This window comes from Pteronotus mesoamericanus, unplaced genomic scaffold (genome assembly GCF_021234165.1).
Source record: "Pteronotus mesoamericanus isolate MK-2021 breed Mesoamerican mustached bat unplaced genomic scaffold, CSHL_Meso_final contig_557, whole genome shotgun sequence".
NCBI classification, from domain to species: domain Eukaryota; kingdom Metazoa; phylum Chordata; class Mammalia; order Chiroptera; family Mormoopidae; genus Pteronotus; species Pteronotus mesoamericanus.
The window spans coordinates 5,233,639-5,512,998 of NW_026555200.1; the positions used below are offsets into that span (position 1 = coordinate 5,233,639).

Here is a 279,360-nt window from a genome sequence, read left to right on the forward strand (position 1 = left end):
CTCCTCTAGAACTCCCATTTCACATCTTGATATCCTGTTGAGATTTCTTATTCTTACATCTGTTTTTAGCTTGGCTTCCTGAGAGTCGTCCTGTGTCTCCTTAACTTGGTTGCCAGCCGGTGATTTGGGAAGAAGTTGTGTGCAGACCCCTCAGCCCTGTCTGTGTGCGTGTCGGGAACTGCGTTCCCTAGTTTACCTGGGCTTTTACTTCCGGCTGGGCTCTCTGGAATCTCTGTGGCACACGTGCAGTGTCCCCGTCAGCCAGGGATGTGTCGAGATTCTCTCCAGTTTTTGTATGGCACCCTTATTTCCAGAGCCTCCCGGTGAAATTTCTGGCAAGCCTGTGGCTTGCCTAACTGAGACCTCAGGCTAGCAAGCCGTGTTTTTCCCCATTCCTTAGCAAGGTTGCCAGTTTTAGCTGATAGAAAAGGTATAGGCCTCCTCTCTGCCCAGCTGCCCCAAACAAATATGATCAAGTCTGCACCCTTTGAAGCGGAGTCCTGAGCTGGCAGAACACCTTTCTTCCCACCGAGAGGAGGTGCAATAGGGAGCCGCCCCTGCCAGAAGGCTGCAGGCTGCTGCCGCTCTCGCCTGAAGTGTAGTCGTTTTTTTCTCAAGAATAAATGGTTTTTGATTCGTCTGTCTTTCGTCAATTTCAAGGGCCTTAAAATGTTTTTAGTCATTTTTACCAATCTTATGCTTTCTGATTTCTTCCTATTGCCGTAGCCAGCACACCTGCGTGACCCAGTCCTTTCGTCTGCGATGGAGGCCTTCCCCCCGGGGCCCTGGGAGGGGCCAGGGACTGGGGACTCTCACCCATGGCACCGATCGTGGGGCGCGCTGCAGCAGACCCCAAGCCGCCGGCTGCCTCCTCTGGTGTTCCCCTTCCACAGGCCAGATTCCCATAGCCTCGCAGCAAGCGAGGCACCCGGAAGCAGAAACGCAGGGAGAAGCTTCAGAGAGGACACGCGGCAGGAGCGACCCCAGCCCCAGCCGCCATCCTCTGGGGGCCGAGCCTGCTGGCCTCTGAGCGCAGGGATTCCGCCTCGGGTTGGGCCTCCCTCCTTCCCCGCACCAGAACAAGCTGGTGCCGGTAGAGTTCAAATCGCTATACAATTCTAAGATGTCATTACTAACATTAGCTAATGTGACGAAGAAAACAGCGCAGGGAGGCTGACCTTCTCAGCCAGTAAGCGGCAGAACTGAACTTTAACCCAGGTCCATGGGGGCCAGCCCTGCTCTCCTTCCTGATGCAAGAGCAGGCTGCAATCACGCGGACATACCTTCCCAGGGATGGCGGGGGTAGGTTTGATTAGATGTGTTCAGTAACTTTAAATAGAAAGCCACATGGAAATTAACCTTCAAGGGCTAGTTTTGGAGGGCATTGGTAGAAATTTTACAGGTACGACTTTACACAGTAGCTCCCTTAAAGAGAGCCTAGGGCCTCCCACACCCTTCAGCTTTGTTGCAACTGTTTCCTCTTTCTGTGGGTTGGGTTACAAGGAAGCCTACTATCAGATTTGTTGCAGGAACAAATTGATTGCTCTAGCCTGAGATTTGTCAAGGGAGAAGTTATGCTGAGTCAAGGTGACTAAACATCTGGACCCACCTCAAGTTACTATGAAGTAGGATTCTTTTAAGGAAGACATTTAAATATCTAATCAAACAACCAGTAATTTTTTTCTTCTATTACTAATGTTGCATCCTACACAGGCTTATTTCTTTGTTAATGTGCTAACAACCAGTCCAAAATACTGCCTGCGAGGTCCCAGGATTGTTGGAAAACTACAGTAACCTGGGTTCGGGAGAGCAGGGCTGGGGCAGAGGTAAGTAAGCGACCCCCCACCGTCTCCCCCAGCCCCTGCCCTGCCCAGAGATGGACACAGTTAAGCCACAGCTTGCTTGATTTAGAGCTTCATGCTGACTTCTAGTTTTTAGAAAATCCTGCAATACTAGGCCTCTGATACTTAAGAAAGTCAACTCACATTACTGTTTACCTTAACAACCTTTGGCCTGGCCTTAATTCCCCAAGTTCCAGCTCAAAGCAAGGCCAGGAATTCTACAAAAACAGCCCTTCCGTGCAAACATCCCAGGGCTGAATCCTTTGTTTGACTTACATAAGAGGGTGTGGAACATACTAGTTGGGGCAGATTTGAAAATCCCCACTTAGCCACTCACGCTGGTGTATAATTCCTGCAACTGCACTCCGGTGACTTGTTCATATGCTCGGTACAGTCGTTTTGTAAAAACCTAGAGACTAAATATTCTAAAGCCAGGTAAGTGTGTGGTGTGCTCAGAAAAGCTACAAATTTAAGACTGTGCAGAGACAAAGAGTTCCTAAGGGAAAGCGGAAAAATCTCTCCACCCAACCCAAAGAGGGATGACGAGAAAATCGAATAGAGAAGTAACGCATGAAATGTGCACCCTTCCCTGGACCTCCTGATGTTCTCTAGAGTCAACTTTGTGAGACATGGCAACTCACAGAGAGCGACCCGAAGTGAGGGACCAAACCTTTGTGACCCAGGATGGGGTCTAGTTACAGGGGACAACCAGCTTTATCAAAACTAATTCAGTTTAAACAAAAGGCCCAGAGTGGAGTCCAGGATGACATGGCCTGATGGAATCCCTAGTGCTGACCTAACTTCTAAGACCAGTGGGTCGGAGTCCTGGAGAAGACCGTGCCCAGGAGGCGACTTGCACACCCTCCTGTCTCGGTGCTGCCTCCCGGTGCTGCGGGTGGACCGCAGGCGCTCCGGGGCGATCGAGGGCCTACCTCACCACTGGTGTGTCGGCTCCACCCCGCCAGCCTACTCAAGGGGGTCACTCCTTTCCCACCTTGTGGTTTCCCCTCCAGTTCATTCATTCCAACCAGCATCCACACATGCTGGGCCAGCTTGTTTCTCTAAAAACCCCTCCTTGACTCCATGTCCCCTCCTCTTCTGCCCTTGACAGTAAAAACCTCTCAAAGAATTATCTGTGCTCCTTCTTTCAGCTTCCTTTCCCGACTTCCCTTGAACCTGCCCTGCTTAGACTTTCTTCGGCACCACGCAAGTGCTCTGGTCACTGAAGACCCTGCTGGGGCAGAGGCATGGCATCTCCCACGTAGAGCGGGCTCCCTCACCAGAACATTCCTGACCTGTCAGCCCCCCAGGAGAGGGACAATGGTCATGTGAGTTCGGAAGGAGCTGCTGGGCACGGGCAGCCGCCACCCCCCTACCCCCGCCCCCTGCCCCCTCTCTGAAGACCTCAGCAGCCTCCAGGCCACAAGGCCACACTCTACTCCCCCTGCCTCTGTACTTCCACTACTCAGAGCCGCCGCAGCGGCAGCATGGCCGCCACTAGGAAGCACAGGAGAAACGCAGACTCTCAGGCCGACCCCAGGCCTCCTCAGCCAGAACCTGTACTTCACTCTAATGCCCCCGGTGAGGCTGCTGCATATTCAGTTCTGGGAGCCCTGCTCCCAACCCTCTAGTTCTGAGGTTGTGTCAGGAAATCCACTTAGCCACCGACACGAGTCCCCTTCGCCAATCACATCTCTAACAGGAATACGGGTGGTATTTTGCCCTTCCATCCGCCTTATTCTTTTCCTTGGCTGGCTCTGAATGTGGGAAAAAGTGATGGTGTTCAGTGGCCCCCTCAGACTTCCTACACCTCCCTGTCCTCAAAACCTGTGGTCCCTGCTCAGTATTCATTTTTACCTGTCAGCTGCGCTGCACAGTTACCACTTCCTCCACCTTCAGACGCTTCCTTAACTGGGCTGCCCAGCGTCACCCCCTCTTCGCAGGCCACTTCGTCGTCGCCAGATCGTCCTCTTCCTGACCTCCGCATGTCGCGGTGCTCCTAGGCGCAAGCCCTGGTCCTCTCTAGCCGCCCTCGCCCGCCAGGTCTACTCGCCTGCCGCCCCCAGGCCGGCAGCTCTCAAATGTGTGTCTCCCAATGGCTTCATCCACTACACAAGCAAGTGGAAATGTTGGTGTCGCAAAGTGAGCATGACCAAAGTGAAATTCTTAGTTCAGCACTCGCCTGCGAGTGTTCTATCTTCTCCACCCCAGGGGGCTCCCACGCGGTCCCCCTGCCCAGGCACACGCCCTTTGAGTTGCTCTTCCCCTTTCCCTCGGGCTCTGCATGCGGGCCTGCAGCCAGCTGTCAGCTCCGGTCGAAACACACCCGGAATCTGGTCGCTTCTCCCCACCTCTCCTGCTCCCACTCAGTCCAAGCTCCCTTCTTCTTCTCTAGAATTTTGGGCTAACAATGTCCTTCTAGTTTGTCTCCTTTCTTCCACTTGTCCCCTCCCCGCCAGCTGTTTTCCACTCTATAGTCAGAATGGTCTTTGAAAACTCACACGCAGTTGCCCTCTCGGGCAGCTGAGTTGGTCAGAGTGTTGTCCGACACGCCAAGGTTGTGGGTTTGATCGCCAGTCAGGGCACATACAAGAATCAACCATAAATAAGTGGGAAAATCAAATCGATGCTTCTCTCTCCCCCCGCCTCCTCACTCTAAAATCAATAAAAAACAAAAACAAATACACACAGCCACACACTGCTTCACACGTTTAGGTCAATGACGAATGCACACACCACGGCGGTGTGCCGCGCAGTCTAGGTGTATAGTAGGCCACACCATGGGGGGTTTGTGTAAGTGCACTGTACACACAGATGAAATCGCTGATGATGCATTTCGCAGACCTATCCCCATCGTTAAACAATGTGTGACTCTAAGATCATGTGACTCATCTTCTTGGAACCCTTCGTCGGTTTCCTACTTCTCTAATGCACTGAGAGCGACCTGAGCCCTAGGCCACCCGAGCCCTGGTCCCTTTCTGACATCACAACTCCAGGGCTCAACCCAAGCCAACCTCCTCGCTATTTGTGAAACCCACAGAGAGCACTGTTGCCTTTAGGGCGTCGTTTCTTTGCTTGGAAACCTCTTTGCCCGGGAATCGGAATGGCGTACCCATTCCTTCATTTCACAGTCTGTGGGAATGTCGTCTCCCAAGAGAGGCCTTCCCAGACCATGCGATCTCCTTCCCACCCCTTCTCACCCTTTACTCGGCTTTCCTTTGCTCTGAGATATATACTGCTTGACGTAAGCTTGTGTGCTGAATGTCCTCCCCACTCAAACGGGAGGGTCACGGTGCAGCGACAGCATCCGGGCAACACGAGGACAGGTGCGCACTCAGGCGTGCGGTGAGAGAATCGCTGCCTTTTGCCGAATGCTGCTTCTCCCTCTTCTTGTTTTTCTCCAAATACCCAGGACAGCGGTCACTGCACATGCTCCGCTTACAATGGGAACTTGTTAAATTAGGCGGATATGGTGAAATCTTCAACTGCCCCCACCCCAAACAACACCACCGCTACGAAATCATCGGTGGCTGCATAAAGAGAGGCTTTGGGGGGCAGTGCGTGGAGAAGAATCGTTTACTTCCAATAGCCACTGCCATACGTGGGAGGAAAGTACTTTCAGAGAAACAGCACCTCATTAGCTTTCCTGGTTATACGATAACTGGCATTCTGAATGATCAGAAAGGAACATGTAGGTCACAACATCATCTTCACAAGCCAAGAAAAATCTCTGCAGAACGACCATTCAAAGGGTGAAGAATAAATGCACATCGAGAGCCTTCTGATGCACTGGTTGTACCTTTATTATGTGACCTCGTTCACTAATAGTTCCGTGATGCAAGGTTACCATACACAGTTAGATAACGTCTGCATTGCACATCTACAGCTATACAGCAAAAGAACCAGAATTAGTACAAATACAAGAACTATATTTACATTCTGTATACCCAAGCTCCAAACATCAGGTAGTATTTACATAATAAAAGATGGAAATGAAAACCTGAAATTAATAATGTACATTGTCGCTAGTGTGCTCAACTCCTTCACTGGGGAGAGATCGGTTTGCGAAGTCTTGGTTCAAAAAGGCCACTTATGTTCATGGGTTTTGCTGCAGTGCACAGGGTGGCGGCACGAGGCCCGGGGTCTCAGCAGACAAGCACGTCAGAGCCACAACGCCTAAGACACTGCCTTCGATGAGAGAAGGCTGAGACAGTCCTCGCGTGAACTGTTGCCAAAATACGCAGCTTGAAACAAAAGTAACTCGAAGACATGAACAACACACGACAGCCAGGGTTTGGCAGGAGACCAACCTCAGCTCAGACTTACCATCTGAGCACAGCCGTTTGGCTGTGAGTTTTTAACACAAAATTTGTATCAACTCTAATTTCTTCCTTCAAATGTTTAGAGGCTTTCCTAAGACTTTAATGGGGCTCAAATACAGATTTCATAAATGGCCTTTTGAACAGCAAAAGCAGATACTCTCTCAGCTGACGTTTCAGTTCTAAGGAAACACACATCAACACATTCCTAGCGCACGGAGTAATGCTCTGGCCACACACTTGGCTGATCATCGCGGGCTACGGCGGACAGCTGCATGCAGGACACGCGGGCGGGAGTCCCATTTAAAATGCATCCGACATACCTCCTGGGTGCAGCAGCAGAGTTAGAATTCTTCTTAAGGAGCAGGTTAACCATCACATTTTAAAAAGGGAACCAAACGGAAAAATGAAGGACCCAAGTCAGACAGACAGACAGACAAGCCATGACGCCGTCCAGGAGGACCCGAGTGGAGTGCACGGCACGGGGGCGCCCGGTGCGGCCGGTGCCGCACGCCAGGCCATCCTTTCTTTTCCAGTCCACGGTGCAATTAATTACAGCTGTATAAATATACAAATACCTTACAAAATTAAATATCCCTGTAAATTAGAGGAAGAGCAGCAGGCAACAAAGTCTTTGCTTTGAAATATGTGCCAGGCAAAGTCATTTTATTTTTAGATCCCAAAAGACCTTTCATGATGATTTAATTTATCCCTTCATCTTATAGGAGCTGGAAAAAAAATCCATCAAAAATGTGAGTAGCTCTTTAAGTTCTACAGAGCTGAAGGGGGAAAAATACATATTGATAAAATCATAATGGTTTCCTGGTTGGGAAAAATCATCTTCCCTTGCCATCTCCGGTTTTCACAACGGGCTGCGATTCGGGGCCCACCCAGCCGCTGCAGCGGCCTTCCCCGAGCTCCTGGCTGCGCGGGGCTGGCTGGCCCCGCAGAGCCCCGCCTGAGAGCTGGCTGACCCCAGGCAGGCACAGGCAGGAGGGGGAACGGGGAAGGAGGGAAGCAGGCAATTACTGTTAACTAGCAATCGTTTCTTCTTAATTTGTGTAAGAGTTTTCTTACTTTTTTTTTTTTTGGCTTGGTGAAAGAAATACTTTAGGAAAAAAAATTAAAACCCCTTAAAAGGTGGTTTTCTTAAAAGGTTAAGTCCATTCCTCAACTTCCCTGCCACTATGGCTTCAGCTAAAGCCTCGTAAACAGTTCCCATCATAAACCATCTCTCAGAGCTTCGAAGTGGTGAAGAATCTGTCCAGAAAGGGAAAACCAACCCTGAAACTGCTCCAACTCCAATGTGAAGACGGGCCCTTTGAGGAAGGGGCACCAGGAGGGGCTGCCTGGGCCCATCAGCCGCAGCGGCAGGGGCCCCTCGGCTGGGAGAACAGCCTGCCCGCGCCTGCTCCTCGCGAAGCCGCCCGACCGGGCACGGTGCGCACGGTCCCGTGCAACTGGTTCTAAGAGCTGACACTTCCAAAGCAAAGACCTTCCAAGCCAGTTCTGAGTCAGGAGAAGAAACAAAAGCCATTTCAGTGTGACCCACGACTTTACTCCCCCTCCACCTTCCCACCCACTGTCGCACAGACGTGGGTCCTCCCATCAGACTCTGTAACAGCAGCAGCACCCAGGGTTTAATTCTGAAGGAACCTTCCAATTTCATTCCCTGAAATTAGATTCAATTCCAGTCCAGGAAGCTGTCTGTAAGCACTGACAGATCTCAGACTTGAGTATACACCGGGAGGGGACACTGTGTCCATTACACAATGCAGAAATCCCTAACTACATTAAAACGTCATTTAGAAAACAAGTGACATTACTGTTAGTGATTAGTATTTAAGGAGAAGAAAGTTTAAAAAAACCGACTAGAGTTTTTATCGACCACTTGTCAGGTGAGGTCACTGCCTGTGACTTCTATCCTCCCTCTTACGAAGCTCCCCCAGCTTCACTTTCCTCCTCTTCGCGAGGCAGCTGCAACCAGTACCACCGGGAGCCCGTTCTGCGAGGGGCCCCCCAGGCCATCGGATGTGTGGCTCTGGGTGACAGCGAGCCTGCCCAGCCGCGGCTCTGCCGAGCACGTGGCCCTTGCCCTTGGCTGCCTGGAGAGAGGCCACCCAGTTCCCCGGCACCTGAGAGCCAGCAACCTCAAGGCTTAGGAGCCACAGTCTCCACAGAGTGGGAACAAGCAGACGCGGCCCTGAGTGCCGGAGGGAGGGCCAAACAGAGGTCTGAGCAGGGGAGCTAAAGGGTGGCACAGGACGACCCATGCCAACCAACTGGCAAAGCAACTCAAGTGCCTTGGAGGCCTTCTCCTCTCCAGTCATTCCTGTAAAGCTTGGGGGCAGCAAAAAAAACACCTTCCACCATGGCCTCCAGAGGCAGCTGTCCCTGTCCTGTCAGAGGGGACTATCAGCTTCCTCCTTCCTCCCCTGGCAACGCTCCCAATGGACAGAACAAAGGAGAGGCCGGATGAACGCACGCAGCAGAACACTGCGGCCAGGCTCCAGCGGGCGCTGTCCTCTAACCCCAGCCATGCTTTTGTTTTGGTTTTAGTGGGGGGAGGCAGGTGGTTTTAATGCTGGGATCAAGAAAGCAAAGCCTGCCATGTTTGCTTGTTTATGAGTATGTGGGAACAGGCATCACTGCAAGTATTTTCAGTTTGACAAGGATTATTGCAAATAACTACTGAATTCAGAGGAGACTTCCAAGTTTATACTTGAAAGCTACACTTCTTTGGTCAAAGGGAGCTACAACAATTACAAGGTCATTACTCAGCGTTCCCACAATTAATGACAATGGCTAAGTTCCTCATCAGAAAGTGAAACACTCCCCCTTGTGGGACATTTGCGGATGACAGCACACTGATTCCGCACGGTTCCGCATCATCACCGAGGCCCAGAACAGAATGGAGAACAGAGAAGAGGCTCCCTCCCAGCTGAGAAGCGCGATTCACAGGAATCCTGCTGTGAGCAACGACTAGCACCCTACTGACCGACTGCGCCTGCAGCCCGCCCCTGCTTCCTAGGGTCCTTTGAAACCAAGGCTCCTCCTTTCTGACAAGGTCAACAGCAGCTACTGTCTCAGGCCTGCTAACGAGTCCTCTCTCTTCCTCTCCCCCACTAACTGTACCCCTCTCTAAATAAGCCCCGACTTCAGAGAATATACCTGTCCCATTGCTGACCTTACCACAACCTTCTCCCTGAATGGAAAATGCAGGAATTAGTGATGGAAAAAGGCAATAAAAGGGGAAAAGGTAAGTTTTTTCCTCTCAGGTTCTAAAAAGGTCAGATGTCTCCTCAATTTGTCTCTAAGCCACCCAAGAAAAATTAAACTGATATCACAAATAGAGAAAAGAAAAAAAGTATTATGTTGTCTTAAAAAAAAGACAAAGATATCCAAAGAGAGCAGTACAGACATCAGAGGTGGTCACAGTGGGGACCTATCATACAAAAGGAAGCCAAATATACCAAAAATAATTTGGAGATTCACTGGATTCCCCTCTGGGTTTTTTTGTTTGTTTGTTTTGTTTTTTCCCCCCCTTTTGTTAGGCCACATGCTACTAACAAGATTCTCAGCACAGGAAAAAAGAAAGAGTACAGAGCAATGGATAGGGGAACAGGAGCTAGAAAAAGTACTGGACGAGGAGGGAAGAGTAGTTTAGCCACAGGATTACATACAAGAGCAACCGTCAAGAATCACAAAGAGAAATGAGAGGTAACACTTTCTTTTTATCTTGGAAGGCGAGTGAGGGTGCGCAGCAGCCACCTAGTACTTCGGCTGGCTCGGGCACCTGCGGGCGAGCTTGGACCTGTGGGCGACATGTGGAGAGGCAGTGAGAACACTGGACCCCAATGTTCTGCCTCCGGGGCCTCTTCCTCTATGGTCCCCCCTCTTGGACTTCCTCCTAAACTGCACCAGGGCTGGACCTCTGGGCTCCCTGAACAAACAGGCTGGGCTGTGGTCTTCCCCCCTAGGGGACCCTGGAACACAAGCCCCCCCTAGGATCTGAGGCTGGCTCACAGGGCTGGATACTGATGGGCAGACCACTAAGGTCCTCCCAATCTTCCCTGCACTTGGTCCTGCAGACCCCAGCTGCAGACCCCTTGAAAACAAAAAGTCAAAGCAGGAGATCAATTGAGTGCAAATGTGACCAGCCTCCTTACCTGCTCAGGACACCAGATGATACCCAATGAGGAGCTGCGGCCTCATCACCACCTGCTACACTTACTACACTTACACTCCTGTCCTTCCTCTATTTTAAATCTGTTTGCAACGAGACTTCCCTCCCTATTTATGCTGAAGTCCCTGGGGCCGATCCAAGGAGGGGAAGGAAACACAGGGAGAGCTTCTTACCGTATGGTGCCAGCAAGGAGTGGATTAAAGGCATATAACCAGTCGTTCATGTCTTTGTCATTGAGGGCCTGCAAAAGGACCCCACGATGCTTTGTGAGTACAGCAAAGGTGTTGGGTGTCTGAAAGAGACGCAGGGAGATGAGAAAGTTACAAAGGCTATGAGCAACAGCAAAGACCTGACATATTCATAGGAGGCACGCAGCACCTTACACTGCAGGTTCAGATATACAGGTGATGCCATACCACACAACGGGGTCCAGAACTCAAAAGGGATGGGCACGCGAGGCAGTGGAAAGCCAAGAGAGGGCACAACTGACCTTCACCATGGTCTGCTGGTCCTCGCTGTATTCTACCTGCGCTGTGGACAGGTTAATGATGCCACGTTCCACTGGGTCTTTGTCACTGTTATAGATGAAGACATAAGGGCGACGGACCACAACAAAATGTTTAGCCCAGTTGCTGGAAAATGGCTCCTTGAAATGCAGGTATCCCTTCTTAGAAACCACTGAGCTGAAAAGGACAATACAAGAAAGGTTCGTTTCTCACAAAAAGAAAGTAATCGTGAGCTGAGGACCATCAAAATGACTCACCTAGGCCAAGTCCCTCATGTGACAAGAAGGGCAAATGATCTATTTGGCCTAGAATCTTATCTGCCAAAGTAATTCAGCAGAAGAAAATAAAGCACCATGTGACATGCTAAACCAGTCTGGGGGTGCACTGCAAGATATAAGATACAGCTGGAGCAGAAACCTAGCACAGGGCGACCACCCTGGATCTGCGGGCATCATGCTGTAACACAGACCTCATGGAAGAACTGAAAATACCTTCTTGCTGGTTTGTTTTTATACCTAGCATCTCTGGTCAATATAGTACTCACCCTGGTCTAATTTCTTCAATATCTGGAACAAGATTGAGAAATTCATTTTTTCCCGCTCGGGCCAGATAGGGTGTTTCCACGGGTGGAACAATCTGGAACTGTTCAAATTCTGGGCAAGGACTAGAGGCCCGGGAATTAGCTTCTGGGGTCCTTTAAAAAAAGAGAGATTAGGGGTAACAAAAGCTTCAGTGAGGTCAACAAACAGTGTGCACAAGCATCGTGTCAGGAGGAACAAGGCCTCTCCCGGGACAGCAGGGGCCTGGCAAACACCAGCTTCAGAGAGCTCAGCTGGGAAGATGAGCTGGTGTCACTACCTCGGTACTCGTCGTTAATTCGTTCCAGAACTCGTGACGAGTGTCGACCGACGTGTATCGAACAATGGAACATTTTCTCTTGTGGCGAGACGTCCTGACTCATGCAAGTTCTAGCGAGTGAGATGAGTCCCAAGCAAGCGCCAAGCGCTGAAACATTTTTTCTCGTCAAAAGGCAACTAGTACAGGGTTTGACGAGCTCTGAGGCCAAAAAGTACTGAGGTAGGACTGTAATTCCAAATTCAACTTCAGAGGGTAAAAGGGAAGATGATCGCTGATGACCACCTCGTCACGCAGTCCCTCCTCCTATTTGAAGCCCTCTGACAGCGGTCTCATGAACATGAATGACATTCCCCTGCATTTCTATTTGGTCCCAAGGCCACACCGAGCAAAGTGGTTCTCACGGTGTGGTCCCCTGAGCAGCAGCATCAGCTGCACCTGGAAACTCATCAGAAAGTCAAATTCTCAGGCTCTAACCCAGACTCACAGAACCAGAAAGCCGCTGGGACTTTGACAAGCCAGCCAGGTGATGCACACCAATGCCTGAGAGCCACTGCCGTATGGGGCTGGCAGAGAAAGCGGACCAACAGGAAGTTCCTGAACGACCGGAGGTGCAGAGCCGCACACCACCCTGGACCAGTCCCAGACTGTTAGGGGAGAGGTAATTCCAGTGGTCTGCTGTGTTAGACGCCTTACCAGTCCTCAGGTTGGGGTGCGTCTTAAAATCAATCGTGACATCTTTCAGTGGCAGTGCTTTTTCTTTCTTAGTGGCACATATAATAATGTCTTACATTCAATGGCATCTTAGAGTTAATCAGATTGCCTGGTTGTGGCATTTTCTCTAGCAACATTCAACTGCGGGAGTGCTGGAACATCACGGCAGAGCTGGGTAATAATAGGTGGGTTCCGACAGGTGAGCATAAGGAATGGAGACAGGGCAAAGGAGTCTCATGGTGCACTGCAAAGAAGCGACTGCAGTGATAAACTCGCGGAACACAGACTCAATTTGTCTCCATTATTATTACCTACAAATTTCGTGTGTCATCAAAATATTTTTATCCAAAGTAGTTTTGAAATAATTCTCCCCAAAATGGGGATTCCTATATCTGGTATGATTGGGGAGCTGAGCAGGGTGGGAATGGAAGGATAATTGAGCAGAATGGGACTAAGAAATGGAGGCAACGATTGGGGGCAGAAAGTTAGAAGACATGATGTTCAAAGTAACCGGCAGCATCGCCCCAGTCACTGTGGTATCTAGAAAAGGCTCCCACAAAGTACCAAACACTGCCTAGTGGGATGGGGCTGCCCTCGGTTGAGAACCGCTGAGCCAGAGGAAGACCGGCATTCCCTGGGTTCTTAGACCAGCTTCTCTCAGTGAAACCCGGGCACCTACTTCTGATCCAGAGAGTTGCTCCTGGAGTCTACCAGAGAGGGGCAGGTGGAGGAGGGCGTGAGGGTTGCGCTGCTGAAACTGGACACCGAGGGATCCCGTCCGATCGGAGAGATATCAGACAGCTGGAGGCAGACAGAACACAGCAAGTGAGGTTCAGATGGAGAACGGCCTCTGCAGTAAGCAGCTCTGACAACCCGTGGACTCGCTTCCACAAACCTTCCTTCTGCTTTAGGTCATTCAAGAAATCAAGCCTTACAAGGAAATATTTTACGGCCCGAGAGTCACGTTAGGAACCAAGACATTTACAAAAGAGGCAAGGCTGGCTTTTTATATTGCCACTGCCCTCCTGCATTAACTAAATGACCCACTCTGTACAAGCCGAGCACTTGGGAGCAATAGGTGCTGTTCTGAGAGAACGGCGGAGGCCCTGCTCTGCTGGGGCTCGCGTGCCCAGGGAGAGGCGGACCTGAACCAGTCACTGTGCACATCAAGAAGGGTCAGGCAGCGATAAGTGCTACAGCAAAAAACGAGGCAGGGGAAGAGTCTAGAAAGTTTAAGGGAGCTGTTGGCTTTACACTGAATTGTTAAAAGGAGGCATAATTTGAGCTGAAAAAGACAATACATAAGGGAGCCAATCATGGAACATCTGGAAGACTATTCTGGGCAAAGGAATAGCACGGGTTCAAAGACCCCCTAGGCAGGAATGAGCTTTGAGCGTCTTCAGAAACATCAGAAAAGGTCAAGATGGCTAGATAGAGTGTATGACCCGGAAGTTCTCTGAAGTGTTCACCTCACTCTGTGGAAGGCAACAAGAGTTTTATGCCACCAAGAACCTCGGGACTTCCTATGCCCTATCATACACTAACATATACAGAATATTCTCCAAGGGAGTCAGGAAAAAGCCAAAATAGTTCCCATCTGATAATTACTCTAAGAGTCACAGATACATAACTTTTATCTTCATAAGTCAGTGTTCTGAAAAATCAGACCCAAGAGCATATATGTCATACACCCTCAATACCATGCTACACCCACATCAAGCCACCTAAAAGCAGCGTAAGCTGGAGACAGAAAGTCCGAGCTGCTCACCTTACAGTCACTGATGCTGCTGTGCACCTGGCTGAATTCTCGGTTGAAAGTGTGGGTGAGAAGTTGCAGGCACTGGGGAGGAGAAAGGGCAGTGTAAGTCTCAGTGGTTATAAGCAGCCCTGGTACAAGGCAAGAAAGGAAAATCACTTGTTTAAGTCCCACAGTGGAGCTCAGATGCTGCCCAACAGCTCCAGAAACTAACTAAACATATGGCAAGGGAGCTTGTATATGCCTAATAAAAAGGATAAAATGAGTGGATAAAAAAGCTATTCTCAAATCTATAAAAGTGAATACTGCAACACTATAGCTTGGGAGTACTTAAAAACACAATAGCATCCCTTTCATTCCTAACTTGCCCTGCTCTAAAAGGCATGGGGGCTTCTGGACAGACATATTTTCCTAAATCAGTTAGACCATCATTTAATTATTAAAACAAAACAGACACAAAGTCCCTCTTGTTTGCCTGGGAGTCATCCTCAACAAGCCCTCTGCCTTCTCCAACCACTTCCAGGGGACAAGGAGTGCCAATTCTAACCCCCAATCGTCTCCAGCATGACCCTCCTTCCTCTTCATTCCACACACCTGCCTCAGATAACAACCTTCATTGTTTCTCACCTGGGTTATTGCAGTAAAGAGTTTTTCTGCCCCTAGTCTCTCTCTTCACCACAAATCCACCCTCTTTAGTGCTGCCAGAGAAGTCTTTCTAAAACTCAATACCTGCTTAAAATACTCCCATGGCAGTGGAAACTCTTTAGAATGGTACACAGACCCTTCACAATGCCCTGGCCCACCTTGCTAACGCCACCTCTGGTCCCCCACGGGATTCCCGCACCCTGACCATGCAGCACAGCGGGCCCCCTCCTTATACATCCTTCCAAGGTCAGCTCACACCTGCCCCGCTGTGGGGAGGCCTCTCCTATGGCTCCCCCACACCTAGACATACATCTCTATCACATGCTTGTCGCCACTTGCCTGCAAGCTTATTAAGGGTAGAAACTGAGTTTTACTTATTTCTAGATTCCTAGTGTTAGCGCAGGCCATGAAACAGAGGCCCTCCAGGAAAGATGAACGTGGAACTGACAGGTCAGCTGAGAGTCTCACTGGAAAAACGCTCAGCCAGGGGGCTTCGCACCTTGGTGGCCAGCTCTTTCTCTCGATCCACCAGGCTCTCAATGTCTGCTGAGTCATAGCCACTGCTCTCACTGGGTGTGATGGCGCTCTCAAAGGTGGTGGTTGAGATCTGAGAGGAGATGCTGGTGGAGGTGCTGAGGGTCCCACTGCTCAGGCTGGGGGACAGCGAGTCGCTCAGGGACTTGGGGATGCTGTCATCAAGTCTCTCACGCAGCAGCAGGAAGTGGCGGGTTTTCTCCACCTAAGAAGAACAACACTGTTGCCTCAGCAAACACGAAGCTCACTAGGGTTTTGGTGAGTACAGTATTATGCCTCATTGTGACCAGAACCGAAGAGCCAGGACCACACAGAGGCAGGCCTGAGATGGCCGACACGTGGGGACGCCCGCCTCAGGGCCCGCTGAACGTCCGCTGCCTGGGCTACCTCGTGCAGGAGCTCCAGTTTCTCCAGCTCCCACTGGTGCTCAAGGATGAGGCTGTCTCCGCGGGGCCGCCAGCCTGCTAGGTTCTCCTCTCCCCGCACGTACGCCACTGATGTGTCCAAGACTTTTCTCCTCCTCCTCTGCATGCCTGAGACAAGAGGAAACGATTCTTTTTTTCAGAGAAATTCGATTCCAATTTTACCTCAAAATGAATGAATAATCGATGTATGTGGTGAACCAAGATTTGGTCTCGAAATACATGGGATTTGTTAATTAATAACAATTCATTTTCTTTTCCCCAAAGCTGCTCTCTGAATTTCTTTTAAAACTAAGTTTTATATTCCTTGGTAATTATGAAAACTGCAATGCAACTTGAGAAAAAGTTATTATGTTAAGGAGGAGATTAAATAGTCTGTACACTATGGTACCAAATATGTAAAAATACACTCGTATAAAAAAACTGAGGACTACACACATGCACGCACATACATAGCCCACCCCACACTTAAGTAGTTCAGTTAGAATGGTAGATGACAGGTGGCTTCAACCTCTGTCATCTTCCAGTACTGTTAAAACTGTTAAGCTGCTTTTACACATAAAAGACATGAATTTATATTAATTTTAAAAATCCCTCAAAAAACTCCCTGGACACTATAATTAGCTGCTATTGGGACTCAGATTCATACTCCAAGTCTTCTTTTTGTAAAATCTAAATCATATCTGTTGAGCTCTGACCTCTTTCCATATATGCTCTCTAAAATGCTTCAAAGTCATATTAACCAAAATTTTTTTACAAAAATCCTGACTTTTGCCCTGGCCGGTGTGGCTCAGTGGACTGAGTGCCAGCCAGCAGCCTGAAAGGCTGCTGGTTCGATTCCTGGCTGGGGCACAGGCCTGGGCTGCAGGACAGGGCTCCAGTGAGGGGCGTGTGAGAGGCAGCCACTGATGTTTCTCTCCTCTCTTTCTCCCTCCCTTCCCATCGCTAACATAAATAAGTAAAATCTTAAAAAAACAAAAACAAAACACAAACCAAAAAACCCCCTGACTTTTGTCCATGTCCCAGTTTACAAACATAAAAATCCAAAGTGCTGCTTAAGACTACCATGTTGAAGGAAAAGAAGTCCAAAGAGACATCAGAAAGAACAAAAGTTCAACTTGCTTTGTCTTCTAGAGCAGAGGCAGTTCACATTCTACTTTGACATCACCTGTGAAGTGAAACTGCCCAATTACCTTTGGGGCTAAGACAGGAGGAGAAATGGTTATGAAGTCCTCCAAGCCAATTTCATTCTAATACACTTGAATTTTTAAATACTATTCCAGAGCCTGGTAACATTCTGTTTGATAAAGTTTTTATAACTATATTGTACATTATAAACCAAAATGTTGTAACTGAGAAAAGGAGAACTCCCAGCACCAAAAATCTGGCTTGTTAAAACATGCTTGGTTTCTTAAAAAGTTTGTATCTACCCCACATGGGTAGGGTAGATTTTCGGTATACTATAATTCAAACATATGCAAAGACAACTATGACACCCCCCATCCATAAGATCTTACCTGGACTACCTGTGTCTGCCATTTTGCATAAACTGAGTTCATAAATTCCAGTGACTCGATTGCTATTAGAATTAAAACAAACAATTGCTTAGTATCTCACAGCACAGAAACAGGAAAAATCTCAATTCTCTCTACTATGAGGGGTGTCTGACCCACGGCCCGCAGACTGCATGCGGCTCAGGATGGCTATGAATGCGGCCTAACACAAAATCTTAAATTTACTTAAAACATTATGAGATTTTTTTGTCATTACGTGTCACAATGTATTTAATGTGTGGCCCAAGACAACTCTTCTTTCGGTGTGGCTCAGAGATGCCAAAAGGTTGAACACGCCTGCAAAGCACTGTTTCCCTGTAGAGACTACAACTCACCCTCAAACATAAGTATCTCATCTCTTCTCCTATTCTGAACTTAAGAAGTATATATTTTTTCCTACATCCTACATCTATTTTCATCTTAGCCTTTTGAACATATTTAAGAGGATGAGTAAAACTGAATGATAAACTAAATATAAATATAAAAATTAAAAGCGTGCCTTTTCTTACTGTAAGAGAAAAGGAGGGGGGAAAGTCTGACTAGAATAAAGTGATAAACATCAAAATCTGAGGAGCGCAATTAGGCAGGGGTACTAAACCTTCTATCATATTAGTAATGCTTACATTTAATGCTGGGTGGTGATGCAGAAGTATTCACTGCATCATTCTTGATATATTTTTGTATATCTTAAATATGAATGAATTTTTAAAAGAAAAATCCTAATGGTAATCTGTTAGAATAATGGTGACATTTTGTTGTTAAAAAATTTAGACCCAGCAAACTATTTTGGAAGTGCTCACAACGTAATATTCCTTCTTCCCTTAACCCATTAATATTCCCTTAAACGCCAGCGTTCCAGTCACTGCACTCCAGGTGTCAGTGCCACAGTGACTTACAGGCTGGAAACCACCCCTGAAACAGCAAGCCAGGGACACCTAGGCTCTGCCAATTCCTTATGGGGCAAACCAACCGCAAGCTGACCCTGTCTCAAAAACTTACGCGTCTGGTGACTTGGAGTAGCCGCTGCCAAAGAGGCTGCGCAGAGAGCGCGGCGGCGAGATCCTGGCATCGCGAGAGTAGAAGACCATGCACACATCCTTGGTGATGACAGCCGGCTGGATGCAGTGATCCAGCTGCAAGCAGACGGGAGTGGGCTCCGTGAGCGGCAGAGAAAGCATCTGTGACAGGTGTCTGCGGACCACCGCATTTGCAATGCTGGTCCCAGACACGGGGGCTGGAGGGCTTCAGCTCTACCAACTATTTCAGCAGCCACGCCGTGGACAACACGGGCAGGACTGAGTGCCATTCCTTGCAGATGCATTTAGTTTTCACAAATTTTTTCAAAGTGTTTTTTGTAATAATGGCTAATGTGTATTATTTACACACTTCTAAGTCCTTTTACATGCTATTATCGTCCAGCTTAAGAGACGAGGAAATTGAGGCACAGAGAGATGCAGTCATTTGACCACAGACATGCAGACAGTATTCGGCAGCACATGGGTTCGGACTCACACAGGCTGCTTCCGAGTCTGCATGGTTAGCCCCTACGAGGCCCTGCTCACAACCACAAAAGCAGGGGGTGAAGTGTTCTTAAAACCATACATTCTTTGAAGAATGGTGATTAGGCTGCTGAAGCTCAAAGAAATGTCATGTGACCTTTTGATTAGAGAGAGACTGGGAACAGACCTAAGACAATCAGAGCACTCAGCCAAGGATAATAAAAGAAGCACCTCAAGGATGCAGACGGAGGGGGAGGCCAGCGGGGTCTCTCCTACCCGTCTCCTGCAGGAAGCCGCCCCGCTCAGGGCTGCCTGTCTGTAGCAACATGAGTCCTGGCTCTCCTCACCTCTAAGTAGGCCGACAAGGTCATGTAGATCTTTTCCCCATACGGTGTTACTCGGTTGAGGAGGAGGGAGTTGTGGAGGGAGCTGTCCCACACGGCCTCGAAACGGTAGAAGGTCCTAAGGTCAGAAAGCAAGAGGGAGTCATCCAAAAGAAGCTGAAGTCACCTCAGTCCAGATACTGTCACTGTCAGTAACATTACAGGATCTTATGCCAATCAATGCTTTCAATTTACTGAAATTTAACAGCAGAGCGGAACTGCTCTTCCACCTGGGAGAAAAAGGTACCCCACCCCCCGACCCCACCCATGATCAAGGGACACTTAGCTAGTCTATTTTTTTTTGGACACGTTTGCTTCTCCTCTGACTAAAATATAAAAATGGCGAGATCAACCAAAGAGATTAAGATGAAAAGGGTAAGTGAGAATGGACAAAAACTGAAAGAGGAAAGAGAGACTAAGTATGCCCATCTGCCAGGCAAGAGCAGGAAGCAAACACTCAGTAACTTGTAAACTGCAATCTTCATATCACAATCCAGCTCTGCTGAGCCTCAGAAATGTCTCGCACCTATCTGGGAGAATTCATGGGGGAAACAATACAGACAGCTTTGTTTTAAATAAAAGAACAGGAAGTTATTCTTAGCTGAAGTTTCAGTAAATAATTTTTAACAACAAAGTTAGTCAACTACTATTCGTCAGTTTTCAAAAAAAAAATTCACTTGAAAGTCAATCTTACATTTAAGTAATTAGAAATTTGATTTAATAGACATCATAACTTTTAAAAGTTGTTCTAATAGCTCTTTTCTTGCCACAAGTAGAACAACACAGACCCTAACTGACATCAGCCCTCCACACCAGCACATCTCATCAGAGGCCATGGACTGAGTAACAGCGGTGTTACAGGTCAGCTCCCAACACCACGCAGGCTCCTGCTCAGACCGCCGTGGCAAGTGTTGGGGAAGACACCTTGTCGACCCAGCAGAGTGGATTTCCCACTACCATTAGCTCTCTCTATGTGTACTATACCTCACCCGATTCAACAGAAGTCTTAGACACCTGTTCTAGCGCTATACCGTCCTCCTGACTCCTTCCCACCGGTGCTGTCTGTTCCAGATTTCCAATAACAAACAGCTGGCATATCTTATCTCTAAGCTGTCCCCATGTTCCTTTCTCCAGAAATGATCAGGAGGAAAACAACTCATTTCTAAAAGAACTCCTTAACCGCACCGCGTTCTCCGAGTGCCAGAGTGTGAAGCCTGATCACTTCATTTTGTAGCTGCTCCTAGATCTAAGTCTTCTTGAAGTACTCAATACTTTCTCAAAGATTTAGTTTCCCAGGCCACATGTATGGATCGAGAAAATTCTCTACAAGGCCACCAAAGGAATGTAGGTACAACCAACATGACAAAGACAGAGAAAAAAACCAAGAACCCTGAATAGTAACCATGACACAGGACAATGGAAGCCTTTCCATGACTCCTGAGCTCACTGGACTCAGCACAAGAAGGCTTTATGCATCCACAAAGCCTTGTTTGGATCAAATCTTCACTTTACTTTGGTTTGAGACAAATTCAATATTGGGTGGCAATTCCCACCATGTCGGTGGAAGCCACCGAGGGCTCTGTCACCTTGAGACTGCACTTCCATTGCATCCCTGTTTGTGGAGGTGGAATGGGACCTACCTGATGCATCCCAAGACCTGGATGCACCCAGGCTGAGGTGGAAGGAACCCTCTTCTCAGTGGGAGGGCATTTGTTGGTGTGGGGTCACCTGACAGACAGTCCTCTCACTGCTGCCTACAACCTGAGACCACACCTGAGCACCTCCCAGCGCTACCCTGTAGGCTTCTTGGCTCTTTCAAAGGAGGCAAATGTTTTAAATTTGTGTAAGAAAACCTCTTGACATTTTTGTCTTCAGGTTTTTCCTTAAACTAAGGAGAAAACTTCACTGGTAGAAACTTGGCTAACATAAAGGAATTTTTAAAAACTGACTTGAGAGAGGAAGAGGGAGGGGGGTGGGAGAGAAGGGGTGGATAGAAACATCAATTTGTTATGCCATTTATTTATGCATTCATTGGTTGACTCCTATTATGTGCCTGATTGGAGATTGAAACTTCAACCGTAATGTATAGGTACAATGTTCTAACCAACTGAGCTCCCCAGCCAGGGCCCATAAAGGAATTAAAAAAAAAATTTTTATTGTATTCTTTCTTTTTAAAGATTTTATTTATTTTTAGAGAGAGGGGAAGGGAAGGAAGCATTGATGTGCAAGAGATACGTCCATCGGTTCCTCTTGCTTGCCCCCAACTGGGGACCGGGCCTGCAACCTAGGCATATGCTCTGACCGGGAATCAAACCTGTGACCTTTTGGTTCACAGGGTGATGCTCAATACACTGAGCCACACCAGCCAAGGCTCATAAAGGAACTTTTGACTCCACTAAACTCCTCTTTATTGTGGGAAGGGGAGTGGTTTCTTCTTTGCTTTGTTTTGTTTGGTGCTTGGAAGTTACTGCAGCACATTCTTTTGGAATACCCACCAAAGGTGGCAATTCTTGACAGGTGGTTGTAAGAAATACAACCAAGTCAGGTAAGAAATGTCAACTGAATCAGCTAGCAAGAGATTTTAGAGTTAGATACAGGGCCGAATCCTGAGACATGTTTTCCTATATGGCTCTTATGTGGTTAGAAAATGGTATCAAATGGATGTCTCAAATGTCTGAACAATGCGAGGGAGGGCAGGGGGTGGGGGTGTGTGCGTGCGTGCGTGTGTGTGTGTCTTTTTCAAAAAACATTAAAACATTTTAGGCTATATTGTCATATATCCCTTTTTTCTTCCCTAAATTGAATAAAGAGAGAGGTGGGAAAACTTTCCTTCATTTTTTTTTCTATTCAAAAGAAGAAAATAAATAGATCAGACAAGCATCCCTGACAGCAGAAAAGTTTAACAAAAAAATACTTCTCACAGACTCAGCTACCCAAATAGCTAAATTGGTCTCTACTACCATTTAAGGAGAAAAACAAAGAAAAAAGTTAATGATGCAAAACTACATACAGAGCAACAAACCTTTCAAGCTTTTGACAGAGGACAAAGAGAAGAGAAAACAAAGCCTGAGAGTCTCTATGAATGAGGGGAGGAACATTCTGTTTTGTAGTGCAGAAGGGGAAACCCTGACGTGCACAAGAATAAAAATGGACAACCTTAGTAGATGCAATGAGAAAATAAGGAAGAATTCTACAAATCCTTTAGGAAGCTATATGCAAAATTCTACACACAGCAGAAAGCCCAGGGCACAGCAGGTGCAGGGTAGCATTTCTCTATTCCAGGTTTGCTTAGGTTTGCGTGGGAAAACACTAATAAAAATAGCAGTCAAGGCAACATAAGACATAAAGCACTGATAAACTAGAATCTCTATGTGCAAAAAAGCAAAAGCAAACAGAAAATACCTAGGAATATCCTTATCAAGAAAGAGCCTGCAAAAACATAGAAAAAGCTTTTGTTAGTGCAGCAAAAGAAAAAAAAGGGAGAGAAAAGCAGAAGAGAAGAAAATATATAAAAAAGGCCATTAAGCAAAGTGAATTCAAGTGGACATTTAGCAGAGAACACCATGGGACACAATATATAGAGGGATTACAATGACATGCGCCCCTTTCCCTAAGACATTCAAATAGAGAAAATGCTGGGCACGGGGCGGGGGCGGGGGGGCGCGGGACGTTGGAGACCACCTCTATCAACATCCCTTTTGGAAGGGGCTGTGTGTTGGAAATGGCGGGAAGCTGCTGTGGATTAAGGGAAAACAAGTCAGGTGAGCAACATAAACGAGGGACTTGGAAGAAGAGGAGTAATGACCTGTGTGAGTCACACTCCACTACCAGTATATCAGAAAAGCCTCTAATGTATATACACAATACACGCACACTGGAGTTCCGGAAGTTCAACTGTAAACATTAAGCCCTAGGCAAAGAGAACACAAGCTCTCTTCACCAAACTCCATCTAGTAACTTACCACATTGACTTACGTTTTCCATGTCCCTAAAATATAAAGACTGATGTCCATTTCTCATTGAACATTCGAAACTAGAGGTATTTCTTATTTATTCAGACTATTCCAAAGAGATGACCTGTAAGCTTATCAAGTGTAATATTTGGTTCCAAACCTGTTTATGCAGTTTTATTTGTGAACATAATAATCTAATTAAATATTAAGCAAATCAATGAGACATGAGGGCAAAAAGAATTTTTGTTCAGTGTGAATCAAAATTAAGTGTAAAAAATCAGATGACCATTTTAAAAAGGTTTGATAATGGCAAGTTGTATAAAAAAGTTATTAAGTGTGGGTGAGGTCAATGTAAAAGAAAGGGAAAGTAACAAACTTTTAATGTTAAATGATAAAAAATTTAAAAGATTTGGCACTTAGATTTTTTAAAATTATATTTTAGTGATTATGCTATTACAGTTGTCCTGATTTGTCTCCCTTTGCTCCTTTCTACCCAGCACGCCCTATCCCCTCAGACAATCCCCCCACCATTGTTCATGTCCATGGGTCATGTGTGTCGAGTTCTTTGGTTACTTTATTTCCTACATTGTACTTTATATCCCTGTGGATATTCTGTAACTACCTATTTGTACCTTTTAAAAAAAAGACTTTATTTATTTATTTTTATAGAGAGGGGGAGGGATAAACAGGGAAACATCAGTGTGTGGTTGCCCCTACTTGCCCCTACTGGGAACCTGGCCTGCAACCCAGGCATGTGCCTGGGCTGGGAATCAAACCCACGACTCTTTGGTTCACACGCCGGCACTCAAGCCACTAAGCCACACCAGTCAGGGCCTATTTGTACTTCTCAATTCCCTCACCTCTTCACCCATTCTCCCACACTCTCCTCCCATCTGGCAACCATCAAGATGCTCTCCATCCATGATTCTCTCTGTTCTTCTTTGCTTAGTTTGTTTTTTAGGTTGAATTGTTGGTAGATCTGTATTTACTGCTATTTTATTGTTCATATTTTTGATCTTTTTCTTAAATAAGTCCCTTTAACAATTCATATAATAATGATTTAGTGATGATGAACTCCTTTGTTTTTTGTCTGGGAAGCCCTTTATCTGTCCTTCGATTCTAAATGATATCTTTGCTGGATTGAGGTGTCTTGGCTGTGTACCTTCATTTCATGACTTTGAATATTTCTGGCCAATCCCTTCCAGCCTGTAGTTTCTTTTGAGAAATCAGCTAACAGTCTCATGGGGACTCCCCTGTAGGTAACTAACTGCTTTTCTCTTGCTGCTCTTAAGATTCTCTCTTTAACTATAATCTTTGGCATTTTAATTATGATGTATCTTAGAGTGGGCCTCTTTGCATCCATCTTGTTTGGGACTCTCTGTGCTTCCTGGACTTGTATGTATATTTCCTTCACCAAATTAGGGAAGTTTCCTTTCATTATTTTTCCAAATAGAGTTCCAATTTCTTGCTCTTGCTCTTCTTCTTCTGGCAACCCTATGATGTGAATGTTAGAATGCTTGAAGTTGTCCCAGAGGCTGCTTACACTACTCTTGTTTTTTTGGATTTTTTCTTCTTCTTGTTCTGATTGGTTGGTTTTTGCTTCCTTATGTTCCAAATCATTGATTTGATTCTTGGCTTCATTCACTCTACTGTTGTTTTCCTATAAGTTGTTCTTTATTTCAGTTAGTGTATCCTTTGTTTCTGACTGGATCTTTCTTATGCTGCTGAGGTCCTCCCGAAGTTCCTTGAGTATCCTTATAACCAACAGACTGACAGACTGCTTATCTCCATCTTGTTTAGTTCTTTTTCTGGAGTTTTGATCCATTCTTTCATTTGGATCACGTTTGTCTCCTCGTTTTGGCAGCCTCCCTGTGTTTTTTTTCTATGTACTAGGTAGAGCTGCTCTGACTCCATTTTGGTAGCATGGCCTAATGTAGTAGGTGTCATATAGGGTCCAGTGGCACAGCCTCCCCTATCACCCAAGCTGGGTACTTGAGGCGTGTCCTTTGCGTGGGCTGAGCACACCTTCATTTTGTAGCTGAGCCTTGGTCGCTGCTGGCAGATCAGTGGGAGGGACTTATTCACACCAATCAGCTGCAAGGACTGGCTATGACCACTGACTAGCAACCTCTGCCCTCCATGGAGGATGAGCTGTGCAGGGGTAGGGTACAGGGGCAGCTCCGACATGGTCTGTAGCTGACTACTGGGCTGTAGGCTCTGGGGTTTCCCAGAGGATGCAGGCCAAGGTCAGACTCCACCAGTGTTCCAGGGCCACACTGCCTGAGCTCTACATCAATCTGAGATGGCTGCTACTTGTGCTGGGCTTGGAGATTCCCAGGCAAAGCCAAGCTGTGAATCTAGGCTGGCTGCCACAAGTGCCAGGCCTGGGGCCACTTAGCATGAGGGACAGGGGTGCCGGGGGCTCACTGAGGCCGGCTCTTGCTTGTTTGACAGGATTTAGGAAGTTGTGAGGTGTAAGCCAAAACCAGCCATTCATATGGAACAGTCAGGGTTAACGGTTTGCTTTGCCCATGGGTTGGGAGTCTTGGGGTCTCCAGGGAAGGGCAAACAGTGCGCGCTTGGATGATGGAGTCTCAGGTATGGCACCTGCCTGCTGGCTCTGTGGCTCTGTCAGGGGAGGGCTCTGAAAAGGGACAACAGCCTCTTCCTGCCTTCCTGTCTGGGAGAAAACCGCCCTCCGGTTCCCACCTTGATCCCTGACCCTTCAGTTCCTCCCTGTGTGCCACTGGTGCCTTTCAAGCTGCTACCCCAGCGTTAGAGCTCAGAGGGAGTGAACCTAAGTAAGTGCCTGTGTGGATTCTTTAAGGGGGACTGCTCGGGGCTTAGCAGGGACTGAGTCAGTCTAAGTTTCCTTCCCTGCTGGTTTCTGCAGCCAGAAGTTGTGGGGACTTATCTTCCTGGCACTGAACTCTGGGCTGGGGAACTTGGTGTGGGGCTGGGACTCCTCGCTCCTGAGATACCCCTCTCGAATTTTTATCCAACACATGCAGATGTGAGACTAGCCCATTCCACGTCTCTGCCCCTTCTACCAGTCTAGATGGATGTGGTTTCTTTAATTCCGTAGCTGTTGGACTTGTATTCACCTTGACTTCTGACGGTTCTGAGTGATGGTTCTGAATGATGGCTGTTCTATAATTTAGTTGTGGTTGTGTGAGGCGGTGATCCGATTTTACCTATGCTGCCATCTTGACCAGAAGTCAGCACTCAGATTTTCATAACAGGTTTCCAGTTCTTGCTCCACCAAATTAAAAATCATAGATGATAACTTATGGATGTGGTTTCGCAAGAAAGATAATCAGACATCCAATAAATGCTCCTACAGTTGAAGAAAAGGTCTTGGCCCGACAGTAGGAGCTTGACAAATTAATGTACACTTACAGAATTTAAATTAAAACAAAAATATTTACAGTGTTCTTGACTTAAGTCAACTTCTTTGATTAAAGCTAGGTTTGTATCATCAAAGATAAGCTGCTCCTGACAAAGCTGAATTCTTCTCCTACAGAGCCTGACTTGCTACTGGGCAGGAAACGAAGGATTCTTGAAGGTTATTCTAACGTAGGCAAGTTTAGCACAACCAGCATTTCAACCTAACACTGTGTATTCTGCTAAGTGCCCAGGGAAATTTAAGATATACTTCTCACAGTTGCAAAGAAAATGTGGTAAATGTCACTGATTTTCTGCTGTAAATGTCCAGCAGAATTAAAAACACTGGGAGGAGTTAATGCTGACTTGTGAGAATGGTATTGCTCAAGACTTTGCCCAGGAACAGGCCGGGGAAGGTTGACGCTCCCTTCTTCATTCCTGCCGCTCACCCCTCCCCGCTCCCGCACCTCTGCCCTCTCTTTCCACAGCCCCTGCCAGTGACTCTTACAGGCAAAAAGCAGGCGCTTGTTACTTTTTTTTTCCTTCTTATGCAAAACTATGACACATGGAAACCAAGAGAAAAAAAAATTAATCCTGGCCCAAACTTTTAATTCTGTTTTTCCCTATTGTCTTATTTTTCTCTGTCTCTTCCCAACACAGCTCTGAGCAAGTCCTTCAGGAGCAGACAGGCACAGGTAAGCCCTGTGATGCAAAGACAGCGTTCTAAGCCTGCGTGAGAACACACATGCCTCCTTCCCAGCACTTAACGAGGGAACGGAACGCATCTCTGTGCACAGTGGCAGAGCTCCTTTCCTGGGGAGGTAAGAGGGCCCAGCTGATGGTTTCCAGTTTGACACGGGAACGTACAATGGTTACTTTATACAGTATCTGTCATCAACTGACTATAAAATGGAATATTAAGGAAAACTAATTTAAAATTAAAAGGCAGACTACACTGGCAGCAGCAACAACTACACACAAGCAGGTTCACCATACCCAGTAGGTCATGTTTCCAGGACAGCTAGGACCGAGAGAACCTTCTCCACAGAAACCACGTCACAGGGAAACTTTTAGTCTTAGCACTAATGAACAGTACTTTTTGCACCACTGGATAGCATGCTGAGTTTTCTTTGTCTGCTTTTTCTCTTTCACTGTGTTATGTCTACTCCACATAGGAGAGAATATTCCTACTCTCTGAGGGTGACTAATCACACACACAGCTCTCTCATTATTTCTGTGCTTATTCGGAGGAAGCAGGGGGCAGGGAAAGAAATAGGAGCTTTGAAGTAAGAAGGGAATGAGCTTCTTCACCTAAACGGGAGCCACTAATGAGTGAGGAACCTAAGGGAGCGCCCATCAGCCCCACGGGGCCGACTCCTCACACTCCTTAGGGTGTCCCACCTGCTGGAGTTGTGGGAAGACTTCAGGTACTTGGCAGAGATGATGTTTAGGGAGAGGATGGCATCCACTGCAGCTTCATCCACCTCAGCCTTACTCCTAATCCGGCCTAGAAGAAATAAAGAAACCAGAAAAGGGGTATATTGAAAAAAGAAAGCATCTCTTCTGTTTTGTATAATAATTTTCCATGTAAGTAGTAATTTTCCAAAAGCTTGAAAACCACTGTCCCAGACAGGGGAAGGTATAATCTTCCTTCCAAGGGTTCTTGTTAATATGGTCCACAGACTCCCAAAGGGGTCTACGGATAGAATTCAGAACGTCTGTGAACGTGACTAGGAAAAAAATTCCAACTTTATTTTCATGAACCTCTACCTGAAATTCAGCACCTCCCTCAATCATGGAGGGAGGGGACAAACCACAGGAGAATCAGCAGTACCCATGACTCCACCTCCAGTAGAGATCACAGATGCTTTCATAACGCACTAATGTAAAATATCTTCGCAGTCATTGCTACTCTGAAACTATAGAAATTCAATCTACTGTTTACTTAATGCAGCAATAAGGAAGAGCTTACATTACAAATGTTTAGTATTTTAACAATTGTTTCAATATTATTAGTTCCCCCTGCAATATTAAATACTTTATTTTCTACCTTTAAAAACGTAATTCTGAGGCTTTACTACTGCCGAGGGCCGAAGGCGACAGGAGGCTCGGGCCCCACCCTCCTGCCCTGCAGCCTGCACCGTCCTGCGGACGACCCCCTCACTACGCCGCGCTTTAGTTTCTCCACTCTGCCTACGGGTTACTAGCCATTTGCATGTTAGACATTTACCTTGTTTTCATACTTTAAATGTTTCTGTGTGGAAAGCAAAACAAATCCCTTCTAATTTCTTTGGAACCTATTCAGATCTTGTTCCCTTGTTCTCATTCTGGCACTAAGGATCAAACTGCTTTGTCCATATATATGTTGTCTCTTCAAACAAAGGGCAAGCTCACAATGAGCATAGACTTCTGGCACAAGACCATTCCCACAATAACTGAGTAAAATAATGGCTGAATAACATATCCCTAATGATGGAGCTGAGGAAAAGTAGTAGTTTCAACCTCATGGCCTCTGTATTCTCCAGTACAGTCTCACACAGTCCCTGGGCTCCAAACAGGAACACCTTAATCTCTACAAACCCTGGCTCCATCCTTAGCCAAAGGAATGCACTCACCTACCACCAGTTCACGAACATCTTTCCAATGAAGCTCACTCCCCTTCTCATGGATAATGGTCACTGTGACTCGTCGCTGGATGCCCTGGATAACGGAGCAGGGTTGTATTTTAGTAGGACAAACTATTATTTCCTCCTGTTTGTTGTTTTCTGGATTGTCTTCTATAGGGGAAGGCAGCAAAGAAAGGGAAAGAAAGAGGGGGGATGTGCTGTCCACACTGTTATCCTAAACAACAGGATGCAGGTCAGGGAGCGAGGAAAAGCCAGGTTCTGCTATGGCTTTAAGCAAAGATGGACAGATTATATGCCATAGACGTGAGGCTCCCAGCTCCTCTGCCCTCAGCTCCATTCCTACATTTCATGGCCAGATTTTTGTCCACTGAAACCTTCACCCTCTATCCACATTAAGAACTTTCGGCTGTAATAGCAGTTTCCAAACATCACAAAATGAAAACTGTATGAAATGACATGGAAGCTGAACAAATTACAGTGAATGAAGCAAAATCTCTTATCAAAATAGCTCTCCTTTATATTTATATATAAAAGCCAAGGGTATGCATAAGCCAAGATCTGAGGAAGAAACATTAAAAACAAACATACAAAAGAAAACAAAAAAGAATTGGACAATGTCCCCTCATTTCCAAATCCCTCAGAAAAGGAAAGGAAACAGAAATGAGCTATGTTCCTTTTCTGAAACCCTTTTTCTCTGTTTCCTCCTAGGCCCTCTTTTGCTCCCCTATTGGTACCTGGTGAAGCAGAAACGTCCCCTGGCAGGGCAGGCCTGCTGTGTGGTCAACCACAGCTGGGATGTACCTGTGAAAACAGAAATGCAGGAGGAAGGAGTTAGCTAGACCGTCCACATGGACTAGTGCTGCTTCACCGACAAGGTCATCCCCCGGGGTCTTTGCTTATCTAAGCCCAGCCCCACGTTTTTCTCACCGGTTTCGCACTGTTTTAATCACCGGTCATTGGCATTTAGTAAACCTTTTCACAGGTCTGTGTCCCCTCATCCTCACTAGACTGAAGTACTCAAAGGACAGCAACATCTTTTGGCTTCATCCCAGCCCCTTGCATGACAGATATGCCATCTATAATGGGTAACCATTATGGCAAGTGGGAGGCAGTACGAGATCATTCCAGATTCTAGATCATTTCACAAGAATTAGAAAGAAATTAACTCAGTAAAAATCATTACTGTAACTACCTCTTTCTCATAATGGAAGTTATAATCACATTATAGATCTGTCTAAGCAAAGTCACATTTCTTAAAGCAACACTTCTGACAACTGTCCACAGGACTGGCGGAGTCACACCTCACACGTAGCAGGAACTCAGTCACTGTCTCACGGAGATGAGCTTAACGGTGGCGCTCATGCTATACAGCACAGGGAGGCTCATGAGGACCACACTCACCCCTGCCCTCCGCGCTAGCTAACAGAGGCCTGTGCCTCTGGTTCAGGAGGGGAACGTTTTTTGTGTTTTTTCCAAAAGCATTTTAGAGATAACTATAAGTAATAACATTCACCGCTTAGCTCATACAGAGAACGTAAGCTGATGCTGATCATTTGGATCCAGGACAATGGTCCTCAGCTGGGAGAGATTTTATTCTCTAGGGCAGCGGTCCAATGTTTGGCAATGTTTGAAGACATTTCTGGTTGTTACAGCTGAAGGGGAGGTGCTACTGGCACGAAATGGGTAGAAGCCAGGGTGGTAGCTAAATAGTCTACAATGCACAGGACAACCCTCGACAACAGAATTACCTGGCTCCAAATAGAGCCAAGGTTGAGAAGTCTTGGTCTCAGCACTCACTCACTTGACAATGTATTATGTGCAAAGTGCTTCTGACTCCCTTTGCTTTACTGCTGGTAAAACCCAGTAGGTAGGTTCTCTTCCCTCCTGACAAAGTGATAGTCCGCATGATCTTGCTGTTGTTAACAGGAAGGTAAATTATTATACTAAGTATTGTGTTGGCCAAAAAGTGTTTAAGTTTTTCTGTAAAATAAAATACGTATTTTTCATTTTTACCAATAACTTTATTGATTTGGATATTTTGAGTATGTTGGCCATCTCCCAAAACTGGCTTCCAGTAGGTAGAGGCCAGGTGTGTGGCTGAACATCTTCCAATGCCTAAGAAAGCCCCACAGCAAACAACTTTTGACACATTTGATCAGTCACAGTAACTTCTTCATATACTACAAAAATCTTTTTCTGTGTTTCAGTTGCCTTTTTTTGCCTTTCTTGAAATAATAAAGCGTAATATGCAGAAAATGTTACATATCTTCTTCCATCTTCAATATTAAAATGGCTGCACAAAAATTCATCAATTTTGATGTTTTTTAATGCACACTGATATGACGGCTGTCACAATGCAATCTAACAAAACTGTTTCAAATGAAGTTTAAGATAACAAGCACTACTAGAGCCATGGTACAGAAAAAACTAAATAACCTTTTATGGCCAACCCAACAGTCAGCTCTCTGACAAAGATCTGATTCAAAGAATAATATCAAGACCACCAAAATTCAATTCGAAACTGAATTTGACAGTGACAATGATTCATGAACCTGAATACAAGAAGAGAAACTCAAAATTACAATTTCTAATTTTGAAAGTTTGCCTTTCTTTAAAAAAATAAAGAAAAAAACCACTTTGCCTTCATTAAAAGTTTATAAAGTTGGACTTACTCTCCTGTAGGCTCCAGTTCGCTGATCTCAAACCAAACCAGGAGGTCATACTTGCTCATGCTCTGGCCAAGACTGGTTTTGCTCATGGTGTTTAACTTGGTGGCTGGAACTTTTAAAAGTTTTAGAAAAAGTAAAAAATCTGATTCAAGTCTACTCCATAAAAGAATAAGCTTCTCAAATGTCAGACTTTAAGGACCCACTTGGGAAAGGCAGCAAGGGTCAGGGGATAGATCGCAATGCAGAAGACCCAAAGAAATTTCAACGTCAACTACGTCAGAACCGCTAAAAGCAGAGACCGAGGAAAGGGCAGGGTCGGCACCCTTCTTCCTCTCAACAACCGCACCCAACGGTAAGAAAACAGGTTTCGCGCCAAGTGAACGTGCTCACAAAACCATTAAAAACCTTCAGACTCTCGCAGGGCCCCGTACCTCACAGCTGGGCGGGACCTATCCTCCAACCCAGGGGGGTTCCTGAACCTCCCTGCCCAGGAATCACCCAGGATGTTAAAGACGGCAAAGCCCATGCCACACTCCAGGCCAATTAAATCACAATCTCTAGGGCTGGGACTCAGTCCCCTGAGAGGTCTGAAACTGCCCAGGTGATTCCAATGTGCAGACGAGTTTGAGAACCTTTATGACCTCTAAATACAGGGTTCTGTAAATCTCTTGTCACGCATTTTCTTCAGATTTAAATTCCATATTCTTAACTGTATGTTATGATGAAGTACATTAGCCAAAACAGAGTATTTCAAGAATTTCAGATTCTACATCACGGGCACCTTGAAACACTACAGAGAACCTCTGAAGACCGGCGATGCAGCGAGGGCCCTCAGCTCAGTCCCTGAGAGCTCTGCAGTGAGTGAGAGTCCAGTGACTTGGGATCTAATTATTGTTCGACCTCTAAAGAGCTATGTGAGGTTGGTTGAGTCGCCTACTCTCTGGGAGACTGTCTCTTCATCTATAAAATGTAGACCCTAGTATTTCACCTGCTATCTCAAAAAGGTATTATGAGGATCCCCTGACACAGTGGAGGTAACAGGGCTTCATGAGTGACACAGCACTGTTCACACACGGAGCCTGACAGCATTACCCATCCTGGCTGAATTCCACGAGTCGGTGATGCTAGTCAAGAGGAAAATAGGGTTAGTGATTCTGGCAATCATCTAAGGGTCGGGAAGCAAAACCGGAAGCATTAAAACAAAAAATACACATATACTAGTAAAAACCTTAAAGTTAAAAATACTGATGCAAAGGCACCAAACGAGCAAATACAAGGAGCTCTCACCCTCAGGGTGAGGTGGAAGAGGCACAAGTGAACAGGGTGCTTCCTAACACGTGTCTGAAGCACACGTGGCAGGCTCTCGTCAGCGCGCTGAACGCTGCATTCAGCTCGGGTGGCAAACAGGAAGGTGGGTGTCTCACACAGAGCCAGGCTTTAGGGCAAGCCCCCGAGGACAGCTCCGCATCTAGGCTCTACGTCTAGAGCTAATTTAGCTACTAACCATCTGCTTTAGGTACCCTCTTACTCTGGCAGCCGGGGACTGGCAGGAAGAGAAAAGGCGGCCCCAGACCAGCCCCATCCGAGAAGCGGGCAGCAGCGGAGCACGAGAGCACACCTGCGGCGTGCTCAGAAAATGCCTCCAACACGCGCGCGTTCACAGAGCCAGACACGAGCAATCGCATCACGGCAATCTTTCTCTCATGGCCTGAAGGCAGGATGGAGATGAGAGCACAGAGGTGGGGAGTGAGCACAGGGCGGGGTGGGAATGTGGGCAGTGAGGGAAAAGGGTGAAATAAACAAAGAACAATCAAAACAAGGTAAGTAAACATGCAGGATAAATTTAATGTGCAAAGAAACGCCCAGTCACCTGACAGTGGCGGGGAGGTACACACACAGTGGAGAGAGTCAGGAACAGGGGGCTCATGAAAGCTGACAGTAAGAGGACCAGAGACCGGCAGTCACAGAGTTCTACTGTTTCTTACTTCTTATTTTAAACCATAAGCCAAAAGCTCTAGTTCCTGCTAGACACAAGGATACGTAAGGACACACAGAAATGGAGCAGGAATTTGAGTATGATTTTTATCTGAAAAGCCATTCAGAATAAGAGATGCATTCACACAGGGAACATCAGGCAAAGAATGCAGCCGGCGCTCACCTGGCTTGGAGAGAGGCATGGGCGGAGGGAAGAATCGTCGCGATGGCTGAGGCGGACTGCAAAAGAAGGAAGACAGAGGTCGTAAAGACAAGATAATGTCTCAGGCTAATAATAATGGTATATTTAAGTCCCCTTTAGACAGAGATGGTTTGTACTTTCAACTCCAACGTAGTATCAGACACCAGGCATAATTTTCCTCAGAGTAAAACTGAGGCTCAGACATTTTACTAAAAGTCTCCTTCTAAGTCATAGCTAACAAATGGAATAGGAGAACTCTTCTGTTAACACTGACCCCCTGCTATCCTCCCAAGGCACCCGCTGCTGCTCTCCTCGCCAATTTTCGTATCTCCACTGGGAGCTTATGCTTCATGAAATTCTCGGTGGTTAGGAACAATTACACACAATTACATGCCGTATCTCTGTCACCTCACCTTTCAGTCCTATTCAAAGTCTCTTCCTACAAAAAGATAGTACTCAGGATCACGTGGGAAAAATTCAATTTGCTTTACCTAACATTAGTGATTAGGTGGCTTAGAAAGAAAGGTGGTGAAGTTTCTAAAGAGGAGACAATGGGCAGCAAATATGCTGTTATTTAGTTACCTTAATTCCTCAAAAGATTTCTTTCTTTCCAGCAAATGACAGTAACAACAACGATAATAATATCAACAACAAAAATCTATGCTCATTTGGCCCTAACCTGTTAAGGTCCTGTCCTTGCAGGTGAGGTGGGTGCTGCTGGTAATGCCCGAAGACTTCAAATACGATAGGCTTGGTTTTGATATATTCCACAAATGACTCGGTGACCTCCACTGCAATCTAGTAAAGAATAAAGCCAGCTAGGTTAGGGAAAGATTTATCTGAAGAAAACACTTTTGCTGCAATCAGAGCTTTAGCACTTTTGAGTACTCGGCACGCGCTGGGTATTTTACTATGCAGGCCTCCCACAACAAAGATCAGCTAGGGTCTCTTCTGGTTTTCATTCTGAAGTAACTTGACTGAGCTTCAGGCATTCAAGACCCTCCCTCCCTCATCTCCCTGAACTGACCTCTGCCCCCTGCTGCCCTTCACACTCTGACCATTCCCCGTAATCCAACTCACCTGCTCTTTCCTCGTGGCGCATGAAGCCGGCCCTAGGCTGCAGCCCTGCCTGCAAGGCCCTCCACACCCTCACACCTCTAAGGCATTCCTAGACCTCAAGGCCCAGCTTAGATATTGCACTAACACCACTAAGGAAAACACGGCTGTTGACAGTGTGCCAGGCACAATGCCAAGTCCGACCCACCTCTTTAAAATTTTATTGTACTTTTTTAGATAGGGCGAGGAAAGGAGGGGAGAGGAGGAGGAGAAAGAGGTCAATTTCTTTTATGCCACCCACTCATGCATTCATTGGTTGCTTTTTGTTTGTGCCCTGACCAGGGATCAAACCCACAAGCTTGGCGTTTCGGGACAATGCTTTAACCAACTGATCACCCTGCGCTTTTCTTATTTACACTACATCCTCCAGAAAATCCCCCCACTTCCTTTCTATACCCACCCATTCTCCCCCAACAAAAAAAAAGTAACTCAAAGTACCTTTCTGTTAATGGAAATTATTTTCCCTTCTCTTTACTCCCATTGCATTTAATGAATATCTTTCTAACGTCTCTAGATCTTGTACTACCATTGATTAAATGAGCGTTTTATTTCCCTATCATAACGGTGAGCTCTTCGGGGATATAATCCTCTGATTCTTCAGGGCACTCCCCAGGGTATCAGGCACAGTCCTCATGCCCTGTAGCCAATCAATGTTTACTGGATACATGCCTGCTCATATTTACACAATTAAACATAAAAATAAAACAGTGTGTTCTGTGTTTGCTTGTTCCATTTCTGGAGTTGTCCTTCCCTCTCATACTTTGGAGAATAGACATGGGCAACGAGAATGAGGCCATTTCATGGGGTGGTGAGGATCCGGGGGCCAGAGCCACATGTCTCTGAGTTCAAACTCATCTCTGCCTCTTCCTAGCTCTGTAACCATGGCGACTCTGACTGCTCTGTGCCTATGTACGTTATCACAGCTGTGACGTGGGGATTAAGATCATCTATGGCATAAAGGTGAGAATTAAATGAGTAAAGACACAAAAAACATTCATAACACTGACTGACAGAAAACAAGCTCTCAATGACTGTTAGCTGTTGTGATGAGAGTGATGACTTCTGAGTAGAGTTTGAGTGACCCTTCTAGAAGAGAAAGGAGGTCTGTTTTCTTCCTCCAAGTATGAAAGAGCTGTAAAAGGCATCAATGGATTCATCATAGTATCAGTGGCAGGGAAGACAGAATTTGAATCTTAGTTACAAAGGTATTTGATAGTTATTTCCTTATTTGTAACTGAACAATGTAAGCACCTTAGAGTTTTAAGGACAATAAATATATTAACTTTAACAAACTCATACTAAATGCTTACTTGTCTAGGAAAGAAACACTGAAACAACTCAGCACATTCAAAGTGATGGAAGATTTCATTGGCAGATCAGCCCGGACACTGCTCATGAGGCCCATTGTAATTCGGAGGCGGCCAGCTGCTCTGCCCACTCCCTCCATTGTCTCCTCTCCCCACAGAGCCTGCCTCGCACAGCCACTGCGATCCCCATCTGTCCTGGGCTGCGAAAGCCCCTGGGAGCCTGCACGTGACTACCTCACACCAGCCACTTCAAGGTACCGCCAACCCGCAATACACCTGGCAAACACGTCCATGTCACTTACATTCTGCACATGATAAAAGCCCAGAGGACTTCCTCTGCCATTGTTTTTGAGGGGTTCAGTGGAGAATGCTTCATCATGACGATGCAAAAAGCTTAATGGAGAAATAAGACGTGAGAATTTTTCATTAAATGGTTTCATCAGGATCTATGTTGAATAAGCTCAAATTGGATCATATGGAAAAGAACACCCACTCAAGGAGAATCTTTAATTGAGCAAATTATTTACATGTCCTTGGCAAAACATTTTCCATATCACTCAGCATTTAAGATTGTATTTCAAAAATGACTGGAAAAAATGCGCCAAGCCTGACCATTTAGCTACATCGATGTACATGCAGAAATGCCTGAGAGCGCGTGATAAGTGAATTCAGTGACCTCCTCTTCCTTTCTGGTTTTCACTGAAAATAAAAATTATGAATTGTTTTGTATAGGAAAGATTTAGCAGATTCCAGCTCACACAAGATAGTGGTAAACCTGTAGATGGCGTACCTGCCTAGGAGTCGGAGACTCCTATTAAAATATGGTCATTGCTTATATTTTCTGTCCTTTAAGATGCAAATGCCACTCCTTGCAAAAGGTCTGTCCTGACTCACCCAAATAGTTGTGTTCCTGCAGCACTAGAAACCTTTTTTCCCTCAACAGTGATGATTTCACTGTTTGTAATAATGTATCCATAAGCCTATCTCCCCAAAAGACAGTGAGTTTCTCTCACAGGCTTGAAATAACAGAAGATACTCCTGAAATATCTGTTGAATCAGTGGGCTATGTTTATCTGTTCTCACAAATAGCGAGGTTTTATTATTTTTCTCTCCCTCCCTGCTCTAAGTCTGAAATAAAAAGAAGCAAAGAATTAAAGCATCCTCAGTACCAAGATTCACTGCCAGACAGAAACACCCATTAAAGAACATCCCACATCCCCTCCAGAAAAAAGGGAAAGAATACTTTGAATCGCGGGGTAGAGGCCAAAAACTTGTCTTCCAAATTAGTTCCTTAAGTCTGAGGACTACACATTTTGCCCAGCAGAGCTGGACGATCTCTGACCTACTCTCCTCCAATGCTCTGCAGGTGCAATTATCCTGGGGTTCCACATGGGTGACATGTGGTATCAGTCACACTGCTCTAGAGCTGTGTCTTCCCTATGCAGGCCAGATAACAGTTTATAAAGGCCAAAAAAGGATCTGAGTTTTCTTTCAGCATGAGTCAATACGCTCTTTCCTCTAGACATGTTGCTCTTTTTTAGGTGGTTTTAGGACAAAAGTCAACATACTACCACTACTTCAGACCAGTTAACCATGTAGGGTTTTTTTTCATTAAATACAACAGGGTCCAGCAGAAGTAATGCCTGCTTGAGTGTGGTTGGTAGGGTAATAATATGGGTGTAATAATTTATAGTGTTAATTTGAACATTTCATCTAAAATGTCATATGGTGTGCCTGAGTGTGATAATGTTATGTTAGAGAATTACATGCTTACAATTTTGTAATAAAAAAAAAAAGGGGGGGGGGCGTTATTTGTGCCGGGCCCTAAAAAAAACTGATTCACCTATTCCATCTAGCCAACTCCATCTCACTCTAAATTTGAAGCTTATAGTGAAAACATGTTAAATGGACAAAACCAAAAGCACCAGGTGGATATTTTAACGATTATGAGTTATAGAAAATTATATTTGTAGTAATCACATTTAATTCAGGACTTGGCTAAACGCTACATAAGAGCAATGCTTTGTAAACTCCCTTAGGACCCCTCTGATGACCACATAAGGGAGAGGGACGGCAGAACTCTAAAGCAGTCTTTTGGTGGCATCAGTGGCAAACTGGGCTTTAGAAATGGGACATCATTCTCTTGTACTGTGGCCCTTTCCAAATACTGCAAAGATATGTTGATGCTTGGAGGTATTAAAACTTAAGATTCTCAAAAAAGTGTTCCTTCCGTAGGGAGGCTGTGAGAAGGAAGCGCCTAGAATATAGGGTCAAGAGGGTTACAGGATAGAAAAAGCTTGTAAGTGGATGAGAAATAAGACCTGTCACATCTTCTCTACATGCTACTTTTTTTTTCAATTGATGTAGAATATTACTGTTCATTATGTTATTTAAATTTTCTGTTTCCCAAGTATCAATTAGGCATAATTGGTAACTAAATAATTCACTGCTTTCAGATTTGTTTATTAACAAAACATTTCAGCATAAAGAGCATTAGAAAGGCTAATAAATAGGCTTATCTGGGTCAGAGCCTATATTCACTGCAGAGAGGGACAGTCCACAGCGGCACTTTCAGCAGGAGATAAGGCCACATTCCTCCCCGCAATGAACTGTTTCATATCATTGTAGGTTTCCAGTTCCCATTATGATCTTGAGTGAAGAAAGTGTTTTATTTCAGAAACTGGTAGCACGTATTTCTAGGTGTGTCAGTGCCTCACAAATGTAAAGCAGCCTACAGAGCACAGAGGGCGTGGTCTGGGTTAACAGCTAGGTAGGGAGAGCGAGGGGCGGCTTACTTGAACTGACAGAAGATGTCTGCGTACTCTGGGAGGATCCCGCTGGCCTGCAACACGGTCACACGGAAAGTGAAGGCACTGCCCAGTTTCAGGTGGTTGCCAATCTCCTCAGAAAACCCTTCCATTACCATCTTCCCATCCAGCAAAGTGCTTGATTTTAAATCTAGTGAGGGTCAAATAAGCATACATCTGGTTCAAATAATGCACAGAACACTCTTCATAGAGGAGAGAGTAGGGCATTCTTTCCATTCCTAGTGAATGAAAGTGACTATCTCCTTGACAATGGTTGATATTCTTCTCTCTTTGAACATGTTCCTAATCATAGTAAACTGTGTCTACGCACCCAAGTCATTCATTCGATTGATTTCTTCTGGAGGTGTGATGACCTCGGAACTCTGGCCCTGTCCTTCCACAATCCTCAGCTCTTCCAAGGACAGACCAGAACGAGTCATTGCAACTGAAGAAAAGTCACTCTGAAAACAAGGCAGGGGGACGTAGATGACAAAGTAGCATAATAACACTTTTCCCCTAGTTTCCTTTCTTTTGTTTATTTGCCTAAAGATTAATAGTAACTATAAAATTATGTGGACTAAGAGTTGCCTGAGAAAAGACAATATAAAAAATATGAATTACTGTTGTAATTCTTAGACACCCTCTGGTTACCTATACGTTTTAGATCTAGGCAGAAGAACTGATCTCCAGTGCTGAACATCCTTCCTTCCTATAAAGCAGTCTACTTTCTTCTCCTTCCATCAGGTGTTCCTCTTCCTGGAAGGTTTCTCACCTGATTAAAGTACTCGTTATCAAAAGATATTTTGGCTGTTCCTGACTGTCGAATTCCAGAGCCATAATCAGGAGCTTCTTCATCCGCTAGGTAGGAAAAAAAAAAAAAGGCAAAGATTGAATGAGACTACCTATGGGTTGGGGAGGGGGACAACTCTTACTGGATTATAAAATAAATAATAAAGTAGTGGAAGCTTAGGTTCTAAGAACTTTAACACAAGAGGAGACACCAGGACAAGTCCTTTTGCTTAAGAAAGAAAACTAAGAAAGTCACACAGGCTGCTTTAAACTCTACTCAGTTAACTTCACCAACTCCCTTAGCTCATATGAGACTAGTTAGTAAAGAATCAGTTTTATTCTTGATATTGTTCAAATGTCATATCTAAAAATACTGATCCCGTCCTGGCTGGTGTGGGTCAGTGGATTGGGTGCTAGCCTGCAAAGCAAAGGGTCGCTGGATCGATTCCCAGTCAGAGCACATGCCTGGGTTGTGTGCCAGGTCCCCAGTAGAGGGAGCATGAGAGGCAACCACACACTGATGTTTCTCTCCCTCTACCCCTCTAAAAATAAACAAATAAACAAATAAAATCTTTTAAAAAATAAAAATACTGATCCCTTCAACTTGGTAAGATTATAGTCAATAATACTCAATAAATATTTTAAAATATTAGATTGTACTTGTGGAAACTTCCCTAAACTCAACAGTGGTGACTAAGTTACAGACTTCCATGGGGAAAAGCTGAACACTAAACGCAGCATAGCATTTAGAGATTGAAGCAGAAAAATGGCAAGAAATGGCCACATTCATCCCTCAGAATGCAGGTTGGATCATGGAGAAGTATCAGACTTTTGATCCATGTATTACAAAATAATAGCCGAAGGAGAGAAATGTCTAGAAGTACCCTGAGAGAACAATCAGGCAAGAAAAAATCTTGAAAATCCTGTGTTACTTCTGAAGCAGTTAATATACATGATTTAAAATGCAAATGACTTTTATAAAGTTTATCTAAGAACTGTCTTTCAAGTTAAAGGAAATCCCTTTACCCCATTATTCCAAAAGCTGTAGCCCAGACTAAACAGAATCTATTTCTGGTGCTTGGGAACAACAGCCAGAAAGGAAGCAATAAAGGCTTTCTCCAAGACACACAAATGCATGGCAGTTTGCATGTGTGACTGCAGCGTGGCCCACACAGAAATGCCTGCTGTGTCCAGGCAAAGAATCCACAGCTCTTGTGTCAGAAGAGGGCCACCTACCTGCAATGGCCTGTACAGCCACACGCAGAAATCCCCGTACTTCCCCCTTCTCACTGACAATGGCCACCCTGTGGATCAGGGGCACGGGGTACAGCAGATTGCTCAGGTACACAAATGCCCTAGGGACAGAAACCAGGAGACAAACATCTGAGCATCCCACAGACAGAGAAGCTGGCTGTGCAATTTGTCGAAAATACCTCTGTGAAACGGGGCTGGCTTCTAGGCCCTGTCTGAAGGTTACCTCTCTCTCTGCTCTGTACTCAGGCCACCTCCTGTCTCTTGTTAGCACAGTAAGTATATAAACAAATGCAAATACTTCATAACAGTTGACAGAGACCAACTTACACCAAATTAATTAATCCCTATAAAAACTGCTGCTGTAGGTAGAAGAGTAACAACTGGAAGTAGACTTTCTAGATACTAGTCTATAAATACTTCTAAGGGTGGGGAAAGGCAAACACATTAAAGAGCTTTACCTTTTAATGTAAGGAATTATAGAGAGGTTTATTTTGTTTTTCCCAATAGATAAAACAAATCAGGAGATAAAAAAGGCAGAAGAATGTGACTGAGATAAGTGTAAAATAGATTCAAGTCACAGTTATGGATCTTTATTTTTACTCTAAGAAATGACTACTATCTTTAGGCAGGGTTACTGGCATCCATGGGAGGAGAGGCTATGTAGCCAGGAGTTTCTGAGTAGCCAGCTTACAGGAGACTCTCGATGGGAATCAAGATAAATGAAAAGGGAGAAGACAGCGGATGCCTAAAGGGTCGCTTTTGCTGCTTAGATCCAAAACCTAATTCGGAAATGCATATACAAAAGGTAAGTAACTGATCTAACATTTTCTATTTTAAATGAATGGACAAAGTCCTATCACATTTGTATTCTTTTTTCTTCCACTATTTTGTAGCTATTGGTTTTTTTAAAGCAATAAAGACAGGTGATCACAAAGCTTAGTGAATAAGAAATTGGAGTTCCTACTGTTACTCCTCTGTCTTCCCACTTGACACATGCTGATCTTTGAACACAAGACAAGACAAAGAATAAACAGTTGCATCAAGAAATCAAACGTAACTAAACATGACACATATGTCTGTCTGATTTTTTCCTGCTCTGAAAAGTCTACTTTAAGACAGAGAAAAGGAAGATGAATGGGTTCTCGGGATTTCAACTCAAAATAATGAAAACGATTCTGAAAAAAGACAAAATACACCACAGAAAAACAAATGTTAAAACTTTAAGAGAATAAATAAAATATGAATGAAAAGTATTTTAAAAAACTGCAAATGAACATTAAATCAGATCAAATGATATCTACTTCCCTTTCAGTCTGCTCCAAAGGTGGGAGGGCAATGCTAAGAAACAAAGGGTTAAAGCTTTGTTGCACAAAAAACTAAAAAACGAAAAGTCTTCTTAAAAATTTACGAACAAGACTCTCAAACATCAACTACTGTGACAGAGTTTAGAGACTAAGAATTTGGCATAAGGTACCAAATGGATAATTTCACTTCCAAAGTCAGTGAACATACAAGACCACCTTCCTCTCTTAATGGCGATCCAGCCAGACGTGCCCACTTTCAATGCCTTGGCTATAAAGAGCCATTGCACGTGCTCATCCCCGGCCTGGAGTCCTCTCTGAACCCCACGGCCTGCCTCATGCCCTTAATGCCACATCTTGGGCGCTTATTCCAAACACCAATCTCTCATGCCAGGTCCCCCCAATGTTATATGATCTCAGTAACACACATGATTCCAGCATTGCTATGATTTACATTTACTTATTTATGTGATTATTTAATTTGTCTGTCTCAGCTCCCAGACTGTGAACTCACGAGGGCAGGAACCATGTCTGGCCTTGCTCGCCACTGATCGGTGACTGATTGGACATCTAAGTACATAAATAAATGGGAAAATGAATTGTCTTCCATCTTTAAGTATAGGTAGATGATTTTCCTAGAAAAGTGGGTTCCACCAGAGACAGCGAAGCAAAGCCGTCCAACTTTATACTAGGTTGATTTTTCAAAGCATTAGCAATAATGAATACTAACTGTACAGAACATGTTTAGATTTTTAACTATGCTTAACTAGTAATAGTTACTTTTTGATACTTAAAAATAGCTATTCAAAAACAGGAACCCCTGTTTTTAATTTTAACAGAGATTACCACTTGAGGGCACAGCATATCATGTTCACACACACACATTACAATGAAGTACTGTTTGAGCACACATTAAAGACAAGACTGTCTTTTCTGCCTATGGCAATGGCCATTCCAAAAGTGGAAGAATAGAAGTATTGTTACAGATTTCTCCTTTTAGAAAAGAGAATTCTATAATTGTATGATAGTGGCAGGGCTATCAATGCTGTATAAAAACTCTCCTCTGAAGTTTTTGAACTAGAATTTTAATAATTACTCCACATTCTTGAGATTCTTTATACCTTGACCTAGCAGACTGAAGGAGAACAGGGATGAAAGAGGGAAAAATGTAAAGGATATATTAGCAGAAGTTCTTTGAAGTTACATCAAAAAGGGAAACAAATTTTGTCAACATAAAGATAAGGAAAATCAGCATGGTTATGGTTCTAGCTACAGAAAGAATGTCGGGTCAGGTAGTTAGGTCACAGAATAACCATCTTTTGCCCCCTTTTAACTCAGGAGTGCAGCTTAAACACTTTACATGTCATCCCAAATTATGATGGATGGTTCATAACATCCCAGCATGCTATAAGAGAATAGCTAAAGGGACAAGCTCTTTTAATTTTCATATAAAAATTCACTGGAGGCAGCCAAGGAACAAAACTTACAAATGGAATTTCACAAGAAACTGGAAATTTTTATAAGTGAATTGTATTTGTAATTACATGCCAATAGAGGAAATCCAATCCTGTGAGTCACAAGAATAGGAAAGAAGTTGCTCCTCCCACATGTACAATGACCACTTTATAACTAGGTGATGTTGCACTGTTATAAGCTGTTCACAGATGAGAAATGTAGCAAGAAGGAAAACAGAGAGCTCTCCTTCACATTACCGAGGGCTATGATTTCACCTCCTCCTCTAACCTCTTGCAAGCCAAAGTTAGTTTTAGAACCTGGGAACCCAGACAAATGGGAAGGTCAATTCCTGAGCCATAGCGCCATAAATATTATTTTTGAAAGTCTGAGTTGAGTCGATTGCTTTATATCTACACTTAAATCTGATATGATTAAAATGAATAAAATGAGAGAGGAGATATAATACGTATATCTTAAGCCAATAAATTTCCACATTAAGTGGGGTTGTGACTTAAGTTTTCTATACAACTGATTCAAAATACAAATGCTTCTGGGTAGAACTTTTGCCCAGGACACCTCCTTTTGCCAGTGTGGATGACAGTGAAAGACAAAAAAGATCCTTAAGGCTCTTTGTTCCCCTACCTAACTCTTCGTATTACACTTGAGAACCCATCAGGGCTCAATGCGAGTTGCCTGTCCGGAGTTAGGACCCAGACTCCTCTTGACAATTAGGTCAGCGTTCTTCCCACCGAGCCGAGAGATGACACTCCCCATTCCCTGCTGTGCGGTGCAGAACGTCAGTGAGCAGGGTTAGAAGCTGTGCAACTGGCACCAGGACCAAGCAGTTTATGGACAGACCCTTTTAGTATAGGATTCTAACTTCTGACCCTTTTAGTATAGGATGGAAGTGTGCTGATGGACACACGCGGCCATAAAATAAAGAAAGCACCATGGTCCCATTATCTGTACATAGAATTATCTTTCTCAATTTTAATATAAATCAGCTTCTCTGAAATTCTAAGCATCTGTTCCTGGCAATACACCAGTAGAAAACAAGATTCATGGTTATATAATCCCTTTATGCTTATTCATGGAAAAGCTGAGTGTCTCTTCACCACCGTAAAACCCTGAGACTAATATTACAACTCATAGTCATAATTGAGGTTTTTATTTCTATCAAAAAGCTTCTATTTCCCCCCTTTCCATAACAGTGGTAAATCTTCTACATTATTTGCTTAACTCTAACCAGGGCACCACTACCACCCTCCAAGCGAAGTGTTAGAACCTTCTGTTTCTCCTGGGTCAGGAGGCCACTGGACTTTAATTTTTAGGTGACTGGTACTTATCCGTTTAACTCTGACATAATTCCCTTATTTTAAAAGGGTTCAACAATATGTGGTTCTAATCAACCATTACATTAAATTTAATACCTTAAAACCTGGACATACTTTTTGGTTAATCCAGTGAGTGTTGCTCTGTTGAATTTAAATGTGTAATTAAAATGACTTCAGCATGAAGACTGGATGTAGACAAAGACACCAGTATTAGGAACGTGTGCAGGAGAGCTCTGCGTCACTGACAGATGGAGCCCGAGACAATGCCTCGGTTTGGTGAACTAAACTTACCACAAAGCAGTTTCATGTACTGCTGAACAAATACCCATTGTGGATGGTGCCAACAGATAATTTTATGAGCTTCATCATTACAGAGCCTACAGGTAAAATTTTAGCAGAAGCCAAAGATCTACAGATAGGCTCAGTGAAACTGGCTAAGGAAAGGCATCTGTTTCAGATGAAAAGGGGAAGCTGTGTTCTTGATTCTTTTTTGCACTCATAGACTGAGGAAAAAGTAAAACCTACAACTACTCCTAATTCCACTTATGTCCTCTTGATTCCTGCTGATGTCACAAATCATCCAGCCTATCCTGGCTTGCTCTGCTCACTGTCTCAAGTTGTCACCTAGGCTTCCTTACTCACATTCCTACAAAAAGGAAACATCAGACCACAATGACATTCTTCAATCCTGTAACCTTTGACTCTTAAGCTTTAATCACTTTCTCCTCTGGGGTTTCCTCCTTTAGAAGAATATTACTGGGCAATTTAAGGCAATGAGTCCTCCATGCAGTTTTCACACACTGCCCTGTGCTGCACCAAGTAGACCCAGTACCTCACACACACTGGCTGGGACTCTCTAGCCGGATCAGCGTGTCATGAATTGAATTGGCTAAAGCAAGATCATCCAAAATTGCACAAGGAGCCTCTTTAGAGCAAGAGCTGGTCCCTTTTTGCCTTTCTCACAATAACCTCACCAACCTTCCCACTAAAATGAACCATGGGGATCGGTCGTAAAACGGGTCATGCCCGTCACTGAAGAGATCTGATCCCTCCTCCGTCCCTGCGTCAGAGCCGGTGTCATCCACGAATGCCTCATCATCAAAATCCTCCATCTCATCTTGCTGCTCGTCAGCCAGCTCAGTGATGTCGGAATCAGCCGTGGAAAAAGTGGGGGAGGGTGTGCGGTCGGCAAGGCGCTCATTCACACAGCCATGGAAAATGGGGGAGCTAGACACCAGGTAAGACGCCAATTGACACAGCCAAGGAGAGAGGAATAGTTGGTTAAACAGGAAGCTACAGGTGCCAACAGCACAGAACCCACTGAGGAATCAACACAATAAAAGCAAGTGAAAAGCAAAAGGATAAAATAAGCATAAATCATCTGATTCAGGTGAAAGGGAACAAGGACTGATTCTTAGAATAAGAAAGCAAAAGAAACACATGAGTAGAATATCCCAGGTAAATAATATGCCCTGAAATGTTTATATTCTCCAGTTTGCACAAAAGATCAGCAGCCAGGCCTCAAAAGAGCCACTCAGTATCAGGTGAAATGATGTCTAAATTTTTATTCCAGTTCCAATGGCATCTGGGGGCAGAAAACAAAATGTGTGAACTGGTGCATGGCAAAGCAAAGATGTGCCTTGCGTGGGAAAACTTGCTTGGCCAATTAATCTCTTTAAAAACATTCCACTATCACAGTAGAGTGAAAAAGACTTTGTCTTTTTCGAAATCCTATGCCTTCAGCTCTTCCTTTTTTTACCCAGGTCCTATAAAACTGTCAGGAAGATTTTGCAATTGAAAAGCAGTTTAAATTCTGAAATCATTAAGCTCAAAACTTAAATTTCTCTGCTTCTTAAATTCTAAACTTTTAAGAACTTGCCTCAATATGGACACTCACAGGGCACTATTTATTTTCATTGAATGCTGAAAGTATGTATACAAAAAAGAGGCTCAAAAGGACTACCAAGGTGTGCAACTCATCTACCCTGGCAATGACTAAAGTGAGATGAATTGCTTTAAAAAAAAAAAAAAGTGAGATCATGGAGAGGGTGCTGTCTGGTAAGTTGTAAGTCATACTACAAATTAAACTGTAGGATATAGACACAGGTTTTCTTTTTCTTTCAAATCTATCCTGTTCAACTATAATACATTTTGCGAATAAGTTAAGAGTCTGGGAAGACTGTCAATTACTTTGAAAGTTTGAGATTTAAAATAAGTGTGCATGTTGAAAACAACCAAAAGGGAACTATACCAAATGACAGAGTGGTTGTGTAGGAGTGGACCAGACTGTAAATGGGGCGGCTGGGTATGCCTTTTATTTCCATAAAATTTTACGGAAGTTTTAAAAAATTAAAATGAAACCATTCATTATTTAAAAAGAAGATGTCAAATAAAATCATCACATACCTTCCTACAAGTTTGAACCAATGGAACCGATCATAGAACGGATCGCTGCCGGTCAGAGCTGCCTCGCTCTCGTCCGGGGCGCTGGAGGCCATCTCCCCCGCCCTGTCGTACATCTCTCGCATCAAGTCCAGCCTCTGCCTACGGAGTAAACACAAAGGCACCGGGTTCACATCACGAGACTGCACTGACGTTTCACTTTGGAAATATGTTCCATGCAAAATTTGAAAAAAAAAAAAAGAAAAAAAAAAGGCTGCTCCCGTCATTTAATGATATTAAATAAAAGGAAGTCTAAACGTAGAAACCAAAACAGCATCCAAAGTGTCTGAGTCTAGAGATCAGCCACCAAACGTCAAGAGTGGCCACCTAACCTTTACCAAGTCCTAGGAAAAACACTGTTCAATGGTGTATCTCAAATATACTGAAACGATGAAAAATACCTCATCATACTAAAAGCAAAGGAAGCTGCTTTATAACTTTCCTGCACATTACTGGTCATCCTGAGGTCCAGGACAGAAAAGATTAATAATTACTGGATCTAAGACATAAGTAGGTACCATGAAATTGGAACACTCAAAACATAAGAGAGTCTCCGAAGGGTAAATTTAAGTCCTATCTACAAATGACAGAGGTGTGTGTGAGTGGGATTCACTCCCTCAGAAGAAAACGGACGGAGAGCAGTATCACTGGCCACGGACAGCATGTTGGAGCACAGAGAAGGAAGCAGCAGTGACCGCTCATAGAGAGCCCAGGTTTGAAAGGCCCCTCCTTGAGCCCATTAGTAATTCCTAAATAAAACAACTGGCTTTAAGAGTGACATTTCATACTTGAGTTTCTCCAATGACCAATAATGCGTTGCTCCATTCTTTAGATCCTGGACTTCTACTGCCACCACGGTACGAGGGAAAGGCCTGTCTACGTGAGTTTTTTCCATCTCAGTGGGAAGTAATTCAGGCGGCAAAGGGGAGTACAATGTGTCAGTCAGCAGCACAAACTGAAACTGGACCTAAAGAGAAAGAACAAACCAGCAAAAACGGCTTTTGTTTTCAGCATGTAAGCTTCAGAGACAGGAGATATAATCATGCCCGATGGAAAAGAAGTCAAACATACAGTGTATCTTCAACAAAGAGCTTGTGGTTAACTGGAAAAAAAACCAACAACCCACAAAGTCTCAGCCACTTATAAACTCATCGCAGAGAATAATCTAAATTTAAAATTAAGCTACTTTAAAATTTTGTTTTCCTAGCCTGCCCCTGTGTTTTTGCACACACTAAACTCACATATATATTTTGGCTGACTGAAGACTTCTACAGGAGGCCCAAGAATGGATCTCTATCTAGTCTCTCACTACCGGCAGGGAGGGGAGCATGTCACAGTTTTCAATTTTAAAGTCAGACAATTACAACTACGACTCTTAAAAGTATTTATTACCCTGGCTGGTATGGTTCAGTGGACTGAGTGCTGGTCTGAGAACTGGAAGGTCGCAGGTTCAATTCCTGGTCAGGGCACATGCCTGGTTTGCAGGCCAGGCCCCCATTTGGGTGTCTCTGAGAGGCAACCAATAGATCTTAACACATGTTTCTCTCCCCCTTTTTCTCTTTCCCTTTCCCTCTCTCTAAAAATAAACAAGTATAATATTAAAGAAAAAGTGTTCACTGTATGGTAAGTACTTTGTACACACCATGTCGTTTATTCCTCACTACCACTTTATATTTTCACCAACAAATATTTAATTAAATGCTAACATATAGCAGCAAGAAAATAAAAGACATAGTCCCTGCCTTCCTTTAGTCTACGGAAGGAAGGAGTAATTAATAAATAATCACAAAATGAGATGGGTGGTGGAGATTATGAATGAAGACATCTTATCCTCATCTTGCAGAACTAGAATACAGCCCCAGGAGCAGATAATGAATTTTCCCCAAGTCAGGCAGTCTCTGCTCTTCTTACCTACTACACAATATTGTCTTTTGCTGTTATCTTAGCAGTCAGAACACTGCCAAACAGTGGAAAGTAAAGAACATTCACTCTTTTACCCCTCACAGAGTCCCCGCGTGGCCGGCACTGTTGCCAAGCGCATTTCGTAGCCGAGGGAAGGGAAGACAGGGCTGCTAGCACCCTCCCAGCCAGGAGACCTGCGACTGGAGCCCTGCTGTGAGGGCAGAGCACACGTGCTTGCCCACTGCACAAAACTGCCCACGAGGCCCTAGGAGGGGAGAGGCACGTGGGACTTAGAGGTGCAGACTTCATAGTAAAAAATTAAAAGAAAACCGCCCTGGCTGGTGCGGGTCAGTGGGCTGAGCACTGGCCTGCAAACTGAAAGGTCACACGTTCGGTTCCCAGGCAGGGCACATGCCTGGGCTGCAGGCCAGGTTCCCCTGCTGGGGGCACGCGAAGAGGCAACTGATCCCTGTTTCTCTCCCTTTCTCCCTCCCTTCCCCTCTCTCTGAAAATAAATAAATAAAATCTTTTTAAAAATTAAAATAAAAATGAAAATTTCAAAAACCCAAGGGAAGCATATTTCTACTAACATGCTTCTTTAGCACATCAGGAATACAGTCTCCTTATTTATAAAATAAGCTGGAAAACATGTTATTTTAAGAATTTCACTTAATAAACATATCATTAGCACCTACTATGCTCCAGGCACATATATTAAATAAAGGCACATATGAACCAGTTTCAGAGCAATCAGCAGCCACGTCCACCTAAGGGAAAGGCTGCTTCGCGACGAGCGCCAGAGCGCCAGCAAGCTCGGCTCTGCCGCCGGGTGGCCCGGCCTCCCTCTCCATACCTTCTTTTTCAGCTCCACGCTCACAGCATTGGCCTCCTTCAGGTAGACAGCATTGCCCCAGAGTAAGTCCCTTAAGGAAGTGAACTGGTGAGACTTCCACTTCCGGAAAGCCCACTGGGCCAGTTCAAATTCATGCTGGGTCCAAGGAACTGAAAGAGCAACAAAGTATTTAATGGTGATCTCATAAGCATGTAGAAACTAAATCCTCCTCGACCTCATCTCTTTTAGCAAGCAAGGTATTTCTCAGTTTTTCTCCAGTCAGCTGTTTTTGTTTTTCTTTTTTTTTTTTTTTTTCTTTTTTTTTTTTTTTGCTTTTTTTTTTGCTTTTTTTTTTTGCTTTTTGCTTTTGCTTCACTCAGACCCAAAGTATCAACACTCACTAGGTGAACTGCTGTTGACGAAAAATGTTACCATCATTGTAGTGTTTTTCTTATTTTTAGTAAAGCTTACTACATTCTGTTGATATTATGAAAGTAGTATATACATTTCAGAAAACTTCTTAAAAATCCTGTTTATTTTAAAACATAAATCAAAGTTTCTCTTCCTTTTTATTAAAGATAACCTCTAATGTGTGGATTATAATGTATAAAAACCCCTAGTATATGTACAATGCCACGGAATCTATTTTTATTTCTAGTACACGGGGAAGCGGTCTTATTTCACCTAGACATTTAAAAATAACGAATTCAGTACATAAATTAAGAGTTGCTTCAAAGCTAATTTGGAGCCTGAAATTTCTGAGGTTGAGTGACGAAGTGAAATGTGACAAATGTTTATACTGTAACAGAAAGCAATAACTGAAAAAGTCCTAATTCAGCTAAGAAATTCTGGAAGAATTAAGAGAGGTAGACTTAGTGTATATTGATATGTTCCGAAGCCCTCCCTGGAAAATCCCTGACATAAACCATAAATCAGAAAGTAGAACAGAACATATTAACAAAGACTAAGCTCTGTGTTTGTCTGCAACACGTACACGAACTTCGCGTGCACAGCAATACTGGACAGTGTAAGTGCCCGAGGGCTTTGTATGAAGGCTGCTGAGAACCTTCTGTTCTGAGGACCACAGTCCCACCCCAACCTCATACAATGCAGCTTGGGCTCTCAGCACTGAGCAGCCTTAGAAAATCATCTTCTAATTGGTACAGTAAAATGTCAATAAACGGTAGGGTCAACCATGGTCACAAATAAAGGATGGATCTGATTATATGGATCCAAAAGATATACACAGGAAAGTGTCAATCTCTAGATTTCACCTTCTTCTTCCTCTTCTTCCTCTTCCGTTGTTTCTGCAGCCAAGGATCGAGTCTCAACCTGCTTCTGCAAGGCCTGCAATTTGCTCTCATAGTCCTGAAGGAAGAGAAAGGAGACCACATGTAGGAGAGAGGAGACAAGCGGAAAGGAAACAGAAGGAATGTTGGGGAAAGTAGAGACAGCAAAAGACAATAAAAAAGAGAAGACAGAGACAGGGAAAAACAATAAAAAGACAGGCATAAAGGTAAATACTAGGGGGAAAACCCACAAAGCACATAAGGTAAGTCTATAATGGGTAAGGGCTTAAAAAAAATTGGTTAACTGCAGTCTCTGCTTCCTCAGATCCAGAGTTCTTTACTTGGGGTTGCGGTAGAGAAAGCGGCGGTTTTGAGGGAAAAAAACACACTCTTAAATATTGTAACATATTTAAACAGTACCTTTATACATCAAGCAATTCCAGAGAAAAACAATACTGGGAAAGAGTAAATCCATAAGTATCAGCAACTATTGTCTAGCTGTTTGGATGAGAAAAAATTAGGACCGTCGACTCTGAACTCCCTTCCCTAAGGATGAAATATAACTATCTCGGCAGCTGTAGGATGAGCTTAGCCTTCAGGCAACCAAAAGATCACAGTGCTATTAGCATTCAGTTTAAATAGTGTATTTTAACATATACTGTTATAATACTAAATGTATTGTTATAATACAGATCAGTTTTATCCTTTATTTCTCCATCTACTCCATGCATTCTCGATGAGGGCATAACCCCAGAGAAAGCAAAAAGCCATTCCTGAGGGATACTCTCTCTATATGTAAAACACAAATATATATATGGTATGCAAAGAGACATATCACATATCTGTGATATTAAAATTACATGGTGGGGAAAGACTGAGAGAAAATGGCTGAAAATGTTCCTTGTAGTACTAGTGGAAAAAAGCAGTTTAAAAAAATAATAAAACAAGTAAAGTTAGGAAGAGAGACCTTGGCAATAGCAGAATACCAAATCATTGTGTAAGCATAGCATTTTAAAATATGCTGCCCAGCCCTAGTTGGTGTGGCTCAGTTGGTTGGAGCCTTGTCCCCTGGACCAAAAGGTCACATGTTCAATTCCCAGGCAAGGCACGTGCCGAGGTTGTGGGTTCATCCCCATGTTGTCAGGGCACCTATGAGAGACAACCAATAGATGTTTCTCTCTCACATCGATGTTCCTCTCCCTCTGCCTCCCTCTCTCCCCTCTTTCTAAAATCAGTGAGCATGTTCTTGGATGAGGATTAGAAAAAAAAAAAAAAAGAGACATCAACAGATTGATACTTCAGGGGATAACATTAAAAATATATATCTAGAGGACCAAATGATGAACCATCTCAAAACACATAAAGTCTTCTTAAATGGTATCAGTACACTATCAAAATGACAGGCAATCCGTTTAAAAAGTTTATTTTCTAAGCATACCTGGCACCAATACCATTCCCCACTAAAAGGAACCGACATTCCTTGGGAAAAGGGTTGTTACAGGTTTGGGACAAGGAAAGTACAGGGGAGCCTAGGACGCCTTGTGCAAGAAAGCACTGAGTATTCAAAGACCAATGGGGCCATTTCAAAAGGACACAGATTCCCCCTGGCCAGTAAGAATAACAGAAAAAGAATATAGTCCATTCTTAGCATGAAAAGACTCCACAAGTCCACAGTGATACTGAAGGAAGGGGGAGGGGTGAATAAAAAGAGAAAGCTCTTGTTAACAAAAAAAAAAAAAAGAAAGAAAGAAAGAAAGAAAGAAAGAAAGAAAGAAAAACGAAACGAGCCAGTCAATAAATGCAGAGGGAATGACAATTAGAAAATCACTGTACTGCACCCCAGATGTAGTAATCGAATCAGGCCAGGCTCATTAATAAATGTTAAACAATTGAGTGAAAGGTGGATGGAAGGCAGAATATTCGCACAATCCCAAGTGTCACCCTAGACACCTATTAATGAGAAAGAGAAAGAAGCCCTGGCTGCTGTGGCTCGGTGCTGGGCTGCGAACCAGGGCGGTGCCAGTTCAATTCCCAGTCAGGGCACATGCCTGGGTGGTGGGCCGGGTCCCCAGTGGGGGGGGGCCCGTGAGAGGCAACCGCACATTGATATTTCTCTCTCTTTCTTTCTTCCTCCCTTCCCCTCTCTCTATATAAATAAATAAAAAACCTTAAAAAAATTTTTTTAAGGAAAAAGTGGGAAGCATCACATTAACTAAATTTACTTTAACGTTACTGATTATATAAAAATTGACACGTCTACTGATATGATGCAATAGAAGTACACAATACCACTTTTATAGCATTCATATCAAAAATGTTTAACTTAAATCTAATCTTGAAGAAACAACCCAACAAATGAGAATGGGGCCTAGACTCCAAAAACACCAATGTAATGAAAGATAACAGAAAAATGAAAACCAAATGCAATATATAAACCTCAAATGGATCTTGGATTATAAGTCCACACACTTCCAACACTTTTATTTTAAGAGACAATTAGGTAAATTTAAAAATAAACTTGTATATTGCATGATATTGAATCAACATTACATTTCTTGGATGATATCATCCAAGATATCAATGATATCAAGGAAATATCCTTGATTTGAGAAGATACACTTAGAAGTATTTAGGAGTAAACTGTCATAATGTATCTTACTTTCAAATGATTCAGGAAAAATACATGCATATGGATATACAAGGCTTCACTGTATTATTTTTTTCAGATTCTCAGCAGGTTTAAACTGTTTCAAAATAAAAGAGGGGGGGTTCCCTAAAAAAACCTATGTTATATGGGATTCTTTAAGCAAAAAAGAGAAAGTACTGGTTTACCTACAGATCATGAGGTTAAAAAAAATGTTAATTGAAGTAAAAAAAATGTTAATATCTTGAGTAATTTTTTGTTTCTTATTTTCCCCCATTATTTTATTGTAGTAAATAAAGTACACATAACATAAAATTTACCATCTTAGCCATTTTTAAGTATACCGTTCCCCGGTATGAAACACATCCATAATGCTGTGGAACCACCACCACCACCCATCTGCACAATTCTTTTCATCCCTGAGACTGAAACTATGCCCACCAAATGCTAAATTCTCGCACCCACCCCACCCCTTCCCTCGGCAGCCACAGCAACCGCTATTCTACTTTCTGTCCATGATTCTGACTACACTAAGTATATAAGGAGGATTATACAATTTTGGCTTTTTGTGACTGACTTAATTGGAGAATTTCTTCAAGAATAGGTTTACAAGCTGGTCAAGCTACCAATGAAAACAAAATCTTTAGGTTCTGACAGTTAATACTTTAGTGGCATTAAACGGACATAAAAAGATTTCCGTAACACGATGGACTTGAAACTTGAACTGCTTTTGATCAGGGAAAATTTCCATCTGCAATTGTAGTCCAAACATCAGCACCGTTTCCTGAATTGGCCTCCTCCTCTCCAACACAAGCTGCACATGAGCTTCCAACAAGGACATTTTGTATGTCAACGAAAAAACTCTAAGTGTTCAATTTTCTATAAAAAATGGATAAAGAGATTTAGATACTATTGTTTTGCAGATTTCACAGTGAAAACTGGGATAATTATGGAAAGCGCCCTAAAAATTAATGTGTATCGTAGCCTTTTGTATTTATAGAAAGTCCTAGCTAGTTCAATATAAAACCTATATTTACAAAAGCACTGTACTGGTTGTTCCCTCTTCTGGAATATTCTCTCTCACCAGCCCACCCTTGTGTGTAGGCTTACTTTGTGGCGGAACTGTTCTAAATGTTGAACATGGATTATCTCAGTATGCTCAATAACCCTATGAAGATTGTATTATTGTTATCTTCATGTTAAAGAAAAAGATTTAAAGAAGTTAAGTAACCTTCCAAAGATCAGAGTTAGCAAGTTGTCTGGGATTTGAACCCTGACAACTGGACTTTAGAGCATACTCTTTTAACTACCATCCATCCATCCAGTTCCACCCCTGCTACATGTCAGATGCTAGAACACAGCGGTGATGGGGAGAGACAGTAAACAGTAAACAGACACCACACAGTATGATTTCAGCATGGAGAAGTACCATGAAGAAAGGGAGACGTTAGGGGTTAACAGGAGAAGAGAGAACAAGAAGACTTTTACATTAGGTGGTCAGGGAAGTCTCTGTGTAAGGTTAACATTTAATCAGAGATCTAAGCCAGCGTGCTAAGATCTTTAGGGGTAGGTGCTATCCCAATCAAAATAGAACTAACAGTAGGTATTGGGTTGGTCAAAAAGTTCATTTAGTTTTTTCCATACAATGGCTCTGGCAGTGTTTAGCTGTCCTTAACATCATTTGCAATAATTTTGTTAGACTGTATTGTGACAGCTGTCATATCAGCACGCATTAAAAAAAAAAAAAAGTCAGGTGGAGGAAGCCAAGAGGGGTAAAAAATTGGGACAACTGTAATAGAATAAATAATAAAATAAATAAAACATCAAAATTGGTGAACTTTTGTACAGCCATTTTAATATTCAAGACAGAAGAAAATATACATTTTCAGCGTATCATGCTTTATTATTTTAAGAAAGGTAAAACACAACTGAAATGAAAAAAAAGATCTGTGCAATGTATGGAGAAGGTGCTGTGACTGACAGAACATATCAGAAGTGGTTTGTGAACTTTTTTGGTCCTACTGACATTTTTGCCAAATAATTATTTGCTGTGGGACTATCTTATGCACTGGAAGGTGTTTAGCAGCACCCCTGGCCTCTACCCACAAAAGCCAATATTGGGAGAAGCTGACATACTCAAAACACCCAAATCAATAAAGTTATTGGTGAAAATGTAAAACGTGTCTTTTCTTTTACAGGAAAAACCTAATGGATTTTTTGGCTGACCCAGCGTATATGACAGGATGGCAATACCTACTGCGCAGAGGCTGAGAGAGGAGCAAGGCCAAGTGAGGGTACCGGTGCGGCGGAACCAGAAGTGGGGAAAAAAGGAAGTTTCCTTCGGACTGCTTCTTTCTCCCAGTGAAACAAAGAAGGGCCATCAGCTGAGGGCACGGAAAGGCCCCCCTGCATCCCCTGAGGCACCTGGTCGCGAGCTTTCAGAGCGCCCTGTGTCGTCTCCTGTCATTTGGCACAAACGCACTGTATAGCTGTTGGTGTGACTGTCTAATAGCGGCCTCCTCCACAGTCCTGTGAGCTTTCCAAGGCCAGGGACCTGTCACTCGCTACTGTATCACCAGCGTCTGGTACATGGCTGTCTTCCAGTTCAGATACATAGTCATGTATGGATGTTCTAGTGAAGAGTTTTCAAAAGTGACTATTTTCTAGAGGAGAGGCCAGCAAACTATGGCCAGGTCCAAATCCAGCTCTCTGCCTGTTTTCATGAACAGTTTTATCAGAACAGAACTACATTTGCTCCTTTGCATGTTGTCAGTGGGTGCTCCTCTGCTTCAATGGTAGAGTTCCATAGTTGCAACAAAAGGGCCCACAAAGCCTAAACTAATTACTATCTGGAGCTTTACAAAAAGCTCGCAAACTCCTGTTCTAGACCAATGGTTCTCAAAGGTGGTTGCGGATACAGCAGAATCCGCACCACCCGGGAACTAACAGAAAGGCAAATACGATCAGGCCCCACCCCACACCTCCTGAACCACAAACTTTGGGAGCGGGCCCAGCAATCTGCATTCCACAAGCCCCTGGGGAATTCTGATGCCCACTACAGTCTGAGAACCCCTCTTCTGGGTAATGTGCACAGATGACTCATGAAGCAAACAAGAGTATTCCAGGTACGCTTATATTCTCAAGGACGAACCAAACAATTACACAGACTATTACGTGTTATGATTAAAACAGTGAGAGCTGGCCTGGGTGCAGACCTGGGAGAGAAGTTAAGCCTGAGGAGAAAGGATTCCAGTCTTGAGGAAGTGCAAAAGCCTTGAGGTGAGAACAACCTCGGCATGTTGAAGGAACAAAGGTCCAAAGTGCTCACAGTGTGAGAATGTTGTGATACAGTCAGGCTGGCAAGAAGCCAAAACAGGGAAAGCTTTGAAGGCTACAGTAAGAAGTTTAGATTTTACATAGATACAGACACCAGACTGCTGGTAACCAGAAAGGAAGTGGAAGTGGGAAGAAGACGAAGAGGGTAAAAGGGATCAAATACATGGTAATAAAAGGAGACTAAGCTTCAAGTGGTGAACACACAGTATACAGATGTCATACTAGAAAGTTGTACACCTGAAGTTTATATAATGATATTAACCAATGTTATCCTAATACATTTAATAAAAATAAAATAAGAAGTCCACTGGAGGCCATTGATATGTATGATGTGATGTTTTTAAAAGATGATGCTGGTTGCTATGTGAACAATGGATTATATGGGCCAAGAATAGAAGCTAAGAGACAAGTTAGGCGGCTCCTGCAATATGCCAGGTGAGAGATGATGGTGCCACAATTAAACAGGGAATCTCTGAAGGAGGTGGCATGGAAGGTAAAATCAATCTTATCATTCTGGACTTTCTAGTTAGGCTGTTTTTTATATTCGAGGCTTGGCTCCTTTTGCTAATATGGCCTTCCTCTTTTAATGTCAGATTAATACGCAACAGTCAGGAGACATCAACGACTCAGTTCTTGCCAACACCTCGATGTGCACACCACCAGCAGCTGCGCAGGCACAATCTCAGACCTATCTTTCTAGGGGTCCCAGAGCGCCCCTTCTTAGACTGAGCAGCTTCCCTTTTCTCCCAATCTCTTAGTCCTGTCTTGGTCTCATCTGCTTTACTTTCCAGCCACAATCCAAGCAAGGACTTTCAACACCTTGTGACTTGTATGCACAGGATACATCCCACCTGCCAGCTGACTTGTTGATTCCACCTGTAAATACTCTATCAGAGTCTCTCCTTTGTTCCTGCCTCTGGAAAGCATTTTCTCACGTAGTTTATATTGCAACTTCCCAACCAGAGCACTGGGCTCTGAACTCGCCTCCTTCCCACCCATCCTCCAACCCAAACTTGGTCATTTCTAAATGTTGAATTTAGTAACGCAATCTCCCTGTATACAATCATTTGGTTGCTTCCCAACAACACGTTTAAAATAAAATCCCAACTCCTTAGCATGCCAGGGTCTGGCCCTCATCCACCCAACGGCCCTCATTGCTTACCACCCGACACAGCTGGTGTTCTGACCGCCCCAACTTACTCCCAGCTCCCTGGGCCTGACATGCTTCCTCCCACCCCTGCCGCTATTCACTTGGATACATTCCCAGTTGTACTTTGGGACTCAGCTCCTGGTCCAGGGCTTGATCCTTCAAAAACCTTCCCCACTCTTCCCATTCCCACCCTGTGCACACAACTGTTACTGCACGTATCATACTGCACTGGAACCACCTGTGTCGCCCTAGCAGTGGTCAGGTCTTGGCAATTTTCCCATCAGTTTCTCCAATAGCAGAGAAATACAAAGTACCTAAAGGAAAGAATATGAGGCCCGCAGAAAATCAATCCAAGCATAACATTTCTCTCAAGTTCCAAGCTTCTTTTTTTTCCCCCACTAAAAACTCATGAGGGAAAAAAAAAACCTCATGTAGGTTTCTATTCTACTCCACAATGTATGACTGTGTTTTTCAATATAAAAAAATGTCATGTCCAAATGTTCAACAAGACTGATGGTCCACTCCAGAAAAATCTTCCACTCTGTCCTGTTTCACCTCTAGCAAAGCACCAATATTCTGGGTGAAGAAAAGCAGTGGTTAAAGAAAAAAATAGAAGAGCTAAACAGTTACTCAAAGCTTTTTAGAAATTTAGTTCCTCTCCAAAGGAAGGGAATTACACCTTTTCATTTTTAAGAACTTCAAATCAAGATTAATTTTTAAAAAACTGAAAACACATTTTAAGGTAAACTCAAATAAATCAGAAAGAGATTATTTGATATCCCCTCATTCATCTTATAGTAGAAAAGTTTTTAAGTAAAATGTAGCACAAAGTAGAGGTTACAGATCCCCTTACAGATAGAATTTTAATAAATAGAAGTGGAGAGCAAAAGCAAAAGCTTGAGCTAATCAAGTTCATGTAGAAATTTTTAAAAAATTGATTTGATTTACAATCACCTTCAAGAGCAAAAGCAATACATGAGGGTCAATACCGAGCCTATGAGCGTCACCCTGATTCACTTTTCCCTCCCCCGACGTCAGAGAGAAATCACACTTAGAAGATGATTTCAACTTTTATTGAATGAGGACTTTATTTTTTTTAACATCACAAACTCTCCTTTTCTGATAAGGCAGATCTTACACTCAGAAACAATCTTGAATCATTTTTTAAAAAAGAAATTGAGGGAGAAATCCATTGTTCATGAATAAGAAGACTTTACAGTAATGATGGGAGGAAACCAATACATTTCACAACCGAGAGTGGTTCACACTAAGTATATAGAGCAGATTATAAAACCTCGGAAGGATGACATAAACTGGACAATTATGAAAACTGCTCATAATGCAGAATACGGCTCTAACAGCACAGAACAAATGCTTTCTTTGCATTGTGCCTCAGAAGGCATCTTCATTAAGGTGCACCAGGACATGGCAGCTTCCCCTCCTCCCAGTCTTCTGTACAATCATTAAGGCAAGCCTACAAAGGACCAGTAAGGCATAGGGGGTACAGCAGCTGACCATAGGAAATCTATGTAACTTCCTGTAGTCTAATAGTGTTTAATACAGACATCGGTGTGGCAAACTGTTTTGTTTTGTTTCAGCTTCAACCTGGACCTAACACATAAGAGGTCACTTCAAGTCACTTCAGTGGAATAAACAATACTTCACTGCTTTTCTAGTCAAAGAAACAAATCCAAGCACTACAAAGAATTAGAAGCAAATATAAAGGAAAAGCCCTTTGGTTTAGACTTATTAGATAAGCAGAATGTTTTTGACTCTCTGAATACCATTCTGGTTTGTGAAATTATACCAATTAATTAGGACCCTTCTATATTTCCATTATTGTCAGATCATTATATAGTCTCAATAACAAAAACACTTTTTCTCATTTCGCTACGATAATAGCTAGGAATACTTCAATAATATAATAACGGGTTAATGACGACCAGTTCTCTTCGGTCCTGTATTTAAGCTTAGGGAGAAATACTGTCAAATTAAAAACCAAACAGCAACATAGGCTATATCAGTAGCTCACAAAAAGCATGGCACTAGTTACTTAGTAAAAAGAGTCAATGAAGTAATTTTAAAAACACAACCACACGCTCTCAAATGCATGAATTCAGGGACAAATGTGGCAACCAATCACACCCTGGGTCATTTCTTCCTAGTCACCTGGAATTACGGGCTCCTTCTGATACCTACACGTTTCAGCAAGAGGAGGGTGCCGTGATCAGCAGATGCAGCCCAAGCACAAACCTAACTCTTTAGAGTATCAGTTTGGGTACCATGCTTATCACAACCCACAACTGCAAATGAAAATACTGTTACTTTTCATTCTACAGTGTCACCTGGTCACCAGTAGAAACTCACTACCATTGTTTAGTGGGAAAAGGAGGCATCATCTGCCCATAATGAGATGAAAAGGCCATCATAAAAATGAACATATATAAAAGTATCCTTAAGCTATCTCAAGCTAGGGAAATAAGAGCCAAGTTTTGCTCCAAAGGTGAAAGCTGAGTAATTACTATTACTAATATTAGAAAATGATTTCTTTTTACAAGAAAGGACTAGTTAATGCATCTATATCTAAGAAGAATAAAAAAGGACAAAACTGGGGTTTACATGACATGCTATGAAGTGACCGATGGGAAGGAGCCTACTGAGAACACTGAAACCACACAGTACAAGAGATCATCATCTCAATTAGTCAACCACCACAAACAGTCACCCATGCCTAATAATCTGCCATAAAACCTCAACTGAAGACTAGGACTCTTCCAGCTACAAAAGCAAAAACATCCCCCCAAAGTTAACTGGAAGCAACTTTCTGTGCATTAAGAAAGCATTTTCTTAGAAGCAAAGAAAAAACATTATGATTAAAAATATGTTCTAATAAAGCATAGTGCCCATACAAAAAGGAAAAGGAAAAAAACTACGTAATCACAATCTTTAAGGCTTCATTGAATGCTAACTGCTATCTTGGCTGCAATTTTTCACACCACCTGGAAGACAGTGTTTGACTGGTGACTTAGTGTGACTTGGAATCTTCAACAATGTGAAGTCAGACAATTGCAGATGCTGCTGGCTCTTCACACCGCCTCTTAAGAAAGTTTCTGACATGTTCAAGAGAAGCAGAAAACTATTCTTTTCTTCCCATTAAAATCCATCTTTTTAAGTATATTCTCCAGTGAGGCAAACTGAGACCACAAAACAGTAAAAATGAGGTATTGATACAATAAATGTTCATCAGGACTTCTCTCTGCTTGCTTGAATGTCTGTGAGCTTCACTACTGGTAACCAAAGAATAGTTTATTATACAGCATCTCCTTTATTCTAAATCCAACCAAAGTTAATCTATTTCATTATTTTACCATCTACTAAAAGCACACAGCACACAGCCATATGTTGTAGCCTTCTCCCCGTGTCCCACCTCTTTCCTCTCTTTAACAAATAACCTCCCTATAAACTTACACATACTGCTCAGAGTATACAAGTATTTTGCTGGTAATTCTGTTGGCATGATTTTGGTGAACAGTTCGATGTGTAAAATGATACATTAAATTTCAAAATGCAAACCACAAACAGAAATCCAGATATGGTGCCAATAAAATTTTCAGTATTTTGACAAATTATATAGTCAAAAGAGAAACCTTACTGAATCAGTTCTACATAACATGGAGAAGAATAAGATGTGGAAGTTCTGTGGAAGATCCAAAGCTGTGTACTATAAAATACGGCCAAAGACATTTTGTTTTGGCTTATGAAAAGTCCAATTGTATACATATTTTTTAAAAGTCCAATTATATATTTTTTTAAAACACACATGGATGAGAAATCCAAAGCTGTGTGCACATAGTTCCATGTTATTATTTTTAAACTAACATCTAATATTTATGGGGAAATAACGGACATTTAATTTTACATGTCAAATTCCCCCTTTAAATATCTGCAAAAACAAGAGGCAGGCCTTTCTGGTTATCAGATAAATTTATAGGCATTATAAAAACATAATAAACTTACACTAAAACAAGAGCAGTCCATGTATCATCAAGGCACCAAGAAAGGAGTATAGTCTCAGAAAAAAAAGAGAGGTCTCAGTGTTTTGTCCAAAATTCCAGAAACTGCCCATTATGGTATACAAACAAACGGGAGGTGTTGAAACATTTACCAGTGTTTTATGTTTTGACAATATTAAAATCAGTTAGTATCTGTAGGAACGCAACATTCAAATAATGTAAATAGTAGGAACTCAAGGCCAAGGCTAGAACCAACCCAAATCAAGCTACCATCGCCTGTTTCCTCCACCAGGATTTCAAGTTTGTCCAGTAAGTTTTATACTGTGGTTTCTCGGCCAGCTTTGAGATTGGGTGCCGAGAACTGTCGCCTCATCCGTGGAGGTGTCACAAACTGGCTACAGTGGTTGGATTTGTCAGTCTGCCTCTGATAGGAACTGGCTGCAGTACTGCCCTCTGCCTGACCCCCAGTGCTAGAGTTACAGTAAGGCTGACGGTGTTGATGAATGTGGCGCTTCGCCTGGAAAGTCTGCAGATCAGCAGTGGGGTGCCCAGTGTGGGAGTTTAACGACTCTGAGGAGGAAGATGCCTGGCAGCGCATACTTTTTGGTTGGCCGTTATTGAGAGAATTGCTTCTCCAGCGTAACTGAGGTGGCTGTTGTTGATTATTAATATTCTGCTTGCTAACTTGGATGTGATCTTGACTTCGTGTGCCCTGAGAGCCCCATAGTAACTGGGGGTCCTTAGAAGCTGCCCTACCGCCCTTTTCTTGGCTCTCCTCCTTATTTCCTTTCTTTCCATCTTCAGCTTTTGGGATTCTAAGCTCTATAACCTCATCTTCTGTAATGATGATGTGCGTCCCAGGACTCCAGGAGTTTCTGTGTTTAGGGTTGCTCTTGAAGGGGAACCGGGGTTTCCGATTCTCAGGGGGGATGAACCTATGAGGTACATTCTGCCGACGTAGCTGCTTTGCTATCTCCTGCTGTTGCAGGTTCTTAAACCGGATTTGCTCTTGTCTCATCCAACGCAGACGTCCACGTCTGAAAGCTGGATCCCCGTTCATCAGCTGGGAAACACGTTCTTCTTTCCCAAGGTCTCCACTGTCTCCTTTACTTACATCATTCTCAGAACTGCTACAGACACCAGCACCAACGGGTTCCTTTGCTTTGTGGTTTCCTTGGGTTTTCTGTTCCTGAGACCCAATCAGTGGCAAGACTTTTTCCATTTTGAGCATTTTATTTCTTAAGACTTTTATCTCCTCGTCTTTCATGTTATTTTGCTTTTTGACTTCTTGCAAAATGTCTTCCAGCTTGTCTATATGAACCTTGAGGTCATCTACATCAGTTCCGCCTTTACCACTGGCCAGCACGTCTTCAATCTTCTCATCCCCGACACCAACGGTGTCCCAGACGTCCCTGGCTACTGCCCTCCAGGAGTCCCGCTCATTGGGATCTTTCTTCCCATACATGGCACAGAGCTCTTTCATCTTAACGATGGCCAAGGCCTCAATCTCCTGCCGACTGTGCCTAAAATCGTTGAGAGCAACCTCATAGCAAATCTCCTTTACAGCCTGAATCTTAAGATCTGAGATGGTGACCCACTTGGAATCTTTACTCAGGCGCCTTCGTTGGGGTATTTGGTACATTTTAATAGGTTCTCGTTTCTTCCCACTGCTGGGGAGGCCACATTTTTTAACAATGGTTTGCAACTTGCTGGGAGGCAGCTTTTCTCTCAGAGAAGTAATCAGTTTCCAGCTCTCTTCACAGGACCTCTTGTCAGAATCATCCCCGCTATCAGAATCCGCGTCCTTTGGAAAAACAAAACCAAAAAATGGCCCCAAAATAACCAAAATTAAAATGTAAAAAATGAAAATCAAATCGAAGAAAAAGCAAGCAAAAAAAGCTTTAACCAAATTTAAAAACAAAACAAACCCATATAAAACAAAAAACCAAAAACCTAAATGATGGGCAAGTCTACTAAGACATATGCAAATGTAGATTATTATTAATATAAAGATTAGTCTGTTTAGTAACACTAATCCAGATTTTCACTTTCTGGCATAAGTGATGAAATCTGCAAGCAAATTTCTTAGGAAGACTGACACCGTGAGTGAGTCTCTCACTCTAAGGCCATAGGGAGTTATTAACAAAATGGCATAAAATAACATCTCCACTATCTCAGGAGAATGAAGTAAAACCTGCGCCCCATCCATGCTAACGCCCATGCAGCCACTTCCCCACATTTGCCTTGGTTATTGCTGTTGCTTCTTCCAGAAACTCTTTTCCCCATGAGTGAGCACAGACGCCATACAAGATGTGACGAGCAGGCGGATTAACAAAGGTTAGTAAGGCTGTAGGATGCCACGATTTGTTTAGCTTTACTAAAAAGAGCAGCCCTAGAAAAAAGTTAGAAGATGAAAAGTAGAACAAGAAGCAAACAGGGATGATGTTAAAAATGCTAAGAATCTCTATTAGCAGACCATGTGAGGTTCTCATAAACCAAACTGTTTTTGCAGAAGAAAAGAGGGTTTTGAAACTAGTCTTTCTGTGAGTATATACTGGATTTGCGATTTTATCATGTCATGTCACATCGATCCATTTCACTCACACAATTAGAGGTGTTACCCAGAGAACAAGAAAGCATAAAAGGATCCTTAGAGTGGGTCTGCTATTATGTTTTCACGCTTAAATCAATAAATAACTCATCTCTAAAATTTTAAGAAACAAACTTCCAGAACATAAATGAAGACAGGCAAATGTACTTTCATTAAACATCACTTAAAATTCCCCAAGTATACTTTAATAAATACAACTTAGAGATGTTTTCTGTAAAAGCCCATGGCATTTCTAGCAATTTGAGAAATGTCACTTTAAGTGACAACTCTTCCTATAAAACATGAAATCTTTACTGTTTACATGAAATGGATCCATTTTAAAATGTTTTTCCTAACTTTCTTTCTAGCTATCTTTGCCCCATTACTTCTTTTTCAAAACCTTTTACTTAGGCCTAAAACCACAGCCTGATTTTCGATAACCACCTACTCGATAATGACCAATTATTCTTAACTAACACAAGCAAATCTTAACAACATGGATCTAAATGAAAGCAATGTTGGTTTTACAATTCCCTAGGATGAACAAGATTGAGAAAGAACTTCTATTCAGAAAATAAAAGTTCCTGAGATAGGATACTACTCACTAGAAAGTCCAAGCTGGCCTAGTAAGTGAAAATATTCTTACTTAATAGTCTCTTTTACTTGGCTATAATCACCAAAATTATCTCTAGTAAAGTTTTTAAAAATCAAAACTGATAAATAGTATCCTGCTTTCCATACCAGAGAGTCCCTCGTACAGTTAACTTTCTAGGGAACAACAACAACAACAAAAAAACCCCCTTAAACAACGATGATAATTTGGCCCCTGAATTTTGTGTTGTTGCTACTGATTTGTATTATTTCTATTGGTCTATATATGGGTACTAAGCCAATTTATAACTCCTACCTATTTGAAAATTTGGCAATAAAAATCATATAAAGCTAAATTTAGATTCTAGACTTTTTTTTCTTTTCATTTTTAGTTAAAAAAATTAGAATGCCTAATTTTAAGTGATAAAAGATAAAATTAACATAGTGAAAAAACTATGTCTGACTCCTAAAAAAGGTTTTCTTGCAAATATGCAGAAACTGAGTTTCACAAAACAAACTCTGATTCTTCCCACATAATTGACAATTATAACTCTTTATCTGGGCTCCTTTTTCTTTTAAAATTGTTTAAGGATAAAGCGAATACTACCTAATTTAGGATATAACAAATATTCTAATCATTGCTTTAATATCATAATTGATAAAAGTCTTTAAACTCCAAAATAAAACATAAATAAATAAGAGGGTCTACGTAAACCCAAAATAGCCCATATTAAATCAAGTGGCCATAATTTCTTTTTAAAATAGTCATTTTGACTCTGTAGACTACATTTCCTATATATACCTCAAACATACTCCATCACATAATGATCATCATACTAGGAAGTCTGTATACAAAGTTTTCTTTTTTTAATTTAATTATTTACTTATCTTTAGAAGGAAGAGGAGGGAGGGAAAAAGAGAGGGAGAGAAACATCAATGCATACATGAGAGATACATAAACTGGTTGCCTCTCGCATGCCCCCAGCTGGGGACCTGCACCACAACCCAGGCATGTGCTCTGACTGGGAATCAAATCGATGACTTTTTGGTTTGCAGGCTGGTGCTCAATCCACTGAGCCACACCAGCCAGGGCTGTATGCAAAGTTTAAGTGCCCAGATGTAAATTATGTAAAAAAAATTAAGATATTTGTATTTATTTATTAAAGCGTTGAAAAAAGTACTCAGGCCTGGCCAATTCACGTATCATTATAAGATTCCTCTGCTTTCCTTAAATAGCAAATGCAAAGTAGGCCTCCTGAAGAGACTCTGCAAGAAGCTTGTACAAATAGAAGACAGAAGATACCCTAAACACATGTGTAAAAAAGCAAGCACAGAAAGGACCAGGTGTACAATAGGGCACTAACTACAAGTTAGAATATAAGAGTGTGACGCATCTGGGGACTATCATAACAGAAAACTCCATTTTTTAATGCTGTTGTTATGTAAAAATCATTACATATAAGTATTTTAAAATATTTAATGAATAGTAATTCTTTTGTATACTCTCAATATTTATTCATAGGGCACATTCAAAATATGTCTGTCGATTGACCAATATAAGATCATAAAAATACATTTCCTATTCAGTACTGTTACCGCTAGATACTCTTCAGGTAAAATCATTAGAAATCAATTCCTCTTGAGGACAAGAAATTTAAATGGAATACAGGGTTGGAGCTGGGGGAGGAAAGCAACCTCCTTGCCTTAGGGATCTGCTCTTAAGGATCCCTGCTTGCTTTGAGATGCACAGAGCAAATGGCAACTAGAGCCTGATTACTTGAAGACTACGTATGTCTCCTGGAAACTGATCTGTCTTAGAGACATTTACTGTCTCTTTGTGAATGGTCATCGTGCTTCAGAGCGCAGAAGGACCGCGCCAGCCATCATTAGACCTTCCCACCCAGTTTCTCCACAGCTGGTCCCAGGACAGGCGGCACAGGCAGGCCCAGGGAGCCGCTCAGAGGTGCAGAATCAGGTCCCACCCCAGACCTGCCAAATCAGCACCTGCACTTTAACACGACTCCTAGGTGGCTGATAAGCACTGCTCTATTGAACAGACCAGTGAAGTCAGTCAGAAGACTCAAGTTTAAGCTGCAGACCCATGACTTAGTAAGTATTTAAGAGTGGGCATGACAGCATTTTTTAGCCTTGATTTCCTCAACTGGAGAAAATATAAACTGCAGATAATATTATTCATTTTAGTGGGACTGCGGGAGGAGGGTGGGTCGAGGTGGAAGAGGGTATGGGGGGGAGGGAATGATGAAAATAGATAAAATTAAATTAAAACAATATTACTCATTTTATTTATATACATATCTACTAAAGATGGTTGTTTCAGGAATCAAAAAATGATGGCTGTTGAAGCTCTTTGTAAGTTATGAAGCACTATACAATTACAAGGCATTCTTGTTAATCATAAATACAGCTTAATTATACCTGTCCTCATTTGATCTCTCACAGACCATCAGAGGCATGTTATTAGATTATACTACATTATTAAGATAAAAAGTTCCTTCATGTGTCATAAACCTTTCAAGCCCCTAATCACATTGTAGCTAAATCTTTGTTTTTATTAAAAACTAAATGCCAACTAGGCCTCCTAAAGAGACTCTATATATAGCCTTTCTATTATCTTGTCCCAAACACTTGATTTATTCCTACAATCCATTCTTTTTGGGGGCTTTACTATAATTTCCAAGATAACAAATGAACTGGTTAACCCACTGCCAAGCCTGAGAACTGAGCTGCCCTGGAAAAGGCTGCTTCTGTTTAAGCCCTTGGCTTTTCTGGCCCATTTAGCAATAGCCTCTCTCCTCCAAAGCAGAGCATGGCTATAAGGCTGTAATTTAAGGCTGTGTTTCACATGCTGTATTTTATGCTAAGGGAAGAAACCAGTATTCCAGCTTTCTTCCTATTACCTCCTAATCTTAAAAGAAGCCCATGAATCTTAAAAATTTAAAAATTCCTAAACTGCACCCATAGTATCTAAACGTTTGTTGTACCTTTTCCTTACATATCAAACGGATGCCAAGAAACTTCTTGTAACCAGGGCTTTGTTAACCAAAACTGGATGGCTTTCAAAAGGAAAATTTAACTAATGGATCTACTTACTTATTTATGAGATTCAGTTTCTACCAAACTTGGAAAATTAATTAACATCATAAAATGCTAAAGTTGTTAGCTTTATAAGATGCAACCTTAAACAGACTTTTCAGTTGCTCACCCAAACCCTTTCTCAACCCAGAAAAACCAAACTTCCTCTCCTGTCTGAGTTGGTGGTGTAGCCCCTGCTTCCACTGCCATCCTGCGTGCTACAGGGACCTCGCTGAGGATGCAGACTCCATGCAGGGAGGAGAAAAGGATTAACACATGCAACTGTGCAGCGACACTTTTAGACATGGTTTGACTAAAAAAAAAAAAAAAAAAAAAAAAGGAAAAGAAAAGAAAAGAAAAAAGTCTGCCCAGAACAAGAACAACCCCCAGGTCAGCCCAGGAGCAGAGAATTAGTACTATCAGGTGATCAGAAACAAAACCAAGGCAAACGCCCACCAAATTCAATATGCAGAGTAATTATTATTAAAAGAACCACCACTGATGCATACTCAAAAACCACGATCAAGAGGCAAAGGCTACCAGAAAAGCTCCCACCTACGGCACTTGGTTTTGACAGAAGACTTGACTTTAAGACATAAAAGGCACAAAATAGTACCTTTATGGACAGTTTTTCAGGCCAAGGCTACCAGAAGCTGTAAGTTTATCCCCCGTTAAGAAAATGAGAAAAGTGTGTAGTATCAGTACGAGATGGATAGGCCATGTGGGTTGTGCTCATCTGTGGGGCAAGGAAGGCATGAGAACAAGCTGCCCTTTTTCTCCTAACAGAGAATTGAGGATGGATTCCTACCAGTCTCTGCTGCTCCAAGAGAAGATCTGCTTCTTCCTTCTCCTTTTTGTATAGGATCTCCATTTCCTGTAACCTAGGACAAAAAAAAAATACATGGTAAAATCACCAAGTTGTTTTATAAATGCTCCTATTATATGTTTAAAAGAAATGATAGTCATATGGGCCATATCATATTTGTACATTACCTTTTCTCCATCTCCTGTTTCATATCAATTCCTTGTTTTTCCAGAAGCTCTCTCTGGGCAAATGTCCAGTCCACAGGCTCAGAGGGAGTCTCAGCAGAAGGAGTCTTCTCCCGCTCAGCCCGTGCTTGCTCCGGATGGTTAAAACGAAACACGTGGTTTTTACCCATGATGATACGGTTTCCTAGCACAAAACATAAACAGAATTAAGAAACTATTTTTAAAATGTACAGTATCTAGGTTAATGACCACACTTTTCCTAAAGCAAAAAAGATAGCCTTTGGAATTTTCTAAGAACATAAATCCTAATGTTATCGCTTTAGCCTTTAAACAAAGATTCAAAAATTACAGAGCTGCTTCTACAAGCCATGTGATCTTTGCTGAAGACTTCAAACCCATCCCGGTCTCACCTGAGCGTAGTTGAACAGGCTGGGTCACCCTCTTGCCATTTACATAGGTTTCTGAACGTTCACAGGGCTCTAGAGTCACGATAACTGAAGAGGAACGCAAACTACTGTTAGCATCACAAACCACTAGAATGAAGTAACAGAGCAGATGACTATGAAGATTCAGGGTAACTAGAATAGATCCCTGTAACCAACCAAGTGGTTGAGTATCTATATAACAGTTTATTTTATGGTCCATAACTAGGGCTACAGCTAAGATAAAACACTTAAATGAATTGACAAACCTCAGAAGAAGATATGTTCTCAGACATATCTCAGTGTTGGTGATATCTGATAGTTCAGTCTATAAAACTGAAAACCATCAGAAATCTTGAGTATGAGATTCAGGTCTTAACTAGAAACTTCAAATCAAAAGCTAATATTCTGATCAAGGATGGAAGGAATTATATAGTATAAAATACTATTAGATTGTTGTTTTGTTAATAACCTGGACAAAATATAAGACTGACTTTTTCTTCAATTTTTAGATAAAAATAAATTCTACTGGGTTAAGGCTACAGGTCCTTCAAATCTCCCACTACCCAGGATATTTGTTCCCTTCTTACTTGTCTATCAAATAATTACCATTCAAGACCAAGCCTAATTGCCTATGTCCTGCTTAGTTCTTGGCAGTTAACAAAGGGCTCCTTTTGTTCAGGTTATTTTCATGTAAAATAGCTCTGTCTGTCCCTGCATTTATAAGCAGCCCAGGTTTCTCCATTTTTAGATATTAGATTGTATAAGAAAGTATCACTGAAAGAGACAGGGAATACCAAGTCTTGTGGATTTCTCATAATATAGAATAAGAAGCTGTTGGAAAAGCTAAGCCAAGAGCTCTCACCATCCCCGCTGTTGTTTCTCTCACTTCGGAAGATACAATGCTCTTCTTTAATGTGAGCCCCACTCAGCACGATGTCCTGGCGCCGCTCAGCATCTGCTTGGCCAACCCTGAACACAAGGGAAAGTGTTTCCCAGGGAAATTCAGACACAAAAAGCACTACAAACAATGAACCTCTTTCTCCCAAAGAACATTCTTTGGTCTGTACAAAAAGGTATTACCTTAAAAAAAAAAAAAAAAAAAATCAGAGGTTTTCAACTGTAAATTCTATTTTCATATACGGTCAACTTCCCTACATCAGAATAAGAAACCAAGGAACAATTATATACCAATGTAACTCACACAGCATTATAAAAAGACACAAGGGAACTAATCTCCCTAATGAATTCATGTTAAGATGTAAGAAGGAAAAAAATATTACTTAAGGTCCTTTAGGGAAAAACTAAATGTTAACTGGTTCAGCTGACTAAAACACGTAATTTAGAAAGAGAGCATAGTTTGTAACTATTTCAGATGGGGAAAAACAGCAAATCATTACAACAAATTTTTCAACAAACAACTTCCCTTTATTCAATCATCTAAGAGAAAAGAAAGCATTAATGACCAAAAGATACAAATATACCTTGTAATTCCATCTTTGATGTAATAAAGCAGGCATTCCGACATCAGAGGGTCTTCATTGAGGTTAACAAGATGTGGGGTCTGAAAAAGGTGAGATAATCAGTCCCGGCAAGTGCCCTGACTCAGCTGCGACCACAGCAGGCTGCTGGCTCCCCGGATTACCAGCAGGCTGGGAAACAGACGGCCTTGCTCCCTAGCTGCAGCTCCATAACAAACAGAAAACACTCCCTTCAGGCCTTCCCAAACAGCACTAATACAGTCTATCTAAAAACATGGGTTCTGAGATAGAGAACAAGAGCCATTTCTTGATAACATCAAAATATTTAGAACACAAAAGATAGATTAGACTAGGCTGTTTCTCTGGATGGGTAATAATAATTTTTGTAAACAGTTGGACAAAAATCTTCAAGGGTAGCAAAATACTCCACTCCCAAAATAAGCCACTTTGACACAGTATTTTGAGCTGCAGTCACTGGAACAACAGCCAGTGCGGAGGGAGGCTCTCCCTGAGCCCGCCTCGCCAGCCCCGACAGTCTCCAAGAGAGGCTCGGGGTCGCAGGCCCTCCCGGGAGTCTCACTGACCAGGGGACACGGCCCCTTACTGCATGCAGGGGAGGAGGCCCAAAGCCGACCCCACATCCAGACAGACGTCACAGACTGTCATCGCTTCCCACCTCCTCTCCCAAGGGCCCACCACCTTCCCTGAAAACCACTTCCTCTCCCCTTAGAGATCATCTCCCTACTTCCCTTTTCCTACTGAATAGAACAACAAATCGATGTTTCTCTCTCTCTAAAATCGATGAAAATTTTCTTTTTTAAAAAAGGTAACATCTAAGTCTGAACTCTAAGCTACATCAGGCATTTACTAATTTTTCCCTGGGTATCTCCCATGTATACATGAGGTAGACATGTTAATAAACTCCTCTTCATTTTTCTCTTGTTAATCTTTTACAACAGGGCTCTCAGCCAAGAACTCAGAAGGGTAAGGGGAGATTATTTTTCCTCCCCTACAATTCCAATAAATATTTAATTTTTCAGTTACTTTAGAAAAATGTCCCCACACCCCCATCACCTCCCTCTGTAATTTTTATCAGTTCTTCCATGGTCCCAGGTATTATCTTTATTATATTAGTCTTTACCTTAAAGAAGAGAATTGCTGACATTCAATTAATACACACATCTTGTAAAAACCCTCTTTATTTAACTCTAATATTTCTAAAATCTCTTTTAAAAAAAACCCAACCTTCTTCAGTGAAAAGAACCCACCAGAATCCAAAAATAAGCCATATGGTCTTGGGGTCAAAATCTACTCAAGAAAATGTCGCTGAATGTGAAAAATGGAAAGAGTTAGATGAAGAAGGTTAAGAAAAGGGAGCGCAAAAGAAAATGAGAACGAGATTAGAGAAATCTCCCCATCTTCTCGACCAGCTCTGCCCCCGCAGTCTGGGGCCTCCGCTGGTTTGAGGAGCTCCAGGGCCTCCTTGGGCAGCGTTCTTTAGGGCCCACCATGACACTGGCCTAAGGAAAAAGGAGTCTCTAAAACAGGTTCTATTTTTTACTTTTCTTGCCATGAAAGAATTTTCCCCGTTTTCAATCACACTGGGGTGGGATCGTCAATTAAAAATTGTACTTATTTAGGTTGAACATGATTTTTTAAAGGTGTACTACGTGTCAATTTATACATGCACATATCAGGCATTGATTACCACAGTGAAGTTAATACATCAAAAATAGGTTCTAAAACTGAATTTGGATATGGTCAGTTTCGTGAGGAAGCCTAGAAAGTTAAAGCAGGATGGGGAAAGTTAAAGACAAAGGTTTGAAAACAGACCTGCCAGTTTGGAATTCTATGCTGTTTACATCACAACTTACTCAAGTTATTTATGATCGGTGTTAAACACCATGTTTTTAAAAGATGTTACATAAAAATTTTCCCCACAGTTCTTAACACTGAAAAATGTTATAAGATATCTTTAAATACATGTGTGTGTACACATATTCAGATATATGCAAAGGCATAATCTAAATTCTATCATACCCATAACTGCTACAATCTCTATAATCATAAGTAATATATCTGAATAAATAATGTCTTACTGAAAGAAAAACCCTTAAACTGTGAAAATCACTGACCTTAGGCAATAAGAACATAAAATAGTTTTACTATTGTTCCTTTACAATATATATCTAAAATTTTGTTAAATCAATCTTGTTTGTTAAAAATAACATACTGGAATTTATGAGAAAGTAATGTGAGAAACCTAATCAAAAGAATCCTAACAAAAACCACAGAAATATTTTATATTACATAAAACAAAAGTACCAATTCCTACCCATTCTATGCTCTCCTAGAGAGATCATTATCAGACCCTTACATGGAGATGTTTAAGTCTCCAAGAGCCAACTTGAGGTCATTTGAAATGAAGGACCATTTATTATTGGTATGAAGTCTGTGCTTTGTACATTAATATATTCTATTATTATATAAATAAACACACAAAATAAGCACTTGATAATATTTTCCAATATATAGCAACAATTACGCAACTTAGCCAAAAACAAAAAACCCCACACCTTACTATTCTAATTAACTACAAGGTGTCTACTAGTTCACAGCTCTGATTGTGTAAGTAAGAAGGTAACCGCTGGAGCCTGTTTGTGTAACTGAGAAGGAGCAGACGCTAGAAGGATGAGGACAGGAATTGTTTTGCTCAGTGCATGGTTGTCTATAACAAACTGTAGACGCAAACTGAAGCGGTTATTTTTCTAAACAGACCTGACCAGCTGAAATTGCTTCAAGGGAGTTATAAAGCAGGGTTGCTGGCACCTGTGGAAAAATCTACACGGAAAGAGTAGCCCAACTGAAGCAAGGTATGTGAGGTTAGGCTGCGAATTTGAGATGGCAACAATGAAGATAATTAAACATACTGAATCATGACCAAAACTTAGCAGATTTACTGCCTTGGGTTTTATTTTGTAATCAGTAAACATGATAAGCTATCCTTGTACTGTAAGATGAAATCAGAAATATCTGAAATTAAGTAAGCCAAATCTCAAGATAAAAAAGTGGGGGTGGGCGGGGAATGAAGGGCCAGCTTAGAAAGACATGAAGTGTCCCCACGACTAGACAAACAAAAAGTGTTTCTGTTTGCTTGCGTTTCACAACATTATTTCCTACCTTTTTAGGTGAGAAAACCCCCAAAGTTCCTCCATCTTCCCGAATGGCAACTCCCATCTCAGCCAACAAGGCCTCTCTAGAAAAAACCACCACCATATCAGAACACCAACACCAAAATGTCGATCAAGTCAGTCTGATAGGAATTAAAAGATAAAGCAAAAGAAAAAAAAATTGTCCATATTTAAAGCTAAAATCTGCGTATGCCATCATTAGAAAAATTATTTTTAAGAGAAACAGCACATTCAAAATAAATTATGTTCCTATGTTAGGTGAAGCTACATTTACCCAAATAAGAACTTTGTCTCATCTGACTTTGGAGGTAGACAGTAAATCATAATAATGTCTATTTACATAAAAAAGAAAGGGATATTCCTTGAGGCTCTACATAAAACTCAAGTATTTCTTCAAAATCTAAGTAAGGAATAAGAAAGTAACTTTGATAGATGGGAGTACTGGCTGTAAGTATGAGTTTTCTCGATTATGTTCCCATGCCCAACATGATACGGGTTCAACAATTCTAACTTGAAATCTCTATAATAATAAGAAAGTTCTAATTGTTTGATACATTTACTCTATCAACATCAGAACTCACCTTTGCCTCACTTCTATGAAGAGAAAAGTCAGAAACCAATGTTTCAAAAATGAATATTTATTCCAGTGGCAAAAGTATTATTTTGGGCTATGCTCACATTCAGGGTAGAGATAGAACTGGAATTTCAAAGTTTGCAACTCCAACTACTTAATTTCTTACCAAAAAGTTTCTAGAGGACTTTTAAAGACAATAATCACAACAGCTTTTTAAATCTGGGCCTTTATCAAAGGCAGTCTATCTGCAAATTAAAAACTCCATCCCTCAATATCTTCCATTTTTTTCATTGTTTTTTAGAAACGGAGGCAGGGAGGCAGGGAGAGGGGGAAAGAGGCAGGGAGAGAGAACCATCAGTGTGGGAGAGAAAATATCGATCAGTTGCCTCCCATATGTGCCCCAACCTGGGACTGAACCTATAACCTGGGTACATGCCCTGACAGGGGAATCAAATCCACTGCCTTTTGGTCTACAGGATGATGCTCCAACTAACAGAGCCACACCAGCCAAGGCGAAGGTTCTTTGTTTTTAACTTCTATTTTATCTTTTCTTACTATAAAATTAATCCTAATTCCTTAAAAAATTCAGAAATATTCCCAGAGTTTAACGTCCTAACCTCTCCATTCTGATGGCCTCTGTTTTACGCAGCTTCTCTTCCCAGGTTTCATTCAGCTCAGCAATGATCTTCTCTGATTCCTACGGGAGGAAGTCCACAGTTAAAAGTAGCAAACAGTCTTATAATTAAACACAGCATATCTAGGAAGGACAGCAAGAAGCAGATGATGTCCTTTGAGAGCCTGAGGCAGAATCTAATATGGTGAGATTTTTTTCCTTTCTTAATATGTAAAGAAAGAATCATAACGACTAGGCCTACCACGAAATAAAACCCAGATATATTAATTTTCTTAAGTCCTAATAAAAATACCTTAATAGTGTGTGGGTGCAGGAGAAAGGGTAATACTAACACCCCAAAATGCAAGGTACAATTTCTGACATCCACACATCACTACAATTTTGCCCTAACACTGTTGGGGCTCAGAACATGTGCTCCCAAAACACGATGCCTTGGCGTACTAAGTATCTTAGGCTGAAGTAATCCGCAAACTGGTATGTGCAGGACAGGCTCTGACCTCCTCCGGAATCAGGTCATTAGAGCTTCAGGAGAGGTGCCCTCCCTGTGCCTGGAAGGAAGCAGCAGCCGCACCTCTGAAGATGGAGAAAGGCCAAGAGGAACCTGAACAGACAGGCCTTGAGAAGTTTCCCCAGCTTACTATTCTTAGCTCACACCCATTGGCCCTATCACATTTTCCCACAACTTTTCACTCTTCATCAAACTGAATGCTTAGGTTTAACACTTCTTATGAAGACTCCTGTGTCATGTCAAACTTTTAGTAACTAAATCTGTATGCTTTTCATTATTAATATGCCTTTTGTTATAGAGGCCACAGGCAAGAAAGAGCCCAGAGAGGTAGAAGGGAAAATATTTTTCCTCCCCTACAACGCAATACCTTCTGAACACAAACCAGTGCATTCTGCCACTGAGGTGATAATTTCACAATTTCTTGTTGAGTGCTTATTATATGCCAAAAAAATAAGAAATAAAACATCTTTCCTGCTCTCAAGGAGTTTTACTATATACCAGGGAGAAAAATAACTGATGAGTTTTTCCTTCAGTTACTGTATATAACCCCGCTATATGCCAAGCCCTATTTTAGGCAATGAAGGGTATGGCAGAGAACAAAACCCCCTGCCTTCATGAGACTTATATTCTAGTAAAGAGACTCTAATAATCAATTATAAACAATAAGTCAAGTATATAGTATGGCAGACAGTACTAAGTGCTCTGGAGGAAAATAAAGCAAGGGAAGAGAAGAATGCAGGGGAGGGGTCGTGAGGGAGCACCGTAGAGTGGGGTCGCCAGGACAGGGCTCACTGACAAGGCTCTCTGTGAGCAGAAGCATCTACATGAGTATGTGAGGGAATAGGTGGGAAATGCCTGGAATTTTCCAGGAACAACAACAGTGTGGCTAGAGCAGCATGTCTGAGAACTATGAGTAGGTAGAGTACCAAAATACACCCCCCTGCCCCTGCGAACAGTGCACTAAGTGCTAGAACTGAAGCATTAGAAGGTTGCTGCAGAGTGGGTGAGTCAGGGCTGAGTGACGCTCACACCGATGAACGAAGGACGAGGAGGAACTGACTAATGGAGGGAGAGGGAGTACCAAAACAGGAGGCGAGCACATGCAAAAAGCAGGAGAATGTGCTAGGCATGGAGACAAGGTGAGAAAGTTAGATGATGATGATCACGATGCTGGGATAATAATGATGATGAGAACAGTGATAGTGATTAAGGATAAAAAGACAACAGTTCACACAATAGTGTGATTCACTTAACAGGCTATTTTGTGAAAGCCTATCAGATCCCAAAACATCATTACACAGAACTAAACTGTGAATAAATGTGTAATACAGTAAACCCTAGGTGTCTGGCATTTGCATGGGAGCATGTAAGAGCCAAGAGTCAAGGCAGCAGCTGCAAAAGTGAAGGAGTACATGGGTCAGGAGAAGCAAACTGGAGAGCGCAGCTGCAACATGGTGTGGTGTTTGTAGTTTTAAATGCTTCTGCGAATGACTGTGAAAGGGCAAGTACCAGGTACGCTGGCACCATGACCTGTATGATAGTAAGGCTATAAATGACAGCTGGGCAGGAACCGTTAGTCTCAAAATGACAACTTTGAAAACAAAGAAACAGAATAGGAAGGCCCTGACCAAACCACAGCAGTTACACTAGTGCTTATTACACACAGTGCGGCCCAAGAGCCACTGGTGTTCATTATGGAACGCACAGTGACCCATGAGGTACTTAAAATATATTTTTTTTTCCAGGTTGGTTTTCAGAAAAAGGTCATGTCACAGCAGAGATCTGTCTGGCTGTATTAATGGAATCTATTTTGGGGCAACTGTAAACTCACCCTAGGGAAGCAAAGACACTGTCCAGGAATCCTCTTACCATTTCGCTGCCAACTCTAATTTGGCTTCTCTAAATTTACTTCCCACCTGGAGGGTAAATCAGAATATGGTATCTTTATAGAAAAGAGATTTAATGAGTAAGCAGAGTAAGGTACTACTTTCATTTTTCAATATAGCTTCAAGTTGAAGTTTATGTTGTTTACAAAGCTATTTTTAAAAACTGAAGAAAGATTAGAGAAAATGCTATTAAGTATCTTATTAGCAATACTTCAGTGATGGAAAAAGCCTGGGAAAACCATTTATTCCAGAGCCATTCTAGGGATAAAGAAATTGAAGACATGACAAAGCAAGCCATCATCCTGAGGCCGCACTCCTTCCTGAGCCAGGTCTAGAACCGGGTTTCCTAACTTTCAGTGTTTCTTCTTCAAGGCGGGCAGAATTGGTAGGCTTTAAAGAAAAGAGTCTACAGAAAAGCTCACTATAAATGAGGAAAAAGTGAAGGGCCCTCTTTCTTCAAGCCTGAACAGCAGCTCAGCGTAAGCGAAGCAGAGATGCTGGCAGGACGGCAGCTTGCGGTCCCGCAGCCATCCGGTTGCTGCGCAGGCGGGCCCAGCGCGCCGCTGCCCAGTCTGCCGTGGCCCACTGCAGAGGCCCAATTTAAGGTTAGGCTAAAAGGGGGATTCGTGCTTAAGAACTGAGGAGGCAATATCTTTACAAGGTCCTTCCTTCCTGCAGGCACTCACATGAAACAATTCTGAAAAGCAGAGTGACATCAGAAACTTTTTTTAAGCTCCAAGGAATGCTGGGCTCAGGTGTCATTCAACTTCAGTCTCATAGCATATGTGTCTAGCTATCTGAGCAGCACTTGTTAATAATTATGTTTATATGATTGAACACTATTTAATCTCTTCACCTGATTCAGCTATGGTGGCAGAGAAATCCACAAAACAAGTCAGAAAAATTTCCATGAAAAAATCGTAGTTTAAATTGTGATATTTAGAAGTTAAGTCCTTGTACAGGGAACATTCCTTGAAGCCGTCAGATGGCCAAGGTTCTACTGTACTGAACAGAGCATGCTTCGTGAGTGAGTCCCAAGCGCGGGGCCCTTGGGCTCGCTAGCACAGCGTCTGCCCTTGCGTGCCTCTGTAATGGACCTGTGTGGGTATCTACAGTCTAAGCCTAAGCACTGGCACTGGCAGTGCTGACTTCGATGCTAGGCTAACACACACACACCAGAGCCACCACTCAAAAAACGTGGCTATAGCTACATATTTTAAAACTTACTGAATAGGAATCTAAATCAAGGATATATACATTCCAACTCAGTCTGAATTGTAACTAAAGACTGAAAGCAATTACATCTCATTCTGTTTTGCCAGAGAGGTTTACGAAGGGCTGAAGGTATTTAGGATGGGGTAACATGGATGGACCTCTTCCATGTGGCAACAGACTACTCAATAAACAAAGCAGGAACAACATCCTGTGTCCAAGTACACTACTACACCAAATGATCTTTTTTTTTTTTTTAAATCGAAAAGAGAAGTAAAGGGAGATAAATGAACCGAACTCCTCTATTACTATTTACCAGCCCAGTATTTTTCTCCTTCTGTGTCATGTCTTAGGAACACAGTTCCTTCACACTCATCAATGAAATAACCGAAAATGAAAAATCCTCAAGCTTTTCTATCATATAACAACTGCCTTGCTGTAGATGTAAGATGTTATCTGCCAGCAGCATTAAAATGCAGGCCTGCCAAATGGAATTCTCACCATTCACAATATAAGAGCAGAACCAAGATACTTATGCTTCAGTGAACTACCATGCTGCATTAAAAACTCAAGATTGAGTGCAAAGAAGCTGTTTTCTAAAGGTAGGGAAAATCAAAGATTTCATTTGTGTTGGCCTAAAGGAGAATTAAAACAGAGAAATGTACAATACTACTTTCTGATGAAAGTAATACAGCTCTAATTTTGTTTTTGGTGGAAAGTAGGGAGGCTGAGGGAGGGTTTCCTGAACAATGGCAATGTTATTCCCGAGAAACTATCTGGAATACACTGGATGTCCTAATTCTTCGGAGTCTGGTTAATGTCTTGACTCCTAACATTCAACATTATTTTCAGTTGGACCCACTTGGCAGTTAGGAGAACTTTTCTCTTTTACACCAAGATGCATGTTATAGGAAAGTGTAATATCATTTATACATTAAGGCTTTAATAAGCAAATAGGAAGATTCAAAATGCTCAAAGAAAAAGAACCTTTTATATTAAATAGTAAGTGGGAGAGTTCCCTTTTCCTTCCCAAAGAGCCCCTGTACAGCAACTTTGCCACTGATGTCTCTGTGAAAAAAATACATGAGTAAAGCCTTCCTGCCCAAAGCTTCACTAATGTCTTTAGTAAAATTTCAAAGTCAATTTTACAACAGCAGAAATTACCCTTCAATTTGCAATGTTAAAGGATTTCTCACTCTCTCTCCCTTTGCCAAGTATTTCAGAACTTCAGCCACTTTCCACTAACATGTTCTGGAGGAAGATACGACATCATTACTTTGGTTTCCAAAGCACCTTATTTTAGGAGTCAAATGCCAAGGGGGAAGGTCGGCTGATTAAGGAAACCTTTCTCAGCCCCACCTGAAAAATGAAATGAAAGCATCTGCTGTCTTCAGTTATCAAGCTTAATTCCCTTTAGTGGTGAAAAGCTCAGCATTTCCAATTGTTAATCTGTCCAAGTGTGTCACTCTTCTTCCCACTCCTGAATGAGCAGCGGTCCTGGATGCAACGAGGACTGTTAAGGTGGCAGCATGATGGAAGCTTCCCAGCTCCTTAAAGTTTCTTCGCTCTCCTTGCTTTCCCTACCCGGGCTCTCCTGAATACAAAGGCTGAAAGGTATGGATCGAACTAGCATCCTGGATGACAGGCAAGGAAAGAAAAAGCATCTATGATGCTGTCACAGTGACTCAACGCATGGCACCAGAGGTGACAACTGTCTGCTCTCACTGCAGTCACTGAGCGGGGAGGAAGAACCTACGCGTCAGAAGGCTTTGCTGTTCCTAACTTTCACATTCATGGAGAAAGGCAAGAAAGGACTTGACTGAGCCAGCAACAGGCTGGGAAAGCAAAGCTGGCTGCCCTGTCAGGGGACTTGCACAGGCAGGACTGAAGCGCACAGTGCTTAGGCCCGGGCCCCGTGGCTACCAGCACGGGGCGAGGCAGGCCTTCCATGATAGCGATCTCCAGGTTCCAAGGCTTTCCACAGACTTCCCAAAAATGTCACTTCACATGTCTCGGAAGAAACTTGGTACAACTACTCAAGCATTCAAAACCTTCTTTTGATTGTGTATTTATTTTACTAAATAAATGCATGGCTCTACATAAAATTCTTCCAATGAAACCAAATGTTTTCAACTAGATTTCTAACTAAATAATTTCTTTTTTTTTTATCCACACCCGAGGACATTTTTTCACTGCTTTTAGAGAGAGAGGAAGAAGAGAGAAACATCAATGCAAGAGAGAAGCATCCACTGGTTGCCTTCCCGTATGTGCCTGGCCCGGGGCCAAACTCATAGCCTAGGTGTGCGCCCTGACAGAGAAACTGGTTACAGGACAGTGCTCCCACCAACTGAGCCACACTGGCCAGGACTCTAACTAAACCACTGCACTGTGACTTATAAACTACCTCAGAACTAATGAGCATATCTACTTAATCAGTTACTTCGCACGGCCAACCTATGATCTACCCATACATCTCTCCCCCTCTGCCTGGCCATGTCAGACTTGAGCATCCTGGTAAAAAGAAATTAGTTATCTCACAAAGCAGCAAATTCCACTTTTAGAAAGAGGACACCTCTAAAAGTTGGAAAGTTCTTCCATATGCTGAACCAAAATCTCAGTGATTTTTAGTCCTAATTCTGCCTTTAGAAACTACATGGAAAACCTTTAATTCAGTCTGAATTATCACTTACCTTTAGACGTTCGATGGCTTCCTCTCCTCCAGGCGTAGACATGATCCTCTCCTGAATACTGGTCACAGATGTTAAGCCCACCTGACTACTGAGTGAGCAGGAGGATGAAGATGAAGTAAGGGACCCCATGGATGCTGTGGAAAAATTGCCAGGTCGTTGATTCTCAGAGGCTAGCAAGTACCTATGCTTATTGTTCTGAAAATCTTTCAGATCTGGGAGACAGAAGGGAAGGCAGAAAAAGTGGAAAAGAGGGAAAGGAGCAGAGAAAGAAAAAGACAGGAAGGAACACCAGTGTAAGAAAGGAAAGCATTATAGTGCCAAGACAAAGGCATGTTATAATACAAAGACAACTTGTAACTGTTCTAGATGGCAGTTCTAAAACATGTCAGTCTTTAATACTGGTATCCTAGAGGTTAAGAACCAATTCTGAATTTAGAAACTTAAAAAATTGCAGCACGGCTTAGCGTTGCTGTACCCGGTAGGGACACCCAGGGCCCCAAGGACAATGCTCAGGCGTTCTGCCCGAATAGCCTTGCTACACTCTTTCCATTCCTTCTGTGGCTCCGACTATACAGTGCCTTCGGTTTACACTACTCTTAAATACCAGTAGTATATCACAGTAAGAGAAAAAACATGATCACTTATTTATCAATAATAATACATTATCAGCTGGGCCCAGTGTTATCTATATAACATTATGTTTAACGTTTTGTTTAACGTTAGTTAAAACAAAAATCTGAGCACTTAGTAATGTCCTTTGTTAAGCAACATTTCAAACATGCTAAAAAGAATTTTTAAAATATACTTTTTTTTTTTAAAGGAGAGTAATTGTAGAAATGACAGAAATTTTTCATAATTCCTGGTTAAGAACTTGGGGCCAAAACGCTTGCCTCAACAGGGAAGAACAATTAGCAAATGAATGAATCTGGTATAGTTTACATTCATCTATTACAGCATGCCCAAATTAAGGCTGAGTATTTGCTAGGGGAGGCTCTCACTTTTCCTAACAGTATGACCATGAGTCATTGGTAAGACAAGTTCCTAGTATGAAATGCAAGTTTTAGGGCCATACTTTCATTTACTAAGGTCTTCAACAGAGCTGTAGATTTTGTTTTTAAACTTAGTTTTGGTACACGAGCCACAAACAACAAAATTCAGTAATTTGCTGTTTGTACTTTCTTTCATTAATCATCCTTCTCAAACAGACACCAGAGAAAAACCATAGGTACCAGTGCATTCCTATTTTAAAATTAGCTCATTTTTAAATTTGAGAAAATCTATATTGCTTAAAATTCATATCAAAAGTATTCCTTAAAGGATATGAATCAATACAAAGAGTCAGAAAAAATATTACAAATGCTCTCTGGCCTACTCATCTGGAATTAATCAAAGCCAGCTCTTGAAGCCCCTTAAAACTAGTTGTTGCTTCAAGACAGTTTGAAAACCACCATCTGCAAATATACAACACGGGAAAACAAGCAAGTTTTAAAAGGGAGATAGGAACTGGAGCAAAAAATTAGCCACCAGGTGATGGCAGCAAGGTGGGAAAGAACAGAAGGAGGGAGTTAGAAGGTCCAACTAACACATGCAGGCCCTAAAAGGAATTCAGAGTAGTTGATCGAAATGAAAATTCAGAAGTGGTCAGGGCTGCTTTCCTGCATGATACAGAATGAAAACTTAAGTCATGCACAGCTTTCAGGGAGATGCCACAGCTGCTCAACAAAGAAGGAGGCAGCAAGCTGGCAGCAGCACCTCCTGGAGCACAAAAGCAAGAACAAGACGGTGTCTCCAGCACATCAGTGTCGCTCAGCTTTGGAAATCTCAGACAGAGCCGTTCCAGTCCAACAGCCGCCCTACACTGGAATGTCTTAGTGTCCTCCAGGCCTAAGTCCTTCGCAGCAGCCAGGGTCACGTTTGGTTTCTCCTGCGTATTTCCTCACTCTCTGTCAAGCCAACAAATCAATAAAAATATAAAACTTAACCCACCCTAAAACCAATATTCATTTCTTGTAAGATAACAATTCCTTGTTAAATTTCTTAAAAGGGTAGAAATTATATCCTTGTCAACTTAGTAATACTTATGGAAAGATTAATGTGTGATCCTTTATAAATGTGTGATTTTTTCAAGCACAAATTTTATTCACATTAAGTTTTTAAAATTTAATTTGGAATTCATGAAAAAATAATGTTTACCTATCACCTAACCAGAGGCCCATGATAACAAAGGACACTGACTTAGCATAAGAACAGGTGAGTGCTAATCCAGCATTCACAAAGCAGCTCAGTTAACAGGCTCACCAACTAGAAGTGATTGATTTTAATTACATATACACTAAGGCTCAGAATTACACAGCTAATTAAAAAGGATTTTGCTATTAAATAATCAGATTTGAAGGATCTGAAGAGCAAAGGAAGTGTGATGATGACTGAAAGCGAGGGCTCTGACTTACACGACCCAACCTGACACACAGAAACCATGGGGTCTCCACAGCCAGCTAACGGCACCGCGTGGCCGCGTCCTCGTGCAGAGAACCTGCATGATGGAACTCCTGGAGTCACTGACAGGATTAAATGAGATAATATATCCAAGGTATGAGAACAGGGCCTGACACAGAAACACCTGGTAAATGAGAGCTGCTGTCATCATCATCTGTGACTTTAGATTCAGTTTAATCACATAAATAGAAAACCTGAAGAGTAGAAGCAACATGAGATTCTTAAGCCTCTTGACATTATTCAAGACACAAGCTGAAATTCAGCAAAGGTTTCTTTGCTAATCGTAGAACAACAAAAAACCAGGATCATTTCTGAATCTACATACAGTATGCTCTGTCTGGGATTTCCTGGTTAGAACTGCTGGCATGCAAAGCTCATTTTAAGGCTAATCCAGCAGAGGCAGGTGAGCAAATTAGAGTACTGGAAATGACCAATACATGAAATACACACATTTGCCTCCACTTCCAGAGTAATCATCGATCAATGGATCAACTGAAGGTAAGCAGGAGGGAAAATACAAGAAGGGTCAAAGTTCAGGTTTAGCAGTGACACAAAGAAGGAACAGAGCAGTATTTTGGTATTTGGGGAGATGAAAATATTAACATTAGAATATATTATTATTTTACAAACTGTATTCATATAAAATCGAGTGCTCATCAATAAGAAAAACTAAACTAGAAAACCAAAGGGAGCCTTAAAAATCTTACTAGAATTCTAAATACTGTAATATTAATTTTACAATAAAAAACCCCATAAATATGTTGTGTTAAATAAAGCCAAATACTATTCTCTCTGAATAATCTAGTTAATTCACGTAAAAGAACTTCTGATTAGACAGTATGGTTTATCAAACATAAGTAGATTCATTTTAAGACAAATGAATTAGATTAAAATTAGATTCATTTTAAGACATTGTAAGACAATATCCTCCTTCTTGAACTTGAGAGGAAAGGTATTCTCCCCTTTGTATGTTTGCAGAGAGCAGGGAGGGGAGCACTCACATGTACATCCCTGCTACTACATTAATCCAGAGAAATCCATGACACAAAACCAAAAATTTCAAGAACCATTTTTATGAAGTGATTAAGTTTCTCAGTGAGGATAAGCTTAATGTTCCAAATAAACTTCACTGCTGATCTAATCTAATAGAAATCTAATAAAAATACAAGTGGTGGTATATTAGTGAAAAATTAATTTCATAAGTTCAAGTGGACATCCTGGTACATACTACATGAAAAAAAATTCTGAGATCATTTTCATTGGGGTTTTTTTTTTTGTTTTTTAAGAAGAAAGAAGAAACCCTTTCACTATCATTTAGCTTCAAGTTCCCTAAATCTAATTTTAAATACAAGAACCCCAAAGAGGAAAGAATTCAATTTTGAACTGATCCTGAATTCACTTACTATCAATGATATCTCCCAGTCCCTGAGCACGAAGAAGGTCCTTCAGTCGCGTCACCTCCTCCTTTAATTCACGGACAAGTTTGGCATTGGGGTCCTCATTAATAACAGCATTGCATTTAATTTGTTTTGCACGATCTGCATATCTAGATCCAAAAAGATTCATTTTTGCTCGTAAGTAACATACTATTATTTCTAAAGCAAACAGCTTGAGTATTTATACATATGCAGCCTCAATAATAATATAGGTGTATAAAGTTTTATAGTACCTTATGAAGATGAAGAAAATGGCTCAGATGAATTTAAGTGATTTAGTCAAGCTCACAAAGGAAATAAAATACCCGAGAAAGGACTCAAACTCAAAAGTGATTTGTAAGATTATACAGTATTCCTTTCATTATATTAAAATCTTTAATAAGAGAAGAACAGACTGCTTGGGCTTAAAATAATGAAATCTATTCATAAATAGAAATATTATATTAGTAAACACTGTCACTAATATTTTTTAATGCTACATGTACTCATAATTGGTTTTTTTTAATGACTTGAGCATTTCTATAATGACAAATATCATACGGGACACTTCTTTTTACAGAAATGAGTATTTTAAGAAATTTTCACTATTATCTGAAAGTTATCCAAAAAAAAATCTCACTTGAACAATTTCAATACTTTTCCTATGAAAAAGTCCCTGTCTTTCCAATGAAAGTGAAAACCACAAACAGGTCAATTCTATAATAAGATTCTCTTTCCCCCCCAATATTTTCTGTTATGAGAGGGCTGGATCATTATGTGCATAAATGACTACCCATACAGCATAAGAAAATACATGGCTTAACAAAAGGACCATGTGACAGTGTGTCCTATTTAGCTACTGGGATCAAGCTGGAGTACCTCAGAGTGCTCAGAGTTTCATCATAGTTGATGTCGGCTGGGCTCAGAGCCGCAACCATTGCAGTCCGAGAATTGCCACCTAGAGAGACGAATCATGATTATCTCAAATCATACTCATAATAGAAAAGTTTTGTTTAATGTGTCAGACCAGACAGCACAACCTCAGATCCTAAGATTTATTCAAAATCAACAAATTTCTTCAATGCCCCCATGTCACGCAGTGTATTCAACTCCTGGTGTCTTGATCTGCCCAATTCCCCTTTTCCCACGCCAATCCAGGCTCAGCTGCTCTTGGCGACATCAAAGTCACTGTGGCATGGACGGCCCCGACAGGCCAGCCTCAGCCCCCTATCTGCAGTGTTTGACACAGCCGATCACTCCCTCCTCCTCCTCAAGGAGGGAAAGGGGCTAAAAAACCACTGAATGAAGGTCCAAAAACATCAGCAAAAATGAGTAAGGGTTGGTCCCATCTGATTATGCATGCCTCAAAGGAGCATGGAGCTCTCAAAGAGGAAGAAAGAGCAACAGTTGAGGCAGGTGTGTGGCCAGGAAGACAACTACTCTACAGTTCATGTCCTGAAGTCATCAACGTAGGGGAGGAAATTCTGATTTAAATAAAGATGTACAACTCCAACCAGCTTAAATGAAAAAGATAATTACACACCAGTGGTCAACATACCTAGATTTTCTCGAAGGAGCCAAGTAAGTACAGAATCCCTATAGGGAATAAAATCAGTTTTCTTCTTCTTTTTACTCTATTAAACAGAAAGAAATGGTTTTAGTGTTGTTGAAGATAAAAAAATTCACATAAAAGGCAAACCGGCCTAAAATTCCCAAGTAAACTAAATTACAGTAGAACCCTCACTGTAGAAATTTTACACTCATGGCTTCAGTTCTTCACAATACCCAAAGCTCATGCAATAAAGTGATTGTTTCTTTTTATATTTTATTTTGAAAAATTTGTAACATGCACAACAGTTTAGAGAGTAGTATAATAAGGTACCATATATACATCCATTTTCAATATTTTGCCAATCACGTTTCAATTATCCCTCAAACACTCTTCTATACTTTTTATTCCTGAACCATTCTCAAGTAAATTCCAGACAACATGCCCTTCTAATCCCTAAGCCCTTGGCAGATAAGGACATTCTCTTACACACAGTTAAAAGACCAAATTAAGGAAATTTAACATCAACATAATACTACTATCTAATATCCTGTCCGTATCATGTCTTTATAACTAGTAGTGGTCTAAAACGAAACCAACATTTCACCTATAAAGACTTCAGGTACATATTTCTAATAGAGAAGGACTTTTTAAAAAGCCTAAATGCATAACTATTACACGCTTAACAAAATTAACAATAATTCCTTAATATCATCGAATACCAAATCTTCAAACGATAATTTTTCTTTTGCAGAGGGGCAAATGTGAATCCTGTACATTCAAGGCCAGATGTGTAGGAGCCACTCATTTAGTTAATGCATTTACTTGGCCACCAAATCATCAAGTGGGTTCTTCCATATCTACTAAACTCTTTTACAGCAATACGCATTTTGTTTCTTTGAATGGAACTTATGCCTAAAACAAATCATTAACTGCTGCAGTAAAAGGTCTAAGAAAATGATATAACTTGCTAATCTGGAGATTTGTAAAGACAGAAAAATGCACTTTTCTTACACTGCTCTCTCCATAACCCTTCTCATTATCACAGAATAAAGCAAAATGCACCAATGCAAAGCCAGTGCTGCAATGGAGGAAGTTATATTCTTTGAAAGCAAAACTTTTTGCAGAGAAGAGCTACTCCAGTGTCTGCTGGCTGACTACTATGTTGTGATTAAGAAGCTACTACTGGGAAAGCCAGGGTTCACTGAGATACACCTCCCCAGCCACTGGGAGTTTTATAGTCCAACCCTGGTATCATCTGAGTTTAAATTACATTAAGGACGATCCAGTTCTTGCAAAAGCACAGCTATTCAGGAAGAGAGTACTACGTAGCTGACCCCTGGTTTGTTGAGGAGTAAAGAACGTAGGCAAGCAGCATTTTAACTCCATCTCGTATCAAAAATATCCCCTCAATCGCATCCCACGCCACCCACACACACCCCAACAATTAGAAAGTCATTTCCAACAGCAGTTTCTAAATTACGCAGATCTCAAAGGAGGAGACTGAATCTGCTCAGTCATTCACAGCCCAGCAGTGGAACTTTCACTTCACTCCAAAAGTCTTGAGGCCCAAGACCTCAGCTTATCCTTTCCAAAAGTTTCCCACTCACTCCACTTTGCCTATGGTTAGTACCGACAATGCTGCAAGATTTAAAGCATGCCAGTTACAATTACAGCAAACAATATTCTAAAAATAAGCAGTGTCAGTTTGCCAAAAATGTTCTATTTTCATTTCTGTCGAATTGACTAAATTAAGGAGTAGCTAAATGAATATGCCTAAATAGAATATCAATCTTTTCTACTTGAAAATACCCTGGAATTTTAGCCACTTCATTCCTATTTGTTCTTTTATACAGATAAATCTCATGTCCTACATCCATAATTTTTAAAAACAAGTGTTTCAGTAGCCACATTAAAAAAACTTATTTACATCAACAGCCTCTCTGAAAAGATATATTACTAAATGTGAGTGGTAATAATCCTATTTCTCTCTCCAGGAGAAATAATAAAACATCTTAATTCACCAAAACTTATGCTTGTTACATTAAAAACTAAAATTTATTTCTGATCTCTTATAGTTGTAACAGCTGCAAAGTACTAAACTGGGTTTTACAAAAGTGATTATAAAAAAGTCATTTGTGAATTACTGTATCACAGAGCAATGTGGGAAATATATAAGTAAGCACTTCGTAAATTTCTCCTTTAATTGATATGGAAGTTAACTGACGAGCAAATTAACCCGACAAGCTGGAATGATCACTACGTTTTAACAGTCTTCATGGGTCTGGAACACAGATTAAATATCTGAAGAATATCCATAAATGTATACCATATACTAGGTTTTAAATCTAAGGCAGAATTTTCTAACAGCACAGAGAAACAGAACAAAAGGCATTACTTTTTATTATTATTTTTTTGCAGAAATAGAGAATAAATACATATCTGAAAATGCAAGCATATATTGCTTCTATCCCCAACGTTACTCATGTGATTCAGAACAAACTGTTAGGTACTCTATTATTTATCCAAAAGATACTAATAAATTTTAGAGTATTTCTATAGAAATCTAAGGGACAGAAAAATCTATGTATTTGGATTAAAAAGGACGCAAATAATGTTTTCTAGATGCAGTTAGAAGGCTAACTTGATTCTTCAAACTGCACTCAATGTATAACTAAAAAGAAAAAATAATTTTTAAATCACTTAAATAACCTATGACTTTCCATGGTAGGATACAAGTAAAGATAACACAAAGAGGCTTTAGAATTATATACTAATAATTCCAAGAAGCCAGCTATGTTTTAGACTGGTACCCTTAAGAAATTTCTTTTCTCATCCTTTTGAGTAGTTTATAGACTTTTTAAGAGACAGTCCTATCACTAGAAGAAATACTGTAAGATAACACAATGTAGAAGCTTTCTCAAATTTCTTTTTCCTTTATTCTGAATTCTCTCGCCAAAGCACATCATGTTCCCTATTTTAACTTTGCTGTTAAGTCTCATGACTCATGGTCACTCTAAAGACCAATTCTAAATTCCAGAGCCAGAAAACAAACAATGAAAACTTTTTTTGAAGGTTCCATCCCTACGTGTGTCCCACACCTCCCGCTGAGGATTTAAATCATCACAACTGATTCTACAGTTGGTTAATTTTTACCAGACTCCACCATACCTTGCTGGTGCAGTTATCCTACAAATGAAAGCATTTAAAGGAGAGAATGAAAACAAAGGATAAGCCTCCATATAGAAAATAGAGTGTGTAATTTTTAAGGCATAAACTGAATGACTTCTCAGAGGCAAGAAGAAAGCACTTAATTCTTTTTAAAGACTCAATGAGGTAACTAAACTAAATTAGAACACACATGACTAACACTTCCTTAGCTTCTAACATAAATAATGAAGCCCCTTACACAAAAATTGTTTCAGCTTTAGTGTCCCACTGTTAAGGAATAAGAAAGAATAAATTATTTTAAAAATACATTATTGGCCCCCAAATCAACAGCATTTACTAAGGCAAATTGCTCAAAATACTCCAAAAAGTATTGCATCTTATTTAGAAAGGATTGTATAGAGAAAGAATATGCAATAAATACTTGTGGTTTTTCTAAGAGTTATGAAATAAGGGTCAAAAATAGTCAAACCATAGGTCTTTGTAAAGACCTTGCCTTTCCTCTGGCCTGCAAGGGTCTATGTTTACTTTCATTCTCCCTCATCTCTTCACTTTTAGTACAAAGTGTATACCTTGTATCATATCAAAAAGCTCTAATAGAAAAAATTAAGATTACATAAAAAGACCAAAAAAGGACCACCATGATAAACAACCATAATTGTATGGCTGCCAAATACACCTGCCGACCAAATTTTTCCTCACAATGAAGTATGACACTCACCACCTCCGCCAGGGCTGAAATGACTTTGCCCAGAGTTGTAAGAGACTTATTAATGTTCGCTCCTTCCTGAAATCAATTCCAAATATGAAAGAATTAAGAAGAATTTCTACTATAGTCACATCATATATAATAGATAAAATACAATTAGCCATATGCTAGCATTATTAGTTTATTTATGACCACAAATTCTAAAAATCTCCTTTAATCTTCAATCATCCCTTCTCTCCATTTGCTAACATGGTAGGACCATGCCTAATGCACACACCCAAAGTTTCTTTGAGATGGTTATGCTCCAAAAATTTACAAGATGGAGCCTTCTTCCCACAGCTCACCAACATGCAATCTCCGCTCTCGTTAAGCTTCCCTCTGGAGGAGACCATGCTTGTTATCCCATCTGGACCTTGTGTATCCTCTTCCCTTCACTGTCCCTTACTGTCATCGAGCCAAGTTCTGTCTGTTCCTCAAAAGACGATTCAACTCTCACCTGGACCATGAAGTCCTCTTTGATAATTATGTTATATTACTTATCCTTTCTTTGGAGTTATAAATCAGAAGTCAGCAGAATTTTTCTATAAAGGTCTTCTGGGCCATAGAAAGCAGCCACAGAAAATACATAAGCAAATAGATGTAGCTGCACCCCAATAAAATTTTATTTACAAAAGCAGGCAGTGGGCCAGATATGGCTACTGGCCATAGCTGGCTGACCTGTGCTATAGAACAACTACTGACTAAGCTATTTGTTTGGCAAAATAAATACCTTTAGTCGAGTCCCTTTGGCACCAGTTGAATCAGCTCGTTCGCTTCCTGCTAGATCCACCAAGCTGATTTTACTGACCTGGTAAAGAACAACATCATTGGGGCAATTCAAAAATAAGCAAGGCAGAAGTAGGAAACACTTAGAGGCAGGACATTAAAAGATTAAGGCATAGAGAAGACTAAAAATATTGATTAGGACTCCTCTATATGATATAAGAAGACAAAGACAACATATGCTTTTTGTCAATTTAAAGAACATGCACAAAGTTCACAACAATTACCTTAGTTCAAAACAAGTAATTTTGGGATAAACATACTCTACAATGATACGTCATAAAAATACGCAAAACTCTGCAGCCACTATTGAAAACAGTATGGAAGTTCCTAAAACAATTAAAAATAGAACTACCTTACAATGCAGAAAGCCCAGGTCTGCATATTTATCAAAACAAAACAAAGCCAAAACCAAAAAACCCACTAACTCAAAAGGATATAGGCAACTCCAATATTCATAGCAGCATTATTTACAATAGCCAAGATATGGAAACCTAAGCATCCACTGGTGGATGAGTAAATAAAGAAAATGTGGTACATATATAAAATGGAATAGTATCCAGTCATAAAAAAGAATGAAATCTTGCCATCTGCAACAACATGGATGGCCCCTGAAGCCACTATGTTAAGTTAAATAAGTCAGACAGAGAAAAAGAAATACCATATGATCTCATTTATATGTGGAATCTTGGGGAATGAAAAATCTCATAGATACAGCCCTGGCTGGTGTGCTCAGTGCACTGAGCACCAGCCTGCAAACGAAAAGGTCACTGGTTCAATTCCCAGTCAGGGCATATGCCTGGGTGGGGGGCCAGGTCCCCAGATGTTTCTCTCCCTCTCTTTCTCCTCCTTTCCCCCTCTGTCTAAATAAATAATTGAATAAAAAAAGAAAAAGAAAGAAAGCTCATAGAAACAGAGAACAGATGGGTAACTGCCAGAGGCAGGAAGTTGGGAGAGTATACGGGGAACGGAGATAAAAATGAGCTAAGGGAGTCAAAAGTATAAACTTCCAGTTATAAGATAAATGAATCATGTTTGAAGGGTCCCTTATAACTGCCAGTACAATAAATCTATTGGTAACTTCAGATTTAAAAATCCAGTTGTAAGTTACTTAGGAATATAGGCAAATTAGAATTCAACATAAATTTATTATTAACAATAAGGACAATAAAGTGAACATTTATTGAGTGGTTACTTTGTGCCAAGCACTATTTTATGCACTTAACCTATATTAATACTTAATCCTCTTAAAAATCGTATGAGGTTTGTGAAACTAAGGCACAAAGACATGAGGTAACTTGCCCAAGGTAACATTGATGAAAAGTGTCAGAGCCAGAGTCTAAAGCAAACAATTTAATTCCAAAGTCTATATAGTTGAACACTGTAGAAAATGAGAAATTAACAAGCTATGTATTTGAAGAACATCAGAACTGCTGTGCAGTTATTCACTTTCCAAGAATAAAATACATCTTGTCTGCTTCATCGTTTACTTAAACATTTAATCCCACAGTAACATTATCAGAGCTCACACACACAAAAAAATACGCACAGCAAAGAAGTTAATAAGGTAATTAAGTGGTTCCAGTCAAATAGAAGAAAAAGAAAGATTTTCTCCCCACAGTACTGCTTAATTAGCTCTCTTGCATAGAGAAGTTTTTGAGAGACAAAGTCCTGGACTGGTTTTTCTTAACCCTATTTTCTCTTTTGCAATTTCACTTAGGACCCATGCTCAAAACTGGTTTAGAGTGGAATTAAGAATGTAAGCAGAAGGTATAAAATACTTTTCATTAAGTAAAAATCTCTTCCACAAAATGCAGAAGGAAGCAAAAGGGACTTCTGAAAATACCCTGTCTACACAACTCAAGCCCCCAGACTGAAGCTCTCTTACCTTCTCGGTGGAAAGGTTGGTCTCAGTATCATGTTTCTTCTGGGTGAAAACAATTGTAAACACAGCGTGGGAACGGCTACTTGTTTCATTCATGTTGGTAGCTGCCACTGTCCTGAATAAACATAAAGGTGAACACGTGACAAAGGAATTCTTAGATGAAAGTTACAAGGGACAGCAGGCTCCGCATTACAGGCATAACAGTAACAACCAACAACTTTAATTCACAGATTGCAAGATTGTCACATAGACTGTCCTCAATACACTTTATTTATGTATGAGTCTATCAAGTTACCCTCTAACTCTCCAACTCCAAAGGTACCCCTACAGAATCATTTTTCATACTCCAGCTCTCCCTTTAGTAATCACCAGAGCATTTAACTTAATTCGTTATTAGGCACTCATTTATTCCATAATCAATCACTACCATAGACATGTGATAAGCAACATTTTGGCATGACTTGACCACAACTTAATAGCAAAACTTAACCAAAGTTCTATTACATCACAGCAGTGCGTTATTTCAGTAAGAAGACAGATGCTGACCACGCTGAACCCTCACTTCTCCGGCACAGCCAGAGGATCAGAGGACTCCACACAACAGCAGGGATTTCCAGAGCTATGTATGTGGTCTCTAGCCCTTCACTGGGCACAAAGGGCCTCTTAATGTGCCAATGACCTCCGACCATACCTGGCTTTGTTCCCAGCATCCATGAGGTCAGCAATGTCTGTGTAGGAAGTGACTGCCAACTTTGACAGATCCTCAACATATGGGCCAAGGAGTGGGTGTTCACGTACACGTAAATTACCCTTGTTTTTTGGATTCAGCAAATCTCGCACTCTTTCACAGTAAATTTCCATGTAGCTCACCTAGAAACAAATTATTAGTGAATTAGGACTTCGGGAAAAATTCCTCTACATTAAGAAGGTTTTTAAAAACTTTTCTTAAAAGCTCTATCATACTAAATTATAGAGCCTCCTTTACTAAATAAAATGCCGTAGTTCCAGTCCCCTTTCCTCTAGTAACTGTATGCACAGGTATCATTGAGTAGGTTAGAACCAGCCTTCTGACTACAGGAAGGAAAAGGAGGTAAACATGCTATCTCAGCACAGAGTGACTGCTACCTGTCTTAGGCAGAAGAAATATCACTTTTAGTAGCAACCGAACAGTTGTCAGTATTTTTTTTTTTTAATATATGCTGTTCCCAATAATTGGGGATTACAGAGAGCTTACTCCAAAGCTTGGAAACAAGATTTCTATTATGCTAAAACCAAGGAACAATATCAGTATTTCAGAGCAGTTAAGAAAAAAAGAGATTGGCAACTCTAATACTTTAACGCTGGCCACAATGTGATGTATTATGACCCAAAAGAATGTGTCTACCAGGAAGGTAAGGGCTGGGCAGCACAGAACCTGAGTGTGTGGCAGCAACTATCCAACTCTCGCAGGGGAGGAAGCCTGAGACAATGCACTAAGGCTTCAGGAACTCCTGTCCTGTCAGTGGGACCAGTCCTATCATGGAGATGAATGTGTTAGGCTGTCGTTTCTTCACTTGAAGCAACTACACATTTGTTTAATCAACTCCTCTCCCTCTAATCCCATGCTCACCAACAAAACCAACAGCATTCCAACAGAGTCCACCCACAGGGAGATAAAAATACCAGTCTTGGTAATATGAGTGTCTGGTCTGGGTAATAGTTATTAGTCATAGGAAAGTAACAAACCAATCTACAGGTTTCTTAACATCAGTTAAATGAGCTTCACTCAAGAGTCTGACTTGGAAGAATGATGGTTCTGATCCTGATGTATCTGTAAGATCAGATTTCTAATCAAGAAGGCTATGAAACAGGGTAAATTCACCAGAGTAAGCCTAATTTTGATGCTCTGTTAGGAATTAGATACCTCTGTATCACAAAGCTACTCAAGCATACAATATAATTCTACATTTTTCCAATCTGAATTTCTACAGACACATTTTCAGAGCATCTCAAATGGAACTTTATCTCTATTTCTATTGCCTTTTTCTTTTACTCAGTCTCAGATCTGACTGTATTTTTATACTGTATTTCAAAATCAGGTTTTTTTAAAACTGAAAATGCTGAAAGATAAAGTAACTGATTATTATGAGAGTACAATAACAGGACAACAGATAATCTTTCTGAGAGCAAGTCATCTTAGAAAGTGAGATGGTACTTCAATCATTCTTGTGGACTTGAACTTGCATATATAATCCTGAATCCCAGGAAGATACTATATCTTCTTGGAAAACTTGTCCCTTTTCACACAGGTATGAGGCTAAGAGGGTCTAAAATAACCTGGTAAAGGTTGATGTGCTCTGTTACTTATTATTTAATGTACAAACCCACTAAGCCATCACTATTTCTTTTACGTCTGAACAAACCAACCATTACAGACTGTGTCCTAGTGAGCTTGTGATTCTAGGAAGGGAGACTGAAAATAAACAACAAACATAAGAAATAAGTAAAATTATAAAAAAGGTTAGAATGTGATAAATACTCCGGAAAAAAAGAACAGGGCAAGGGGATCCGGAGTGCAGGGCGGAAGGCAAGCTGCAGTGTCATGTGACGAGGTCAAGAGAAGCCTCAGAGAGACGGCCAGATTTAAACAAAAGACCTGAGAAGGTGAAAAACTTAGTCAAAAGATATCCAGGAATAGCCCTGACCAGGTAGCTCAGTTGGTTGGAGCACTGTCCCAGACACCAAAAAGACTGCGGGTTCAATCCCAGCTGCGGCACGCGCAGGGGCAACCAACTGATTTCTATCTTTGTCTCTCTCTCTGTCTCTCTCTCTCTCTCTGAATATATCCTATCCTCAGGTGAGGATTAAAAAGGATAATTAGAAAGATAACTAGGAAGAAAAAATTTCAGGCAGAAGAAAAAGTAAAAGCCTCAAGGTAGGAACATTCCTAGTGTATTCCAGAAACAGCATTAAAAAAAAAAATTCGTGTGGCTGAGGCAGAGTAAGTAAGGGAGGGGGGCAAGAAAGGAAGTAGATGACCCATAAATTAAAGGAACCACAGTATCAACTGGGGATCTACGCTGCATTCCAAATAAGCCTATGAACTCAGACTAATATGAGAGAAAATGCCTCCTTTTTTTATTACGTACAAGCTGAAAATTTCTGTCATGATTCAAAACAGAACAGTTACAGGATGAGACAAGAATATTCAGTTAAAAGAGAATTCATTTTAACAGAAAGTATTTTTAGAACACCACATTCTCCTTTTGGTATATAATGGTCACAAGGTAGAATTCTTTAAAACTTATCAATTTATGTAATACTTTATACACAAAGAAAAAAACCAAAGATCTAAGTGGATCAACTAGGAACTGTGTAAGTCGTATAGATAATCAAACACATACATTAAAAAAAAAAACTAAAAAAACTAGAGTTTGCTTTAAAAGCAGCTTAATTTCTCAGAATAGGCTCATGATAACAGGCATTATGTTGTGGTGTCAGATACTAGTCTAAGTTTCATTCTTTTGCATTTGACTTTCCTGTTTTCCCTACACCATTTAGTAAAGAGACTTTCCTTTCTCCATTGCATGTTTTTGGCTCCTTTATCAAAAATGAGTTGCCCATACATGCATGGGGTCAGACCACTTTAATACTATTACTGACTATGAAATTAAATACCAAAAATGGGGGAGGGTGTAAAACAGCTTCATTAAACATAAGACAAAAAAGTGGAAATGTTTATCAAATAATATATATGAATTAATTCTATAAATCTTTTTCAAATAAATAGCAATTTCTTTTTTTTTAACAAAGTTGATTTGTTTTATTTATTTATTTACTTATCAAGAGAGGGGAAGAGAGAAGAAACATCGATTGACTGCCTCTTGTACACATCCAGACTGGGACTGAACAGACATGTGCCTGGACCGGGAATTGAACCAGCAACCTTTCACTTTGCGGGATGATAATCAAACAACTGAGCCACACCAGTCAGGGCTATAAACCTCTTCTTAAAACAGCTAGGCTATACAATGGATGGAGAATAAGTTTCCAAGATATATGCAACTATAAAGGGCGGGGGTGGGGGGGAGGGCTGAGAAGAGATTTGATTACACATGTTTGCAAAACTTATGCCTATCAAAAATCATGACTAATAACATTAAAGGGAAAGAGTTCACACAAATGAATAAGAAAAACATTGCAATCCCAACATGTAAAATGACAAAGGCATCATTTACAAGATGTTCTGCCACACTAACAATAAAAAAATTCAAATTTAAGTAACAGTGAGAAATTTTCCCTTATCTGATTGGCAAAAATCTAAAAACGAAAGTACTAAATGTTAGCAAAGGCAGAATGAATGCTTACACACACCTGATGGGGCTTCTTTCTAAAATTCTAATGTATTTTTTGACAACCAACATACATCAAAGGAAATAAATGAAATTAAAGCCAGACTTACTTATAGGCTTTAACTGCAACATTATTAACTATAACGAACACTTAGAAATAGCCTAAAAGTACAAAATTGGGGGAATGGTTGAGTGATCTACAGCACAGTCATAATTTAGAGTCATTTAAAAGCAGCACTTGAGGCAACGGAGCATGGAGGCCTCTGGTTTTACCTGGAAGTTATACTCACCTCTACAGAGTAGGACATTTCTTCATTACAGTTGTCATTGATTTTTTCAAATAGCTCTTCACATAACTACAGAAACAGAACAAGAGAGGCATCAACAGCATGTCAGAGAAGCAGTAAGTTACCCAGGATTGCTAAACACATTAACAATATGCCCTTTTCTCAAAATATTAATGGCATCAACAACAAAGGTGAATTCTTTGAGTGAAATAAGAGTATTTTTAAATACTCCTTGTCTATATAATCCCTCAACAATAGCATCTCAACGATGTTTCTTTAGAAAGAAAGCCACATTAGGGAAAGGTGAAGAATTATGTCTTGTACAGTGTTTTATCATGACACATTTAATTCATGCGAATTCAGCTCTTCATACTATACTAGAGTAACTGTGACTCTACTATCAGTATTATTATTGTAGCAATTATAAACTATGGCAATAATAGTTTAATAAGAAACTATTAAGCTGATTTTGCACACTTTACTTATGATATAGAAATTTTATCATTATATATTATTAGTTACTATATACACGATAAATTTATACATACATAATATAGATAAAGAATACTTACTATTTGGAGGGGGTAAACGAAGGTATTTTCAAGAATCATTTTAACTCTATAAAACTTTCCCCTTTACCTCACTCTGTCTTAAGATCCCAAACCTTTTATGAAAGGATAGTCCACTACACAGTGATTATTTCTTTTTTTTAAGGTTTTATTTATTTATTTTTAGAGAGAGGGGAAGAGTGGGAGAAAGAAAAGGAGAGAAACATCGACGTGCAAGAAAGAGAGAAACATCAGCCCACAACCGATGCATCTGCCCCTGCAGAGAATCAAACCGACCACCTTTCGGTTCGCATGCCAGCACTCAATCCCCTGAGCCACACGAGCCGAGCCCAGGTTATTTAAGAAGTTTCTTCTAAATAACTACGTCACAATTCCTCTCCATTCCCAAACAATACAAAATCAAAAAACTAACTGCTCTTAAAAGAGGAAATCTCAACATTGTTGAAGCTTAAAGTGACGGTATTAAACACACACAATAAAAGGAAAGTATCTCTAAACAAGGCAATCAATCAAACAAACAAACAAACAAACATTGGCCCTGGCCAGTGTGACCCAGCTGTTCATCCCACAGACCAAAAGGTCACAGGTTTGATTCCTGGTCAGGGCACACACCCAGGTTGTGAGTTCAGTCCTGAGGTGGGATGCAGACAAGAAGGCAAACAAATGATGTATCTGTCTCTCTCATCCCCTCCCCCTCTCTCTAAAAACCAATGAAAATGTCCTTGGGTGAAGGGGAAAAAAATCACATTCTTAAGAGGTGATCTACATTTGGAACTCAAAATCAGCACAACATTCATTAGGTGTCCCCAGGATTCAGAACAGAGCCTGCTCTGTTACATACTATCTCTCTCTTCTGGAAGAGGCTGGTAACACTGCTCAAAGGATAACATAACATTAGATAAACAGCAACACCTTCAGAAAACATTACCTTTCCCACTTAAAAGTAGACATGTATACATGTCAGTCTCTTCCACTAGACTGTTGGTTCCTCTGAGGGAGACAGGTGATTTACCTTTGTGCCTGGTACAGTCCCTGAATAAACGTTTGCTTTATAAACATAATTGTTAAAGTCAGTACAGACCAAGGGTAATAATGAGCAGAGGTTTTTCGTTGTTTTTTTTCTTACCTGCGGAATGATGCCAGCCTGGCTTTCTTCTTGTTTACCCATCATTGTGTAAGATTTCCCAGCACCGGTCTGCCCATAGGCAAAAATACAGACATTGTATCCCTCGAAGGCATGTAAGAGCATTTCCTTTCCAATGTCATTGTACACACGGCTTTGAGATGCAAAACAGGGATCTTCAGGCTGTAAAGATTAAAAGGAAAAAAAATGATGTTTTATTCATATTCTTTCCTATGCTTATTTGATTACTTCTATAATAAATACAAGTGTTTCATATCAGAATAGTCACCTAAAATATATTACACATTTTTAAAGTTCCCCCTACATACAGTTTATTTTTCTCACTTTACACACATACACACACACACACACAGTCTCTCTCTCTCTCTCTCTCTCTCTCTCTCTCTCTTTTAGAGTTATCCATTATCCAGGCCAGCCATACATAAAAATATCTACATGAAATTATCAACTGTGATTATATTTCGTTTTCCATAACCTTACAAGTATCATTCTCTCATTCATAGGAAGCTCCAAGAAAATTTTCTTAAGAGGAAAATGGGACAAAGATGTCAAATGTCAAGTCCACACGTAAAATACTTTCTGAACTTGCTACTGGTAGTGCAGCTATACCTCAATAAACACAGCTTTCAAGTGGGAAAAAAAATGTTTCCAGCCCCTTGCCAAAGCCCTTCCCTTGCCAATTAGGCTTTGTCAATAGTTTAAAACATCTCTTACTCCAACAAAAAATACGGGGGGAGGGAAAGAAGGAAAAAACCCTTCCTAACAAAGAGATGCAGAAGCAAACTCTAGTTTAGGTTGAGAAGCCAGCAAGGTTGAGGGTTTTATACTGAGTAAGGATACTGCAAAGGGCCCCAACTCTTGATTTTTCCTGATGTCCGTAACCTCTGTTTTCCTCGTTGGACCTACAGGCTCTTTCAAAACACGTCCAAAACCCTTCAAATCCCTTACAGTTATGCTACGCTGTACCACAAGTACACTCACCGAGGTGTGAGACCAGTAGGAGTAGTCGAAGCTGAAGGACTTTGGAGCTTCCTTTGGGTTCTTTGGGTTAATAATACCTAGGATGAAAATGTTTTGATTTTATGAGTCACTCGGTTTCACATTCGTTAGTTCAGTGTGATGTTACATGGTAAATTCAAAACATTCAAATCTAAATTCATACCACTGACTCTCAACAGGGCAATCAAAAACAAAAATAATCATATTTTAATAGGTGATTTACACAGAGAATTTGAAAAGAATCAGACCAATAACATTCACTAAGTGTCACCAGGATCCAGAACAGAGGCTCATACACAGTAGGTGCTCATTAAGTATTTTATGACTGAATCTGAGTAATATAGCAGCCAAAACCTGGAAATCGGCCATGTTACTATTTCAAGGTGCTTCACAAGGCTTCAAATATTTCAACACATCAGAAATACAAATTACTAAATCACTGAGCCAATCTACCCTACTATTTGAAACAAACTCTTTTTAAAGCTCTTATCTGCTTCAGAAAAGCATCTGATAATGAAGTATTCATTAGAAAGAGTCTTATTTCTGAAATCCACAGTTGGTAACTCGAAACATTAAGTTATCATACGTATGTGTGTACATTTGTGTATATGAGTGTATACACTGGAATCACAGACCACTAAATCTTCTGTAGAATGTTATGAACAGCAACATTACTTTGTGACTGAAAAGCACAACGTCTCACTGCCCAGGGGAACAGTGCTTTCTCGTGTGGTTAACCCAGTCACAGCGCACTCCGGCCATGACTGAGTGCTGAGGCTTCCTTGGCCTCTCTCCCTTTCCCATGCACATAAAGCTCTGGCTCTCACATTTCACATGGAATAGAATCCTTATAACATGTGTTCACAAAATCTCCTCAAAGTCCAGACATCCTGACCAATCCACTTCCCTAAGGCAGGGCCACATCCCAGGGCATCAGTGAGATCAGGATTAAAAAATAAATCTGTCCAGAGCAGCTGCTGCTCTGGACACAAATAGCAACAGTTGCTATGGTGTTTAGTTCTCTCTCCTGCTGGATTCCGCTCGGTTCGGCCACACACTTACGTTCCAACCTCAAACACTGACAGAATATTAATAAGGCGCACACTGCACATAATCATGTGACAAGGAGACATGGTTCTAGAAAGAACATCTGCTCACACACCAATGGTAGCCTAAGCAGAGTGTTTCTAACCAAAAGGCACTACACAGAAGATTTCAGTAACAGCCAACATTCATGGAGCACTTACTCCAAGCTGTAAGTACTTTCTGTATACCAACCTATTCAATCCCCCCAACCACTCAGTAAGGCAGATGTTTTATTATCCTCAGTTGATAAACCATCAAAAAGAGGTTTAAAGAACTTAGCCAAGACTACAGAACTAGCTGGTGCCAATCCAGGATGTGAACTCGGAAAAGTTTGGCTCCAGAGCCCACATGAGTCAAGACACCCATCATTTAAATGTTTATTCGCTACATGCAGCCATTGCTGGTAAGATGTCTTCATGAATATGCACACGTGCACGTATGTGTGTGCACATATATATGTATATATGACTACCCCCCTAAAATTATACTGCAGACATTATTTAAAACTCTTCTTACCCATTTAAAACTAGGAGCTTGAGGATTATAGTTCCTAAAACATGAGAGACCACATACAAACTCTATTAAGAAAACAGAAGTTAATGTCATACTGCATGAACCAGATTCCAGGTTTCAGTGGTTCAACAGTGAGACCAATGACGAGATGAGATGTAGGATATGACCTCTGAAGTAGCTGCCACCACTCAAAAACATGGTTAAAACAAACACTTCTAACCTCTAGAATATATGCTTTCATAAATCCTTTAAGCTATGTTTCAAGCATTCTTTTAGCTACTCACTTGTGGTACCAATTCTGCCAAGAACAACTTGAGAAAGATCTAGGTTTGAGACCCGACACCACTAAGTAATTTCTTTGATTTGCATAAAATCCTCCTCCTCTTCCTCGGTAATACCTTCTCTCAGATCTTTGAAATTTCTGAAACTAATACATTTCCCTAGCTTCTAGATTCAAAACCAAGAGGCCTTTTAAATAACTGACACTAAACACAAAACCCTTTTTATTTTTAACATAAATAAGTAGATCAAAATATAATTTTAAAGTTATTTATGTAAGTTATGTCAAACAAGGTTAAATTTACTTATAACATTTAGAAATTCTAAATTCCTACATGAAAGATATTTCTTTAATACAACTCAAAACACACACACACGCGCGCGCGTGCGCCACCTCAGAACAATGCAAAATTCAGTATTATTGTTACCTGTTTAAAGGTAAAGTGTAAGCAGAAAGCCTCAGAGGCATGGTTAATTTCTGTATGTTAGGTTGGGTATTAATGAGTTGGCCAAAAAGTCCATATGTTTTTCTTCCATAAAATAAGACACATTTTTCATTTTCACCAATAACTTTATTGATTTGAATATTTTGCATATGTCAGCTATTTCCCACATGGTATAATATTGTTTTTAATTAACGTCTCGATTTGATCACTATCAACTTCAACTGGTTTATACCTGACTGTAGAGCATCATTCAGCAAGAAATCTCCAGCACAGAACTTCACAAACCGTTTTTGTCACATTTGATCGTCACAGCACCTTCTACATACACTGCACTAATCCTTTTTTGTGTTTCAGCTGTGTTTTTACTTTTCTTGAAGTAATAAGGCATAATATGCCAAAAATGTAAATTTTCTTCCATCTTCAATATTAAAATGGCTACACAAAGATTCGCCAATTTTGATGGGTTTTTTAAAAATGCACCCTGATAGGAAAGCTGTCAAAATACAATCTAACAAAATTGTAGCAAATGAAGTTAAACACAACTAAGCGCTACTTAGAGACAGCTTACAGAAAAAACCAAACGAACTTTTCTGGCCAACGAATAGTTATTAGAGTTGTTTGTTTTACAGTATTCTTTATATTTACATATATAGTATTGTCTTTAATACATAAACTATTTCCTAATAAAAGATTTAAAACCCCAGAACTCTGCAAATGAAAAATTTGTAAAAATAAAATATTGATGACAGCACTTGAACTTATCAGAAGCCCTAACTAGTACTTCCATGGACAATGAATTAATGTTTTCAAACATGCCAAAGAATTTTTCTTTCTGAATTAATAACATTTGAGATCCAATATCCACTTCCTTTAACCCAACTGAAAAACAGGATCTTTTTAACCACTAATAAAAAGCGGGGAGGGAAGCAAGACAATACATTTAATAGAAAGGTTATAGGGTTTGGACTCAAAGGACCATCATCAGTACCTACATATATGGTATCATTTAATATTCTAAATATATAAAAAAAGTTAAGAAATATATTTAGATTATTTGTGATCTTGGGTATGGTTTCATTTTTATGCCCTCTTAAAAAATGAGATATTATCTAGTTCACATGATTAAATATGTAAAGCACTACACAAATGTTAATTTTCAATAACAGTTATTTTATGTTTATTTTTTAATCAATTTTTTAAAGATTTTATTTATTTATTTTCAGAGAGAGGAGAAAGGAGGGAGAAAAACATCGATGCATGAGATCGGCTGCCTGTCACCGGGGACCTAGCCTGCAATCCAGGCACGTGCCCTGGCTGAGAATCGAACCAGTGAGCTTTTGGTTTGACAGGCCGGCGCTCAGTCAACCGAGCCACACGAGCCAGGGCTGTTTATTTTTTAAATGAATTTAAATGCATTTTAATTTTAGACAAGCTACATAACATGTTTTTCTTAAAAACGATGCCTCCAAATATATCAAGGTCAAAATAAATGAAGAGCTCAAGACAACATCAGTCCCACCGCCCTCCACCTCATGTGTAGATGGAAAGCGGCAGCCAGTTATGACGACAGGTGACAGACAAACTGCCAAATTCGTGACCGTTTTCCATTTCTAAACCATCCTCAGAATCATATACGGGCTGCAGTACTCTCACAGCACTTCAGCAGAGCACCGATGCCATCTGGGTTCATGTTTTCACCAATAAAGAACTGGTCAGTTTTGAAATTAGCAAAGGAAGTGCTCGATTAGTTCTGCAGCCCATCATAAAGGTTTTATTTACTCTTTCTGGTTCCTGTTCTTCAAGTATCCCTTTGATTGATTTCATGTAATCTCTGACATGCTGCTTGCAGGCTTTTGTGAAGCTTACTTCCTGCAAATAATGGTTCGTGACAGTATCAACACCAGTGATTACTGTGCTTTTAGTATCTTTGCCCTCAGGAGTCATCGATGTCACCCTCTGTCCTGCTGACCATCTTCCCCTCCACCTAAGGCACAGCCTGGCTACGATCTCCCAGATCTTGTGTACGTCAGAAAACATCTCCTCCTGGCTGATGAAGTCACAGTAGATGAGCATGACAGCGACAGCTCGAAGGAGGTGACGGAGGCACTGGTTTGGCAGGAGGGCAGAGCTTGGAGCGAGCGATGCTCCAGGGAAAGGGAGCAAGGAAAAAACTTATTTTGTCCTGTTTTTAAACCTTCTCAAGTTTGGTAGATATAACCATATTCCATGGTCTTTAAACCAAAGTGATAAAACTTGACTAACTGATCAAATAAGCTAAAGCACAACACGAGAATTCTATTTCCTGGCAAGGGCCAAAGTACTACCACTGCGTCCTTCAGATGTGTCATCAAATCTTTGGTGCTCCTACCACATTACAAACCCCTGCCGCAGGTAGACCATGTCTTGTGGCTCCTCTCGCTGCCTGCCCTCCACCAAACGCACACGCAGATGAAGGTGCCACGTACCACTTTAATTTGATTAAATCCTGCACCATTTTCAGCAGTGGAAGAAAAACCGAAACGGTGCGCACCAGGGCAATACATACATAAAACAACAGTGAACTTTGTCAACTTTCATAGAAAGAATATAGAATTGTATTAATGAATGAATATTATTGAAATATTGGGCAATATTAATGCAGTGGTTCTTGTATCAAAGTCAATTGAGCTAAAAATAGAATGTTGTAGAGTTCAGAAAATATGCATAAAGAATGGAACTACAGTAATGAACGTATTCAACATATAAACTATTTTCACCAATATAAAACTGTAAAAGCTGTTACAAATGTAGCCTGGCTCCCAGGGTTGTATGTCATGAGTGTTCAGGCTCTGGGACAAACTGAGGCAGGAAAGTAAGAATAGGGACAAAGGCCTCAAGCTCTACTCCTCTCCTTCATCTTGGCTGGAACATCACAGACATGACCTTCACTAACCACCTGTTCCCCCTCTTCCCCCTCCCCAATTTCCTGTAATCGGGAAGACCAAAAAGAAATCCCTATCTGGAGACGAAAGACAAGGAACAGCCATGTCAGCAGTCGCTCCACCCGTGTCAGAAGCAGAGGATCACCCTATCCCCTCTTGCAGAAAATACAAAATCTCACGGCAGACAGAGGTATCTTACTATTAAAATTTACTGCTGCAAAATTTTCTCCAGTGTTCTAGATATGATGAGCTTGCTTTGTGTAAGGACTCTTCGGTAGGTATGAAAAAGATTCTTGACCTCACACACAAGACACACACCCAAGAGGCACTGCCATGTGGTAAACACCCAAAGATGTAAATGAATGATAATGTTCTAAGCACCCACTTCCCCAAGTAGTTCCCCTGAAACATCTATTCAGCGAGAAAGGTGAGGCACTCAGCACATGACCCAATGCCTAGCACAGAGCAGGGACTCATGAGCACTGACTGAACCACTGCTGAACGTCACTGCTACATCCAGGGCGGGCCACCACTCAAAACCTTCACCAAAAACACTATGTTACAAGGGCATCCCACTGGACAAGTCCATTTTCCTAATCTTCTGTCTTGTCTTCCAACAGTCCCTGCCCCTTTGTCCTCGGTGCTTTTACTCAGTATGCTCGGCTCTCCAAGTACCCCAAGCCTGAAAACTGGCTTCCACGCTAACAACCTTTCTAAAAGAAGGGTTATTGCAAAGGATCTCAAGACCCAATTTTAAGAAAGAAGTTAAACAGCACTTTCATTCACTGGGGACATTTACTAAGCACATTTATTAAGCTCAAACTATGTACCAGACATTGTGCTAGAGATATAATGGCAAGCAAAAAGTTATTTTCACCCTTCTAGAGTGTATAACCAATGGAAGAAACAGACCTATAATCACACAAAATAAATACATGCTTTAAAATTATGACATGAACCATGCTAGATAAGCACAAAGTTCTTTAGAACATATAAACAGGAATGTATAAAAGAGATTTTTTTTGTGTGTTAGTAAACTGAGTGAAAATAGAGAAGGCCAAGCTGAAGGGTAAGTAGGAGTTAACGAGAGAAAATGAAGTGATAACAATAACTAACACTTACTGAATGCTTACTATCTTCTAAGCACTGTGCTAGAATTACATGCATCCACTCAATTTAATCCTCACAAGAGCCTTATGGAGTCGGTGCAATTATCATTGCCATTTTACATTCAGAGCACCTGAGACACAGATAAAGGCGCTTGCCCAAGGCCAGAGTCTGGACTGCAATCTAGACCATCTGGTGCCAGGGCTCTGAATCACTGAGTGACATGCATCCCAAGCCAGGGAACTGCATTAGGAAGCCCTGGGGCGAAAAGAAGCAGGTGACACACAGGTACTGGTTTGGAAGGTGTGGTCAAGTGCAGTGAGCAGCAAAGGGTAGAAAAGCACCAGAATGTCAGGGTCAAACCACGATGGACTTGAAGGAGCTGGTGACCCTGAGCAGTGGGAAGTCACAGGAGTGTTCGGATTACACTTAGAGGCCACGGTGCAGGGACTGGACTGAAGGAAGGCAGCGGTGGGAGGACGGAGAGCAGCCACACAGAACACGGCAACCGCTGCAGGATGTCTGGGAACTTGTGCTCGCCGTCCGCACAATGACAGGAGAGCTGCATCTGGCATCAGAGATCCACGGATTACAACATGTGGCATTTGTGGGAACGGGGAGAGAGAAAGAGGTTCATTCCTGTATCAAAAGTATTGTGTCTCTTGATCTAAAACTGAATTTTGTCTTACAATTTGACCCAATATTCAGTAATCAAAATTTGAGTTGACCTAGAAAATATTTCAAGAGGACATTTTCAAAGATTTTAGCATTAAAGGGAATAGAATATTGTGGAGGCTTTATCTAAACCCACCCTAAGTATCCAATATTATTGTAGGGTACATCTATAACTTGAGCACATAAACTCTGTAAGCCTCAATTTTCTTATCTGTAAATAGGTAAAATAATACGTTAAGTGCCTAACTTTATAGTCACTAAGTCAAGTTGTGAGAAGTAATGGTTAGTCCTTATCTAAAATCTTAGTTCAGAACCTAGCACAAAGTAAATGTTCAAAATATTCTTCTATTTAACAAATATTTGAGTTTCATGCCCCAGGCCTAAAGGCACCTAGTGAAAACCAGGCCCTGACCTCAAGGACCTTACATTCAAATAGGAAAGTCAGATAATTAACTAATAGACACAGTATAACCTGGAGAGGAAAAATAGGTGACAAAAGGTGAAAGTAGGGGTGGTTATTTCATTTATTTTTTAATCCTCACCCAAGTATACAGTCACTGATTTCAGAAAGAGGAAGGGGGTGGGGGAGAGAGGGAGGGGGAGGGAAGAGAGAGAAACATCAACGTGAGAAACTCTGGTTGCCTACTGCACATGCCGCAATGGGGGACCGAACTTGAAGCCTTGGAATGTGCCCTAACCCGGGACTGGATCCACAACTCTTTGGTTTACAGGATGATGCTCCAACTGAGCCCCAAGGCAGGGCAGGAGGGGTGGTTATTTCAGATAACAGTGGGCAGGCTTCCACCCCGCAGAAGGTGATAGTTAGGCAGGGATCTTGAATGACATTTAAGGAACAGACAAGACCACCAGTGTAACCAGAGGAGTAAACAATGACGAGGTGTGAAATCAGAGAGCTAGCTATGGGTCCCTGTAGCCAAAGTGAGGATTTTTAATTTTATTCCAGAAGTGACAGAAAGCCAAAGGAGGATTTAAACAGAGGGGGGTGACATAATCTAATTTACATTTCTAAAACATGCCTGACTACTACATAGGAATAAGAGTGGGAACAAAGGGACAGGAGGCTGCTGCAACACTGACTTAGACTAGGGTAGAAATGATGAAAAGTAACTGGATTCAAAGTAGCTTCACGAAGGCAGAGATGACAGGACTTACTGATGGATTATGAGTGGCCTATGAAAAAGAGAGGTGGCGAGAGGGACTCCCATATTTTCAATCTCAAAAACTAAAATAATGAGTAAAAAGGAAGGAAGAACCACTTTAGGTGGGCAGGGAGGGGAAAAAACTGTCCTGCTGAGGTACTTCTTAGGCGTTCAGGTACAGTTAGGTTAGCAGCTGGCCAGGCAAGTCTGGAGTTCTACAGTGAGGTCCAGGCTGGAGAACTGAAGGTGGGAGTCACCATCGTTTCACTGACACTTAAAGCCTTGAGCATGGATGAAATCACTTAGGGGAGTCTACCTTCTCTAGAGACAGGGAAGAGCTCAAAGAGAAGAGGCCAAGTCCTGGTTCACTGTCAACGAAGGGAGGCAAGGAAGAACAGAGAATGGCCTGCGAGTGAGGACGGCCATCAGAAGGGCATGGAGTCTTGAGAGACAAGAGACGGAAATGTTTCAAGAAGGAAGTCAAGCTACACTAGCTACTACTGTTGCAGGGCTCATGACCACAGCCATCTTCTGGATTCCCTAGAGGACGAAGCCTTTGTTCAGGCTGCTTCCTGACTTCCCTACCAGCTCGCTCTGTTCACCTCACCTCTAGGCCTTCACTTCCTATCACTACTCAGATCTTGTCCAGTTTCAAGGCGGTTTTCTTAAGTTCCCCTTCATAAGTCAGAAAGGCAGCCTCGAAACTGAAGATCTTACTGTATCTTTCCCCAAGTCCAAAGGAAGATGACTCCACATTGATCCTCTCCCTACACCTTTCTCCTTTTATCCTCAAATATTTTCCCCCTCATGCTGTAGCTGTCAACGCCCTCAGAGAGCTGAAGAGTGAAGGATAGGAGAGCATCTGCCATGCAAAGGCTTACTTGAAGACCCTTAGCCCAGATAAATGAAAATGCCTTCAAAACAACTGTCATAAATGTTCCATAGGTTTTAGTTTACTGATGAACCACAAGACCATCTTCTCTTTCTTGGAGTCTCTCTTCAGGTCAAAATCAGCCTTACTAAACCCACTAAGTCCCTTAATTTTACCCTTTTCCTTGCCTTCTTTCCGACTTTGTTACTTTAGCATACAGATGCAGAAATAATGTTTTAATTACTAAGCCCTAGAAAACAAGGCAGTCAAAACAAAATTTGTACTTAAAAGCCTTTTAGTCTACAGAATAATTCTGTTTAATATCTCCAAGTCTCTATGTAGTAATTATACTCTTGTTGGCAAACTACTAAAGATTTTGCCAGCAACTACAATTAAGGTGTCAGCGTGGTAGCACTGGATCCCAGTGACATCTTCAGCACAAGCTTCCTTTTCCAAAAGCTCCCTACACCCAAAATTAAGAAAAATGGCACACAATAAAAGTATTTTGTATACCATTTATATTCCAAACCACAAAACCAAAACCCATAAGCAGTCCCATCCTTGCTCAGAATAAAGCATTTCCAGAACACACTAAGGCAGTAAATAAAACACACTGCCGTGGGCAGAGGTGACCAAAACCTTGCATTCATAGCACTCCTTACTTATTTAAAATAACAAACTGAGATTCCAAATCTTATAAACAGAATAAATGTACTATATGTATTCACTATATACGCAATCCCTTTGTATTAAAAATAAACATACAATGGGAAGAAAAAATACCAACTCTGTACTGTCACAATGTCATTAACTGGAAATAAAAGCAATATTCAGGCAGAAATAAACAGTAAACTCTCAGTTAACAGTAATTCTGCTCTTCCTAATAAGCAAATTTAAAAAAACATTTTTAATTTATTGATTTTAGAGAGAGAAAGGAAGAGAAAGACAAGGTTGGGGGGAGAAACATGGATTTGCTGTTCCACTTATTTATGCATTCATTGGCTGATTCTTGTATGTGTCCTGACCAGGGATTGAACCCCAACTTTGGTGCATTGGGACAGTGCTCTAAGCAATTAAGCTACCCTGACAAGGCTTAAGCAAATTTTGAATGATTTTGAAGGGAGATCATTTGGAAGATCCACCTTCGTTTAATGTAAGTGGAACAAAGCTGTCTGAACTAATATTAGTATCCTTTTTATTCATAATTTCCTTCCACCAAGAAAGAACATTAAAATAAATTTTAACCTAACAGTTAAATTCAAGTTAGACATAGACATTCGGTATCACCACACAGAATAGTAAAACAACAAATATTATGAGAGGCAATATGTACAGCACAGAGGTTAAAAGTGAGGGCTCTGGAGCCAGACAGTCGTTCATTTTCTACTTCCCCAAATTCCTGGACGTGAGGCTCCAGGCGAGTTAGTCAGTGTCCAGCCCCGACTAGTGAATGGAGAAAATAGGAGTTAAGTATCTGCCTCAGGACTATTGTGAGGATGAAGTGAGTTAAAATCTGGAAATTTCTAGTTATGCCTCCCCGGGCTTAAGTGTTCATTATTGTTGTTGTTGGTAACTACTAATCATGCTTTTCCCCTCCACTAAAAGGCAATTTAAAAAGTAAAAGCTTCTTTGTTTTTCTCTTCATCCATTTTGCCTCAAGTTTATTCAGTTACAAAAGGAACAGGGTATCAGGCCAGAACAATGTCACAGGGAAGCAATCCATGTAGTGAAACCACTTCCTCGCTTAGGTAGCTTCTGCTGGCTTCGGCCATAGTTTTCTGTTCTGCCAAACCAAAAAGGCCTTTCCAGATATTCCCATCTGTGCTGGCTCTGCCCCTCAATTACTTACCTGTCCCTTCTCGATGCTTTCATTACCAGTCCTCACACTGCTTTTATCATTTATCTCTAAGACAAGGCTAAAAACTCTGAGAGCTTGGTGGCCTCCCAGCCCATGCTTGCTGAATAACAAAAATCTAATGTCCTACAGATGCTCTCAAAAACCTAATTTCATATTTCTCATTTCTACCAACTCTCTGTGTACAGTCTTCATCCCTAAACAATACTAAGAACAGGTTTTAGCTCACTAGAAATGTTTTTCATAAAATAAGCACAATTTTTGATATACTACCAAAAACTAAATCTATGAGTAGTACCTACACCTTGCTGATCATTTGACCAAGGCTGCAAGGCCTTTCAGGGCCCCCTTAACAGCCCTGCAGACTTTGCTAGCTTCCATCACAGCGCTTCGCACTTGACCAGGCCACTGCCAAAAGCGATCGGCACCTTGTTAGTGGCAGGCATTTTTAAAAATGAACTCCAAAACATTACTTGAGAATTACAAATACGGTATTAAAAACAAAAACTGGACACGGCTGCTTTCCCCTATAGGGGGAAAAAAACCCACCCCAACAAATGCACACATAAAGGCCACGTGCAGTACAGTTTGGACTTTAATCAAGGTAACCTCAAAAGTCCAGAACGATAAGATATAAAGCAGCTTGAAAAAAAAAACTAGGCTTCCTACAACATTCTATCTAGTCTCCTCTCTTTGCTTTTTTGGAATCTAGATGTGAAAACGACTTATTTAGGTAAATGAAGAAGTTTAAATTCTACCCTGTAATAAAAAACAGTTGCAAACACACCATATCAAAGGCCTCCTCCAATTTAGCGATAGCTTCAATTGTTTCTGCCTTTAAATATATATGTTCCCACTGAATGTCACAATTTGGGTACCAAAACTAATCACAAAAAACAATTTAACAAGTCATTTTTCAAACACAATCCTATGCAGTATACCTCATTCCACTTGCTCCTCACAACTGCCATGGGACAGATAGGAGGCTGGTTAGGGAGGAGTAATGTCTCCATTCAACAAATGAAGAACCTAGGGCTCAAATGTCTAATAATAGAGGATGAGCTAAATAAAGTGCAATTCACAAACACAACAGAATAATGTATATCCACTAACATCATGTTCTTGAAGAATACTTAAGACAAGGGAGAATGTACCAAATACATTATTAAGTGAAAGACCAAAACAGAGCACAGGTTTGACAGAAGGAGAGGGGAGGTCACACACAGGCTTTAGCTTTTGGTCTGAGTGAAATGGACACTATCTCAGAGTTTAAAAAAAAAAACAAAAAACCCCAAAAGAGTCTGACTTCCATTCTAAAAAGACTGCTCTAGCTTCTCTGGTGAGAAGAAACTGCTGGAGAACAGGGGTTGAAGCAAGGAGACTTGGTAGGAGGTTACTGCAGGTGGTGGCAGCGAAGGAAGTTAGAAGTGGGCAGGTTCTGGGTATAATCTGAGGAAGGGCCCACAAGACTTTCTGATGAATTGACCAGAAAATGAGAGAGAGAAAGAAGTCAAGGATAATTACATATTTCTGCGCTGAGCAACTAGATAAAGTTGCTATAAACTGAGTTGAGGGGGAATGCAGGGTAGCAGGTTTGTAAGAGGACCTACCAGGAATTCAGTTTTGGACATGTGCAATTTAAAATGTTTATTAGGCAGGTAGAGATGCTAGGTAGACAGCTGCATAAAGTGCCTTCTAAAATCAATTCCTTCCCCACCTATGTGGGGCTCACATTCTTCTTCACAACAGTCCTAAGAAATGGCTTCAAGGCTCAAGTGCGATAATGCAGGATTATCTAAATAAAGTATGGTATATAAATACACTAGAATACTATAAAGCAATTAAATTTGTGTTCTTGAAGAATACTTAAAAGAATGTGCTCAATAAAATTAATGAATTGATAATGTATAATGAGTATTTTACATTTAATTTATAAGCTTTGTATTCAGGTGAAGGGGGAAGTTCTTTTTTCTGTATATATGTTTAGATCTTACTCTACATTCATTGATTCACCTATTCATTCACTGAAGGCTTATTAAACAACAGGCATTGGTTAGGTTCTGAGAATTCAAGTTGACCTCTTCTTCCTTTGTTGTATAAGCCTCTGTATCTTGTTATTGTTTACCTTCTTACATTCATGACCAAGTGTCATTTTAATCAATGTGTACACAGAACATAAAAAGTAAACATTCCTGTCTTTAGAAAAAGGAGGGGAAAAGTGGCTAGAAGGCTTCAGAAAGGGAAAGCAGGAAGCAAATTTCATAAACTTGTGCCTATTCCTGGTCACTGGTATGTGGTCACTGGTAAGCATGGGTATACTCCTCTCTATTTGCAAGATGAAGACTTTGGTTTTTTCCTTTGCTTTAATATTTTTTAAATTAAATATTTAGTAGATATATTTATAAAACATATGTAGAGTATAAACAATAACAAAACCAAGGCCCGGGCACTCCCCAGCTGGTTACAGACCATGACTCCCACCTCTGCAGCTCCAATGAAGGACCCTCTCCAGCACCCCCCACTCTGAAGCACGCTGAATGCTGTCATTATTGCCTTACTTTTCTCATAGTTTTACCCCATCCATGTTTGTATGGAGTAAGGAATACAGAGAACGGCTTTGCATATTTTGAAATTTATATTAATAAAATACATCAGTTTCTACTGCAACATATGAAGCCATAGTTTATGTATGATTTCTGTGTGTGTGTATGTGCATGTGGTAATTCTCATCCTTGCTGTATTCTACTGTGTATATAAATGTACCATGGGGTTCTGGTCAAGATGCCGAAGTAGGTAAACACTGTGCTTCCCTCCTCTGGGGACCACATCAAAATTACAACTAAAATCTAGAAAAATCAGCCTGGAGAACCATCTGAAAACTAGCTGAACAGAAGTCCTATAACTAAGAGTGGGAAGCAGAAATCATAATGAGACCTACTGAATGAGTGAATAAATACACCTAAATGTAGCACAACTTATTTATCCAGTCCCTTGCTGATGGATACTGGGTTGCTTCTGGGTTTTTGTTTTGTTTTTCTAAGAAAAATGAAAGCTGCCCTAGTTGAGTAGCTCAGTTGGTTAGAAGGTCATCCCGATATGCTAAGACTGCGGGTTCCCTCCCAAGTCAGGGCACATAAAAGAAACAAGCAGTGAATGCATAAACAGTGGAAGAGCAAGCTGATGTCTGTCTGTCTGTCTGTCTCTCTCTCTCTCTCTCACAGTTTTTAAAAAAGTGAGTGCTATTCAGAGTTTAAATGCCCAACTCTCCAGCAGTCTTAGCTCCCAGAGAAATGCACATTGGTAGAAGTTATGGAGAGAAACATGATTGGAAATGAGTGAGATACACAGTTCACAGAATGAATCCCAGAGGGCACAAAGGGTAAGTTAAAAGAAACTAGATGTTCCATCTCTCAGGTAAGAGCTCATGGTATGGAGGTGGACAAATAGTAGCTAAGCCCTGGGCTTATCCTTCTCCTCCAGCCACACTGTGAAACGCTTCAGATGCTACATTAGGAAGTTTACACCTCAGTCTGATCTAATGAATTAAGCCCTGGCTTACCAAGGAAAAGACTAAAAGGAGACTTCATTCTGATTCAAGGCTAGTGCCTCTTATCTCTTTTTGGGGATGCAGATATCTCTAAAAATGTAAAAGTCATTACTCAGTCCCTAGGAAAATGAGGAAGACACATTTTACGTATAATTTCAAGGGGTTCCCACCTTGATAGACACTCAGAAGTCTATATATAGACCCTGGTGGTGTTGGGGGGGTGCTAAAATGCAATTGGGAATTAGGTTATACTAATGAAAGGGAAACAAAAAAAGAAAAAAACCCTAAAGACTAATAAGAAAAGACCAGAGTACAAAGTTCTAACCACTTAACCAAATAGAAACTGCAACAAAAATTCATCAAAATGGAGCAGAAGGCACAGTAAGGAGGTAAAGAAATAATAAAAAATGATTTCAAAGTCGAAGAAACTCAGAATATACTGAGATATTATTAAACAAAGCCATTTGTGTGTGCACTTGGGTCTCAAAAATGTCAAGGCAGTAACATTTATCTATGCCATGGAAAATATTCCCACCGAGACCACAAAGTGCTACGACTTTCTGCTATAACTCAGTCTTCAGATCTGGCACATTCTCTCAAGTACCCTTCACCTCCTTCTACTTGTTCATAAGAGATCTTATGGCAGGAACATTCCACCGCATTCCATCTGCAATCAGCTATAATTCCTATGAGCAGCAGTCCAGGACTGCTTGCCATCATAGGAGTCTTTTACTACAATGAACACATGTGGCTATAGCAAATTTCTTTCTTTCTTTTTTTTTTCAACAATTCTAGATTCAAAATGCATACTCTCTCCCCATCTTAAGTCCAGTGTTTTTGTTAAAACAAAACAAACAAAAACAAATAAACAAAAAAGCCATTAATACTTTCTAAACATAGCAAGTGGCTCACTTAAACTATCTCACTTAAAAGTTATCTGGATTACATATTAGTCAAATTACTAATAAACTGCTATATAAAATTTAAAAAAACAGAAATAGAAAATATTAGGAAGAAAACAAAAATGCCAAGAATCATAGAGGAAAAAGTCTCTGATACAACTAGATAACTACCTTTCCAAGAACAAATACCTTTCAAAGGAATCAAAATTAGCCTAAGCCCTCTGAGGCATAACAAAGTATTTAGCTAGAAAACTAGCCCTACTTTTTCCAAGGCTGATTCAGCTAATGAGGATTTTTGTTTAGTAGACTAATGCAAATTTAAAAGTCAAATTTCTCCTGCTGAACATTTACGTGCGAAAAGCAATCTGTTAGAGCCAGAAGAAGGACAGCAGTGCCCATATCCAGCCATAACACTAGTAAGTTCTAATAAGCTACAATCCTGAAAGTTTTCCCAAATGTACTGGGTGTTTCCTTTAAATTCTAGTTGCAATGCCCTATCATCAACGAATGTTACACATGCCCTTTACCAAACTCATAGCTGCACTTTTTAAAAACCCTGTTTAATGACAATTATCACTTTGATCACTTTTACATTGTACTGAGGTTATTTTATTTAGTATGTCTTGTCTCTCCAACCACAAACAAGTAACTCTGTAAGGGCAGGGTCTATGTACATACAACTCTGTAATCCCTATAGACACACACTATAGTAGACTCGAGAGACAGAGAGAGAGAGAGAGAGAGAGAGAGAGGGCAAGGCAAAACACAGTCACTTGGCCTTTGGTCTAGAAAAGTTCTGGATGAAATGTGATGGAAAAACAATTGGTAGTTCAGCACTGTGCTCAAGATGGTCCACCAACTGTTTTTCATAGGACGAATACAATATATCCAGGCCTAAGTCATCACTAAATTATTAATTACTTTTATTAAAAACCAGGCATTTTTCTTTAATATTTTATCAAAAGATATTTCAATATTTTCAGTAGTTCTGGAGATTTTTTGTGGGATATAAGCAAGAATGGGTGAATAAAACTTACATCTTCACAAATTCTAAATTTTATGGCCCCATCATAAAAAGGTATTCAACTCAGAATCTTATTTTTGATTCTTCAATTTGCTATCCACCACAAATGAAAATATCTTAAATCCTTCATCCAGAGTGAATATCATATTTGGGTAATTTTGCTTTTCCCCCTAAAGTGATGTTATTTTTAATACAACAAAAATAAGGTCAAAAAAGCTATATATCTTAAAAGCAATGAGATCTACTACCTTTTTTTAGTAGCCATCAATATAATCCATCTGATTTAAAAAAATAACAAAGTCAGAAAGTCAAGCAGACCTAAACTCATACCCATTTCTTAAAACTATTCAGAGCTAAAGAAAATGTTTTAATTTTACTATATACTCTAAGAGTTTTACTCTCTTAGATAGGCAATGGATTACTTTTTTTTTTTTTTTGATAGTCTATTTGGTACTTAGCATACCATTATACGTACATAAAGTGGATGTTTGCTAATAAATAAACCCCATTCACTTATTATGGATAGTCTTTCATGCAAAAATCTCAAAGGAAACAACTTTTACAAGTTATCAACATGAATTTTATTATTCAGGTATTTAAAACATTCAGTGCAGTCAAGACTGAAAAATAAGCTACTATTATATCACTAGTCTTAGAAAAAGATGTTGCTGCTTAACTATCTCTGGAAGGAAAGCGCACACAAGTTGCTTCTGGAGAGAGGAAACAGTGGACTATGTGATAGGGTGAGAGGAAGTACCACATATTCTTTGTACATACTGAATTTCGTAGTATGTAAATGAGTGTGCTCCATGTTCACAGAACAAATCAAAATTGGGAGGAAATTAAGATAATGTTATTTGACCTTGACAATGAATATAACCTTTCAACTAACTGAAGATGCGGTCATTCTAAAATGATTTGTCATCAAGAAAAAACATTAGCATCATTACTTAACACTAACACAATTTTCTATTTTTATAAAATGGTGAATTGATTTTTACATTTCATGGATATGGCCTTTTAGTACTCCTTTTCTACTTAAAAGTTTCTAGTAAGATTTCCAGCCCGTACGGAAAGTAGCAACAGACACCCCAGCCATAATGAAAAGCCACTCTGTGACACTGGGGATTTCTCCTGGATAGTTCAGTACGCGAATCATATCAGAGAAAAGTCGTTTTTTAAAAAAATCAATTCTAGTTCCTTGGGCGTTATCCCACAAAGGTAAAGGCCATTGGTTCAATTCCTGGTCAGGGCACATGCCTGGGTTGCAGGTTTGGTTCCCGGGGGTGGGGTGGAGGCAGATTTTGGTGAGACACAACTGACAGATACTTCTCTCTCCCATTAATGTTTCTCTCCCTCTTTCTTCCTCTCTTCCCCTCTCTCTAAAAGAAAGATAGATAGGAAGGAAGGAAGGAAGGAAGGAAGGGAGGGAGGGAGGGAGGGAGGGAGGGAGGGAGGGAGGGAGGAAGGAATCTTAGAAATCCATTCTGGCTCCTAATCCAGGATTTCCTCAAGTTCACCTTTTAAAAAAACTTGTGATATATACCATTATATTTACAGGCAATCCCAATAGCCAAAAATACCTCCAAACTATGTTATAATTAAATGTATTTTTTCAGAGAGAAATAAAAGGTCCAATAATCGGGATTTAGTGTGCCCATTTTGGCAGTTCATATACTAAAACTGGAACAATACAGAGAACATTTGCATGGCCCTGTGCAAAGATTTAGTTAAATACTGTGTGAAACTTAATTCTTAAAATAAAGCACAAAAACAACAGAGCTGAAATGAGTGACATTTAAGAACATAAACATTTGTTTTCTAGTTCAACTTTAAGTCTAGCTCAAACTTTAAGAAAGGAGCCAATGATCAATGTTGACTATCCTTTTAAACAATTTTATTGAAATATAATTTACATCCCATAAAGTTCACCAATTTAAAGTGTACAATTCAGGGGAGTTGGGGGAAGTGGGGGAGGGTATGGAGAAACAGTGATGGACACAGACTTGACCTGGGGTGGTAAACACACAATACAGTGTACACATGTTATACTGTAGAACTGTGCACCTGAAACCTGCATAATTGTGTTAACCAGTGTCACCCCAATAAATTCAATAAAAAGGAAAAAATGAATAAAAAAACAAAGTGTATAATTAATACTGAATTTTGCATCTTTTTCCTTTTATAATTATTTATAGGATGTAATTCACTGAATCACTGACACAACTGACAAAGAAATGTCAATCATGAATAATGGTACCATGAGTTCAGACTCCTACTTTTAAATATTTTTTTACAAGATAGATTGTTACTAGTCCTATTTACCAAGTTCAGAAAAGTGTATAAGCAATAGAAAATTCAAAGCTATACATGAGGAATCACACACACAAAAAAGTCTAGCTCATAATAACACAGAATGGTGGTTACCAGAAGCTGAGGAAGGGGGATGGGAGGAAGAAGATACTGATCAAAGGACATAAACTTTCAGTTACAAGATGAATACGTTCTGAAGACCTAACGTGGGCATGGTGATGATAGTAGGTCTCGAGTGTTCTCACCACATACACATAAAAAGGTAACTATGAGAGGTGATAAATATATTAATTAGTTTGATTGTGGTGGTCATTTCACAATGCATACATGTATCAAAACATCGTATTGTATATCTTAAATACACAAGGCTGGGAAAAAGTAGGTTTACAGTTGTGAGTACAGAAACAGTTTATTCTTGTATTATTAATTATTATTTTCCATACAAACAACTGTAAACCTACGTCTGTCCTAGCCTGTATATAATTTTATTACCCACTGGTAGAATCTTCTACACAGAACACTGTCAAATGACCCACAAACAGAATGGTTCCCCAACTATTCAGCATTAACTTGTGTCTGAAGAATCTACAATTTTGCTTTTTCACAAAGCTATAGCTATATATTATAGCTTTTTCTATTGTTCAACTCAAATACTGTAAGAGCTTTAAGACTATCTTGGCAAGCTCAAGGGCTATTTACAATCGAGAAAGAAAAATAATCTTGGCACCTCAACAGGTATATTTCATGTCACCATTTAGTAAAAAATCACTGCTTACACCTTTGTTATCATTAAGATTTCAACCTAATTACACTTGCTATTAATTCAGTTCTCCAGTGATCTCTCAATTGTAAAGAACAAAATAAATAGTCCATATTTAAATTTGGTAGAGAAAATGTCACAGGAGGAAGCATTTAATGGATCATTCAAAATAGCAAAGTTCAAAGTGGTAATATCCAAATGTTAATTTATTCTGATCACAGCAAGAAGGGAAAGGAGAAAGGATGGGAAAGTGAGATATAGCTGATAGAAAACAACATGTACTTACTAGTCGAGTTGCCTTGCATCTGAATGATGCACTTGGACTCTTTGCTGGTCTCTCGAGAATTGAAGGGCCGCACACGGACAGCCACCTTCACTGAGGCTCCCGACATTCTGACTGATGGTCTTGTTATACAGATATGCAGTCCAGAAATAAAGAATCAAATCTTCTTTTGATTTATATTCAAGTTTCCTTTAAAAAAAAACCCATAGAAGGTAGTTAGAATTAAAGAAAGCTTGTGTTAACTTGAGCATAAGAGCTCTTAAATCTTAGTACTATTTATCTTATATCTTACATATCTTAGTACTATTTCCGCTTTCACTTCTAAAAACCTCATTCCTTTTCCTCCCTGTAAACCATCAAATAAAAAATTATGACCAAATCTTGTTTTCCTACTACATTACCTCTTTACCATATCTAAAAAGCCCCTATACTCAGTAACAAAAAATGTAACTGCAAAGTAACAGACATCTATCTAGCTGGCTCTGTTTTTCTAAACCAATCTTCAATAACAGATGAAAAATACAAAGTGTTTATTCGTTAAGAGTTCCTTACACAAGTAAATTCCCATCCGCAAAAACAAGTTACATTAAAGAAGTGCACTGAACTTTCTATACGTTAATTATAGCTTGAAACATTCGGTTACACAATGTGTACCTAAACAGCAAAGGACAAAGAGTTCTGGCTAGCTCCTTTAACTTCTAACTATTCAGAGATTCCTTGACCTTGGAAGATCCTTTTCACTTGTATGTCATTTGACCCTGGCAACCATCTTGTAGAATAATCAGAATATTCCAAGAGTCCTAGGTTCTACCCTCTGGTGTGCAGAATCAAATCACTACACTGTACCACTGAATGAAGCCAATGGAAAAACTGTGAACATGTTTCAGAGGAATAGTTTCCCTCCCAACAAAACAAAACAAACACTATTCTGTGAAAAGAACCCACGTAAGTAATTTCCACAAGAAAAAGCAGATCTCAATCTGTACTCTATCCATTATGCAAACATCTTCAAGAAAAAAAAAACCTAAAAAAGAAACACACTTTGAAGTTCCATTATCAGAGAGTCCCAACAGAACTGAAACCTTTCCTGGTTGGTATGGCTAAGTGGATGGAGCATCAGCCTGCGAACAGAAAGGTCAGTTAATTCTTGATCAGGGCGATGCCTGGGATTCAAGCCAGGTCCCCAGATGGTGGCATGCAAAGAGGCAACCGACTGTTGTTTCTCACACATCAATGTTTCTTTCTTTCTCTTTCTCCCACCTTTCCTGTCACTCTAAAAAATAAAATCTTTTCTAAAGAAAAGAAAAAAGAACTTAAATCTGACCGATTATTTCCCGTATAATTAGAGATTAGGAATGCTAACCTCCAGTAGCATATCTACAAATGTCTTCCACAACATAAGGTATAAATATATAAAAAACCAAAAGCTACTCTCTACCTCATTACCTTTCGTATTTTCTCAACAGCATTATCACTTTGAAATCCTTCTTCTTGAAACGTCTACTGTTTGTCTCTCTCACACCACCACCAGACCAGAACGTTCAGAGATCTTATTTGCTAGCACTTAGAACAGTACCTAACGATGGATCTGAGTAAATAATGTTTATTGAAAGAATAAATTAATGAATTATATTTCCCAACTGTAAAAACTGTTCAAGTCTTTTGCCTGGTTTACTCATGTTTTGTTTGTTTCAAATAATTACAATATTTATTGATACTGATCTCTTTATATCTGCTCCAATTTTTCCGGTCCCTTTCCCATTTTATTTTACATTAAACAGATGGTGCTTTTAAAAAATATATCAAACATTTATTGTGATCCCATTTATCAAATGAAAGCTTTGAGTTCTTAACCCTCCCAACAAATACAGCATGACCAATAGTCTAGGTGAGCACAATGCTGTGCCAAGAGAAAACGGATGAAGGAGGCAGAAAAGGACAGGGCACATTTCAACCCCCAGAGCTCACCCTGACACACAGCCGTCATCTCAACACTCTACATGTCCCGCTCCTTTCTTGCCCCAACTAGCAATTTCTGCCAATCTCCTACTTATATCCGGCCCCGTACCATAAAACTGGAGTCATCTTTGTTTCCTTCTCCTTGAATCCTTTCAGTGTTAAAATTATTAATGAAATGCCATACAAAAACTTTTAAAAACAAATTCACATTTTCTATCCCTTTCTCCCTCTCATTCCCCCTGCCATTATCCCAATCTATGTCCTTACTACCTCAACTGATTTTTGAGCTTTAAGCTTTAATTAGGGTTGGTAAAACAGAATCACATAAGGGCCTTTTGAAAAGTATATGGTGATAGAAGGAAACTAGACTTTGGGTAATGAGCATGCAATAAAAGATACAAATGTTGTATTATCAAGTTGTACACCTGAAATTTATATGATGTTATTAATCACTATTACCCCAATAAATTTAATTTTTTTAAAAAGAAAAGCAAGAGCCTACACTCCCCAGCCTTGTACTGGACAGTTCTGAGACAGGCCCCAGGTATGGGTCATTTGTTTAATTTCCACAAAGATTATGTTGTAAGTCACCAGCTGAGAACCCTGCACTATGCAATTGCTTAACCCTGCTGCAATATTAACCTTTCCAAAGCATAACTTTCTATTTCACTTCCAAACTCAAGAACTTTCTTTCATCCCCCAGTGCTAACAAAATCAAGACCAACGTTAAAGTACTCTTGACTTTGTTCTAGTCAAGCTCCTTTACTATCCCCTGTTCCTTCACGCCTCCTAACAATTTCTCCCCTACAATGTGCATATGAATTTTCATTTTCTCCTCTATTTGATAGTCCAGCTCCAGTCTTACCTTTCCTAAAATGACTACCCCAAACGTTCCAGGAATCACTGGTATTTCCTGAAGCATTTAGAGCCCAAACATGTTTTGAGAACATTGCTATCATTTTACATGACTGCATTCTATCTTGCATTGTTCTCATGGCTAAAGGACTCAATGCCCATTTTAAGGGGCTCCTACTGGCCAAAGATGGGGTAATTAAAATATAAGAACACATACATACGTACATACAGCAAATGGATTGAAAGACATTAAATATATAAATTCATGAGTCTATGATGATACTTTTTGAAAACCTCATTTTGAAGAGTAGCAAATAAAACAAAAGAATTAAGCACATATCCAATTTGTATATCCTGTATAAACTATATTCCTGAGTCGCCAAAGAGTCAATGTGGGCAGGTTCTTCTTTACAGAAAAATTCCAACTAATTATAAATGCAGAAGAAGCAACAGAATTATAATGTCACCGTGTTCCAACTCTAATGATATGCTCTCTGCAACAACCATCACTAGCTGCTAAAAAAAAAGGGCTTAGATGAAAAGTTGGTCGATGTGGGAACATTACAATGTACAGACTGGGCTGACAACATCTCTATCAAATTTAACATTACCAGAACTAGTGTAACACCTAGGTGGCTTATGCCTCCTGATGTGCTACGATAGGAAACACAGCGCCGCCTGTAAGTACTCTTATCCCACACTCTTAAAAAATACTGAATAGAAGCAAGCTTCAGATGCCAACTACCAGTTTACAGGACATATAGGGAGCAAAGAAACAATTTAAAGGACACTTAAAGATGCAGTCAGCCAGCCAAACCCAGAATATGGAAAGATGTACAGGTCAAGTCACCCAGTTTCTTCAAATGAACAGCATAATTGGGGTGGAGGGGTTATAATAAGAAACTCATGTTAGTTATCAACCAAATGCAATGATTTTTTTAGTCAAGAAATTCTGTAAAAAGACATTTTTTAGATATTCATAGAAATCTGAACACAGACTGGGTATTGGATGATATTAAGGAATTTGTTAGGGGAGGACAGAAAAAACAAGTTTGCCAAAATGTCAACAATTATTGAACACTATAGATACTTAAATGTAAAAACCAAAACTTTCTTTTGCGTTCTATCCATGGCCTACCAAAATGTTGAATGCTGCTGACGGGCATGCAAACGAACAACAAAGGCTGAAACCTCCTTGCAAGGTTTCAGACATAAAGTGTTATGCATTTGCAACTAGGAAGCAAAACACTAACATCTCTAATATCTAATGCCCCTATAGATACACTTTTCAATATACCGTTGGACTCCTCTCCCTAACTACCCTGCCAGCATTTCATTCAACCTGGCCAGCTCCTTCAACTTCTGACTATTCAGAGATTCCTTTCACTTGGAGACACAACCAAAGTCAAGGTATCACTCTACCTCCCCCAAACAGCAGAGGCTCTTCCACCGCTTCTATTTCTTTTAACGTTCTCACCATTCTCCGGTTCCCACACAACAGCTTGCTTCCTCTACCCGTCCAAATTACATGGCTTCTACCTATACAATCTGTTATTTCTACCATCACCAACCCTTTTTAGGACTGCCATACTTCTCACCCAAGACCATTAACTTTCTTAACCACTTCTTTCTTCCTCCTACCCAACTGCACTGCACAGCACCGCCATTTTCACCAATTTCATACACAATATCGCTAAACTCATCTTCCTGCAGTACAGGCCTGTTCATGTAATCGTCCACTTAAATCCTCAAAGCTTCTCTACTGTCTATCAAGCAATGACAAAACTCCCTACAGCAGCATTCCATGCGCTCTGCAACATAAATCACCTATTTTTATTAGCCCACAAAACACTGCCTTCCATCCACGTTCATTCACAACCACCCACCCGAGGGCTTCCTGAAATCATCTCATGTTTTTCTTTCCCTATGCCTTTTTTCCAACATTCTTTCTACCCATTGTGAGCTTCCTCCTCTCCTGTTCTCCTCAAAATTCCATTTATTTTTCTGGGATGTTCTCATATGCTACATGTCTAAAGCATTCAGAGTCTCCCCACTCTTCAAACCAAATGCAAATTCTTCTCCATTTAGTATTTTTCAATTCAATGATCCTACCCAAAGCAAAATAAGTTAACTTTTCTTATCTCTACTGTAGATTTGAAGTTCCTTAAGGACAAGAAAGGAATCTTAGTCATACTTCTAATCCCCTATATCACAGGGTCTTGGATATAGTAGTTAGGATGATTTTAGTTGAATTTCTAGTTACCGTGAGTCAACAGAATGATGATTGAGTGGTATTAATAAGAAAGAGTTGTTCTGCCCTGACTGGTATTGCTCAGTTGGTTGGGCACTGTCCCACAAAGTGAAAGGGTGGCCGGTTCAGTTCCCAGTCAGGACACATGCCTGGGTTGCAGGGTCAGTAATGGTCAGGGTGCATACAAGAGGCAACAGATCAATGTTTCCCTTTCACACTTATATTTCCCTCCCACTTTTTCTCTCTCCCTTCCCATCTCTCTAAATATAAATAAATAGAATCTTTTTTTTAAAAAAAAAGTTCTTCCAAAATAAGAAAAAGGATAAAATTAATTTCAAATTTCTTCCTAATTAAAAAAGCTAGTAACAGTTATTTTTAGGAAGTGATACGTACATTTCAAAATTACTTTCCCAAAACAATCTGAACCTAAATAGATTTGTTTTTTTCTGATTGAGTATCCTGCAGTAAAACTGCAACAATCTCCACAGTGAGTTAAAATTTTATACAGTACAAGGAAACTACAGTCAAGTGGACAATTGAAAGTGTTACTTTGTTACTTCCCTACCAGTTACTTCCCAAACCACCAAAGTACTTTGCTATTTTGTTACTTTCCTACCATTATAAACAGTATCTCTTTTATTATAGATGTTCATTAAAGCATTACAGCTCCAAAACTCCCTGATTCTTTTTTTTTAATGATAAATTACATAAATCTGAAATTAAGTTCAAATTCCAGTGAGAGCCCTGACTGGTGTGGCTCAGCTGGCTGGCTTCCTCCCACAAAGCAAAAGGTCGCCAGTGTGATCCTGGGTCAGGGCACATGCCTGGCTTTCAGGTTCTGTTCCCAGTAGTGGTGCCTACGAGAAGCTACCAAATGTTTCTCTCTGTCTCTTCCTGAACCTCCTTTAAAAATAAATAAATGAAATCTTAAAGAAAAAACTCTAGTGAGAAACAATTACAGAATATTTTAAAAGAAGTTATAGAAAAACCAGAAAAATAGTTTAAAAATACATTTTCCAAGTTTTGACAAGCCAAAAGAAGGTAGGAAAAGTCAACCACACATACTATGAGTCACTTAGCCTCAGTTCTAGACTGTTTCTGACCAGTTTTCCTTCCTTATGACATGCAATTAAAAGCCTTAGGAAAGCAAATGGAGCAAAATTCCAAAAGCACTCACTAACAATAAAGGGATTATCATCTAATACAAAGAAAAACATTTAGGTCTAATTCATTTTAATTTCCCTAAATGTTTGCCCAACTGCTTAATTTTGATCTTGTGCAATTGTCACTTGTCCTCAGAGGTACCCTGGATTATTAGGAGCCTAAGGGAAAGACATTCTCAAATTGACCTTTCAGCAAAGTGAATAAACAAGAACAAAGCAATACTAGTTCTGGTTAGCTTGTTTTTGTAATATCCCTCTTCCACAGGAAACAGCCAGGATTATATTCCTAAAACAGAGGTCATTTCACGCCCTTAAATACTTGCAGTTGGTTTCCACAGCTTCATAACATAAACTAAAAACTCAAGGGCCCCCACAGTTCAATCTTCTCCCCCAGTCCCCGTCTCCACTGCCCACCCCCAGCCTTCTTCTCCACCACCCATCCTCTTACTGTACCAAACATGCAACTCCTTGAATCTTCTTTCTGAACCTATTGTAAGTCCATATCTTTTGAGGACAAGGTCAAATATCACCATGGAACAGGAAGCTTTAACTCCTGCATTCCTTAAATCCCCCCTTTCTGAGCCAAAAGTCATATCTTCTTTCTCCTTGATCCCTAAAAACACTGTGTTGGTATCTCATTTTTCTATTATTTCATTCGGCCCTGTGATGAAGTCAGTGGTTTACTTAACTCACACACACTGATACTTTACTCAGTACATGTTTGTCACAAGTGAAGATAAAATATAACCAGGACACAGTCTTTTAAAAATCAATATTCACACAATTTGCTACACAGCAGCAAATTTACAGTATCAATAAGCAGTCTGTTTAAAAGATAATCTTTTCCACTGAATTACATTGTAAAGAATGTTTACCTAAAAGGAAACATCTGCATCTAGTATGTCCATTCTGAGACGCTAAGAATATTACCTTGTTATTATAAGTTTTCCATCTCTCCATCTAATATTTTCCATGAGGACCAAGCAGGTTTTAGGACCCGATACTGTGTCACTGACCATGGCTACACTGATAAAGTGGTCCCTTTCAAAATGTAAGAACTTATTTTTGCATGAGTTACCTGTCTATTCTTGCTTTCTGACTCTATAGATAAAAAGCAGCCATGAGCCAAGCTGTGAATGCTCAAAATGGATCGCGTGTCAGAAAAGCTTCTCTCTGCATTCCAACCCAATGCCAGAAATCAGCCTGCACAGAAGAGTCTCCTGACAGATCAGACTTTTAGTCTCATGTGGGGCTAAACTAGTTCAGTCAGGCTCGCCAACTGTTTTCTTTAATTACTATGTAAAATAACCTGATACAACTTTTGGATCTATTAGACACATGTCCTATGACTACAATGAGAAATCAAAGATCCTCCTTTTTGCTGATGATGTGATTTTATTCTGATTAAACGAAGGAATACATCAAGAAAACAATAGCTCCTGTGGCTTAAAATAAACTATTCTAAATGAGAATGATTTTTTCATTTTTTCTTCTCTCTCAAAGTTTGGATAATTTGTTCCAATATCTAAAGCTACAACCTATAGCTTTATTTTGGCAGATCCACTGGGAACCCTGCTTCTCAAATCCCAACACATGTTCTTCTAGGCCCTAGCTGGGTAGCTCGGTTGGTCAGAGCTGGTCAGAGCATCATTCCAATACACCAAGGTTGCAGTTCTATCTGGGGTCAGGGAACACAGTAACCAAAGAATGCATAAATAAGTGGAGCACCAAAGCGATGTTTCTCTCTCCCCCCGCTCCCCCTTCCTCTCTCTATAAAAATCAATATACATATATATAAAAGTTCTTCTATTGTCAAAATGGATGACATCGACTCCAGGTTAAAATGAACTAATACCTGGTATGAGACAAGATCCTTTTTGTGATCTGCCCCTGACTACACCCAACTACCGGGACAAGAATGCAGATCAGACTTTGCTATATGTCAACAATGTGTCAGTCTTGCCACACAATAAACCTGTACCCCAAGTTTAATAGCTATGTTTTCATTTATGTGACAACATAGAACACAAGTACTCTAGGCTCTCACCAGGATTAAATAATGATTTTCTTCTGGGATACTCAGGTTTATCTTTATGTAGTTACATACCTGAATATTAGAAATATCCTTCTCACAAAAGACTTTATTTATATTTTAATGCTGTATTCTCATTTTGGAAAGGAGGTGAATTAATTTTTCAAAAATGATCTTAGAAAAAATATTACTTCTTTTTATTCAAAGGCATGTGGGACATACTTAGTATATACACATCCTTGTATCAACATGACTTTTAACACTTTCCTTTTAAAATGTCTTTAGAATTTATTACCAGGAAAAAAGTTTCTGACAAACTATTAGGCTTTCTTTTACCGGAATGCAAATTATATAATGTATCTTTCCCTTTTACCTTGAATTCAAAAAGTTTCACAACTAAATTATAATAACCACATTATACAAATTGCTGCAATTTGTATGTATTTACTTTTTCCTGTTACATAGATTCTTATTTCTTATCCATATTTTCCCAGCCTCATTGTATATATGGTATTTGCAGTAGGCTGCGCAAATCCTTTTTATAAACAGCAAGTGGTCTAAGTTCTGAAGAAAACTTTCCTGTAATAACCTATTCTGCTCTTAAACATTGGAAATGTGGTATGTAATCAAAACTCTGGTTCCTAAAAACAAAGTAAGTTTAATACAAATAGAGTTATACAAAAATTTGTGTTGAATGAATCTGACAGCCATGTGAGTGGCCAGAAAAGTAGCGGTCCCAAAAGAGACTGAAACTAGCCCCACCCAAAACACCAGCAGATGCCAGTTCAGAGGACAAGTGAAGTGAGCAATACTTTCAATGCTGCAAAGGCGTGAAGGGTGCCCCTGTTTTCAGCAATAAAGGTCTGCACGCCTGAGCTAAAGCGGTGTCTGTAATGGACCAGTCTGTGGTGGTTTGGGGGAGGCAAGGAAGTAGAAAATGCAGGTATCCTTGCTGCTTGTAGAACCTGGTTGTGTGGGGTAGGAAAGAGACAATTAGAAGCATACAGAAATGAAGGAGGGATTTTTCTCCCCCCACATCCCTCATGTTTTTGTACTTTATTCAACAACTATTTGTTAGGTGCCTACAACGTGACAAGCAGTTCCAGAAGTCTAGGATACACCAGTGAAGAAAACAGACAAACATCCTTGCCATGGAGGAGCTTACATTCTAGTAGGGGGAAAGAGGACATTAAAATACTTAAGTTCTACAGAATGTTAGGTGATGACAGGCACCATGCAGGACGCAAACTACAGCAAAGTGAGGGAGGGCTGGAGCATGGCCGCGGGAGAGGACCGTGCAGGTGCGCAAACGAGGTCACAGTAGGCCTGCGGAGGCGGAGAGACGTGGAGGAAGTGAAGGAGTCATTCAAGCAGATTTCAGGGGAAGAGTGTTCCACACAGAAGAAAGAGTCACAATAAAGTCCCAAAGGTCAGAATGTACCTGCTGTACTCAAGGAACCAGGGGGAAATGGTCGGTGGGAAGGGAAAAGAGGAGTAACCAATACAGTAAGTCCCTAAAATTAAAAGGCAGGGATATCCAAGCCACAGGCCAAGGGATTAGCTGAAGTCAGGGAGGGCAATCTTTCCTCTACAACTGGAGGAAAGAGGGTAAAAAAAAAAAAAAAAAAAAAAAAAAAAAAAAAGGCAGAGAAGTTTATAAGTAAATGGAGAGGAAACTGAGAGAGTCCATGCCTTTTTTCCCATATAAGGTGACAGGTAAGGTTTTATGCCAAGCATGGGGCAGGGGGTGGCTTGAGTACAAAGTGGTCAAGATTTTAGAAATGCCACTGTGGAGAACAGGGGAGGGAACTGAGCAGAACTGCTTCAACAGATACCAAAGACAGACTCAGGAGACCAGCGACTACACATTGATCGCGGCACTAATCCCAGCACTGTGTGAAGCTTCACCAGGACACGGGATAAAACAGAGGGCGTGGATGACAGAAATGATGCAAGGCTGGCATCTGCATCGTGGGCCTTGCAAAATAATGAAGAACGACTAAAAACTGCAAGTGCTCGGAAGAAAATAACTGAAATAATGCACCCCAGGAATCGCAATATGGAAAAGGAAGACAAAGACGTAAACTCCAGAAGAGGCTGACGGTCCAGGAGACTTGAGTCAGGAGAACACACAGAAAGAGACTAGAAAGCAAGAGCTACAAATTAATTATCAGAGTTTAAGATCTGAAGGCAAATCGAGACCTTTACTAGATCTGAGGGTGATGACGTGTTAAAAGATGTGACCAAAACACCGAGTTTCTGGAACAGAATGAAACCCGCGTTTCCTTGGGCAGAAATCAAGGGATTTTTAAGGTTAAGGGCAGTTACAAAGTAAGCTATAGTGGTTGGTTACTTACTACCTTTAGTGACCTGAGGAAGGAAGACTCTGTTTCAATTTCTTCATCTGTAAAATGGGGATAACAGTATCTATCTCATCTGGTTTTTGTAAAGATAAAATTAGTGAATAAGTGTTAAGTGCTTAGAAAAGAGTCTGGCACATCAAAGAGCCTGATATGACTAAGCTATTCTATCATTATTACTGTTATCGTTTACACAGTTATTGAAATCTGTCAGGATGATGTCAGAAATTCAGAACTAAGTCTATCAAAGTCATCAAACAGAGCAATAGCAGAGGATGGTATACAAGGAGGGACTCAAAAGAAACCGGAATTATCTTGGGAGGGCAGGTCCCTTGTACAAGAGCACAGGCTTCCTCCACTAGGTGAGTGTTCCAGGAATCCATCTGAATCAGCAGCGCTGTGAGAAGCTGCATTCGCTTCACTGGATTGTTTTTTGAGAACTCTTTCAACACGTCTGCCCATTTCATGATGGGTGATTTACGAGTACACCTGTCTACACTGCGCTGGGTGGTTGGCAGTTTCTGACCAAAAAAACAGCATGACCTCTGTGCCCCGCCCTCCCTATCTCACCCCAAACCTGATCTCACCCCAAACAACTTTGTTTTTGTTTCCCCAGCTGAAAAAAGTCCGCATAGGGAAATGTTTTGCTGATGTGGAAGAGCAAAAAAAAAATGGCAGAAGCACTAAAAGGCATCAAAATCGACGAGTTCAAATGCTGTTTTGAGCAGTGGAAAGAATGTCTCTATAGGTGCACTGCATCAAATGGAGAGTACTTTGAAGATGACTGAAGCTTGAACATGTAAGAATAAACACACAATTTTTAATAAATAAATTCCAGGTTTTTTGGGGGTCCCCCTTCATAGCTGAACAATATGCTTTGGCGGAAACAATGTGTTATCATTAAAAATATTTTTAAATCTATTATTTACAATCTTATGACTTAAAACATATAAACAAACAACCATAAAACAATCATAAATGTACCAATTGAGCATTAGATAATAAGTAGTATATGGAGTAAACCACCATGGCAGGGGGAGCAACACATTAAATTGTATTAAAATGGATAAGAGGTGGAATTATGTTATCTTACTATACCTTTACAAATGGTAAAATGTAAGGTCGTTGAAGGTAAGGAATTAAATCTCCATATGCACTCTCAATTAATTAGTAATCAATGTCATAAAAGTGAGCATAAATGATTCACTGGACCATTACCCAAAAAGTCAGAGAGGTCCAAGGCATCTTTCGCAGGGTTTTTTTCCTATCACAGTCATGTCTGTTGCTTTTATCTTCTATGCTAATGAGCTGCATGAGAACAAGTTCTAAATGTATTTATATTTATTCACACTCTTTGGGGGACCCCAGAAATTCACCAGGATATGTTCCAATAAGGCGATCTTTCAAAGAGAGCTACATGAAATCGACATGCTATACCTTTCACTTTGGAGCCTTCTGAAATTCTACCCTATCAGCTTAACAAGACAACAGAGAGATGTTTCGGCCTGGAAAAGACCTGCTGTGATTAGCAGGCTGGGAAGGGGTTTACAAAGTGAAGGCAGGGGCCCATTGTTGTCCTTTACTCTGTACCCAGGACAAGCTGACAGCAGGGACGTGGGCTAGAAAGCTTTGGCTGCGGAGACACTGTTAGCATTCTCCTTGGGAGTTTATTCCCTGCGCAAATTCAAAGTGGGAAAGAGGAAAGAGAAAAAAAAAGGAAAACTGCATTCACATCTGGTCTTGAAAAGGAAAAACAGTCTGTTCTAAGCCTTAGAAGCTGTACTTAATTGGACAAATTTTGGAAAAACATTCATCAGGGCAGAGCTGCACAGATTCATAAAATCTTGCCTCCAAATCAGATCCACAATCAGGTCTGATTTTAACAAATGCTGCAAATACATTTAACCACAATTCTTCAGACTTTTTTTTTTAACTAATAAGGTAACTGTAAAAATTTAATACTTAGAAGTATTTCTTAATTGGGGCATGGAATTTTAAAACAGACATTCTGTGCTCTCATATTAATACAAAAAATAGTTTCTATTGAAGCCATTTTTGATTCATCCAAGTTTTAAAAAATCTTAATAATAAAATATAAAGTGTTATGATTTTCCTTAGAAAACTGTACCTGAAATTTTTTTAATTTTTCAACTTAAGAGGTTGTAGGAATTCATTCATTAAGAAATGGAGTTTGAATGCAAGCAAGAGACACAAAGAAGGCAGGCACCCCACGCACCAGGTCCCGTCCGCATCCAGGAGGCAGCAGAAAACCCATTTCCAGGCCCACCCTGAACTCAGCGGGTGATCACTTCCAGATCTGCTGCAGGAGGCCAGCACGCGTGCAACCCTCATACTCCATCCGCAGATGGAACATAAGAACTCCCCCTGCCTCATAATCCAGCAGCCACTCCAAGTTAATTAGAAAGCATCACCTCACTTCTTAAAGAACTCGAGCAAAGGTTTTATTACGACTAAACTGATAAAATGCCAGCCTTTAAATAAAACATCCACCATGATATCACTTCTTAAGAGCTATTCAAAACCAGTCACCATACCCTCATTAGGCTCACACAGACCCATCTGTGGCACAAAGCAAAACGTTCGCTGTCGACAGAACAGCTGCCTGGAGCAGCGAGCGAGGGATCTGTTGACGCTCTAATTTCAGCTACCTCGAAATTCCACAAAGATGACAACCTGCGCCCTCGGAAACGCCGCTGCCACCTCCCCCACGGCCAGGATATTCCAGCTGACCAATGACTGGAGGCCGAGCTCCTCTGAGAATCTGTCCACCCAAGGCCACCTACTGAGGCCCAACTCGGTCCGCTGGCCTCAGCAGCCCTCAGATCCGCTGTGCACACGGAGGGCATCACCAAGCACCCGCTCCAGGGCACTGGCCACCGGAGATGAATAATAACTCAGTATTTCACCCCACTAAGAATGGAATCTCGAAGACACTTTCCCTTGGAAGCTCCACAAGCATTCCCCAAGGAGAAAAAGTGATTTTGGAGGTGAATTCTGGTTTGAGGGCCTGAAATGTCTGGTGTTGCCTGAACAATGACTAGCTTGCCGGAGCAGCCTCCCAACCCCCACAGCTTGGCTTCTGGTGGTGGCTAGTCACCCTGGAGGCTGCCAGGGCTGTCACTCGGTGCCTTCCAGCAACGGGACTTGGCTCCTGAAGGATTTGTCAGATCATCCTCCCAATATGGCTGCCAGAGTAATCCTGGGCTGCGAGCGCCGAGACCACAGCCGCCTGCTCAGGGCTGGCCGGCCTCCAGCGAGCCCCCTCCCTCCCTTCCCGCCACGCTCCCCTCTCCGGCCCTTGCGCCACCGGCTTCCCCCAGCCACCCCATGCCCTTTCACGCCTCCGTCTGGCAAAAGGGCGCCGCCACATTCCCAGCCGAAGCCCCGGTGCCAACCACAATGGGGAAGAGGGATGAGGAATACAAGAAAGGGTGGCTTCGAAACGGAGCAGCGCCGTCTGCACCGAGCTGCAGTGCGCGCGGCGAGCCGCGGGAACGCACGGACAGCCGCGGGCCTCCCGGCCGCGGGGCACAGCCGGGGCCTGGCAGCTCCAGGGAAACGGGGGGCTGGTGCGGGGCGCTGCGGGGGCCCAGCAGGCCGCTGGCCCCAAGCCCGGGGCTCGCTGCTGGTCTAGGGAGGCTCCCCCACTCCCCGAGGGCGAGGCTCCCCCACCCCACCGGGTGCCCTGGTGAGGCAGCGCCCTCACTGTCCGTCGCTCTCGCCCCACCCGGCGCTTCCTCCGCTCGGACGGCGCCCAGACCCCGGCCCCGCCGCCCCTCCCCCCGAGACGGGCCCTCCGCAACCCGGCCGCAGCAACCGCCGCCCGCCTTACCTCAGCCGCGCTGTGGACTGATGGGCGGGCAGGCGGGCGGGCCGGCTGGGTCAGCAGGCGCCGCAGCGCGCGGGGGCGCGGAGGGCCGAGCACCGACGCTCTTCAGAGCGAGCAGCGGCCGCCGCGAGCCGCAGGGCGCCTCTTCGCAGCCCCATCACGCAGCGGCCCGCTCCCGCATCGGGGGCCACAGAGGGCGGTAGCGCGGGAGGCTGGAGCGCAACGACCGGCCGGCGGTGGCAGCCGCGGTGGGTGAGGAGTGGCTCGGACTCGCGCCGGTGCCTCCCAGGACCGCCGCCGTCTGACTGCCCAGAGTCGGTCCTGGCGAAGCTCCGCCCGCAGCCGCCGGCACGGGACACCGCCCCGAGCCCAGCCGCGTCGCGTCACCTCGGCCCGCCCCGACGTCCGCGACTGACGTGGCAGAGACCAATCGGAGTGCAGGGCTCGAGTCGGCCGGCCAATCGCAGAGAGAGCTGAAGGGGGCTGCGAAGGAGAGCTGTGGAGACGACGGGGCGCCCCCTGGTGGCTTAGAAACCGGCTCGAGTGTGGGAGTGCCCGGGGTGCGGGGTGGGCGAAATCCGCGCCCAGAGTCCCCTCCCCGGTGACCCCCAGAAGGGCGTTAGGCGGCGGCAGCCGCGCCTGGCCAACCGGATGATCCGCCTTGTAAGGGGACAAAGCTCGGCGAAGTGGGGCGGGGCAGGACTGGTGGGAGCCAGATGCCTGCGGAGGAGCTGACAGAAATGGGGGAGGCGGTCGAGTGCGGAATGTTTGTCAGTTTGGGAAAGATCTCTCACGTTGAAGTCCCCGAGAGCGGCGCAGTCGGAACTGAAACACGCAAAGGGATGAATGTATTCTCCCGCAGAAAGCTTCCTGGCCTATTCTTACCGAGCCCGATCACAACACCTCCCACACGCCACCTTGGGAAAAAAGGCGTAATGAGTAATGGAAAAGCGTGACTTAGTAGGCATTCAACTTGTCCCCTTGGGAGATAGACAAGGGCCCGAGAGTAAAAGAACAAAATGCTTTGTGTGGCTCCTGAGTTACTCTGGAAGATGCCCTTGAAGGAGGGTTGCTGGAATTCAGAAACGCCGAGAACATGAGAGCTCCAGTAGGGATTTTTTAAAATCAGATTTAGATTCAGCTCAAAAGAAAAAGCCCGCAACTCTTGTTCATGAGCGGTTCAATTCAGTACTTAATAAAATATAATAGTCAATGGTAATATGTGCGTTTATCATGCCAAGCACCAATATTTCATAAGGTTGTGAAATGCTTTCTTATTTACTAGAAGAAATTGAAAATAAAATAGACTTCCTACCCCTCGAAATTCACTACAGTTGGATGTAAAAAGCCATGCTAAGAATCATAGACAAGCGATTTTTAACTGCTGTGATGCAAGAATTTGTAAAACACCCAATACCTGACTATTTAGTCAGGGGCACTGACATCTTTTCCCTTAGATTGTTAAATTTAAAAATGACAACAGCTAACACAAGAATAGCTGTCCTGTGTGAATGAATCAAAATTATATTTATTTTTTTGGTCAGATCAGCAAGAAACATTTTTTTGATGTGTCTCAAAATTTAGTAATTAGTTTATTTGTGCCATGAGATGAAAAAGGTTGAAAATCTCTGGAATAAACACTAACACATCAAAAATAATTTTCTACACTAATGGTTTTGGAAAATCTCCCCCCTTACTGAAAGTCCTAGTGCTCTGCAACCAGTCAACATTTATTGAACATTTCTCATTTTAGTTAGAATGTAAACACCACTTATCCACATTGGACATAGCTTACACTGCAGAATGCAAACGGTAAAACTATATAGATTAAAATAGGAGTCATAATGAAATAAAAGGCAGTATGGGGGAAGCATGTATGAATAAAGAGATCTCATAGAAAGAAAAACAATATTAAAAAACAGAGTCAAGGGAACGTGCTACCTCTGAGCACAACACTCAGCTCTTAACTTCCTGAAGGACAAGACAAAAATGTAACTACAAAGGGTTATAAACAGAAGCTCATCATTTAATCAGCAGACACCCACTTTTTCGTAGCTTGAAGCTCTAAGTAATATGATAAGCACCATGGAGAGTTACACAAATCTGGATGGAAGTTAATGTTGCTTCAGCTCTCAGTGGAGTTTGAACTGAAAAGAATCTAAAATAGTGAAGGTAATCAGCACAAAAGCACACAGAGAAGGTCAGTATAAATAGATAAGGCTGTTCTAGGCTTCAAGGCCAAAATACCTGCTCCACACGAGCCTTTCGCCCCTCCGAAAAATGAAGTCGCTCTGCAGAGCCATTGAGTCTCTCAGGTTACAGATTTTGTACAAAGGCACCACTTAAAAGTCATAAAGTACTAGAAAATTGAATTTAGCCATGGTCTGACAGAGTTATCCCTGGAATACAAGAAAAAAACAACATGAAAAGATCTGTGTTATGCACACAGCCATATTACTACAACTAATGAGGTTTCCAGATACAAGATCAATACAGGAATAGCCAATTAGAAAAAGTGATTTAAAAGGATCCCATTAAAAATGGCAATAAAACTATTAAATATTTAAGGATAAACTGACAAAAGATGAGCAAGACCGATATGGAAAAAATATATCTATACACAACTGTATTGATGAAACACAGTAAAGAAGACATAAATAGATGGAGAGGTGATCTTTATTTTTAGACTGGAAGAAAATATAAATCTGCCAATTCTTTTCAATTTAATCTGTAAACCTAATGTAAGTTCAATTAATATTTCAATAGGATTTTTCATGGAATTTGACAAGGTGATGATAAAATTGAAGTGATAAGACTCTTCCATATCCATTAAAAATTCACTTGCTAGAACAAAGCCAAGAATATCCACAGCTATTTTGAAAAAGGAGGTATGGGACTTGCCCATTAGTTAGCAAGATTATCTGTAACATCATACTAATAAGAGCTCTGTTGCACTGGCATGAGAATATACAAATCAGAAACGGAACAGAACAGAGTCCAGAAACAGACCGCATGCATATGGAAATGTAACATATGATAGCACTGCCATTACAAATCAGTGGGGAAATGATAAACTGTGCATGACAATAAATGATGCTGGAATCCTTGCTTAACTGGTTAAAAAATGTGATCCTTACATCACACCACACAAAAAATAAATTTCAGGTGAACTGAAAAGCTAAATCAGAAGAGCAATATTTTTAGTAGAAAATATGAAATATTTTCATGACCTTGAGATAAAGAAAAACAAGAGGAAAAAAACCACTAACCACAAAAGACTGATGAATTTGTCTATTTTTTTTATTTTAAAAACTCACTTCTACACAACAAAAGATATTATAAAACCAAACAACAAACCATCGATTGGTCAAATATATTTGCAACACACATAACCAGAAAACTATTCAAAATATAAAGAAATCTGATCAACTTATAATAATACAAATCAATATGAAAAATACAAATAATCTAATAGAAAAAATATGCAGAAGGCTATAAGTAGGTAGTTCACAGAGGAAGGTGTGAAAAGACACTCAACTCCCAGGAAATGACATACCATGCCACATCTATTAAATTGTCAGAAATGAAAAGTGTAACAATGCCAAGCAATATAAGGGAGTGAAATGGTACAACCCCTTTGGGAAATGCGTAAGAAAGTGGGTGAACAGAAGATGAACACAACCCTCTACCCCAGCAATTCCTCTTCTGGTGCATAGCCTAGGGAAACTCTTGCACAGGTAAGTAAGGAAACAAGAATGGTCTTTGCAACATTGTAATGGGGAACAACCAAAATGCCCATCAACAAAAGAACAGATGAATAAATTGTGATGTTGTCATATACCAGAATACTACACAGCTGTTAAAATGAGTGATCCACAGCTACATTTAACAATACATTGACAGCAATTAGGGTCCAGTTAGAAAATAGAAAACATGGCAGTTATTACAAACACAGGAGATTTAATGGAGGAATTGCTTATCCAGATGTTGCAAAAAGAAAAGAAGCGATGATAACGCAGAGACCAGAAACTGCAGGAAGGTGCTACATCCTTAGCGCTGGGAGAAAAAATGAGGAGGGGGTGTTACTGAAGCTCAAAGGCTCAAGGAGGGGCCAGGACTGGAGCTGAGGGTAGAGAGGAGAGGTTGCTGTGTCAGAAAAAAAGCCCTAGAGGAAGGTAAAGAGCAAAAATGAAAGAAAAACTAAAGTCTTCATTCCTCATCTCAACACCTCCTACCAGCAGAATCCAAAGGAAACCGACTGGCAAAAGAGCTTGAGAAATACAGACTGCAGAAGGGTGGGTCCAGGCTGAGAAGCAACAGGTGACTAGCTAGCACCATGACCAGCTCTCAAAAACATAAAGCTGAGCAAAAAAAAAGACGAGTTACAGAATAATGGAAGAGGTGGAGTAATGCCACGTCATACGTAAAGGGTGAAAACATACCAGTTGACACTACATTGTTTAGAATGACATTCATGTATAATCAAGGACAAAAACCTGCATGGGAACAACAGTCATCAAGTTCAGGACAGAGGTTACCCCATAAAATAAAGGAATCAGGAAGCAGGACACAGGAAGCATCAACTCTATCTGTAATATTTTATTTCTTGGGGGAAGAATGGCGCAAGGATGGGAAGGTTGATAGAGTTGGGTGGCAGGTACAGGGGTGGGTATCCTTATGGTAGTCTCTATATTTTACTGCCTGTTAAAACATATCTCATCATTGTCCTGGCCCAGTGACTCAAGAGGATGGAGTGTTGTCCAGTGCCCCAAAAGGTTGCAGTTCCATTTGGGGTCAGGGCACATACCTAGGTTGCAGGTTCTGCAGGTCGGGGCACTTATGGGAGGCAACCAAAAGATTTCTCTCTCTGCCTCACCTTCCTCTCTCTCTAAAATTAGCAAACATATCCTCATGTGCAGATTAAAATATGTGTCTATATCATCATTGTAAACTGATATTTGTCCCAGGGCACTCTGGCTGTGGTCCCACCGGCCACGCCTCCCTGGGCGGGCGGGGTCGGCAGACAGATCAGAGGGGCTGGGCGGGGCAGGAGGGGCTGAGTGGGCGGGGATCCTCAGCCATAATCCTCGTCACGCAGCAATCCTCCCCTGACCTGGTTTTAAGACTCGCTGGCCTCACACCCTGCACTTGCACCTGTCTGGGACAAACAGTTGGCCTTCCTGACTCAGGGTCCACATTCATTTGAAACTGCCACACGTTGCCACTGGCACTGACTAAAAAACATAGGAAAGGCCCATTTTTATTTTGGGGAAAATTAAGACCTCTCTCTTCTGCAGTACTAGCCATACCGCGAGACAATTTTATTTTGTAGTTATTTTAACCAAGGTCAGGTAACAACGCATGTATTCAACCTGGATCATGTTGCATATTTAAAAATAGGAACTGCTTAGTACATTTATGTACCTAGAAGCTACCATGTTGAAGCTAGAAAATGTCTGGGTTTTTAAAATATAAATCCTTATAAATACTAATCAAATTAATGTCTATTTGATATAAGTATGTGTATAGATTGTATTAAACACTGTATTAAATAACAGTAATAGGGAACTCAGGACAAATCAATAAATGCTTTGGTTTTTCAGTGAATACTTAAACAGGATGTAATTTGGCCTAACTCATTAATATTAATATAGGGTGACTCTACTTACGCTGAGTTTATTTGGAATCAGAGAATCAAAGCTGGAAGATACTTTAGATCTGGTTAGTCCACCCAGTCTGTAAACTGATGAGCACAGCAAACCTCTAGTTTGCTGAGCACTGGTTTTTATTTGGTGGCTTCAACTACTCAGAACACAGAAGGAAGGAAAAGAATATCAGCCAAAATAGATGTTACAAAACTCACGCATCTTACTCATTGGAAAGTTCCTCAAACCTGCATTCACTATCTCTTGCCTTGTATTTCACCACTAGTTCTACCAAATTGATCACCTGAATTGTTAGCTAACGAGATTGGTAGGAACACATTGGAAAGGGTGAATTGCAATGCCAGAAGAGGCGAGGCTGGTTCCAACAAAAATTAGAATTGTAAAAGGCATATGTACAATCTCAAGAAACAACATTTGGATCCAAATGACTTTTGGCTATTTTAAAAAACTAAGTTGATACAGAAAGTTGTCGCGGGCGATGGAGCACGTCATGGGACGTGCGGGGCATGGGCGCTCCACGGTCTGAGGGTTCCCGTCCGGGGCCCACGGAGATGGGAGCGCGGACTTGGAATCCTGCAGAGCCCGTCGCGGCGTTGTCACGGATGCGGGGGAATAAACATGCGTCGTCGCAAACACTTCTGTCTGCCAGGAGAGGGGTCATGGCTCTTCCTTCGAGGGGGGAAGGCCCCGAGCTCCCTTGTTCAAAGGCTTCTATTGAAAGGGTTCTCGGTGGGGCCAGGTGATAGGAAGGCACAGGTTATCTGATTACATCAGTATGGTAATGTTCACAGAGAATAGATGATGTTTTGAAGAAAACAGACAGCAGGAGCACACCAACTTACCTGGGTCCGAGAGGAGACTAGTAAACGTGAGAGCATAAACATGAGAGCGCCAAAGGGTATAGGGTCAGGGTCTGTGAATAATGTAAATTTCCTTCCCAGCATGAGCTGGTTATCATAACTTTTGAGGGAAAAACAAAGTCTACTTTAAAGAATTTACTTTTAGGCCTGATTTCCCCTGGGAACCACCAGATCTAGTTTAGGGCTGTCTCCAGTATTGTTTTGAGCTTGAGCCAGGGGAGGGGAGGGAGCTGCCAAGAGAAAAGGAGACTGCTTTCAGACAGAATGAGGACTCTGGCCATGTCCAAGCCGAGCCGAGGGGTGTGGGCCTTTTCGCCCCTTCTCCATGTCCCCCAAGTCCATGTCTGCTACCCATACCAGCTGGTGTCTGTCTCAGGTTGTTTCTGCTCGTGAGAAAACTTACCCGTCATCAACAACCGGGCATCACAGGGCCAAGCAGGGTGATGTGAGGGAGGCAGGGGCTGTGCCCCTGCCCGGGGGACAGGTTTCGTCTCCTCAGGGGCCTGTTTTCCCAAGGCCTCCTTGATCATTTCCAGCCTTGGGGTCCTCTTGCCTGTCGGCGGGGTTACAGTTTCTGAAACCAGACAGGGCATTTCCCAACAGAAAGTGAATTCTGTTACTGGCTGGAATAGTCGAAATCATGTAACAGGATATAAACACAATTTTAGGAGAGTAATTCCAAAAACATGCTGAGGAAAGGCAAAGGTGACATCTTTGAAAGCAAGTTTCTAAATCTTCTAGAAAGCCTTAAAAAGAAAAGGAAGTCTCTGTCTGGTCCCCAAAAGCAGTAACAAAGTCAGTTGGTGTCATTTTCCTTTCCCTCCAATGCTCAATTATATTTAAATGAATATCAACTTAATAAGTAATTTGAATATCCCACTGCAAGTTAGCACAGTTGCTGAGGACTTTCTGGGTCTGAGGACCTCACAGTAAACACCACACGACCCATGCAGACGTAAGGAATCAAGAATCAGACACTGGCCCTGGCTGTGGTGGCTCAGTTGGTTGGAGCATCGTGCTGTAAACGGGAAGGTCCCAGTCAGGGCACTTGACTGGGTTGCCAGTTCAGTACCTACTGGGGTGCGTGCGAGAGGCGACCAATCAAGGTCTCTTTCTCACATCAATGTTTCTCCCCCTGCTTCCCCTCTCTCTGGAATCAATCGGTATATCCTCAGGTAAGGATTAAAAAAAAAAAAAAAAAAAAAAAAAAAAAAGACCTGAACGCTTATACTTTCATAAAGACAAAAAGAATAGGAAATTATAATTTGGTGTGCTCTCTTAGATCACAACAATCCATACAAGATTTTCTTTTAATCGGCTGCCACCACCGGCTGTAATCAGTGCGCCTGGCTGTTCCCTCGTCAGGTCGGGGATATATCATTTCGGCCAGATAAGAACACTCCGCGTAGATTCTCCTCCTCTGAATTGCAGTTTATGCAGCATTTTCCTATAACAGGCATTTTTGCTAATTAGGAACACCCGTGCATCAATTAACTTTGGTTTTAAAGCCATGATTAAAGAAACCAAATTGTTGTTTCTGGGAATTGCTGTGACAGATGGCTCTGGAACACATGGGCAGAAGACGCTGCCTGAAACAGGATCCTTCCAGCTGCCAGAAGGGATCCCTGGGACACAAGAATGGGGACATTCTAGGCAACATGGAGAGCTGGGAGCACCATGTCACAGCTGAATGGTGCTCGGTAGAGTCACGCCATCTCAGGTGACCCCTTCATTCCAGCATCCCCCACCCCTAGTCCGCAGAGACCGTCCTGAAGACAGAGCTCACCGCAGAGCTCCAGCCCCGGCAGTGTCTCAGGGCACCTGCACCTCGTTACTCTTGCTCAGGGCACAGCCTCTTGCGATGAGCGTGTAATTCGTGCCGAGATAAAGCGTCTGTGGGGAAGAGAGGATGCAGAGGGGCTGGGAGCACGTGGCCTCTACGAGCAGACTGTTTGCATTCTGTCACTTTATGTGTCCTTGAGCACATGATCCTCGGTTTCCTCATCTGTAAAATAAAGATAATATTTCATTATTCTTCACATTGTGAGAATCAGATGAAGATGTGGGTATCGAGTACAATGCCTGGTACACTGTCACATGAAAAATCATAAAGCCATGGTCTTGTTTGAGTCAAAAAACAAGCTCCTTGCATTTTTATACATACTCTCTCTCCCTCTCTCTCTTAGTGACCCCTCCTGCAGGTTACAGAGTCACGGTGCCTAAAACATTAAAATGAAATAAGTCTGTTTATTCCTAGCTGTGGGACCATGGGCAAGCCCGTATCTCTAGTCTTCAATTTTTGATCTATAAAATAAGGCCATTAAAGTAGACAAATTCTAAAGTATGTTCAGGTTCTCATATCTTAGAATTCTGCACTTAATAGATTTTTTTTCTTCCTCTCCAGAGAGAAGAATTTAAGTAGATGATGGTGTTAGTGATGGTGATGATAGCAGCTGGTATTTACTGAGCATTTATTATACACCAAGAACTATACGTGCCACATTAATGATCTCATTTGATCCTCACAAAAGTCCTATAAAATAGCTACCCTTATTGTTGCACATTCACATGTAAGGAAACTCAGAGAGGTTGTGGAGGCTGAAAAATGTTCCCCCCCAACAATACGGTCCCTAACCCCTAGAACCTCTAAGTATTACCTTGTATGTGAACAAGGTCTTTGTATATGTAAATTAAGGATTTTGAGATGGGGAGTTTATCTTGGATTATCAAGATAGACCCTAAATGCAATCACCTGTATCCCTAAGAGAGAAGCAGGGGGAGATGTGGCTACACAGGCAGATGCAGAGAAGGCAGTCTGACCACAGAGGCAGAGACTGGAGTGATGCAGCCACATGCCAAGGAATGCAGGCGACCTTCAGAAGCCAGCAGAGGCCAGGAAAATTCCTCCCTTGGAGCTTCCAGAAAGAGCATAGCTGGTCAACATTTTGATTTTTCAGCCCAGTGATAGTGATTTTGGAATTCTGGTCTTCAGAATGTGAGATAATAAAATACTGTTGTTTTAAGTCATCCAGTTTGTGGCAATTTTTTACAGCAGCCACGGTAAACTCGTCCAGAGATTAGGACATGGTCACAGTCAGTAAGCGGTGGCGGGGCCAGGATTCAAACCCATGAACAACTGACTTCAAACCTCATGCTAAGTATAGCACCGTATGCCCCTCATATACATAAAGTAAACAGAAGCGGATTAATTGTTAACCAAAAGGAAAGAAGGCTGGGATGACTCAACCAAATTCATTCTCCCTACTGCAAATATCTCAGCTAGAGAGGCGCCACTTTAAAAGTTCATTCTCCCACACACTTTACATCGAAATTAGGTCATGCCTGCATCGCAGCCAAGAACGTGTTCACTTCCAGGAGAAGATACAATTTGTAAAAAAAGAAAAGACAATCTATTTCTATTTCGTTTATAGCTAAAGAGGTTACTTGGCAGCCATCTCAGGCTCTTAGTCCGAGCTCGGCAATCAGAGCAATAGAAGCTGCTTATCTTTTAAAAAGGTTTGTTTCCTTTTTTCTCCCCTTTCTGTCTCCAATTTTCTCTAAAGAAAAATGAGGAAGGACTGAGAACTTGTTTTTACACTCCCCACTTGCTACCTTCATGAGTTCCCAGCCAAGTCAGCCAACAAGGAACCTGGGATTTGGGGTTTGAATTGAATCCTAACCTACAAATGAGCTCATACTTGTCTCAGTAGGAACGGGACCTTCAGGTCAGACGCTTCACACCCCTCCAAACTGCTAGTTTGTATCTGAGCCTCTCCCAGTCATCAGCGCGCGGCCCGCAATCCACCAACTTCGTCCAGCTTCTCTGCGCTCATCCTTTCTAGGCCATGTAAATGGCCCCGCGCAACGTTTGGAGATGTGGTCTTCACAACAGAATGGGCTGCCGCGCTCTCAGCTAAGTGTTGTTCTCGCCCTGATTTGTGGCAACAAAGCAGTCGGCAGGGAGAGAGCTGAGGATGCGGCCCCTTAGCTGCCATAGTTTTTCTCATCACCCTGAAGAAGTCAAGCGGAAAAGCAGCCCCCAACCCCGACCTCCCGCCGCCAACCGCGCCGACGGCCTCAGGGGCTTGCGGTTTGAGAGGAGATGAAGCACAGCCTTCTAAGGCGCGGGCGAGCCGCCGAAAGAAGCTCAGCATTTCGATCTTTCATATTTATATAAATAGCTGACTGTGTTTGTAGCGAAAAATTAGGCCTATTTATATATGTGTTTTTCAGTGTAAGAAATCAAAAATTTTTTTAAGCCAATACATCAGCAATTTCCTTCTACACATGAAATGTGGACAGGTAACATGCTCATTTTACCAATGACCTAAAGGTACCGAAATAATCTCCAGAAATTAGCAGAGACATGGTGAGAACCAACCCCCCCCGCCCCCCCCGTCCCCCGCCCCCCAACACACACCGCCACAGGAAGAGTTTCAAGGTATCACAGGGTGGAGACTTGGGAGATACTATTTTGTTTTTCTTAGCACAGTCCAGTTTGTCTGTCCATTTTCTACCTTTCCATCGTTCGCAATTTACGCAACATGCTTAGCTTTCAACAAAACAGTATAAATAATTTAAACCACCATAAAAAGCAATACGCGATAGGGAAGGACAGAGTCTGTCTTCTGGAAGCAACACCGCCGCGGCCCCGTTAGCCAGCCCTGGATCCCACGGGGTTTGGAAACGGCAGAAGTGAAGCTCTGGCCCACGTTCCTTTATTCGCTGAGACAAAAATTCTCCCAAGAGTGGCTCACAGACTTTGGACAGAAGGGGCTTGTTTGGTGTCGGGGAGGGAGGTAGTGGCAGCTGGGAGCAGACAGGGCGGCAGGGCGGCCGGAACGGGCTCTTGAACTAGCTGAGTTCCTCTCCCTCCGCGCGGCGGTTACTACCCAGCCCTGCAACCAGGCGGGCGGGCGCGGCGTTGGGAGGTGCAGGGGCCTGGCTGCGGGAGGCGCACACAGCTCTTCCCTCCTTTTCTCCATTCCCTAAGGGCCAGGGCCTTACAACCGAGGGGCAAAGCGTTTGGGAAAGAAGTGCTGGGGAAGGTGACAGGCTTCTTGGAGGGCAGGGCGGCCTGTGAGGGGCAAAACGCGAGGTCGGAGACCTGTAATCGAAGGCCCGCAACTCTGCCCGCCGAGAGGTCCCAACCAAGCTCGCGCACGCGCGCGCGCGCTCCAGGAGGGCGCAAACGAGGGCCTGAGCTGCGGCGCTCGTTACACGTTACCGTTATCGTCGGAGGGTGTATGACGCCCGGGGAGGATGAGCTCATGAGAACATAACTGCGTAGCTACACACCGAAGGAGCAAAACAGCGATAAATCAGAGACCATCAAGTGAACGCCTTAGAGGAAGCAGAAGTAATGGACTAGAAACAACAAATATTTCAAATAAGCGTAATAAATATCTTCAAAGAGAGACTATCGGGAACAGGCATAGAACGAGCGATTATTTAGAAAAACTAATTGGAGACACAGGGACGAATAGGACAATGCCTATAAAGAAGGAATTCATGAACTAAGGACCAGATGGAGACACTCCGCCGGAAGACACCAAGGAGAGACAATGAGGGAAAACATCTTTCAAAAGAAATATATATTTATTTATTTATTTATATAAAAAAAAGCATCATAGGTGATAATGCTAAATCACTGAATTATGTAATGCAGTGACTTTGAAAATTAGCATCTTAAATGTAGAGAAAAAGTGGGAAGCTATTAAAACCAGGAAAAATATTATAAGAAATGAGAACCAGAAACCAGTGTCCATTATAATGCAAGTATTAGATATAAACAGATGCAACTCTTCCTTACAAAATTTTAGCACATTGACTCAAACGGTGTATAAAAAGAATAATATGTAATGTCCTAGTGAGTGAGATTTCTCTTAGGATTAAAAGGGTTGTTTAACATTCAAAATATAATTAGTGTAATTTACTACATTTACAGCCTAAAATTAAAAAAAAAACTGTATTAAGATCTCATTAGATGCAAAAAGATGCATTTGACAAAATTTCAAAATCCAATATCAAATGAACACTGACACATATTTAAGAATGTTCATGGCCACAATATCTAGGATAGTCCCAAACTGTTAGCAACCCAATGTCCATCAATAGTAAAATGGATAAACAGTTTTTTTGGTATATTTATACAATATATAGCAATGAAAATGAATGCATCATAAATAATGCAGCAATGTTGACTAAACTCACCCTAATGCTGTAATAACATGCAAAAGAAGCCATATTTAAATATATTAAATTTAAATATATTAATATAACACTGCACAATAGGTAATATAGTGTTTAGGGACATATAGCTAAGTGTCAAAAGTATAAAGAAAAGTAAGGAAATGGTTACCATAGAAATCAGGAGGATGCTTACCTGCAGGCGGGATTGGGAGGCTCGTGACTGGGAACAGGCACTGAGAGGGTTCTGGGTACTAGAAATGTTCCATCCTTTGCCTGAGTGGTAGTTACACAAGTGAAACTTTATAATACTTAAGTTATACATCTATATTTTATGCATTTTTATGAATAGCTGGGATATATTGTAATAAAAAGGTAGGAGGAAAACAAGGAAAAAGACATACTAGCCAAATATCACCCAAACAACACCAGAATAGCAATATAATATAAAAGAAAGAAATAAATACAGAAAACTTTATAGGAGACAGAAAGATAGCAAAAGGGAAGATAATCAAGAAAATATAATTATGAGTATATCTTCCTCACAACAGAACCTCGAAAGATATGAAACAATTACTGATAAAACCACGAAGAGGAATAAATAAGTCAACAATTGGAAGAGAGATTTTTATCATATAGTCTTGGAAATAAATAAATCAACCAGAAACCAGACAAAAAAAATAAGACAAAATAGGGAAGATTTCAATAACACAATCAATAAGCTGGAGTTAATAAATACTTGTAGAATTTTACACCCAATAAACCAAGACTACATAACGAGATACATGGAAATGTTACAAAACTTAATCACGTTCAAGGCCACAGGGAAGCCTTGATAGAGTCCCAAGAATTACCATCATTTTGACAATTGCTCTCAGAGCACAATGCAGTAAAACGTGAAATAAATTTTAAATTGATTTGAATGTAACTCCAGATGTCTGCATAGAAATTTCTAACACTTGAAAGCAAAATCATGAAGGGGATCACGAGAGACACAGAAATGAACAATATAAACACCATGTGACAAAATTGCTGGGACATAGTTAAAACAGTGCTGTAAGATAATTTATAACTTTAAATACATTTATCAGAAAATACATAAGATACCATTCAAATCAAAAGGCTAGAAAAAGAATGAAAGTAAATCCAAAGAACAAAAGGAGAGGAAAAAAGAGACTAAGAACAAAGAAGATAACAAACAAAATTAGACAAATTAGCAGTTAGTTTTGGTCAGGATGTGGTAACTCTTGGGGTCTTGGGGAAAATGGTAACTGCAGGAGAGCAGGAGAGGATTCAGGGGGCCTGTGACGCCGTTTGCTGGGCAGGTGCTGATAGCGTGAGAGGTCCACGAAAGGTCGAGCTGTCCACTCAGGATGTGTACATTTTCCTGAATGTTTATCGTACTTCAGTTAGAAATACATGAGCTGGTTCTGTGAGGAAAAAAATTACTAAGGTAGAGAAACATCTGACAAGAATAGAAAAGAAAAAGAAAAAAGATGTAAGTAAATACAATTAATAATTTAAAAAAAGAGAAACTACACGTGTAAATATAACAAAAAAGAATATATGTTCAAGTTCTTTGTCTGTAAGAACCAAGAAGTTGAAATGCTCCTTAGATCTCTCTATTGCCTGTAACTATAGCTCACAACAAAAAGCCCCAAGTTTAGATTGTTTAATGAGAGCTTTATCAGCCTTTCAAATTGTGCAGGTTCTTTACCATCCATAAATGGTTCCAGGAAAAGGGGAAAGATCAGATGTCATCTTTCCCGTGGGTCTTGCCTGTCCACCAGAAAGAAAACTGAATTGCACTCACCTCCCTCTTCTTATTTTTCTTCTTAGCATTTACCACCACCTATCACACCATTATTTTACTTTTTTGTTTAACGTCTGTCTCCTCTCACTAGAAGATCAATTCCATGACAACAAGATTTTGCTATTCCATCACCTGAAACAGTGTTTGGCACATAGTGGTTCTCAGTTAATATATTTGGAATATTTATTCAGTGAATTAAATATCCTCCATAAATTTTAAAAAACTAATAAAATCTTTAATTCCAAAACTGGGTGAGAATGAAATGCAGAAAAGGAAAGTATGGGTTCATTTTACCTTTGCCCATGAGAGCAAAAATCCTAAATAAAATGTTAGCAAGCTAAAACTAATAATGTAGGAATGCAAGAATGATTTAAGATTTAAAAGTTTAAGAGTGTAATTTTCAGCAATAATAGTCTAAAGATGAAAGTCACATGAGTTGAAGAAAAAGCCCTTGGTAATTTAACAGAGATTTAAAAAAAAAAAAAGTAGAAGGAAACTGCACAACTCGATAAAGACTATCTCCCAGAAACCTACAACTGTCGCATGCCTTAGAAAATCTCTATACGTTCTGACTGGTGTGGCCCAGGGGATTGAGCACCAGCCTGTGAACCAAACTGTCACTGTTCAATTCCCAGTCAAGGCACATACCTGGGTTGTGGGCCAGGTCCCCAGCTGAGGGTGTGCTAGAAGCAACTGATCACACATCAATGTTTCTCTCCCTCCCTTTCTCCCTCCCTCCCCCTCTCTCTAAAAATAAATAAATAAAATCTTTAAAAGAAAAAGAAAATCTTTATGTGCATTCTCCATTTACTCCTGGAACAAGGCAAAAATGCCTAATATGACTTTTGTTCTGTTTAACAGAGTTCTGAAAATGTAATAAGTACTTGCCAATGTAATAAGAGAAGAAATATAAATGGTATAAGAATTGAAAATTGAGAAGAGGCAAAATCGTTTTTATTCACAGATGATACATTTATTTACATAGAAAGACCATCAGAATCCCCAAATTAATAGAAATAACATTTCTGAAGGATAGCTGGATTCAACATAAACTTCAAAAAATTATAATATCTTTCTAAAGGAATAATATTTAACGAGAACATATAATAGAAAGTATCTTTTATAATAGCAATAAACACGGTAAAGTAATTAGAAAATAACCTAACCAAATGCACAAAATGCTTACAGAGAAACATTTAAAACTTTGTAGTAGAATATTTTTTAAAAATTTAATTACTATGTTCATAGCTAAGACAGTTTAACATTTGTGAAGTATAGGGATGATTTTCAAATTAATCTCTGTAGTCTGGACCTCTGCCATAAACTCCAGGCTCAAATATCCTATTAACTATTTGATAAGACCGGTTGGATGACTAAAATGACTTTTTTTTTTAAATGCTCACATTCAAGCCTCAGCTCTTCTTCTTTTTAAAAAGATTTTATTTATTTATTTTTAGAGAGAGGGGAAGGGAGGGAGAAACATCAATGTGTGGTTGCTTTTCTCATGCCCCAACTAGGGACATGGCACGCAACCCAGGCAAGTGCTCTGACTGGGAATCGAACCAGCAACTCTTTGGTTCACAGAGTCTTGGCTGTGCTCAATCCACTGAGCCACACCAGCCAGGGCTAAAATCACTTTCAATTTAAAGTGAACAAAATGAAGGAACCGTATTCCCCTAACCCCAAATTACTCTTCTTTCAGCCTTCCCAAGTCAGTCAACAATGAGTCATCTCTCAAACTGTTCAAGTCAAAAAATTTAGAGTTAAATTGAATCCCTTTCTTTCATTCTCCACATCTAGTCAACTGGCAAGTCCTTTTGACTCTACTTTCAAAGTATTTCCAGAATATCCACACTTACCAGCTCTGTGACCATGGACTGCGTGGGTCTGAGCCTCTTTGCTCAGGTGCTGCAGGAGACTTCCGGCTGGTCTCCTCCTCCCTGTGCTTTCACTCTGCCCTCCCATCCCCCCACTCGCCACCATTCCCTGGAGGAGACAGAGCTGGTAACACGAAACGAACGTCAGGTAATGTCACTCCTCTGCTCACACCTGCCAGTAGCAATGGCTCTTGCTCACGGTGGAAGCACGGGCTTTCCAGCGCCTGCCGTGTGTGGCCATCACCTCTCCGCACCTCTCAGGCTCTCTGGCCTTGCCTCCTGCTATTCACAGCCTCGCTCACTTCCCTCCGGCACGCTGGCCTCCTTGCTGGTCCTCAGACAGACTGGGAGAGCTGCTGCGGGTGCTGCTGCCTTGGCTGTTCCTGCCACCTGGGCCGCTGCTCCCACAGATCTCTGCGAGCCTTCCTTCATTACTTTCCTCAAGTTTAAACGCTACTCTTTAGAGAAACCTCCCTGACTCCTCCCAAAAGAGTTTCTCATACACTGCTGGTGAGAAGGTAAATGGTATAACTAACACCAATGGAGGGTAACTTGGTAATATATAGCAAAATTCAAGTTTCATATACTCTCTGATCCTCCAATTCCACTGCCAGGAATTTATATTAACAATATGGTTGCACATGTACGAAACGATGTATTTACAAAGTTGTCCCTGCAGCTGTTTGAGGTAACCCAGAGTGCCATCTGCGAAAGTGCTATCAACAGGTGACTTGGTGACAACAGACTGAAGGGCTGCTGAAGAGTGGATTCCCAGGTGTGTTTAATGTGGAAAAAGCCAGGTAAGGAGTAGTGTAGAACTACTCTTTTTGTTGAAAAAGAAACTGGTAGGAGGTGGGAGCATGGGAAGCAGTCCTTCCTCCCAACATTCTTTGGTATTTCTTCTACTTTGAACTATATGTACATATTTCCTAGTCAAAATATTAAATAAAAAATATAAAGCTCTGAAACTGCATCTGTAGTTTCAAAACTAGAGAGCTGGTCATTGCACAACAGCAAATATGCTCAATACCACTGAACTGTACACATTAAAATGGTTAATTGTATGGTTTGTGAATTTCACCTCAAAAAATCCATAAATCAAAATCTAGATAGGTAAGACAATACTAAAATTCATAATTTCTATTAAAACAAGAGGAGGTCACAACAAAGCTTTCAGAAAGATAACAGATTGAGAGAAGATATTCCCAACACTTAAAACTGAGTAGGGAGTTAAGTTCTGGAAAATACAAAAGAATGCCTACAAAACAGGAAGAAAAGGAGCAGAAAAACAAATAGACAAGGACTGTCATCTTACAGGTGGAAAAACCTGTGTGGCTGATTATATTTTCTAAGATAACTGCAACAAGGCCTCCCATTGACATGCTATTCCTTTTTTTTTTTTTTTTTTTTTTTAAGATTTTATTTATTTTCAGAGACAGGGGAAGGGAGGGAGAAAGAGAGGGAGAGAAACATTGACCTCTATCCTCCTTTTGCCCCCAAATGGGGTCCTGGCCCGCAACCCAGGCATGAGCCCTGACAGGGAATTGAATCCGCAACCCTTTGGTTCACAGGCAGGTGCTCAGTCCACTGAGCCACACCAGCCAGGGCCATGTGCTATTCTTAAAACATGACACATACATCGCCCCCATTGCGAGATGGGGCTCATGTTCCCTCCCCTTGAACTTGAGAAGGCCTGTGATTGCAGCAGAAGTGACACCATATGGCTTCTGAAGCTGTTGGGTCATAAAAGACCAACTTCTGCCCAACCCCTTTGGGGTGTGAGCTCTTAGAATCTGGTCACCCTGCTGTATGTGGAAGCCAAAAAGCTGCAGAGGGCACACATGTGGGTCTTCCAGGCAACAGCCCTCGCTGAAGTCCCAGCCAATAGCCAGGAAGCATTTACATTGGCTCCAGCCTCTGCCAGCATATCATCGCAACTACGGCAGAGTCCTTGAGTGACAACTGCTCGGTTCACCTCAGAAGCATGACAGATGAAAAACAATAGCTGCTGTGTTAAGCCATTAAATTTGGGTGACGTCTGTAGCGGCAGGATTTACTTTCTGGAAGCAGCTGCGGCTGTAACAAAACCAGAAACATGTGGCACTGGCTTTGGGATGGAATGGCGGGCAGGAGTGCGTCGTGGAGACTGTCAGTGAGGCCTGAAGGACATCAGCACAGCTCCACAGGAAAGTGCGTAGCGGGCACTGGAAGCTGGAGGGAAGGATGGCGGTGGAAACTCTGGCAACACTGTCGCCTTTGGGAACAGGGAAAAGAGGAAATGTACCGAGAGAACGCGATGATCTGGGTCAGGAGATCGCAAGGCAGGTTAACGAATGTGTCACTTGGCTTAGTTTCATTGCCCATGGAAAAACAGCTTCTGGGCCAAGAACGTAACTTTAAAGACCCTTTGTTAAGATCTCAGGAAGATTTAAGGGTATCAGAGGAAACCCAAAATAGAAAGGGGTTTATCTTGAAGAGGTTAGTGATTGTTGCTTTTGTCTAATAGAGTAAACCCCATGATATTCATAGAAAACCCACAAAATTTTAAGAGAATTGTTCTGAGGAAAGTACCTCCAGCTTAAATGAAAAGGGACAGAGGAAGTAGAAACAGCAGGAATCAAGTTGGGAAGAATACCTTGCTGCAATTCAATTTTCTTATGGAAAAGGAAGAAAAGATTCAGAGGCAGAAACCAAGAGCCCAGAGAGCAGGGCTGAGAGCGTGGCGAACAAGACACAGGCTGCAGGGCTGACCCCCAAGCAAGGAACTGGCAACATGTGACAGGCTGGGTTTCAGGATTACTATGGACCAGTGACTCCTGTGTTTTCCCTTTTCCACCTTTCTGAACAGGAGTGCCAACAGTGGCTTTTCTGTGCCTGTCCCATCATTGCCCAGTAATTGTGTAGTGTGCACATGTAGGTTACTTGTATCTTTAGATCCAGAGGAATGGCGCTCCAAGGGACTGTATGTACTCAAAGAGGCACCTCGTCTGTGCCTAAACCTGATTTGGATGATAAGATGCTGGGCTTCAAGCTGACGCCATGAATTGGGGAGTCCTTGGGGGAAGGAATTATTGTATTTTGCATATAGGAAGACTGTAAATTGTTGCCAGAAGAGGGATGTGGCATATCATATCCTGCAAGGTGGCCAGAACAATTATCCCCCGTCTCAAATGCTCTTCTTACAATGTGTTCCTAATATTCTTCTCATCAAGAGGTTCTACAACCGTTCCTCTTAAATCCAGGTGGGTTTGTGAACTAAGGCAGAAGTGATACTACGTGGCTTCCAAGTCTAGGCTATAAAAGGCGACAGAGCTTCTGTCTGGTCCTCTTGGATGCTTGTTCTTGGAACCTCCAGAACTATGGGAGATACAATCACTGTTACTGTATCAAGTCACAGAATTTTGGGGTGATTTGGTTGCATAGCAATAGATAAATGATACAGCTGAAACGACAAATATATGGAGAGAATTCATTCAACACACTGAGCACTCACTCCATGCCAGGTGCTCTTCCAGCTGCTGTGGCTACAGGACAGACTAAAATCCCTGCTCTCAGGGGACATACATTCTAGTGAGGGCACAGGCCGCGGACAAGTAAATAGCAGGTATAGCGTGTTAGATAATGATAAGTGCTAAGGAGAAAAAGAAGAAAGGGAAAAGCAATGAACAGCAAAGGTGGGGAATGCTTTGTAATTTTAAATAGGTTGGACAAGGAAGAACTCAAGGTGATACTTGAGTAAAGACATAAGCAAGTAAGGGAGTGAGTGATCCAGGTGGGTATCTGTGGGAAGAAAATTCCTTGTAGGGGGAGTAGCGAGTGGAAGGGCCCCAGCGGGTGGGGAGCAAGCCTGTTGAAGGACAGACAGTGGCTTTGCGGTTGGGGCTGGGGGAGCCGTAGGACGTGAGGTCAGGGAGATTAACGGGGGTGGAGCATACTGCCTTCCGGGCAACTGCAAGCGCTCCTTTTATTCTGAGAGGGCGAGGAAGCCGTTGGAGGGTGCTGAGCTCAGAAGTGGCCTGGTGGTCGTAGTTAAGTTTGAACAAGACCCTTGCAGCGAGTGTCTTGAGGAAGGAGGATAAGGGGAGGAACAGGGAGCTCAGTGATGACGCTACTGCTGCAACCTGGGGAGCTGCCCACGCCAACTCAGACCAGCGCGGGCCGTGGACCTGGGGAGACGTGGCTGCCTTTGGGGGCACATTTCGTAGGGAGAGCTGATGAATTTGTGGACAGAGCGGACAGGAACAGAGCACAATGGGTGTCAAGGGTGGCTCCAGTCTTTGGCCTGAGTGACTTGGAAGGGTGGAGTTGCTGTTCATTGCCATGGAGAGGCTAAGAGAAGCTGGCCCTGCGTCCAGCATAAGGAACTGGCTTGGATATGCCCATGCTGAGGGCCTGTCAGACACCTGAGACATCCGGGTCTGTAGTGCACAAGATGGAATCTGGGCTAGAGATAGGAATTTAGGGGTGACCAACAAGTGGCTGGTAATGACTGCAAGGTCAAAGTTCCTTCCAGAAGGCTATGCTGCTTCTCCATATCTCCTTGGGCATTCTGAACTTGGATCATTCTGGAATATTGCCATACAGCGGGAGCGGTGGAGCCCAGATGGCCTAGATTCTCGTGCCAGTTCCCCTCCACTACCTCCCTCATACGGAAGATTAAACCAATTATTACGCAAGAGTGGTTCACACACAGAATGTGCTGAAGAAATGCACGTTATCAACTCAAGGTGACTTTCTTTAGCCCAGCACTAGCTGACACCAGCGTCAAGCTCATAGGTCAGTATGGATGTTCCCTTCGACCCAATGTTCACCTAGTCAGCGGGGGCTTGCTTATCTCACCTTACACCCAACGAAAACACTGTGAAATTCACTATTTTATGAACAAGCCCAAAAGTTACAAAATGCAAACGAAATAATGTGCTCTGCTGTCTTTTCAAAAGATTTTTTATCAACTCCTTTTTAAGCCTACACAACAGAGTCACTAAACGAGTAAGAAGTTAGCTTGCTCATCCCTCTCCGAGACTCCTTCCCTTCTGCTCCTCTGCTTCTCCTTCTAACATGCCCATCTTCCTTGTGGCCAAGATCTACTCAGATTTTTTTAAAAAAATCCTCACTTGAGGACATGCTCACTTAACCCCAAAGAGAGGGGAAGGGAGGGAGAGAGAAACATTGATGTGAAAGAAAAACATCCACCTGTTGCCTCCTGTACACACCCCCAACTGGGGATCGAACCTGCAACCTAGGTATGTGCCCTGACCGGGGATTAAACACATAACTTTTTGGTAAACAGGATGGTGCCCCAACCAACTGAGCCACCCAGCCAGGGCACCAAGATCTACTTTAAAAATATTGAGAATTTATTTTAATATCCATAATTCACAGACGGAGGGCAATCACAAGTTACTATAAAACCCTGAGACTCTAAAAATAAAAATCCCAAACATCTTCCCCCTAGAGTGTCCCTGGCAGAAGGTCTGTGAGGCCTGTGGATTCTGAACCTTCAAAAGGACATGTGCACACGGAGAATAAAGCAGCACCCGACTCGCTCCCGGGGGTGGGCAGGGCGGGCAAGCACTATGACAGAACCTGCACCTCTGAAGATTTATAATCTCGTTGGAGAGAAGACAAACAACACACATTCATGAGACGGATTACAGAAACAAGATCAGGCGCAGAAGCCAACTGATAGGCATATAGTATTGTTTAATAAAAGCTAAAGTGGCAGAATTATCTGCGTGGGGAATTACGGGTGTTTCTCATTTTCTTTGTTTATAGTGTCTAAAATTTTTGCTACAAGGAGTCCATTATTTTTTTGAAAGGAAAAAAAGTGATTGAGTCCAAACACGCTAAAGAAAGGTAAACACGGTGGCTAAGGGCATGGGCTCTGAGCCTGGCCATCTGCGCTTCTGCAAACTGGCCAGGTGACCTTGGGCAAGTTACCTGAAATCTCCATGCCCCGCGTCCTGACAAGTGAACAAAGACAATAGTGCTGTCTTCTTGGGGATGAAGCCATCGGTGAAAAGGCTATTGCATAGTGCCCAGTAAATGCCGTATAAATGATTGCCAGTGTTATCCCGTGAGCTGGTAGATAGTTTTATAAACTGCAGTGCCTGAGAAAATGCTTATGAAATGGCTTGAACTTGCATGGAAATTTAAAGGTCAGGGGAGATATTTTAGATAAGGGAGCAACTGGAGAGGACAGAGACTGAAGGTGAGAACGCTCAACCCCCTCAGACAAGCAGCGCCATGAGAACCAAATGGAACACCGGGACGGACACCGATCCGAAGTTTTCTCTTGAAAACAGCAACAGCTAACGGGCTGCAGGGAAGATGCTTCACCACGTGTGAACCCATCTGGCTCTTGTGGCTCACCCACCCATTTTCCACAAAAAGAAGAGACTCAAAGAAGATGCCTTCTAAATGTGTATCACCATTTATTGTAGTTTGCATTAGGAATTGAACAGAGGACATTGTCTGTGGAAGGGGGAAAAAAGGAAGAGAAAAAAAAAGTATGTTTTTGTAGACTTAATTTCTTCAAAACACTTTATGGTTTCAAATCCTTTTTTACCCCAAAGGGAATCTGAGACTTCAAGTATGTGGAGTAGGGAGCGGCAATACAGAAAGTCTTGTGTTTCTGTGTTCATGTGTGGGTGTGTTTGCCTGTGTGTGTTTTTACAAGCAGACGGACCTCGCATGTCTTGCTCCCTTTTTTTGCTTTGGTAAGGCCAAGCCCCCAAGGACACGTCACACACAGGAGCCCTGCCTTGAATGCACAGACTCAAGAGTTGAGGAATTTACATACCCTCGTAGGATACCTGTAAAAGGTTTCGACTGTCACGTAGCGTTAAAACCACCACCCTCCCCGCCGAACCCTGTCACGTGCCTCCTGATAGACTGAAACCCTCCCTTGGTGGCAGCTGCGCCTCGGTTCCTAAGAGAGGGCTGATGACAAGGACCAGAGCAACAGGATTCTCTTCGTTTTGCTTAGAATAAAAAAAATTTTTACAGGGACGTTTCAAAAGAAAAAAAAATAACTGAAATTCAAATTCTGAAAATATCTTGCCTTTTTTATTAATCATGTCATCTAACACCAATTAAAAAAACAAATATGTGAATATGATATAAAAATACGACCCCAGGATTAACACTTTGTTGCAGGCACAGTTATCTCACAGAATATATGTTTGGAGGGCCAGGGAAAGGAATTAATTTTTGTTTTTGCTTCTCATAAAAAAATCCACAGCAGTGCAAATAGGGTCAGGAAGGGAAGGGGGTTGGGGGAAAGATTCTTTAGCAGCAAAATGTCCAAGGTTCTCTAATCACAATCAAATCAATGGATATTGGATTTAGGGGAAAAAAAAAAAAAGAGGGGGTGCTGCCCAGACCCATTCATCATCAATCACTAAAAACTCCCGTTGCAAAAGCCCCCAATTGTGACATAGGAAGGACGTGTTTCATTACACAGGCAATCAATCATAAAATGTGTCCCTCAAGCTTTTGACCACGTTTGTCACTTAAATATATGTACAGGAATTGGGCTCCTCTTCTCATTCATGTCCGTTCAGGTGGCCACCGTGTGGTCGCTCTGGGAGGGCTCTCGGTGGGTTCGCCGCGTCCAGCTGCCACGTGCGAAGGGCGAGCGCGCCACCGATGCAGCTCCTGCTTGCCTCGCTGGCCTTGGCTGCTTCCGGCAGAGGCAGCAGGGGGGCGCGGTTTAGTGATCACTGTTCTGTTTCTCTCTCATCCAGGCGTGAATCTGGTCTTTCAGTTCTGGCACTGAGAAAAGAAAGGGGGTTAATGCCTCAGGCAGGGGGGCCCTTCCTCAGGACGATGCCTGTCGCCTGTACCAACAAATGGATAGGACATCCGTTCGCTCCGTGAAATGAAGACTGGACAAGACAAACTGGACATGAGAAGGACTAGACTTCTATAGCGAAGAGAGTGTCTCTTCCGTGAAGTGTCATAAACTACAGCATTTCTGGAGTTGCTAGGTTCCCGCCCTTCACTCCATCTCTGACACAGTCTGGTTTTGGCCCCCGGGGCTTGGTGCCCACGGAGGCCCCGCCCCGCCCGCCGCACCCCCGCACCCCGCACCTGGTTCCAGCATGCTCTCCGTCAGCGTCTGCCGGTTGAAGGGGTCGGTGGGGGAGTTCAGCAGGTGCCGCAGGATGATGGAGCGGTCCATGATGGTGCCGGAGGGCAGCCGCACCGGGTCGGTCATCAGGGTGTCCATCAGAGGGTCTAAGGGACAAAGCAAAGCAAACGCTCGTCTAGTAATGGGACTGCGACTGAAAACCAGAACAACACCAAGCCTCTCCTGTCTGTGAAGAAACACGTAAATCCATAGAACGGCAATCACATGGCGCCCCACGGCCCCCAAGTTCTGAGGGCAATCAGCGTAGGCACACACACTGCCATGGGAGGCGGGGAGCGCAGCCTTTGTCAGCCGCCGCTGGGGGAGGGGCAGGAGGGGATGGGCGGCCCAGGGGCAGCAAGACGGCAGGGCGGTGGGGGGTCCCCCCAAAGGCTGTGCTGCTCAGAGCTCTGTGTGAACGCCGACCCCTGCGTGCGAAGGCCAGGCTGACCTTAGAACTTTCCGGATTGTTACCTGGTTTACAATCAGGCTAAGGACTTTTTTTCCTTTTAATTCACAACATGAACTACAAGTAGATGAGTGTAATTTCTGACAGTTTCAAAAAAGCCACAGCACACCATTAAAAACTTGAGAGCACGGAACACTCCCCCCCTTTTTTAAAAAAAGGCTTTATTTATTTTTAGAGAGAGGGGAAGGGAAGGAGAAAGAGGGGGAGAGAAACATTGACGTAAGAGAGAAACATCGATCGGCCTCTCGGAGGCACCCCAACCAGGGACTGAAGCCGCAACACAGGCCTGTGCCTGGCGGGAAATCAACTGGTGGCCCTTTGCTTCGTGGAAAGATACCCAACCAACAGAGCCACACAGGTCAGGGCAGAACATCCTCTTTCAATGTTACTTTTCCCAGTTAACTCAAATCAAAGGATTCAGTGTGAGAAAAGCAGCCACTTGCCTCTGAACTCGTCTGGAGCATCGCTGTAGTCGATCTCGGCACGCGCGTTCTTGGCCACTATCTCCTCCACCTTCTCGGCGAGAAGTTTGAACTTCTCGATCGCTATTGTGGATTTGATCCCTGCCTTCCGCAGCTTCGAAATAACCTCTTCGAATAGCTCCTTGCTGTAGGATCTCTGTGGATGAGAAAAGATAATGTAAGATGTATATAGTTTAAGTGGGAAAAAAGCAAGCTGCAGAAAATACCAAAAGTATGATCTATTTATTTTTTTTCTTAAAAAGTCCTAAAATCACAGTGTGTATATGCATATATATACATGTGAATATACATACATAAAGACTGGGATAATGAACACCAAGCCTCACAAGGTCATTACCTCTGGGGAGGGCTTCAGGATTGAAGCAAATAAAGGGAATTAAAAAATGTTTGAATTCTTTTTAAAGCAAACATGTATTTCTTTTAAAAGTTTAAATATCAACATGAAGGAGATCTAGTCTATTTTAGCCCTCGCAAGGCCCTGTGCTCTCGCAGCATGAGAGGAGGTGGCAATTTTAGCTCTTCTCCCTAAAGGGAGCACGGAAACAATGCACTACAGTCCATAATCAAACTCTCCCAGGCCCTCGGGCTCTCCCAGGTGACCGCTACTAATGGCCAGGTGCCCTGTGACGGGGCGGGCACGACTTCCGCCTCTGAGAGCGGGAGCCGCCGGGCCAGAGGACCAAGCCCACCAGAGCCCGACAAACCGGGGCTTGAGTTGCGGCTCTACCACCCACGTGCCTGGTGGTCTCAGGCGAACCCCGTGTTCTGCTGAGCCCCAGCTTCCTCGCTGTAAAATGGGGGGAGTGACGTCACTGCCACTGCAAATTGTCAAAGTGCGTCCTAACTTGCATTTATGGCAAAAACACCGGCCACTTGTCAATGTAGTGACAACGATGTAAATGCAGGAGAATGATGACACGGGAGACCCTGACCGCTGACCAGTCATTTCTATCTGAGGATTCGCACTGCCATCTACAGTTACGAATATGAAGAAAACACAAACAATGCAATTTGAAAAACTGGTGAAGGACTTGAATAGACATTTCTTCAAAGAAGATATACAAATGGCCAAAAAGCACATGAGAAGATGCTCAGCAGTATTTGCCATTAAGGAAATGCAAATTAAAGCCACAGCGACAGACCACCTCACTCCTACTAGGGTACCTATTTAAAAACAAAACAAAAACATTGCTGGGGATGTGCAGAAACTGAATTTGGAACCCTTATACCAGTAGTTCCCAACCTTTCTGGCACCAGGGACTGGTTTCGTAGAAGACAATTTTTTCATGGGCCCGGGAGGGAGCGGGAGTCAGGGGCGGGGATGGTTTGGGGATGATTTAAGTGCATCACATTTACTGTGCATTTTATTTCTGTTATTATTACATTATAATACATGATGAAATAATCACTCAACACACCGCATGCTAGGGTTAGCACGCAGGCTTACTAAAACTGTGACCAAGACAAGAATGCAGTGCGGGAAAGGGGTGGGGACGAAGTGGTAAATGAAGTAACGGGTAGGCTGCGCATGGGCTAAAATATGTGTTGGATTCTGACTTAAAGCCTGCACAACAGAAATACAATTGTGATGCAGCTGTACAAGAAGTACGTCTACCCACTTGCCACTATAAAGCCTGCCACCAGATGTAGCTTAACTGTCACTTGCCACTCACTGATGGGGTTTTGACATGAGCCTGCAAGCAATGGGTTCATTAGGGTCTCTGTGCAGTCAAACCCCTCTGCTAACGACAATCTGTACTTGAAGCCACTCCCCGGGGCTAGCGTCACCGCCTCGGCTCCACCTCAGACCCTCCGGCATCGGATCCTCATGAGGAGCCCGCAACTACGCAGCTCACGGCAGGGCTCCCGCTCCTGTGAGAGTCTAATGCCGCCTGGATCTGCTGGTCTGGCAGGAGGCACAGCTCAGGCGGCAATGAGCGACAGGGAGCGGCTATAAATGCAGGTGAAGCTCTGCTCGCCTGCCGCTGCGAGCCTGGGGCCCAGCAGGCCGCAGGCTGATGCCCGTTCAGTCTGCGGCTGCGGGCGGGGGACCCTGCCTTATACATTGCTGGTGGGAATGCAAAACGGTGCAGCCAATGTGGAACATGGTTCCTCAAAAAGTGAAACACAGAATTACCATATGACTCAGCAATTCTCCTTCCAAGTATACACTCAAAAGGACTGAAAATGGGTATTCAAATCAATACTTTTCACGAATGTTCATGGGAGGCCCATTTGTGATAGTCAAAGATGGGAACAACTCAAGACGCCCGTCAGTGATGCATGGATAAACAAATAATGTTCCATCCAGACAGTGAAATATGATTCAGCCGCAAAAAGGAATGAAGCACTGATACATATGCTACCATATAAACCTCAAAAATGTTATGCTAAGCGAAAAAAGTCAGACACAAAAAGCAACATGATATATGATTCAATTTATATGGAATATCCAGAATAGGTGAATAGGTGAATAGGTAAACCCAAAAATGGGTAAAATAAAGACAGAAAGCAGACTGGGGCTGCAGGGAAGGCAGAACAGACAGAGACTGCTTAACGGGCACAGGGTCTCCCCTCGCTGGCGGTGGAACGTTTTGGAACTAGACAAAGGTGATGGCTGCGCAACATGAGAAGGTTCTAAATGCCACCAAACTGTACACTTTACAGTGGTTAATTGTACGTTATGTGGATTCAGACAGGCTCTTGACTGTTTATTTTTAAATAGCACACACTGTTAACAGACAGGCCCAGGAACCTCGGGTGCGGCCCATCCACGGAATGGGGCCTGCCCGTTGAGGCACAGCCACCTGTGGTCCCCGACGTGACTGGCTGAGTCACCGTAAGACCTCCCTACCCTGGGCTCTCTCCCCAGGTTTGGCAGCGGAAAGCTGGCGCCTTCTCTCACCTCTCCTGGTCACTGGCTTTCAGCCTCTCCCAGGACACAGGGAGAGAAGTCTCTCAGCCTCTTTCCTTGAACAGCTGCCATTTCATCTTCCTTTGTTTTCCCAGGAAAACAAGACATGCCAGGCCAAGCCAAAGCAGTAAGACCAGTGCTCCCAAAGGAGAAAATGAACTTGTACTACCTGTTTTCTGGAGCTTTCTAGCCTTCCACCCCTGAAACCTTCTTCCAAAACAATCACGTCACCCGGGCCCTGATCAGCTTACAGCCAAGAGCAGTGGAAAGTGCCCAACAGGACCAACAGCGCGCTGAACAGGGAGCACACACTCCACACGCCGTGAGTCTCCTCCCCTGAGTCTCTGGCACCGCGTGTCTGCTTCACGGGCTCCGAGGAGCTGGGGGCACAGACATCTGAGAAGGCTGGTGTGTCACGGCAGGAACCGCCGTCTCTGACTCACGCCCGTGCCCCTGCAGGCCACTGCCGTCACCCACAGGGATCACCAGGTCGTGAGGACATCTGGTTGGTCACCGAGGAAAGGCTGCTGGCAGCACTCCTTTGTCACCCACTTGGTTGTCACTGTCTTACAGGGTGTGTGCTGTATTCACTCATGCTGTGAACTGTGTTACATTAATGACTTGCAAAGTGGCCGCCACAGGAAGACCGACCAGGAGAAGAGGGGGTGCGCTAGGTAACTTCCAGGGCTCTCACAACAAAACTGGGCGAGCCCCTGGGGACCCCGCACAGCCGGACCTCTGTCTGGAGCCCAGGTCCAGCTGCCTGCTGCCCAAGAGGTGACCCCGCCTTGGCCGGGGAGCACTTCCTCCTCCTTCCCCTTGTTGCAGGCCACCGCACCGCTTCCAGCTACCGAGGCGCAGTCTGACACAGTGTGCGCGAGACAAACGCTTCAGCATCTCCCCCGAATAACTGCAAACCCTAACCCCGTCCTTTACCATGACCTCTGACGGAAAAGCTGCTTCAGACGTGTTTTTTTTTCACTGCCCTTTGTCAAGATGACACCTGCTGCTTATGTCCAGAGGTACCTACATTTTCCCTGCTGGAACCTTTGGATGAAGTATGGGTAAAGAACCTTCTAGAATGTCTACCGATGATTAACCTGAGATGGAGTATTTGGATAGAAAGTGTGAGCAAAGGTGGAGAGACAGAAAGGAGCATGGACTCCAGGGCATTTTAAGTGGAGGGCAGCCAGGCTGAGAACACAGGCTCAGGGCCGGAGGCTGGGACACGAGTCCCGCCGCACCCCCACCCTAATGCCACGCGAGCTATTTAACATCTCTGCGCCTCACTTAAAATGAGGACTCTAACTGAACCCATATCACGAGATTTTGTGAGGAGTAAACATGTGAAAACACAATAAGCGGTTAGAACCTGGTGTTCAGTGAACGAACACCAGCTATTTCACGTTGGAGCGATGCAAGACGGCGCGCGCGGGGACGCCCTGCGGTGGGTCACCGGCACGTCCAAAAGCCAGGCCGGCCGGGCGGCACTGGCAGCCTTGGCAACAAGCGCACAAAGGGCTGTGATCATGGGGACGCAGGGGAAGTGGGGGGCTGGGGGGTGCCAAGACAGCCCTCCGAGGCCTGAGCCTGGAGGACCGCCACAGCCACGGCAGCACCGGAGCCGGGACTTGGGAGAGGACGTGGATTCCCTGGGAAGGCGGGGGGCGGGGGGGCCCTCTCAGCGAGATCCCGAGGTCAGAGCTCAACGGGAGCTGGTCTGGGAGCCAAGCCTTGTTGTTTACGCCCAAAGGGAAGCATCATTTCATCTCCAGTTTCAGAAGACCAGCTCCCCTGGCCACGGTGGGCGAGATTTCCATTTACGGTACTGAAAATCCCCCAAACTATATTTTGAAAAGCATGCTTGATTTCAAGTGGGAAAAACTTGGGAGCAGTTAGCTATGCACTTGCACAGCCCTGCCCGGGAATCCACAGAGCGGCCAGCTCCGGCCACCCAGGGCGGTGGCCAGAGCCCCGACTGCCTCTGCCACGCCCCTCCCCCGGCACTGACCTGGTCGTCGGCGATGGCTTTAGCGAACCGCGCGCAATCCAGCTGCAGGTAAATATCTGTCAGCTGGTCCAACAGCTTCTTTGGTTCAAAGCCGTACTTCTCTGGGTTTTCAACTTTCAGGTCACGGCACTTGGGACCACAGAGTTGCTGAAGATTAAAGTTCAGCATTGCAGCCAATCGAGGTCCCAGTTCCTAGGAAATCACAGGATAACAGGAAAATTCACGCTGTTGAGACAAGTGGGGAGGACCAAAAGCTCCCGGTACAGTGGAGGAGCAGGGATTGGAGCGATTACTCTTCAAAGAACTTCTTGTAAGTGCTGTGTATCATAAGCTGAAGAAGAACATTATGTTCAAAAGTTCTTTTACTCCCCATTTCTAATCCAATAATTCTAATACTTAATGTTGCAGGTTGATGAAATATTTATAAGTACCAACAAAAGGCAACCTTTTCCATAAATTTAGTTATAAAAACAAGGATCACTCTAAATTCCCAAGAAACAGGTAAAAGAGGGAAAATTAGTCATAAATCCATCATAACACATCACAAAATTTTCTGAGTACGCCTTCTCAGCCGTCACTGCACGCATTACTTTGGTATAAATTTCAAAGTCCCAGATAGTTCAGACAGTGCACCGTACAATTTATTCTGAATAGTTTTAAACTTGGCCAGTGAGACAAAGCAAACTTAAACGAAACAGCTAGAACATGACTATAATGCAACAGCAGGCTTTATGCAGGCTTTAAGCAAGATGGCAGGCTTTACGCAGGCTCTAAACAGGGCGGCTTGGCTCGGAGAGCGCCGAGGTGAGTGCTGCCCATGAAAACGCCGCTGTGAAGCCTTCCCTTTCGGTACAGGGTTTCCATTAAATTATTGGATTTATACAAAGTAAACTTCAACTCAGCTTTTTGCACAAAGTACTCCCGTATCTAATTAAGAATGTGTGGAATAAGGGAGTGGTAAGAAGGGGCTACAGCTGGTAACTTGTTTCCCTTGCGAAGCGGGAGCGTTTTGTGGGGCACAGGCAAAGACCACATCAGGGCAGGCACCAGCAAAGACTGGGCGGGAGACGGTGGCCACCATGCACCGACCTCTCCCGTCTGTGTGCAGGCCTTGGAAGCAAGTTCACTTCCCTCAATGTGAAAAGATTAGACTTAGCTTTCAATAATTTCCTTTAAACAATGAAAAATTTAGAGCTACTTATGGGCTTCATAAAAACTTAGTCTTAAACAGTTTTTATGTTTCCTACCTTCTAACAATCAAATGGCACTACCATTGGGGTCACGGAACACGAACTCAAACACGGTTAGAACAGCGATTGGCAAACAGCTAGCCGCAGGCCCTGGCTGCTGGATGCCTGTCTCTATAAAGTTTTATTGGAATACAGCCACACACAGCTGTGCGAGTGCTGTCTGTGCCTGCCTTTCTTTGCATTGTGAGGTCTCAAAGGTGAGACCGTGTGCCCACAAACCTGACCTAGTTGCTGTCCGGCCTTTATGGGTAGAGTTTACAGAAATTCCATGCGCAGCCCTCTGAGGGAAGCACGTGTCTGGACTATCATGTTCAAACAGTACGTGTCCCGGTGCTTTCACCAGCAAGCTCTGCGCAGTTTCGTGGTCCGCTGTGCTTGCACAGAAGTGAACTTGTGAAGAGACGTGCAGTGGAAGGGGAGAGAGGAGGAGCCTCAGCTCTCAAGTGGCACACAGGCCAGGGTGTGGTCCTGATGCTGGCGGGGAGAGTGAATACGGAAACCGGAGAACATATGCATGTGGTACAATTACACTCCATTGTAAACTTGTCTCCATTCGGGCAATTAACTGCCAAATCTCGGTCCCCTTCTTTGCCTTCTCTGCCACCTTTGTCCTGGCCACACCCTAAAGCTTCTGAACTGCGTGTGGCAGGGGACCGGGAGGCTCGGCGGCAGCAAAGCAGAGGCCTTCAGTGGTGTCGCTCTGCTTCCATTCAGACGTGGGGCCCTGGTTTCAGGAATCACGTCAAGGCCAAACTTTCTGACAACCTTTGACCTATCATAGACCCTAATTGTGGCTCTCACTGACCTTTGGCTTCTTGAGTGTAACAAAACTACATCTAAGAGAAACAAGGTTTTATGCATCATCAATTATTTCTACTTAATGTTCTACTTAACGTTCCAATTGACGTTACCTTACTTTTCCTATAAATAAAAAACAGAAATCAATAATGATAAAAATATGTCATAGCTTCACCATTAATAATCCAAAGTGCTGTCTAAGCAGAGAGTGAATTAAGTTAACTTGGAAGCGACCATTTGCAGATTTCAGTCTATCAACAGTGCTGTAGCAACGGGCCTAACTGGGAACAAAATCAGTAATAAAATTTCACTTATCAGTGACTGTGACGCTGAAACATCCAGGATTTCAACAACTCTATTTAGTTACAAGCGATAGAATCTGAACGTGGAATCCAACAGACCAAACAAATACCCCAGAGTTTCCACTCACCGGCCGGAGGAACGGCTTCTGGACCTGCTTGGTGAGGATATGGAACATGTCCACGGTCTCCGTGGCCAGGGCGAGATAGGAGCGTGAGACGCGCTCGTCCTGAGCCAGCTGGGACTGGCGGGCCTGCTGCTGCTCCTGGGGATTGAGCAGATGCCAAACAAATCTCAGTGCGAGTCATCAGCTCACCAACGTGCCCAGTGTGACGGAAAAATACAGTCAGCTCCTGAATGGAAAAGTGCGCAGCAAAGCCAACCTACTCAGGGAAGGACAGCACAACCTGCAGCAGCGAGTTCCCCGGACCACTGAAGCTGATTCCTCTCGGCGTCAGAACTCCTCAGGACTTTGAGTAAGGTGGCCATGGCACGTTATTTAACTTACATGAGACTTGGTTTGCTCTGTGATAAAAGAAGTCACTACCAACTTCTACAGAGAATGAAATAAGTGAACTTTATGTTGTGTTGGGGCTAACAAAGGGTAGTTCATTTCCCTTAATAACAACTTTTACTTAGTTATCATGACTTTAAAAACATGCGACATGATATCAAGGCCTGTAGGCTTTGCCCCTGTACCAAGTGCTTGCGAGTTGCTAGGCTTTTGAATTTTGCCTTTCCACACTGCTAGGCTATCGCCCCTTCGCCTGGCTGTGTGCTTGTCTCCAGAATGGCCCTCCTCTTTCAGGTCTGCCACAGGCAAGGAAACAAGGTAATAAGGTGTGTTCGACTCACGGGTTAAGTAAGGTGGAACACTAATGCTCTGAGATTGATAAAATACAGAACCTCCAGTAAAGAGTCTTATACTTTAGGTGAGGGAGCGGAGTGGCTAGAAGCACCGAAGTCTGAGTGAGTGCCCCTGGGTGGGAGCCCTCTGGGGGTCCGCTTGGTGGAGATGCTGCAACAGCGTTGGGGGACCTGTCCACTGTGCCCAGATCATGAATGAGCCCACGGAATGAAAGGCAGAGCCAGGGGAGGCACACGAACAGCAAGGTGGGAAGTGCCTCAGCGTGGGCCTGGGGGTCTCCGCTGTCCACCCATGAGCATAATCTAGCCCCTTCGAGACAGAGAACAGAACATGACCCACGAGGCTGCTCCTGCCCTCATGGGGCTGAGACGCCAGTGAGGGTGGCACGCAATGAGCAGACAAACACCCAAACAGATGTGTAGGTCTGACAGTGATAAAAAAACAACCCAGGTACGGGGAGAGGAGCACGTTGGAGCCAGGACATGCCATTCCAGAAAGGGTGGTCTGGAAAGGCCTCTCTCTGGGGAGGTGACATTTAAGTGGATGTCTGAAGGAAGTGAGTCAGCAAAAACCTGGGGGAAGAGGCGCCAGGAGGAGGGAACAGCAAGCGCACAGGCCCAGCTTGGCAGCGAGGAGCCAGGAGTGCGGCTGGGTGCTGAGCGACGGGCAGGACGGGGGCAGGGTCCCGCCGTGCCCGCATGGCCACTCTGCAGCTCGGGACTTGATGGATGGGGAGGAGAGCCCGGGGGGCTCTGAGCGGAGTGGGGATAGGCAAGGGCGCAGGCTGAGCGACCAGAGAGGGACCAACGGCAGTAATGCAGACCCGACATGGCAGTGGCCTGGACATGGGGGGAAGCGGCCAGATAGGGCTGTGTGTTAAGATAGAGGCCAGGGGCTCTGCTAAGAGGGAGGAGAACCAAGGACGACACCAAAGTGCTGAGCCAGAGTCTCTGTGGGCTCCGGCGGTCACTTCTGGAGCCTGGCAGACCTGGAGAGGCGGCCCGGAGGACACCAGCAGGGCTCCGTTCCGGACAAGTTCAGTGTGAGGTGCCCACCGGACCACCCGGCGGAGAGGCACGCCCAGAGCTGGCTACAGAGTCGGGGGAGGCCTGAGCTGGGGAGACACGTTCTGAGTCTTCAGAATACAGATGTGTAAAGCCTTGGAACCCATGGACTCAGCTGGCAGTGATCTTCTGCAAGGGCTTCAGGCCACATGTAGGAGTGTTTGGTTACCTGACGACTCGGGGGAGGGAGGCACATCCCTGGCTTTAAATGGGCGTGAGCCAGAGATGCTAAATGTCCTGCAATGTACGGGACAGTTATTCACAATTGAAAATTTACATAATAACATAATTCTATTGCATTCAAAACACCAGCCAGCACCCTCCCTGCGAAACACCGGCGTAGGGAGCAGGTGTGGAGGGGAGAGAGGCCTGCGGGCCGAGCGCTGGAGCTCGGAGGGTGCGGGGCCCGGGAGCGGCGGGGAGGTGCAGGGCAGGTAGTGACTGGAAAGTCAAATGGAAATGATTTCTGAAATGGCATTTGTTAGGGGTGATTTATGCCCCCTTCCCATCCATTAACATAGACAAAAATCAATACTATCTGTTCAGTTGTTTCAAACAAATGCTAGTAAGCACTGACTGTGAACAAGATAATGCGCAAAGTATCCCAGCACCTACTGTACAACATAAGCTGGCTCAGGAAAAGCCCCGTAAGTGGGCGCTGCACAGGTGAGACAAGGTAAGGCTTCGCAGCTATGCTGACCGGGGAACGTTTGGACAAGACCTTCCCGAAAGACTGGGTGGGGTTTTAGTACATACAGAGGACAGGAGCGCCTAAGACAGAAGAAACACGGGTGCGCTCTATGCGGATCGCTTTCCCTGGGCCAGTCCTGAGCTATGCACTTGCCTTCCACTGTCTCTCCTCACAGCTTTCCCACAGAGGAGGGATCTGACTTGTGGACAAGGACACAGAAATGAAAGAACTTTGCATATGAGGCAGTGTCAGCTCTTGAGCCTGGAGCCCTGGAGCCCTCGACTCCAAAGCTGGGGTCCCACAATGAGGCCTCATCTGCGTCCGCACACACTGTGTGAATGAGTGCCCGGCTCATCTGTCCGGACTGGAGTTGACCAACGGCCTGCCCGGGGAGGCGTGCCTGGAAGGGCGTGCCACAGCCACCCCAGGGGCAGCCGTGGGGATGGGGAGCGGCGGGAGGGAGGCGTTGGAGGCACAGCAGCCAAGGTTTAAGGCGTGTTTGGAAATGTGTACGAGCGTGGGGGCAGCATGGCACCCAATAGGCGTCTCTACTGTCCCAAGGGGAGAGAAGACTGTGGCGCTGTCCAGCAACGTGCTGGAGGGGCTCGAACAGAGTCCCCATGGGCACAGGAGACACTCGCCATTCCTGGACCCTGGGTAAAGCCCCCGAAAAGGTTGGAGTCTATAGTTTAAGCATGTTGGCTGGACCAAGATATAAAATTGTCCTCGAAGCTGCAGGCATACATGGAACAAAAACTTTCCCTAAAACCCTCTCTAAATGTGCTTCAGTGTCTTACACTTAAGGTGCTTTTTGATGCCACAGAGCCTCAACAACAGTTTCCATTTTAAGAATGCTATTGCAAGGAGAGAAAAATTAGTTCTCCCCTCTTGCCCACGAGAACTCCTTCTGGAAAGCGGTTGACTCTGAGCCTTACGATACCAGGAAGAGATCCAACCAGTGAGTGATGCCGGCGTAGCTGCCAAGGGCCCACTGACCAGGCAGGGAGCCACAGCAATGCTGCAGTCAGCGTCAGGGCAGGGCAGCAGCGCTCGCCCATGGAACCTGGTGCAACAGGCCTCCCTCCATGAGAAACTGAGAAGGAAAACCAAGATCAACCGAAAGAAGAAATCCACTAGAATCTTGAGTGATTCACACAGATGCCCAAAGATCATACGAAATTTCTTGTCTGGCAGACCCAATTTGAGACTTATTTCCTAGCTACTTTCATAAATCTTAACATATTCAGACAATAAAAGCTCTTCTCCAAAAAGCCCTTTAAAATGAAAAGGCAGAGCACGTTTTCTGGACACACTTGGAGAGAACCCGCAACTCACGTCGCAGTGTTAGAGCCAGGGCTTAAGTTTCCTCCTGCCCCGCCCCTCGCCTGTCGCTTCACGGGCGCCGGCCCACACTCACCCGGGGCAGCTGCTCCCACCGCTCCCGGTTCTTCATCTCCTCCTGCGCCTCGTGGATGCGCTTCAGGGACTCCAGGCTCTCGTCGAGCAGAAACGTCGTGTCGTTGATCAGCATGTTTATGTAGCGAACAAACTGCTTCCCAGAACTGAAAAGGCAGTGACGGGGCGCGTGGTCACACATCTCCCCGCGGCCAGACGCCACTGCAGAGCCCAGAGGGACGGGCCAGGCGAGTTGCCCTGCGAGTCTGCTGACCTTGGCACCACTTGAATATCCCCTGAAGGGCAAGTCTCTCCTTAGGTTTTGTTGTCCTATTGAATCAGTTGTGACAAGCTCAGTCCAGTGATGTGCTGGAGACAACGTGCATGACTTAGGAGAGCCAATGCTAATATTCGGGAATCTGTGCGCGGATTCCCATGGCAGCTTAAATTTGGCAACAGTGGAAGTATTTACACCCCAGAAAACTGGCGCATACTGATTTTTTCCTTCTGGAGAGTAGGTTTACCAGCACACCCCGGCTCAGTCCCTCTATGACTCTAAGTAGAGAAAACACTCTTCCAGACTAGAAAAGAAAATACGCTTAAATTCACCAGGATAAAAGAAAGCACAAATAATAACCACCTCTGGGAGACAAGAGAACTACAGAGACAGTTATCCGACTATAAAGAAAGGCACACTGAAGAAAAACTGGAAGCTGTAATATTGACCAAGCTATTACCTTACCATACAGAACCTGCAGCTTCCAACCAGCATATGGTGCTGTCCCGCCCACCATGCTATAGATGGAGGGAGCCACTGCTGAGCCGAGATGGCCTGACCCACCTGTGTTACTCTGTAAGTGCCACACTAGTAGAGAGGATGGGGCTACACTTCGGGACCTGCCGCTGTGCAGCTGGGGCCCGTGAGCCCAGGCCCAGGGAAGAGAAGTTCCTGTGAACCAGGGCGGAGGCCTGGCTTTCAGGAACACGGAAAGTTGTGGGCCCGCTTGGTTTCCTAACCACGGGCCAGGATTCCGCTGGAACATAATTCTGACTATGATAGCAGTTCATAGAAACAAAGAATTAATTTACAGTTTCCTTTGCAGAAAGCTATTTAGCAGATGGCCATTCCACCGGTAACGCCCACTCCTGACTCGTAACGCAGTTAACAAGGGACAGCTGGACCTGATCAAAAATCTAACTGGGGTCGCAAAAAAGACCCAAGTAGGTGAACTAAAATGTCTCCTGAAGAATAATACGGAAGCACGACATTTTCATCTACCTTTCTTTTTAAAGTAATTTAGATGGAATTACCAATGTCCAGGTTTGAGTAGGTGCTGAAACTCCAGGTGGGCAATGACAAGTCCTTAATCAAAGTTTAGGGCCTCACTACGAAGAATGACACTTCAAATGTCAACCCTACTCTATTTCTGAATCTAAACTCCAATACTTTCTCCCATTTCTAACTCCAAAGCTTGATATCATATTCAAGAACACCATTAAGATCTCGTTTCAGTTATTCTGACAACTTCATTTAACGTTGTAATCATAGAAACACTTAACACATTATCTCAGAATGTTTATAGATTCTTTCCTTATGTATACCATCCCCAAGGTATCTTGACAAACCTAAAGGTCAGCAGTATCTCGTAAGCAGACGTTTAGATAACCCGGCTCACACTGAGCAGGACCTGGAAAAGTTAAAGGAGGCTGAGCCCAAGCAAGCAGTCAACGAGAGCCCAGCTGTGAAAGTTTTTAAGCAGCCACTCTTTCTATGATTTGCAAAAGGGCAAGTTGCACCATCAGGGGCCCGATACTCACTTGAACTCCTCCATGAAGGTGCCATGGTGAGCTATGTTTTGCCAAAGGCTTTTAAAAATGGTGCTAATGTGATAGCGAATGGTGAACTTGTCATAGAACTCACTGGTAGCTCCGGTGTGCTCGACATCTAAAACAGACAGACAAAAGGACTGAAGGATGTATACTTTCTTACCTTTTTAAAAGCAGTTACCGCTACAACAGTGTTACTGAGTAAATACAAATCTGCAAATTCAGAGCGAAGAGTTGTGTCACTGGCATAGCATCGGCTCACTAAAGACCAGGGGCTGAATGATCATACCTCCCCCCAATTTTAGTTACTGATTTGTAGAAATTCCACAGCATTCCTGAGCAGGAAATAAACAGGGTTAAATTTTATTAAGGGCCAAGTACCTATCAAATGTGACTATTATTTCAAATATTTTTGTATTAGGGACATTTTAAAAAATGTACCGAAATAAAGGAGAGCGGAGAGAATCCCCATGAACTCATCCCTCATCGACAATTACCAACATCCACATACCTATTAAAGCGGAACAGACATCAAACTTAGCATACAAATGTCAAGTAGCTTAAGCATGAGAAATTTCTGAACTCATGACAAATTTTAAAAGGAGGAAAAACTGTGAGGTAAAGACAATAAGGCTTAAGAAAAAGATAAACTACAATAAGATTGTTTTTGTCATCTATCAAACTGGCAGACATGGCAAAATGACAATATTGAGTGAAGGTGAGAATTTGTGGATACGGATCCTACAAATGCAGGTGGGAATGAATGGTGATCCAACTTTTTTTTTAATTGTTAAAAAAAATTTTTATTTATTTTTAGACAGAGGGGAAGGGAGGGAGAGAGGGAGAGAAATAATGTGCTTTTCACACATCTCCTACTGGTGACCTGGCCCACAACCCAGGCATGTGCTCTGACTGGGAATCAAACTGGTGACCTGTTGGTTCGCAGGCCAGCACTCAATCCACTGAGCCGCACCAGCCAGAGCTGATCTAACTTCTTTAAGACAATTGGATAAAATGTATCACAACCCATTAATATGCCCATCTCTCTGACCTACCAATCTGATTCAAGAAAACATATACAGATGGATAAAGAAAACGTGGTGTACACACACACACACACGTAATATAGAAATTGACTAGGAAGGTACAGAGCAAAATGTTAACAGAGATTCTCAATGATTTTACTTTCTTCTTAGTATTTTCTATATTGCAAAAAAAAAAAAAAAAAAAAAAAACCCAAACAAAAAAACACAACATTTTTTTTGTGACTGAAAAAGAAAATAGCTATTTAAAAATAAGAGTCCTGGCTGGTGCGGCTCAGTGGATTGAGTGCTACTTCGGGCCTACGAACCGAAGGGTTGGTTGCTGGTTTGATTCCCAGTGTAGGGGTACAGGCCTAGATTGCAGGCAGGGTCCCCAGCAGGGGGCACGCAAGATGCAACCACACATTGATGTTTCTCCCTCTGTTCCCCTCTCTAAAAATAAATATATAAAATCTTTTAAAAAAATCTTAAAAGTAAAATAAGTTAATTCACACCTACTACACAAAGATCTGAAATCAGTTATGTATATCCATTAGGCCAACCTTTCTGTAAAGGTGAACTAAGTGCCATTTTATTAATTGGATAGACAGACGTGTGAACTGAAGTGTGGAGAGCTGATTTAGAAGAGACCAAAGAAAGATACCAGCGTGGAGGGGGCGGGACACAGAACTTCTTATACCCTCTAAATTGCTCCTAATACCTGTATTGTATCCTGAACAGAGCAGAGACTAAGCACCTACTATTAGCTTATTGCTCATCCACATACACCTCTCCCAAACTTTAAACAAAAATTCACTCTAATGTACCTCAAAATTACTTCAGCCCAAGTTTTAACTTCCAGTCCTACTTCTAAGAGGCTGGAAATGAACAAGACCCCTGCTGACCTCCGCCAGGGGACTTCGGACCTGCTGCTGCCTCTGCCTGCCACACTGGCTGAGATCCCCGTATGGTCCACTCCTTTGTCTCTTTTTCAGCGTTGCTCTGAAGTTGTCTCCTCAGAGACCTTCCCCGACTGTGCTTCTTAGAGGAGCACCGCTCGTTCGCCCACGCTCCCAATCTGAAAGCATCCTACTTACTGGTTCAGCGTCTGTCTCCCAGCTAGAACACCTGACCCACAAAGGCAGGGATTTTGATGCCTTCACCCACAGGCCCCGGCATCAAAGCCCATGCTGACCCACAGCAGGGGCTTCACGAACACTTGCTGCATTAGTGACTGACTCTGCCTGATGCTGGCTTTGTTGACTCCGATCAGCCCAGGGAAAAGAAGAGTCGTGCAGCAAGTTTGGGCTGTCAGTGGTCCTCTACGCTCTGAGAAGCCAGCTTCTGAGAGCTGGTCCTTAAGGAACTGACTACTATGACACAAATAGAACACTCTTATTTTGAAACCAAACTTTATTTTTGAAACAAAAACTTGATCTGAAGCATGTCCTACGCTAGCTTACTCTCCCTGGGGTGTAAAAACGGCGTCTGCTCTACATTTCAATCGGTGACACGTCAGAGTCAGCCATGGTCAGGGGCCAGGGCCGGAAACAGCAGGGCCAAGCCCGGCCTGAGGGGTGTGCAGGGGGGCTGCCTGGGCTGCCACACTGCAGGCTCTCCGGCGCCGGACCCTCGGAGGCCGCAGGACGAGCCGCACAGCAGCTGGGGCACCTGCGCTCAAGCCCAACTGCACAGGGTGCTGCTGCTCGCTAGCTGCTGACCTTCAGCAAACTTCTTGACCTTTCTAAGCTCCAGTTTCCTCATTTGTAAAATGGAGATATTTATAGTGCCCTGTTTCAGGGCTGTGGTTGGGATTAAGTGAAAGGATCAGTATGTGTTCAATAAGTGGTGGCTATTATTAGCACGGGTATCATCTCTCCACGGCTACAGTGGCGTCCAGGGCCAGAGGGCACACTGCTCAGTGGCGCAGGGGAGGGGGGGACAGTGTCCGCTCACCAGCTCCTGAGACCTCACCAGTGGGGCCCCACCACCCAGCACTGGCCTCATGGGCAGGAGGCCCAGCTCCATTCCACACACTTGTGGACCCTTGTCCTTTATGCAGAAGCCACAGTGACAGGTCCAGGGCACTGAGCACAGAATGTATGTAACGTTTTTGGTTTTAATACTAACAACATATGTTTACAGTAGAAAATTTTAAAAGTTTGGATAATTTAAAAAAAAAGTCACCATTCTACCATTCAAAAATAACCAATTCCCTAAAGAGGGAAAAGTTGGGACAAATGTAACAGAATAAAGAAGAATTTAAAAAAAGATATCAAGTGAAAAGAACTCTAAAAAAAGAAAAATAAAGTAATACCTGTGAATTGTTTAAAAAAGTAAGCAACGCCCTGTTAATATTTCGGTATATATTCTTCCATACTCTTTTCCATCACATATATACGTACCAAAATGTGGTCATACTTTACATGCTCTTTCATTACTTGGTGTTTTCTTTTTATTATCTATCCACTTAATGCAAACAACGCATTATTTTTCATGGCTCATACAGATCCACTATATGGATAAACTATAATTAATTAATCTGCAATTAGCAGGAATTAAGGTTGTTTTTAGTATTTTCACTACATTGAACTGTAAATAATGGTGCAGTGAATATTAGTATAAGCATTTACATTCATTTATAACTGTTCCCACAGAACAAATCACTAGAAATTAAGTTTACATGTATGAGGATGCGCTGGTTATTTAGCTGCTCTCTTCCCCAAATCCACCCTTTACACTTGGCTTTGGGGCGCTGGGGCCAAGGGCTCCCTATGCAGCTGGCCATTTGTTAGGCTCGCCAACAGGGAGGAGAACAGGCCAACTGAAGGTGAGCAATGACGCCCAGTCGGCAGTGATGCTCCATGGGGCGGGTGGCGGCGGGTGGTGCCCGTCTCCAGCTACGTTCCCTACGTGTGGGGCTAGCAAACCTGCAGAGCCGCAGACACCAACCCAGCTGGCAGTGTCCTTCCTCAGAGGCCTGGGTCCCAGTTCTGTCCAAGCCCTCCTCTGAGCCACTGCATTCTAAGAACCCCACTCCCCTCCCGTGGTTCCTCCAGCCTGGGGGACAGGCGATGGCTGCTCCCTGCACCCATCTGCTACTCCAACTGTGCTACTCCAATGCCCCTTATTTGTCTTTTTCCATCTTTAAATACCCATCTGACCAGTGCCTTACACTGCATTCTCTCTAGTAAAATAATAGGTACGCCTCTGTTTTCCTGATTGGCCTGCTCCTGATGAGGAGGATACACACGTTTCTAAGGCTTGGGGTGTGGACTGCCAAGCCGCCTTCCAGAAAGGCCTCACCGATGTACACATGTTCTCATGGTGTTTCACAGCCCTGATTCTGCACACAATGTATGGGGGAGGAGAAATGGGCTTTTGCAGTTCATTTCTTTCTCTATAAGCACGTTAGTGCTAGGTATTCACATCTTGAAAATAAATCTGATAGGTGAAAAGAGGTCCTCATCATTATTTTATGAAATGCAAAATTATCTTTGATTCAACTAAGCCTGGTACGTGCCAGGCTCTGCTCTGCACACGTGTAGTGCATCTTCTGTGTTGGAAAGGCCCGTGGCGCCCCCCACCAGGGCTGAGAGATGAAACAGAACTGGGAGCCAAGAAAGGGCCTTCTGCCCAGGAGCGTCCTCTGTTGTTGCTGAAGTGAGGACGTCAGCAAACTGTTAACGAAACTTCAAAGGGCTCATGAACTTGCTTTAGGTTTAAAAAGACAGAGGTAGGCTGAAGGAAGAAGAGACACTCTTAGACGCTGCAAAATGATTGGGACAATGGGGACAGGTGGTAGACAGATTCTTAGAACCCTCAGAAGCAAAGAGAGATGACAGCTCCAGCCCAAAATGAGCAGGAGCAGGCCCTGGTTAATGGGGCAGGAGGACTGTCCCCGAACAGAGGGTGCTAACCACTGTCGCTGCTGTGAGCAGCAAGCAGCTGTGCTCCCACAGGTGGCGTTTCTTCCAAGGGTGAGCATGTCCCACCAAATGCCGTGCCTGGATGTGCCGGGCTCAACGGAAGATGACAGACAAGACATACTGCTTTTCCTGAGAAAAACATAAACTGGAGGGAAAATGCTTCATCAGTGCAAGTCTGGCCCTTGGAGAAGACAGGGGAACAGGTCCCATAGGGAATGGGCTTTATGAATACGTGTTTGCAAGTGAAAAGCCAATTAAAGATAAGCAAGTGGAATACACCCCCCAGGAGAGGGACCCTCTTGCAGACCGTCTGATGTGTCCGCAGTCTTGCTTACTGGTATCACCTGGCACTGGGCGCGGAGCCTGGCAGACAGCAGGCACTCTCTCAGCGTGAATTCTTGAATGAGGAAGGAACTCCAGGGATCCTGATTCCATTGGTTTGAATGGGGTCCCCCAAAATAAGAACTTTCACCTCTCAGTTTCAAAATTCTGGGTTAGAGGACAGTGTTACAAAACTAATGCCGTATGGTTAAAGCTAAAATAAACCAGGTGTTTTCGGATAAAAACACCAACTTGTGTGGCTGACACTAACTAGATCTCAAGGATACTCATCTGGCTTTCAGTGGCTCCTGTTCAACCAGCAAGGATGAGTCTGAGAAGGGTCAATGCCATATTTCCACAACGCAGGGGGAAACAGCCAACAGCACACGCTCTGCTGGCAGCTGGCTGGTAGGTTACACTTATGATAGGACATCACGGTGTTTGGTAACAGGTCTACAGTAACTTCACCCATGGGCTTTGGATGGCCTGGCTTACCTGTACGCCCAGGAACCTACCCGTATAAAACTTCATCAGGGAAGGGACCAGCAATTTAGTGGAGAGAGGATGGTTCTCGATCATTTCAAAAAACTTCTGGGTTCGTGGCTGAACAGCGGGGTTGGTCATAAACATGACTTCTACCAGCTTGGCCACCAGATAGGGATTTCGAATGTAGTTCTGGTTGCACAACATCACAACGAGGAACATCGCAATATCCTGAGTGCAGGGCTCATAAAGCACCTGAGGAGAGTATCTGAAGAGAGAAGAGCCAGAAATGAAGTTCCAAGAAGCTCAACCTGGGGGGACGCCTATGTCCTTAAGTGGGGAAGGGACGGATGAGCCTGGGAGCCAAGATGCTGAATCCCCTTTAACACACTGAGTTTAAAGTGACTGTTTGTATTATAACTAGATAAGTTCAAAACCCATCACGTCTACTAGCCATAACATTTTAGAAAATAAACCAAAGCTATGATGAAATCATCAGGTGTAGTATTTCAGAATAGATCTTCACTACACGAAACACTTGAAAATGTTTTTGATGGAGTTAATTGCTTTCATTTTTAAAAATCTAAAACATCACTTATAAGCTTAATCCATTACTTTGAAACCTTTCTCCCATTTTACCATTGAGAAAACTCTTGGTACAAAATATAAATGTGGTGTTTCTTCCTTGGAAGGTTCACTCAGATATTTATAAGCTGCTCCTACTGTTTCTCAGAAACACACAATCATTAGAAATTCAACTCAATTTTCACAGACAACATTACCATCAGCACTGCTAACCCTCTCCTGAGGGTCTCTGAGATATTAATGGTGTTGGCCTGGTGCCACAGCGTGGATTTATTTTCCTAATCTCCAGGCAGCAGTTAAGGCAGTCAGACGAAATTTCGGGTACATGAGCATAAAATGGAGGTTGGCAATATAATTCATCATGTATACAAAACACATAAAAACATATTAGAACTATGTAATATGTTAAAGAAACTTACTGTACAATAAAAAATAAAAATTCAGCAACATCTTCTACATAAAACTCGGGCAATGCCGCAAACACCTTAGGGACGTCTGAACTTAAAGGCAGTGTTACACTGTCAACAAGAAGGAAAGCATGCATTAGTCCAAGACGACAGTCACATGTGTGTACTTTAAATAACACTTCCCACTCCCGTGGAGGCCTGGGGCCCTGCCAGCGACACGCAGACTGCACACCGACGATAAAACGGCGGTGATAAATTCAATGGTGTGGCTACCTGCAGGAGCTGTCCAGGCGACGATAAGGCCACCAGGGTTTTCAGCTCGCTCGGACCTGGCCAGGTAGGCCCCTGGTCCAGGGCTCGGGAGAGCCCAGGATGCTGTGATCTCCAGCTTTTCGCTTCCAGTTTATAGATTTCATTTTCTATCAACCAAAGGCTGATAAAAATAAAGCCAATTTTTCAAAAGCACTCTGCCAAAATGAAAATGGCAGGTGTCGACATTCCCTAATTACAGGAAAATATTGATTAATAGTGCTGCTTTCCTAGTCTACATAAGTACAATCTGGAAACTGAAAATGAAGTCTTGCTAAGGCAAGGGCTTTGGTTCCAGCCACATGGACTCTGGGGAAGAGCGAGGACCACACAGCCGGAAACGAGGTGCTGGGCTGAGCACACTCACTCAGGGTAGGCGGGGTCCAGGATGCGGAGCAGCAGCTGGATGAGGAGGCCATAGAAGTTCAGACATCTTCTCAGGAAGCTCTCGTCAAGTAAGCCAGCGTCCGCACAGGCCTTGCATCGTACCAGTTTCTGTGGAAGTAGGCATGGCCCGCCATGGTTAGTAGGTATCTAAACAAGCATCCGCAGCGCTAGGCGGGGAACAGGCGGGGCACGGGAGGCCTGGGCCGCCAAGGGCTTCGCCGCTAACTAGCTTTAGGATGCTGGTCACGTGCTAAGAGCAACTAAAGATATGCACACAGACCACTGGATGCAAAACCCAGCACACAGTGAGTGCTCAAAGGCAGGTCACTACTGTCACGTTTAAGTAACTTGGTCAGGGAGGGGGCTGACAGGGGAGGCTTTCTGGGGGTCAGGGATGGTGAGTAGGGAGAAGCCAGACAATCTGCATCTGAATTTCAGGTCATCACCTGTAAGCTGCTCTTGGGTAGAATGCTCGTCCACCCAGGGTGTAACACCTACCTCAGGGGACCTCTGTGAAGAGGATTAAACACGCGTGCATGCATGCACCGACATGTTAATTTGAACAGTTTGTAGACTCCTGGAGACATTGCCCGTGGCGTGCTCAAGGGTTCTGCAGACCCCAGGTGAGGGCCCCTGGTTTATTTTGCACCACAAAGAGGTCTAGTCTTTTAGTAAATAAAACCGAAACCTTAACTTGTGCCAGAAATCCAAGTCAGACACAATTTCTACACATTATCCTGGTCAAGAGAGAGCACGACCCGCTAACATTCAGCTTTCTAATTTGAACACAAACATAAGGAAAATGAATAAATTTGCTATCTGTGCTTCCCTCGTGCAACCTTTTTTTAAAGCTGTGTCTCATAAACAGAAATCTTTCCATCTATGCTTAGGTTCTGTGTGATGGATCATTTTCAATTAAAAATGAAGAGTTGAGGTGCAAAGGAAAGAGATCTTTCCACCCCCACAAATCCACCCTGTCAAACGCCATGAGAATGCATGGCCAGACACACGCCAGTGTGTGCTGGGATACAGGGCTGGGGGCGGGGAGTAGGGGGTCCTGCAGGAGCAGGGAAAGGGAGGTGATATTAAATTGAGGAGGATTAAATTGATTAAGAATTCATGTTGTCACTGGCATATCATATGCACAGTCTGTCCTGAGATAAAAATACTATATAGACACATGCAAAGTACCAAGAAGTTTTTAAATGTACCATTTTATCTTGGGGGGAAAGAATAATGAAGGAAAAAATAGAGACAGGAAAATTGCTTAATCAAGGCACATATTCTGGTGGGAAATTTACTATTATGAGGCTGGTCTATAATTATTCCAATTAACCATACAAACCTTAAGCTGAGTTTTACAGCGCTTCAGCATTTCACGGTGTCTAGTTGCCAGTGGGGAATCTTTCCATTGGCTTTCATTATTTTTCAAATCTTCCACGGTTCTGAAATCAAAGACTAACAGTCAAATGAGAGAAAACACAGATCCATTTTCCATCTTATCTATCCATTTTGACCATTTCAATGACTCTCCGACACAAACTTCCCCCCCAATTTTAGCATTTTTTAATATCAGAGACTACTTTACAATCAATGACAAGTTATGGTTTAATTGGCAGCATTTTTCTTTTTTATTGGCTCCTAAAATGATGTCTTAAAATTGATGACAACCTTTCTGCGCATGACCTAGTCCACTGAGAGGCGAACGCTCCCTGAAGGCCGAAGTGAGCCCTGACGTGGCGGCCACATGGTTCTGGAAGTGGTGGGCTCTTCTGTCCGGCTGACCCCTGAAGCCATTCCTGCCAGGCCAGGTTCAAAGGAGGACCTTTCTTCCAGCCATTTCAAGGATGCAATAAACCAAACAGTAACCTTTAAAAATCCTCTTTCTCTTCATTCCAGATAAACTAAACTCATGTGTGTGGCTAGAACATGAGTGTGCTGGATGGAATAATGCTCCCCTCCCAAGACGTCACATCCTGATCCCCAGAACCTGTGAACACGTGTTACCTTACATGGCAAAAGGGACTTTGAAGATGTGATTAAGGCTTTGGGCCTCGAGCTGAGGAGACTATCTGGGTTTTCTGCGTGGGCCCAATATCATCTCAGGGTCCTTCCACGAGAAAAAGGGAATCTGAGTAAAGAAAAGAGATGTGACGGCAGAGGCCGGGGAGAGAGCCCAGCGTGCGGTAGAGGAAAGGGCCGGGGCCAAGGAACAGCGGCAGCAGTCTCTAGGGGCAAGGCGGGAGAATCTCCCTAGAGCCTCCAGAAGGAGTGCCGCCCTGGTTTTGGGACTTCTGCCCCCCAGAACCGCAGGATAGTCACTGCTGTTGTTTTAAGTCACAGAAGCTGTGGAAGTCAGTTGCAGCAGCAACGGAAAACTAGTTCTCTAACTTGGAAGTGAAGATTCAGTTGGCATCTCGGGACAGAAGGCTGGTGGCCTGGGGCTCTCCGCGGAAGATCTGCTGCACAAACGGCCAGCAGCGAGCTCCTGGGGTTAAGGCACGGAGCGGCTTCTTCCGCTATGCCAGAGAGCTTACAGAGTGAAATGGCTGGCTCACAATGTTAAAATCCCACTGCAAGGAAAAGTTAATGAACCAGGGAGTTTCTAAGATGACCACAGAGTCTGGTCCTACAAAGTACCAAAGAACATAAACTGAATTCATAACCTGACTGGATCTCTTCTCTGAAAGTCAGAGCGAGGACTGGCGCTCCAGGAATTCTAAAGGAGGAGTTTGGGGGAACTGGACGGCTCTGAGCACCCATGGCCCTAAATCCCCTGGGCCTCGCCTGCTGGCAGAAGTGGCGCCTGCAGCACCCGTACCTGAGTAGTCATGTTGCAGGAGAACACGCCAGCTTCCCTTAGGTCCCACTCCTCATATGTCCTTGCCTCACAGTGGTATCAATTACTGTCCTTATAGGCCAATTACAAAGTCATATGCAGGAGAAGTTCACAGTGGAAGGGAAAAAAAAGGGCCAGATTTGCTAGTGCATTTTATTAGTTCCCCACTGCGGCCATAGCAAATTATCACAAACTAGTGGCCTGAAACAACACAATTGTAGTCACAGAGCTCTGGAGGTCAGCAGTCTAAAATGGTCAGCGTTCCTTCTTACGGCTCTAAGGGAGAGTGTTTCCCTGCCTTCTGCAGCTTCTAGAGGCTGCTTACACTCCCTGGCTCGTGGACCACACCACTTGACATCTGCTTCCGTCATTATGTTTCCTTTCCTCATTCTGTCCCACCTGCCTCCCTCTTACAAGGACCCTTCTGATATCGGGGCTACCCAGATAACCCGGGAAAATCTCCCCACCTCAAGGCTCTGAACTTAACCTCAAGTGCAAAGTCTCTTTTACCATGTAAGGTAGCATATGCACAGGTTTGGAGGTCAAGGATGCGAACACCTGCGACACCGTTATTCTACCTACCAAACAGGGGGTGACAGAAACGTGGGAAGCATGGGTGGGAATGGGCTCTGAGGCGCTTCATCAGCAAGGGAGGACCGTGCAGGGCTGGATTCACAGACAGGACCGCACCTTCCAGAGAGCCAGGACGCAGCGCTCTCCGAGGGGCTGGGCTGCGGTCCACCTATGCGCCCGGCTGTTTGAAGCCTGGGACTGGCAGCGACCGGTGCTGAGTGAAAGCGGGCTGCCAGGAGTTCCTGGGTCCTCCAGAGGCAGGAACCTGCCATTACGGAGCGGGGATACCGGTGGAGCTTTCCCGGCTACGGCGAGCTCCAACACCTGCCCCCAGGCACGCCCCCCACAGCCACGGCCAGAGGGCGCTCCCTGTGTCAGCGGTGAAACACATCGGGGAAGGGAGCACCGCCATCTCAAAAACACCGAGGGGACGCCTCTGTGGCGGGGAGTGCAGGCGGCTGACGGTGCCACTGCCTTGTATCCTCCAAAGTCAGTGGGAGGGACAGAGCCGGGGGCATCCGCTCCAGAACAGAGACACAGAGAGAGATCCACAGTCAGTCTGAAACTTCTATAGGCCTCTCTGTTACTGAAATAATAAGCTGATACACTCAGCAGACAGTAGGAACATGGAAACAAAAGATGAACAAACTTAAGTGGCATACATGAAACACTGCAACAAACTACCCAGAAGGCACATTCTTTTGGCCTATCTGAAACATTTACTAATGGAAATCTTAGGCTAGAAGGCGAATCTCAGCAAGGTTCAAAGGACAAAAACCAGAATGTATCTTCTGACTATAATGTAATTTAGCTAGAAATCAGTAACAAAGGATAAATGGACAAATGCCCTGAGAATCTGGAATTTAAACATGGATTTATATAATCCATGGGTCAAACAAAAATGATTAAAAATAGAAAAATACTTTGAACTGCACAAGAAAATATGACATAACAAAAGGTGCTCAACATCACTAACCATCAGGGAAATGAAAATTGAAACCACAATGTGGTTCTACCTCACCCCTGTCAGAATGGCTATTATCAAAAAGACAAGAAACAAGTATTGGTGAGGAGGTGGAAAAACATCCATATGTGGGAAGAAAATCATAAGGAATTTACAGAATCACTACTAGAAATAAGTGACTTTAGCAAGGCAGATATAAATACAGAGTTTTAGATACACATGTGGCACTTTGTGCCATAGCCAGACCACACCGGTGCTGGACCAAATGGTGGAAGTGGCCATACCATTATTATTCAAGATGACCTGTTCAAAAACTTTTTTGCTTCCTGTAATTTCTGTTTGTTTGGAGATGCTGCTGTAGGGGGAGAAAGGCGTAGATGAAGAAAAACAACAGTGGTGCCAGTGAAGTGGAAACTGAAGCCACTCCCTGAGCATTTTGGTCCACTAATGCCACAGGGCAACACGCAACAAGGGAGCCATATGGTGGCGGAAGCAAATGATCCCGCTCATTGAGAGGAATCAGAGCCACTGTTTCACAGCCCAAAGAAGGAGGGCTGTGTCTGGAACCCAAACGATCCTTTAAATACCATACCCAGGAGAAAAAGTTAATAGAAAACTGCAGTAACCCCACATGCCAAGGATGGAGAGCTCCAAGAAGCCAAAGTTTGGGTCATGTGACCATGTAAAGCTCTGGCCCACAGAGGAACACGGATGCGGCAGCAGGGGCAGATGGTGCTCTGGAACATACGTACTCCCCTACATTCCAATGATGTGGGCCCTCCGGCACTGCACGCGTCTGAGAGCACGCGGTGACTCAGGCACCTCAGGACATGGCATCGCACATACCTATTGAGCTCCCGGATGGCCCGGAGTCTGCGGATATAGCGACGGCAGCTTGGCAGAATAGAGAGGTGGTGGGCGTGCAGGGTGAGAAAGAAGCATTCCGTGGGGAACTTCGGCTCAGAAAATGGAGGCTGGTCTCCATCTAGGAAAAGCAACATAATCCCCTAAATAAAATTGGTTACAGGACTAAATCGGAGAAAAAGCACAACTAATGAGGTGAAATTACACTTGAATTTTCAAGAAGTTTAAGGACATTTAAAAAAAAATTATAGACAATGAAAGACAAAAACTAAAAAACAACACGGTAAAAACCTATACGGTAATGTTAAAAGAAAGACAGAATTCCTGTGAACACCACTTAAAGAGAAGGCTTTCTCCCCCCATCTGATTAAATATTTACATATACGCAGACCAACAATCTTTTATGATGTGTCTTCTTGATGTATTTCATATATTTTATAATACATGTCATAAACATCATTTAAAAATCTCAAAATGATATTAGGTTATGTTAATAAGCTACAGATTCTACCACTTCCCTACTGTGCAGCATATTTGTTGTTTAATTTTTCTCTATTAGAAATAGTACTGGGAAAAATCTATGTACTAAAAATTACTCCCTCGCCCCCAGCTTTGGAGCATATGCTGGAAAGTGGAATTGCTGAGAATGGAAGGACTGTAATTTTTGTCAAGAGCCCCCAGGATGCACTTTAGGTAGACCAATAAATTGATTAAATGACATCTATTTCTTCACAAGCTTACATTCTGTCCTATTACTTTGTTTTTGGATAATTTATAGTTATGTAATGATAACCTGAATTTCTTTCATTTTGTATCCAATTATTCCTACAAGTACACGTATTTTTCCCCACAAGTGTATTTTATTTCCTATGACACATACTACTTACATTTTGTTCCAAACTAAAAAACCTGTCTCTTGGTAGAATATGGTTTTCATCTTATGTATTTCTAACAGTTCTATATTTTGAATGGTATAATTTTACCAATTATAGGACACGTATTTTCATCCATTCTTTCATTTTACATATTCATGTTGCCTTGCTCTATACAAGGCATGTTTACATATTAAGATACATATGTATACACATACTGTCTCTGATAATACACTTCATTTCTGAAATTACTATAAATTTCTCTCTCGTTCATAGCTGGCCAAATCCTCTGTTTGGTTTTTCCCATGTTTTCTTTACTAGATTTTTAGAAAAGTGTTTTAACCTTTGATTCTTCTAAATTTATTGACCTATGAGATTTATTCCAAGATCATACCAGCAGCTACTCGTTCAAATGACACTAATCCCACACTGACTGACAGCCCATCAGATACTCGGTTCTTAGGGCAGCTGAAGCATTTTTCTGGAATGTGCACATCTGCCTGTGATGCTGCTGCTGCCTGTTCCACGCACAGTGCCACGGGGCTCTCACACCTGTCACTAAACAACATGGTTTACAGCATGAAGAAAAAGATCAATAACCATAATATTTTCAAAACGTTCATATTTTAGATCATCAACTCATTAAGATCCATGAAATAGTTCATGAGAATTTTAATGGGCATATGCAAAATCTATATAATAGCTAAGCTGCTGCTATCATTTTTATTATATATATTTAAACTCAGAACAGTGTATTTCCTTCCATTTCCCCTAAATACCTATTTGATTTTGGCTAATCCACTTAAGAGCTGTTTCACTGTGTTCATTTTTATTGTCTATTGTATCTCGAGCTCAAATTCATTTTCTGGAGAGGTAATAACTTGTGAGGAATCACTAGCATCCAAACAAATAATGCTTTTTCTAGACTCTATAAACTCTAACTTCTTAACCTGGGCAGCTGTAACACACCCACTTGCCTAAGCTGGAAGTGGCCACTTAGCTGAAGGTCCGGTATTGAGGTTCTTTGAGTTGTACCAACCCCAAAAAACTGAAAAAGCAGAAAGTCACCCCTCACCCCACTTAGGATGCACTTTCAACCCAGCATCGTTATTGCTGAGTTTTTGCAGCATAAAACATGGGGCCCATCTCTCTTGCATTTCCACCTTTCTGTTTTCCTGGGCACCTGTCTCCCAGACACATTTTACCTGCCACAGCTTCCATAACTCCCCTCTGCCTGCTGTCTTCTCTTCTCCCGTCTCCTCTGCCTTCACTCCTTTGCCCTCGCTCCCTCTGCCTCCTGGGACCGCTCCGGGTCACGACCACATTTAGCCAGGGAGGTGGCTGAGGCCAAGCAGCGCAGGCTCTCTCCTTCCTCCTCCTCCCACGGCCCTCCGCTGGAAGGGGCCTTCCTCAGAGCCAGTCTGCCTGGGCTCCAGCCTTTCTTCAGGCAGCCTGCTCTCTAGAAAAGCCCCCTTGACCTCCTCCTCCATGACCCCGTAACTTCCTGGACCCCAAGAGCCCAGATCCTAATTCTGGAGTCTGCTTGGCTTATCTGAAATCAGGTCTCCTGAGTGAGACAGAGATTTCATAAAGAATTTGAATGCTTCTCTCACTATAGAAAAATGAGAAAAACTGAGTGAGAAGCTGCAATCAAACTGAACATCAGGAAGGGTAATCTCAGGTCAGGCCATGTGGAAGAAGAGGAGGAGGAGCCCTGCACTCGCCGCGGAACTCCTGAGCAGCGGCGCGCTTGCTGATCCACAGGCCAGGTGAGCTCGGCACCTTTCGGAACCTTGGTCTCCTCCTATTTAACCACAAGATGGTACAGCTGCTATCCACATACTTATTCAAGTTCTTCTCCCCATCATCCCATCAGCCACAAATAGGAAATTTCCTACAGAATGTAAGGGAAGGTCCAAATGGAAGGCACACTAAAATCTCTAGGTTATGATGTCGCCTATGTTTCGGTTAAAATTCACCACAACTCAGAAACAGCTCTGAATCGGCTGTCGAGCCTGGCCCTAAAGAAAGCCACAGCTCATGAAGAGCAGTAATGCTGGCTGCTTGAGCAACGAGCAATCAAGGCCTCAGACACGCTCCCTTGCCTGCCTCCCCCTCAGAGTGAATCTCGGGGACACAGAGAAGTCCCTGAGCCTGAGGTCATCACTGTAGGGGTGAGGAGTCAGTGAAAGCTGTCCCTGGAGGAGAGAAGAATGGGCTACAGGGAGCGAGGAGGCGACAGGAAGGGATGCTGTGCTGGTGTCAAATCCAAGCCGCGGGATGATGCTCTGAGTCCAGCTGTAATCTGCTGGTAAAGGTCGTCTCTCCTTTTTTTTGATTATTAAAAAAATGGAAGGGCAGCATTTGGTGGCCCAACGATGAACACGGCACTCACAAAGCTCAGTCAGCCAGTCGTTCACATCCTCCATGGTGGCGTTCACTCGGGTCTCATCGTGGGGAAGAGTGATCCGACACCTTGGGTGGAATATATACGTGGGGTCAACCGTCTCCAGCTTGATCTTTGTACTGAGCTGCTGCAGCACCCAAAGGAAATTCAGCATAAAGCCGTCCGTAGAAACCAATCTGTCATCCGTCTGGGAAACAGGAAAGGAAGCATTTAGAATAGTGATGTGAACAGAAATTCTAGCACAACTTTACAAGAAGGATAACCAAACGTGCATCTTCAGGTCAAAGAAAGACATACACATCATGTCCCCAATGTCACTCTATTAGCAGGTGCTACTGGTTGGGAGTTAAATCATGGGAAACATTTTATACATTCTCTCACTGACTCTTCACAAGAGCCCTTAGAAGTCAGTTATCCTATTATTCACATTTTCCAGAGAAGGAAACTAAAGCTCAGGGAATTTAAGTGAGGTGCCTAAGAGCTTCAAAGTTAGTAAGCAGAAACACTAAACGTTGCTTCCTTCCTCTTCTTTATTTCCCCTCAGGAGCACCAGAACGACTAGTTTCACTGTTCCCCCTCAACTAGGATTCCATGGCCGACGCGAGGGCACATCCCTGCAGTAACACTGTAACGACTACGACAATGAGAGTTAACGCAGGTTGAGCATTCACTGCGCAGGAGGCGCTGCTCCAACGGCTTCATGCACCAATCCACAAACGCAGTTCCCATTACCCCCCTTAGCAGCGAGGCACTGGAGAAACAGAGATGTAACCAAGGTCTCCCACTAGTAAATGGTGGAACCTGAGCTGGAAATCAGACAGTCTGATACAAGGTCCACACTTTGCTATGCACTTTTTTCCTTCTTCGGAGTAGAAACGTCACATCATCCATCAGTGGCACTGGAAGCATGCCCCTGTAACTTTTCTACTCTGGCAAAACAGCCAGGCCCCTGGCCTGCCTCCCCAGGCCGGGGCACTCGGGACCGTGTGTCTGGGCCCCCTCAGGTCTGCTCCAGCCCCGCTCCCCACTTCAGTCCACCACCTGCACAGCAAACTGGGTGGCTCTTGCTGAAAACCCTCGGGGTTCCTCACCACAGTTCTTACCACACCGACCAAGCTGACAGAGCCTCTGCCTGCCCCTCTGCCCACGACCCGCCTTCCTCTTTCCTGTTCACTGTCCCCCGGTGCAAAAGCCGATACGTGGGGCTTGTTCCCAAGCTAGTTCATTCCCACCTCAGGGCCTTTCACATCTCTGGAAGCTCTTTTCCTAGCCTTGAAATGCCTGGTTCTTTCTTATCAGTCAGGTCCCTGATCAAAGGTCACTTCCTCATAGGTGCTTTTCTGCCACCCAATCAAAAATCTTCCCAAGGCTTCTTTCTGGTCGCTGCAAGGTTGCCCGCAAGTCCTGGACCTTGCTGCACTTGCTTCCTAGGCGCTATGGCTGTCTGAAGTAACGTCTGCATGTTTACTCATTTACCCTACAGACCACGGGCTGCACAGCAACAGGAGGCTCCGCTCTCCTGCCCCACACCGCACCTCCAGCCCCCAGAACAAGGTCTGTCGGCACTGAGTGCACAGGAGTTAGAGGAATGAATGTCATGAGTAAGTAAAAGGAGGCCTTAGGAGCCCTACCTGCATCTGCGCTTTTTTCATGTTGGCATTGACGACAGCTGCCATGTAACCAAGGGCAGCCTCGCGGGTTTCACCGTTTAGCAAAATACTATGCAGAATCTTGAAAAGCTCTTGCTGAAATTTATTTTAAAAACAGACAAAAAAAAAAAAAGATTAAAACTTTACTTTGAAATTATCCCTTTCCGACTTAAGAACAGCTAGCCTCCTTCCCGCTTTCCCCTGCTGCCGCGCACACCCACTGCAGGAGACCCTGACCACAGAGGAACGGAGGCAAAGTCCACACTCGACGACATCAACAGGGCCAGCATGAAGGCGGAGTGCAGAGAAGGGCAGGCAGCTCGTTATAGTTTTAATGAAAGAGCCTTTGCTATTTCCTTTCCAGGATAGGCTCAAAATTACCTTTATTATGCTATAATTAGCCTATAACTTTGCGGCTTGCAAATTTGAGAACTGAAGACACACAACCCACATTTGGAACAAGCGAGTCATTCCGTAGTGTGCGCACACTAACAGTGCTCACTCACCCCATAGTTGAAATGTTTTACACGCCTAAGAGCAAGCCCGGCCACCCAACTCAGGACTGTCCCCAGTGATGCCTCCTAACAAGGGCACATACTATTCCTGCTGCAGTGATTGTTTAAGATACAGGTTACAGTTTCTCTTTGATTCATCCCCTGGGTTCACTTTCTGAGCACCTACCCTTCCCAGCTCCAAGTAATGTTGCAATGATTGGCTAACCACGCGAGTGTTTTCCAGGGTAATGGCAGGCCCTGAGAAATATTTTTCAACCACTTTAGCCTGGAAAGAGAAGGAACAAATTCAGTCGATGTATAATGTACATCTGCAGAAGGAACCTGGACAAAGAGCTGCAAGGTGGGAGTGGCCACTGTACTTACATCATCTTCTGCAAAGACCGAGAAGCTAAAGAAAGCCCCCAGGTAGGAGAGTCTCTGTAGCTCCCGCCCAGAGCCAGGGCTCAGGGACTTCGGCAACCACAACGGCAAAGAAGCGACCTGTGCGGAGCGGAAGAGGCCAATCAAGCTGCGGAATCGGCACGTGATGTAAGAATGTGATAAACAGGCGAGCTCTCAACAGCCACGCTCTTCAGCAGGTGTGACCAACCGGCACAACGGCTGACACTTAACATCCAAAACACAGACCCTCAAAAGCATTAGCATCCCTGTTGGCGTTTTCCTGTCCTGGGTGGAGGAAAGTCCTCCAACTCCTCCATGTTTTTATAAGATACTTTTAAGTTTCAAGATTCTTTGATGGAGTTCAAATGAACTATTCTTATACCCTGAAAGGATTCCAGTAAATTCTTTGTAGGACTTGTTATTCTAGATGTACAACACTTATGAATAAAAAAATCACACGAAAGTAAATAGCTTCATCCCAGGAAGTAACGTATTAACATCAATTTAACAGCTGAGAACCATGCTGCCTAAATCTAATCTACATGTCCTCCAATATGCATCTTCCAGGCAATGCTACCTAAGGAACATGCTCAGCTACATGCTCACTAACAACGTGCAAGCGCATCAGGGAGGCACTTACCAAATTGCACACGGGGTGTGTCTTCCCAAACTTGGTTTCACAGAGCTCCCCTAACGCCTGGAAATCAGAGAGAGTCATTTAAACATGTTTCCTCTGACCGCAGCATGAGCACCGAGGAATAGTTTTTGCTGCTGCTAAAACGACGTATGCACTCCCTCCAAACACTAACAGCTTCACTGTGTTTTTGATTAACAACAACATCTCACACCGTAAAACAGATATAAAATGAAATGAACAATTACTCATAACCTTTACCCTAAGGGATAACCTCTATTGATATTTTAGTTAACAGCTTTCCAGACATATTTTTGTGCATATACTCATAGAGGTGTGTATATTTTTACAAAAAGTGATTTTTTTCACTTAATAATTTTCCACATCAAAAAGATGTGCTTCATCAACCTTAGATGGGTAGTCTTGCCAGCGCTAAACGGGACTACAAATAATTACAATTTAATAAGCTATCAAATATAGGACATACTTAAAAATATTCCTTGGTTTCAAGACCTCTGGTTGAGAACTCCAAAATTCTCCTTTGGAGTGCCCACCATTCTCCATGAGAGAACCATGAAAAGGGCCTTTTTAAGGATGAGCACAACTTCGCAGGCACGCTAATCCAGTCAACGCTACTTCAACAGGGCATCTCGCTTTCTCTGTGGCGTGGACATGAGGCACGGACGCATCTTTGAGGTGCTCCGAGGCTCAGAGGGCCACAGAGGAGGAAGAGTCCTCGCTACCCAGGGCTGGTCCCCACAGTTCGCTGCACATTCCTATCTCCTGGGAAGCTTCGGAAATCCCAATGCCAGGCCACACCCCCACAGGCCACGTGATGAGCTTTAACTACGGTGTCGGGGTGTTGGGGTGCCAGGCGACGGGATTTTTTTTTAAAGATCCCCAGGGGATCCCAATGTATAGCAAAGCTGGGATCCAGTGACCCAGAGAATGATCACAGTGGTTTCTGATTTTGGCTCCAACAGACTTCCTCTGCCTGCCTCTCACTATTGTCCTTTCTCGAAATGCACTTTCATTGCTGTACAAGCATCAATAACGGTGCAGAATACAACTATTGTCTATCATAATGAAGGTCTTTGTCTTTTGACCACGAAGAACATTTTGTTGCTATCTGACACTAAATGCTCCTAACCTAAACATCAAGCTAAGTCAAACCACCAGAGAAAACTCAACAATTCCATGAAGGAATATTTACATAATACAGTGATAATTAATATGCACTGAAATATTTCATCACTGAACTCAATCAGATTATTCTCCTTCCTTTTATCTGCCACAGACAGAACACTGCATAAGGATTAATGAATTTTATTAGAAACCTGAATAACATGTGCAATGAAAAGAGCCCTATATAAATCCATTCAAAATTATTTTTAAAACTAAGAATTCCTGTTCCTAAGCAGTGTCTTTTAACATTTAGCCATTTAGACTGATTTTGATTTTTTAGGAGATGAACACACCCTTTGGGTACACCTCTGTTAGCATTTATCACGGTGTCATTTTCTGACCGTAGCGCTGTGGTCTTGATTTTTGCAGCAGGTTCTGAGCACCCTCTGGAAAAGTCCCTTGTCTAACCAGCTCCTCTGTCCTCAGGGTCTGGCACAGAATGGGCCCTCAATAAGTGATGGGTTAATGGCAAGATATAATGGGAAGTTGGTATAATGAAAGAAAGGAACAAATGCAGTAAAAAATATCAATTTCACTAAGGCCTCAATTTACACAAGGTTGTGTTTATATGCAGACTTAACGAAGTATTTTGATATTTTCCTTCATATTTCTAGAATGAGAAATATTCAATAATCCTTCAAAATATTTTTCTCCCAAAATGTCAAATGAGAGTCAGAGAGGAAAAGAGCCTGTTATTTTGCTTCTGGCGCCCTTGTTTTCAGGATGGCACAGGGCCTGGGTGAGAATCCGGCTGACTCTTGTGCCCACAGCTTACGCTCCTGCTCCCAGCGCCGTGCGGGGCCAAGCAGGGCTGCTTTCTGTGCCCGAGTAAAGCCTAAGAGAAGTGTGCAGCCTCAGGAAACAGGGAAGGGGAGCAAGAGAATGAGTCTCATACTTTCTGTAGAAAGTCTCTACGTAAGGATAAAGCTGTATCCTTTCCTTTGCATAACTTTGCCTTTTTATCTGAATTTGCAATTTTTTATTTTAAACAACAAAATTTCATCCCAAGTAGTCTGGTGTGCTCACTGCTGGGAGACTTAGAAGGATCCCACCAACAATTAGTTTCCATAAGCTACCCAATAAGGCGAAGTGCATTTAAGGACTGCGTCACTGGGTCCTGTCTAGGCCTCGGATGGGCGGGGCAGGTACCGGGCTGCTAACTGTCTTCGCTGATGCCTCTCACTGCACACCAAACACTCTGCATGGCCAACACAATGATTTCATGGTTTAAATTTGAAAACAAGGTTGATCATGGACCTGAAAGAAAAGTGCACGTTAAAATAATCTGGAAGAAAACATCCACGGAATGGGTTAAAGAAAAAGAACAAAGTTTTACCATGAGAGGGTACTTGAAGTAGTCACTATCAAGGGAGCACTCTTTGGCAGCAAGAGCCAGGCCTTGTAAAATGGGAATAAAGATCTGTAAGAAAGCAAAACAAAATCAGAAATACAAGCTTAAGGAAATGTAAGAACAGGAGGCATTGCAAATAAAGTGCTGGACCTAAACGCAGAGGTGCTGCCATGCCGCCCCCGGGAAAAGCTGTTTTGTGCGTAAGGCAGCCCAGATTCCAGCCACAGGACGCTGCTGTCCCCTGATGAGGCTAAGCACAGAGCGGTGCGGCTGACTTCTCCAGAAGCTACTGGATCTGGAGAACCCCAATACTCTGGCAGGACGCCCAGTGACTTCACAGAAACCCGTAAACTTGAAGCCTGCTACCGGACTCTCAGGGGTCCTTCCTTTAATCAACTAAACTCTGCACATCTCAGCAACACACGTTGCTGATCGCCAAGCACCTATAATCTGTTCAGAAAACAAACAAACCTGGACTAAATGTTTCAATACCTTCTCAACTCGATAAATATATTTTTAAAATTCTATGTTGCCACCCTCCCCCCGTCATCTAATTCCTTCCATTTTTCCCTACTTATTTTGAAGAGAACAAGAAAAGCAGATCAATAATGGGTGCTATTATTACATTAGCTTTCATTATGCAGAACAAAGAGATGGCTGGTAAATGCTAAAATTGAAAAAGAAAGCTTGATCAGAATGTTTCCCCTCCACACATGGCATAACTAATACCATCCCCTGCCATGGGAGCTTCAGGGCACTCACACTCACTTGCACAAGTCCACCACTCATTTCAGGGCACGCGGACACTATACAAGACCAGCTTAGCACAACCTGTCTTCGAAGTCCACCATGCACTCACTGATCAACTCAGTGAAGAGATTTTGTTGGGATTCAAGACTTTTTTTTTCCCCCACACTCCCCTACCCCCAGTTCTGGGATTCAAGACTAGTAATTACATTAAGTAAAACAGGTTGTAAACAAAAGCTGACAATCTGAATGCCAACACGCTGAAAAAGGGAGTGTTCTATAACGCCATGAGAAAACCTGAAAATTTCCCTTTCCGACTAACTTCATCGGATTGTATTGAGGACGTCATCATTTAAGAAGTACCCCATTACCAAGCGGTGCTCTGGAGCGTCCTGAGGTATCAACACAGCTCTGGAAGAAATTGTTTTAGTTTTTGCAACTAAGCAATTGGGGTAGAAGTAATATGCTTGCACAAGCCAGCCAAAAATGGAGAGGGAGTGCTTTGGTGTGGAGGTATGGATGCCAAAATTGCAACTAAGATAAACAGAAATACCTTCTCAACTCTATCAATAATTTAAAAACACTCTGTGTTGCCTCTGTGAACAGAGGTTGCAGACTCAACAGAAATAAATTTCGTAAATCTAGAAAAACCTCTAACACCGTTTTCAGGAATGCTGTGAAGGAAAACATCTTTACTCCTTTTAATAGAGTTATCCTCTTTTTTAAGTAGAGTTTAATTTATAATAAAAAGGCAAAATATTGAGTATAACATTTTTCAGTCAAATGTAATATTATTTGTGTGATTTACACATTTTAAATAATCCTTTTATATTGAAATAAATAGCTCCCAGCAGTGATAACAAAATGCTACAAGTATTCATCTCCAATCCTAAATTCTAGTGACTATTTTTCTGTTTTTCTGTGATTATCTCACATATTAAAAGGAGACTGAAATTTCAGTAAAAAAATTTAATAATTCAAATAAGACAAAAAGGTAAAGCACTGTTTTCCATGTTACTCATCCTTTCTAGGAAAAATACACTGTGACATCCAAAAGAGACAAGCCATGGCCCACACTGAGTGGCAGGAAAGGCATCAGGCTTCTGTGATTAAAAATAAGTGGGTCTCTGGTGGCTACACAACACCGTGAATACACTAAATGCCACTGAACTGTATACTTCAAAATGGTTACACTCGTTATGTAAATTTCACTTCAATTTTATAAAAAAGAAGAGGGAGGGCATTCATAACCTCTGCATGAGTTTCTTTACAAATAAAAGAGGCGCGACACACGCCTTTCAGCTGATCATTGAACCGACTTTACGTAGCTGAAGCTACTCTGGGTTGCTCAAGTGATGTCTTTCTGAACCGGAGGAGTATTCTGATTAAGGCACACTACACATATAATGTAGTGTATCACTTAAACCTTTCAAGGTATTTATTTTCATCAGAGCTTACTTTTCTTTCTAGAGGAGAAAAGCTCACTGCAGTGCCCTGAATATTCCCGTAGTCAACGAGACCGTCATCTACGATAAGCAGCCTATGAGCTCCAGACACATAGCACACAACACTTGCTGTGATTTTTACTCGACTCTTTTTTTACTAATATTTTAAAGATACAATTCTTGAGAATTCAAAGGCTGACTTAAACTTCATAAATAATGTTAAGTATAAAAACAGATTAAAAGGAATCATATCAATTTTAGCTTTGCCTCTGTTATTCTTCCTAGTCACATACACACAAAAAGATCATACAACCAATGGAGAGAAAATGTCATAAAAACCCTTTCACCCAGGGGAGCAGCTTGTGTGAACGGGTGTGCGGCGCAGTGCCCACTTTACCAGACAGGCCATAAAGCAGCACGCACAAGAGGGTGCTGGAAACCCTGCAAGACTAAGTCTACTACTTACTATTACTGCCATCATTAAGCTTTATTATTAAACATTGCATATCTGCATTTTCACGTGACTACACAAAATGAATGAAGAGTTAATGAGTGAAATAATCGGTGAGGTAAGAGACATCCTCCCGCTTTGCCGGTCAGAACACAGACGCCATGTGGCGTGCACACTGCCTCCGAGCTCATCCGGTCAACAATTTATTCATCTCTTCTTTGTAAACTCAGAGACTCATTTTCAACACGACTCGTCTAGCAAATGCACAGCATGCCTTACGCTATCTCTTGGTATTCCTGGGGTAAAAGCTCCTTAAAATCAGGAGCGGGGCCTTAAAATATTTCTTCTTATCTCCCGAAGCGCCCGGTGCGAATCCTAGGTAAAATACTCAGTGCCTCGCTGATGGGCTGAAGGGGCCCGTGGTCTGAACAGCGCAGCTGTCAATCTGATTCCCCTAAAAAAGGACTCTCCGACAGGCCTTCCCTCCGAGGAGATAATACATGCACAGTACAATTCAGGGTCAGAGGTTTCCAATACATGGTGCATTTAAAAATCAGCCTCATTGTAGAAGCTCCTAAGTGGAAAGTTTCGGCGGCAAATTCACAAAACCTTACCTGCTTGAACACTTCTTCGTCCTGGTGAGTAGTCCTCACCAGCTCCTGAATGAAGCCATACGGGAGGTTCCTGCAGAGCATGTACGGCACCAGGAAGGACGGCTGCTGCATGGACCTGCGGGCCCGTGAGAGTCAAGAACTGCGATGAACCGACTCACGACCACACCGGAGAACACAGGGAATGCCCCGTCGGCAGCGGCCGCCCGGGCAAAAGTCAAACTCAAAAGCCCCCAAATATTCTACACACTAGTTTTAGGCAAAAGGTCGCCCTTCTTCTCATTAATAACCCCTTTCTAAAAAAATGAGAGATGATTCCCAAATTACGTATTCCACCAGGATTCTCTGTTACTCAGTAACCAAAACTGATCGTGTGATCCGTGGGAAGGGATGATCGTCACATTTCATCGAAAACCTCCACTGATTTAAAGCAGCTGCTTTTAAACTAAATTAGTGATTTCCTGCCTGGATGTCAACATGTTCCAACAACGGTCTAGCTCAGTGAGGCACACAGAGAGGGTTTTCTTTTCACGGCACTTTGAGAAGGGACCGCGGAGATCATCTAGTCAACCGCTTTCTCGTTACAGGTGAGGCAGTAACGTAGTCAAGGTGGGGCAACGCGGTCGGTGAGGGGCAGGCTAACATCAAGCTACCATCCAGCACACGCCTGTTTTTCCTACCTTGGTTGTGTGAGAGAACCTTGTAGTACTAATGCAGTATGGGATATGCACTGGGAGCGGATGTTGCTCAGAAGCTGGCTGACTGCTGGCTGGCTGCACATCTGAAAGGAAAAGTAGGGGTGAGGGCTACAAAGACAAACAACATAATCCCATACTGTTGAACATTGGCAAGAGTCAGAGGAGACTGAACTCCAGAAAACGGCATGCTCTGCTCTTCCTTTATTCCTAACAAACAAACAAGAGAAACCGTATCACCTGAGTGTGCTGGCTCTGCTGAAACCTTCAGTTAGAGAAGAAAGACGTGCAGACTTGAGGCGCCACTCAGGGATCTCAGACATGTGCCCATTCTCTCTCTGCCTTTGCTAAGTAAGGTTCAATGCAACAAACTCAAGGAGGCCCTTCACAGGTATGGAACATGTGGACAACCAAATTAATTTCTAATGGAAAACTAGAACTAGAAAGTGAAGTCAGCACAAAATAGCAGAAAAAGTGTAGCTTCCTTAGTTTAAATGCAATTTTGCAACTTATTATGTGTGTGACTCTGGACAACTACTAAATCTCTGAGCTTCATCTGTTTATTCATACAACGTTAAAAACAATGCCTGCCTTCTGCTGGAATACACTGGGCCGACTCAACTCATGCGGGCCCAGCACACGCCTGTCGGCCCACAGGCCCTACACGGATGCTGTTCGTCACCACAGTGGTGAGGACTGGCTGTCAGGAATCACCAGAGGCACGTGAGTGGCTGGCAGTTATGGCGCTGGCCCTGTCACTTCTTCCCTCCACTAGGATGGGAGCTCCCTGGGGGCAGGGACCTTCGTCTGTTTTGCTCAAACCCTGAGATCTTAGCACAGTGCCTGGCATACAGGACATGCTCAGTAACCACGTGATTGGCTGAATAAATGAATGAATGCTGGGGGCGGGAGGACAATTTATCAAACAAATAACCAGGTTTTTGTGGGTTCTTTTAAGTCAATCTATTTATTACCTTTGGTGCTTTTTTTTCCTCTATTCCAACTCGGTCAAAACACTCGATGAGGTAGTTCAGCATGTCTGTCTCCTTGCAGGGCTCGATGGCGAAATGGTCGCTGTAGGAATCCCAAGTACTTGCCCCACCACAGGCTCCCAAACTACGGAGAAGAAAAGGGAAAACTGCTGATCCTTTGCTCTTCTCCATGACCTGTCCCAGACAGCACTCGCAATGCGCCGCAGAAAGCTGTCAGGGCCCCGTGCCCGGGCCCAAGCACAGGCGCCCATGCAGCCAGGCCGGGCCGGCCTCTGCCTTGCCAGCTCCGAGTCCAGCGACCGGGGGTTTTAGTAAATGCTTTGTTTTGACTAAGAAGACGGTCTGACAAGAAACCCAGCATCTTATCTTGTTGGGAATGGCAACTTGCTAAACCAGGAGGACTAAGAGCAGCCAGGCATTTAAAGAGATGTCACACGCACTTAAACCAAGTGGCCAGCATCACTCAGGCACCCTTGGAGGTTAGAGCGAGGCCATGCTATCACCGTCATTGGACTCCTTAGGAGTGTAGTTGTAAGGGACTAACAAAATACCCCTCCTCTTCATCATTTCCAGCATAGATCTCAAAAGCCTTTATCCAGCATCAGGCAATAGGACCAGAGCTTAGGAAAACTGTCCGGTTAAAAGGAGACGGTAAAATATTTATTATCAACACAAATTTTCCAAAGCTTTCAGTGAAAAGGGCAAAGTAGTACAGTAAACATCAAACCAAACCCTTGTACAAGGAGTATCCAAATGTGGGTTCTCTCCCCAGCCCTACCCCTGACTTGTTACCTGAACCCCAAACCTCATCTCCGAAGCAGCGAGGGTTAAATGGAGTCGTGTGAAGGGGCTTCATAGAATACAAGCAGGAAACAGCAGGAGGCGTTGTTGTTATCAGTAACAACTGTTCTGAGGCCAAAGCCAAACATTATAGCAAGGGTTAGGTGTGAGGGAATTAAATAAAGCATAGACCACCCAACCATCAGTAAGTAGGTCAGGTACCAAATCTGATGTTAACTCACCAATTGATTTGATATGTGCAAAAGATACAGAGAGATTAATCGTGGCATAGGAAGAGACTAAGAATTTTGAAATGAAGATAAAAATGAGAAAACGTAAGCTTAGCAAAAAAGATGACATAGGAAAGATACTAAAGAACGGGAAGACTAGCAGGAAACTGAGAGGCCTGTTCCTACTTCAACACAGGGCAAATGAAGGCTAGAAACTAAAAAGCCAAGAGGAACTGAGACATTAAGAACAATTTGTTATGTACCCGGATGGGTAGATATACATAACTAATTTTGGAATAGACACATAACCAACCTTGGAATTTTAGGAAAATATACATAATTGACCTTAGAATGAAAGTGTGATATTGAGGGATTTCAATGAAAAAGGTAAAAAAATTGCCAGTTTCAAATCTAAGTCTTTTAGGCCAGAGTCCAGTAAATTTGAATTCCTATAATACAGGTCGTCTCTACTGTAGAATGTACCATACAGGTCTTTCTATTCAGGTCTGGGAGAGACGGGAGGGGGCATCAAGGCTCAAAGGGAGACAAAGGCACAGGCAGCCAACACCCTCCTGACGGGCCACCCACAAAGTGCCCCCACAGAGCCATGACAAAGGGGGGGCAGGCCAGCGCGGGAACCCTTCAAACCGGACACAATGAATTCTTGTCTTCTGATTAGTTCATTTGGGGGCACGCTTCTTTCATTAATGGCAGGATCTGATACCTGTTAATTGGTCTGACCACACAAAGAGGAGTGTTGTGATAAAGCACTGAGAAACCACCCCTGTAAGAACAGAAGAGAAAACCTCACCCACAGGTACAAGTGTGGGGTGCCCCCCAAAGCAGAAAGGGGAAGAAGAGACACTTGTGTTTCCCTGCAGCAATCGTGGTTTCCTGCTACCTGCCATCCCCCTCGGCAACTCAGTGCCTCTGCCACTGCCCTTCCAAAGACGGGCTCCGCTAACCCAGGCTTCCGCCTGCACACTGTTAAGGTTAACTTTCCTTTGGGCAGCTCCTGCAAATGACAGTGAAAATAGATCTTCCGCAAGTTTAAGACAGAAATTTAAAACTATACATTTCCTTGATGACAAGCCCCCTATTTCTCACATTTTTAAAGTCCAACCTTAGAGTGGACATTGGAGTCTGCCTGATGCAGTGCCCACAGCCAGCGTGTGACCGTATGTGTGACATCAGCATGTTTAGATGGTGGCCGCTTGGGCACTGACACTAGGTTCCGTTCTGAGCCGACACACCCCACTGCATTTTAACTTAAATTTGAACACCTCAAAGTCAGCTGACATATCTTCGCAGATACTTTCACGAGACCTGCAGTGACAGTGCACGCAGAAGACTGCCTGTTGGGGGCCGGGAAGCGTCTCGTGTGAACACTTGGGACACACGAGAGTTTCAAAGCCAAGAGGATGGCGCACGCTGGTGATCACCTCTCGGGCACCGAGCAACACTCCCAGGCGATTTCAAGGGAGAAGAAAGGGAAAAAAAAAAAAAAAAAACCAGGCAAAAAGTTTATCCAAATAGGAAACACAGAGTAAACCCCAGTATTCGTCAACATACTGCAAAATTAGAAGGTCGGTCCTAAAGGTGCTAAGCCATGATCACAAGTCTGAAAACCGGCTCGTCTAGCCAATGCTGTGCACGTGAGGCAGTGGTCCAAGGTCTTTACAAGGGTCTGTAGATTCAAAGTGAAAGTGCTGGACTCAAATTGTAAATGTGATGCTGCAGGAGAAAATGGTATGCAGTTTATATAAATTTATGCTATCAATAAATCTTTTAAATGTTTTAAAATAGTTTTTCCCCCCCTAAAAAAGTTGTTATAATTCATGATGGTTTTACAACAGCTGACATATGAAATATGACACTGGAAATACATCATATGTAAGTCCTAAGAGTACAAAAAAAACATACTTCCTCTGGGAGGACAAGCGTACCATTTTCTGGTAACGACATCAGCCCAAGTTAACAACGTAATTACCTCACGTAATGAAATCACATAATAGCTGAATCTTTCTGAAAACACAATGAAAATATTCCTGGGACTTATATGTGCATCAGACAGACCTGTGCAAACTGAATCCCATTACAAAAACTTGTTTCTCAAAAAGGTTCCATTGCAGTTTCTTTTCTTCTGTAAGGGGAACAGCCACCCCACTTCCTTCTTTTTTGCACGCAGGTTCTGGAGTTTTATACCTTCCCAGCGCACACTATGATCAGAGCCATGCAGTGTGAAGCGATGTGCAGGGAACAAAGGTTCGTGCTGGGCCTGCTGCTTCCAGGCGCTGCCATGGGGCCTGGGGTAACCTGCTCAATCAAAGAGATGCGCTTAGTTCTAGAGGGGGGTGCGCAAAACAGTAGGGCTCTGGGGAAAAATGGAAGCGGAGGATATGGGACAGAATGGGGGGGCAGGGCGGGGGGGTGTGGTGTGTGTGTGTGTGTGTGTGTGTGTGTGTGTGTGTGTGTGTTACAATGTTCAATAGAATAGGGTGAGGGGCACTCTGGTAAGACGCACGTACACAGACTGAGGGAGTCGGGCTGAGGGCCCTTGGGCCAAGGCAGGAAGGCTCTGCTAGGTGAGTTCAGGGACAGGATCGAGTATATGCGCTTGGAGGGCACAGGCCAGTGGGGGCAGGCGGGGTTAGAAAGGAGGAGTGTGAGTGTGCACCCGTGTGTGCATGTGTACATACATGACACGCACAGTCTTGCAGGCCGGGGGACAGGCTGTGCGTTTCACTCTGTGTGAGGAGGGGAGTCACTGGGAGGTTTGGGGACTGACACAGCGGAAGGACTGCCTTCTGATCCTGTCCACGGCTCCTCTCCGAGCAGTGACCACCAGCAGAAATCAGCATGAACGTTCACCTTCCACTGTCTGCTTGTGGTTCTCTTACTGTTCACGCACATGCTCCTGACTTTCCAGGTTTGACCTCCTTCACTGAAACATCTAAGCAGTAAAAATACCCCAGAAGTCCAAATTTCTTTTGGGTCATCAACTTCCTATGAAACAATCAAAAAAATTTTCCGCAGAGTAAATCCTGTGGTGTCTTGATCACAAGACAATTCTCTAACTTTGCCGGTTTCCACTCCCGGATGAAGTAGTTCCTCATAATTCACACAGCTCTTTTCACAGGGGAATGTTTTTACCTTCTTAAATTAATCCCTATCGTCACCACTATCAATAATTAACAAAGGAACATTTGCCCAGGCCACTTCCAAAAAGATGTGCAACACATCAACTCCACAGAGCACTTAGAGGGGGACAGATACAAGCCCCGCTGAGTCCTTCATCCACATTAATCGTATAGGCAAGAAGTGGGTGTTCAAATCATTTTCTTCAAAGTAAATAAAATTCTGAGATGATCAATGAGAAAGGGGGAGAGAAAAGAACGCCTGCTGAGCGCGCGACTGCACAGGGCCCCGCTGCCTCTCCCCAGCCTGGGCCTGGCACGCGTTCCCGGGTTCCTCTTCGCTTGTTTCTCCCGTTATGTATTTTTACCTATCATTTCATATTCTTTCTGATATCTACTCAGAATCTATAATTGCCAAAATCTGGATAGATCAGAATTCATTTTAACAGCCAGCGAAAGACCTGCCAGCTGACTGGAATGGAATTCTGTAACTAAGGAGTAAAATGTTCTTGCCCAGGAATAGAGTAGATGCTCTTGGCAGCAGCAGAACCAGTAAGAAACGAGAACAGTACAAGTTGTCCTATTGGGCAAAGGCAGATACGCCAGAGGTAGCACGTGGGCTCTGGATCAGGGCTCTGCAGGGGCTGGTCGCGTGACTGGCCCACCGGTAGCCCAGCTCTGTGGGCGGATGGAGGTGAGAATGTATGCAGTGTCACTGGCACGTGACGCTCAGTAAGCACGCGGGGCCATTCTTACACAACCACTGAGCTCTTCCTCTCCGTGTGGATACAGAGTCTAGATCTGAGACCAGGCCAGGGTGTGGTTAAGTCCAGAAAGACAGGAGTTAGTAACAGCAGCACACAACCTGATATCTGTGTTAGAGAAAGTTGGAATTAAATAGGCCAGGGAGAGACAGCGTTTCTCCCACCGATAATTTACAGTAAAACAAATAACAAAGCACTTTGAACATGCATGGAAATTGATTCCTAACAAGGATGCCTATTGCGTAACTAATCATGCAACAGGATTTCTATCTACATGAAAACGGCACTTTTACCTCTGGGAAATCTGCTTGAGAAAGAGCAATATAATGTTCAACCTAATGCAAATATCAACCTTCCTGAGTCAATATTCAACCTTGCACCGACATACCCTCCTCTCTTTATATACTTACTCTCCAACAATTCTTCTGCACACTGTCAGATTTAATGAAGTGTACCTAACTCTTACTGCCTTCTCTATTTATAGCCTGGAGTTATTTTTGAACAGTGCTGGGCACAAATACCAACTCAGACCAGAGGAAAACTTCAATTTAAGAGCAAAACTGTAAGACAGTAAGTCAGTGTTAGAAAGACAGTGCTATTAAATTTTCTTTCCCAAAGTCACCTAGAAAACCTAAGTAGCCTTTTGCACTTGTTTTCAGGGGTGAACATTCAGCAACACTGTGAACTATACTTTAGCCTCTGCTGCCATTCCAAAGGCCAGCTAAAATAGGGTTTTAGCCTGTTGTAACTTCACTGAGGTCAAAGGGGGTAATCAATGAAATTCAAGGTTGCAAGTAAAAGCAGAATCGCTATTACACCGGAAGCATGACCGCGCATGCTCCTCGATGGGCACACGCGCAGCAGCCCCTCTGCCGTTCCTAAGTAGCAGTAATCCATGCACCTGCACGTAAGAAAACAAGCCTCGCAGAGCCTATGTTGCTCACATCCAGTAGCTCACAAGAACATTCTCGCAACAGATAAAGTGAAGGGTTCTTCATTGTAGATCTCAGGGTGGACGCACGTAGCGACGACTGACCTTTAGTGTGTTGTTCATGGTTTTGACAAATGAATGTATGTTTTCTCCAGACTCACCAGGTAACAACTGCTATGGAAAGTCCCCTGTGTGTACTTTATCCCACAAGAGGGTCCTAACATTTCAAGTACATGCAAGTCTCTCCCATCTTCACTCTCCAGGGGGTCTCGTCCGACCCTGACCTGCGTGGATTCCAAGCACACCCCTAATCAGGGCCTATAAAAGTTAGTTCCTATGCACATGCAGGGGTGAGACTCCATTCCTGATACCTGGACCCAAACTGGACACCAGAAAACTCATCACCACCACCACCACCTTCATCATCACCATCATCATCTTCTTCTTCATCTTCATCACTACTGTCCCCAGAAAGTGCGAGGAAGAGGAAGGAGAAAGGACTGTCGTACATACTACCACAACAAAAGCAAAAAAAAGTCATCAGGGAACAGAGGAAAAAACAAGAGGGAGAAAGCTTTTGCAACTGCTGTCCCTTTAATTCAACCTTACGCTGAAAGTTTTATCAACTGCCATGCAGAAAAGTGATTCCCCTCAGTTACGGGCCTGCGTGGGCACGCGGGGCCCGACTGCCGGGATTCTGGGCCGGCCTCTCTCCGAGCGGCCGCGGCGGCGGGAGGCCCGGCCGAGCGGGGCGGGGAGGCACGCGGGCCGGCGCTGCTCCCTCGGCCCCTCGGTCTGACTCGGGTTTCAACTACCACGGACAGCAGTATATAAAAAGTCGAAAAGTGGTTCTGTGGTCCCCGACTCTCACTTACAAAATGCCAACAGGGTCCGAAATCTGTCTGTAATGAGGAACGCCACATGGAGATTTTAAAAACTAAGTTACTACGTCTTCCTCCGTTTCTCGTTCGCAACGGAGAAGTGAGGGAAGGCAGGGAAGACAGGCGCCCGCAGCAGGGCCCCCGAGGCCGCCAAAGCCGGGCCGCAGGGGGCTGGCCTCCCGCGGACCCCGGGGCCCCGGGGCGGAGGCCGGAACCTGCTGCCCCTGCCCCGCCAGCACGCGCCCGGCTCTGCTGCTGCGCAAGTACCTAGGGGAGGTCCTCAGGGAGGAGGGACGTCTGCTCCCGGCACTGGGCGAGGCGGACAGTAAAGGCGGCCCCGTGCTGGTGGCTCTCGGTCGGGAGGAGCTGGCCGGCACCGCTTGAGGGCTACTAGCGAGGGTGGGGAGACGCGGTGAGCTACACAGGGCGGAGCAGCCTGAGGGCCTCGGGGGAGGGGCAGCCGCAGCCCCCCCGGGGTGGGCGACAGTGTAGGGGCGATACCGCGGAGACGAGGGCTGGCTTCCCGCCGCGGTCCCGGAGGCGGCGGCGCCGTGGGCGCTCAGGGAAAGGGCCGGCGCAGCCGCGCGGCTGGCTGCGCCGGAGGGGGAGGCGAGAGGCGGGCTCGTCCTCGGCTCCGAGCTCCAGAGACTCGTGTGGGGAGCTGGACTAGTTTCATAGAGGCTACATTAGTTGAGAAAGGGAGGAAAGAAGAGAAAATTGAAGAAAAACTTGAGATAAATAGCCAGAATGGAAAACAGCAAGCTTTTAAAGAATAGCATATTCACACTTCGTATCTCTAGGCATTCCAGTATACACAACTTCCAGACACCAGAATAACTGTAATCTCATTGCTGTAAAGAACTAGAGGTTTTGCTTACGATATTTTAAAGCCCTCTTGCCAAAGAATAATGTACAACATACAGCCATTTGTTTCTAAACCTTAATTCACCCATAGCCAAACCACGGAGAGCCAGAGAGACCAGTCTGGAAAAGACAGTATCTCCTGCAATGATCAAGCCCATCCCCCCAAATATGACACGCGTTACAACCTGCATGACACGGGCCCACGAAAGAACGTGCACTGCTCTTACACACTCGTGGCTATGTCACTGCCCATTAGATGTGCAAAAAGAACACACTGACCTAGACAAAGAGCTGGCACCGAAGGAACCCACACTGCAGAACATGGGACTTGTTCCTGGATTGGAGCCAGCATTCAGCGTGAGATTTCTGTCTGGTGACCGAGCTGCCGCTGCAATCGGCTGTGACGTGGCTGTCAGGCTGGCAAAGGGGTTTTCATCTCTAGTCTGAGTGGACATCATGAGCACTTCCATTAAAATCTGGCCAATCAAGTCCTTAAAATCAGAGAACACTGTTGGAAAGGCAGAATAAAAAAGAGGTTACACATGGTTCTTCATACGCACAGTCCTTGCGTGAGCCAGGCAGAACCAGAGTGGCCCCGTGAGGTGCCCCGGCTCTGAGGGGGCCCCGGGACAGCGAAGGGACATTAGTGGGAAACCTGGAGACATCCAAATAAGGTCTGGAGCGTAGTGAATTAATACCATCTTAGTTTTCGGGTCTACTGGGGTTATGTAAGAAGCTAACATTAGAGGAAACAGTGAAGTGCATACAGGAGCTCCCTGTACTATCTCTACAACTTTTCTGGAAATCTAGAATTATTCCACAATACAAAACTTATTTAAAAAAAACCCTGAAGTGCAGCCAATGAGTCACTGCTGATATATATTAACTGTAAAAAAAGTTACCCCCAACAACAGAGGTTAGTTTATCACACTAGAAATGCAAATGGGTTAATATTTCTTCTCTTATGTATGTTTTATATACAGTAAAACTGTCAAGTACAAAGTTCAAAGTATTATAGGAAGGGTCTAATTTCTAGTCGCCATCTGGCTTTCTGGAGCAGATCTCACTTCCCAGCTTCCTTCTTACTCTCAGCAGCTCCTAACTGCTTCATTGCAGTTCTTTAAATACACTTTATAAAGTTAAATATATAAATAAATGTTCAAACCCATGGAAATCTTACCTGATTTGGTTATTAAAAATTACCACTTATATATGCACAAGAGACACTTGAGAATCTTAAGATTTATAGCAAGAACAACAAATGGCAGAGTTTTCAAACACCTGACTGCTAAGCTCATCTCTGCAACCAGAGTGAAGAAGATCCCAGGAAGATCAGAAGTGAACCATCCATCCAGCAGGAGGCCCAACCTTCTGTTCATCGGGAGGACAGGTAGCGCAGGAAAGGGGAAGCCGATCTCCCAGATATGCTTTCACTCACTTAAAATACATCTAACGAGGGATTATTAAGTGCCAGGCGCCCCCTAGGCCCTGGGACTGCGTCCGCGAGCAGCCAGACTGAAAGTGCTGCCAGCGGGGAGGTTATACTGCAGTGACACGCAGGTGGACACCCCGGCACACCTCCCGGCCCCTTCTGTGTTCCAGATGCCGGCTCTGAAGAGAAGGGACAGTGCCCTGTCATGCGGGTGCACTAAGAGCTTGACTACTTTGTCATAGGTGTGGTTTTAGTGTAGCTTCTTAAAATGGAATCCTGGAAACACGGCAAAAGCTCAGTATGTCCCATCTTGCTGAGCAATCGAATGAAGCTGAGGTATACGCTGGGCCCGGCAGGCACAGGTCACAGAGCCCTCTTGCAGGGTCCCTGGAGACTACCTCCGCATGCTCCTGCTCTATAAGGGGCGCTAATGCTCAGAGTATCTTCCTATCACAAGGAAAAAACTTCAACCGTGAGACAGTGGACACCATTAACTTATTTATACAGTTTTCTTTTAGAGAATCTTAAAAGTAAAAAATGAACTTATCAATAGGACAAGTAGGAAGTGGCCATACATCAGTGTCCTCGTCAAGAAGTGTCCCTGTAATAAAAAACACATCCCCAGAGCAGAAGAGAGTGACTGTGGGTGGCAGGGAAGGACAACAGGTCTTACATTCCTGCTTCCCTTGAGGACAGTGCTTGGGAAGAGGGCTGCTGAGCTAGGTTCCTACCTTCTTTTGGGTTCTGCTTAAATTGTGCAGAAAGGGAGGAAAGAAAGATGACGTCTCTGTCCCGGTCCTTCCAGGAGACACGGAAGATCTTACAGACCAGCTGTAAGGCCTGTTCTTCAGACACTTCAGAACCTGATGGAGGCTCCTTGTAAGGAAGAAGATGTGGGGGTTAATTCCAAGGGGTAGGAGGCATGAGTTAGACTTCAACAGAAATACTTAATTCTGATTTAATTCATTTCAGAATTGCACAGAACTATCACCCATTGATTTAGGGATAAATAAACTTGTTACTAGCCTTCAAAGTTACAACTTTTTACAACACTAAAGAACGATACAACATTAAGCATCACACTACTTACAGTCCAACTTCTAACAATCATCAATATGTGTTGTGGAACACGAATAACAACTTATTGAACAGAAACTGATGCAGTTACCGATACCTGTTCTACACCGCACCGAAGACAACCTAACCGTCCTCCCACAAAACCCCAAACCCAAAACATCCTTTTCCCAAATATAGGAACTGAGCTCAGTGACAACAGTATATGAAGACCTCATGTTTTCAGAAAGCCCCGACTAGCTGCTGGACCCCCCATACTGTATTCTTGCTTCCAGCCCCAGCATTTTCCCCAGAAGGGCACGGATGATGGCCTTCTTGCTCAACCCAAACACCAGCAGAAAAACATCCAAGTTACCTCTAAAGGCATTCCTGTTACAAACCACATATACTGACAAAAACATGGACCGAGTCATGCTTCCATTAAGAAGGGCAAGTGAGGCTACTTTTCCTCAAAAAAACAAAACAAAAAAAACCGCTCAGCTAAAGGGACCTGCCGGCGGGGGTGGCCCGCTCTCACAGGCGCCACAGCTGCAGGGCGCGAAGCGTGCCATCTGTGGCAGCTGCACTAAAAACGGACGTAAGGGCTCCTCTCTTACCAACCTTATCGCTGAGGCTCCTTTTTTCTCTCCGATCATTTTCATCAACTTCCATATTTTCAATTCCTGAATCCACATCCACCTGGGACATGCTTTAAGTATAAAAGACAAATAAGTCTTTTTACCTTTTATAGATCCACCCAATGTCCTAACTGCTGGTTGACGAAGTTTTAACATACCAATCAAACTCAGTCAGGAAAGCAAAATTATAAAGGTTCATCATTTTTTCTATTAATCTTAAAAGCTCTTCATGTATTAAGATATAAACATTTTGTTATAATCTTAGTATTTTTCCCAAGTTGTCATTTTCTTAGCCTCACTTTCAAAAAATAATTGGAGCATATTTTCTATACAATGTTAAATGATACACAATCATTCAGAGCCTGAATACGAAATCTTGTTGAGCACATACTGTATTCCCCACATTGAATAAATAATTGTCCCAGCACCACCTATGGACAAGACCATCATTTTCACATTAATATCCTTATGTCCAATCTTCATCTACGTGTGAGTCTATTTCTAGACCCTCATTCTGTTCCATGAGACAGTCTCTGCCCCCGAGCCAGTGGCACTCTGTCTTACTAAACATCACACTAGATCCTGACACCTGACAGGTCACGCCTCCACCTGGGTCTCCTTCCTCAGGACAGCCTTGGCCATGCCTGGCCCTCTGCTTTTGCACATATGAGGAAGAATCAGCTCGCCAGGTCCCTTAAAAATTCTACTGGGATTTCAACTAGAGTGTCACAGACTCTAGAGGTCAGAGTGGAGAGAAGTGGCGTCACATGTCGCCGAGCCCGCCCAGCATGCCTCTCCCCAAGACTCAGCTTTCTGTAACGTTTTTGGATAAACTTCATTATTTTCTCCATAAGTCTTTCACTTCTCTGGCTAAATTTATACTTATGTACCATAAATTTTTAAATGAGATTGTGAATGGTACCTTTTTAAAATTAAGTGTTCTAAATTTTTTGTTGTTAGTTCATGGTAATTTAACTGACTTTTAGAAATAGACCTATTTTAAGCAACTTGTTTATTTTTAGAAGGGCACACTAGGTAGGTAATCATTTTATCGCTGAATAGTACGTGTTTTGTTTCTCCCCCTCGACTCCTTACTTGTTTACCGCATGGGGTAGGGAACAGCGGCAGAAATAGCAGCCATCCTTGTTCTTACTCCTGATTCTAAAGGAAGTGCAAATTTCTCACCACTGAATATGAGAGTTGCTGTAGTTTTTGGCAGATGTCCCTTATATTAGTCAGAATAAGACAGGCTATGCTGTGGTAACACACACACTCTGAAATCTTAGAGGCTTAACACTATAAGGATTTATTTCTTGCTTACGCAAAGTCTGATGAGAGTGAAGCATCCTTACTCCATCTTTAATCTATGCCATCTGCAATACACAGCCTCCCAGGTCACTGGAGCAAGAGAAGAGAGGGACGGAGGAGGAACATCGGCTCAACTGCCTTTGCCTCAAAGTGACGCATGCCACTTCCACTCAACAGTCTACGGGGCAGACCTAGTCACCTTGACCCCAACCTAACTGCAAAGGAAACTGGAAATGCAGGGGCGCATACAGGATCTTTGGTTAACCCTGTCTCTGCTGTACTGTCAGTTTAAGGTTGCACATTTTGGTTCCATTTGTTAAGATTTTTTATCATTAACTGATATTGAAATTTTAGCAAAATTTGCAACCATCAAGATTATATGGCTTTTCTCTTTTATGATATGGTGAATAATATTTATAGATTTTCTAATGTTAAAGAATTCCTTAGATAAAGTGGTTGATCATATTATATCATGTATCACATTATTTTTAACTAAACTTTTAATCAAAGTACAAAAATGTGCACAGATGACCATGTATTTGCAGAATAGTTTCACAAAGGAAACATATTCATGTAATTCGCACCCAGATCAAGAAATACATTATCAGACCCCAAAAGCCCCTCTTATGACCCTTCCAATTACTAGTGTGCTAGCCCACAGTAACCACTGTCCTGATATCTAGCCCTATAGGTGTTTTGTCTGTTTTTTCAATGTGTTGCAGGATTCGATCTGTCAGTATCTTAAGATTTTTGCAAATATGTTCATGAGTGTGATGACAACATAACTAATTTTCTTCATCTATCAGTGGTGCCCAACCTGCAGCCCGCAGGCTGCATGCAGCCCAGGACGGCTGTGAATGCAGCCCAACACAAAATCGTAAATTTACTTAAAGGATTATGAGATATTTTTGTGATTCCGTGTTGCAATGTCTTTAATGTGTGGCCCAAGACAATTCTTCTTCCAGGGTGGCACTCAGACGCCAAAAGGTTGGACACCCTGACCCATTACTCTTGCCTGGTTTTGATATGAAGGTTGTATTTCATATTGACCTCATAAACTGAGTTGGTATGTATTCCCTATTTTTAAAAAATTATCTGGAAAATTTTGTGTAAAACTGGAACCGTGGAATTACCTGTAAAATCATATGAGAAAGTTGGTTTCATTGGAAAATTTTAAAATACTAATTCAATTTATTTCATGGTTTTCGATTTTTCAGGTTCTCTCTTCTTGAGTCAATTTTGGGCGAGTTATGCTTTTCTAGGAATTTGATTTTCATTCAACTTTTCAAATTTATTTGCATTTGCATATTTATATTTTTCATGGACCTCTCCCTTTCAATGACCAACATTACTGACTGCCCATTCTACACAGGTCTTGTGCTGGCTGGCTGAGATGTCAGTGAACAAAAAAGACAAAAAAAAACCCCAAACCAATGTCATGGAGCTTACATTCTAGGTAGAGATAGGAAAGATAATAAACAATAAATATAATAAATAGGCAAAGCATATAATATAGTAAGTGCTATGGAAAAATTAAAGAAAAAGTTCAGGGCTTTCTCCACCTGACACGGGGCGAGCCCCGCTGAGGGATGCCAGATGGGCACAAGCACCTGTACATATCCGGGGGAAGAGCATTCCAGCAAAAGGGTTTTCATTCCCAGTATCTATCTGCATTCATTTTTGCTTTTTAGTATATTATAGTTTTATATTTTCTTCTGAAGACCACGTCAGTTGCCACATGCAGATCATAATGATTAATATTTGTTACTGTTCAGTTCTACGTTATTTTCAAACTTTCATTACCATTTTTTCTTTGAGCTGTATGTAGAAGCATGCTTTGTTTCTAAAATTTCTAAATGTCTCAGAGTTTTTTAAGTTTTTTTTTCCCTTGTATTAATTATCAAACCTAATGTACTAGTGAGTAAACATGACCTGTATGATTCTGTCTCTTGAAATTTTTGGTCGATGAGTAATATGAGGAAAAAAAAGCATGAATTCTCCAACTGTAGAGTGCCAAGTTCTGTATCTTTCACCTAGATCATGCTGCTAGCTGTATTATTTAATGTGTCCATATGCTCACTGATATTTATTCTCTTTGATCTGATAAATGGAAGAGACATGTTAAAAATCTTTGTTATGACTGTGTCAGTTTCTTCTAGTTGTCAATACTTGCTTTATTACATGTTGCTGTTATATTACTAAGTACATATATTTTGGAAACTGTTATATCCTACAGATAAACTAAACATTTATTGTTATATAGCACTTATTTCTAATACTATTTTGTGCCTTAAAGTCTAATCCATTAATACGCTTACCCCCAATTTTCTTTTTCTTTAGGATTTGTCTGGTCTATCTTTTCCCTTTCTTTTACTTTTAACCTTTCCCTGACCTAATATTTCAGGTATTCCTTCTAAAAACAAGGATAAAACTGAGCTCTGTTTTGTTTTCAATCCAACCTATACCTTTTCACTATGATTTACTCTAATTACTGACATATTTTCATTTCTTTCTAACATCTTATTTTGTGCTATTTATCTTTCTTAAAAATTTGTTTCTGCCTTCCCTTTCTTTAAACTGACATACCTCCACTCTCCTGCCCCTCACCCCAGTTCTGTATTTTCCTTTTACTGGTTTCTCTATTTCCATTCCTTTAGTGGCTCCCCTTGAAATTTCATCAAGAATTCTTGACTCAAAATATAAAAACTGGCCAGTATCTTCACCCCTTTCTCAAGCATTCAAGGACCTCAGAGCTTGCTTGGTGACCCTGGCTTCTGGCTTACCTGCCATGGCTGTCCAGTGTGCTAGATTGATCTGATTTTTATAACCACCCCCATATTATTTTCTACACTGTTATTATTGCTCTATACCATCAATGTCTGTTTAGATTTTACCACGTTTATTATTCGTTTCACTCATCCTTTCTTCTTGCATCTCAGACATTAGTCCCAAGATAATTTTCCTTCTCAACAATATCTGTTAAAAGTTGGGGGTCTTTTAGTGGCAGGCTATGATGTTGTGTTTGTTTGTTTGGCTGGTTGTTTTTTAATCTTTAAATGCCTTTATTTCACCCTTGCTCTTAAAAGCTAGTTCCATCCGGGTACACAATTCCCAGCTAACAGTTTCCTCCAGCATTTAATGCTACTACCCCACCCTCCTCTGGCTTCCATCCCTGAGACATCTAACTGCTGTTCTCTTGCAGGTAACCTCTTTCCTCTCTGACTGCTTTAAAGGTCTTTGTTTTGTATTTTGCAATTTTACTAATCGATGCCTAGATATGAATTTATTTTTGTTTAATCTATTTGTGAGTTGCTGGGCTTCCTGAATCTGAAGAGTCGTATCATTCATCAACTCTAGAAAAATTTTCAGCCTTTTTTTATCAAATACAGTTGACATTCAATATTATTTTATATTTCAGTCATTTATCTTTTTGATAATGGCTTCCAAACCAGTAGAGGAAAAAATGTTCATAAGGAGAAGGGAAAAGAATCTCTCCAAGTCTCTCTATTCTCTCCTTTTGATATTTCTATGAAATATATATTCAATCTGTGTCTTCTCTAGCTCTGTCTTTCATGTTTTTCATCTCTTTTTTACTTTGTGGTGTAATCTGGGTAATTTCTTCAGCTCTATCATGTCATCTGTTAATTCTCTCTTCAGCTATGTCTAATTCTCTGTTTAACTCCTTTCAATGTAAATTAGCTTTTCATTTGTAGAAATTGTATTTGGTTCTTTTTCAAATGTGCTTGCTTGTTTTTATAGTCATTTGCCCCTTATGTTTTCAATTTCATTTTAAATTTATTTAAATATACCTATTTCATATTTTGTATCTGATAATTCCAAAACTCTAAAATCTTGAGGTGAAATAAGTCTGCCATTACTCATTCTACTGACTGTTAGTCATGGTGGCTTTTTTCTACTGAGTTTTGTGAATTTTGACCATGAGCTCATTATTTCTTGAAAATTTTTCTGAGGAAGTTTTCTGAAGACATGATGTTTTAAGTTTCCTTTTGCTAGATGCCTGGGTTCACTGTCTATAACAATTCTTAGCTTGGGGTTTTTCAGACTATACCAATAGTGTGCTAAGTCCATATGAAAGTTAGCTTTTAGCAACGAAATCAGAGTTGACTTGATTTTTTAAAAAAATACGTGCATTCAGAGCAATGGTAGTAAGAACACAATTGTTTTTACTCTGTGGGGTGAATTTTTTCCTACTTGTATCTTTTCCCTGAGAGTGTAGTCCTTCCTGAATTCTTGCCTAATGGGTGTGATCTCTGATCTGGCTCCTCACCCCAACCCCACCAAGAACAGGAACTCAGTTCCAAGTAGTATCTGTCTGGCCCACTGACATGGGCAGAGGTGATGGGTCTCGGGGCGGGGTCTGGCTTGCCCAGGGAATAGAGAAATCAACGCCTCAGCTGTTCTGTCACCTGTTTGTAGCAACTGCAGCACAGGAAGGCTCTACCCTAGGACACCTGGGTCCTTCTGGAGCTCTTAGTGTATCTGGCTCACTTGTCTGTGTGCTTCTGCATTTTAAATTTTCATTGATCAGTAAAGCTTTGAAGAAATATTTAGGGACCAGCAGATGATGCCAACTGTGTATTCATAAAGACACTAAAAAAACTGAAAACCTTTTTTTACCACCTACACCATTATTTCATAAAAGGCATTTCAACAGCAGAAGCATAAAAAGGTGTAAAGAACAACTTCAGAATAATACGAAGACCTTCAAATTTAAGGAATTTAGCTGTAATTTGCAATGGACGGGCACAGGCCCCTGACCTTGCACTGATGCTAACGGACGAGAGACTGACGTGAACAGACCCCTCCCTTTCCATAAATCAAACAGTTTACTGGAAAATCGGCTTACTTTACCTTTTCTCACAAGAGACACCATCGATGTCCATGCTCTGGGAACGCGAGAGAGACTGGGATTGTGTTTCAAGGCTATTGGAGGGCGAGCTGCTGAGAGAGCTGACTCCTTCGCTGCTCTGGCTTCGATGGGCTACTCCTGGTCAGAAAAGATGCGAAAGATGGGGTCTCATGGGAAAGAACGCTGAAGGCGCTGGCAATGACAGCGGTGAACATGCACAATGGGTATTCACGCCTTCGTGACAGCAACTGAACGACTTCTAGCAAAAGATTACACTGAATGCAAAAGTAACAGTAAAATCATAGGAACATTGGCAAGAAATCATAATTTATCAATATGTGTCATACAAAGTCAGTAACAGAGCTTCCTCATCACTTTCTCTTTCGCCAATTTAAACTATGATTCTGGAATACATGTCAGTCTCTATAACAGGCCAGAAAAATCCTTGAAATGTACCAAAAATAAGAGACATTAATGAATACATATAGACATGCATAATAGATGCAGAGATGTATGATAAAGCAAATATACCAAAATGTTACTGGTAGAATAGGTGGTAGACATATAGGTGCTCTTTGCACAATTTTTTCAACTCTGCTGTATGGTTAAAAACTTCATAATAAAATGTTGAAAACATGCAAACAGACCCGTCTAAGCTGTGTCACAGAGATCAGTCCTTTCACTGAGTGAATGTCATATCCGTGAGGCGGGGGAGATAAAAGGACCTGACACTGTCCTTGTCCGCATCGAGCTCACAGGACAGTGACCCGCAGCCACGGGCACAGGGCTCTCATCAATGTCTTTACAACCATGTTTCTCACAGAATTAAAAAAATTACTTTACCTGCATGAACATCCAGACATTTACAAGTGCTTTTAAAAATATATACCTATGTTGCTGAAAGGAAAATGAGACTTACATTTTCTTTTTAAACAAAAACAAAACCACCTGAGTGACCAGTTGCAGCTGAAGCTACCACGTGGGTAACATTCTAACCATCGCAGCATTTCAAGAAAGTGACCTCACCACCCTTTCAGGCTCTTCGTTGAAGAATATTACAAAACATTCATCCGTTCCTGACAGCAGCCGTTAACATGTACCGGTTTATTAAAACTTCTGTAGTACTCATGAAGGAAAAGAAACTAATTTTTCAGTATTTCTCAGTAGACTCAAGTGAAACACAGAAAACGCCTAACGTAGTGAGAATTCTGAAAGAAGCTTGTGGAAGACAACAAAACTTTAAATTAATTCAAGAACTGCAAAGCAAAGTGAGTTTTCAATAAATATTTATTGAAGGGTTAGGTAAGAGTACCAATAATGTCCTTAGAAGAATATTAGTTTACCTATCACAACGAAAGGTCTCACAATTTTTTAATGAAAATGAATCAAATAAAGCTCAACAAATTTTATGGGACAGCAATTAAGCAGCCTACAAATGTCTACCTGGTAAAATCAGTTCTAAAATTAAACTGTTAATTACAATAAGTTGTTTTAAAAACTGTATTTTTAACATAGCATACTATAGCAATTCTACGTGTAAAAATAATCCTATAGTAATATAGTGCTAGAGTGTTCCACATAGTCTAATACACTGTATTTGCAATATTTTTCTAAGACTTCAAGGATATCACCTGAATTCTCTTTTTCCTGACCTCGCCACGTGATCCTCACGTTCTGGGTCAAGTGGGGCAACTCTCCCCAGAATTAAGTGTGCACACCAGTGTCCCTCAATCTCTACAAACCACGTGACCCCACTCCTTTCTGAACCTGAAAAAGCAGATGGTCTCTCTGACTTTATTTAGAATCAGTATGGATTAAATATCATGAGGAAAAACAAATCAAAGCACTTGTACAAAATATCACTTTGTTCTCCAACCACACGCTCGCGCTTTTGTCCTCACCCTCCCCCACCCCGAACTTGAGGAATCACTGCCAGGAAGCCAGGCTCTGAGGAATACAGACCCCTCCCCCTTCACGTCCGGAAAACCACACATTTAGCAATTAAAACAGACAAATCTCACATCCTCTTTCAGAAGATGAGTAAAATCTCTTCATCTCAAGTTAAAAACAAATATTTAAAAAGTGAGGGTATGCACAACAAAGAATGGAGAAAGCATGTCTGCTTAATAAAATATGAATTATGACTTTCAGGATGGCAGCTTTCCAAACTGTTATGACTAAGAAGAGCCTGTTAAAGGTACATTGTACATTCTGTGTGGGAAGGCCAGAATTTTTTTAAAAATAAGGATTTTATTTCTGTAAGATTTTCCTCCTAGCACTGAAATACTTCCTGAATGATATCCCTTTCGGGTATAAACCAGACCAAATGGCTATTGTTAGGCTGTAACACGAGCTCTCTCACGGTATTTTACACGTGTGCACACACGCATGCATGCACACGCACTGTTTTAAAAAGGAGGCAAGGGGTGACTTTAAAGATTTTATCCAAGTCTCTTCTTTTACAGATGACAATAGTGAGATTTATAAAGTCAAAGAACCTTAAGACCTTCTGCCAGTTAGAAATAAAGGATAAAACACAGGTCTCTTGACGCTAAAGAAAATGCTGCTATTTTCTCTACCCCAAACTGCTAAACAGTTTCCCAATCACAACTACTTAAACCAAAGCTATGTTTTATACACCCTAAAAATTACACAAACAAAACTTAAGATATTGTTATAAAAGGAATCATTCATTCTACTAATAATCAATATTCTAAAGCTCTTGAAAATGAACTAAGCTAAAAGTTAATATTCATGGAAAATACAGAATATCCTTGTATTTTCTTTGGCCAATACCAGACTTCACCCCTCAATGCTACTTATAATGAACCTAACAGACTAACATATTTGGCCAGCGGCTAATTACCTGGAGAAAGCACTTTGTTCTTGTGAATAAATACAAATAAAATGAAATTTCAAACCTGTAAAGAAAAGTAGTAGTACCTAAAATATTGGAGTAATAAAACCAACAACAACAATTAGGAAACTGCTTCCATGTTCACGTTTATGAGACAGAATGTTCCTCGCCTTTTAGTGTCAAAATGGGGGACTGTACAAAGAATCACGTATCTGGAGTCAGGAGACCGTGGCTGCACCTTGGAGAAGGGGCCGATTCTAGGGCCGATTCTAGGGCCCTGCAGGGAAATGCAAGATGAGCCTGGACTCTCTCACGGGGCCAGAAAAATATACTCGAAAGAATGAAAGCACATGCACGTCAGCCAGACAGAGGCGTCGGCCTGAAAACGCTCCCAGGGCCAAAGCTGGAATCATTGGGGAAAATAAATAATGAAAAAATAAATAATAGTTATTTGGATTATAACTCAAAGTATAAAATAAACACGCATGGGTTCATCCTGACATAAGGAAGGATTACATAAATAACTGGGGACGGGGACAAACGTCCCTTACAGAAGAATTCCAACTAATGCACGTAGGTGCTCCCCCTCCAGGATGCGAAGCCGCAGCTCGAGTCGAGGAACTAGGAACTCGATCTGAAAGAACTGAGCATAGAAAAGGGAAACCCTAACGTCCCAGTGGAAAGGCCTGGCGAACACCAGCTTAATCGCACGGTGAGGGCTGACACCACCAGGGATGTCCTGTGGACAGTGTGTACCCTGGAAACGAAGGGAAAGGCGCTTCACTGTGTGTCCCGCCAAACCCCAGCCCAATCACAAGAAAAACACCAGACAAAGCCAAACTAAGGGATATTCTACAAAGGACTCTTCAAAACTCTCAAGACAATAAGAAACACAGAAAGACTGAGAAATGTCACAGACCAAAGGGGAGCAGGAGACTCATGTTTAGTTTAGTGTAACAGGAATACACCAAGGTTAACTTCTTGGTTTTGACAAATGTACCAGATATTAAGATTTGCGGAAAGTGGGTGAAGGACACATGGGAAATCACTATATTGCCTTTGTAACTCTTCTATAAATCTGAAAAATAGCTATACAATAACTTCTGAGATAACTGAAATAAATGTTAAATTTACAAAACATCTAGGACTGGAACCTGATCCCATGACTTCTAGCTATGTGACCTTGCACAAGTCACTTTCCTTAATATTTTTCACATATAAACTGGTAATACTGGCATCTGTGCAGCCTGCTGCACAGGCCTACTGTGAGGTTCTGCTGAAATAACAAGCGTGAAGGTGTTTATGAACCGAGCAGACGTACCATACGTGTCAGCTGAGAATGAAACAAGAAACAAGGGCAAAGCCCAGGGTTTGAAGAGCAACTTAGTCTTTGTTAATGCTTGCCCTGGCCTATCCTATTTTCAGCACGTTGGGGGACTAGAGAGGAAACAGAGGCAGACTTCTACCAGTCTTGAGTGACATTTATCCCAAACCCATCAGTTCAAGTAACCACACAGAGGGTAATTCCTGTTGATCCATTACTCTACCTCTTGTAGCATAAAAAGAATGTATGTGTATAACCGGATTTTGAGTTCCCTAAAAACAGTCACCACATCTCAATCCTTTCATATCTAATAAATATTCCCTGAATACAACTGAGATTTGGGGAGGCTTCCCAAATTCTGAGTTGTGGCCCCTTCTGGGAAGGATGCTGTTAGTGACCTCTGCAACCTGTGGAAACAAAAGGGCTTCTTTCTGAAGAAGAAGAAAAAGGATTTTACACAGAATTAGCAATCAACTGGCAGGACAAAGGTTATAATTTTACTGTCATTTCTGACAGCATTCTTAGCCAAGGACAATTTACTACATAAAAGAATGACTCTGATTTTGCCGAAACTCCTACAAATGCACCACTGTGCGAGAACGATGTTTCCTACCAAAACTGGAGAAGGAAGCTGAGGGGAAGCTGAAGGTGACTGGTCCCCTACAGGCCTTGCATCAATCACCGCTAAGCTCACTCTCTGCCCAGGACCTCGGCATCTGCTGTCCCTGCTGTCTGAGAGGCCACCTGCAGGGACCCATTTGGTGTGCTCCCTTGCTTCATTCAGGCTTCTGCTAAAATGGCATCGTCTTGCCCTGGCCGGGTGGCTCAGTTCTTGGAGCGTCATCACGTACAACGAAAGGTTGCGGGTTCGATTCCCAGTCAGGGCACATACCTGGGTTCCTGGGTTGTGGGTTGGATCCCTGGTCTGAGCGTGTACGGGAGGCAACCGATTGATGTTTCTGTCTCATATCGATGCTACTCTCTCTCCCTTCCTCTTTCCCTTCCTCTCTCTAAAAGCAATGGAAAAATGTCCTCGGGTGACAATAGAAAAAAAAAAAATAGTCACGTTCTCAATGAGGCCTATAGTTAATATCTTATTTTAAATAGCAATACCTTCCTTCTCTAGCAGTGCTGATTCCAAGGTAATTCTTTAGTTTTCTCCACAACAATTATCACCACCTGAGAGATTTTATGGTTTAAAAAAAGAATTGTTTGTTTTCTCTTACTAGACTACAAGTAATGTGGCTTAGAGCAGAATCTAATAAACACAGAGGAGGATTTAAATGAATATGTACCGAATGAAGGCTATGTGAATTTATGGTGTTCAGCAGGTCACTGGTAACAACCAACATAAACTAAAATGTAAAACAGATAATAAATCATATCAAGCAAATCTGGAGGGATATGAACCACCAGCCATAATGGGATATTTCATTGGCTATTGATATTACCTGCTTTCAAAAGTAATAATCCTGTTTTTCCTTAAAGGCAAAACTTTCAACCAGATAAGTATCTGTGTGAAAATTCTCCCCTCATATCACCCGCCACAACCACAAGCCGGGGCGGTGACAGTTTGCACCCCGGCCGTCAGGCACGGAGAGTCCCCACCAGCCCGCTTCCTCCTGCTGGAGGGGGCCCCGCAGGCCCCCCATAAGCGCTGCCCGCTCTGCATCCCTCGCTCCTACCACAGCGCCTGTCAAACAGACGGCACTAAACATGAATGGAAGCAGGTTAAAGACCCTTGGCAAACACAACATTAAAGAAGAATTTAGGCTACATTATTACTGAGCACATTAAAGACCAGCAGACAGAGGAAATGGCCTCTGTGTGCATAACCCCGGCCCCAGAACTAGCCCAGAGGCAGGCATGTCATTGGCTGCTTACCTGTTCCCAGCAGGCCCTGCTGCTCCTTTCTGCCCCAGAGCACGGGCTATTTACCACAGACGGAGACAGAACTCAGGGGTCGACATTACAGTAGCTATTTGATTAGCTGCCAGATCTTTTATTTAAAGCATTTAATAAACACGCACATAAATTATATCACAGCCTTTAAAAATATTTTGATAACTATACAGCATGGAGCAAAAGTAGATTTACAGTTGTGAGTACATGAAACAGTTTATTCTTGTTTTATTATTAATTATTGCATTATTTTCCATACGAACTGTAAGCCTTCTTTTGTCCATCCCCGTAGTTCTGTATAATTGGTTTCCTTGCTAATCCTGCATGTTTTATTATATGCATGTAAAAACATTTCGAGAGGCCGAGGGCTCTGCTGAAAGCGGGGACTGCAGAGGGGAGAGGCAGCCTGCAGGACTCAGTACAGCTTTCCAGCCCTTGTTTTAGTTCCGTGCATCTGAAAGCCTGTCAACTTAGCAACTGCGGGGACGGCCCCATCACTCCTGGACGAAGGGCCCCTTAGCACGGGCAGCAGCCCGCCCCTCCTCGTCTCTGGTTAGAAAGCGCTTCTTGATCCTGGAACAGAAATCTATCCTTCGCATTCAGTGGGTAATGAATCTACCCACCAGCCCTACACCCACCATCGAGGGCCACAGAGACCGAGGAAAAGCCACCATCTTCTTCGTGGCAATCTTTCTCATTTTTTAATGAAAAGCTTTCATATCTTCTCTTTTTTAAGACTTAACTCTTTTCTTTTTTTAAAAAACTTTGTATTGATTTTAGAGAGAGAAACATCAATTTGTTGTTCTATTTGTTTATGCATTCACTCACTGGTTGATTCTTGCATGTGCCCTGACCAGGGATTGAACCCACATCCCTGGTGTATTGGGATGATGCTCTAATTGAGCTAGCCAGCCAGGGCCTAATATCCTTTTGAGATTTCTTTTCTTTAAGCTACACGTGCTTATGTAGTTTTGGTCATTTTCTCTTGGGACTGATTAATTCAACAGATCTTTATTCAGTGCCCATCATGTGCCAGGCAGTGTTAACGGCGCGGGGGATAGAGCAGAGAATGGAGTGGACTCTGTTCCCTGCCCCGTGGAGTGTACATTCTAGCAGGGGAGGCAGGGACACCAGGACATCCAGGTAATACATGTGCTACATCAGCCGGCAGTTAAGAGCTCAAGGAAAGGCAGCCACGTCAGACACAGGCTGAGCTTTCAGAGAGAGCAGCCAGGGAAGGCGTTACTGAGAGAGCAACCTACATCTGAAGAGTTAAGCAAGGAAGCCTTGTGGATTTTAGGGCATGAGCATTCCAGGAACATAAACAGAAAATATGAAGGCCCTAAGTAGGGAGCATGCTTGGAATGTTCCAGAAGAGCAGGGAAGCCAGTATGGCTGGAGCAGACGGAGTAAGAAGGGCAGTGAGAGGAGGCTGGAGCTGCAGCAGGGTCAGCTCGCACGCGGCCCAGGCCACCGCGAGGACTCTGACTTCCGTTCTGGGTGGGGCAGGGAGCCGGGGGGAGGGCTCTGAACAGGGAACTGACGTGACCTGCCTTGTGAGGGGTCTGTTTTCTGTTTTGTTCTGTTTATACTTGTTTATTTAATAAGTTCATGCAAATTTGTTGATCCAACCTGCCAAGAACATGGCTAATAATATCTACCTGTTTGTGATTATTAATAATGGTGACTGTGGGAGAACCTAATCAGTGTTTCACAGCATAGAGGTGCCCTGCCAAGAGCTAACCGCTTAGAGTTGTCCAAGTCTTTCCACTGGTGTGTGAGAGCAACCTAACGAGCCTGCTGTAACAACTGGCCTTGCCTCACATGGTGTTGCCCTTATGCTTTAGTGGGACACACTGGCTCTACCCTGAGAACACACTGCAGTGAAGCCAGAGTGGGCCCAGCGAGACCAGTGCAAGAGAGGCCGGTGCCCTGACCTGGGCGGGCGCAGGACCGCTGAGGTGGCGAGAGGTGGGGGGAATCTGGTGAGGCTGTCCAGAGCAGGGGGTGGACCTAGAGCAGGGGCCAGCAGGCTGGTCCACGGGCCACATCTGACCCACTACCTGTTTTTGTAAATAAAGTTTTATTGGAACACAGCCATGCTCCTTCACCTACATACTGTCTATGGCTGCTTTTGTGTCACCAGGGAAAAGAGGAACAGCTGTGGCAGAGACCCTGAAGGGAGAAGGAACAGCATGTATAATGGCTGTTAAAAAAATAAAAGTTTTCCACTTGTGCTGGGAAACCTGACGAAGCAGGAAAGATGGGAGAGCTGGGGCGACAGCTCTGAGCAGGTGACAGGAGCCGGGGCCCAGGACATGGCCTGTGACAAGGGCAGGACAGCGCCCGTGTAATGAGAACTGGCCACACATCCAGGCAGGTAGGGGATGCAACAACAGGAGCTTCGGGGGGCCCCTTCTGCCACATCCGCCTCCTCCGCGAACAGCAGGCGGGCCATGGGCAGAGGGCGTGCGTGGAGAATGAGGCTGAGACTGGGGGCGCTGTGGGACCATCCGCAGAGTGGGTGGGGAGCCCAGGAAACACGGTGTAAGTGCTACACCATGAGGGGTCCCCCGAGTTTGTGACCCTGTGGCTGATGTGAGACAGACGCCCGGCCCAGGTTTTTCTCTCGCTGTTTCACTGCATGAAGGAGACGCTGACATCATCGCTGGTGGTCCCAGACGGACGGCAAGCGGCAGCCAGGAGTGCGGAGGGGCTCGCCAGGAGCACACCGCGCCCCGCGTCTCCTGCCTGACCTCTGCCAGTGCACAGAGACTCCCCGTCCTGCCACGTCTCCCCGGACAAGTCCCAGCGCTCAGGCAGGCCCGGCCACGGTGAGCCAGGCAGCACTGCTCCCGCGCAAAAGGTGAAACCACAGCTGGAACCCTGAGCCCTTCCCCTACCAAGGACCAGCTCAGCTTCTGAAAGGCGTACAGAGGGGACACTTCAGGCAAAGGCAGTTTATCGCTGCCAGGCGCTTTGGCCTGAACTTCTCTCACTCTTATGATTAATGGAATTATGCATAAGCATTTATATTTACATGGGGAGGAAGCTACAATGATGTCTAACAAGAGTTACAGCAACAGAAACTCCGTGAACACTCCTAATTGACAAGTTTGCCTAGATGAAGACAGGGTATTCAAAGGGGGACTGCAGGAGAGAGCACTAAATGACGGCAGAGCTGAAAACTGCGTGTGCAATCAATTCTAGATGATGTGGTGATCAATACAGTCTCTTAGCACCTGCTTTTTCATAATTAGAATCTTACGTACTTCCAATAATCATTATAATGGTAATAATTATGTTTGATAGCAATGTTCATTTAGAGAAAAGACCGAATTTTCAAATATACAGTGTGAATATCATTTCCCAACAAAGATACTCCTAGATATCAACCATAAGCTCATTAATTATGAAGAAATAAACCTTTATGGTGGTTAAATAATTGTTACTGAGACAGTCCTAAAACATCATACCAGGTAAACTTCCATACCCTAAAAATTCAGAGAAAGAATCCTATGTCAATGTAGAAGGAAAGAAGGAAATCCGTAATTAGAGGTTTGTTGCTTTGACCACTATTTCAATCTTTCATTTTCAGATCATTTTATCTTAAAATAAAAGCATCAACCAAACTCATCAAAGAGAAGACCCTTTTTAGACAAAAGGATAAGTAATGGAAAGGAAAACAATTGATTTTAACAGATCACTATTAAAATAACTATGAGGTGCATCCGGAAAAACTCAGCCTTTGTTAATAAAATGAGAATGGTTTGCACAATATCGACGTAACCTGGCAGCCAAGGAGAGTGGACTGAAATGCACACGCGTGAACAATGATGACTTTACTGTCCCAGTCAGTGGGCATGAGTAGACACCGTGAGTGTACTCTGTGGCCGTCGCATTCAAAATGACTGAGTGAGTAGAGCAACGAAACTGCATCAAATTCTGCATTAAACTTGAACATTCCTCCCCGGAAACTACTCAGATGATTCAGGAGGCCGCAGCTGTGGGCAGCTGGTGACTGACAGCTTCATCACAACAACGTGCCTGCTCATGCATCACATCTCGTGCAGAGTTTTTTGGCAAAACATCAAATCACCCAGGTGACTCAGCCCCCCCACAGCCCAGGTTTGGCACCCCGAGACTTCTGGCTTTTCCCAAAACTAAAATCACCTTTGAAAGGGAAGGGATTTCAGACTGTTGATGAAATTCAGAAAAATACAATAAGGTAGCTGATGGCAACTGGGAGAACTGTGTGAGGTCCCAAGGTGTCTACTTTGAAAGGGACTGAAGTATCTGTGTCCTGTGTACAATGTTTCTTGTATCTTGTATCTTCTTCAATAAATGTCTTTATTTTTCATATCACATGGCTGGGTACCTTCCGGACAGACCTCGTGGACCTTAACAAAACATGCTGTAATGATCTTAAATTTTAAACTACTGCTTGCAGGATTTTAAAAAATTGCTGTCCAGTTTATTTTACCCTGTTGCGGAAATGTCACAGTTGTAAGCTCAGTAAAAATCTACACGTAGAATTACAAACACGCCCCAGATATGCAGAGAAGGCTTACCTGATGCACCGATTGGGGAGGTAGCTGGGGTCATGTTGTGGACATTGAGACCAAGACTCTGGGAGGGGCCCGGGGCGGAAGCTGCGATGGGAGGCCCCGGAGGGCTCTCCCTCTGGGGAGAGGTGAGCGGGGTGGTCGGCTGGGAGGTCTGTCCACCAGCAAGTCGAGCAAGGCGCCTCCGTCGGATCTACGGGCGGAAAGGGCACACTGTGAGCGAAGAGCAGAAACACCGTTTGCCTCAGAATAACAGTAACGTTATCAATAACCATGCCAGAGCCGAACAACTCAATCCACCTCCAGAAATACATCCCCATTTGAGACGATACTCAGTGAATAGTATATTTGCAAGCTACCACTTTGCTTTTTAAAAAGTGCACCTTGAAAATAATTTTAAATCCTAAATTCTACCCCAAGTCAAAATTCAAATTAGATGTGGAAGGAGAATAAACACATTCTCTCTCACACACACACACACACACACAAATAAAAACTGCATCTCGATTGCCTTAATCATCTTATCTCTGTTTATCATACTTTCATATCTGATAATGTGAATTTACAATTAGCACACCACACTTTTATTTTTTTTTTAAGATTTTATTTTTAGAGAGTGGAAGGGAGGGAGAGAGGGAGAGACACCTCAGTGTGTGACTGTCTTTTCACACTCCTCCTACTGGGGATAAGGCCCGCAACACAGGCATGTGCTCTGACTGGGAACCGAACCGGCAACCCTTTGGTTCGCAGGCCAGCACTCAGTCCGCTGAGCCACACCAGTCAGGGCAGCACACACTTTTAAACACACTAAAGTTGGTGTTTGCAATAAAACTACCTAACTTGGCCATTTTAAATAGGTGATATTAAAAATAAATATCCAATTTAATTCATTAAAACAATGACAGAAAACAACAAAAGTTATAATAAAGATTAAGTTTTGCTATCATTTTTTAAAAATATTTTACTTATTTTTAGACAGAGGCAAAAGGAGGGAGAAAGAGTGGGAAAGAAACAGCAACATGTGATTGCCTCTCATGCGCCCCCCCACTGGGGACCTGGCCTGCAATCCAGGCATGTGCCCTGACTGGGAATCGAACCAGCAATGCTTTGGTTTGCAGACCGGCAGTCAATCCACTGGGCCACACCAGCCAGGGCTTACTATCATTTTTAAGAGCAATAAAATAAAAATATAATTGACAGCTTCTTCCTTATACTGATATCCCAGAGTTATGAAGTAATTACAAATATGTACCACAAAATCCCAGTGGATCAAAGAACTGTGTCCCCACATTCTGAGAGTCATTACATTTGTAAACAGCCAATCGGTGCTCACCGACCACCTGCTGTCCCAGGCCAGGCATCAAAGCAGCAAACCGACCAGGCTGCTCATGCTCTTTCCACTACAAATGAGGAAGGTGACAGCTGAGATCATGACCAGGGTTAACAGGGACAGACCTCATCTGAACAAAGGGACTACCTGTCACTCTAACATGGCAGGAAATCTGCTCCTTTGTTGTTTAGACGACCAAGAACATCCTGATTCTTGGCCGCAAGGTTCAGAAGTATACACCCGCCCGCCAACACCCCCCCCCCCGCCGCCACCCCTGCCCACCACGTTCCTGCTGCAAATACAGCCCTCAAAGAATTTAAACAAAAGCCTGAAGCTGTTTGGTTGTTTATCTACTTGATCAGATTAAACCCTTTGAAGACAAGGATTGGGTCATATTTACTTAATAAACACTGATGTAGCATTTAACTATCTTCTAACCATGTTCTAAGAGCTTTACAAACATGTACTTATTTAATTCTCATAATAACCACTGAGGTAGGTATCAATGCTTATATTATGTCCATTTTATATATGAGCAAACTGAGGCACAGGGAGGTTAGCTCTCTGGCCTAATGAGTAACTGGCAAAGCTGGGATTCGAACTCATGCAATCTGGCTCCAGTGTCTGTGCTCTTATCACTAAAACAACAGTCTGGGGACCTCTGGGGGGTCTCCAGGGCCTTTTCAGAGGGTCTGTGAGGCCAAAACTATTTTTCAATAACACTAAGGCATTTTCCTTTTCACTCTCTCTCACAAATGTCCAGGGGAGCTTGCCAGAGGCTACATCACATGTGATGTTGCAACTTCTTTAAATAAATTAGTTAATATGAGAACTGAGCTGTCCTCTCTAAGGTCAGACATTAAAAAGGCTGGAAAATGCAAAAACAATGTCACTCATTAAATTTGTTCTGGAAAACGTAGTTACTTTCATTAAAAACATGTTCTTTTTATTAGCATACAAAGGCTTTTATTATTTTTAAAGTAATAAAAATAAAATATAATTACTTTATATTTTATATTATAAACATATTATAAAATATTATATACTTTATATTAAACTATGTTTTATTAATATCAACATATTAATAATTCTTTTAAGTTTCTCAGTTTCCATTTCTAACATGGTAACTATCGCTGGGCAAAGCCCACGTGAACAGGAGCTCTCGGGGAGCGGGAGCGTCACTGCTCTGTGATGGGGGAGGAGCCCTGAGAGCAAACCCAGCGCAGTGCCGCACCCGCTGCCCCGCCCACCCTCCCTCCAGTCCGTCCCAGGGGCTCCCCGCTTGCCCGCCTGGCTGCACAGAGACGGTGAGAAGTGAAAGGCATCACCAATCAGCCAATGAGCGTCGGTATTGTCACTGAAGAAATTACCGAAGTGCTTCTCTTCTGAACACTGAACTGGAGTGGAGGGTGAGGGAGGTGGACCAGAAATTCTCACCCCCAACCTATCCTCAACCCAATTATTCAGGCCAGAGACCCAAGATCTGCGTTCAGTGCTTTCCTCAATTCCCTCCTCCTCCTCAAACACACACAAGGTATGACCGAGTGTGTCCCTTAAAGCTGAGCCCACCCTCTTCCCTGAGCCCCTCGGCCACCACGCTATCCAGGACCTGAAGGATCTGCCTGTGTCCACGTGGGCCTGGCAAGGACAGAGACCCCACGTGCCTTCCTTGAAGCACTTTCAGAGTCCGAGATTCCAGGAATGCAAATCAAAACCTCAATGAGATAACACCTGACATCCATTAGGATGGCTGCTATAAAAAATATATAAAGTAGCAAGTATTAGCAGGGGTGTGGAGAAATTGGAACCCTCATGTACTGTTGGCAGGAAGTAAAATAGTGCATCCACTGTGGAAAACAGTATGCAATTGCTCAAAAATTTAACCATGGAATTACCACATGACCCAGCAATGCCAATTCTAGATACAGAAACCCAAAAAAATTGAAAGCAGGGACCTGAACAGATATTTGCTCATCAGTGTTCACAGAAGCATCACTCCCAATAGCCATGAGGCAAAAGCAGCCCAAGTGTCCACAAGTGCATAAACCGAATGCGGTAGATCCACACAACGGAACAGTATTTGCCTGAAAAAGGAAGGAAATTCTGACATATGCTACAACATGGTGAACTTTGAGGACATTATATTGGGTCGGCCAAAAAGTCCATTTAGTTTTTTTTATAAAATAAAAGACACATTTCTCATTTTCAGCAATAACTTTACTGATTTGGACATTCTGAGTATGTGGGTTCTCTCCCACGTGGTATAGCGTTGACTGTTCTCAAGTAATGTCTTGCTTGGATCACTGTCACCCTCAGCTGGTCTCCCCGACCGTGGAGCATGTCCAGCAAGAAATCTCCAGCACAACAATTTGCAAACAACCTTTGATGCATTTGATCAGTCACAGCACCTTCTCCATACACTGCACAAATCTCTTTTTGCATTTGTTGCATTTTTACCTTTCGTGAAACAATAAAGCATAATATGCCAAAAATGCTGCTTTTCTTCCATCTTCAGTATTAAAATGGCTACATAAAAATTCACCAATTTTGATAAGTTTTTAAAAATGCACTCTGATATGACTAGAGCCATCTTACAGAAAAAAACAACAACAAACTTTTTGGCCCCAATGCTATGTGAGAGAAGCCAGTCACAAAAAGACAAATACTGTATGATTTCACTTACATGAGGTGCCTGGACTAGTTGAATTCATAGAGACAGAAAGCAAAACGGTGGTTGCCAGGGGCTAGAGAGATTTTTAAAATCTAAGTATAGAATAAAATCCTACATGATTCATTCTCCACACAGCAATCACAGGAATTCTTTAAAAACACAAGTCACTCTCCCCTGCCTAAACCTTCGATGGCTTTGCACTGCACCTGGAATAAAAGTCCTCACCGCATCCTCCAGAGCCACTGGCTGCCTCTCCAGGCTCACAGTGTCCCACCCAGGTGACAGCTGCACTGGCCCTCTAGCAGTTCCTAGCACATCGTAAGCTCTACCTTGTCACTGGCCTCTTGCAATTCCTTTAGCCTAGGAGCACTTCTGCTAATTCTTGGCAAGGCTGGTTCTTTCTCTCTCTTCCATTCTTTAATGTCACCTCCTGCAGGACTTCCCTGACGACAGTATCCAGGAGAGACCTCCTGCCACACTCACTGATTTAAGGTCCTCTATTCACATCCTCCAAGCAGGCCTCATGGTCTATGAAAATCTTATCTTTTTTGCCTCATGGTCTTACTTCCTCCCTATTTCCCCAGTGGAAGGGAAGCTCCATGAAAAAACCACGCCTGTCTTGTCTGTCTCGTTCACTGTCACATCCCCAGCTTTGAGCAGAGTGCCAGGCACGTAACAGCTCTGTCCCTACTGACCAATGGGAAAAATCAATAGGTGGATTGGGGGCGGCCAAGTACGGAAGCGCACACCAGGACGCGTCACCGCATGCGCACAGCCCAGGCAGCGCTGCAGACTTGCGAGGCGGACTCCTTCCGGTACTCACACACTCAGCAAGTCCTTGCTGAGCGCCACGGTAAACCAAACACTTCCTCCCCGCTGGAGCTCAGGTTCTAGTGGAGGCCAAAGGACAAGAGCCAAATGACCAAAAGTGATGCCTGGTGGTTATGAGCACTGTTAGAGATAAATAAAGGCCGGGGGGGGGGGGGCAGGGCCGGCAGGGGAGGGACCACGCAATTTCTACGGAAGGCAGACTGAAAGGGGCGCCTGAAGCACCCGGAGGAGAGAGGCGGCCAGCCTTGCGGGCGCCTGGGAAGTGTGGTGGGGCTGTGCTTGGCACGTTCCAGGTCAGGAAGACAGTGCGGTGGCAGCAAAATGAGCAGGAGGAGCAGAAGATGAGTTCAGAGATGAGAAGGGGCCTCAAAGGCCCCTGTAAGAGCTCTGGCTCTGGGAAGCCACCGAAGGGTTTGGGTCAAGAAATGATGTGACTTACATTTTCCAATTTTTGTTTTGGCTGTGACAGAGAATGAACTGTGGGGAGACTGGGGTAGGCAGAGGCCACTCAGGAGGCCACTGCGATGACCGGGGACAGGGTGGGTGATGACTTGGACTGGGGTCGGTAGCTGTGGAGATCATGGTGAGTGGTCCATTTGGGTCTTATTTTGAAAGCAGAGCCATAGGACTGCAAGATTGGATGATGAGTGGCATAGAACCAGAGGCTGTAAAAAAGGACACCAAGATGCTGAGCCTAAAGTAGTTTATCAGGTCAGTTTGAGGTGAGGACAGTAAAAAGAATGAAGGGCGGGGCTACAAAACTCAGATACACTTAAACATGCAGGTGGAGGTTTTGGGTAGATACATGACCTATATGCAGCGCAGTGGGCAGGTCTGGACAATCTGGGTGCTGTCAGCTTCTGGACGGTATTTAAGGCCACAGGAGTGGGACCACCCAGGGAGTGAGCGGAGGCAGGGATTACAGCTGAGGAGGAAGCCCTGCAACACACACCAGCAACCGAAGAGGGGGAGGTGAGGGAAAACCAGCAAGGGAGACTGGGGAAGCCCAGAACTGAGACTGGCTTCCCGGAAGCCACCAGAGTATTTCAAGAAAGAGGGGTCGACGTTATTTATCGGCTGAGTACCATGAAGACTGAGAGCTGCCACTGGATTTGGCAAGGAGGTGGTAGATGGGGCCCTTATCGAGGGCTGTTCTGATGGAATGTTGGGGACGAAAGCTTGCTTGGAGTGGGCCCAGAGGAAAATGGGAAGGGAAAAAGCGGGGACAGGGAACAGAGGTTTTTTACTGTATAAGAGAGTAGGTAAGGGGCAGGGGGTAAGTAAGGTGAGGTTTTAAAGATGGGAGCGAGTCAGCAGGACTGCAGGCTAGGGGGAGCTCTGGCCATGCCACAGAGAGGGGATGGCGCTAGATGGGATGGTGGGAGCCGGCAGCAGGGCACCCCGGCCGGCCTTTCCTTGCTCAGTGACATGGAAAACGGGCATCGCTGAGAGGAGAGTGTGGAGGGAGGGGTGAGGGGGTTTAAAGAGTGAGGATAAGGTATAAGCTGTCACCTAGAAGAGAGAGGGAGTGAGTGTGCTAAGGAAATCAGGGAGAGCTGCTAGGCGGCACTGAGCGAGCTCCTGACTACTTGAGACTGGTGAGCATGAATTCAAAATGAAACCATCCAACTGATGGGCCATTTGTCTCCAGCTACAAACAGCTTCACAGATGCAGTATGCGGAAAGCTGGACTTACCGCCAGCTGGGGTGCTGCTAGGCAGGCAGGCTAAAGGGAGAGAGGGACAAGGGATTATGTGGCAGGTCCAGAGCCTACCCTGATGGAGAAGAGAAGTGCGGGCATGGACGGAATGAAGGCGGATGGACCCCAGACCCCAGCAGTGGCACCTTTAAGGTCCAACAGGGAACAGAGAAAAGAGCCCTCGCCCTGCTCTCTAGTTCACGGCTCCTACCTCATAGTCCTCCTACATATGCGATGCTTTGGGGGCACTGCTTACTCACTACCCCTCTACTCTAAGTTTCTTAAGGCAAGGACTACTCTCAGTTTTGTCCTCTGATGTCCCAGCAGTGCCTAGAAGAGCACAGTGTATGGCACGTAGTAGGTGCTCTTTCAATATCTGCTGCATGAATGAAAGAAGAAAGGAGAACTTGTTAGAAAATGCATCGCATGTAAAGTTTACAATCTATGGAACAATACTATCATTATCTTTTGGTAAAAACATAGTCACTTTAACTCTGGGTGCCAAGTTCAGCCTGAGATGTTAACTTCAGATGTTCTCAGTGATACAAACATCGAATAATGTCCTGACTCACTGCAATCTGGGCTTGAAGGACGAAAGGAGATTTTCCAAGAAGAAATGTCTCTACTGTGCTGGTATTTTCCAACTCCTACCCGCACCACTCTACAAACAGGTTTTAAAAAAAGAACGAAGAATCAAAATTTGTGAACTACACTGTGGACTATTAAGGGAGATGGAGTGGAGTAAGGGACAGAGGCGGGGTCACGCAAGACACGGACTGGGAGGAGGTGACAGGTGGAGGTGACCCGTCCAACTCCCTATCGCCCAGACCTATTGTTCAAAGGAGAAGTGGCCTCGAGCGGGGCCGTGCCCTGGGCTGCCCACAGCAGACACCCTGGCGGACTGACCACTTTCTCCAGCTGGTGGCTCTGAACTGGTTCGGCAGCCTGAGGACCCTGGGGATATCTTCACAGGAGACTCCCACGGGAGTGGCTTTGAGCAGCTGCAGGCACAGAGGGCTACCTAAGTAACCGGGCTACTGAGAGGTGTGCCCTCACTTCTAACACAAACAGAACATATGGGACACAAGCTAAAAGTAGTCCCAACATACAAAAATATTATTAAACTCTCTTCTCTTTGCTTAACTCTGTTTTTCACACTAAGCACACAGAATTGGTATAATATCTTTTAAGTTAAACAAAAATCCTTTTAAAGTTTTTTGTTTCCCGAGATGTTGCAGAGAGAAAACACCAAGAGCATAAAAAAGGAACTTCCAATTCCTCAATTTATGCCCTAAACCACAAGTCAACCCAAATACACCAATAAGGAAATCTCATTCCTAGAGTTTTTCTTGTCTTGGCTGTTTCAGTTCTTCACAAATGACACTAAAATAGGGCTTTCCCTAGAACTGGTCCACCCTCAACGAAAGATGGATTCGAAACAGCTACCGTCAAAACAGCACGGGCCACGGTGGCAGCACGGGGCAGAACCTACGACAGGATGGGCCAAACTGTTTCTGATTTTTAGCATTTTGTAGGGGGAAGTAAATCCAAAGAGCAATGTTTTCCATGTGGTAAAGTCATGCTACAAAAGCATTTTACTTTTCTACACAGAAAATTAAATCCCAACATAAAGAAAAACACTTTCCAACACTTACTCTTTGGAATGGTCTCCGAGAAAAATCTTCTATTTTGATTATTATTGTGTTCACTGCCATATTCCCAGCAACTGTAACAATGCCTAACACAGAGAGCACTCAGTAAATATCTGTTGAACAATGAAAAGTGTCCACCTGACACACAGTAAACAGTCGTCATTTTTGCAATAACGTCAGCCTCTGAGTTCTCTCATTCTTTTTGCTCTTTCCATCTTTCTTTCAGGCCTAGACATTGTTTTCCTCTGGTGTAGGGCTGTTTCAGCCAAACAACATGAATGTGTAGCACAGCTACTGGAAGGCCTCAGACCTGTTAGCAGACCATGACGTTAACAGCAAGAGAACCCACTGGGATCGAGGGCCGCAGTCCACCAGCGTGACGCTGCGGAAAGACATCCCGAGAGTAGGATCGTTTTCATTGGCTCTGGTTTTTAAAATAAAAGATTCCTGCAGCTGCAAGTTTGTTCTCACCCAAAACATCCCAAGTGACAGAAAGGGACGGTGTGGTCCCCATTCTCATCTTTGATCCCAGTTGGTTAAACAGACAAGGTGAACCTACGTGAGGCCTACGTGAGACCAGACAAGGTGGCTCCTAGTCCATAAAACAGATCCTGGTCACTTAAAAGTGATCAAATAAAACAGACAGTGTGAAACATTTTTAAAGCCCAGCTATGTGGAAAGAGTTTTTAAAATCAACTCACAAAATAATTATTGCTGAAATCAAAGTGTAAACTCTTCTGGGGCAGAAGACATGCATTTTCTCTCATCTCTACCAAAGTTACGTCCACACGCACTCTAAATACTCCAAAGCCAAATTTCTAGCAGATCTACACAAGAATGTTGGAGAAAGTGTGCCCTTTCGGACAGACAAAACTGAACTTCTGGCCATTATGTGTCCATCAATGTCTTGGTACGTAGAAAGGTCTCCTTCCTGACACGGACCACAAGCAATTACGTTCCCTCCCAGGCTGAGCATCATCCCTCAGCCAATGCCACTAGGCTCTGTTAGAGATCAGAATGGTGACATTTTCATGTAACTCTCTCATTCCAGTATGAGTGGCCATGCTTTGGCACTTGGATGCTTTATCCAAAAAAAAAAAAAAAAAAAAAAAGACAAAGAGGGACCCAATGGGACGTTTGCACAAGCCATTTTTCCACTTGGCATTCACTGAAATTCTCCCCCTCGCAAGTCGCTCAAATCACAACAGCACAAGGCCAAACACTACATTTCTGGTCACAGTTCCCCAGGCCAGAAATCACCAAACTTTTTGAGTGTGAGGACATTTGTACAAAATAAAAGTAGTGAATGACCAAACGCCCTTGCAGGTGACTACCCCATCGTCCCCACGTTGTCCTTGAAGGAAAAAAAAAAGTGGCACTTATTTGATAAAGCTCCAGGGAAATGATGCTTGTCTTGTATTTATCATTAAGTAAAAGATTAACTATGGAAAAGTAACAGGTTAATTATTCAATTAAGGGTAACCAAATACAAACCTAAAACAAAAATGCCATAGATGAGACCACTCCTCTACTCCGCATAACTGACGTTCAAAGCTCAAAGTGGCTATGAATTTTTTCTCTGTGTACCCTGGGAATTAATGTTTTTAACTGGCTCACAAAATAACTTGTGGAAACCAAAATACCAATTCCTCTGGAAGGTTTCTATACGGTAAGAAAAAGGTTTGTTTTTTTAAAATTTTTAGCACTTTTAATTTCTTCCTTCATCTTGCCTCAAAAAAAAAAAAATGTTATTGCTTGCTTTTTTCTGGATGTCTTTATCTCAGTACCCTAAACATGACAACTGCATGAATATAATATAAATCAAATCATACATAAAAAGTTCTGTTGAGTTAGATTATAAAGGTTGCTAGATATTTTCTAAATGTTGCACTAATTTTCACCTCCCTTTTAGAGACAACTTTTCCCCAGTAGGACATGCATATATACAGAATTTTTTCCATCTCTAACATTAAATTATTTTTGAAAATCAGTACCCTGCACAGGATTATTTTGGTCCACCGTAATACCTGATCGGCCAGAGCAGATAAGCATTTACAGAGAAACACTAATACTATAGAAAACTAGCCACTGGCTAACATTTTTTAAATTAAAACATGTTTAAATTTTAAAACCACCATTAGTTACAGTTTTAAACACAATTCATACTTCATGAAAACAAGTGTTTACATGGTAAAAATATGACCAAAATATTTCCATACTTGGAAAAACATAAAACAAATTTTACTGAAATTGAAGAAATAAGGTATACAACATGAAAAATTTGGAAGTAAAGGCCAGTATGTCAAAACTCTTGATTTTTAAAGAAGTGAATCCATCTATCTGCAAAGTTAGTTAACCAAAGACTCAGTATCACATATATGTAGAAACTTTTTAAACAACAAGTCCTATGAATGACATGGCATTATAGTCAGACACATGAATATTTTCTCTGTTAAAAAAACAGGAACTATCTCTCTGGAGAGCTTCCACATGGTTTTCTACAATCTTGGGATCTAGTCAAACTCTACCCTGTCATATCCACCTGCACAGAGAAAGTCCGTGACAAGCAGGACCAGCCACAGAATCTGCAGGGCCTGGAGCCAAATGAAAACGCAGGGCCTCTCGCTGAAAATGTGTCCAGACTTCCAAGATAGCAGTAGCAGAGTGTTAAGCCACACATGGGGCACTTCAGACTCCAGGTCACATGCCGTGAAGCTGGGCCTGATGCAGGGGACGGACGCAGGCCTGGCACAAGCCCCTGGCCTGAGATGATTCTAGGTGAGTGCGGGCAGATGGCGGGTGTTAGTAAGGCTCGCTGGGAAAGCCTAGGAGTTCAGTTCACAAAAAGGCCCAGGAACAAAGTGCTACCTCGTCTAGTCAGAAAATGTATCTAACTTAATCACCATGGCACTATTACACATCTGGAATCTATACCAAATGCTGACAGGCACCAAAGAAGCAATGTGCATTGAACATACTTCGTAACGTTAAATTAGATGGGGCGGGGGAAAGAGGTGGCGGGAAGGTGGACACAACTGTACCTGAACAATAAAAAAAAAATAATAATAATGTTAAATTAGAAAGCTAATTAAGTCAAGGCTGAGCATTTCTCAAAGCTGGGACCCTAGGGAGACTTCTCTTCCCAGCCTGCCTGCCGCCTCCACAGAAGTGAACCAGGAGCCAAAGCTACGGCGCCGTCGCGGGAGCCGCCGGGTTGCCTGCTGCCCAGGTGCTTGGACAGAACCCTGTGCTTGGACAGAACCCAGTGCTCCGCCCGCGCCCCAGCCAGCTACTCAGATCCATCCTTCTGCCACCAACTCACAGCGCCCTCGCCCTCGGACCGCCCCAAGGCCCCCACCACCGCTCCTGCGCCACGAAGCCACCTGTCCTCAGCCGCCCATCATGACAACCACGGCCACCTTGCAGGTGTGCGAGAACTACCCCCAGAACCCGGAGGCCACCAGCAACCGCCAGATCTACCTGGAGCTCACACCTCCTCCATCTACTTCTCCGTGTCTCACTGCTTTGACTGTGATGATGGGGCTTTGAAGAACTTTGCCAAACATTTTTTTCGCCACTCTCATGAGGAGGGGGAACATACTGAGTAACTGATGAAGGTGCAGAACCAACAAAAGGTGGAGGATGGGCTGAATGCAACGGAGGGTGCGTCACACTTGGAAACAGGTGTGGATCAGTCACTACTGGACTTGCACAAACGGGGCCACTGAAAAAACATGGCCCTCCTAGGTGTGACTTCATTGAGCCTCACTACCTGGATGAGCAGGTGAGACCCATCAAAGAACTGGGTGCCCAGCTCACACGGGTCGGGCCCCTGGACCTGGCACGGCAGAGCAGCTCTTTGAGCAGCACACCCTGGGAGACATCGGCAAGAGTGAAGCCTCAGGCTGCCTTCCCACAGCCCGGGAGGGGCGGGGTTTGGGGCGACCTTCCCTGGTCACCAAAGCAGCACACGCATATTGGAGTTACCTCTACGTTTTCTATAACTTGCATCAAATCATCTACCTATGCCTTTCACTTGTACCATTCCTTCAAATCAAGTAATTTGGTATTTTAAAAGAAAAAGAGAAAGAGAGAAGAGTCTAAAACTATGGCAGCTGGTGAGCAGTTAACGCAATGATGTCCAATGCAGAGGTCCCCCATCCCCAGTCCTGTGGGAGGGGAACAGTCCCTCCGTAAGACAAAGTAAGCGGTCGGATTCGAGTAGACGGAGCACCTCGGTTTTACTTGGCTCTGACGCGCAGCACATCTCTCCCGGGACCCCTCAGGTCCCGCCTGCCCAGCTCCCCTCCTTTCCAGCCTCCTCGCTCCACCCCGGCCCTGAGTACACCCTGGCCACTGGTCACTCCAGGTTTCAGGAGAAGGGAGGAGGAGACCTGACAAGTGAAAACAGAGAAGCTGCATTCAGAGGGTGGCCCCTGGTGAGGAGAAATGTTAGGAAGTACAAGGGGTAGAGTGAGAAGGCTCCAACGCAGCCTTTCACACGAGCCAGGACATATTCGCTACCTTACCCAGGAAGGTCCTGCCTCTTATGCTCTTGACATTACTACCTGCAAAGGTTCCTTAAACGTTGTATGGGCACCAACAAAAGTTCTAATCAGTGGATGGGCCTCATCCAGCTGACTGAAGTTCTGAATGAAACAAAAAGCCTGGCCTTCCCCTGAGTAAGGGTAAATTCCCCAGGCTGCCTGCCTTCAAACGGGGACACGGTCTTCTTCCAGCCCCCAGACTCGCACGGAAACGTAGGTCGTCCGGGGCGGCTGGCCTGCAGCCATCCGACTGGATCCACACCTTCGCTCTGCCTGGTCCTTCGGCCTGCGGACGGGAAGGAGAGCCGCAGCGCGGCCCTCGCGTGCCCGCTCACCCTGCAGGCCCTGCGTCTTGCCCGTCTCCACAGTCACACGGGCCAATTCCCTATCATAAATCTCTTCTCCATACATATAAAAAATTTAAAAAATAAAACTCTAATTATGCACAACTCAATCTAACTCTGGACAAGAGAGCTCGTGCGTCCCAGGAGTCCGCTCAGCCACGGCAGGGCATCGGGCGCTTCAGGGTCCACTGCCACTAGGCAGGTGACCTGAAGAGCAAGGCCATGAGACCAGGAATCAAAACCCCACTTTACACAAAAGAAAGGGAAGCTTAGGAAGGTTCAACATTTTGCCCAGGGTCATACAACTGGCTGGTCAAATAAAACCCAACCATGCCTGACTGTGAATTACAACTCTGACAAGGTTTTTTCCCAAGTGCCTACCTCAACCTAACGAATGCGACTTAATGTAGCAATAGGAACATAAAAAGCTATTGCAACGTGAGAATTAAGAGTCGCAAAAAGATGCACAATATTGAATTCATGCCATTCAGCAAATAATTTCTGTGGGCCTTCTGTGCTAAGCCCTGTACCGAGAGTTGGATAAAAAACAGTGAACAAGAAGAGTCAAGAGCTTATCCTGCAACAGGAAACACACCAAGCAAATGGACAACTCCAGCGCAGCACGGTGAGTACCGAAAGTCATTTTAATGAGACACCTTGTCTGTTCTTCCTACATCTCACCTCCTCCTCCTCCAGCGCCTGCTGCCCCATAGAGGTTCCCGAGAGTCTGCGGTCACACGTTCGGCTGACTCTGATCATCGCAAAACCATTCAGATCAGCAAGTACCCCATTAATATCAGAGGTTTTTTGCCACCTCCAATTCCCCCAAGGGTTCTAGTATTTTTACAATCAAGTCAAAAGAATACATGTCATACAGTTCACTCAGAGTAAGAAATAATTGAGACTCAACCCTCACCACAGGTTTTTCTCAATGTCAAGACCCTGATCATCTTTAAGGGCCAATCAAACGCTCCCAGAGCCCTTCCCAGATTTCCCCAGTCAGAACTAGCTGCTCCATCAATGGCACTCCCTCTACGATCTGCGTTAACACTTGAACTGCGTTCCTGCCTCCCCACTGGAGGACGAGCTGGCTGAAGGCGAGGGCCAGCCCTACTCATATTTGGCATGGTCTCCCCTCAGGTGTAACCCTCAGTGCCTAGCAGAAAACAAGTATCCCACAGATATTTATTGAAATTAAAAAAACAGAAATCATAATATTCACGTCTTTTACCACACATATACGTATAGTTGCCACTCACGTATATGTTTATTTACTTTGTTTTGTTTCTTAAAGCTCTAAAAAATAGCTACAATATCACTCAGGGCGCCCCAGGCTACAGATTATAGTTCAAAATTTATATTTGGCCCAACACACCCCGCTAGGAATAATGTACAAATCCATCTCTACGCCTTTATATCCTGCATCCAGGAGAGGAACTGAGTAAACAATGAATAAATATTTACTGAACAAATAAAGAAATCAGTGCTAATAATAAGGAATGGTAAAAGATAAAATTGTAAAGGATATGCTCACCAAATATTTTCTTCTCGCTCCTTAAACCCACGGCTTCCACCATCCTCGGATGGCTCCCCTGTACATCCCTGCAGCCTGCCCCTCACTCCTGAGCTACCTTCTCTTCTCCTCCCGTTCTCTCTTGAACCTATTCCCGTCAGCAATGAAACTGAACTTGTCGCTCCATGTTGCCAAATTCCATGGTCAAGCCTGATCCTTCCCTAATTTACTTTATTGACATTTAGCAGAACTGAACACTCTTCTCCATCATAAAACACTTTCTTCTTCTCCTGGATGCCAAGACTCCACACTCTTGACTTTCCCTCTGCCTCAGCAACTGTCCCGCATCAAGTCTCCTTTTCTAGGCCTTTCCAGAGAACTTTTCCTCTTTATCTCCCTACCTCTGAAGGCTGAAGTGGCTGGAGGCTCAGAAGTACTTCTTGAACTGCAAACCCAATGTATATCCAGCAGCCTACTTGACAACTTCACATGGACAAACAGTAGGCAATAAAATCACAATATGACCAAACAGATAACTTAATTTCTCCCTCCAAACCTTTTCTTTCCATTTTCCCCATCTCAGTATATGACAGCTTTATTTTTCAAGCTGCTTAGGCTAAAGCTCTTGGCATCACTGTGGTAAAGACAGAGAGTTGCCTCCTAATACACGTTAAGCCACCTCTGCATTGGGTTGTGGCCATGTGACTAAGTTCCGGCCAAGGAGATGTAAGCAATGGTGTGTGACACTTCCTGGTCAAGTCCTTAAGGGGTAGGAACATGCCCCCCTTCCCCTTTAGTCCCTTCCTGATGACCAGGATGCACATGTGCTTGCAGGAGCTGCAGCAGCCGCCCCGGAGAGCAATCCTGATGCCTCAACTGAGGACGACGCAGCGCAAAGCAGAATGGGTCTGGCTTCCCAGTAACCACAGAGCTACTAAACCAGCTTTCAACACTGAGCCGAAGTTTTACTTAGAAGAACCTTAGTGAGAACTTCGACAGCATAAAAAGGACAAGGAAACCATAAAAAAGGAACCATTCAGAATTAAAGCTACACTAACCAAAATGAAAAATAATTTACAGGGAATCAACAATAGAGTGGATGAAGCTGAGAATCAAACCAGCAATTTGGAATATAAGGCAGCAAAAAACACCCAATCAAAACAGCAAAAACAAAAACGAATAAAAAAAAGGGGGGGTATAATGTAAGGAGCCTCTGGGACAACTTCAAGTGTACTAACATTTGCACCAGGGAGGGTGCCAGAAGGAGAAGACAGAGAGCAAGACATTGAAAACCTTTTTGGAAAAATGAAAGAAAACTTCCCTAAACTGGTGAAGGAAACAGACATACAAGTCAAGGAAGCACAGAGAGTCCTGAACAAGATGAATCCAAAGAGGCCAAGACACATCATAATTAAAATGCAAAAGTTTAAAGATAAAGAGCGAATCTTAAAAACAGCAAGAGAAAAGCAATTCATTACCTACAAGGGAGCTCCCATAAGAATTGTCAGCTGATTTCCCAACAGAAACTTTGCAGGCCACAAGGGACCAGCAAGAAACAGTCCAAGTGATGAAAAGCAAGGACCTACAATCAAGATTGCTCTATCCAGCAAAGCTCTCATTGAGACTCAAAGGACATATAAAGAGCTTCCCAGACAAGAAAAAGCTAAACCAGTATTACACAAAATGTTAAAGGGCCTTAATTAAGAAGAGAAATAAAAGATCAAAAGTATGAACAATAAAACGGTCATACATATCTACCAACAACTGAATCTAAAAAACAAAATAAACAAACAAGCAGAACAGAAACAGACTCATAGATACAGAGAACATCCTGACGGTTGCCAGGTGGGAGGGGGCTGGAGGTTGGGTGAAAAGGTGAAGGGATTAAGGAGTACAGATCAGTTGTTACAGGATATTCATGGGGATGTACAGCATTGGGGTACAGCCAATAATATTCTAATGACTATGGATGGTGTCAGATGGGTACGAGATTTATCAGGATGATCGCTTAGTAAGTTACATAATGTCGCATCACTGGGGTGTACACCTGAAACTAATATAATAATGTATGTCAACTGTAACTGAAAATACAAAATGATTTAAATAAAGAAAAAAGATAAGCTTCTATCTTGTTAAAGCCATTATCATGCTAGATCTCTCTGCTGCAGCAGCCAAACCAATGTCCTGACAAGCATACAGAATTTGGAAACTGGAAGTAATCGACCTTAATAGAATTTGTATGTGGCGATGGCTTAGGATCAGCATGGGCACAGATGTTGCAGTAGGTAATCCCTGTTAGGCCAGAATAAAACATTTGGTAAAACGTGTGACACCTTAGAAGACAGCCTTCATGCCAACACACCTGTAATTCTAGGGGAACTGGTCGAACAGTTCAGAATTTGGGTGCTTACTGGCTTCTTGCCACTGGAAGCAAAAAGTCCCACAAGACTGAGACAGACTCAAGCTACAGCCTGCCGATCCATGCAGAGATAAAAGGGAACAGAGCAGTGACTAAGGCATGTCCATGGTCTCTGCTCTAAGTTTACTCAGAGCCCAGTAATTTGGGGCTAAGTTGGGTTGAAAAGCCAGCTCCTTTGCAGTATCCAGCAGCAAACAAGCTGGAGAAACTGTTCAGCCCAGGAAAGGGATGTTTTCCAATGACGTGGCCCCCGAGGAAGACAGACACTGAAAACCTACCACAGAGGGCAAGGGACAAGGGACAAGGGAGCAGACTCGGGGCTGCGAACCAGTCTGAGCCAGGAACCCCCACTCCTGCCTGGGCAGGGAGCCCCACAACGCAGCCTGGCAGGGGCTGACAATGGCCGTGGACCAGTGAGGTGTCCATACGCCCCCCCTTCCTTTTTCCAAATGGGAGTTTTTTGTCCCACTCCACCACAGTGCGGGGCAGGGAGGCCGACAGCGGGGAACTTGTATTTTAACCCAAAGATCCCTGGACTGTACAGGGAAGGCAAAAGCAGGTTTACAGTTGTGATTATGCGAAACACAGAGCTTTTTCTTGTACTATTATTTATTACTGTACTACTTACTTGTGTTACAACTGTGAACTTACTCTCGCCTGCCCCTGGATCACCCAGAGACCCTGGCCTCTGCAGGTGACTGGGGGCTGTCTCCTTTGGGAAGGTACAGGGTGTTTTACATTTGGGAAGGAGGTTTCAGAAAGAAAGGCCTCCCCTTCAAAACGAGGGAATCTCGGCAGAACATATGGCTACCCAGGAAAAACTGTATTTCTCAGCTTCCTGGCAAGTAGCCGTGGCCACGTGACTTAGGCCCAGCCAGGGGGAGGTGGGCAGAAGCGATCCGGGCGCCCCCCAAGCTGTACCATTAAACACAGAGGAGGGGCATGACTTTTCCTTCCCTCTGGTTTCAGCGCAGACACACATGGGCCAAAAGATGGAAGCCATGTGTCAGGCAAGTTGGCACCACAGGGCAGGAGGCACAGGGTTCCCCAGCGAGCAGAGCCGCCGCAGCAGCCCCAGCCTCCTCCCGAGACTCCTATTGAGAAAGAAATCAACACCGATCCTGCTTAGGCAGCTGCTGCTTCATGCCCCCCTGTTGCACTGGTCCACCCAGTGATAGCTCAACACGGCCGTGCCCGACGCATCTTTCACACCCCGTACCCACCCCATCATCCAATCCCATCGGCTCTGCCCACAAAACACCTGGCCATCCACCCTCTGACCCTTCCTCCCCTCCTCCGCCACGGCCCCTGCTCCTGCGGTGGCCTCCCAAGCTCTCTCTCTGCTTTCGCTCTTTCCCCCTTTATTTATTCTTATCACAGGAGCCAGAATGATTCTTTTAAAACATAGAGCAGAACGTAAGCCCCATGAAAGCAGGGATTTCTGCCTGTTGTTCACTGTTACACCCTCATGGTCCAGAACAATGCTGGGCATATATTCTATTTCATCAAATATAAGATATGGATTGGAAGCGGCCCCACTATTTTCTGTACCACCAAGAAAAAAATCCTGCCCATTAAACCACAACAAAATGTCTTAACGACAGACCGAGACAGGGCAGTAATCAGTACGCCAGTCCCTCCGTGCTCTGAGCTTTCTTTCTGAGGAATGTGGAAACCTGGAGTGTCTTTGACCTTCAACTAGATTGTGTGGGTATGAAAGGCAATCCTTCTAATTGTATGTTCAATTTCAAAATGGGACACAGCTTCACAGACTTGTGGATTTCTGCCTGTCCAAAGCTCCCTAATGACCTTGGTTGTCACTCTGCAATAAAATGTGATTGCAGTCATTCCTCCAACAACAAACATTTTCTTTACTAACATCAAATTGACACCCCACTGCTGTTTCCATTCCTGTCTGTTTACAAAGTAACATTTGCTTTCATTGCTGATCAAAGTGTAATTTGTTTGAATGCATTTAAAATGGCAACTAAATTAAACATACATACCACTCAACTGAAGGGGCAATAACATGAACAGGTATAACCAGGTTCAAACATAAACAGGAAATGACAACTGTGTCATAAATGCCACCTGGCCAATGGTGATTACACCATTCTAAGAAGCATCCCAATTTTAAATATGTCGAAATGTGAAAAAAAAAAAAAAGAGGGGATGTTTCAAAATTGAATGACACCCAGTTAAAAGAACTCAGTAAATTTTTGCTAAAAAACACAAGTAGCCTCATCTCCTGCCACTGCACCCTTGCTTCGCAGGCCCCCGCCACACTCGGCCTCCTTGCTGTGGCTGGAGCAGACCAAGGACGCACCCCTGGTTCCTGCTGTGCCCTGCACCTGGAACACTCTTCCCCCAGATGGCTCTCTGTCGTCTTTAAATTTCTATTCAAAAGCCACCTCCTAAAACTGCATATACTCCACACACCCCTCAGCTCTCCATCCCTTTGGCCTACTTTATTTTTCTTCATGGTACTTGTCACCAAATGACATCTCAGGTGCACAGCCTACGTTGTGTTTATCATGTCTCCTCTGACTAGGATGCAGCCCCATGCAAGCAGGGGCCCGGTGACCTCTGACACAAAGCAAGCAAGCAGTAAACTTCCTTGAGCGAGCTGCTCATAGGAGGACATCTCCGCCCAGATGCACCACAAGCACCTTGTGGGACGCTGCACCCTGCACCGAGCAAAGGCCTGAAGACCCACGGGCCCTGGTCAGAAGTCTGTCTTCTTCCCCGACGAGAGTAGAGGGCTCTTTGGTGACCTCCCATCCCCAAAGGAACCAGCATCTCCCTGTAGCCCTGGCCCGGTGGGTCAGCTGGTGGGAGCGTCATCCTGTACACGAAAAGGTTGCAGGTTTGATTCCTGATCAGGACATACACTGAGGTTTGGGTTCGATCCCCAGTTGGAGTGTGTACGGGAAGCAACTGATCGATGTTTCTATCTCCCTCTCTACCTTCTTCTCTCTCTAAAACCAATAAACATATCCTCAGGTGATAAACATATCCTCAGGTGATGATTAAAAAAAAAATTGCTGTAAACAGTACGACTTGCTCACGTTATTTCTATTTTGGAGGTAGTTTAGTAAAGGGATTGAGAACTCTGGAACCAGTCTCTGGATTAGCATCCAGGTTCTACTGCTTACTAGTGTGTCCCTTTCAGCAAACTACTGTGCGTAATTTCTATTAGCCTCAGTTTTCTTATCTGTAGAATGGGGATAATAATACCAACCTTGCTGTGCAAGCTAAGTGCTAAGCACATATAAAGAGCTCAGTAAGTGTCAGCTGATACCATCATCATTCTCCGTGTCTTGGCTAAAATGCACAAAAGGAGTGGAGAAGGGGCCCGGGAAGCTATGCTCCCGCCAGGCTTGAAGAAGAATCCTGGTCACAAAGTGGTGGTAGCAACTGTCTACCGGGAAAAAGTGAGCTTCGGTTCTGAGGCCTGTCACAAAGAAAGAAAAGGTCAAAAAGCCCTGGCGAGTGTGACTCAATGGATTGAGCATCGGCCTGAGAACCGGAAGGTCGCTGGTTCGATTCCCAGTCAGGGCATGTGCCTGGGTTGTGGGCCAGGTCCCCAGTCAGAGTGCATGCGAGAGGCAACTGATGGATATATCTCTCACACATCAATGTTTCTCTCACTCCCTTTCTCCCTCCCTTTCCCTCTCTCTAAATATAAATAAATAAAATCCAAGGAAAGGAAGGTCGGTCAAGAAGATGAAGACGAGGCCAGAGGTGGCGCTCCCCACGTTGGCTTATCTTTCCATGGTCCAAAGGAACTCAGCTGAGTTCTCCAAAATCCGCGCCTTGTCTGAAATTCCTGATTCCTCCCTCCATCCATCTTGGTCCCAAGCCAGAATCCAAGGACTCAATTTTTCTTTACTCCTTCTCCGTCCCCACCTCCTTTATATCAAACTGATCATTCGAAGGGGGTTAACTTAGACCCTGGGTATTTCTGATGTCCGCCCTCCTCCGTTCCCACCGCCCCACTCCTGGAGAACAGCAGCAGCCTCCGCATTGGTCTCCCAGCCTGCGGCCACCTTCTCCAAATCCACCTTCCACACCCCTTGCCAACCATCTTTCTACTCCCCTAGGATCCCTCAAAGGCTTCCCACAGTCTTACTGGGAAGGTCCAAACTCCTAGGCATTTCTGAACACCCTCCAAGACCTGGCTCCCACAGGCAAAATCCTGCCTCCCATCCCACTGATTCTAGCTCATTCCTGCGCTCCCCAGTGTCACAGCCAGTTCCAAGCGCCCTTCCCCTGGCAACTGCTGCTCGGCATAAACATCATTTTTTCTTCTAAGTCTCTATCTACTAAGACACTGCTCTCCACTAAGACACAGTCCCTTCTTGTTTTGGGTATTTTTTTTTTAATGTCTTATGCATACCTCCACAACAGCACTAAGCATCTTGCACTGTTACTGTGGGACTCCTCTCTCCCTCTCTATCTCCTCCCCCAGTTAAAGTATGCTTTAAGAAAAAGGACTGCCTTTCTCTTAACCTACCTAACACATTGCTGGGAATATACAGGAGCTTTTTAAAAAATGTTTGTTGAGTGAATAATACTGGAAGGGCGAGAGTCAGTACCAAAAAAAGACTGTAAGTTGGATCATTATCATGAATGCATTCATGAAAAACAACACTTCTACAGAAAAACTGCAGATCAAGCAGGCATGTTAGAAGGATATTTATAAAGAAGCTGGGATGAATTTATTGCCAGTTGTTAAGCCGTAAAATGTGGCAAAAAAGAGCTTCTGGGTCTGGAACGCTGGGTTTGAATTCCAGCTCTATCAGTTGTCAGCCAGGTCACGGACGGACAAATTACTTAACCTAAATCTCAGTTGCCTCACCTATAAAAGAAGAGAAAGCGAAGGTCCTCCTTGATTGCACTGTTTTCTCAAATAAGACAATGGTTGTGAGGTGCCTGGCAGGAGCAGGCTCTTAAAGCTGTTAATAGATGTCGATCCCTTCACACTGAACGAACACAACTAAGAAGTCCAAGGTCGCGTAGTCTACATGTGAGAGGGAAAACTTAACACTCTTCTAAAACCTTGACCACACCCTAAATCCCAGCCAGCCATCTTGAAGAGGAACTAGGTCAGAAAGATTCAGCAAAAAAAGAAAAAGGGTGGGGGGGGGGGCGAGAGAGGGGAGCAAATCATTTCAATGCAATCTCATCATCACAGTTGACAATCAATTTCAAAATACCTGCTCTACTCACAGCGTCACTTTGGTGCATGAAAAACAGCAATATGAGCAGGGCACAGAATGAATATAATGTAAATAATGGCGCTGTGGAACGCAGGTTCGTGAGGAGAATAGACTTAGTCATGGGTCTGCTCTGGAGAGCGATGGACTCCCTGAAATGTGCTGTACGTGCGGCAAACAGCAATGAAGGTAACAAGCACTCCGAGAGCACAAAAGCAAAGTACGAGAACTCAGGGTGATCTGCGAGAGAAACCAAAAAGTGTCAGAACGTAAAATCTTCTAGAGCTACCAGTCTGGTTATACCGGTCTCTATTTTTCATGGACTGTATTCTCATACATTCTCATTTTGTTAAAATATGAAACTCTGCCTTACCTAATTTCCTACTGAAAGACCACTGTCTTGTCTGTTTTCACCCTAAGATGTATGTTTGAATTTTAAGTAACATAAATATATTATTTTCTAACCAAGTGAATGTCACCTACCGTATCTGTGACAAAAGTTTCCACCAAGAGTAGCAATACAAAGGCAAAAGCTTTGGAAAGGTCTCTGTTGAGAACTGCTCACCCAATCCCAGAATTTTAAAAAAATGGATTGGGGGGCGGGGGAAACCTTAAGGAGATTTGGGGGGGGCGGGGGGAGGAATCAGTCTAAGTTCTGCTGAGAGTAAAATTACCAGTTACTGAACTATCCCTTTGTGTTCAGGCTAACTAATTTGTTGGGTGTGATTTTATATTAATCTTATATTAGTGAATTAAATTTTAACATTTATTTTAATATTCTGTTGACCTTGAAAAATGTGTTTCTATCTCCTCCACAACGATTACATTTGTCCTTATATGGTCACAAAAAAGTTAAACCTTCCTCAAGGACTGGATAAAGCGAAGAGCCACAGTTCAAATATACAGTATCTTTAACTGGTCTGTATGCTTTCCTGGTTTGAAAACAATTTCTTGGTGAAAACTCAAGTATGTAAAAACTTATAAACCAGGGCCAATTTAGAGAATGTCAATAAAAAAAAAGTAAAGGACTACTAGAAAACAAACTCTTTGCCTTAAGAGAAATCACTATTAGAACTAATAGTAAAGAAAAGGGGGGGGGGTGACATTTTTAAAAACTACATAAAACAAAGTGCTTCTAAGGGTTACTCATCCAGTTCCTACCTGAATATAAGAAACTGTTCAATATGACTCTAATTTAAGATCACATTCCTGATGGACTTGAGAGAACAAAGTCAGTAACACAGAATGGGCAATCCTGACTTTCCAAACAGCTAAGTATCACAACCAACAGAATTATTTGCTTCCTTCCCCACCTGACCCTTAACCCACCACTTGCATGCCCCATCCCCAGAGAATTTTCGTCCCAAAGTAAACACACTGACTACTCCATAGCTAAAACCGAAGCATGGGAGCTTCATGGTACAACCAGCCTGACGGGTGACTACTTTCCCGGTCCTGTAGGAAGTATTATGCCAACCAGTGGAAGAAATGAAGAGGTAGGTTGAGGGAGTGAGGCCAGCAGGGGTCCTAAGAGGGAAGCTCCCAATTTGTAAAAAGCAAGGGAAAAGTCGGTAGAATCCCAAGAAATTCCTTGTACCCTAACCACCACTGTTTTTATGACCATCTTATTAAATAACCTTTAAAACATCAAGAAAGGGATCTCTAAGATTTCCTTCAGAAACATAACAGGGGCAGTTTACAAAGCCATTTGCTTGTTATTCCATGTCTGCTACAGCAAAACACAAGTTTGAAAAGGACAAGAACAAGAAAAAGGCTGAATTAAAAAGAAGTATGCCAGAAGTCAGTGGTGGTCTGTTAAATGACTAGAATTTAACTGGAATTCACTAAGCTATTGAGAATATACATATTTTGTTAAATATCAAAGAATCTGTCTGTAGACCACCCCCCAAAACAAACGTATGTTTAGTCAACTTACACAATAATACAGCCACATATACTTGGGTTTTCAAACACTTCCCTTAAAAAATACACCCATACATTCTGATTTCATCCAAAATTATTCTTTAAATCTCTGCAGTAACACGCGAGCGCACGCGCGCGCGTGCACACACACACACACACACACACACACACACAATTTAACTTGATATAAATCTAGTCCTTCTTTTTTAAATACCCCGAAAAAAGAATGAACGCCTCGATATGCTCTCTTCTTCAGACCCTAAAAGAAGACTCGAAAAGAAGCAAACGGAGTTAAGAATGAAGACAGAAGGCAAGGAATAAAGGCGAATACAACCGGAGACCCTCTCAGAGACTTGCTTTATTCTTGGAAAATGTCATCTCCGTTTCTTTCCCAAGCCCAAAGACCAGGCTCCACTGGCGTAATATCACCCTTGTCCAAGGCGCCAAAGAGTTGCCAAGTAATCTGCCAAGGTGTCCCCCAACCTCCTCACCTCATCAGCGCTCAGCTCCTCCATCGCTTTCCTCTTAATGGTGAAAGGCGTTAGGGCGAGATCCTTCTGTTCTTGAGACCAGGGCGGGAGGAAAGTGGACGGTGTCTGTAGGGCTGTCTGGTCCCCCGAACGGGGGAGGTTTCAGAATTGCATAGTCAGAGGTTAGAAAATAAGAAGGCGAGGCACTGAACTGCCTTGGCGTCGGTCACTCCAATCGCCCCACAGGCTCCTACAGCTGCTGGTACCCTGAGCAGCCTCCTTTGGCCGCCACTACTGCTGCTACAGGGTTACCTTAAGGCTCCACTGACTACCCTCTGCCTCCCAGGTTACCCAGACTGAGCTAGGGCTCCAGCTCGCCTCGTGCCCCAAGCCTGGCGTGCCTGCGTCGTGGTGGCGGCGCGGCAGCTGCGTTTCCTCCAGCAGATCCTGCTCTCCTTCCTACCCTTTATCCCCGGCGGGAACTGTTCGACTGCAGAGTGGACGCCCCGAGGTAGGGCGACCCCACAGCCGCCCAGGCAGAGCCCTGCACAGAAGGGGCAAGCCCCTCCCCTCCCAAAGCAGGCCGGCCACGCCCCGCCTCCACGCCGGAGCCCGCGCAGGGGGGAGGAGGAGGACCGGGCTCGCGATGCTCTAGCAGAAAGAGTAAATCCTCCTACCCCTCCACCCCTACTCTAATCCCCTCGCCCCAGCAAGTATTATTCATCAAAACAACAAGGCGGCCATCTTTGAAAGGGATCACGTGACCCCGCCAGGGAGGCGGGGCTTCTGGCCCCCAGGCCAGGTAGCCAATAAGCCGCGGCCGTGCACCGCCGATTTCCTCTCGCTTGCGTATCCTCCCGCCGCACCACCCCTTCCCGAGCCGGAGCGCGGGGAGGGGGAGGGGCGAGCGGGCCTCGGGCTGGAGGGCAGGCTGGGCGCGGGGCGGGGCGGTGCCATGGTGACGGCGCGGGGTGACGGGCGCCGTGGGTTGGGTTCAGGTGGGCTGCCGCTAGGGCAGCGCTGGCGAGCGAGGGCCGAGGCAGCGAGGCGCGAGCCCGAACCGTGTTGGGAGATGGGCCAGGCGGGGACTCCCGCCCACGACTCGGCCCCTTAGCGCCTCCGTTGTTCGCAGGCGCTTGCGATTTAGCGGCTTCCAAACGCCCGGAGTGTCCACGATGCCCACCGAAAAGAAGTTAAGAGAACACGGAAAACGCCTCCTTTTGTGGGGCCAGCGTTCTCTAACACACGGACCGCTCACATTCTGAAAACGTCTTTCTACACCTCCTCTGCAAAGAAAGCCCGTTGGGAAGAGAATTCCAACACAAGTAGAACTACATTTCGAACTATTTTGGAAAGAGAGTTTCTGATTTGGTTTCTTTTGAAGTGTGTTGCAAACTGATGGTAAAACGTGAGAATATAAATGGGAGACACCCAAAAAACTTTGAGGCGGGTACACATATACAAGGAAGGCTTTTGGAGTCAATAGAAAAAAAAAAACAACCCAACCCTCTTCAGGCAAGAATACACATTTTTAAAAATTGGGATATAATTGACATATAACATATTTTAGGAGTGCAGCATAATGATTTTATATATATATATATATATATGTTTTGAAGTAATTACCACCGTAAGTTTAGTTAACATCCATCAGCACACGTTCTGGTAGTTAAAACTTTTTTCTTGTGGTGAGAACTTCTAAGAATGATTCTCTTAGCAACTTTAAAATATGCAATAAAGTATTGCTAACTCCAGCCCCAGTGCTGCACAGTAAATCCCAGGACTTACCTTACAAACTGGAAGTTTGTACCTTTGACCCCCACCCCTTACCCATTTAACCCCACCATGACACCCTCACCACTCTGGCAACCACCGAGCTGTTCTCTGAAGAATATCACTATTTTATAATATACAAATCTTAATTGAACTGTCAACAGTATCATGCAATTTCTGATTTTGCCCCATAATGAAGAATATACTGTATTGGATGGTTTACTAAACGATAACTTAAAGATTGCATTCCAGAATTAAGAGTTGGGGTCTTGTTTTTTATTCTTGCTTAAAATAGTAACCTGACAGCTAGATATGTAAGGAATTTGTGAGTAAAATTAGACCACTGCTGGCTTTGCATATTATCTGCTCTCCAGGAAAGGAATTCTGTGTAAGCCAGAATTCGGACCCCTGGTGACACTGATGTTAATAGGTTCACTTCTTTTTTTAAACCTCACTACTGTCATATAACTCACATACCATACAATTCACCCATTTAAAGTGTACAGTGGTGAGTGCATGCACAGAGTCGTGTGACTGTCATCACTTATTCCAGAACATTTCACCCCAAAAGACGCTTCATACCTCTGAACAGTCACTCCCCACGCTCTCTACCTGCTTCTGAACAACCACTCACCGACTTTCTGTCTCTATGGGTTTGCCTGCAGACATTTCATATCAATGAAATCCTATATTATGCGGCCTTTTGTACCTAACTGCCTTTACTTAGCATGTGTTTTCAAGGTTCATCCATACTGTAGCCTATGTCAGTACTTCATTTCTTTAATGCCAAATAACATCCCATTGTATGGCTAGACCACATTTTGTTAATCTCTTCACCAGTTAATGGATATTTGGGGTGTTTCCATCTTTGGGCTATTATGAATAATGCTGGTATAAACATTCACATGCAAGTTTTTGTGTGGACATAGGGTTTCATTTCTCTTGGGTTTATACCGAGGAATGGAATTGCTGGGTTATATATTTAACTCTTTGAGCAACCTGGCAGACTGTTTTCCAAAGCAGCTGTATCATTTTACATTCCCACCATCAATGTATGATTCTAATTTCTTTGCATCCTCACCAGCACTTGTTATTGTCTGTCTTTTAAAATTATAGCCACACTAATATATGGTACATGAAGTGGTACTGCATTGTGGTTTTGTTTTGCATTTCTCGAAGGGCTACTGAAGTTGAGCATCTTTTCATGTGTTTCTTAGCCATTTGTGTATCTTCTTTGGACAAATATCTGTTCAAGTCCTTTGTTCATTTTTTCAGTTATTGTCTTTTTATGGTTGAGTTAAAAGTGTTCTTCATATATTCTGGATACCAGTCTCTTATCAGATATATAATTTGCAAATATTTTTTCACATTCTGTGGGATGTTGTTTCACTTTCTTGATGACCATTTGCGGCACAAAATTTTTTATTTTGATATAGTTCCATTTATTTTTTCTTTTGTCGCTTGTGCTTTTGATGTAATATATTCACTAGTACAAGGCATCTTTAATCATTTAATATTTGTCTTGGTCAATTTGTGTTACTATAGCAGAATACCATAGACTTCATGGCCTAAAAACAACAAAAATTTATTTCTGTTGTTAATTCCAAAAAAACTGGAGGCTCAAGGTCCAAGGTCAGAGTGCCAGCGTGGTCTGGTCTGGTGAGGGCCCTCTTCCAGGTCACCGGCTGCTGACTTCTCTTTGTGACTGAGAGCAGAGATTGGAAGCGAACTCTCTAGTAACTCTTATAAGCTATCATTTATAATGGAAGGGCAGATAGAGTGCTTCCCAGATAAGGGAAAGTTAAAGTTCATCATCACCAAGCCCTTATTACATGAAATGTTAAAGGGACTTATCTAAGAAAAAGAAGAAGATCAAAACTATGAACAGTAAAATGACAGCAAACTCACAACTATCAACAACTGAAACTTTAAAAAAATACAAAAACAAACTAAGCAAACAACTAGAACAGGAACAGAATCACAGAAGTGGAGATTAGCAGGGAGGGGAGCGGGGAGAATGGGGGAAAAGGTACAGGGAATAAGAAGCATAAATAGTAGGTACAAAATAGATAGGAGGTTAAGAATAGTATAGGAAATGGAGAAGCCAAAGAACTTATATGTATGACCCAGGGACATGAACAAAGGGAAGGGGGGAATGCTGGGATGTGGGGGGGGCAGAGCAGAGGAGGATAAAGGGGAGGAAAAAAATGGGACAACTGTAATAGCACAATCAATAAAATATACATACATGAAAAAAAAGAGAACTAATCTCATTCACCCCTGTGACCTCATCTACTCCTAATTACCTCCCAGAAGCAATACCATCACATTGGGGGAAGGGGAGAGAGTTTCAACAAATGAATTTGGTGGGGGGCACAAATGTTCAGTTCATAACAACATTCAAATGTAAGAGATTGCCTTTTCATTTTGTGGTTGGAGAAAGTGAAACTATTAAAGTTAACCTGCCCCAAGTCAAATAGAAAAATGATTAGGAAATACTGCTTCCCCTCAAATCTTTACCTATCACACAAATATCTGGCTAGGTATTATTTATAGGACATGATATGTAGCATATAGTGGCTGTTCAAAAAAATGTAAGCTGAAGTATTGATTGTATATTTATTTGTTGAGTAGCGATACTGTACAGATTAGGTCACAGTATATTGTTGGCCGTATATTCCTATCTAGCTTTAAACTTTTATGATTTATGACATTTGGATTTTCTGACATAGACTTGATTTTTAAAGCTGCCTCACTATTTTAAGGCTAAGAAATACACAGATATCTTTACTGTTCACATGGGAAGTCCACTCCCTCTTCAACTCTGAAGTTTAGTACTTCAACTCTAAAGTACTCTTTTCTACAAATATAATGTAATTTTGTAGAACCAGAAAGATTAGAGAGCAGGTGCCTTTGGTCATATATCTACCTCCCAGGGTCTTTTACGGGGACTCTCTCTAATACGTTTTCAGTGCCTTTTACAGATGTGCTTTAACCTAAGTGCTGGAGTTTCTTCCACTTCCCTTAGTGGAAGATTTCCCACAGCCTCACATAACAGTGTCCCAGCGGTCTTCTGACAGCCCATGTTTTCATTGTTTCATTCAGTTTCTTCCCTTGGGACATGACATTACCCACTTTGGACCATGCAAAATGATCTGCCCTTCCTTAGGAACGACTGAGCATCAGGGCCTAAGACAAATTAGTTCTTACAATTACCTGCCAGTAAGCAAAAATACTTTTTAATACTAGTTACAGGTAAAGGAGGGGACCACAGAACAAACTGAAACATGAGACTGAAAATAAAAGTATACTTGGAGCAGATTTTGTTATTGTATAAAGGAGGAAGGAACGTGTGCAGTGTTTTTCACTTGATAATAAAAAATACTCCAGAATGGCAAAGAATCGGAGCTGCACGTAGGCAGGGGTGTGCATCGCCTGCTTGCTCGGGGCACCTCGTCCCTGCTGCTGTGGAGGGGTGGCTGTCCCTGCAGACTACTGACATTGACGTGAACTGGTTTGTTCAAACCTAGGGCTGCCAAACTTCCCGACAGGTGGAGAGAAAGAAAAAGAAAAGAAAAATAAGCCTCCTAGTCCATTAAAAAACATTAGTATAGATAAATTCTATGACTTACCATCTTTCATCATAGCTTTGACTCAAGTGCCAGAATGTAGAGTTCACTGGATCAAAACTGATCTTCCTGATGATGTACAAAGCTAGATCTACCAAGCTTCCTGATTATCTTCCTTTGGCTCTACAAAGCCACCTACATCTTTAAGTGTATTCTGTTTTCTTTACTGCCATCAAAGGTCAACCCTTTGGATTTTGGATTCTTTCCCCTCCCACCTCCTTAAAGACTTTGGTCCAGGATTTGGTCACTGGACGCATACTGCCCTAGGGACACTAACTTTTAAAAGCCTTACCTTGACCCTACATCTCCTAAAGGCTATGCCTCCTTCCTTTCCCTTGACAGCAAAACACTCAAAAGAGTTGGCTTTGTATAATATCCTCGCTCCCTCCCTTACCGTTAAATCCAGTCTAGTCTCTGTCTGTACCATTTTGAGAAAATCCTCTTGTCAAGCTCACCAACAACCTCCATTTAGCCAAGACCAGTTCCATCTCTGGGCCACATGCCTATTGGCCTTCTCAGCAGCATTTGGTGCAGTTGAGCACTTTAGAAACATTCTCCCCTATATTGGCCCCCTGAGGCCGCACTCTCCTGGTTTTCCTTTTGCCTCACTGGAAGCTCGCTCTCAGGTCCGTGTGCTGCCTCCTCCACTGCACTTTAAATATTGTAGAGCGGCAGGGATCAGTGCTGAGTCCTCTCCTCTGTCAATACTGGTTCCCTAGTGCTCTTATCTCGTTCCATAGCTCTAAAGAGCCTGTCCAGAAAAAGTCCAGCCATCGTTACTATAACGAGAACAGTTTCTGTAACATAGATGTAACCTGGCAGCCTAGGAGAGTGGACTGGAATGTGCTGTGTGAACAATGATGACTTCACTGTACTAGTCATTGGCAGGGCAGGCAGTAGATGCCATTGACCGAGCATGGGACCGTGTGGTCATCGCTTTCAAAATTACTGAGTGAGTAGAGTGACAAATCTGTATTGAATTTTGCATTAAGCTTGAACTTACCTCCACGGAAACTATTTGGGTGATTCAGGAGGCCGCAGTTATGGGGACTGCTGACTGGCAGCTTCATCATGACAACATGCCCGCTCACGCATCACATCTCATGCAGAGTTTTCTGGCAAAACACCAATCACTCAGGTGACTCAACACCCCCTTACAGCCCCAGTTTGGCACTTTGCGACTTCTGGCTTTTCCCAAAACTAAAATCACCTTTGAAAGGGAAGAGATTTCAGACCAGCAATGAGATTCAGGAAAATACAATGGTGATTGGGAGAACTGTGTGAGGTCCCAAGGTGCCTACTCCGAAGGGGACTGAGGTGTCATTGTCCTATGTACAATGTTTCTTGTATCTTGTATCTTCCTCAATAAGTGTCTCTATTTTTCCTATCACATGGCTGGATACTTTCTGTCTGTAGCCAAAACCTCTTTCCTGAGTTCCACTTACGTGTCCAACTGCCTGGTTGCTTTTTGTCTGTGTTGCCTCCACAAACCTGCCCCTTCTCCCCACAGCCCCCAGAACAAATGCCATCACTAACCATCCAGCTGCCCAAGCCAACACCTGGGCATCTACAGTGACTCCTCCTTCCTTCACACAGTCTGTCAGCGCATCATAGTCGGTTCTGCTCCAAATAATCATGAACTTATTCATCTCTTTTCAACTCTCCCACAATCCTTGAATCCAAACCACCACCTCTCTGCTCCTGTTTGACTCATGTCCCTTTCCAATGTCCTCTTCAGAAAGCGGTCACCATGACCTTCCTAAAACATACATCACATCACATCATTCACCTGTTCGGAATCCCTCAGTGATGTGTCATTGTGCATTGAATAAACCCAAGCTCCTTATGAGCATGACCTGTAAGAGCCCGTGGCATTTGGTCACCCGTGCTTGCCTTGCCTCATCGTGTGCTACACTCCCCTTTTCCTGGGCTTCAAACCCTCTGGCCTTTACTCTTCAGTAAGACAAGCTCTGTCCTTCTCGAGGCCCTGGCACTCAGTGTCTCCTTTGGCTGATAAACTCTCCCCCCAGCTTTTTGTATGGCTGGTTCCTTCTTATTCTTTAGGCTTCAGCTCGGATGCCATCTCTTCATTCATACATTAATTCGCTTAACAAACATTTATTGAGCACTTTGCATCTTAGGCCCTTTTCTAAGTGCTGAGGATACCACATGTATGTTCCTCCAGGAGGCAAACACCCAGATAGAATTAAACATCCAGGAAGTTTATTTGGGGAAATGCACGTGAAGGATTACGGTTAAAGGAGAGGGTGGGGAGGGACTTCAGGTTTGATACAGATCTGCTACCTGTGAAAGAACAGGGGGAAGGAAGGAGCGTCAGACGAAAGAGTCTGCAGAAGCCGCCGTAAGAAAGTGTTTGGCCAAGCTGATGGGTCCCCTGAAGTCCAAGTTGCCCATTCGAGAAGTCCCGCCTCCTGCAGGAATGGCCTGAATTAGCATCGCGCCCCCTGCGTGGGGTCAGCTGTGGGAGGCCCCGCATCTCACAGACGCTGCGGTGGGTGCGGAGCAGAAAGAGGCGGTCGTCGACCCGCTACCCACGGCTCCGCAGGAAATCTGAGGTTTCTCCCCACCACAGAGTGTCTTATTCCTTGTATTTCCCGTGGAGCAGAGGGAACTTGAATGCCACTTCCAGCGACCAGCTCAGCTCCCTCTTGCCCAGGGCTGGAGGCCTGAGCTGACTGTGAATTTGGAAGTGCGTCCCGAGGGTGCTACACTCCGGGCCATCTGGCGTTTCTCTCTGATGCCCCACCTGCCTGCGTGCAAGCTCTGGTCCGCTCTCCTTGCTGGGATGAGCGAGCTGGGGCAGGCTCTGTCTCCGCGGGGAAGGCTGTGGTTGTCCCACTGCGCATTGACTAGTTACATATGCCTTATTGAGGGATGAAGTATCAGCTCCTTTTGTTAGCGATAAAGGTGATTTTTTAAAATCTCGACTTTTCTGTCTCCTAAGTCCTATTTCTCAACAGATTCCAAACTGAGAGCCTCCACCCCCACCCTGGAAAATCCCATCATGGCTATGAACGGGATGGACTAAGTCCATCTCTCCAAGGGGTTTACAGGCCAGGGATGAGGTCGCCCTCCTTGTCCGCTCTCTATCTGAAGTCCCCTGTTTAGTCCTTTCATGGCACTTATCAGAACCTGAACTAATCTCATTTGCTCGTTTACTTGTTTATTCCTTCCCCGCAATGCCACCCAGAGAACTAACCCCTTCGAGGTCAGAGTCCTAGTCTGTCTCTTTCATCGCTAAAACTCAGGTACCTAGAAAAAAAAATACATGATTCTTGCACAAATATTTATTGAGCACTGACTAGGTACAGAGGTGGAGGAGTGGAAAAAACAGAAACAGAAATCCCTGCCCTCCGGAGCTACATCCACCAGGGGAGGGAGACAATGAGCAAAATAATAAACTAAATTGTATAATATATTCAAAGGTAGCGAGTGCTGTGGATGAGAAGTAAATCCAACGAGAGGAACAATGCTGAAGGTGGACATTTCCGTTTTAAATAGGGTGGTCAGAGGAGACCTAACTGAGCAAGTGACGCTTGAAAAAGGACCTGAAGGGCAGGGAGAAGTGAGCCCAGTGGTTGTCGGTGGGAGAGCACCAGCAGCAGAGAGAGCAGTCAGGTGGCAGGTGGCCGGTATGGCCACAGCAGAGTGAGTGTGAAGAAAAGTAAGGTGCTCTGTGTGACTCTTCACTTTTAAGATGGGAGCGGTTGGAGAGTTTTGAACAGAGTCACCTGCTCTCCCTCATCTTCTCGCAGAACCACTCTGCCTGCTGTGTTGAAAACAGACTGAAGGAAAGCAAGAGTAGAAACCCGGAGGCCAGTTAGGTGAGAGGCCCACTGATCCAGGTGACAGGGGCTGGGGACTCGAACCAAGGCAGCAGCAAGGAAGGTAAGGAGAAGAGGCTGGATTCTGAATGTATTTTGAAGGAAGAGCCAGCAGAATTGGGGAGTGGGGTGTGAGGATGGAAAACACAAAAGTCAAGGATGATCCTAGCTATTAGTAGGAGGATGGAGTTGCCGTCATTGGGATGAGCGGAACTATGGATGGAGTAGACTTTGAGGAGAAAATAAGGAGTTCAGCTTGGGGCATATTAAGTCTCAAATTTCTCCTAGACCTTGAAGTCAATATGTCAAGTAGACGATCGGATATGTAGTTCTGGAGTCTAGGAGAACGGTCCAGGCTGGAGACATGAACTGAGCATCTTGGGCACATAGAGGACACTTAAAGGCATGAGATGGAATGAGGTCAACACAGGAGTGATGACAGCAAAGTCAAGGTTCTAGACTGAGCTCTGGGCTTCCAACATGAAGAAGCCAGGGTGGTAAAGGAACCAGCAAAGGAGGCTGACAGGGACTGGCCTTGGAGCTGGAGGAAAACCAGGTGACTGGAATCTGTTAAGTCCAGTGAACAAAGAGCCTAAAGAAAGAAGGAATGACCAACTGTTTTGAAGGCTGCGGACAGGTCACGCCAGATGAAGACGGCCTGTTAGCAACAAGCAGTTCTCGGGTGACCTTGAGGGCAGTCTTGTGGGGTGTTGAGGCAGAAACCTGATCAGAGTGTATTGCACAAAGAATGAAACTATGGACAACTCCCAGAAAAAGAGAAATAGGACAGTAGCTGGAGGGAAAAAGGGGAAAAGAGTTTTGTTTTTCAGACTGGGAGAAATAACATATCCTACATGTTAATGGGAAGTATGAGTAGGGAGGGGAAAATTTGAAGATTTATGAAAAAGTAGAGAGAATAACAACAACACTGTTAGATTGCGTATCCTATTGGTGTCTTCTTTGAATTCTTTACCTTCGAAGAAGTATATCCTTATCTCAAATTGGAAAAGGATATTTCCTCTTGAAAATAGTAGCCTTTTTTCCTTACATAGAGCCTCTAAGGACTGTTTCCTATTTCTGTTTACTTGATGTTAGCTATTCTCTAGATGTTTAATGTTATCCTTGCATAAAATGCTGCAGCCTGCCTGTGAAGGAATGTCTCACTGTGTTAGGAGCCCTTGCTGATGAACTCTAGGTGGCTTCTGGCTATAATCAGAGCTAATGCCTGTGATTGGCTTAACATCTCTAAAAGTTAACTATTTGAAATTTGTCTCTTTCAGCTCTTACTTGGGCTTAGCATCCAGAACTCCTCCTGCCTGGGGTAGGATTCGATTTCCCTAGGGTGAAACGGTTATGCCTAAGGTCAGTGGTTGTTTGATGCACTCAGCAGATGCGGTGGCCCAGGCCAGGAATGAAACCGGGGCTGCGGACCCAGGCTCTCGTGCAGTCTTGAGTTCGGCAACCATTCAGGGCGAGCCTGTGGTGTGCAAAGCCTGGCACAGGAGACAAAGACCAGCCGGTGAATCAGGACACACAAGGTTACTATCCCACCCAGAAGATACTTCCAGTCAAGGGGACAGAAAAAATACATACAGAACTCTACTACATGGTAGAAAGTGTGGAGTGTCGCCAAAGAAATTCACTGAAGAACTAGAGGAATCCACAAGAAACAAAGGTTACTACTCCCTCAGAAGGGCATCACTCTGACTCACTGAAACAGGAAGGCGTTCCGGCCGGAAACCTGTCAACAGCCTGCCAATGATCTCCACTTATGTCATTACTTCCCCGCATTTTAAAACGTGATCATTCATTTTTATAATCCCTGAAAAGTGGGAACGTTTTGACCCTACATTTCATTTTATAGCCAAAGGGACTGACTCCATACCTTTTTGCTAAAAAATTTTTCCATCAATATTACACTTAAAATTTTAACTTTACAAGAGTCTTGTTGAATTAAAGTTTAATTGTTTAAAGCTAATGAATAGTTCCATTTTAATAAAAAAAGATTTAGTATGTTTTTAATTAGGTGAATCACTCACCAACTCAATATTTATATTTCCTCATTAAGTAAAAAGAAAATTATTATCTGGAGGAAGCTCTACCGCTTGGCTATATTTTTATCATAGGTCACCTGTCTTCCTCTCTCTTATTGATAAACATGTCAGCTAGAAAGGGACATGGTGGAAGATAAACACCACACATGGAAGTAAATCAGTCACATCAGTTTTAGGGGGTTTGGGGAGAAAGGCGAGGTACATGGAATCACAGACAAAAAAATACTAATCGTGCCCTGGCTGGCATGACCCTGTGGGTTGGACGTCCTCCAGCAAAGCGAAGGGTGTCGGGTTTGATTCCTGGTCAGGGCACATGCCTGGGTTGTGGCTTAGATCCAATGGTTGGGGCGCACGCGAGAGGCAACCAATTGATGTTCCTCTCACACATCGATGTTTCTCTCCCTCTCTTCCTTCCTCCCTCCCCTTCTTTCTAAAATAAATAAATAATATTTTTAAAGGAAAATACTAATTGTGCCCCTTTCCCCTCCTTCTCCCTCAGTATTTCCAGTATCTTCGAATGCGACTTGACTGACATCACAGCCGAGCCGAGAGAGGCAGGGAGAAGTTGTATACTGAATTTAGAAAAACATTTACGACTATGCAATTTGTTTTGTTTTATAAGGTTAGAGGGTTGATGTGAGGGAAAGATAAAGAGAGAACATTCCCGACTCCACCAGCTTTTCAGCAGTGCATGTGTAAGAACCCGTGGAGAGGTAATAGAACTGTTGGAAGGGAGGCAAATTAACTGTGCAAACTGTGAAACACAAGGCATGCTTCTACTTTTATGCAACCACATAAAAGTCACAAGTGTCCAACAATGTTATATCTGTGTATTGAGAGATATAAAAATATTTATAAATAAAGCTATTTCATTTGAACATTTATTTCCATTCGTATATATAGTTCCTGTTTTACTACATCTCCAGCTGACATAGGTTTAAAATAAGTTTCTAGAAAGCAGGTCTGGTTTGCACAATTCTGAGAAACCAGTTTCTAAATGATGTCCTTCGGCACTTCTCTGCAACTGGACTTAATCACAGAGATTGTGCCTTTGTTCCTGAAAAACTGTACAACAGTAAAATAGCAGAGCAAACACTCAAAGGAATATTTTTAACTTTTATCCATTTCTCTAGGGGTACCCATTTCTGTCAAAAAGAGTTTCATTGTGAAATATAAACACACCTACAGAAATATGCATTAAAATGATTATAGAGTAAGTAAAACCAGCGTATTCACCAGCTTGGTCAAGGAATCTGGCATCGCCAGACCTTAGTCACCTCCCCTTGGCTCCCGTATCTTCCCGATCACAACCTGCCCCTTATGTCTAGAGGGGTCACGATCCTGACTTTCCTCATCAATCATTCCTTTGCTTTTCTTCATAATTTTACAATTTATAGGGGCATCCCAAAACAATATAGCTTATATTTTGCCTACTTTTGAATTGTATGTAAATGCAATCATGGTATTTTTTTGTATCTCCCTTTTTTGTTCAACATTATGATTCACCCATGTTACTGCGTTTAGCTTAAGTAGTTTATTCATGTTTATTGCTATAAAAATATTCCATCGTATGAACACACCGCAATTTATCCGTCCATTGTACTGTTTTTTTGTTTGTTTGTTTTTGTTTGTTTTTTAGTTTGTTAATCCTCTCAAGGAAAAAACTGCAGTCACTGTATACAGGCCACATCTTGCATTTAAGGTCAGGTTGGCCTTTATTTGCATAATCCAAGAAATTGTAAATCATGCTGAAGCCACCTGCCAAGATGGTTCTGACTACACATATAAAAATGACAACTGGGGTGGTCTTGTACGTTTTGGCTAGTTTTTCCATTATTTCTATCCTAGGTACTGTTGCCTTCCCAGGGCGAAGGACATTGATGACCGTTTCCTGAAGTAATCATTTGGTCATGAACTTCCTGGTCTGGATAGGGACCGGGCTGTTCCTGATGGTGGTCTATTCTCAGGCAGTCAGGAAGGAAAAGAGCCATTTCACTCTGGAGGAATATAGCATTCCAGGTTTGCGCAGTTATAAACAATGCTGTTATGAATATTTTTTGTCTTTGTATCATCCCTAAGTATAGGCATCTCTTTGTTCTTTGACTTGAAAATAACATAATCTGTTTATTCAAATGGAATTATTGCTTTCTTTTCCTGGAAATTTCCAATATTTTTCTTGGTTTACTTATATTCATATGTTAGAATGGAAAACTCAAGTTGCATAGTTAACATATAGAATATACGCTTTGTGTGTTCAATCTAGCGATGCTGTCCAGCACCATTCAATGTGCAGGGAGAGAGGAGTACTTACACAGGACGAGAGAACTATACAGCACAATGATAGACAATATGAGCTCCAGAATCGTGTAGATTTTAAGCAAATTATTGCGTTTCCCCAACCATTTTTATTATGTAACATTTGGATAATAAGGATACCTTCAAAAGCAAGTAACAAAATCCAACTCAAAACTTTTTTAGATGCTAAAGTCCTTTATTGACCCACCTGACTTGAAAAAGTGTGAAGTGGGGAATGGAGGATAGAGGAATAAAGAAATGTCTTACTGCCATCAGTAAGTAAAAATCCTTCACTCTGCTTGGGCCATTGGTGCTCTCATTCCCGGGCCCTGAGCCAATCACGATGGATGTGGGAAATGCCAGGCAGAGCTAAGCCAATCTGGGCCCACTCACAGAACTAGGGGTATGGGCCTTCTAAGCATACGGCTGGAACAAAATTGGGAAACGATAGACTGAATGTTAGGGACGCAACCGCAACGTCCACTCCACCAGCTCTGCAAATAATAATAAGGGCTCAGTCTAGTGACCAACCCCCTGTCAGTTCTAACTGTTTTAGGGGCTGCCAGCACCATAATCTGCCATGTCTGTCATCCTTAATACTAAAATAAGCACTTTTCAATGATGAGATAAATCTACACCTCGTTATAAAAAAAAAAACAACAACACAAAAACATCCTGTAATCTTATGACTGGTGACTTTTATATTTTCAGGAAACATTTTCACTGAGAGAACCAGATTGGGAATGTACCTGTTATTTTTAACCTAAAGCAAGAGCTTGTTTATTGTTACTGATTAAAAGGCTGTTTTTCAAAGGGCCCAAAATATTGTGCCCAGAAGATATAATTAAATGCTAATGAGAACATGGAGTAAATATCAAAAGCAAATCTGTCATCTGTGGAGAACTGAAGACCTTTCAAATGAAGGGAGGGCAAGAAAATTAGGGAAAATAGTATCCTACAAAAGATCTCAGGAAACAAAGTAGAGATTCTTGCCCTGGGCAAAAATGAAAGCAAGATAAAAAATATTCATTATAAGCACATCCATTGAGTTGCCTGTCTGAGACTCCAAACAAAGAGATTATAAAATAATAGGCAACAAGTAGGCTCGAGGGAACTTGCTGGAGTGATGGACAGGCTCTGAAACTGGATTCTGGAGGTGTTTGCAGAACTGAATTCACTAAAAAACATGCAGCTGAACACTTACAGTGGGTGGATTTTATGGCACACAAATTGTAACTCAAGAAAGCTGTTAAAATTAAGAAAAATACACTAACAAGTCATATTCTAAGAAATTATGTTTTTATTATAAGCGAAATTAAAATGCTGTTTCTCTTCTTCCTACCCATCCTCCACTTCTTCCTTTCTTTTTTCTTTTAAGTGTATCCCGAATGTGTAGCCAACAGAGATGCCTCCTAGAAACATTCTTTTGCTGAAGATGAGTCTTTCCACCTGGTGTGGGAAGAGCCAACATCTGGTGGTGATTTCATGGGAAGACCTTTGATCAGTGCTCTTTGGAACCAAAACTTGAGAGGCCCAGGCAGAATCAAAGTCTGTGAAGCTTTTTTATGAACAACAGAAACACTGGGCATGCATGTTTTTGAACCAGGGCTATGTTTTTAAAAATTTCAGCTTTATTGATGTATAACTGACATATATCATGGCCTTTACTCATGTTGTTAATTCAACCTACATGGTTATCAGGTCAAAATCAGAATCTGGCACATCCTTACCTGGAAGTCATGCCCTGGCCTAGGAGACAGGGGGTGGGGAGGTGGCATGAAGCTGCTGCGTGAAGCCTTGAGAAAGAACGTGGAATTCACAGTATCCAAAAACAGAGAGCTGTGTTTTCAGTTTGCTTGTTGGCAAGTTCTTCTCTCACTTTGCTTCTACAGTCAGAAGCAAATGTACCTGAATTGGGGACCAATGACCCAGAATAGAGAGTGAAACGACCCCATGTATGGAGCCTTGGAATATGCAAGTTAACTTGACAGAAACTTTCATGTCCCTGAGTCCCAAGCACATGTCAGCACACAGTAAGCACATGGCACATGGTATACGTTAAAGGAATGAAGACAAAATGAATGGCTGAAAGCTTTCTTCATGGGAACGCCCTCCTGGTGTTCCAGTGGCTGAAATAGTAGAGGTAAGAGCAGAAACACACATGAGCAACCAGGGTTCCCCAGTTTACTGACTCTGTGTCCTGGGACAAATTACTCAGTGTAAGACAATGTACGTCTCTTCTCCAAGGAGATGGCAGATAGGTACAGAGGGGCGGGCCAGAGCAGGTTTACAGCTGGGTTGTGAGTACGCAAAACACAGAGTTTAGCCTTATGTTATTATTTATTTATGTGTAATGAAGGCTAACAGTTTGAGCACTTACAAGATTGTACCTAAGTGCACCATGCCATTGTGACATTCTTTTGAGTTAATAAGTTAATTATAAAAATCATAACCTGCATGCCTTTTTCCATGTGAACAACTGTAAACCTACTTTTGCCTACCCCTGTATGAAAAGATGCCCAACGTCACTAATGATAAGAGAAATGCAAATTACAACCACGAGATATCACCTCTCACCTGCCAGAACAGCTATCGTCAATAAATCAACAAACAACAAGTGCTGGCGAGGATGCAGAGAAAAGGGGACCCTAGTACACCATTGGTGGGAATGCAGGCTGGTGCGGCCGCTGTGGGAAACAGTATGGAGCTTCCTCAAAATTAAAAAAAAAACTACCTTTTGACCCAGAAACTCCACTTCTGGGTTTTTATATGAAGAAATCCAAAACACTAATTCAAAAAGATATATACACCTCTACGTTCACTGCAGCATTATTTACAATAGCCAAGATATGAAAGCAGCCTAAGTGTCCATCAACAGACAAGTAGATAAAGAAGATGTGGTACATACATACAAAGGGATATTACACTGCTATAAAAAATATTGAAATCTTACCATTTAAGACAACATGGATGGACCTAGAGGGTATTATGCTAAGCAACATAAGTCAAACAGAGAAAAGCAAATACCATATGATCTCACTTATATGTGGAATCTAAAAAACAAAATAAAAGAGACTCATAGATATAGAGAACAACCTGATGCATGTCAGATGGAAGGGTGGTTGGGGGACTGGTAAAAAAGGTGAAGGAATTAGGAAGTATGAGTTGGCAGTTAAAATCGTCGTGGGAATGGAGAGCACAGCATAGGGAATATAGTCAATAATATTGTAACAACCAAGTATGGCTCCAGGTGGGTACTAGACTTATTGGGAGGTGATCTTGCAAGTTATATAAATGTCTAACCACTGTGCTCTATGCCTGAAACTAATATAATATTAAATGTCATCTGTTACTGAATATTAAAAATAAATGTAAAAAAAAGCAATTTGTGTCTAAACTGCCTCATCTATATAATGGGAATAAGAATATTATTTCATACGTTGTAAAAAATAAATGAATTAATCTATGTAAAGCACTTAGAACAGTGTTTGGCTCATAGTAAACATTATGTAAATGGTTTGTTATTACTGTCAACTATTTTTTCAACTTCCCTTTTAGTGAACTAGCATCTTCCATCTTTCTATGTATACCCTACCCTTCCCTGCTTCTAGGTATATACCCAAAAAATTGAAAGCAGGGACACAAACAGACATTTGTACACCCATGTTCACAACAGCATGAAGTCACAATCGCTAAAAGGTAGAAACAACCCGAATGTCCGTCAATGGATGACTGGATCCCCAAAACGTGTGGGTGGACTATCATTCAATCTATAGAGGGACGGAAATACTGGCTCATGGCGTAGTAGCATGAATGAGCCTTGAGGATTTAAGCTGCATAAAATAAACCGGACACAGAGGACAAATATTAGATGGTCCCACTCATGCGATTAGTCAAATACACAGGGACATGAAGAAGGGCGGTGGTCACTGGGGCCTGGGGGAGGGAGAGAATAGGGCTTTGTAGTTGAACAGGGACAGTTTCAGAGTGGGAAGATGGGATGTTTTGCAGATGGATGGTGGTCATGGTTGTGCAGCTGTTTGAGTGCATTTAATGCAAATGAACTCTACTCTTAAAAATAGTAAAATGATCAATTTTTTTGTTATGCATATTTTACCACAATTTTTTTTTAAACTCTAGGGGGAATACTTTGTAAAGTATACGATTGTCTAACCCAATGCTGTGCAACTGAAACTAATACAAAATAATACTGAGAGTAAACTGTAATTGAAATAAAATTTTAAATTAAAAAAAAAAAGCCTGAATCTAAAAGCAAAACCAAAACAAAACAAAAAGAGCGAAGGGTCCTGCCCCCTTCCCCAGAGGCCCAGGGATAGGAGGATGCGTGTCTGATCCAGCAGGGGGCGCGCGGGGTCCTTCCTGCTCCGCCGCAGCCGCGGGATCTACTTGCGAGGTACTACCGGCGAGGAGTCCCCGCTGCCCCGACCCGCTCAGCTGCAAAATCTTCGCAGGGCCCTTTGCGTGCTCGGGGTCGCGTGGAGGCTGCCAGCTGTGCAGCGCCCGCCATTCCCTGGGAAGCCTCCTGGCCTTCCAGAAGCCTTCCTCCCCTTCGCAGGCGGGCAGAGTCCACATCGTCCCGCCTTCTCTCTAGTCTGTTTCATTGCTGCTTTGCCAGACGACCAGCTCCCCGCACCGCTGGGCACAGGACGGCCCAGAAATAACTGGGAACTAAACAGCCCGAGGGCAGCTACCCTCCTACACTTCAGGCTCCTGCACCGCGTGCGGGGCTCTCCGTGTGGGCACCGCCACCAGCCCTTGCTCGGTGGGTCCTGCAACCCTCTCCTCCCGCCCCCGCGCCCCCCGCACCCCAACGCTGCCCCCGCCCGTGGACTCTCCTGATCGTTTCCTGAACCCTCTCTAACTGGACCCTCAATAAGCTCCATAGGAACCTGTGTGCCTGTCTTCCTTGGAGAGAGAAGAGTAAGAGTGTTCTTGGGAAGCTGTATTTCCCGTCCAATTTCTAGCTTAATATTCTGTTCCTTTCTATGTGTAAAACTTTCTTTAAAATGCCTGATGAAACAGAAAGTAGCAGGGGCAAAAGGATGAAGGTAACATTTTGTGGGCTGCTTAAGGAGGGAATTTTTTTTTAAAGAAACATTTTCTAGTCATAAGGTAAGAAGAAGAGGGGCGGAGGAAGTAAGAGAAAAGGAAAGAAGGGAAAGAGGGAGGGATGAAAAGGAAAGCAAAGGAGGAAAGGAAGGAAGGAAGTCACCCGTGCGTCCTGGGGGAGCTAGGAAACCATGTTTGTCTGAGCTCAGTTTCCTCCTTTGGATCCTAGAAGCAGTTGCCTATTTCCACACATAAATTGAGTGGCTTAGTCCTAAAGCACTTGGGCTCTATTGACCTGTTCTCTCCATTTGCCCATAAGTCCCCTGTCCTGTGGCTGACGAATTCCTACACATTTTCAGGCATCATGCACTGAGCTCTGTTCCTCCCACACTCAAATGTTCGAGGCTTAACCCCTAATGTGGACATGGAGGTTTTGAGTATTTAAGATTAAATTAGGTCATGAGGTGGGGCCTTAATCCAATAGGACTGGCGTCCTTACAAGAAGAGGGAGAGACTCCAGGGGTGGCCGCTCACAGAAGACAGCCGTGTGAAGAGACAGCAAGAAGGCGGCCATCTGCAAACCAAGAAGAGAGCCCTGCCGGTGCCTTGACCTTGGACTTCCTCTCTCCAGAGCTGTGAGACAGCGAATTTCTGTTGCTCAGCCATCCAGGGCATGGGATTTTGTTATGACAGTCATAACAAACCAATACATCAGGGAACACGCTCTTTGTTTTCGTTGAACCCGGAGCTGCTGATAGCTGATAGCTGCCTCTTCCTCCCCCAGTGTGGGGCCAGCTTCCTCTTCAGCCCCCACTGCGACCCCTTTATCATCAGTACCCTGTTATTCCCTAACCCACAGTTCCTTCCAGGTTCATCTTACTCTGCTTTCCTCACGTGTAGACACCCTGTTCTGTCCTGTCATTTACTGAGGACACAGGGACCTGGAACCGCCATCTCTCTTCTCCTTCAAGATGAGCAACTTATTCTATTAAATGTTCTATCTGGGATTCTGGCCCTGGGGGTTTCAAAGTGCAGTGCTTGGTGGCCTATGTCAAAATCCCCTGGGCTGCTTGTTAAAATGACAGATTCAAGGGCTCAGCATCCAACCTACGCTCAGTCTCTTGGGTGGCTTTTCTGTAAGACAAGGTCTAAACTTCTGCTCCAATATGACTGACTCCTCCACACTTTAAAAGGTGGAATTCACACAATAAAATTCACCATCTTAAAGTATACAATTCAGGGGACTTCAGAACATTCATAACATTGCCCGACCTCCACCTCTAGCTCCAAAACCCTTTCATCACCCCAAACAGAATCTCTGGGCCCATTGAGCAATAACTCCCGTTCCCCTCCACCCTCCAGCCCCCGGCAAACTCTAATCCACTTTCTGTCCATATAAGAGTTTTTCTATTCTGGATAGTTCATATAAATAGAATCATATGTGATTTTTTTTTTTTTGAGACTGGCTTAATTCATTCAGCATAATGTTTTCAAAGTTTACCCACATTGTATCATGCATCAGAATGTCATTCCTTTTTATGACTGAATAACATTCCATTCTGTAAATATACCATTTTTTGTTTATCCAGTCATCTGTCAGTGGACACTGGGGTCATTCCCACTTTTTGGCTACTGTGAATGGCACGGCCATGAACATCTGTGTACAATAATTTGAGTCCATGTCTTTAATTCTTTTTTTCTTTTTTAAAAAGTCTATTTTATTGATTATGCTATTACAGTTGTCCCAATTTTCCCCTCCTTGCCCCTCTCTGCCTGGTTTCCCCCCTTCCCTTCAGCAATCCCCCCCTTAGTTCATGTCCATGGGTTGTGAATGTAAGTTCTTTGGCTTCTCAATTGCCTATATTATTCTTAACATCCCCTTGTCTATTTTGTACCAACCAATTATGCTTCTTAGTCCCTCCCCCTTTTCCCCCATTCTCCCCCTTCCCCCTCCCACCTGATGACCCTCCAAATGATCTCCATACCTATGATTCTGTTCCTGTTCGGGTTGCTTGCTTAGTTTGTTTCTGCTTTTGTTTTTTAGATTCAGTTGTTGACAGTTGTGAGTCTGTTGCCATCCTGTCTTTAATTCTTTTGGGTAGAGGATCTGTGTCTTCTCTTCCCCACTCTCCTGCCATATTGCTCACCGTTTCCTGTTTGGTTTTTGGTCCTTTCACCATTCCCCAAAGAGATGGGGGCCAGTCCTTTCTACTTGGCACATGGGCTGGTTTGCCCAAGTTAAGAGGGGAAAGAATCAGCATCAGGGCTGCCCGACAGGGTCTGGAGCTGCTTTTGAGCTTCTAGCCTCTCGTCCCCTCATCCTGTCCCCTCTTCCTCATTCCTGTCATGGATGGTCCTGCTCTGAGACCTTTCTTGCCAAAGGAAAGGGAAAACTATTCACATTGGGGAAAGGTTCCAATCTGACTGGAGAGATATCAGTTTAAATCTTTTCTGCTTAAAAAATAAATTAAAGCCCTGGCTAGTGTTGCTCAGTGGATTGAGTGCTGGCCTGCAAACCAAAGGGTCACCAGTTCGATTCCCAGTCAGAGCACATGCCTTGGTTGCAGGCCAGGTCCCTGGTAGGGGGTGCATGGGAGGCAACCACAAATTGATGTTTCTCTTCCTCTCTTTCTCCCTCCCTTCCCTTCTCTCTAACAATAAGGAAATAAAATCATAAAAAAATAAAAATAAACAACAGGAATTTTTTTTTAAAGAAATAAATTAAAGCTCCCCAGCCTACGCTCCTTCTTCCTCCTCAACAGTAAGTAGTTTGAAGTTGCTAAGTCCTTCCTGTCCAACATAGACAGAAGATTCTTGGATCCTTTTTGGGGTCCTCAAGCAGGTTTCCCAGAGCTAGATGGCCTCTCTCAACTTGTTATATGATATTTAAAAAACAAACAAGCCCTGGCTGGTGCAGCTCAGTTGGTTGAAACGTCATGCCATACACTGAAAGGCTGCGGGCTGGATTCCCAGTCAGGGCACGTGCCCAGGTTGTGAGTTCGGTCCTGGCTGGGGCATGTATGAGAGGCAACCGGTTGATATTTCTCTCCCATGTCGATGTTTCTCTCCTTCTCTCCCTTCCCCTCTCTCCAAAATTAATAAGCATTCCTTTGGGTGAGGATAAAAAGAATTAAAAAGGCAAATAACAAAACTACACATTATGTTATTCTTAGTCACATTTTCTATTAGTTGACGCTAAATGCATTTCTAAGTGATACAGCTTTCTCTAGTTTCCAATAATGTGGCCCTCATTTCTGCCTGAGACCTCATCAGAATGGCCAATAATGCCTGTATTTCTACCAACAGGCCCCCCCAGAGCAATCTAGGCTTTTTCTCACAAGCACCTCAAAGCTGTTCCCGCCTCCACCCACTTACCCAGCTCTAGAGCCATTTCCACGCCTTCAGTATTTGTTAAGAGTAGCGCTCCACTTCTTGATGCTAAGAAGTCAGCTTGGGTTGTCACAACAAAACACCACAGACTGGGGGGCTTAAAAAACTGAAATTTGTTTCTCATGGTTCTGGAAGCTGGAAGTCCAGACCGGGGTGCCAGTGGATCTGTTTCCCAGTGAAGCTCTTTTTGTGGCTTGCACATGGCCGCCTGGTACTCACATGTCCTCCCCTCCCCCCAAACTTAGCATGTCAAGAGAGAGGGAGGTGGGGGGAGAGGAGTCACTCTCCGGAGTCACTTCTTGTAGGAACACTAATTCTGTTGGATCAGGGCCCCGCCCTTTTGCCCTCGTTGAACCTTGATTACCTCCTTGTAGACCCTGTCTCCAAATAGTCTCTAACCACATTGGTGGTTAGAGCTTCAAGGTATGAATGGGGGGGGGGGGTATAATTCAGTCCATAGCACCTACACATACCCAGGTCAAATAAATTATTTAAAAATTTGCAACCTTGTTTCATCTATATACCTAATGTTTTGTTTTTGCTTCTTCTTTGTTTTTTTTTTTTTGCAGAATCGTTCAAGGCAAATTTCAAACATATAATTTTACCTGTAAATATGTCAGTATGTCTTTTTTTTTTTTTTTCCTGAGAGAGGAAGGGAGGAGAAAGAAAAGGAGAAAAACATCAATCGGTTGCCTCCCACAGATGTCCTGACCAGGGACTGAACCCACATTCTGGGCACGTGCTGTGACCAAGAACCGAATCGGCAACCTTTTGCTTTGCGGGACAACACCCACCCAATGGAGCCACACTGGTCAGGGATATGTCGGTATGTCTTTAAAATACCAGTTAAAAACACACCTACAATACCATTAACACAGAGAAAATTGAATCTTTTTCGTCCACTCTGTGTTCAAATGTTCCTAATTACCTGAAAGACATATTTCTATGGTTTATTTGAATCCTAATATTGATATAAACAAAATTCACGTTACTTTTGATCGACATGACCCCTGCTTCTTTGCCTCTTTTAATAGAGAACAATTCTCCTTCCCCATCTTTATCATGCCATGTGAATGGCAGAAGTCACCGCGTGCTTATCTTCTGGAACCGAATTCCCCACATTCTAGAGTTGATTGATAGTGTCATGAACACATCTTTCTATCTCCCTCTATTCCAGTAAGTAGATTTACGAGCTGATTTGGAACCTGAATCTTTTCTTTTTTGAAAAGGACTCAGAGGTGCTACTGTTGAGTATCACATACAGTGCCTGTCCCCACCTTGAGCGGCAAGACTGATCACTTTGTTCCTGTGGGCGGTGTCAGCCTGACCCGTTCATTTTAAAGAACCAACTAACTCTTCTTCTAATGCTTTTAGCAGCCACTGGCGATCGTTCCCCAAGTCCGCGCTTTCACTAAGAATTGTAAAATGTTGCCCTGGCCAGTGCGGCTCAGTGGGTTGGGCATCATCCCACAAACCAAAAGGTCGCCATTTCAATTCCCAGTTGGAGTGCATGCCTGGGTGGCAGGTTTGGTCCCAGGTCGGGCAACCAGTCAGTGTTTGTCTCTCACATCAATGTTTCTTTCCTTCTCTTTCTCCCTTCTTTCCCCTCTCTCTCTAAAAAAAAAAAAAAAAAAAAAATCAAATAAAATAAAATTTTTAAAAAATAATTGAAAAGTGTTGATCTTTTAAGTCTATTTATCTTTTTCATATCTATTAGTTGGCACTCTTCTATTAATGAAAACTTCCCTTCCTTATATATTTGTTTAACATGAACTATAGCTTGCACAAGGCAAAGATCTATAACTGGTCACCTGTTTCTGCTTTCGGTCAAGTCCTGTAAGAGACTTGAATCATAATATTGGATAGGCGAGAGTCAGCCAGGCTAGAGCTGGCCAGCCTGCAAGAGGGGGTGGAAGGGAAGACAGCTTTGCTAAGAGATACTCTCTGACTGTGACCTGAGCTCTCAGAGTCCCATAACGTGACACCTTAAAGGACCAAAAAAAAAAAAAAAAAAAAAAAAAAAAAAAATCAACAGCTTCCATACCCTAAACTGCATTGGTGCTTCCAGGGGCTAAAAGCAGCGGCCTAGCAGAAAAGGCTGCTCTAAGTGCCCTGGCTCTGCCGGAAACCAGCTTCATCTCCTTACTCTGGACCTTGCTCCCCGTGCCTCCGGCTGCAACTCCAGCGCATCACACGCCCTCAGCCTCCGGGCTTTTGCACTGGTTCTCTGGCCTGCTGGTCCACAAAGCTTGTTTCTTCACCGTAAGGCTCTGCCCAAGTGTCACAACTTCCTGAGACTTTCTTAATCAGCTTAAAAGGGCACCATCAACATCCTGCTGCTGCTTCTTTCTTCCTCTTCTTTTTGTAGTTCTTACCACAGTCAAGGAATTGCCTCCTTGGTACCCGGGCATCGCAGCCAGTGCGGAGCCCTCCCTCAACCCTGAAACGTGTCTTTCTTGGCTTCCCTGATGCCACCCTGTTTCTCCAGACCTTCTGACCACCCTTTCTTTGCAGGTTTTCTAAAGAAAGGTTTCTCTCTTTTCTCACTTTAAACACAATGTCCCCGATAGTCCCGTTCATATGCATAGTTTATACACTTGACAACTTGTATTTGTCTGCAGACCCATCCACTCATTGCCTCCTGGCAGCCTGGCTCTCACTGGGTGCAGACACTCAAAGTCTAAAGCTCCAGCTCCTCTTCCCTCTTCTGCCTGTGTTACCCTTCTTTCTGGGTGGCTCCAGCCATCCTGCAGCTGCCTGAACCCAAAACAGGGCATCTTCCTTCATTCCTCCCCCTTCCATCGCCTCTACGTCTCATGATCACACTGGACCATGGATTCTGCCTCCTAAATAATCAGTGCCCTGACTGGTATGGCTCAGTGGGTTGAGTGTCGTCTTGCAAACTGAAAGGTCACAGGTTCGATTCCTTGTCAGGGTACATGCCTGGGTTGTGGGCCAGGTCCCCAGTTGGGGGCATGTGAGAGGCTGCAAATCTATGTTTCTCTACACACTGATGTTTCTTTTCCTCTCTACCTCACTTCCCCTCTTTCTAAAAATAAACTAAATCTTTAAAAAATAATTGGTTGTTTCTCTCCATCCTGAAGAGCCTGTTCCCTTTGTTTGAGACCTCGGCTCCCAGTGCTCCTGACCGACACCAGGTCACACTGCGATTCCCTGCAAGGCTTTCGAATGGCCTCCCCCACCTGCAATCCTTTCTTCCCTCTGCCCTGGGTTTCCTCTCTATGAGCCAGCGCTTCTGCTTAACGCCAGTCACTATCTTCCCATTGCTTTGGGGGCAAAATCTTACCTCTTGACCCTGGCATTCAAGCTTCATGATCGTACCCCTGCCTGGCACAATCCAGGCTCCTCTGTCATCTCTCCCCACCCACCCACCCTCCCACGTACACTCATGATCCAGCTAAGGCAATCTCTTCAGTTCTTCACACATCCCTCCGACTCAGTGCCAGCCTTTCCCCTGGAATG

General features: G+C 43.2%; 2 protein-coding genes and 2 non-coding genes across 13 annotated transcripts; 1 reads left to right on the forward strand and 3 right to left on the reverse strand.

Annotated features, from left to right (window-relative positions):
• Window positions 1–5,620: 5,620 nt before the first annotated feature.
• KIF1B (kinesin family member 1B) lies at window positions 5,621–136,790 on the reverse strand. Of its 8 annotated transcripts, none has more exons than XM_054579765.1 (49): window positions 136,445–136,790; window positions 121,975–122,160; window positions 102,212–102,288; window positions 101,213–101,392; window positions 99,521–99,586; window positions 95,591–95,769; window positions 94,903–95,014; window positions 92,962–93,039; window positions 92,205–92,270; window positions 91,487–91,504; window positions 88,325–88,400; window positions 87,646–87,724; window positions 86,755–86,897; window positions 85,802–85,843; window positions 82,856–82,989; window positions 76,543–76,622; window positions 75,341–75,416; window positions 72,164–72,243; window positions 71,545–71,651; window positions 70,668–70,751; window positions 70,261–70,441; window positions 70,076–70,148; window positions 51,836–51,929; window positions 50,583–50,731; window positions 48,616–48,794; window positions 47,792–47,929; window positions 46,364–46,612; window positions 41,278–41,396; window positions 40,025–40,110; window positions 39,584–39,713; window positions 39,241–39,403; window positions 36,748–36,838; window positions 34,702–34,820; window positions 34,005–34,060; window positions 31,850–31,958; window positions 29,912–29,978; window positions 29,166–29,250; window positions 27,952–28,057; window positions 19,178–19,292; window positions 18,331–18,464; window positions 17,296–17,357; window positions 15,744–15,889; window positions 15,322–15,561; window positions 14,190–14,261; window positions 13,101–13,222; window positions 11,397–11,546; window positions 10,837–11,029; window positions 10,520–10,638; window positions 5,621–9,974 (listed from the first exon to the last, which is right to left on the reverse strand). In XM_054579765.1, the coding sequence occupies exons 2-49, from the start codon at window positions 122,078–122,080 to the stop codon at window positions 9,932–9,934; spliced, it is 5,373 nt and encodes a 1,790-aa protein (XP_054435740.1). In that variant the 5' UTR covers window positions 122,081–122,160; window positions 136,445–136,790; the 3' UTR covers window positions 5,621–9,931. The 8 variants fall into 8 exon arrangements, with proteins under 8 accessions (XP_054435740.1, XP_054435738.1, XP_054435739.1 ...); XM_054579763.1 differs by having other exon boundaries at window positions 82,856–83,067; XM_054579764.1 differs by lacking the exon at window positions 91,487–91,504 and having other exon boundaries at window positions 82,856–83,067.
• LOC129075695 (small nucleolar RNA SNORD56) lies at window positions 50,934–51,004 on the reverse strand. The gene has a single exon (XR_008529671.1). It is a non-coding gene; the product is annotated as a small nucleolar RNA SNORD56 (small nucleolar RNA).
• LOC129075692 (U6 spliceosomal RNA) lies at window positions 120,269–120,374 on the forward strand. Its single transcript, XR_008529668.1, has one exon. It is a non-coding gene; the product is annotated as a U6 spliceosomal RNA (small nuclear RNA).
• Window positions 136,791–159,263: 22,473 nt separating the features above from the next.
• On the reverse strand, window positions 159,264–254,537 carry UBE4B (ubiquitination factor E4B). 3 transcript variants are annotated; one of them, XM_054579775.1, is made up of 29 exons: window positions 253,843–254,537; window positions 229,210–229,396; window positions 218,558–218,693; window positions 212,361–212,448; window positions 211,418–211,562; window positions 209,534–209,762; window positions 208,658–209,071; window positions 207,881–208,021; window positions 201,650–201,791; window positions 200,661–200,761; window positions 199,984–200,098; window positions 196,712–196,795; window positions 194,197–194,253; window positions 193,539–193,655; window positions 193,342–193,440; window positions 192,643–192,756; window positions 191,000–191,198; window positions 187,715–187,853; window positions 183,838–183,937; window positions 182,473–182,600; window positions 181,809–181,907; window positions 180,837–181,072; window positions 175,041–175,167; window positions 173,245–173,389; window positions 169,335–169,469; window positions 166,857–167,048; window positions 161,893–162,067; window positions 160,941–161,087; window positions 159,264–160,622 (listed from the first exon to the last, which is right to left on the reverse strand). In XM_054579775.1, the coding sequence occupies exons 1-29, from the start codon at window positions 253,864–253,866 to the stop codon at window positions 160,561–160,563; spliced, it is 4,077 nt and encodes a 1,358-aa protein (XP_054435750.1). In that variant the 5' UTR covers window positions 253,867–254,537; the 3' UTR covers window positions 159,264–160,560. The 3 variants fall into 3 exon arrangements, with proteins under 3 accessions (XP_054435750.1, XP_054435752.1, XP_054435751.1); XM_054579777.1 differs by lacking the exons at window positions 207,881–208,021; window positions 208,658–209,071 and adding an exon at window positions 237,390–237,472 and having other exon boundaries at window positions 253,843–254,535; XM_054579776.1 differs by lacking the exons at window positions 218,558–218,693; window positions 229,210–229,396; window positions 253,843–254,537 and adding an exon at window positions 213,699–213,772.
• Window positions 254,538–279,360: the final 24,823 nt, after the last annotated feature.

What these genes read in the sequence shown, in the direction of transcription:
- UBE4B (XM_054579775.1), bottom strand. Translation starts at nt 253,866, where the DNA reads ATGGAGGAGCTGAGCGCTGATGAG. An exon ending in CGGTCTTTGCAGAAGATGAT is followed by an intron (nt 193,441 to 193,538) that starts GTAAGTACAGTG and finishes TTCTCTTTCCAG; the next exon opens with GCTAAAGTGGTTGAAAAATA. An exon ending in GCCATCCGGGAGCTCAATAG is followed by an intron (nt 183,938 to 187,714) that starts GTATGTGCGATG and finishes CTTTGATTTCAG; the next exon opens with AACCGTGGAAGATTTGAAAA.
- KIF1B (XM_054579763.1), bottom strand. Translation starts at nt 122,080, where the DNA reads ATGTCGGGAGCCTCAGTGAAGGTGGCTGTCCGTGTGCGGCCCTTCAAT. An exon ending in GGGTTTTCTCACCTAAAAAG is followed by an intron (nt 72,244 to 75,340) that starts GTAGGAAATAAT and finishes CACCTTTTTCAG; the next exon opens with ACCCCACATCTTGTTAACCT. An exon ending in GCAGCATCAGTGACTGTAAG is followed by an intron (nt 13,223 to 14,189) that starts GTGAGCAGCTCG and finishes GTCTGCCTCCAG; the next exon opens with CTGTCTGATATCTCTCCGAT.